Source organism: Mytilus edulis, chromosome 8 (assembly GCF_963676685.1).
Source record: "Mytilus edulis chromosome 8, xbMytEdul2.2, whole genome shotgun sequence".
Lineage (NCBI taxonomy): Eukaryota > Metazoa > Mollusca > Bivalvia > Mytilida > Mytilidae > Mytilus > Mytilus edulis.
Window position 1 is genome coordinate 403,569 of NC_092351.1, and position 219,353 is coordinate 622,921.

Consider the following 219,353-nt stretch of genomic DNA (forward strand, 5'->3'; position numbering starts at 1 on the left):
GGTAACCTGTCGATCAAATACTATTTCTAAACAAGATGGCAACTGAAGCAGACGATGATAGGTGTCTCACAATATCGAATGATGATAGTTATCAAAGGTACCAGGATTATAATTCAATACACCAGAGGCGCGTTTCGTCTACATAAGACTCATCAGGGACGCTCAGATTAAAAAAGTTATAAAGCCAAACAAGTACAAAGTTTAAGAGCTTAATGACTCTAAATTCAAAAAGGTTGTGCCAAATACGGCTCAGGTTATCTATTCCTTTCAAAAAATTCAAAGATTGTGATAACAGTAATTTTATAGAAGAATTGAAAAATGATAACACAAAGAGAAAAACTAAAAGTTAAGTTAAATTATTAACCGAATGGTTAAAGGAGAACAATGAGTTACGGACAGAAGAGGACATATCTGTACTCAATCAGTACTTAGCCAGATTTTACTGGTCTGTCCGATCTTAGAAAAATGAAGAATATAAACCGGATAGCTCGAAATCGATCCTGTCATCAATCAGTAGATATTTAATGGAAAAGAATGGAATATATATTCTTAAAGATTAGCATTATCTGCCAAAAGGAAGCACCTTAAGTCACAGGGACTTGGAAACAAAAAAATAAAAGCAGATCCTTTCACATCTACTCAAATAGACATGTTATTAAAACTATCTCCTAGGAACAGGTAGGTTTATTAAATATTACCCGAGACTACGCATGTACATAAAATTATAATGCTTTTATGGTATCAGCTTCAAAAATATATCTTAAAACCAGCTAAAAAGATAATGAAGAAAGAAAAGTGTATGTATAAGCCATGCCTGGCAACATCAACATCTCAACTCTCAATTCTTATGTTTAGGCAACCCTGATGCACTACTTAATACCATATGGGTAAACAATACTTTACACTTCGGTATGAGGAGAAGGAAGGAGCATATTGACATGTTTTTTGGAGACATAAAAAGGATGCAACAGCGAGTGGTGAACAATGTTTAGAATACAATGAAAGGATGACCAAAACCAGGACAGAACACTGTGACAGTAAAGCATTTGCACCTAAAATGTTTGCAACACCAGGTAACTTTCTTTTAAATTTATTTAATATAAATATAAAATTGACAGTTATTGACAAATACAAGAACCACCACACAAGTATGCCTACTCAAGAAGTATGAAAAGTTAACCATAGTTCGCAAGACAATAGTTTCCTCACTGTATCACTCCAATGTGGAGGCTACCAATGTCATGTAGTTGACAGGCCATACGAATGTTGTTTCAATCAATGAGTAAAGTTCAGCATCATTAAAGCAACAGCAAGACATGTCTAATATTTCGTCTGATATTGGTTTAGAGAGCTTAGGATTCATACCACAAGAACCAACTTCAAACACTAGTTTTGAGTCAAACCTGCCGATTTTCCTGAGGATAATATTTTTGACAGTATTGAACCAAATGAAGTCTGCAAAACAATAGAACATTTTGAGTCTGCAGAAAAAAATGTAAAAATAACAAGTCCACTTTTTCCATTCTTCCACAAGCTTCTATTGGGAATGATACAAGTAACATTTGTAACTCTGAAAAATAAGATTATTGTTATATATTTGTTGAATTTTTCACATCACTTTATTTTCTCACTGTGATACATATTTTTATTCAAATGTTGTGAATTTTTGTTGAAAATATTAAACATAATGTGATATCTTCTTCCTTTTTCCCCAGCTTGAAAATATGTGATTAATAGATAATTACATGTCATTTTCCATATTGGCCCTCTGGCTTGATATGGAATATAGGGCTGATACTAGGGCCAATATAGAAAAAATGCCATATACTAATCTTTAACTATCGCTATTTTGTGCATTTTTCCTTTGATCTTTTTTTGTGATTATTTTTTATATCATGCTACTCGCTTGAGATGGAAAATTATAGCTAGAAACTAAGGAGACACGTGGTGTTGCAAATGAAATTGACATGAAATTGACAAGTTGTCATATGTAAAATAGCGATGAACAGATTAGCATTGGTCATCTCAACTCGATTGCTTTTCTCGCTTTCGCCGTACCGGCTCAGGCGAGAAAAACAATCTCGTTGAGATGATCAACGATAATCTATAAGTGTGTAAAGAACAATTATTCAAGATATAGAAAGTAAATGCTATAAATACATCTGGGATGGTGGACTAGAAAAGTTGAAAAGAAATACTATAATTAAATCAACGAAGAAGGGGGTGTCGGAAAATACGCGAAGTACTAACATTGAGCTATGGTAACATTGTAACCATAACGCTATATTGAATGAAGTTATTGTATAGATGATTTATAGCTATCGCGACGATTAAACGCATATAAAAAACACAACGTATTTATTGAGATTCTTCAACATTTAATGGTGCCATAACCTTTGGATATATATGGATTCAAAGCTGAAGTCAGTTCGTGCTGGACACAAAGGAGCCGTCACGATGCTACTGTTGAAATTCGACGAAATAAAAGTCAAAAACAGACATGTAAGTTGACGAAGTGAATGCCCTTGATGATGCCTTCTCAGAGATAAGTTCGGACAACCTAGCAAACTGGTCCATGCTTACATGAAAGCACTCATGAATAAAACTCATCATAGAACTTACCCACACCGACAAATGATGCATGTAGCTTGAGGTCTTACGGAGACAAACTTGAATCATATGTGCGAGGATTAGAGTCACTTGGTCAAACACCAGAGATGTATTGCAAATATACAGGTACGATGCAGGAGCCGAATATACAGACAGCTATCAACGTGGTTGAAACAACAGACACAACTAGTGTATTGCATGCATCACAAGTAAGTCCCGACATTCTCCTAAAAACAGCAACTGCGCCAGTTATATATAACGACGTAAACATATAATATAACATATTATTTGACGAAGGAGCGCAACGTTTTATTATCACTCAGAAATTAGCCGATAAACTAGAAATTAAAACAACGGGGAAAATCAGCATTCAACTGTCTGCGTTCGGAGATTTATCTCAGAAAGTTCGTAACTTGGAAACTGCAACAATACAATTACAGACCGACACGGGAGAAAGTGTGAGTATAAACACACTCATTGTTTCAGAAAATGCCGTCCCGATTCATAACAGTATTTCACAGACTACAAGGAGTTACCACAGTTGAGAGGACTTAAACTTGCACATTCTGTACATTTTCATTGGAGAGCGTTTTGAGATCGACCTACTTATAGGCGCGGACTACTACTGGGAAATTATGGAAGACAAAATCATAAGAGAGAAAGGACACACCGCTGTACAGTCAAAGATAGGATATTTATTATCAGGACCAATCAACAGAAATATCACCCAGCATTCAACATCTACAGTTCTTTTAAACGTTATATCATCCCATCAATTGGAGAAGACAGAGATTGAAAAGTTTTGGACACTTGAGTCAATAGGAATCAATACATGTGAAAACAAGGAGAACACCAACAATTTACAGACATACCAGAACACAGCTATTGATTACGAGAAAAAGTACACGGCAAAGTTGCCTTGGAAACTTGACCATCCAGATATGCCTTCAAATATGGCCATTGCCAAAGGTAAAACCAAGAATATAGCTAGACGCCTACACCGGGAACCGCACTTGCTACAAAAATACAGTGAAATAATCAATGAACAAGAAAAGGGAAGATTTATAGAGAGGGTTCCAAATACGGAAGATGATAACAACAAACATATGATTCACTACATTCCTCACCAGCCTGTGAAAAAAGATTCCGAGACCACCCCCATTCGTATAGTGTACGACTGCAGTTGTAAACCACAGCAAGATTTAGCCAGCTTAAATGATTGCTTAATGCCAACGCCACCCAATCTTAATGACTTAACCAAAATACTAATGCGATCCAGAATCGGGGAATATGGTATCAGTACAGATATTGAAAAGGCCATCTTACAGATAGGACTTGACAAGAAGGATCGTGACGCTACACGTTTCTTTTCGCTAGCTGACCCCAACGACCCACATAGCAGTCTTACAGCTTACAGGTTTAAATTCGATATTGTTTGGCGCAACATGCTCATCATTTATTTTTGATTTTTTTGGTTACATATTTCACATTTGTCGGGCCCCAGAATGTTTGAAAATACGCGAAGTACTAGCAATAAGCTATGTTAAAGTTGTAACCATAATGCTATATTGAATGACGTTATTGTACAGATCATTTAGCTATCACGACGATAAAACGTATATACAAAACACAACGTATATATTGAGATTCTTTAATAGGGCGATTACAAATGATTGATAAACAAAGTAATTCTATATTAAAAAATGAAGATGTGGTATGATTGCCAATGAACCAACTCTCCATAAGAGACCAAAATGACACAGAAATTAACAACTATAGGTAAGCGTACGGCCTTCAAAAATGATCAAAGGTAATACCGCATAGTCAGCTATAAAAGGCCCCGAAATGACAATGTTATACAATTCAAACGAGAAAACAAACGGCCTTATTTATGTACAAAAAATGTAACGAAAAACAAATACTAGTATGTAACATATAAACAAACGACAACCACTGAATTACTAGCTCCTGCCTTGGGACAGCCACCTACATACATCCATAATGTGGCGGGGTTAAACATGTTAGCGGGATCCCAACCCTTCCCTAACAAGAGACAATGGTATAACAGCACAACATAAGAACGAAGTATAAGAATCAGTTGAAAAGGCTTAGAAAAGACAGACAAAAGATATCATAGGGACAGTCAAACTTATAATTCGAAAATAAACTGACAACGCCATGTCTAAAAATGAAAAAGACATTACAGACAAAACAATATTACACTTGACACAACATATGAAAACTAAAGAATAAGTAACACGAACCCAACCAAAAACTAGGGGTCATCTCAGGTGCTCCAGAAGGGTACGCAGATCCTACTACACACGTGGCACCCGTCGTGTTGCTCATGTTTTAACAAATCCGGTAGTCTAATTCGGTAGGTCACATTCATGAAAGGGAAGGGGATTGTTGTTACGACATGAGGAACATATCCGATATCATCTGTGAAACGGTTATTCCATAACGGTCAACCAACTCGTGATTTCAACTTCACCATTTTCTAACTCTTGTTTTAATCGCTTCCTTGTAAGCAAGCAACCCTCTATCAAGAAAATCATGATAGGAAATACAAGCATGGGAATATCGTATCAATTGGGTGATATATACCCCGTATGCAGGTGCTGCTGGAATGCTGCTAAACTCGTCAGATGAACAAAAATACAAAAGGACGTGGCCGGGTACTTGTACATCCCAACAACAAAAATACACTAGGTACAGATCTGAGAGTACTCGCAATTAGCGGACAGCTAGTTCAAAGCCACTAACAACTAATTAAAATATCATGCATCTAAGACTAAATTATCAATCCGTACACATCCAACACCCAATGGATTAAGTGTAAAGACGGCATAACAGTCAGAGAAAAACATGACCTTGCGCAATGCCAATATACAGGAATCGACTATGTCTCAAAACGCATTTTGGTAAAGTAAAATCATTAGTTACGGAATTTAAAAATATCTCATTGTGGTTTGTATAAAAGAGGGATATAAGATACAACAGGGACAGTCATCTCATAGATAGAAAATAAACTTACAACGCTACTGCTAAACATACATAAACAAACCCACAAATAATAGTACAGAAGACACAGCATAAAAAAACTAAAGACAACTTGGGGAGATCTCAGGTGCCCTGAAAGGGAAAGCAGATCCTGTTCCACATGTGGCACCCGTCGTGTTGCTTATGTTATTACAAATCCGGTAAATAGTCTAATTCGGTAGGTCACATTCCTGAAAAGGGAAATGTTATTGAAGTTACGACATAAGGAACATATCCGATATCATCTGTGAAACGGTTATTCCATCGCGGTCAACCAACTCGTGATGGCGTACGTAAATTTTACTTTCATCTCCACCATTTGGAACTCTTGTTTCAAAAGCTTCTTTGTGAGTAGCAATCCTCTATCAAGGTATAAACTGGTTGATTAAGATGAATTTTGAAAAGAAGAAAATTCTAGAATAAATCAAACACGTCCCTAATTTCTATAGAGAATTTTTAAATGTTGGGAAATGTCAGGCGGTAGACAGACGAAAAACCTTACCAAATAAACTCATCATAGATACAAAAAAAAATCAAAAGTTTAAATGTATAAATATGACCATATCTATGATAATTAATTCATGTCAGTACAGAAGTGAACTTCACAGAATAAGAAAAACAGGTAATTTCGAAAATTAATACATTTTTTGTGGAAAATTGGATAAAGAGTAACTTGGTATTGGTCAATGATATTATAGGCGTCACTTTAAATATTTCTTAACATTTTATTTTGCAAAAATTAGTCTGCAAGAAAAATTGGATAGCTAAAAAAATATTTTTTTAAAAGCTACCCCAAAAGAATAGCTTCACATGTTTAAGTCTGAAAATTCTATTAAGAGTAATGTAAATATTCCTAGACGTCAATTGATCTGGACAGAACAAGATTTTAAACAAACATATTATACAAGTCAATTTGTAAAACTGAACCGTCACTTGGTTTGAACAAATGGATGCGTATTTTGCAAGTTAATGAGAATCGTGGTGTAAATCAATTATATTACTTCATGTTTCATTTAAAGAAAAACACATGAAAAAAAGAGAATACGTTTAAAAAAAGATAGATGGAAACTTTTACAATGTTATCAACAAACATGTTTTGTTTAAATGAAAGACTATGTAATGTGTGTAACGAAGAAGGAGAAAACCACTTTTTTAATTTGAGGTTTTTATATATAAACAAATCTTACTATGAATCTAATCAGAAGTCCACTAATTTAAAAGTTTATTAAACTTTTGTTTAAGAATGCATAAAACAATATAAACAAATCCAGAAATCAAGAAATGTGTAAATACATTATGTATATAAATTAATACCAGCAGCTGACTAGTTATTAGTGGATTATTAAAAGGATACATTAAGAAAAGCTTGGTTTTCTAACAAGTATATTTGGTAAACAAAATAAACAAAAAATTGTTTGAAAATAAAACAAAAGTTTAGTCATTGTATATGATATAGGTAAATACTTTATAAATCCCATTTATTTGAAGCTATATATTTTGAATCCTTTACCTTGAGAATATACTATTTATTCAAGTGAGTTCAAGCGATATCAAACGATATTTATATCTTTTCGTTATTTTATCGCAATATGTTCCATTGATTGAATTTCTTATTGACTTTCTCAGACATTTTTGTTTGGTCTTAAATACAGATTTAATTATTTTTTATATCATTCCCAATATTTCATTTTGATTGCCAATTAGTGATTTTTCATCTGAAACTGAAACATTTTGAATAACAATTTATAATTCTCATACTTAAAGCATTTAAACATGAAAACAGTTTCTCTTTATGTAAGAGACTTTTGTGACGTGTTCTTTCATAAGTCGATCATTACTCTATAAAGTTCTGTGTTCTGCAGCGTCATATCTTATTCCAGTGGTAGTCACCGTCGACAGTGGGTCTCTATTGGAGTGGGATTTTGTTTACTGCAAGTTCTAATCGTGTACAAGAGGTAAATGTTTTTCTTTTAATTTATATTATCTATTTTACTAGGTATTCTGTTATGAATATTCAAACATTCACAATCAATAGAAATCAAAACATGAATATTCAAACAATCACAATGAATAGAAATCAAAAGCTCATAAAACGAATGGATAACAACTGTCATATTCCTTACCTGGTACAAGCATTTTCTTAAATAGAAAATTGTGGATTGAACCTGGTCTTATTGCTAGCTTGATCTCTCACTTGCATGGCAGTCGCATCACATTCAATTACTAAGTATATTGACAACGATGTGTGAACAAAACAAACAGACATAATAGGTAAAAAAAAAAATAGGCCATTTATTTAGTATAGTCAATCCATCAATTGAATCAATATGAATCGTAATAAATCAAACGCTTGCAAAATATAACTCTAATATCAGACACATTTTAGTTGATCACATCTAAACAACTTCTTGACAATGCAGATCATTTCTTTATGTGGATTGTAATGTACATGTCCTTTCAAGTGTGCCTGCTTTGTCTAGGGTAGATTGGTAATACATAATAAGAGTTCAAGTAGAAATGGAAAAGATTCGTTCATAATACACTATTAAAAACTTATGCGTTTGTTTGTTTTTCAGCACCGAAAGAATCCGTTATGATGTTCCAAAAACATCCTAGGATGATGACAATTGTGGTATTAGTTATCACATGCGCATGCTGTTTAAAGGTTCTTTAGCCAGACATAACCCATATACACCAACTAAATACCAGGAAAAGATTGCTCAAGGATTTTCCACGAATTATTTCAAAACCCTCAATTTCAATAAGTACAACAAAAACAACTTGGCTGATGTTTATGAACGAGGTTTCAGAAATTTACGACTAAGATGTAGAGCAGATCTTGACAATTTTAACATGACTGTCTTTTTAACCAATTTAGAGACTGTCGTGAACGATTGTCTTGCTACGAACATTGCCCCAATAGTTTCTTGGATCCATCACGAGGCCGAAGCTTTCGCTACTGATTCACATCGAACAAAATATTTGGAGTGGTGGACTAGTGTTGCTGAAAGGTTGAAAGATAAAGACTACAGACTTTCATTCAACCTATTTACAGAACTAGGAGTCGACTCATGTGAAAATGAATGCGCACAAAGTCTCAGAGAAAACACAGTAAAATACAACGACTGGACATCTGCTGTCGTAAAAAAGATAAGAGAATCCGGCGGAAAGAATGATAAACGGATCGTGATTCTAGGTTCTCCAAAGAAAACTGCAAAGGGGTTAGAAGAAATTAACCAAAATATTTATAAAAACGATCATTATATGATGGCAGAGTGGCATATCTATGCATCCGGACCAAATAAAAAACTAAAAAACGACGGTAATCCAGGTCAAAAATATTGGTCTAGGACTGGCGACGATTTCGGAAAAAATAATGTCATGACTGCCATTGGATATGCCAACTATTTTACATCAGTTTACAATTTGACCACTTATCTTGGTGCTTGGATGCCACAAGCTAATGCAAACGGGGACTTGAACCAAACGGAAATCGTTAATTTTGGGAAATATTTTGCCCAAGTAATCAAACCGATCCCTTGGTCCATGAATGTTCTTGATACCTACTACGACACAAAGAATAGCAATTGGAAATTAGATGAACAGGTTATCAAAGGTCAGACATTAAATATGTCACGAGTTCTGGATGAAATTATATCGGTTATGTAATGATTTCAGAAGAACATTCTTTCTTCCATGGTTTTTACATGCTCATTAATAAATATGAGCATTTAAGACATTCAATATAAATAAATTGTTTATTCAAGAATTCAAAACAATACCGAGGAAATTTGAAATGCATTTAAGAAATTGACAAAAGAAAAACGTCTATCGATCACGTAAGGTACCAAAAACGTTTGATATAAAGAAAGTTTAAAGTCATCAGTGACGTCATAAATTTAAAAATTGTACAAATGAAAGTTGTATCTTTATTATAGAGTGTCTTTGATATATTATCAGGTTTTCTTACCCTGGTTTTTCTTATATGATTCAATGTTATTTCTCTTTTTTCTTATTTACTAATTTATGATTTATCATATGATTTAGATTAGTTATACTTAGTGTTTTCTGATACAGTATTTTTCTTATGTAGATATATTTAAAACTTATCTCATATATCCACTATATTTCCATAATGTGATATGATACATATTTTTGTATCATATAATGCAGGTTTTTTACGGCGAAATACCTTTTTATTCTTGTAACAATTTTCGTGATTTTCGTAGATGGCTTTATCCACGAATCTAGGCTTTATCCACGAATTTAATTTTTAGCCATGGCGTTGTCATTTTATTTTCGATCTAGGAGTATGAATGTCTCTCTTGTATCTTTCGCCCCAATTTTGTTAACAGATAAATCTGCTTTATTTCCAAACGCTGTAAGAACAGGTGAGTGAAAATATAAACCTTAAATTCAGGAACCTACGGACAGGCAACTTGTTTTGTCATAACCAGGAAAATTGATACCCACGAATAAAAGTTCCTTCATAGTATTGTAATTTTCCTCCATATTATTGCTTACTTAAAAAGTGTATTTGGTTACTTATTACTTTCTAAAAAAAAATAATTACCATGTGGTTAATGTGTTTATATGCAAATGTAAATAATTTCATTAGTGCAGTAAAACACTATTTTCAATAAGATTGTTATGCAAGTGTTTGTAACATGTAGTTAAATGGCACATAATATCTGCAATATTGTTCTGGCTCTTGCTTAAATGAATAAAGATGATACCTTCAACATGAAGCTCTGGCATCTGATCGAGTTTATGTTGCCAATATTTTACTGTTATGACAAAATTGTTGTGACAGAAATAAAAAAAAAAGCAAGCTTATCAACAAATACGAATGGCACCTTGAAGAGAATATATTTTCATTAGATAAAAACAAAAGAGAGACCTCGATCCAGTAAAGTTAAAAGCTAAAATGGTACATTATCATAGACGATAGTTAGCAAACAGTAAAAATCACAAAAAATACTGAACCCAGAGGAAATCCAATCGGAAAGTCCATAATCACATGGCAAAATCAAATGACAAAACACATAAAAATCGAATGGACAAGAACTGTCATATTCCTGACTTGGTACAGGCATTTTCACATGTAGAAAATTGGTGGATTAAACCTGGTTTTAAAGCGCTAAACCTCTCACCTTGATGACATTCTCTTCAAATTCCGTTATATTTACAATGATGCGTGACGATAGTTAGCTAAACAATATAAAAGTGTCAGAAGACATACATGTAAAGACGTAACTATAAACACGAATCGATAACTGTTTTAAACCATTTTACTAAGTAATCTCAAAGAGTTTTGATATGTGGTTAAATGTTAAATAAAATAAAGTTTTTATTTGAGGTTAACTGATTATCGAACCGTTTTGTTTTATTGTTGAAAATTAGTTTTTAACAAAGAATATTTGTATGTCCCACCTACGATAGTAGAGGGGCATTATGTGTTCTGGTCTGTTCGTCCGTCTGCTCGTTCGTCTATTAGTCCGTCCGTCTGTCCCGCTTCAGGTTAAAGTTTTTGGTCAAGGTAGTTTCAATCAACTTGAAACTTAGTACACATGTTCCTTATGATATGATCTTTCTTAATTTAATGCCAAATTAGAGTTTTGACCCCAATTGCACGGTCCATTGAACGCAGAAATTGATAGTGCAAGTTTCAGGTTAAAGTTTTTGGTTAAAGTTTTTGGTCAAGGTAGTTTTTGATGAAGTTGAAGTCCAATCAACTTGAAACTTAGTATACATGTTCCCTATGATATGATCTTTCTAATTGTACCCCAATTTCACGGTCCACTAAACATAGAAAATGATAGTGCGAATGGGGCATCTGTGTACTATGGACACATTCTTGTTTTTTATCGAACAGTAATTTATCTGTTTTCTCCATTATTACGAGAATACAATTCGCTTTGTCTTATAAGTTATAAGTACTTCATGGTAGATTTAGGCTTAACAAACAAATGCAGCGGGTTTAAACGTTTTGATAGGTACCGACCTACTCTCTTACCTGAAACAATAGTGAAACATCACAACATAAAAGACACACTATAAAACATCAATTGAAATAGCTAAACTTAATTAAAAGACATATTAACACAGATAAAAATGATCTAAACGAATAAATCTGATCTATGACACAATAAATGAATACAAAAGTAATAAAATAATGGGTGAATAAATATAAACAACAGCAGTATACCGCGGTGACATGTTGAAATTTTCAAAAAGTAAACCATAACCTTGGAGAAGTATAAATGGAAAACGGAAACTGTTGCTCATAGTACTAGAACATAATTGAAAAGATTTTGTCGTACCAAACACGTATCAAAGCTAGTATATGTTACTAACAGAGAGAACAACAACATATTTTTTACATAACAGAGGATAAAGTCTCGATGAAACCAATGTGTTCATGGTAGATTGTAGTTCTGATTGATTGACTGGCGCTTTATGAGTTTTCTGGCTTATATATAAACTGTGACCATCGGCTATCTGAATTTGTTCTTCCAGTTGATGGGCCATGGAATTCGATATGAAATGGCTTTGTCTAACAACTTTCTCAGTTTTTTAATGTTTACGATGCAAAGATCGCTGGTTATATGTAACCAGCAGAACTAATTATTTTGGGGTTTTTCGGGACAATTGGGTAATTAAACGTTGATATCCTTGAGGATATAATTCACCTATATCCTCTTCTGGTCTAGCAAAATAACATGTACAGTTATATCTTTATAGTAAAATGATATTATTTTTCAGTAATAAATTTTGGTAAACGAAAATTTAAATCCTAATTCTACTTTTTTATGATTTTGAAGGTACTTGTTACGAGTTTTAATAGTTAATGATTACAAAAGTCCATTAATATTGCAAACAGTCAGTTCTAGGCAGAATATTTATACTAATGGAATTAATTTTTCCCTCTTGAACTGAGTATAACAGTTTAGAAAATTGCTTAAAATAAAATTGGTGTATACCCGAAATGTTTTACGAAGGGCCATTCAAAATCCTAGGTAATGCATATAGCACTAGTTATGACTTATATTGCTTCGAGCATATGTGTGAAATAATTATAATCTGTTGATACCTAGCATGTAAAACAATCTTCACCATAAATGTTTTCGTTGCATTCTGAGAGAAATAGCGGTTTATAATAATCGAATTTAAATTGTTTTTCTTTGTAAGAAATATATATTTCTCTATATTGGGTATTTTATATACTACTGCTGATCTTTGCCATTATACCGGTTTTCTTCGTTTAATAATTGTAAAGAATTAATATTTAAGTACCTTTTTGTGGTACGGCCACTATCTTTGTGACGTCGCGTAATTGTTATACTTTATGTTGTATTGAATAGAAACGTATTATGGCAGTTGTTCTTTCTTTAACGTCTTAGATCAAAATACATAACGCAACGCAATAATCTAAATTGGTGCCGTGACTTCAAACGGAGGGAATAGAAATCAGCCGATTAAAATCCTTGAGAACGGGGAACAAAGCAGCGGTAACAAAAGTTTTTAAAAAACTGGAGGAAGCCATCGGAGATTCACAAATAGACACGGAGGAAGTATCAACATTGCTCGAAGCAACTGAGAAGAAAAAGAAGACGTTAGCCTCAATAGACGAACAGATATTAAATGCAGTCTAATCAGAAGATATTACAAATGAAATTCTTGAAACAGATGAGTATTATTTAGATTTTGAGGGTAAAATTCGAAAATTTAAAAAGTTCTTAAAACCCGTACCAAACGCAAAATTTTCGATACTAGATTCAAACGCACCAGAGTTTGTTCCGTACACAAATCCATTTACTCATACAAGTCAGCAATTATCTCAGTTAAGTTTGACCTCGAGTAATAACCATCGCCTACCAAAGCTATCTCTTCCCAATTTTAATGGAGACATTTTACAATGGCAATATTTCTGGGATTTATACGAAACCACGATTCATCACAATCACACATTAACTGACATTCAGAAATTTTCGTACTTGAACTCATTGTCTCAATTTGAAGCTGCAAACGTAATTTCAGGATTCATCATGACAAATCCAAACTATCACAAAGCAATTGAATTATTGAGAAACCGCTATGGCCAACCACATAAAATCATTAATGCGTATATGAAAGCAATACTTGATATACCCGCACCACATGATACATTAGAAAGTTTGAGAACATTTCATGACAAATCGGAAGCTTACATACGGGGTTTAGAGTCTCTCGGACAATGTCAGGAAATGTACGGTTCGCTATTGATACCAGTGATTCTCGGGAAGATACCTCATGAAGTACGAAAACATATAACACAAGAAAACAGGAGCGACAGTTGGAATATTCAATTGCTTAGAAACGCGATAGGTAAAGAGATTTCTATTCAAGAGTCCGGATACGGGGATTATACACAGACGTATTCAACCGCAACTCCTAGCGCAAATTTCATAACAGGCGTTAAACAACTAACTACAGATAAAACCCGTCCGATAAACACAACAGACAAATCATTAAACTCGAATCGGAAGAAACAATGCACATATTGTGACGGAAACCACTGGCCAAACGAATGTAAAGATGTCTTAGATCACGACAAAAGAATAGCCATTATAAAAGAAAAGAGATTATCCTTTAATTGTTTAGGTAAACATAAAATAGCCGATTGCAAATCCAAGAATACTTGTAAGTGTTGCCACTGGAAGCATCACTCTTCATTATGTAAACAGAACTCGTACTCAAATAAGCATCATATTGAAACTAAACAATCCCAAAATAGAGTAGACACAGAAACTTCTATGCTGTATACCGCTAGCGAAGAAAGGTCAACTGTTTTATTGAAAACCGCATTCAGTCCAGTCGTTCACAAAAATACATGTATAGATGCAAGAATACTCTTTGACGAGGGAGCTCAGCGCTCGTTTATAACCGAAGAACTAGCAGCTAAATTGGACATTAAAAAAGAGGGGTCTGAAAAATTAAGTATAGCTACATTTGGAAGTACTACAAAAAAGGTGAGAAATCTTGACAAAACAACAATTAATCTTAAGTCTACCGAAGGAGAATTAATCCCTATTAAAGTTTTAATTGTACCAACCATTGCTTCACCACTTCAAACTCACAACATAGGAATAACGCAGAAGTTTTCATATTTACTTGGTCTACAATTAGCACACCCAGTCATGGAAGGAGAGCAATTTGAAATATCCTTATTAATTGGAGGTGATTTTTACTGGGACATAGTTCAAGACAAAATAGTGCGTGGAAACGGTCCAACCGCAGTTAGCTCAAAAATTGGATATTTACTTTCCGGTTCTGCCCTACGCGAACCAGTAATGCATCTTTCTCAATGATGAATATACTAGTATGTCACAAACAAGAAGAGTGCGATCTTGAAAAATTTTGGAAGCTTGAATCGTTTGGAATTGACGCTAAAGAACAAAATGATCCAGACCTAGCTGAATCAATTGAAAATTACTTACATTGTACAAACCTCCATTACGAAGAAAATGATAAGTATATTACGAAATTACCATGGAGAGAAAATGCGCCAGAACTACCGACAAATGAAGACATCGCAAAATGCAGAACGGAAAGCGTTATTCGTCGCCTTAAGAAGGATCCCGAGATGTTCCGAAAGTATGGTGAGATAAGTACAGACCAAGAAAAAAGAGGATTCATTGAAAAAGGTATATATGATAAAAGAACATGCACAAACAAGGTTCATTACATTCCGCATCATCCCGTGAAAAAGGACTCAGTCACCACCCCGATACGCATAGTATATAACTGTAGCTGTAGAGCGAATGACAGTAGTCCTTGTCTTAACGATTGCCTGTGCTTACTTAGTTACAGCAAATTCATCGGTCATCGTCATGGCTTAAAACAGAGTTGTATCCGTAAAACCGATTTCATTACCACGTTTAGAACTTATGGGCGCGCTTATCGGCGCCAGATTAGCAAGGCATCTTCTTAAAGTCATAACAACAGAACATGTGTATATGTGGAGCGATAGTCAAATTAATTTGAGTTGGATTAAATCGTCAAAAAATTAAAACCGTTCGTAGAAAATCGACTTAAAAGAAATAAGAAAATTAACAGAGAATGCTGGATGGAATTATTGTCCAACAGATGACAATCCAGCTGATTACTTAACTCGCAGAATTTACGCTAAACACCTTAATAACAACAAATTATGGATGAACGGTCCACAATGGATTTTAAATCGTGAAAATTGGCCGACATGGACGAGGAAAATAGAAGACTGCAGCTCGATGGTAACTGTTAGTGATGACAATACAGACGATGAAAGAACAAATGCTTCAACATGTTCAACACAGACAATTTCATGTATAGATATACTGTAACGAATTTTAAGTTTCACTGTTCCCTTCTATGTAATCACGTTTGTACTGTACAGAATTTATGATATTATGTATAAATGTTTCATGTGTTATTATTCCAGATGTGATTTAAAAATAGCAAATGACGTCATGCTACTTTCATTTTTAATTATAGATAATATATTGTTCTGGTTTCAGAATATTTAGATTATTAAGAACAAAAGTTAATATATAGTTAGAAAGTGTATTTATTATAGTTTAAAAATGCTGATATTTTAATTATGTAAAGGGGATAACCTGGACAAGTATTTATTACGTACACAACGTTGATTGACGTTAATCGGCTGTTTTTCTGACAACCGTTGTTTTTGTTAAATAACCGTATTTGATTTATATATACATACGTTTTTGGTATAAAACATATTACTAAATCATTTTCTAAAACACATGTGATTAACATTGGTCATTAAAGTTAAATTGTTGTATTTATTAAGGAAAACGTCATTATTACATTGCATTTTAAGGCTTGAGTCGTCGTTTTACTTACATTTTTGAATAATTCTTCCTATTTAATATCTACTGGATGGTTGTAAATAACGATGTTTGAATGAGGCATTTTCATTTGGTCCATTGCTCCGAGGCAAAGATCTTATAGTTTAATCGTAGCATTCAATATTCATGTTGGCCAAAAGCACAAACGTAACGTCGTCCACCACTGTTTACTTGCCGTAAACCGTCTCAATGTCGTAAATGACAATTGTGACGTCATTAGCAGGTGCGTTGCTACTTAGTATAAATAGAGGACACATTATTGTGTTTTTTCAGACTCCAGACTCTTCAGTACACTCGATAAAAATATAAAGCAAACGCTTAAGTCTCAGACTTTCTTTCATTCACTATATACTGAATAAAGACACACGCTTTTTCAAGGTACTATTTATTAGTAGTGACTCAGTCAATATTTTGAAAGCAGTCACGAATTATTCTTTTGAAATAAATATAAACAATATTTGTTTACAGAAATAAGCGACTCAGTAGATTTATAACTTACATTAAATCCATATTTGTGAGACGCACTTCTCAAGGTCAAAACAATGAGTGTGGACATGCATTAATGCTATTTCGTAATGAACGATTCAGTCGGGCGATATGACAACAAAGCCGTATTTTATGATGGTCTCAATAATGAGCATAAACACATCCAATAGATAAATTAATATCAAATTACATTTATCCGTATTGTACTAATATTTTATGAACCGGAATACTTGACCAGAGTTATCCCTACTGTATTATTTGCTTGCTTAAAATTGTTTATAAAGTATTGTCTTTTGAATATTTGTTACATCAACTAAATGTTTACTGTTGAAATAAATAGTTTATTTTCATACCGTTTTAACTTTCATTAATTTAAAGGATTTTAGAAATACACCTGGTACCTTGTTTGTGTCAATAATGATCAGTCAAAAATAGTTGAGAAACTCACTACAGTCGTAACGTAGAAAAACGTTACAATACAACGATACAGAATTTTAGAAAAAGCAATTAGAGTAACAGCATACGTCTTGCGTTTTATACAGAATTTACAGAATTTAAAAGATAAACGGTTATTCGGATTTATCAGTGTTGAGGAGCGATGTAAAGCATTATAGTAACAGTACAACAGGAAACATTTAAGGATGAAATTGAAAGCTTGAATTGATTTTCACAGAAAAAAGTGCCATTTGTTCGACAACTTAAACTATATACAGACAAAAATGGATTACTACGTTGTACCGGGAGAATACAAAACGCACCTGTGAAAGAGAGTACTAAATATCCGTTGTTATTGCCAACACACCACAGTCTTACGTCCTTAATCGTAATTGATGCACACACAAAGACTTTACATGCCGGACTTAACAGTACAATCGCATATATTCAACAGAAATATTGGATACCGAGAATAAGGCAGTGCGTAAAATCACAAATTCGTAAATGCGTTCAATGCATTAAAATATCAGAAATGCCTTACAGCGCACCCGATCCGCCACCGCTAACTAAAGATCGAGTCAACTACGATTATCCTTTTTCAGTAACCGGAGTTGCTTTCACAGGAGCTTTGTATGCAAAAGGAAAACACAACGAATTAAGCAAAACATATATTTGTTTATTCACTTGCGCCGCTACTCGAGCTATACACTTGGAGATAGTCACAGATTCAACCGAGGAGTCTTTCATGCTTGCTTTTAAAAGATTTGTCGCTAGGAGATCTACAACAAGAATTATGTTGTCCGATAATGCAACAACCTTCAAGGCAGCTGCCGAAAAGATTACAAGATCAAGCAAAGACAACCGAATACAAGAAAACTTTGCCGATCAAGTAACTGAGTGGAAATTCATACCCAACCGAGCACCGTGGTTTGGAGGCTTTTGGGAACGCCTAATTGGACTCACGAAAAAGTCAATTAAAGGAATACTAGAAACGTCATGTGTCACTACGGAAATGTTGAATACAATTATAATCGAAATCGAGGGAACTCTAAACAATCGTCCTATAACTCACATTTCTACTGATATTAAAGATCCAGATCCGCTGACGCCAGCGCAACTTTTATATGGTCGTCGACTTGACAACCGGTCGGAACAGAATATTGACAGTGTTACTTCCGAAGATTTGCACGTGAAACTGAATAAAAATTTACAGAGAAATAATGAACTAATCAACCATTTTCGCTCAAGATGAAAACACGAATATCTGACGTCAATCCATGAATTGCACCGTACATCTGGAAGAAACGAACAAACAATACAAATAGGTGACATTGTACAAGTACACAATGACACAAATCGTATAATGTGGAAATTAGCAGTTGTACAAGATTTAGTTCGTGGAAAGGATGGACTCATTCGATCAGCTGTTATCAAGACCGACACAGGAATCACCAACCGTCCGATTGTGAAGTTCTATCCGTTGGAAATACTCAGTACAAATGATGACAGTGAATGAACTTTTCTGCCCTGGAGAAATTAGTTTATGTATAGACTGTTCAATTAACTCCGGTTATTATATAGACTTGTAAAAGTGTTAAATTATTCAGACGTGAACAGTTAAAAAACTATTGAGAGACTTTAACTTTGATTTTTTTCCATTCTATGTCACAATTGATCAGACATTTAATTTCAAATCAACGAATTTTTCATATTGTATTTCAAATTTGAGTTAAATATCATTTTCCTGGGCCGCAGAATGTAAAGAATTGCGCTAATATTTACGTACCTTTTTGCGGTACGGCCACTATCTTTGTGACGTCGCGTAATTGTTATACTTTATATTGTATTGAATAGAAACGTATAATGGCAGTTGTTCTATCTTTAACGTCTTAGATCAAAATACACAACGCAACGCAATAATCTAAAATAATCTAGCATTGGTTATATATCGAGATAGTGAATGAATGGTGTCTATAGGCTACCTAGCCTGTTATATCACGAGTTTGTAATTCAATCAAGGTCTCACTTATGAGCGACAAAAAACATTTAGACGGAATATACAAAACATCAATCCTGGTATCTATGATGAATTTATTTACAACCAATGGGTTGATGCCACTGTTGGTGGATTTTTCATTCCCCGAAGGTTTCACCAGACCATTAGTCATAATTATACATTAACAGTTTACAAAGCTGTGAATTTTTGATATACTAAGCCACTTTCCTACCTTAAGAATAGTTTACCTTAGTTGTATTTGGCAAACTTTTTGGTCTTCGTTCTTTATTTGACCTTTTTAACTGTTTTTATTCTAGCGTCACCGATGAGTCTTTTGTAGACGAATGCGCGTCTGACGCAAATTCAAAATTTCCATCCAGGTATCTATGATAAGTTTTATTTAGCAACAAGAACAATTCCACAAGAAAATAAATTTAGCGTCACAAAATTTAATCATTGCCTATTTCAAATAAAACAAATAAAGAAACATGTTTTGAAGTTTCTTTTTTAATATACATGTATTATAATCATTTTATTATACAGTCAGAACAGTGTATACATTTGTTCAAAGAAAAGGTGTTTTATTTTTATGTTAGAGGAAATGTTTATGAATCAATATTTGAAACTTAACAGCGTAAAAAGTGCATAAATGAATGGGAAATTGTTAAGCCATTATTTGTTAACACTTTGTACATGTATAATCAGTTGATTGAAGGATTCATTCATACCGTATTCTCATAAATTTACAGTAATTTTGATTTGCATATTCTATTTATCAATTGCTTCATTGTTGTGACAATATAATGATTCTTGAATTGTACATGTATCAATTTGAAATTTTCAGATTCATTACACTTTAAATAAATGTCATACATTTTATTTATTTTTTTGATTTATCGATCTGAACATATTTCATAATGTGTAATATATCTTTTATTTTAGTGAAAATTCATTACAAGACTGTTTATCTATTATGTGAGTGTATCACAGTTGCACAATTCCACAGGTTTTTTTTTCGCCTACGATTATTCATGATTCAGACAAAAGGGTTCATTGTGCTTATTTTTTTAATATATACTTACAAATTCAAACTATTGAGATATAATGACGAACATAATGTCTCAGCATAAACATACGAATTGTTTAGTCTGTAAGAAAAGCTATTAGCCGTCTAAGCATAAACATACGAATTGTTTAGTCTGTAAGAAAAGCTATTAGCCGTCTAAGCATAAACATACGAATTGTTTAGTCTGTAAGAAAAGCTATTAGCCGTCTAAGCATAAACATACGAATTGTTTAGTCTGTAAGAAAAGCTATTAGCCGTCTAAGCATAAACATACGAATTGTTTAGTCTGTAAGAAAAGCTATTAGCCGTCTAAGCATAAACATACGAATTGTTTAGTCTGTAAGAAAAGCTATTAGCCGTCAAAGCATAAACATACGAATTGTTTAGTCTGTAAGAAAAGCCGTCTAAGCATAAACATACGAATTATTTAGTCTGTAAGAAAAGCTATTAGCTTTTCACTGCTTTATTATGCTAAATGGCTGCAACTCGGGTACTCGATGCTATTTAAATACAGCAAAATTGAAAAAAGTATAAAATAATAATAAACTGTTATTCATAGAATCTTTTATACGTTCATATGTTTTAATACATTTAGCAATTAAACTTTATTGTCAATAAATTTGTCTTCCTGTCGCTTATATTTTCTTTTTTGTCACTAAAATCATGAAATTTTCATTTACGTTTACCTTGAGATTTGAAATAACTGATTTTTTTTAAAACTTTTTATTAAGTTGTTACCAATTATTAGTAGCCATAAAATACTTACTTTGCACTCAATAAATATGATAGTGATGCATGAAATCAAAATAAAATTACAATGAATTAAACTTTCCTTTGAGGGTAAAAGGTAAATTGGGGGAATTAAATAAACCGGTGATCACAATCTCAAATCAACTAAATGATCCCACCTGTTATTTACAGTCTATGAATAATTTATGATCCGATCAAACATATGTATCATTAAATCAATTTGGAGGAAATGACCTTAAATTCGAAGAATTTATTTCTTAATTGAAAAAAAAATCTTATATGATATATCCACACAGAAAATAGCTTTGTAATTATTGTGCATTATATCATCAAAGTCATATAGCTTACTTAAAGATGTTCATCAACCAACCAAACGATAATAAGCCACTGAAAAATGCACATGACATTATGAAAAATAAAATAGTGACTTCGTCAAAATGTAATTACATCCATCATATTTTCTAAACAAAAATGTATGATATTGAATTATTTTCAAGCAAATGTATTTTCGAAATCCGCATAAGGGTAAACTGGTATGATTGAACAAACGATGCAATTTTTTAACAATTCCAAGATTATATGCTTTATTAAATACTTTCAGAAATTGATTAAAGTATTATTATTCTCTGTTCAAAAGTCCCACATCAAATTAAATCCACATTCATATAAAGTATTTTTAATTTCTAACAACCATTTAGAGTGGTAGATACCCCTTTTACTAAGATGATACAATATAGAATACACATGATACGTTGCCAGAAACCAACCATTCTAGCTTTAATAAGAATATGTACTGGTATTCTACCCAATTCTCCATAAATCATACAATGATCAGTACTTTTTTTAACCTTCAAAATTATTTTACAAAATTGCATATGCAAGTTTAATATAATATTACAATTTTCAAAACCCCATACTTCTGCACCATATAACAAAATAGGTACAACCATTGTATTAAATAGCTCTAATTGCATATCAATTAGTAAATTCAACTTCCTAGCCTTTCTTAAGACTATAAACATGGCTTTTCTTGCTTGCTGTACAAGATGTGCTTTGGCGTCATTAAAATTTCCCTTAAAAGAAAATATAATACCAAGGTATTGAAAATTTGTAACAATATTAAGGCTTTCACCACTATATTTAAAGTTCATATTATCTGTGTTAAGTCTTGATCTTGAAAATATTACAACTTTTGTCTTAGATATGTTAACTTGCATTTTCCAAGTTTGACAATATAAATACATGGCATTTAATGAGGCTTTTAACTCTGCTGCCGATTCGGCTAAAATTACAGTATCATCTCCATATAATAACAAATATAAACGAAAATATACAGCGACTTCATCAGTATCAAGAAAACGTGCTGCAATACTCATATCAACTAAACCATTATATGAATGTGACATAAATTCGACCAAGTCATTTGAGAAAATGGCAAAGAATACAGGAGATAGATAGTCTCCTTGGCGTACACCAACATTGGATTTAAAAAAGTTTGAACAAGAGTTGCCTTGTCTCACACAAGACTTTTTGCATTGTTATACATACTGTTTATAATCTTAAACATTTTGCCATCAATGGTACATTTTAACAGTTTTTGCCATAAATATACTCTTCTGACAGAGTCAAAAGCTTTTCGATAGTCAACAAATACACAATACAATTTTCTACCTCTATGTAAGTATAAATCAATCAAGCATTTCAAATTAAAAATATGATCTGTCGTACTATAACCTTTTCTGAACCCTGCTTGTTCTTCACACAATGAACCAGAATTTTCTAAATATGTATGAAGCCTAATATTCAAAATGCAAGTAAATAATTTACCATAACAACTTAAAATAGTAATACCACGATAATTATCCACATCATTCGGATTACCTTTATTCTTATATATTGGGCATATATAATTTCTGACCAACTATCAGGTATAATACCACTATGAAATACAATATTTAATATTCTTACAAAAACAGGCATCAACTTTACTGTGCCATATTTCAAAAATTCATTCAATATAAGATCACCACCACATACTTTATTATTTTTCAATGATTTGACAGCATATAATACTTCGTCTTCAGTAATATCTCGATTTAATTCAATATTATAATCAGTAATATTATTAGGTAATACAATATCGTTATCATCCTGCTCATCAAGAGCATTAAGATTTTGAAATGATCATATAATACATCCATAGTAATTTTATTTACAGCTTTGTTACCTTTTGTATCACATTTGTTCAAAAGAGACCAGTATGCTTTCGAATCAGATTTACGCAAGTTTTTCAATTTGTCTATAACAGACTACTGATATTCTCTAAACTGCTTGTTAAGCGTACGTTTATACTCCCTACTACTAGCAATGAGATTTTCCTTTGTTTCAGCCCTTTGTAATCTCCAGTGGATATTTTTACATTTACGATATGCTTTACGTTTTAAATAACAATCTTGATTAAAATAAGGTGTACATTTTTTTGACCTGACACCAAGTCGACTGTTCTTGGGTTTGAATTCTACAATCATGTCAGCTTTATCAGCAGCATTTTTAATAATTGAATTACAATTCAATATTACATTGTTGACAGTTTCAACATTAATATTATTGACATCTAGATTTTCAAGTTTTTCAACTAAATCATGAATATTTTCATCATTCAAATTTTCTAAAAATACATTTGCATTATTATTCCTCCATTTTGATTTGTATACAACATTGCTATTATCCTCATGTGACAGAGTATCAACAGATTCAAGTATTACAGAAGTATCAAAATGTTTGACAACTGGACAATGAATATCACTCAAAATTGAATCAAAATTTTCAATATTGAAGTATGAAATACATTTAAATAACATAGGTGACACAATAGCATAATCAATTAGTGTGTTTTTACTTGTTGTAACAGCCCCTACTAATTGATCATTACTAATTTTACCATTAACAATATATAGATCTAAATTTTTACAAAATTCCAATAATTTGTGTCCATAATTATTTATATTCGAAATGTCCTTCGAAGAACGCTTAATTGGGATACCCAATTCATACAGAGCATTAATACTGTTCATATATTTTCTGGAATTCTCGTCGATCAGCAGGCTGTCTAGGATTGTATCATTTACAATAATAAAGTCATCATGAGTCCCTGTATGGACATAAAAGTCCCCAAGTAGGCACACTTGGTAATTTTTATTAACAGTGATATAATAAGTTATAATCCTGGTACTTTTGATAACTAATATCAATTATGTTTTCTAAAATCTCATCAAATATGTCAACTGAACTATAAACACTATTTTCAGGGGGGATATATACTATCCCAAACAACAAAGCACTTGGCAACAAATTCACAATAGAGAACAAATATATACATTGACTAGAGATATCAATAACTTTCATATATTTGTAGATAGAACTTTTTACAAATACTGCTATACCACCAGACTTATGTCTACATTTCTCACGTATTATAGGTGGTGGTAATTCATAACCAGATAAATGAACATCATCATATGCATACAATTTTGATTCAGTAAAACACAATATATCATATAATGAAATAAACTCCACAAAATCGGGGATTTTACTTTTTGAAACCAACCCACACACATTTAATGACAGAACTTTTAGCTGGCCTTTCACATTTTGAATTTCACAATTTTGACGTTCACTTTCACTTATGAATATGGGCAAATTTTCAGATTTTGAATTTATTTCAACACTGCGCTCTTTTTGACTTCCTTCGCACCCCTAAAATTCGGGCAACCCTAAAGCTTTATAATGCACGGTATCCATTCCAATTTTAAACAAGTCATTCGGACTATCAATTGTAACCTTGAACGTACAGTGGATCCTTCCCTCTTTTGTAAATGCTGATTTTACATTGGTCTGCTTTTTAATGTAAAAGAGTAGCTTGAATTTCAGCTTTGTAAGGTCTTCAGCTATAAAAATGTTCTTAAAACGTCCATTTTTTCTCAGCTCGGCACGATTCTTCAACAACAGAAATCGGGGCTCACGGTGGACAAATCTAGCAATGACTTGGCGTGCTTTCCCCTCGCGCGTCGGACCCATTCTATGTATGGCGTTAAAGTTGTCAGGCTTTATGACTACCCCTACCGAACCAGCAATTTCAATTAAAATATTAGTCAAGTCTTCTCCGTCTGCTTCTGGAACATTAGAAATGCGTACATTTTCTCGTCTAGAGTACTGATTTAAAGAGTCATTTTCGTACAAGAGTTTCTCACCTGTGCCTGCAATTTATTGATAGCTTCATCATGCTTGATAAGTCTATCGTCCTGTTTAGTGGTTATAAGTACCTCTAGGGCTGGCAACATCAATGTTATAACTTTAACGGCCACTTTGTCCTCCCCCGTCATGCCGGTCGTTTCGGCGCTTTTTGTTTGCAAGTGTTCATTAACAGCTGTAGTTGATTCATGAAAGGTTGAATCACTTTCTAATAGGTCACTACATTTACTCTTAAACGATGACAGTATGATATCAAAACCATTACAATTTATGTTAAAACTAAAAAAAAACCAGAGTTATCTCTCTGTATATATTCAACTATAATCTTCGAATGATTAAAGTCAGTCATGTGTTGAAATACACAAACAACTATACACACAAATACGATGCAACAAATTCAGTTACCCATTTTCATTCGTTTGCTAAACTATAAAAGATTGGAATAAATTACCTTAACTAACAGTCTGCAGCACCAATATTTAAGAGGAACTTTTCCAGATTTTACTCCTCGTTACATACCAATATCTACATGCATAAACTATATTCTTGTTGTCTTATAAGTGTTACTGTCAGTGGATGCGTCATGTCTTCGTCGATGAATTCAATATCAGTATCAGTTATTTCTATGTCTTTCAATTTAAAACGTTCAATATGCTAATGTCATTTTGTAATAACTTTATCTTGTGTGCACATATACATGTCAAATAATCATTTTTGTTCCATTAGTTTTGAGATATTAAAACAAGGAAACAATGTCTTTTAAAAATATCTTGTCGTTTATTATCCTATCTGAGCGTGAAACATGTTCTTCCTATAATTATACTGAATCCATACTATAAACATATACAACTTTTTGTGGGAATAAGATATCAACCATTTGTTTCTTTTTTATATAATTTGTATTTGGTTAATTTTTTTTAATTATTTTTTTTGTGGCTTATTTCATTTTATTTTCATATGATTCAAATGAACATTTTGAAGTATGACTGGATTTTCAAGAGAAGGGATATCATTTACACAATATCAATAATTCATATACATGTAGGTTGTGAACATGATTCCTATGAGTTAATAAAATAAGATAGAAAAATAATTATATATAACGAAAGATTTGTCAGTAATATGATTTCAAAATATATCTTTTAGAAAGCAAAAGTTTCTTCACTTTGAGGTTTTTAGATTGACCCCCAAAATAATATTCTAAATTTGGCAGATATGGTAATCATTCTTGATAAATCTGAAGTATTCTTAGTGGTAATATGTTGACTATTAGCCAGAAATTTACAAATACGTTTAGTCGAAAAATCTTGACGATTCAGCTAAGATCATGTGGGTGGAGTTTTGAACTTCTGTATGAGAACGGGAGATTTTCAACGTCCTTGTTAATGTAAAGGATGTGTCACCGGGGAAACTGAGGTGACTTGTAAGGTCGTGTAACAAGAGCCTGACTGAATGGCCTCTTGTTACTGAAACTGTGTGATGCACCTGATCACACAATGAATGATTGCTCTGAATAGCAATGAGAACTCTGAATACTGGTGAAACCTAACTTTTGAGACTCTGGAAGTAGCGATGAATAAACCAATAATTCAGCATGGAATACGACTACTTTTATTACAGATGGACTGTGTTCAGTGTAAAGTCCTGAGTCCAAATCTTGCTTATTGAAATTATAAGCAAGTATTTATACACAATTGAAATGACAAGAATAGACATAACAAATAACAATTAATTTGAGTGATATTGTTCACTGACAAAGGTTAAACTATTTTTAGAACTTGAAGAATAGATATTAAATGATAATCTGATTATGACAATTAAGAACATACATTATGAATAAGGTAAAATGTCACTAATTAGGTAACAGATTGAAACATGTCACTCAATGTCCAAACTAAGAATTAAAAAGCATGTTGATTTTAAGTCCTGGATACGAAATGTAAATAGAAACGAAATTATAAAATAAAATGAATTATAAAACACAGAGAATTAAAGTCTAAAATATCACAATTGAGAATTTTGTATTAAAGTCCAAAATAATAAACGAAGCTGCTTTTTCCCTGGTCACAGATGTTTGCTACTCTATTTCAAAATAACAATCTTTTTACTGACTGTAATACGTTAACATATTTTATATAACGGAAATAAGAAGCAACAATGAATTTGTCTGGAAATAATCATTTCTATAGCTTTTTCGTTCATTTTTACACTGGCACCTTTCATCCTTCGAAATCTAGTGAAAATAGTAAGGGTATTTTGAAAAATATCTTTCAAACTTTATGTTTTAATATTATTATAAAAAGAAAAGAAGATGCTAGTGAGCCTAATTTCTAATTAATGGCACTATATTGGTTCAACTAGAAAATACTGAAAACCTAACAAGTTAAAAACAAGAATAGCGAACAGGCTTTATAAATGATAAGATATTTTTTTTATGATTTTGCTATACCCCTCACGTGTTATTGTATGCTTTGTGTTTGATTGATTGCTTCTGTGGTATCCATACATATTGCTTGAACAACAGCACATTTGTGATATAAGGAAGTATGAAATATCCACCAACTAGACATTTCTAAAATGGTAAGTAAGTCGTGTGCTCGTGTTCCTGTTCGTGACATACACGCTAATCTTTTTCTGACATAATCCTTAACTACATCCGAGAAATTCCTGAGGTGTTTTGTCGAATTGGTGGTCTAAAGAATTCGATACTTTCTAAGTTGTCCATTGTTTACGATACAGAGATCACCGGATATTACCCCTTTTACCTGACCAGTATGACTTTTTTGTTTTGCGATGATAAAAAAAAAGAGCTGTCGGGAATTTAACATTTGACATCCTGATGGTCTTTTATAACTTCTTTACAAAGTATATATATCTCCGAATTGATACGATATTCCCGGGCTTGTTCTTCCTATCATGATTTCCTTGATAGAGGGTTGCTGCTTACAAAGAAGCTATTAAAACAAGAGTTCCAAATGGCGAAGTTGAAATCAACCCTTCGTAAATTTTACGGACGCCATCACACAGTGGTTGACCGTTATGGAATAACCGTTTCACAGATGATATCGGATATGTTCCTTGTGTCGTAACTACAATCCACTTCCTTATTCACCACGAATGTGACCTACCGCATTATACTATTTACCGGATTTGTAATAACATGAGCAACATGACGGGTGTCAAATGTGGAGCAGGATCTGCCTACCCTTACGGAGCACGTGAGATTACCCAAAGTTTTTGGTAGGGCTCGTTTTGCTTAATCTTTAGTTTTCTATATTGCGTCATGTGTACTTATATTTGTCTCTTTGTCTTTTTATTTTTTAGTCATGGTGTTGTCAGTTTATTTGCGATCTATGAGTTTGACTGTTCCTCTGGTATTTTTCTCGCCCCTCTATCTTGATGTTGAATATTTACATGTAGCAATGTATTTTAAATTATGGAAATTATAGAAACAACGGACACGGGTTCTCTACCATATTATAAAACTATTCCTCGAATTATTCATAAGCGGTCATCTCAGAATATATGACAAACGCGCCGTTTTTAATTTTTAAATTATCAATTTCCCCAACCTAATTAGTATCCATATCGGATATATATTTTCCAACTTATGCGGTATTCAAGAGCTTGCATCTCCCACTCAGACTTTGTAAAACGTCAACAGTGTCTGATCAGAAACCAGGGTTAGGTCAAGTAACGCCTCGTCCATTTTCACAAAAAAAGTTCATCGGAAGATACCAAGACCTTGTTGATTATCGTTCCGTATCAACTAACAAATTAATATACGATGCTCTTGAATTATAGCTATAGATTCTAGGTACTGTTTAGTCTACTCTTGCATTCTTGTCTTTCATTTTTGCTAATGTGCTTTGTTTATATGCCTTTTTGTGTTTCTTTGTTGACATATTTGTTTGTTGGGGATTAAGATTATAACACAAATGATGACTGATGTACCCCTATTTTTGACATTATTACCTATTATATAGATATAAGAAGATTTGGTATGAGTGCCAATGAGACAACTCTCCGTCCAAATCACAATTTGGAAAGTAAAACCAATATAGGTCAAAGTATGGTCTTCAACACAGATACGTGGCTCACACCGAACATCAAGCTATAAAAGGCCCCAAAAATTACTAGTGTATAACCAATCAAACGGGAAGACCAACGTTCTAACCTATATAAAAAAAACGAGAAAATATCAATTGAAATTGTTTAACTCAATCAAAAGACATATTAACACAAGTGAACATACACTGAACGAATAAATGTGGTCTGTGATACAAAATCAATAAAATAAGAGGTGAATGAATAAAGGCAAATGAAGTATACAAATAAACTCATCATACCGCTGAGGTATGTTCAATAATTTTTTTTAAAACCGCATTATCTAAATTTCGGTTCACAATTCGGTGTCAATAAAATTGAATTTTATGCGACTATAATACAATTGAGATGTTTAGCTAGCTACAAAAACAGGTTTGGTCCACATTTTTTTGCATGGGAAGATGCTAATGCAGGTCGTATATATGACAGTTGTTGTCCATTCGTATGATGTGTGTGAGCTTTTGATTTTGCCATTTGATTCGGGACTTGCAGTTTTGAATTTTCGTCGGAGTTCAGTATTTATTGTGATTTTACTTTTTGTTATATCTCGAATGTGTCAATAAATGATATTATTAGTTACACAGTGTGCAATTGTCCTAATACGAGAATTTATCGGGTCAATAAAATTCATATCGGGTGAGGCGAAGCCAAACCCGATATGAATTTTATTGACCCGATAAATTCCGTATTAGGACAATTCAACACTGTGTAACGAATTTATCCTGATTTTGTTATATTACATATTATTATATTCAAATTCAATTTCGAGACAATATCAATAATACATTTTATATAGATATAACTAATCTAAAACTGAAAAATTAAAAATATTATGACTATAAAGCAACTCATTTTTTTTAATTTTTTTTATTAGGTCAATGGTATAAGGGAGATAATTCCAATTGACGTAATACTGAAATTTATTACGACAATATCAGCCAATCAAAATGCGAGAAATTACTCTAAATCAGGATAATAATCCTTATTTGGCATTTTTTATACCTAAAGTTTGTCAATGAATGATGCTGATCGTTATTTGGCTTTTTGTATACCTCATGTTTGTCAATGAATAATGCTGAATCGTTATTTGGCTTTTTGTATACCTCATGTTTATCAATGAATGATGTTGATCGTTATTTGGCTTTTGTTATATCTAAGTTTGTAAATGAATGATGTTGGTCGTTATTCGGCTTTTGTTATATCTAAGTTTGTCATTGAATTATGTTGATCGTTATTCGGCTTTTGTTATATCTAAGTTTGTCATTGAATGATGTTGATCGTTTTTTGACTTTTGTTATATCTAAGTTTGTCAACGAATAATGTTGATTTATCATTCGGCTTTTATCAATTAACGATTTTGTCAATGAATGTACGTTATCTTACTTTTGTTACTTCTCGAGTTTATCAAAAAATTATGTTTAAGCGTTGTCTAGATCTTGCTATATCTAAGAATTGTCAATTAATGATAGTGATCTCCCTTTTGCTATATCTCGAGTTTTTTAAAGTATGACGTAACTCAGGGGCGTAGCTACCTAGGGCTCATCTAGGCACGTGCCTATACATAAATGTGCCAATTATATACTCCCTTTAGAAAAAATGAAATAAAAATACACATTTTAATTCAAATGCGTATTATTATTTAGGCCAGACAGACTTCTTGTTGTCCTTCATGTCACAAATGCCAATCTGTACACTTCGATGCATATAGTCCAGCAGATAGGTGAATAATTGTGCACTTTGTGTTTAAAGCATAAAATTTGGTAGAAACATAGTTTGAACCGTTCTAAACAAAATTAGATATGGAGGCAAGCTTGATTTTATCCACTTCCGGTTTTATCATCAAAATGGCGGACTTGCATTTGATAACTGATTAATGGTTATTTAATTCTCACAACTGGTAGTCAAAGTTTGCTGTGTAGACTATAATATTATTGTGTATTCATGGTTTGAAATAATGTATCATTTAACATGCATCCGCCATTTTGGATTTTACTGGAAGTTAACTATATTTCCAGCTTGCCTCCATATCTCAAATTAAAGAGTATAGATAAAAGTATGTTTGAGCAAAATTTGGTGCTTTTAACACGAAGTGCACAATTTCTTCATATATTGCACCTATCTGCTGGACTAGACTATTTAGATTTGATCGACACTCCCCGTTTCATCGTCAACTAATGAAAGATCCTTCTGCGTGATGCGACTCGTCAAGTCTTACCAGAGATTGATGAGACACTTTCTTATTGATCTCTTCCATATATCCACAGACACCTCAATGTTGATGTTGATGCGAGTATAACTGATTTTATTGGCAGAAAAAAAAACTGTCGACATTGACTTTGTGTATAAAACTAGAACTGAATCCTCAATGCTCTTCAACTTTGTAATTGTTTGGCTTTATAAATATTTTGATATGAGCGTCATACGAGTCTTATGAAGACGAAACGTGCGTCTGCCGTACTTATTTATAATCCTGGTACCTTTGATAAGCAATTAAAGGTAGAAGACGACAAAAGAGAGCGATTTGCAGTAATAATTTACTCATTAAAATAAACATATGCAAGCGTCCCAGAGGCACGAAATGCATTTGTGAATTTAAAAAATTTTGTTGTCAAAAAGGAGGCGAAATAATCTAGAGGTATATTCGAATCGTAGAAAAACTGAAGACTAAGCAACAGGAACCCCACCAAAACGGGATTGTATTTACAACATAAGGTACATATCGGATATCATCTGTGTAACGAATATTTCATAACGGTCAACAACTCGTGATGGTGTTTGTAAAATGTATGAAGGGAAGATTTCACTTCGCCATTTGGAAATAATGGTTAAATAGCTTACTTGCAGCAACCCGCTATCTGGAATATCGTATCAACTGGGATACACATACTATGTATGCAGGCGCTGCTGAAATGTTGCTTAATAAAACTGAAAAGATAACAATTGGGAAGCTTCGATCATCTCGTTTGTCGTCAAGTTTTGTTTTCAATCGATCCTTATTTTCAAATTCTAGATGAAAGTCAAGATATGAGGCAGACTTAGCTGTATCTGTTGTATCCTTGCTATCAATTTCGATAGGAAAAATGCGTTCAACATAATCGTTCCAAAGTTGAATTATCAAGTAAGAGAACATCATCTATATAGATGAACGTAAAGTTTAAGGATAGTGCTAACTTCCCATTATTTTCCTATAATTCCAGTATGAAGTCAGCTCATTTGAGTTGAGGATCAAGTCGGAAAAAAAGGGATCAGATTGTTCCCATGGGAATGCCGATTGTTTGTTGAAAACATGTCCTCCAAACGTAACAAACAAACGTTTTTGTTATCTGTAACAGAAAAGAAGGAAACATTATATGAGCAGGACAATATATACACAAAAAATATAGTTATGTCAATAGTTATCAAAAGTACCAGGATTATAATTTAGTACGCCAGACGCGCTTTTCGTCTACATAAGACTCATCAGTGACGCTCATATCAAAATAGTTATAAAGCCAAACAAGTACAAAGTTGAAGAGATTATATGACATTATTTTTCAATATTCAACAAGCGGATCTAGATCAAATGTGCCCCATTCGTTGATAGTTAGTGAAAGATTCTAATGAGTTTAATGTTGCATATTTTACTAATCATCGATTCAGGCTTTCAGTTTAATGATAGTGCTAACTTCCCATTTTCCCCCTTGAAAATTCCTGTATGAAGTCAGCTCATTTGAGTTGAGGAACAAGTCAGAAAAAAAGAAGGCACAGATTGTTATCATGGGCATGCCGATTGTTTGTTGAAAATATGTCTTCTTAACGTAACAAACTAACGTTTTTGTTATCCGTAAAAGAAATGAAGAAACATTATCTGAGCAGGACAATATATACACAAAAAATATAGTTAAGTCAATCTTCATTTGACTGCTTATCGAGTTTAATTGTCATTATATGACTTTATTTTTAAATATTCGCCAAGCGGATCTAGATCAAATGTTGCTCCACATCGTTGCATGTTTTTATTAAGTGAGCGATTCAGACTTTTAGTTTAGTTTTATTGAGCTTGCTGTGCACTTGAACTTGTTCATTTTTGAAGCAGTGTGTCCATTTATGTTGACTTATTATATTGCTTTCATTGGTTTAGTCTTGAACTTTTTTGAGTCATACCCTACACATAGCATTCTGTTCGTCACGAGAAATTATCTCTTTTGAGTCATACCCTAAACATAGCATTCTGTTCGTCACGAGAAATTATTCATGTGCTGTCATGCAGATCTGCAATCACATAACAATACATAATGGTTGACAGATTATTGTCACGTGTGCACGTGATTGTTTCAATTACTAAACCCTCTGAGGGTTATCTTAATGTTGGTCGTTTAGGGAACTTTCTGTTGTCGTTCAGTTCATGACAGACCTTGGAAAATATGTTTTATTTGTTCACACAATTTATATTTTTCATTGTGAGGGACTAGGAGAATGTTCACATCTAGACATGGCTTATATTATTTGCAATGTGTTTTTAGATTGAACTTTAACAGAAGAAAGACTTCACTAGCCTAGAAATCATCGCTTTTGTGTAGAAAAACAATGTGAAAACAAAAGTACATAAACTGTCATCACAGAGATATGGACATGAGAGTTGTATACCAAATATCATTGACTTAACATTAGGAGTTAATCTCAAATTAAGCAAAAGTTTCAAAGTCGATAGACAATGACTGAGAGGGCGGGCCTATGGAAATGACATGTGATAATGCTTATACAACTGAATACAAATCAACATTGGTCTATTATTAATGGTTCCCCTTGAACTTACCTTATCACAAACTAATAAGGTAACTTTTTTAAATTCAAAAGACCATGACTTAGGGGGTGGAGCCAAATAATCTTCGTGGAAATGAGATATGCCAATGCCTATACAAGTGCATACCAAATATCATTGACCTACCACTAGTGGTTCCCCATAAACTGACCTTTCTTTTGAGTTTGGGTATAAACATTCAACACAAAGCTCTGCCCCAGTTGCCAGAGAGTAACATATATGGGTCTCCTTCCTAAAGACAAAATTTATATAACAAACAAATAGTATCATTTTAATTTATTTATTTCATCCTTAATATAACAATGGCACATAAATATTTAATTATGGACGGTTTAAATGTATACACATGTGTATAGGGACAATGTTACAGCATGTAGATGAATCTAGAAAAGACATCTATTTCAAGGTTATATATAGTCTCTTGACTGTATATAGAAATTTAAAATTGTACTGATAGTTACTGTCATAAAAATAAAGAGATAACCATAATGTACATAGAAAATCAGTTCAACACACATAAACGATAATACATGGAAAATGCTGCAAAAATATTAGAGTTGTCAAAGAGTAATAAATAGTAAACAGAAGTTTCAAGGTTTAAAGTGATATGTGTAACTGAGTATAAAACATAAAATTGTAGGAAAAAGTAGTTGTAGAAATGTATTACTAAAATCTCATATGAAACAGAATAAGAACCTGAGCTTAATTCAATTAAGAATAATATTTGTTTCAGATTAATCTCCTTTTAAATAAGTTGTAAAATGCTATCTCACTAAGTTCTAAGTCTTAAGATAATATTAAAGCAATGGATCCTTTTAACTGAGGTAGAATCACATACATATAAATTATAATACTGAAAGTTCCCAAAACTGAGTATACTGTGTGTAAATATAATGCTTGTTACCAATGTTAAGTTAGAGTCTTTTAGAAGCATCTGTCCATATATGAATCATGCATCTTTGAAACATATGATTAACCGTCAAAAAAAATATATGTAAATGAAGATGTGGGGTATTGTTTCAATTAGACAAGGAAAAAACTCTGATGACATCTTGAGAGCAACATACTGTCTTCAACAAGACAGGTGGTTTTACAATATGTCACGCTCAAAAGTCCATAACCTAAAAGAAAAAACAATAAATGACCTGCATGAAATATATATATATTTCCAGGAATGACCTTGGAATCAATTAGATCTAGTACACTGTAAACTGTTTCAAAACAAAAAAAATTATGGTTTTTGTTCATCACCAGATGACCTTTAAATAAGTTTAAATAGGTCAGCTATACTGAAAATATTATTTGATTTTGGACTATTAATATGTCAAACATGATTCATATATGGAGTATATCTTCAAAACGATGCTGCTTAAAGTTTGTCCCCAAGTTTGGTTTAAAAATTACAAACATTTAAATTATGATCTAATCTATTAGAATGTGGAAACTTATAAAACAATAAAATTCATGGCCATTTTACAAATAAATAAAAGCAACAACTTGATATGATAAAAACAAAATATAAAATGTATAAATTCTATATCACATATGTCTAATAGGTACTATTATCAAAACACTTCTATATGTTGTATAGATATCACAAGATACAATTTAAAGCAGCAATAATGAAATAAAATGAACACAATTCATATATCTGTACCAATTATCTGCATACATGATGGTCCGTCATAATAACTGGGTAAAGTTAAAACAGTGATGATCTGTCATAATAACTGTCTACGGTCAAAATAGTCATAATGATGGTCAAATCATTACCCAATGTGGGGATAATTTCAAATTTTATCATGTACCTGTTTATCAAAATGGCCACAATTTGGTTCTTAAATAGATCACTTTCAATAGCCACAAATTGATGATATGTTAAAACAATTTCTTTAAAATAAACATCATTGGATTCAAAACACGCATATTTTGGAGATGTTTTCGTTAAACGCTGATTCAATGGACCTAAAAGCTTCAAAATCTTGGCCATATCCTAGGATCAACATATTCCAAATTTTCCATTGTTAGAATAATAAAACTCCACTACTACATTATGAAATCAGTTTTTTATCAAGAGGAGAGGTGATTTTTGGCTTTGAGTGCTTCATAACATTATCACTAATTCTACAGATAGCTCAACATAAATAGCACTTTTATTATTTAAATAACTCTCTTTTAATAATCTTAAATAAAATGTCTCCAGTTCTTCAAATCTTTGTTGAGGAGATTTTGTGACTAAAAATAAGATAAAAAAGTTATTTTGTAAGTATGAGATCACTTGAAGTTTCATCCTTTGGAGATACACGTGCTTTTATCTAAATCATGAAGTGGTTATGCTCTTAAAATAACAAAAAGAATAGAATACAGTGTATAAGTTTATGACACTAAATCACATCTCATGGGCAAGGGAACAACATTGTGATTACTTTTCTTCATCTCACAGTCACAGTCAGGTTTTAATCATAAAGCAAAAACAATCACTTCACTGTAATGTCATGACAGTCTCTACATTGATACATTGGTTCTAGTGGTAGTCTTGACGTCAGGTATGCAGACAATTGTATACATCATATTTCAGACTTCAATCAAATGTTTGATACAAATCAAAATTGAATGTAGTAAAATAAATACTAGTATATAAAAGTATTGATATGTATATAAAAGTGTATACCAGATTTTCTCTCTTTTGTTAAGGTATATATCCATGTTAGGGATCCTAATTTATGTTCCCTACATTCTTTTGTAATCTGTATCAAGCCACTTGATTTGACAATATTATTACAATATACTTTGGTAATATATACTTATAGAAATGATATTCTCCCTCCAAACATCAGTCTATGATCACTTCAATACTATCATACAGTGAAGGCTGTTACAAGTCCAAAAACTGAAGGTCAGATAAAAGAGACAAACATTTCCTATTTATTGTTAAACTTTGATTCTTTCTTTTATAATCTCAACATAAGTGGTTCATAATATAGTATCAAAATACTCAGATTGTTTGAATCATAGAAAAGTTGATAAATTTACATATTTTCACTTTAAATATGGTGATGTTACTGTTATTGTCAATCAAATTACCAATGCTTGACCATCTCCTAATAATGCTGTACTTTCTTTCAAACAGAAAATAACTTGACCATTTTCTAATGGAAAATAACTTGACCATCTCTCAATGAAAGACAGCTTGACCATCACTTAATGGAAGATAGTTCTTGACAATCCCCAACGCGAAGATAGCTTAACCATCTCCCAATGAAAACCAGCTTGACAATTTTCCATTAGAATTTTTAGGGGTTTTGTATTAAAAAAATTAATCAGTTTGTTTTATTTCTGTTAACAAAATTTTGTAAATTGGGTCAGGCATTAACAAGAAAGAACAATTTTATTCGATCTTACTAATATTCCTTTCAGTGAACCAATGAAAAGGTGACTTGAAACAGCCTTCCTTCCATCATTTGTCCTTGCTGAACATTTACTCTCCTTCGAAACATATGATGAACATTTATGTGTTGTCCCTGCCCCTATAATCGATGTGTGGTTTGCCCTTTCCACTTTTTAAAGGTCTTAATTCCCCTGGTTCTCGTGGTGAGTAATAGTCTTGATTATCATCTAACACAGACCCAGGCCTAGATAACCAGCCAGGTCTAAGGTCCACCCCTGTAAGGCGTGTGTCTGATTCAGATTTATTGTGATGCCAAACTTGGTCCATCCCTGTCAATGTTGATTGATGGGTATTTAGATGTAGTAAATGAACTCCAGATGATTTTTGTAATGGTTGTAATCGAGGATTCTGTAAAGTAAAAGAATAAAGGAATTCATTATAAGTATAATCATTGGTGGTTGATTTTTAGTAAATTTATACCAATGTTAATACAGGAATTATAAGGTAAGATACTGCATCAAGAAAAATGGTCAGTCACTCCTCTAAACCTGTTATGGATATTCATACACAAACATGTTAGATTTGAAAAGCCCCCTCATGTTCCAACTCATCACTTTCAAAACTGCTGACTTATATGAAATCAATCTATTCAAAAGTACTGAAGAAATTTGTGACAAAATGTGTTTAGTTCCTTCAACATATTGAACAATTAAAAACAATTCAATATGAATTCATAATGTCCTTTAGTACTGTAAAATCTCAGAAAAGATTGAAGGAAAGTTTGATGGCTTGACAAAAAGTGTATGTAATATGGCCAAGAATCCTATTAAGGAAATATCTTTCAATCTTAAAAAGACTTTTATCATTTTTTGTTAGCATCTTATGTAAAATGTTTGATATAAACATTTTAACAAATCAAGAATGCCACTAAAATTCTGTACAAGACAAGAGTTCAAATTTCAAAATAATATCTTTTCAAAATTAGAGTTCGTTTGTGTCCTCATATATAAGGTTTATCACTATGAGCCTTAATCCTCACCTTATCTATTGGTGTCTTTGTTCGTTTCCGTAGTGATATTTGTTTGCCGTATTTACTTTCATACATATCCTTAGACATGTAATCTCTGTTTTGTAGAGGTTCTCTGGCAGATATCTGAGCCTCACAAGAATCCTCATCCATCTGCTCAAAATCTATCCGACTTGTTGTCCGTGACGGATTAAAGCGACTGGTTGGAGTTACTCTTCCCATGTTATCATTGGCTAGTATCTGTAAAATCAAAACACAAATACAGTCTACAGAAAGCTAGAGAATTGTTTTATGTTCTAGTAACCTATCTCCTTCTCCTTTAACTAGTAGGGCGAAGGGGCGATATCTTCCCAAACATTACGTAACAGTGACTTTCCTTAAAATAACAAACTCAGTTGAACAATATCAGTTCTAAAGCACAAAACCAAATTCAATGCACATGTTCATTTCAAAATATAAAATTCACATTAATATAAACTGCAGAATTATTATCTCCATTTTTTTACTCCAGACACCATATGTGTCTTACCTACTTTTTTCTGAAGCGTTACTGAAGAGAAAGCAATTGTCAAAATACTCATCTGACATGGTAAAGTGCAACCTTAAAGATTATAAACCATCAAATGAAAATGAGGGACACAAAGTTCTCCCAATAATTACTACTGTTATTTTTAGGTCAAGAAAGCTAAAGAGGCCTGTCACAGAAAACAAGATAACGTTCCAATTACAATAATTGCTGATACATCCTAAGAATTAAATTGTGATGAATTTCACAAAAAAATACTTCAATCATAAAGATTCCAGTAAAAGTATGATCAATTTTTATCTAGGATTTTTTGTAAAAACATCGTGTTTATCTTTGTTTTTTATTGTACTTCCTTTTCTCAGTCTTGAGTATTCACTTTCTATTTGTGTTTTTAGTCTTTGCATATTTTTTTCAGAGGTTTTTGTTGTGGAAAGAGAGAAAATAAATACCTGTAAAAATTTCTTTTTCTTTTTTTTCTTTGCGAGTTGATGCATGACAGAACCTGACTGTAGTTCCGTGTTCTCAATAGGTCGCCTAAAAATAAACATTGGTAAATAGTTGACAATGTAAAATTTGCCTTTCTGTCATGAGATATATATTTGCTATGCTATGTACCTGTGTGTTGTTTTTGGTGAGCCTGTGACTTTTGTCACATAAATGAGACATAGTGATCCTACTTTCCCTTATTGTCATCAGCATTAGCCTCGGTGGCGTCCACAAATATTTACTCTGTCGTTTAAGTTTTTTAAATTCTAATAACTTTCTTAAACTATCCTGGATTTCTTCCAAACTTGGACAGAAGCTTGTTTATGATCATAAGATAGTATCTAGAAGTAAATTTAATAAAAAAAAAATCTGTTTATCCATCTTTTACTTTTAAATGGACTTTTTCTGCCAGTTAACATTACATTCACTCTGTGGTTAATGTTTTTAAAATCTTGATTACTTTCTTAAACAATCCTGGATTTGTACTAATCTTGAAAAAAAGCTTGTTGTTTATGATCAAAAACTAGTATCTAGAAGGAAATTTTGTAAAAATATATTTCCTGTTTTTCCATATATTACTTATAAACGGACTTACTTTTTCGTCCAGTTAACATTACACACAGTCTGCAGTTTTTAAACATTTATTAGATTCATAAACCATCCTGGGTTTTTACCAAACTTACACAGAAGCTACTTACAATCCCAAGATACAATCTAGAGGAAAATGTTTGATAATGTTTTCCCCATTTTTGTTGACCCTGCAACTAACAGCAAAAGTAGACACTGGGTTTTGCGGCACCCTCAATTTTTTTATATAGATTATAGACCATTGGTTTTCCTGTTTTTGCACTAGTCATTTGTGGGGCCCTTTATAGATTGCAGTTCAGTGTGAGCCAAGGCTCATTGTTGAAGGCTGTACTTTGACCTTTAATGGTTTACTTTTTACAAATTGTGACTTGAATGGAGAGTTGTCTCATTGACACTCATACCACCGCATCTCCTTATATCTATATGTTAGTTGTGTAAATAGGTACCATGAAGTCTCTTGACCATAAGTTCTATTATTATAGGTTGTCTGTGATGTCACTGGTTCAGGGTTCAGGTTCATGTACTTGGTATGTGATCTAGCTTGAACTGCCTGATTGGTTGGTTCTCGGTGGAAACCAATATCTAGAACAAACAATAAACCATAACATTATGAAGCCTTATAAAAACTAGGACAAGGAGTTTAACATACATAACATATCTGTGTATTACATACTAGCAATAAAGATATATTAAAATTACAAGTTTTATATGACTATCATAATATAAAATTCAACAGCAACAAAATATCATCAATAAATCTGTGAAAAGGGTAGTATGTCAGATGTCAAATCTGCTCACCCCTCCCACAAAAGGATCAATGTGTCCCCCTTTTTACCCCTATATTAAATCCAAAAGAAAAATAGGGATAATATAAACTCCTGCAGAGATTTCAGTAATCTGATTTCTTGCTTAAGAATGACACTTGTCCTATAAAGTACATGCATATATATATCCGGATATTTCTTCTACAGTTTTACAAAAGAGAACTAATAATTAACTAAATGACTTTAATGAAAGTGACTACAACTATGATCCTATTATCATAAAGCATGTGAAATAATGTTTGTCTGTCAATATTTAAATTCTGAACTGATAAGTATGGATGCTATACAAAAACATAACATAAAAAGTGTATATAGTATTAATCTCTCATTGATATACTGTACAGCATTCGTTCCTCGTATTCTGTTTACAGTATCATAAATCAATATGGTTTTACATGTTGGTTCTTGTATTTCAAGAATCATTATAATTATAAAAGGTTATCTAACATGGAAACGCAATATTTATGTAATTCCTTAAATGCAATTTATTAAATGACTGCAGGCATTAATAAATGGTCTCTGCTAATTCTATAAAGCATCTATCAATATGTGGTGCAAGATAACAGAGACTGGCCATGTCATATCTGATCTATTAAAGCAAAGCGTCAACATCAAGAATGGAGAGAGCATCATACAGTCAATATATAACTGACTACTACATTTTATTGTAATCACTAAAAATTTCTCTTCTATTACAGGGCCTATTTACATGACTGTAGGTAAATAGCTTAAAGATCTAACCAGAAATAATTAAAACAAAAATCTACAAATGTAATTGTTGTTGTTTGAATTTAACATTTGAAATCAGAAAATTTAACTCTGATATACAAAGTAACCTTTAACACCAGAAGATTGACCTCTTGCATTACACTTAGCCTTGAACAATAGAAAATTGAACTAACAACAGAGGATTGACCTCTTGCATTAAACTTAGCCTTGAACATCAGAAAATTGAACTCTGACATACAATGTTACAATGTAACCTTTAACAACAGAGAATTGACCTCTTGCATTACACTTAGCCTTGATCATAAGGTAGTTGATATCTGACGAACATATAAACATTAGCACCATAAAACTCTAAATCAAAATTTACAAAGTATCAGAATCAGTAGTGCTATGAATTATGTTTCATGTATCTTTCTTTTGTTATATGTCACATAGTCATTCTCTCTGAAATACATCTAAAATCAGTATCTCAGAACAGCTTATCCTGGAGATAATACATCTAAAATCAGTATCTCAGAACAGCTTATCCTGCCCATATGGAGATGAAACTTTTATATGAGGGCCAAACCAATGGCTCTTAGTCTGTAAAACTGACTTAGAAAAAGACATGTAACTTTATCACAGGGTGAACATTGAGCATTCTCAATATAAAGATAAAATACAAATTTTACAGAAAGAGATGTGCCATATATTATATAGTAAAGAGAACTTCTAAAAATATAAGGGATGTATCCAAGAAACAGAATATTAAATTCTCCCAGACAAAAGTGTTAAATTAATTCTCCCTTGCAGTAGTGTTAAATTTATTATCCCCACTTCCAATAACTGATTGTAAGTCATCATTCAATAGTTTCTCCCTCTTTCCTTAGATACATTTCATATTTACCCACAATGCTAAGTGTTACAGATCCTGAAATTACCAAATAAACTACTGTGATAATTCATGGTTGATATGTATATCATTGATATTACCCAGGTCTTTGTTAACACATGTAACTCAGAATTACTAAAAAAACTAGCTCTAATTAATAACATAAAGTTTAGTAAACAATCAACATATGTTAGCACAAGAACATTAAAAGTAGTATGTTAGTACCTTCAGCACTTAACTCCTATTAACACTAGTTATAATGTGGATAACTGGAACACTTAACTCCTATTAACACTAGTTATAATGTGGTTAACTTGAACTATTATTTACACAATAAGTGTAAGGTTAAACAATGTAAACCACAAACTTATGTGTACACAAGTTTATACAGTATTAACTTGAACCACAAACTTATGTGTACACAAGTTTATACAGTATTAACTTGAACCACAAACTTATGTGTACACAAGTTTATACAGTATTAACTTGAACCACAAACTTATGTGTACACAAGTTTATACAGTATTAACTTGAACAACCAACTCTAGTGTACACAAGTTCATACAGTATTAATTTGAACAACCAACTCTAGTGTACACAAGTTCATACAGTATTAACTTGAACAACCAACTGAGGTGTACATAAGTTCATACAGTATTAACTTGAACAACCAACTGAGGTGTACACAAGTTCATACAGTATTAACTTGAACAACCAACTGAGGTGATCACATGTCAATACAGTGAAACTCGAACAATCAACTCTTGTGAAAACAAGTTCATACAGTCTCAACTGGAACAACCAACTTATGTGTACACAAGTTCATACAGTCTCAACTTGAACAACACATCATGTGTACAAACACAATAAAACATGAACATCCAACTCTTGTGTACACACATTAATACAGTATTAACTTAAGCAGACATGCTTTGACATGTGTATCGTAAACAATAGTTTATGAACCCAGAAATTAAACAACTTATTCCTATTGACTCATTGATAACAAATTGAATTAATTCATAAACTTTAATAATAATGGCACAATGTATATATTCATTTGGAAGCAGTCCTGAAAATCTAAACAAAAATATCTATATCTGATAAAAATATCTAAGTTCCAATAAAGCAAATCTACAAAGCACAATCACATAACATCTATTTTACTAAAAATATTGACGTCATGTGATCTATCCCATAATCCAATGTTCCTAACTGCACAAAAACAGAGAGTAGAACAAAAAAGAAAAGGAGTGAAGAATTTCAGATCAATACTGTGCATAAAACAGACCACAAAATGACTTCTTTTTAACATTCTGAAATAGGGATGTTACTGAAAGGTCAAATCTTTAATTAAAAGACAAAGAAAGAAAAAAAGTTTTGCAAAATGCATTGTCTGATATTGAAAATTATCGACAACTTAATACAATATTATTTATAATGTATAATACTATTCTCTTTGAAGAAGTCATTGTTGTGAACAAACATTTCTTATACCTGGTGTTGGACTTCTTGGTGAAGTATATTCCCTCATTGTTACACTCCCATCTAAATAAACATATCACCTATTAAATATGTGCTAGTCCAACTTCATGTGAAATCTTGTGTAAAAGCTGTGAAACAGTCTATTACAATGATTGGTCCTCAGAATATAGAAGTTTCAGTCCCTTTCAATAAGCTCTGTGACAGAACTTTATAGACCTTGTCAACAAATGACAGTTTAGGTTATGTAACTTAATAGCAGATAGGACATTGCTGATTAATTTTGCTATTAAAAGTTTGTCTATTTTTAAATCAAAAGTGTTCAAGATAATAAGTTAGAGTTATGGATAGTTATTAGGACAAAAGATGGTTTAGTCCTTTAGTATTTTTTTTAGATCTTCTTTAATTACTTTTTGTTTTTACTGTTTACAGTTAATGACTATCTTTTAAATTAATCAAAATAATAAGCATAACACACTGATTTTTGAAAAATCATAATTCAAGTGTATCAACTTCAATAAAAAGTCTGAACTTAAAGTCACATTGGTATTTTTAATATTTGGAATAGCCAATCAGTTTCTGGATTTTAGTCTTTTTATATCTATTATAAAGTTGGCAAAACCACAAAAACTAGTAAGAAAATCTTCATTCTAGGACTATAATTTCTTTAGAGATAATTTATAAAGTGAATAAAAGATAATTCTTTACATTCTTAACAATTAATGCTTGTCACATCCATTAAAGTTTTAAAGTTACCACATAACTACTTAAAATTTACAATTTTGTAGAATTTTGGCCATGCCTGCCATTGCCTTTCACACCAAAATTGTGGGGAAGATGTTTGAATAACTGACAAAGCCCAGACATGAGCTCAAACGGCCCTTAAAGGTTAAATGAAGTGAACCCTATTAGCTTGTGAATTGAACATGCACATTGAATCAAATGTACCTCTGTAGCTAGCCATTCACCAAGCTGACATTGGAGTTAAAACAAATACACTCTTTACGATGTGACTTTCAAGCTAGCCATTCACCAAGCTGACACAAAATGTATTATAAAATTAAACCTAGTGTTTTAGATCTGTTAAGAGCAGGAGGCTGGATTTGTTTTATAGACACTGCAGGCTGTGTACCTCGAGCTGTCTGGATATTCTGAACATTTTTCATTATAAGAATTTCACGAGCTTGCTGAAGGTTGTCGTCTATTAATACAAGAAGAAATAGTGAAATCAGTTTCTCTTGGTAGATTAAAATTCTATGTTTTTGTAATGACAACAAGGGACTCAAATGGTTGCATTCGGCTTCATTTTGAATTCATAACTACAACTGTTTATTAATTTAAATACTGTCTCTTTAAAAACTCTTAGTTAGGTTCACAGAACCTCTGAATATATTACTTACAAATAACTTGTCAATAGAAAACTGACCTGTTGGTTAAAATCAGGTGCTACATGTAAGACATCCTTATTTCATTAGTATTATTCAGGAATTATGTCACTGTAATTTATTTGTTATACAGGAACTAATAATATCTATATATGGCACTAGAAAAGTAGCAATTAAATCATATAAATCATATGAGCAAAATAATCTAGGAAATAAATTAGTTAAGGTTTTTTGATAATTCTAATTGGACAAAAAAAGATAATTTCCCGAGTTTAACTGGTTCCCCCACCTACCATAGTACTGGTTCCTGCTACGTTTGTTGACCTGCATCCCATTCCCTCCATAGTTTATAAAGCTACTCTCTCTATACTTGGACTGTTGTATGTTTGTGTCTTGGTTCTGCAACTGAAATCAAATAAAAAATTAGTATTGAAGGCAAAATAAACTATAAAGTGTTGTTGGGAGTCCTTGCTGTTCTTTATCTTAGTCATAGTGAGGTCTTCAACACCAAGCAAAACTCTCACTGCAAATTATTTATAATTATTGTATGTAGTTTGGACACTGGCTCTATATATGTTGTGGAGACACAGTTGTGTAAAACAATAACTAAGTGCTATTGAGGACTGAGTGCAAAGATTTCTTTATACAGTATAAACTTAAAATTTGTAAACATCTTTCAAATTCCTGCATTTTCCTTTTAATTTTTTTATGTCAGGATGCTGACGTTATTATGCTCAGTAAGAACCATTTGTTTCATGAAGTTCTTTAGACTGATTGTCATCAGATTGACCTGGTCAAACAGTATAACTCATTCATAAAAAAACAACTTCAGATTGGTGTTTTAAGAGAAACTAAATACTTTAAGAATGTTGGAGTTATCTCCCATTGTCCAATGACATCATACGCAATGTAAGAAAAACAAATTTATAAACGATATACACTGTAGGAAGAACTAATAGATATTCATGAAAAAGAACATCTGTAATTTGTGTAATCTAGTAAACTCAGTATCTCAGTTTGTTTTAATTTGTCTCCCTCTGAGAAATAGAATAGAATGCTTCATATCATATGGCAAAGATGTCATGCTTTTGAATGTACCATGAAGAAAGTGAATATGTTTTTTGTTTCTTTAATTTTTGAGGTAAGAGAATCCTCCTTTGCATTGAACATGTAATTACTTTAGCATCAGATAGTCTGTCTGTAATTGTCTGTATAAAGGATCCCTGGTGTGGTTTCTCCTTCTTACGACCTAATGTACTTGACTTTATTCTTTGGAGTTCTTCTTGCATAGCTTTGTCTAAGAACTGAAACAGAAAAAAAATGTCAATATTTTTAAATCTTTTCATTTCCATGAAAATTTGGTTTTGAAATTATGCAATTTCTAAGGACTAAATTTGCAGCTCTTCTCTCATGTGAGTAAAATCTTGGATGATTGTGGCTGTTAGATATTTTGGGGTTTTGATGCTGATCAATGATCATCAATTTTGCTTTACCATGTTTTTTTTATTGTATCCTAATTATAAAAGAGACCTGATGATTTTTTTTATCAGTATCTGTCTTTTATATTCTATGTACCAATGTATCAGTATGTGGACGGTTAAGTCTATAGCTATAACGAAACAATTAGACTATTGTAATATAATATGTAGCTTGAGGATATTGGTTCATATCTAGATCTTGTAAAGTACAAATGTCTGAAATCCAGTAACTAGTAAATCCTATACAGTCAAGAGTCTTGACAATACTATTTGACCTAATCGAAGTTTTAAAAGTAAGCCAAGGTCACAAGCTCCTTCCATCTGTTTTGCCCATCTCAATATTTAACATGTATTGTGAAGCTGGAATTTTAACATGGAAGGCTTATCTTATAGTTCAATACATCTACATAGATAGTACATGTCAGATAAAAAAAATCATTTTATAAGAAAAGGAGACAGACTAAATATACACATCAAATGTTTACAAAATGAGGAAATATAAATAGGAAAATTGTGGAATGAAACAAATAATTGCAAACAACTAAATGTATGTATTAAACAAATAGTTTCAGATGTAGTATTAAGAAAGTTCGCTTGTCATGTTTTGGAATTTTTGTCAGATTTTTCAGAATCCTCTGGTTTTATCGATTTGAATGTCTTAAAAAAATATTCCCATTAACTCCCTTTTTTTTATAAATCTTTTACATGTGTAATTATAAGCCATCTGTAAAAATCTGATAAATCATTCTTATTTTTTATTAGTTTTTGAGAACTTAAACTTGTCAATGATAAAGCTATGAAAAGTCAAGAGAAAACATTTTCCCGCCAAAATTTCAATGGCTTTTATATATATATTGAAAACAAGCACATTGACCTATATTTTATTTTTGCTCTTTTGGTTCCTTTATTAATCCCCTATAAATATATACTAGTGTTATGAAAAGCTTGTTATTTTGAAACTGAGTAGCGAACTTCCTTAAACTCTCCTTTACCACTTTTAGTTAAGTTTTGGGTCAGCATTTTTTTTAACCAGTTTTGTCGAAATTTTTAAATTCATTTTCTTCTTTACGGTCTATGAATTTGTGCCTTTATTAACTCAGGTAATAATTGTTCCACATTTACAATTTTCCACATGATCAAACATTGTAGGTTCAAAAAGCAATAAGATTAACTGACATTCATATTGAGACTTACTTTTTTCCTTTCCTGCTGAGGACTGCCATGTTTGTCTGCCAGAGTATTAGGAGCTTGAACATTAACGGTATAAGTGGAGGGTTTGTTTGTAGATATGTAAGTATTATTAGATCTGCCATCTCTAGGCGTTGGGGGAGGCTGATCGGGGGGAGTACTGTCTTTAGGTTTATATATTCTAAAATCTAAATCTGGAGAAGTCTTTTTCTTGAGGTATTTAGATTCTGTAAATGAAATGTCTAATTCTTCGGTTGTTGGTGTACTACTGCTGTCCTTGGACATTGTCTCGTCTTCACTAACGTCCGTCCGTGATTCTAAAGACACATTGTTAAAGTATTTGAATTCAGAATTAGTCCTATCCACCTGATACATCTTTTCTGTTTCAAACTTATCAACATTTGTTTTGGAATCAACATTTTCTATTGTAAATTTCTTATCCTTTGGTGTCCGTGGTATAATTGATTTAGCCGGAGGAGAAGCTCTTCCATTTTGCACTACAACAGACTTTTCAATGTTAAACATTTTTTCCTGTTCCATTTCTCCATTCATATTTTCTGATTGACTAGCAAATGTAATTCCTTTCTGTTTAGCAGAATTTTTGCGTTTATCGTCTTTTTCCATCATTTCTATATCAATTCTGACTTTGGGTTCACCATTTTGTTTATCAGCGTTACTTTTGGACACATTTTTTGCCTGTTTGATATATTTACTTTGTGCCGGTGTAGGAGTATAACTATCTTCTTCAGTGTCCATTCTCTCCTCCTGTCGATTGTTCAGGTCCTCAGTAATTTTTGGTCCGGTTCCAGGTCGGGTCATACTTAAATTTTTCAAATTTTCACTACAAAAACAAATATTACATATTATATCTTATACAACATTAGGACTATAATGTCAGTCATCAATATTTACATACCTTTATCAGTTAATTATAGTTGTGTGGAAACAACCTGGATTTTTGTCAAATCTCTAGAGATAAAAGGACACTGTCTTTGCTACTTTTGTCAATGATTTTAGTTTTTATTGTTAGTACTGAACTACTGACTTAGTTATCAAAGTCATTCTTACATGGTGTTTCAAACTTTTTTAAGTATGACTCAATGGCTAGGTCAGTTGAGTCACAATTGCAGGACGTACTGAAATGTTTTGCCAGTCACTTTTACATGCTGTTTTTTTTTTTTAAATATTTTAAAGAGCTGATTTTCTAACTCAGTCAATTAAGTAAATTTTGTGTTTCTTTTTCTTTAACATTGTGCATTCTGACCTGATAAGTGTATTTTTTCCTTTGTTTTACTTATATACAAATATCTACCTGTTGACTTGGTCAGTCAAGTCACTTTTGTTTTACTTACATACAAATATTTACCTGTTAACTTGGTCAGTCAAGTCACTTTTGTTGTTACTTATATACAAATATTTACCTGTTGACTTGGTCAGTCAAGTCACTTTTGTTTTACTTATATACAAATATTTACCTGTTAACTTGGTCAGTCAAGTCACTTTTGTTGTTACTTATATACAAATATTTACCTGTTAACTTGGTCAGTCAAGTCACTATTGTTTGACTTATATACAAATATTTACCTGTTGACTTGAGTCAGTCAAGTCACTTTTGTTTGACTTCTATACAAATATTTACCTGTTGACTTGGTCAGTCATGTCACTTTTGTTTAACTTATATACAAATATTTACCTGTTAACTTGGTCAGTCAAGTCACTTTTGTTTGACTTATATACAAATATTTACCTGTTGACTTGGTCAGTCAAGTCACTTTTGTTTTACTTATATACAAATATTTACCTGTTGACTTGGTCAGTCAAGTCACTTTTGTTTTACTTACATACAAATATTTACCTGTTAACTTGGTCAGTCAAGTCACTTTTGTTGTTACTTATATACAAATATTTACCTGTTGACTTGGTCAGTCATGTCACTTTTGTTTTACTTATATACAAATATTTACCTGTTGACTTGGTCAGTCAAGTCACTATTGTTTGACTTATATACAAATATTTACCTGTTGACTTGAGTCAGTCAAGTCACTTTTGTTTGACTTATATACAAATATTTACCTGTTGACTTGGTCAGTCATGTCACTTTTGTTTTACTTATATACAAATATTTACCTGTTGACTTGGTCAGTCATGTCACTTTTGTTTGACTTATATACAAATATTTACCTGTTAACTTGGTCAGTCAAGTCACTTTTGTTTTACTTACATACAAATATTTACCTGTTGACTTGGTCAGTCATGTCACTTTTGTTTTACTTACATACAAATATTTACCTGTTAACTTGGTCAGTCAAGTCACTTTTGTTTTACTTATATACAAATATTTACCTGTTGACTTGGTCAGTCATGTCACTTTTGTTTGACTTATATACAAATATTTACCTGTTGACTTGGTCAGTCATGTCACTTTTCTTTTACTTACATACAAATATTTACCTGTTGACTTGGTCAGTCATGTCACTTTTGTTTTACTAATATACAAATATTTACCTGTTGACTTGGTCAGTCAAGTCACTTTTGTTTGACTTATATACAAATATTAACCTATTGACTTGGTCAGTCAAGTCACTTTTGTTTTACTTATATACAAATATTTACCTGTTGACTTGGTCAGTCAAGTCACTTTTGTTTTACTTATATACAAATATTTACCTGTTGACTTGGTCAGTCAAGTCACTTTTGTTTTACTTATATACAAATATTTACCTGTTGACTTGGTCAGTCATGTCACTTTTGTTTGACTTATATACAAATATTTACCTGTTAACTTGGTCAGTCAAGTCACTTTTGTTTGACTTATATACAAATATTTACCTGTTAACTTGGTCAGTCAAGTCACTTTTGTTTTACTTACTTACAAATATTTACCTGTTAACTTGGTCAGTCAAGTCACTTTTGTTTTACTTATATACAAATATTTACCTGTTGACTTGGTCAGTCATGTCACTTTTGTTTGACTTATATACAAATATTTACCTGTTAACTTGGTCAGTCAAGTCACTTTTGGTTTACTTATATACAAATATTTACCTGTTGACTTGGTCAGTCATGTCACTTTTGTTTGACTTATATACAAATATTTACCTGTTAACTTGGTCAGTCAAGTCACTTTTGTTTGACTTATATACAAATATTTACCTGTTAACTTGGTCAGTCAAGTCACTTTTGTTTTACTTACATACAAATATTTACCTGTTAACTTGGTCAGTCATGTCACTTTTCTTTTACTTACATACAAATATTTACCTGTTGACTTGGTCAGTCAAGTCACTTTTGTTTGACTTATATACAAATATTTACCTGTTGACTTGGTCAGTCAAGTCACTTTTGTTTTACTTACATACAAATATTTACCTGTTGACTTGGTCAGTCAAGTCACTTTTGTTTTACTTATATAATACAAATATTTACCTGTTGACTTGGTCAGTCAAGTCACTTTTGTTTTACTTACATACAAATATTTACCTGTTAACTTGGTCAGTCAAGTCACTTTTGTTTTACTTACATACAAATATTTACCTGTTGACTTGGTCAGTCAAGTCACTTTTGTTTTACTTACATACAAATATTTACCTGTTGACTTGAGTCAGTCAAGTCACTTTTGTTTTACTTACATACAAATATTTACCTGTTGACTTGGTCAGTCAAGTCACTTTTGTTTTACTTATATAATACAAATATTTACCTGTTGACTTGGTCAGTCAAGTCACTTTTGTTTTACTTACATACAAATATTTACCTGTTAACTTGGTCAGTCAAGTCACTTTTGTTTTACTTATATACAAATATTTACCTGTTGACTTGGTCAGTCATGTCACTTTTGTTTAACTTATATACAAATATTTACCTGTTAACTTGGTCAGTCAAGTCACTTTTGTTTGACTTATATACAAATATTTACCTGTTGACTTGGTCAGTCAAGTCACTTTTGTTTTACTTATATACAAATATTTACCTGTTAACTTGGTCAGTCAAGTCACTTTTGTTTTACTAATATACAAATATTTACCTGTTAACTTGGTCAGTCAAGTCACTTTTGTTTTACTAATATACAAATATTTACCTGTTAACTTGGTCAGTCAAGTCACTTTTGCGTTTTTTGCTAGCACTATGATTGTTTAAACGTTTAATGGTTATGTGTTGATTACGATTGAGAAGTTGTTGAGTACGGAAGGCAGGATGTTGAAGGCAGTCGTCAATAGTATATCTATCTCCAGGTTCTAGTTTTAATGTATTCTGTTAACAAACAAATCATTTCATTACAAATCAACTTTCTTAAAAAATGTATATTGAAATAATATTCATATATATTCAGATTTGAACAAAAATAGTAATAGCAGATGGTAAGAAACAAAGAGGATGTTTTATATATTTCACTTGTTCCTTGACCAAATTCCACCTCTCAATACCAACTATATTAAAAACCTTCTCTTCTTCAACCAGATTAACATCCCTATGTGGTATAACTTTCCCTTCTGCAACCACATTAACATCCCTGTCACAGGAACCCTCCCCCCCCTTTCTGCAACTTCATCAAAATTCCTGTCACATGACCTCCCCATAGTAACCAGATCAACATCAGTGTCACATGACCTCCCCATAGTAACCAGATCAACATCAGTGTCACATAACCTTCCCATAGTAACCAGATCAACATCGCTATGTCTTGCTTATACTGCAATTACTGTATTGAAAAATTTCAATGTTTTGTCAATTTAAAAGGTATTTACATGGTTTTGGGTTTTTTTTGGTAAAAGTTTTGTGATATCAGTTTTAACTTATATATCAGATATAAAGCTCACACTTAATTTTATTTAATTAAAAAAAACAGTGAACCTCTTTTTAATCATACCTCCATAAAGTCTATCAGGACACCACTGAGTATTCCTTGGTAACGTTTCTGTATCGTCTGTGGCCTGACAACGGAGGGAAACTGAAAGTACAACATAAATCATGGTTACAGGTATCCATTGTAATGTTTCTGTATCGTCTGTGGCCTGACTACAGAGGGAAAATGAAAGTACAACATAAATCATGATTACAGGTATCCTTGGTAACGTTTCTGTATCGTCTGTGGCCTGACAACGGAGGGAAACTGAAAGTACAACATAAATCATGATTACAGGTATCCTTGGTAACGTTTCTGTATCGTCTGTGGCCTGACAACGGAGGGAAAATGAAAGTACAACATAAATCATTGTTACAGGTATCCATTGTAATGTTTCTGTATCGTCTGTGGCCTGACAACGGAGGGAAAATGAAAGTACAACATAAATCATGGTTACAGGTATCCATTGTAACGTTTCTGTATCGTCTGTGGCCTGACTACAGAGGGAAAATGAAAGTACAACATAAATCATGATTACAGGTATCCATTGTAATGTTTCTGTATCGTCTGTGGCCTGACAACGGAGGGAAAATGAAAGTACAACATAAATCATTGTTACAGGTATCCATTGTAATGTTTCTGTATCGTCTGTGGCCTGACAACGGAGGGAAAATGAAAGTACAACATAAATCATTGTTACAGGTATCCATTGTAATGTTTCTGTATCGTCTGTGGCCTGACTACAGAGGGAAAATGAAAGTAAAACATAAATCATTGTTACAGGTATCCATGGTAACATTTCTGTATCGTCTGTGGCCTTACTACAGAGAGAAAATGAAAGTACAACATAAATCATGATTACAGGTATCCATGGTAACATTTCTGTATAGTCTGAGGCCTGACTACAGAGGAAAAATGAATGTACAACATAAATCATTGTTACAGGTATCCATGGTAACATTTCTGCATTATCTGTGGCCTGATTACAGAGGGAAACTGAAAGTACAACATAAATCATGATTACAGGTATCCATGGTAACATTTCTGCATTATCTGTGGCCTGATTACAGAGGGAAACTGAAAGTACAACATAAATCATGATTACAGGTATCCATGGTAATGTTTCTGTATAGTCTGTGACCTGACTACAGAGGGAAAATGAAAGTACAACATAAATCATTGTTACAGGTATCCTTGGTAACGTTTCTGTATAGTCTGTGACCTGACTACAAGGGAAAATGAAAGTACAACATAAATCATTGTTACAGGTATCCTTGGTAACATTTCTGTATAGTCTGTGACCTGACTACAGAGGGAAAATGAAAGTACAACATAAATCATTGTTACAGGTATCCATGGTAATGTTTCTGTATTGTCTGTGACCTGACTACAGAGGGAAAATGAAAGTACAACATAAATCATGATTACAGGTATCCATGGTAACATTTCTGTATAGTCTGTGGCCTGACTACAGAGGGAAAATGAAAGTACAACATTAATCATTGTTACAGGTATCCATGGTAATGTTTCTGTATAGTCTGTGGCCTGACTACAGAGGGAAAATGAAAGTACAACATTAATCATTGTTACAGGTATCCATGGTAATGTTTCTGTATTGTCTGTGGCCTGACTTCAGAGGGATACTGAAAGTACAACATGAATCATTGTTTCATCTGTGGCAAAGTTTATTTTAAAACAACATGGTTTTTTTGTAAGTTTTTTTCAAATAATTGTTATGAATTGTACACCTTCTTACCTTAAGACCAGAAAATCGAGGATTTGTGTAGAACATTTTCATTTGATCTGAAGGCAGCTGTCCCATGATTTTCTGTATAACATATAACTGGTCAATTTCACTCTCTCCTGGAAAAAGAGGTTGTCCATCACTAAGTTCTCCCAATATACAACCTATGGACCATATATCAACAGGTTTACCATAAGCAGCACTAAAAGATAAATAATCAAATATATAACAGATTTATCTCTTCTTTAAACAAAAGATAAAAGATGCTCATTGTAAAATGGTGAAGAATAGAAAACCTATCATGTGTTGAATCTTTCCAGAAATATTGCAATACTTGAATGTACAAAAATTATTTCTATGGTATTTTACACCTCTTCTATATGATAAAATTGAGAATGGAAATGGGGAATGTGCCAAAGAGACAACAACCCGACCATAGAACAGAAAACAGCAGAAGGTCACCAACAGGTCTTCAATGCAGCGAGAAATTCCCGCACCCGGAGGCGTCCTTCAGCTGGCCCCTAAACAAATTTATATACTAGTTCAGTGATAATGAACGCCATACTTAACTCCAAATTGTACACAAGAAACTAAAATCAAAAAAAAATAAAAGATGACTATAACAGAACTAAGTTTTCTTAACATTGAAATTATTACACATACTGGTTACAAACAAATATTTAAATAAACTGGTGTAATTTCCAGAAGATTGCCATAAGTGAGTAAGCTTGATAAGAAATAATAACATGTTATTAAGTATTGCAACAGAAAAGGCTTGCTATACAACATTGTGTAGAGAAATTAATGTAGATTTACGAAGGGTGGACTGTTTATACCTGAGCCGGAATATTTTCATTTAATAAATGCAATACAATTTTTTTGCAATACAATTTTGTTGGGGAAAATCTTTTTTTTAAGAATTTTTTTATGACAAATCAGAGCCGGAATAATTTGCTCTAAAAATTCACAGGCCCCCAAAAAATCAGATGGTACTATGATGTGCCTTAGAGGAACCTGAGTCGCTCAATTCAGAAAAATAACTTTTTGTCATATCTGATGTGCCATATTTCCAACTGGATCGGTTTTCTCGTGTGTAAGCAGCAGGCTAGAACGACACTCCCACTGTTTTTTTTATTGGATAAAAAATCACCAGGCCACTTTTGAATGCTGTTACAAAACTTATACACCACGCCTTACTCATTAACATATTTAAACGAACTCATCCTACGGATTCATCGTTTAAATATGTTAACTCGTAAATAGCGTGGTATATATTATACAAAATCGCAATAACAAATGCACGCAATAATTTCTGAATTTACAGTATATTGCAAGATGAGTACCTATAAATACCGGTCTATTTTTGTCAGCTTTGTCAAAAGTATGGCTTATAAAATGTAAGAAAAATTTTGTCAGCCTTTTAATTAGCATGGCCTATGAAAACCTAAGTCATGCTTTGTCAATAGTGTGGCTTTAAATATCCATGTAAAGTTGTGTGTCCCTGAGATATATTGCAGTCTATACCTACCCAAGTAATAGTTCTGGAGATCTGTACCATCGTGTGGCAACATAATCTGTATACACACCAACTAGTCCTGCATTTATACTGCGAGCAAAACCTAAAACATTCAAATAGAGTCATCAACCTATCAACCCATATTATTACAATATTATCTAAAATAATCTGTATATACACCAACTAGTCCTGCATTTATACTACGAGCAAAACCTAAAACATTCAAACAGAGTCATCAACCTATCAACCATTATTATTACAATATTATCTAAAATAATCTGTATACACACCAACTAGTCCTGCATTTATACTACGAGCAAAACCTAAAACATTCAAATAGAGTCATCAACCTATCAACCATTATTATTACAATATCATCTAAAATAACAATTGAAACTGAAAGCTACTGCTCACTGATGCAAGTCGATAATCTTAAGTGTGAAATATATAGGTGTTCTGTAAATAGGAAGTTTTTGGGTGATGAATCTGAAAAGGTATCTCACAGTATAGCTGACTTATAGACTTATAAGCCTCCATACTTATGATTGAAGCATATAGTTATAGTAATTTAGTATGGTTTATATCTTCAAATATAGTTTAGTCTGTAAAAGAAGGTGAACTATCTGTCTTCCCCAAATAATAGAAACGAAATTGGCAAAATTCATCTTTTGTTTTGGAAATCCAAAATATTACACTGAACATTACTTTAAAAGCACGTTGTCCTGTATAGAACCTGTGTGAGTAAAGTTGATTCATGTCAAACAGTTTCAAAGAGTCGAGGATTATAAGCTAAGTAAGATTTGTATTTCTCAAATTCTATGTTGTGATGTTACACTATTGTTTCAGATAAGGGTGAAGGTTTGGCACCATTAAAATGTTTAAACCCGCTGCATTTGTTTGCACCTGTCCTAAGTCAGGAATCTGATGTTCAGTATTTGTCGTTTGTTGATGTGGTTCATAAGTGTTTCTAGTTTCTCCTTCTGATTGGCACTCATACAACATCTGCTTATATCTATTGGAACAACAATGACAACAGATGTATTCCTGTTATACCTGTCGCCCAACACCAGGGACACATACAGCAATACACATTTTGTTTGGATTATATTTCACTTGACTGAAATAATCTTGTTTATAAAGTTATTTTTATTTACCAAAATCACGCTGTTTAAGGGTTTAACTTACCAAAATCACACAGTTTAAGTGTATCGTTTTTACTAATCAGTAAGTTCTCTGGTTTTATATCTGAAATAAAGAAAATAGACATATTATTATCATTAACTACTTTATATTTCAGTACCAGATTTTTTTACAATTCATATCAGCAATTAAAACAATACATTATGAAACAACAAAATGTGTCTGAGTACAACATGTTTTTAAAAATGATATCCCACAAAAACATACAAAAACTGAAGTCATAACTTTAATCAATAATAAATCCTGTCAAACTTTAAATATTCATTCAGCTTTCATCTGTGAACATATAACAATGACCTGGTATCTATTTATTTCAAGGTAACACAAATAACTAACAATCTTTTCTGTATTTAAAATATCACTAAAGAAATTACTCAATTCTCTACTGAAGTGCAGAAAGTTTGGTAGAGGTAGTCTGATGAGGGCCCTTATTTCGCCTACAATGATTTCTTGCAAAGTTAAATAATTTGAATCTCAAACATGATAATTATGCTTGAAATACCATGAATATTTACACAGATTTGGAGTCAAAATTCCATTGACAAAATCTGATTTTCTTCAGACCTATTTGCTAGTGAGTAATATTGAGCCCACTCAAGTACCACAAAACTATATACATGAAATATGTTCTTAATATAGACTGGTCTCTGATCGAGAGTTGTCTGATTGGCAATCATACCACATATTATCATTTTTATAAACATTCAGGTATGTAATCATTTTAGTTGGTACTTGTTCATGCTCTATACAGGGTTCTCGCTAAGACGCGTATACGCGTCCTGGACGCATGGAAATCAAGCTGGACGCGTCATTTTTGAAACACGTGAGTCCCTGGGACGCGTCCTCGTTTTATCCCCTGAGTCCCAGACACATCGTTTTTCCATAGAAGATTCTTGATTCCGACTTTGTTTATAGAGCCTCTATATATTATAGATTATGACCTTAAATTGTAATAAGTTCTGAAATTATTTTCTTAAAGGACAAGTTCTTGCAGATGTTTCTTACCAACACACTCAGAACACACTCAGAAATCTTAAATGACAGACTTTACCATTTAGATGATGATGGGTGGCTGTTTATTATTTACAATGTATCTATGTAACACTATAAAGAAGGATGTTTTTCAAGACGTTTGGAATGGGCCCTTATTTTTGAAGGAATTCGGGATTTAAACCTATCATGACTTAGTAATTAAAGTGTAATTTCTTCAGATCTGGGAAGGCAATTTTTTCATGAATTTGAGATAACACCCTCCTACTACCCCTCTATCAATACACTGATGTTGACTAGCTGGTTTAACAATAGAATCAATAGAAATGGCTTCTAATTTCATTATTTTAGTCTGGTTGTAAAGTTAATTATCTAATGATGTAAATAATTAATCAACCAGCACATGATAGATCATCTTATCTGTAAAACCAATTGATTCAAGTCAACCAATAAATACTCAGAAATACATATCAGTTCTTCTTATAAGTCATTCATTGAAATGTTCCTATTGCTACAACATTCTCAAAATAAAGTGAAAACCAAATCTCAAGGTCTATATAAGATGATCGACATTAAAACTGATTGATTAACAAAGAATAATAGGATGGATGGAAAACAACAGCATGGTCTGAATAATGTGCCTTGCATACTGATATAGACTATTAATAAAATTGAGAATGAAAACGGGGAATGTGTCAAAGAGACAACCCGATCATAGAGCAGACAACAGCATTGTAAGGATACCAATAGCATTGAGATAAATCCACATAAATCATTGTAAGCAACACCTATTGTAACAAGGCAATTATAATATGACAATATAGGCAATGTTTAAATACATTAATTGGTGTTTGCTCAATGTCCAGTGGCAAGTTTAAATGTTTAAATACAAATGAAATAAGTTCTTCAAAATAGACAACTTTTTACTGGTTGTATTGTTAGACTTTTGGATTTTGAATATGTTATACTGAATGTTTTTGCAGTTAATCCAATTTTTATTATCCACCAACTAATCATATTCAAGATGTTTTATTTTCCCCGAGGCATAAAGTACATAGAACTTGAAATATAACAACAGAGTCTGCATAATATCTAAATGGCAGCTAACAAAACAGGATATATAAAATCTGCCTTTTATAAAAGTTATCTCAACTTAAACTTGACATATAATCAATTTCACTTTTGTGTTCGTCCCGCGGTATAAATGTATTTCCCATGATCCTCTGACAATTATAACAATGACTATGAAAACACTGTATGAAGTCAATACTTCAAAGAATAACAAAACCTAATAAACTAAAGATTAAATTCAAATTACATTAGGAAGGGAAGAAGTTATTGCATTTAACGTTATATCCTGTGCATTTATTGGTATTTACAAATCAATAATCTTGTTAACTTGCTAGTCATTGTAATTATGCCCCATGTAAAGGAATTTAAATCAACCTGAAAAATGCACAGAGATTCTTAGTGCAAATAGGATATATTGTTCTTTACTTAACAGTACTTAAAGTGTAAGTTTCTCCAATGTCTCAGTCTTCTAAACAACAGCATGACGATTTATATAACTGACTTGTTACAGTGACTTGACTGTTAGTGTTGCTATCCGATTATTGCAACTCTTTCAAAATTCTGACCAAATTGCAATTTGTTTTAAAAAACCAGGTTGATTTAAATTCCTTTATTACATTGGTTGCAAAGAATTACATTGATTTCCCAGTTAAATAAAAACCGATAATTTCACATGTGAAATAAACGTGGTAATTTCACTCTCTGATGTCATACAACAACAGTTCACCTTTAGCATGAAAATGACTATAAAATATCTATACAAACTGATAGACTGAATTTATAAAATATCTATACAAACTGATAGACTGAATTTTAACATCAACAGTAATGTAGAGTTAAAATCTTATAGGATTGTAAGTATGTTTTTATTTTATCACCTTGCACTTTCGCGACTTGGCTGTGGATTTCTACAGCAGTTCGTTCAAATTTCTGACCAGTTGAACAGTTTGGTTTTGTACAACAAATTTGCAATTTGGTCAGAATTTTGTATAAGTTGTAATAGGGGGATAGCAACAATTACAGTCAAGTCACAGTAAGTATAAATACAAAAAGAATTTGATGACCAATATAAACAAAATAACAAAATACACACCCAAAGCATGACAGAAACCTAGCAAAGAATTCCTCTCAAATCATTCAGGAGTTTATTCACCAAGTTCTTTTATTTCAAAAACTAGACTGGATGTAATAAATTCAATCAATCTGATAATCAAGTACTGTGGAATCATTATTATTCGATGGATACCAATTATAATGATTTTGTGGGTACAGGTGAACCACAAATTTAAATGTTCAATGAATTTCATATTACGCTTTGTATGGGGAAATTGTCAAGTTTCCCTCAATCTAACAAAAAATTGATACCCACGAACAATACTGAATCCACAGTAATACAACCACTGTATGACTGTTCTCTGAAGGAAATACCCCACAACTCAAAAGCTTAATTCAAAGTATTATATCATCCATATGGTGTCATTTAATAGCTTACCTCGATGTATGATATCCAGAAATGTCCTATCTAATAGCTTACCTCTAGGTAAAATATCCAGAAATGTCCTATCTAATAGCTTACCTCTAGGTAAAATATCCAGAAATGTCCTATCTAATAGCTTACCTCTAGGTAAAATATCCAGAACTGTCCTATCTAATAGCTTACCTCTAGGTAAAATATCCCGAACTGTCCTATCTAATAGCTTACCTCTAGGTAAAATATCCAGAAATGTCCTATCTAATAGCTTACCTCTAGGTAAAATATCCAGAACTGTCCTATCTAATAGCTTACCTCTAGGTAAAATATCCAGAAATGTCCTATCTAATAGCTTACCTCTAGGTAAAATATCCAGAAATGTCCTATCTAATAGCTTACCTCTAGGTAAAATATCCAGAACTGTCCTATCTAACAGCTTAGGCCAACTAAATTTAATTAGTAGATTTTCATCCAAATTTTTGAAAAAAATGGAGCGGGTGGGAGGATTTTATTTTTTAAATTTTATTTCATATGAAACCCTCGTCATGAGTTTTTCATACCGCGGGGTATATGCTAGTGGGAAACAAGCTTGTATAATTTATATACATGCTGTATAAGGAATCCTACACTCTTAAATAAAAATCCCTGATTGGCAACCACTGTCATACATGCAATTGCCGCTTTAGAAACCTATTTATATCTACATAAAAAAAAAGAGAAATGCTCTCTTCAGTCTTCAGTTAGACTACTAGTATACCTACACCACATTTATTTTGCTTTCTAAGCAATGGTTTGTAGTCGTCATTAAATCAATTAAATGTTTTGGTACAATTGTATGCAACACAAGTATTACGAGTACAGAATAAAATGTAAACTCAGTGTTGAAAGAAACTATGATGTAAAACATGAACTTAACCAAAAAATTAGTTGTGGCTTAATGACTTAATTGATGGTAGGCACAGTAACAGAGGGTGTTTGCTGTTTGTCAACAAAAACAAAAGCCATGGGTGAATATATAGAAGGGCTTGTTATAATTAAAATGCGTGTTTGTCGACATTTTTTTCTCAATATACGGTCATAATTCAAACAAGTTCGTGCTTGTGTCAATTTCTTTAATCCAGTCATGTTTTTTGTACCAATTTGTTCTACGATTCTTGCGCATTGGATATCATTCACAGTCCAAATTTCCTGACACAAAGTCATTGTATAAATAAAGAAAAAAACACGATTTTCGATTCACTTGTGACTACCGCAATTTGCGTTCAAGGACAAGGCGTTTTACTCGTAACTCAAATATTTCATGCCCTTCTCGTTATCAATCTCTATTCTCGGTAGATGATGTTGTCATCAAAGGGCAGCAGAATATTTCGACTTAATCATTTTCGATGGGATTACTCCGGCGAAGAAATACAAAAAAGAAATTATCTATGGTTCCTGGTAACGGACATGACCAAAATCCGGAAATCGTATTTTTGTGAAATAAAAAAAATCGGGGCGGGACGATTTCAGAGGGCGGGCGGGGATGAAAATCTAGCAATTAATTTTAATTGGCCTTACCTCTAGGTAAAATATCCAGAACTGTCCTATCTAATAGCTTACCTCTAGGTAAAATATCCAGAAATGTCCTATCTAATAGCTTACCTCTAGGTAAAATATCCAGAAATGTCCTATCTAATAGCTTACCTCTAGGTAAAATATCCAGAACTGTCCTATCTAATAGCTTACCTCTAGGTAAAATATCCAGAAATGTCCTATCTAATAGCTTACCTCGATGTATGATATCCTGAGTATGGCACCATTGTATGGCTTTACACAACTGGTATGTGTAAGTTTTCACTTTTTCAGCAGGTACACCATTTGGCATGTCTTCTAAAAGTTCTAACATATTCTATAAATAAACAACAAATATGTAAGAGATAGGTGTCTAATCAATTCTAACATATTCTAAAATAAACAAGTTATTTTGTTAGACATAAGCATCCTATATTTTAGGAATAATTCACTATGATTAACCTATAATATCAAGACGTGTATTGGATACATTATAAGGTATGCTATAAAACAAACGCCTGGGAAGCCAATTCCTAATAACATGGTAAGAACACAAAACTGAAGATGCAACTTTGGACATCTTGTCGTACCATTCTCATCTCTAATGATTGAATTCATGTCGAGTTGTAATTGCTTACTTTATATAATGATATATATATATTTATTTTTCAACCTTGACCATACAAAGCACAGGCTACCGAACAGAGGGTGCCCTTTTTCATATCCACTAGGTTTGTAATCTCTGTAAATATTCCTAAACTTAAACATTGACAGAACAATGCACTGGGCACATGGTGCTGTTTAAAGCCTTCATAATTAACTAGGTTTGGAATCTCTACTCCCCTTACCACTGTATATATACCTAGACTATGTTTTGATTTTAGTATCTATTTCCACTCTATTCTCCCATTTTAAAAGGTTCCCTAGCTTACCCTTTCTACATATTCAAATACAAGATATAGTTTGCCTCTCCTTCTGAAAGCCTCTCTCAATTCTACAGTATTCTACCGTTATAAGGTTCCCTAGCTTACCCTTTCTACATATTCAAACACAAGATACAGTTTGCCTCTCCTTCTGAATGCCTCTCTTAATTCTACAATATTCTCTTGTTTTAAGGTTCTCAACATGTTAAGTTCCCTTTCTGTAGTTCTCTTAACATCATCATTATCTGAAATGACAGAGTTGGGGGATATTATTAAGTCATCAGAGATGAAATAAAAGTTAATACTAAGTTATCTTAACATCATCATTATCTGAAATGATAGAGTTGGGGGATCTAATAAAGTCATCAGATATGTCATAAAAGCTAATACTAGAATCAGGGTTGGCAAAAACCAGGGTTTTATGAGTATTGCCCAGCCCAGTGGGAAATACTGGGGAAACCCGGGTATAACTGGGTTTTACTGGGTAATACTGGGCAATACTGGATAATATAAGATACTGGCCTGAATTTTAAAGAGGATTCAGTAATCAAACACAAATGCCTTACATTTAAGATATATATAAACCTATTTTTATTTATAGATAATTAGTTTACTTGTTTGAGAGTCTTATGATACATACATGTACAAAAGTGCAAGTGTATGCATCTGAGAAAGAATTATTCTTACAACTTTGATAAAAAATATTTTTTCAACTATATACAACTAGTATAAAGAATTTAAGGATTACATGTACATGTAAGAAAAATGGGCGATATCTTTTTGCGCCAAAAAGTAACTCATTTGCGCCACAACTTAATTGCGCCAATACTTCTTTTGCGCCACCTAATTTTCAAAACTATAGGTATCATTTGCGCCAATGAAACAATCATCCTAATAAAATTATCCCGCTTTCTGGCTCGTTACACAATACAAAGTCATCATCTTTGTTTAACAACACCAATATCATCCAATATTCTGTGAAATTCTGCTTGACTTTTAGATTGAGCCGGATGCAGTTTTATTCTCTCCATATACATTGACTGACGCACATATTTTAAATCTTTCTTATCTAAATTTTCTTCTTCAATTTTGAAGAGCTCTGAATTTTTTTATTTTTGAAGGTCGTTCTGGCAACATATCGGTTGCTTTTCTTTTGCACACAGTTCTCAAAATTTGACGTTCTTATTTCTGGACTTTTGTTTCATGACATATAATCTAATTCTCCAATCAAAATAATTGTACACGATTCATCTGTGAATAACCTAGCACAACACGACTTAACTGTACATCTCCATCTTATTTCTCCAGTTTTCCTTAACTGTTACATCTCCACCTTATTTCTCCAGTTTTCTGTACAAATGCCTGACGGAATTTTGTGTTCTTCAACAATGATGACCGTTTTTTTCTCTATCAGACTCTATTTTCTTGAATGGTATATCAGACACTCTTGACTCGTGAAAAAATATTCTATTACTAAACAATTTATTTTTTGGCGAGTTTTCTTAATTTGATTAGTGTTCAATTAAATCTTAAGTGGAAATTTTAATAATAGAACATGTATGATATAGGTAAAACATGTACAGGTATGATATAAGTTAAAAATATTTACAGGTAAATGTGGCGCAATTTCATTTCATTTATTGGCGCTGTTAATACCATCAAAATAAAAGAGAGTGGCGCAATTAATACCCTTTCAAAACTGCAATTGGCGCAAATTGATTCTGCCAAGAAAAATTACTTTAAAATAATTTATATATATGTACAAATGTACAAAACTAATTAATAAGTAATTATTCAGATTAGAACACAGATATGTTTATATAACAATAATCAGTCTTTTCATTTCTATAAGAGTTAATGACAAGACCCTGTAGGGTGTTTATTTAGCAATCATGATTGCATATATAGCAATTTAATTTACAATCACATAAACACTGCAATAAGGTGTTAAGATTATTGGAACAATGCTTGGAAATCAACAAAGAATCCTAAAATGTGCAAATCTTGTATTTTGCTTACATAGAATTTATGTGGAGAAGAGAATGAAACAGAATTTTTAATCTTCTAGAAATGACTCTCAATGGTTATCTGTATAAAATGTATATATTTAGCTATAATACTATGAAACTACACCAAGTCTTTACTATTTTGTGTTATAATAAGCTTAAAAAATCATATTGCCCAGTATTCACCGTTTCAGAGAGTATTGCCCAGCCCGGGAAAACCTGGGCCCAGTAAAACCCGGGCGGGTAATACTTTGCCAACCCTGACTAGAATGTTCACTAATGAGACTTTATGAGTCCTGGATTGTAAAAAGTTGTATCAACTGATCATACATTTCTTTATTTTATTTCATAAGTATAAATTTAATCCAATTTGATGTCATTCTCTTGCTCTGTTTTGCCATGGACACTGAAATGATATGTTATATAGCACTAAACATTCATCTTCTGACTGTTGAACTATTAATGGACAAAAAGACTAGTCTCATGACTTGCCAATTAAATGATATAAACTTTAGATACCCTTTTGTCTAGTTGTAATCCAGTAAAACATGCATGTTTTTATTTCCAATCTCAGGGGGCCAGATAACATATTAACATTTATTACCCTAACATCTTAACTTTATCTTATAAATGTGATTTATGGTTCATTAAATATTATTAAAAACAAACAGTCCAAGTTTATTGGGTTTTTTAAAAGTTTGAAAAGCTTCCTATAAGCCTTAGTACAAACAATGTTGTTATTTAATATTAGGAACAACCTTTAACTTACAACAGTGAGAAATACATAACATCAATAGAAAATCACTTCAAACAAAGAGACTATTAATCCATAGAAAGTGATTGTGGTTATACAGTGTATAAATCTGATATAGGCCAACTTTAAATCAAGCGTTGTTTTATACACAAATAATCACTGTTCTTTAGTTACTGCATAAATGACACTTATGTACTCTGTTCAACTTCATGAAAAATCACTCAAGTTATTCTTACTAGATAGTCCATGATCACCCATTCATAGGAAAATATAACTTTCTTCATTGAAGGACAGTTAAAGTAAACTCCTAATTAACCTTATATAACCATTGAAGATATAAAATTGAGAATGGAAATGGGGAATGTGTCAAAGAGACAACAACCTGACCATAGAAAAGACAACAGCAGAAGGTCACCAACAGGTCTTCAAGTGTAGCGAGAAATTCTCGCACACAGAGGCGTCCTTCAGCAGGCCCCTAAACAAATATATAAATACTAGTTCAGTGATAATGAATGCCATACTAAACTCTAAATTGTACACAAGAAACTAAAATTAAAAATAATACAAGACTAACAAAGGTCAGAGACTCCTGACTTGGGACAGGAAAATATAACTTTCTTCATTGAAGGACAGTTTAATTAAACTCCCAATAAACCTTATATAACCATTGAAGAAAGACTTCTACAGGAAAATGTCACTGAAATAATATTTCCTTAATGGAAGACAGGTAAAGTTAACACAGTACAAGTAACCATATACCACCATTGATTGATTGATTGTTGGTTACTTAATGTCCACTGCATATATACCATCCTTGACTGATTACAATACATACACCACCATTGAAGATATCCCTGGTACTACTTTCATAGTATTCTAATATCATCCATTTAATCTTTCAACTTTTTATAAAGCATCTATAGTTATTTCAAAAGTCTCTTTTCCCTTTGGAGGAGATATACATATGGTATTAACTAACCTTCGCTGTCTTTAAATTTCTTCACTGCCACCATTTCACCAGACTCCTGGAAAGAAACATAATATGATCACACAAGTACTTAATATAAAAGACTGCCACATCATAACAAAATGTCACCACCACCATACAATATTATAAGAATTAACTTAGTCAATGATCTTTTATTTGTATTTGATTGAATGGTACTGACCACCACACTGACCACCACACTGACCACGTACTGTATAAAGGAGGAATACAATTCATGAATTGTTGGTACAAAATATAGTAAATGGCCAATAAGTACCATGAAAATGATCAAATTAAAATGACAGTATAAAATAATCAACAACACAGGAGGGTCAACAAAAACCTAGCAATTATGAGAGCTTTCTGTCAAATGGTCGAATTGTGTTCTGAAGGTGTCAATGTTATAATAATCAAACAAAATTCTGAGAGGCTCAGAAGACTATTTCATTCAAATAATCAAAGATTTTCTGTCCAATAGATAAAAGTCTCCCAAATAAATTGCATTCCTGCATCAAAAGATTCAAAACAATTTGGACCAATCATCTGCTGACATTTTGTGAACCAATATATGAGTATATATAGACTCTCAAAGACTCCTCCTCCTAAGAGAGTTATTCAATTGTTCTGTTCTGCTTTTCATTTATCTTGGCAAAAAACAAGTAGTCCACATAAATCAGTCTTAAAAGCCGGAAAAATCCTTTTGCAAATTTACCTTCTGTACAAGCTCACATGAATGTAAGTCTGTCGAAAAGTAAATATCTTATATCCATTACTTCACGTTTACCTAAGTGAAATCTTTACCATAGCATATTTTATTCAGATTAAAAGAACATTTGATTGACCATGAAGATTAGAAATGATCTGGAGTTCACAATCACTTCTAATAAATATTTTTAAATGGTTTTAAACTTTCGTCTCCTGCAAAGAACTATCTGATAACCTGTCATATATCACTTTAAACAGAAAGATTTAAACTATTGCATGAAATACTAACTTCAATTTACTTTTAAAGAGTTGTTATGTTTTCTTTCTCTTTTGTTTTATTTCATCAAAAATTGATCTATCACCTAAATCTAATTATGTATCTTCCTCCCATTCAATAACAACTTATTTACTATTCCCGAAAGATAAATTATCTTATTCCTGAACAATAAATAATCGGTAGTAAAGATGATATGAGTTATAGATATCATCATAAATGACCATGATGACAATAAATAGGGAAACACCTATTGAGACTTTTGATCATTTTCACATCAAGTTGGTACTTGTAAATATATCAATTCTATTCTTTACTGTCATTTCTAATATTTGGCCTAAAAATATTTACATAAGTGTATACCTTAATGTTTCAAATAAACATTTATTATAATGGCTATTTATGAAGTTTTCCTTTGATCTTACTGACTGATAATTTCCATTCTCAGCAAAGTAGAGTAAAGTGAAAGATTACCACTAGAAACTAAGGGCAAAAGTGCCTGTTGTGAATGAAATTAACAATGTCGTCATAGGTAAAATAGTGATAAACAGATTATCATTGGCCATCTCAACTTGATTGCTTTTCACACTTTCGCTGTACCGTCTCAAGCGAGAAAATTAATCTTGTTGCAATGATCAACAATAATCTATAATTCTAGTTTCCAAGATGTATAAAATTATGATTCTATCAACCTTTCACTCACAAGGGTCCACAGGGTCCTAATGAGATAGGGTCCAAAATGTAAAACCCTAATGTTTGTATCAAACATTTACTTTACAAGGGTCCATTGGGTCATATTGAGACAGGGTCCAAGATGTATACCCTAATGTTTCTATCAACCTTTCACTTTACAAGGATCCAAGAGGTCCTAATGAGACAGGGTACAAGATGTATACCCTAATGCTTCTATCAACCTTTCACTTTACAAGGGTCCAAGAGGTCCTAATGAGACAGGGTCCAAGATGTATACCCTAATGTTTCTATCAACCTTTCACTTTACAAGGATCCAAGAGGTCCTAATGAGACAGGGTACAAGATGTATAACCTAATGTTTCTATCAACCTTTCACTTTACAAGGGTCCAAGAGGTCCTAATGAGACAGGGTCCAAGATGTATAGTCCGGTTGTTGTCTCTTTGGCAGATTCCCCATTACCATTCTCAATTTTAATTATGATTCTATCAAACATTTACTTTACAAGGGTCCACAGGGTCCTAATGAGACAGGGTCCAAGATGTATACCCTAATGTTTCTATCAACCTTTCACTTTACAAGGGTCCAAGAGGTCCTAATGAGACAGGGTCCAAGATGTATACAATTATGATTCTATCAAACATGTGATTATGGACTTTCCGAAATTGATTTTCCTCTAAGTTCAGTATTTTTGTGATTTTACTTTTTACTTTACAAGGGTCCAAGAGGTCCTAATGAGACAGAGTCCAAGATGTATACCCTAATGTTTCTATCAACCTTTCACTTTACAAGGGTCCAAGAGGTCCTAATGAGACAGGGTCCAAGATGTATACCCTAATGTTTCTATCAACCTTTCACTTTACAAGGGTCCAAGAGGTCCTAATGAGACAGGGTACAAGATGTATACCCTAATGTTTCTATCAACCTTTCACTTTACAAGGATCCAAGAGGTCCTAATGAGACAGGGTACAAGATGTATACCATGATGTTTCTATCAACCTTTCACTTTACAAGGGTCCAAGAGGTCCTAATGAGACAGGGTACAAGATGTATACCCTAATGTTTCTATCAACCTTTCACTTTACAAGGGTCCAAGAGGTCCTAATGAGACAGGGTCCAAGATGTATACCCTAATGTTTCTATCAACCTTTCACTTTACAAGGATCCAAGAGGTCCTAATGAGACAGGGTACAAGATGTATACCATGATGTTTCTATCAACCTTTCACTTTACAAGGGTCCAAGAGGTCCTAATGAGACAGGGTACAAGATGTATACCCTAATGTTTCTATCAACCTTTCACTTTACAAGGATCCAAGAGGTCCTAATGAGACAGGGTCCAAGATGTATACCCTATTGTTTCTATCAACCTTTCACTTTACAAGGATCCAAGAGGTCCTAATGAGACAGGGTACAAGATGTATACCCTATTGTTTCTATCAACCTTTCACTTTACAAGGATCCAAGAGGTCCTAATGAGACAGGGTCCAAGATGTATACCCTATTGTTTCTATCAACCTTTCACTTTACAAGGATCCAAGAGGTCCTAATGAGACAGGGTCCAAGATGTATACAATTATGATTCTATCAAACATGTGATTATGGACTTTCCGAAATTGATTTTCCTCTAAGTTCAGTATTTTTGTGATTTTACTTTTTACTTTACAAGGGTCCAAGAGGTCCTAATGAGACAGAGTCCAAGATGTATACCCTAATGTTTCTATCAACCTTTCACTTTACAAGGGTCCAAGATGCATACAATTATGATTCTATCAAACATTTACTTTACAAGGGTCCAAGAGGTCCTAATGAGACAGGGTCCAAGATGTATACAATTATGATTCTATCAAACATTTACTTTACAAGGGTCCACAGGGTCCTAATAAGACAGGGTCCAAGATGTATACCCTAATGTTTCTATCAACCTTTCACTTTACAAGGATCCAAGAGGTCCTAATGAGACAGGGTACAAGATGTATACCCTAATGTTTCTATCAACCTTTCACTTTACAAGGGTCCAAGAGGTCCTAATGAGACAGGGTCCAAGATGTATACCCTAATGTTTCTATCAACCTTTCACTTTACAAGGGTCCAAGAGGTCCTAATGAGACAGGGTCCAAGATGTATACAATTATGATTCTATCAAACATTTACTTTACAAGGGTCCAAAAGGTCCTTAGGGGACAGGTGACCAGATGTATTAACCATTGTGAGTATAACAAATATTTACTAAACGGGGGCCCAAAAGTTCCTATAGAAAACGTCCTTGATGTATACCGTATACCATTGTGTTTCTAACATACAACTATGATAATACAGATTAACACAGTCCAACTGTTTCTATTGAAGATAAGTAATATGACACTTGTTTAAATGATCAATATATTTAACATGCTTAGTGGGATCATATGTTCACACAGAATTACGTTTCTAATCAATTTACCTCTACGATTAGTGAATAGAAGCAAGTACAAACAGATGTTATCACAAAATTCATGGATTTTACAAAAAAGGAATTTAAAAACCTGTCATTAGTTTCACAACGTATACATGAAGTGGTATAACATCCATACCAATGCCTTATTTAAATACCAATTACGTTTACATTTCAACCCAAACAACTTCAATTGTTACTTCCTTTTGAACAACAAGTGTTGTGGAGTTATCACCATACACTTAGGTGTTCTTTCTGGAATTTTTATTTACCAGAACAATTTCCATACCATTATTTATGACAAATGACAAGTGGATTTTACTGATACATCATGTTTGTTCTATCATTTTTATATTCTTAGATAAATGAAAGAAATATGTTTTCACTAACAAGCCAACAATGACAAAAACAAAAGAAAAAACATCTTAAAAGTTTGTTTTTTTTAAATGGGAAATGTGTTCATTGGTCACAAATTATGCCCCTCTTGCATATAATGTTAATTTACAGGTCCTAAGGATGTATGGATATCCCTATGGGACTGGGCAATACTCATAAAACCCTACATACCATTTCCATCAGCATTTTATCCTGTATCAAGCCTACATAACATCCTCATCATTAAGTCATCAAATGATGAAGGAAAGGAAAGTTACAATAAGAAAGGACAAGAGTGCACACACTGAAATGTCTCACCTTCTTTACTAATCATTGATATTATGTTGATAGTCCTAAGTATAAAGCTTTATTACAACTGTCACATAAACTTAACATTAACCAAGATAGCTAAACAAAGACCAATGAACCATAAAAATGAGGTCAAGGTCAGATGAACCATGCCAGGCAGATATGTACAGCTAACAAAGCTTCCATAAAACAAATATAGTTGACCTACTACTTATAGTTTAAGAAAAATAGACCAAAACACAAAAACTTAACACTGTGCAATGAACCGTGCAATTGAGGTCATGGTCAAATAAAACCTGCGGGACTGACATATAGATCATAATATATTTCCATACACCAAATATAGTTGACCTTTGGCATATAATATTAGATAAAAAGACCAAAACATAAAAACTTAACTTTGACCACTGAACCATGAAAATGAGGTCAAGGTCAGATGACATCTGCCCGCTAGACATGTACACCTTACAATCATTCCATACAACAAATATAGTAGACCTATTGCATAAAGTATGAGAAAAACAGACCAAAACACAAAAACTTAACTATAACCACTGAACCATGAAAATGAGGTCAAGGTCAGATGACACCTGCGAGTTGGACATGTACACCTTCCAGTCCTTCCATACACCAAATATAGTAGACCTATTGCTTATAGTATCTGAGATGTGGACTTGACCACCAAAACTTAACCTTGTTCACTGATCCATGAAATGAGGTCGAGGTCAAGTGAAAACTGTCTGACGGGCATGAGGACCTTGCAAGGTACGCACATACCAAATATAGTTATCCTATTACTTATAATAAGAGAATTCAACATTACAAAAATTCTGAACTTTTTTTTCAAGTGGTCACTGAACCATGAAAATGAGGACAAGGACATTGGACCTGTGACTGACGGAAACTTCGTAACATGAGGCATCCATATACAAAGTATGAATCATCCAGGTCTTCCACCTTCTAAAATATAAAGCTTTTAAGAAGTGAGCTAACACCGCCGCCATAGCCGCCGCTGGATCACTATCCCTATGTCAAGCTTTCTGCAACAAAAGTTGCAGGCTCGACAAAAACCAAATGTTGGTATGACATGTATGAGGCAAATCATGTGAAATTCTAATGATCTAATATATCTCACCGTTGGGTTTAGAAAAAAATAATTTCTGCTTGATAAATATCTATGGAATTTTATATAAATGTGAATTATTTTGACACAAGTCTATTGTCGGGGGTCTTTATGAAATAAGCAATAAACCATAGTTGTTTTGAAAGCATCATGTATTTGTTTATCATATTATATTTTTATTACATATTCTTACAAAACATGTGACATGCACTTCCTTTAATAACTTGTGAAGGAGTCGTATATAAATCAAGACATATAGATATAAATATAATCTTACCTTGTGACGACATTTCAGTACCACTCCGTAGGCTCCTACAACAATAAGTTAACCAATATATTACCAATTCAGAGGAAACCATAAAAATACAATTTCCATAATAACAAAAAAAGTAAGAGTGCACATGCTGAAATATATAGACTAGGTTACTTTACTGATTATGATTTAATTTTACTATGACTTTTTTTCAAATCAAAGTCTTACAACAGGAATAACTTTATATTAGAAGTTATCCATGAAATAAGGTCAAGGTTGTATTTATCCTGTGAGACAGACAATTACACATTATAATCATTCTTATCAAATATAGCTATTACTTATAGCATCTGAGAAACAGATTTAATTACATTGACCAATCAACGGTGAAAATAAGGTCAACTCTGTCAGATGGACATTTACGCATTACATTCATTTTATTCATCAAAGACATAGTATTACTTATAGCATCTGAAAAACTGACCTAATCACAAAAGCTTAACATGATCAACTTAACTATGAGGTCAAGACTGTCTTCATCTCTAAATCTTTGAATCTTTCAAATTACATACCTTCGCCTACGACTCCTAATATTTCGTACTTGTTCATCACATATCATGTATTATAGTCTAGCCACACTGCGTGTAACATTCCGACATTCTGTAAAAGTATAAAAAAAGCACATTATAAACCCTGGTATAAAAGATACAGGTTCAATCAATAGTTCTTTAGCCAAATACGGTTCCAGTTTGTTCCTAGTGCATTTTAATTGAGTTTTTCATATTGCCAGATAGCAATCTATGTTTATATGTAACTATTTATAACCACTACCATTTTCCACACCAACCATTTAAAGCAAGCTTAAAATTGTTTTCTCTCTTTTGCCTGGCAATACACTTTTCCTAAAAGACTGAAAATCAGAACAGAATATTATTTAACTTTATCTCATATAATTTTCCCTTTAATAGGGAGGGGTCCTGATCCAAAATCAGGAGTAAAAACATGAAATCCAGAGGTCTTGAATTTTAAGAAATTTAAATCCTGCCAACCCTGAAATCGAAAAAAAGAATTCCCGCATCCTGAAAGGATCAATCCCGACATCCCGAGCTTAAAAACATCCGATCCAGGAGTCCTGAAAAGGTCCTTCCCCCCTCTTTATTGAAGTGATAAATTAACAGAACTTCAAGTTATTTGTTTCAAAGGTTAAATTGTGCCATAAAGATGTTTTCTGGTTCTAGTTTGACTTTAGATTTCAACCTGTAAAGATTGGATTGTTTCTGTCTCAAACCTTACAAGAATATTGAAGATGGAAAATAGTGCAGAAAATGCCCTATTGGCAACAACACAAGGCTTCTATACGATGAATCAATTGCTTTATCATTGCATTTGAGTTGGGATAAATAAAGAACTAGGTATCATCCAGGCTGTTTCTTCAAAAGATGACCTATTGTTCTAAAGGGAATTAACTGCTTGTAGGTATATTACAGTCAAATAATAACCTTAAAATCTGAAGGTGAGGACAATTCTTTTTAAAAGTCAGTGAGTTGTTCAGAAAGATACATATGAATTTACAGGTCTTCAGGATGTATGGATATCCCTATGGGGCCAAAAATCTGGTTGAGGGCTCTAATGAACTGATCCACAGAACTGATAGGCTTACTAAGGGTACGAGGGGCTTAAAAAGATAATACGCTGAAGTCCTGAGGAGTTTGTCCAAATGGTAAAAAAATTGCTTGTTGATGACATTCACCTCAATGAGCATATTACCAATTAAAATGAGCGAGGTCAATACAAATGTCTGAAAGAGCAACTGTATATCTGACCCCAATCAAACCTTTACAATAAAAGTTATATGTATGACTGTAAATACATCTTTCTTGAATTCAATTAAAGTTAAAGTATTAATGTAGAATCTCCAGCACGTCTAACATAAAGAACTACAACTGAGCGTTCAATCAAATATTCTATTCAGGGAATGAAACGCTTCAATTGAAAAACTTGTATGTCTTATTAGAGTTGAAAGACCTTTCTACTTCAGAATTAATCACAGTTAGAATCAATTGTTAATCTACAGGCACTGTGTCGATGTATCAAAAGACTGAAATCATTAATAATTTAATAAGTTTTTATGAACAACCAATCTAAATAGTTGTCAGGGTATTATCTGTAAGAAACAGAGTCTCCCGGTTTGCACTGATAAATAGCCAATTCATTGATTACCTCAGTTAATTAATAATTTCCTATTATCAACAATTGAATTGTTCCCGCAAATGCAACCATAAAATATTGTAAATAAATAATAATATTTAATAAGTTTTACTTGGAGTTGGCATGGTACAAATCAAACAAACACAAAATAATAAACTCTAACTATATATAGTCAGCTTTTAACCAACACATTTCAATAGATTCCTGAATTCATACTCAACTAAAACACCAAGTTTTCCCAGAAAACCAAAACATTATCATGATTATAAATAATGTCATGAATGTATAAAACATTAAAAAAAAAAAGGAAAAAAAATAAAGGAAAAATGAATATTGAGTTCCTTTATGACACAATATGATGGTGAGTTCCTTTATGATACAATATGATGGTAAATAAAGATTGTAATGTATAGATTTTATACATGTTCATATCTATGTAGAAGACTCAATGTTATATAGCCAATTTATGCTGAGGTGGCGTAAAGCAATCATCAATCAAGAGAGAGAGAAGAGACGTTTAACTTTCAGAGTATAAATATTAATAAGGACATAAATTTATATATATGGGCAGGAATTCGCTAGTGAAATTTTAGGGTCAATAGTGTTAATCCAATTAAAAAATAAAGAAATCATGCAAATATGGAGAATAAACATTGTTTAAATATCAAAGTGGGTTAGTCTTTATTGCCAAATGCAAAAAAAAATGGATCCAATTAAAAAAATCAACAAAAAATTAGCACTTGTTATGTGCTGGTAGTTGAAAACTGTAGACAAAAAGTGTGACATTTCTGCAGTGGCAAAACCCCTAGTCATATTTAGAATATGCCTGAAGAATTGTTCTACTATAATAGTTGAAAATCAACTGCAAAATGATCCGTCTATCATTTAGAAACCCCATTTTGTACAGAATCCGATTATTGCTGCAAATAAAATACGTTTGAAAATGGACAAGTGCATGTAACTTTTCCCGTCAACAAATGTTACATACACCTTTTCACTAGCTGATTAGCTTTGGAAACAAGTTATTGGTCCAGCATGGCAAATTTTGAAAGGTGTCAACAATGGGTACAATTTGGATTTCATGATTTTTATCAAACAAATGAAGTTTGAAAAATATAGAAAGTAAGAAAATTTATTTCATTTTCGTGTCAATACTGCCCAATAATACTCATCTTTTTATAACAGTTGTATACTTTTTATAGTAAGCATTACCATAATTATTTTTTTCACATTTCAACCCACTGACAATTACATTAAAATGTGGCTTTGTCATCTTTCACACTAGGCATCTACTAGTGATCAAGCAGATGATAAGAGAGTGGGACCAGGTTAATTTGACCTCACAATGAAGTGTTACATGCACTTTCTGTGTAAATTAGGTTCTTTGATAATGATGTGTGACTTGCTTTGCAATTTTGTCAAAAAATATAAGTTTATCTTGTATTTAAACAGGTTTGACCCTTACGATATTCATTTTATTGCTGGAGAGATTTCTGTACATAACATTGACACGAAAATATTTACCAAGGAAAGGTGTCTATGATACATGCAAAAGCTTTTTTTTGTACGGTTTGCCTTATCAATCTAATTTTTTACATGAAATACCACAGATTAATTGCCAATTTGATTAACTAGTACTTGTATTCATTCTCAGCATTATAAAGTCATAACTGGCCACTTAATTTGAAAACATAAAATGTAACACTGACACCAGAATAAAAACAATATTACTTTATTACACTTAAAGCATAATTGGCCAGTGCATAATATTAAATCAAATGTAAATTTATGCTGAATTCTTAACAGAGAAGTTGTTGATCTTTCTTGATTTCTTAAGACTTTACAATATTTACTTGTAATTCTTATCGTTTAAAGGCATGTAACATTGACACATCTTCTGCGTCCAGGTTACATGCTACAACCTAATAAATGTGCATACAATTATTCAATCAATAAAATCTTGTTGAAATTTAAATTTGCTTCATTAAAATGATATTAAAGAAATAAATGAGTTTTAATTATTTGTGTTTATTTTTTTCCTGATTGACTAGCAATTTTTCCTCATCATTTGTTGGTGTTCCTGTCAATGTTACATACATAACCCAGAATTATAATGTTTTAAAAGCATTGATTTCCAAACCTCTGTTATGAGCTTTAAAATGAGTTTATCTGAGTTTATAAATGACTAACATCTGAATTATTGTCATCACACAATTTCTTTGATGCTCCTATGATAACTTTATGAGTAACATGGACTACGATTTTTGTATCAGGTCTTTTTTGTGTTACATGAGAAGATTTTACTGTGTTGAAATCAACAGTTAATCTAATTTTTAATATTCAAAGTTATTATTATGATACCTATTTTAAAAAATAAGGTATAAAGTAAACCCAAATTAAACTTTTTTTTCATTAAGAAATTGTGTATGTAACATTGACAGAGTCTATTATTTAGACTTTTACATGTTCAGGCCAGTGTTACATGCGTAAACAAAACTTACTGCCATATAGAGCTATTATCTTATTTTTATTTTACAAAATTAAAGCGTTTTCATGTTTTCCTGTTTAATTTGTCTTTTAACACTAGTTAGTAACATTGACAACAATATTTTGTGTCAAGGTTTTTTTTATGTTACATGCAAAGGTATTACTTCCTTAAAGTCAGACATTTATATAACATTTTATAACCTAAATGATTAATTAGATATTACTGGGCAGCAATTATATTATTTCTCCAAAGTTGGCTATTAAGCACACCACTTTCATCTTCTGGTCTTCATGTATGTAACATTGACATACAACCTTTTACTTTTCTGTCAATGTTACACGCATGAACAGAACTGATAACATTTACTTACTCCTTTGCTCTATAAAGAGATTATTGATAATTTAACTTGTTTTACCACCATCAAACTTCATCTTTATTTCTAAATATAGATATTCTTTTTAGAAGTGTATTTTCTTCATTGACAACAAAATTGGTGTGAGTCTTGAAAATTTACATGCAATTTTTAATTAAAAAAATCTACAGGCAATATAAACCTAAGAAAGAAAAAGATGATCAGCAATAAATGTGATGAAGAAAACTCTCAGGAAGATGCTGCAAAAAGATACTGTCCCTGTCAACCAGTCAGATGGTGATGTCCCTGGCAGCAAGACAGATGGTGATGTCTCTGTCAGCCTGGAAGATGGTGATGTACATATCAGTCAATCAGTTAGTTGGTGATGTTCCTGTCAGTCAGTCAGTCTGTGATGTTCTTGTAAGCCAGTCAGAGGGTAATGGGCCTGTCAGCCAACAGATGGTGATGTCCTAGTCAGCCTGGCAGATGGTGATGTTCATATTAGTCTGTCAGTTGGTGATGTTCCTGTCATTCAGTCATATGGTGATGTTCCTGTCGGCCAGTCAGATGGTGATGTCCCTGTCAGCCAGTCAGATGGGGATATCCCTTTCAGCCTGTCAGATGGTGATAATCCTATCAGCCTGGCAGATTATGATGTCTGTGTTAGCCAGTCTGATAAGGTCCCTATTAGTGAGTCGGGTGGTGACGGTCCTTTCAGCCAGTCAGATAGTAGTTCTGTGTCAGAAAACCAGATGATGGTGACTGTGTATGCAGACATACTAGTGATCTCCAATTTGACCATTCTACAGCAGTGTAGAAGATAGTTATTTCAAAATCTTGTTTATTTATCCCTTTTCATTCACCAGTCAACACATGTATCATGTGTATTTACTGATGCTCATTATAGAAATCATGAGGAATTCAATTTGTAACATATTTTTTTTAATTCTTATGCCAATAATTGACATTCCAGAATATCTTTTGCATTATAAGAGGTTCAGGCTCCTTCTGATTTCAAAATAATAATAATTAACTCATCAGTGATACCAGAATTGAAATTTTGTAGGCCAGAAACGCTTTTCGTTTACAAAAGACTATTCAGTGACGCTAATGAAACAAAAAAGTAAAAGAAGGCCAAATAAAGTTGAAAACAGGACTATGGTCTAATGGGTGTTGGTTTTCTCTTCTGAATTGTTTTACACTGGTCATTATGGGGCCCTTTAAATTGTGGCTTCCTGTAGTTTAGGTAACAAGTTTTCAAGATGAAATGGCATCGAAAAATTGAAACAAGATATTTGAGAGTTTCTATATTGTTGTAAATTTTATAATCTATGCATGGATTTTGGTTCTGATTGAGGGTAGATTAATTGTTGTTTTGTTTTTTTCTTTTTTTCAGATAAATAGTTGAAGATGATGGAGATTTTGGTTCTGATTGAGGATAGATTAATTGTTGTTTTGTTTTTTTTCTTTTTTTCAGATAGATAGTTGAAGATGATGGAGACAGAAAACAAGAAACAAGAAACTTGTTTTGAATGTTTGAAATAAAATTTATTGGTTAAACCTTAAAAAGTTATCATAAATGTAAGATTAACCAGCAGAAATAAAAAGAGATATAGGGTAATATGTCTATCAGACAACAACCTCAAAGATGAAACCCAAATTGTTCTTTATAGAAGTTATGTAAACGATTGAAAAAAAGATTCTCAATAAATGCAGCTGTATCAACCTCTCGTAGATTTGTCCATATTTTGTCTTGGTTTTTCATACTATTAGTTTTAAGTGTAACTGTGTCACATGAATGAGGGATACATGTAATCATTTTGTACCCTTACTTTGTCAGTATTAGTTATTGAGTGAGAAACTTTGTGGAAGCTGATGGTTGTGTGGTTGTCTTCTTATCAATCTCATCCCTGTGCATAAAAAAACGGGTAGCTTACTAACTGATATAAAAATGTTTCATGTTGTGGAAATTTTGGATGAATCCTTCATCAATTGATCTATCTTTGGTCTGAATTTTATTTTTCTGGTTATTTTGACATTTGAATATCTTTTAATTTAGCCTTCCATAGTGTACCACCATGAACAAGCATAACTACTGGTATAGTTAAAAAAATATGTCTGCTGTCTGAAATTTAGGTGAATGGTTTTGGTATCAACCACTATTTACATAATATCATATATGAGAAATGTGGCAGTATAATTGTATAATTTACATTCAGATGGTTGTTTTGAGGCTTTTTATATCTTTTAAGGTCAATTCTGGCATGGTTCATTATTCATATTTTTTGTGTCCACGTTACATGCAACATTTTTAAGTCACTATTATATGACAGAAATGAGATAATTGCAAAAATATTAATACAATTTTTTAATGTGAGGGTAACACAATGAAAAAGAGCCTTTACATGTTCCGAAAGAAAATGATTCTTACTGTATTTATCTCTTAAACATTGCATGTAACATTGACAGAAAAGTAGAGGAAACTTGTTTTCACAAAATTTCTAAAAGAAATGAAAATATACATTTTAGAGTTTTGATGATAGACAATGTTTTGTGATCAATATATATGATGTTGAATGTTGAATGAGTTAAGGAATCATTAATATCAATTTGGAGACAGTGTCCATGTTACATGCTCCAAATTCATTATTTGCTTTGGTTCCAAACTGACGCAAGTTTAAAAATGATTTTTTTTGGTTACAAATAGAAGGACACCATTTGTAGCAATAATTTGTAAAAAATTTAGAAGCTTATAATGATTTTTATTTTTTTCTTACAATGTCACACTAAAGTAGCATTAGCGAATTCCTGCCCATATACCATGTATATTGTAGTCTGTTGATGCATTTATTTTCATGGGAATAAATTTTTGTGCATTGCTGAAAACTTGCATATTCGTGGATATTTGATTTCATTGCTGAAAACTTAAAATTGAAAATGGAAATGGGGAATGTGTCAAAGAGACAACAACCCGATCATAGAGCAGACAACAGCAGAAGGTCAACAATATGTCTTCAATGCAGTGAGAAACTCACGCACCAGGAGGCGTCCTTCAGCTTGCCCAATAACAAATGTTGCAAATTCATGAATATTTAATTTAAACATATTTTTTTATAGTCGATTGGGAAACAAGTTTTGCAACTTACATTAATCCCTTTCCACTTTGTGGTTGCGAGTGCTGCCTTGTAGCAGCATTAGCCTGCTCTTTTTCGAAATCTACAAGGGTGTCTTTAACGTGCAAGAGATATGGCTCTCTCTTAACACGGGTCAGCCATTTATCGTCCCCTTCCGACGGACTATCATCGTTTCCTCGAGACCATACTCGCAAATGGTGTCAAGGGAGAGCCAAAAATTCAGTAAATATTTGATTTTATGGTTTTGCCAATCTCAGCAGTACATTGCTGTACATGTATTCAAAGATTTTTGAAGATATTTAATTCATTGAGCATTTGAATTTGTGGTTCACCTGTACCCACGAAACCCCTGAAAATTGTTTTCCAATGAATAATAATGAATATCCAGTACATTATTATTGTAGAACAAGACTACATGTATATTGACATAATCTGACATTGCCAATGACAAAAATTACCAAAACCACTGTTATTAAAAAGGTTACAGGTTTTATTTTTAAATACTTACAAATGAAAATAGTCCACCTTAAGCTTACATGTACATATATCTACAAATTTTATAAAGTTCTATCATTTTTGGTAAATTGAACATGTAGACTATCAAAAGTTTCAAAATAAACTTGAGACTGTTAAGTTTAATAATCTATTATATAAATCTGTGATACAAACATCAGGGTAAGTATTGATAATGAATACAATAGGTTCTGTTTACTGGGAGTAAACTTAACCTTTTAACCTCTATTCTTCAAGTTGTAAACATTGTTTAAAATTAGTTCAGAGTGAAATGACACAAGTCGTCCAGTTCTAACTAATAGTAGATCTAGAACTGGTACAAAACAAACAAAGGTTATAAAGAAAGTTTATCTGAGATTGGCACATATATTCAGTAAAACTTGATGAGGTCCAGTCATTTCTAACTGGACTCATGCTTTGATTATGCTACACAAAAGAATAACATAGTTTTCGTTCAGTGACAACAGATTTTTTTTTAATTCTTAAAATACATTTGTTTCTGAAAAAAAATATATTTTATACAACGAAAAGAATGGAACGCAATAAAAAAATTCACAAAAAATTTGTAGTATATATTGTAGAAAATGCTCAGGTTAGTGTAATGCATAATTGTTTATTGTTTCAAGCAAGTTAATATTAATAGTAACTTTTAAAATAAATCTACGTTATTGATTTTAATTCATAAGATGATTATGACATTTGGTTTTTCAAGTAAAATTGACCTTCCTGGCATTTTTATTAGTCCTTTATCATACATCTTTGACACATAATTTACAGAATAATTGTTAGTCATGTGGATCAAATGTAAATCTATCATTTCTTTATTTCAACAACTTCAAGATACTAATTTAAGGTCAATTATATATTATCAGAGGTGTTATATTAAATAATTAAACAGACACCTTATCACACAACTCAATCAACATTTCTTGTCCTCAAAATTGCCTTAGGAAATAAAAAGAAACAATTCATGAAGTATTCCAAATAAGTATCGGAATCCACTTTGATGTCAATACACAGCTTGTATTTGTTTTTATTAGCCCCATGTCATTGTATATTGGAGAGTATATACAACAAAGCACTTCCAGTTGCATAAAAAACTGACAATACTTTCCTACCTGTAATTACATATCATGTAACTGCTTAAATTTGATATATTATCTAACCACATTAATTCATATATGGTAATCTGGTTCATTATAGATCTTGATTTACAAAGGTACTTTATGTTTAAGCAAGTGTGTATATATATATTTCAAATTAAATACATGCAGATGAATATGTAGCTGTTCAACCACTCTTTTTCAATCTTAAAGGAAAATATTAAAATGGTGCATAATCTGCAAATCATAAAAACTCAATATTATAAGTTGCATAATAAGTCTTCAATTCTGAAATCTGAACATGTTAAAATCAAGACTGATGACTTTTAAAAAAACACAAAACTTCCAAGTTATTTGGCCCATTCGCTCCTATATTGATGTAGATAGGACCTTTATTGGGACTCCGGGATCGGGTGTTTTTAAGCTCAGGATTTACCCTTTCGGGATCCAGGTATTCTTTTTTCGAATTACGGGATGTCTGAATTTAAATTAAATTTAATTCGGGACATCAGGATTTCGTGTTTTTAAGACCAGGATTTTGGGATAGGGACCCCTCCTAACACCCCCCCCCCCTATATCAACACCTTTGCACCCCATTTTTGCCAAATTTTGGTATTATTGTTGTGTTTAAAAATTATTGTTATTATAACTATAGCTTTAGTGAAGTTACCCTTAATATTTCTAGTAACGTTTTATCATAAGTCTAAGATGAATGAACTTGCCCTTGTCCATTGATCATCATGAATATATCCATGATTTATTTTGTCAAAATATCTCACAAATACGAGGAAACCTACTACATTTTGCTGCTTACATTTTAAGTAGATAACTTTATTTTGAAACAATGAAGACAAAACTTGTTTTTGTTATTAAACATTAGGCCAAAAAAAAATATTTGTCTGTTTAAGGTTACATGTAAATGTACATCACTAAAATAAATAGGGTTGGTAGTGAAAGATCGGAAGCAAGACTTGATGGTTCTGATAGTAATTTAATAATGGTTGACAAATATACAATTGGTATCGCCGTAGCGACGTTACGTAACAAGTAAATGTCCCGAAGGTTTGTGCGTGACGTTCCCGGAATAAACGCAGATATTACATTCCTCCTTAACTTTGAATTAGAAAATGACTTTATAAATGTAAATTAAAATGTGTAAAATAAAGTTTGATTACATTAAGTAAAGTATCACAGTCTCTGTATTGTTCACTAATGTTTTTGTAATAAAAATAAAATAAAATATAGATGTTCACTTTCTCAATTTGTATAAATTATAATAGTCTCTATTGTTCACTAAATTGCATCTGTCTCCTGGTTCTTCTGCTCTATGTTTCAGTCCTGGTTTCCTGACTTTTCCAAAGTTCTCTTTATCCGCCCCCTCCCGCGCCTGTCTTGCGGGGGGCCCATAATTTTGTATGTCCACTGCCCCCTCCCGCGCATGTCTTGCGGGGGGCCCATTTTCTTCATCTTCCTGTTTCTGTTTTCAGCATACCCTTTGATTTTCTCCTTGCATTGTCTGTCTCTTTCATTTATCTCCTCGTATAAGTTTGAGTGATATCTTCTATTAATCTCCTGCTTAGCTGTTTTAGTGTTTTTCTTTTTTAACTTTGTTATTTGCTGTGTTTTGTTGATGGGTTTTCTAAATAAGTTCACTTCTTTATTTGCTTTTTGGCGTCCTGGTGTGACTTGGTAGTGTTGAAATCCCTTATCAATAGCAAGTTTCTTAGAGTTGAAAATTGGTCCACTGTCTGGTATTCTCAATTGGTTTTTCTTTACAAAAGAACCATCAGTTCTTATCTGTATCATCCCTAGCTCAATCAGAGTGGATTTACTAATTAATGGTGGAGAATTGATTTTTCCTTTTACAACAACGAATTTGTCTCTGTGCCACATGTTTTGTTTCTTATGATAGTTTTAAATTCTCCCTTGATTGGTAATGAATTTTGCAGAGTGCTCAACTTGATTTTACTCTTTTCTAATACTGGATTACCATATGTTTTACTCTGAAATTTTAGAAATTGGTTTTCATCCATTACGTTTACATCAGCTCCACTATCAGGTTCCACCTTCACATCTACGTCGTCTATTCTTACCGTCACTGTTTTGTCCATATCTCTTATGCCTTGTACGGTCTTTACCTTTCGTATTTTCATTATATGTTTGATCGTTTCTCCAAAATCAGTGGTCTCGCTAGCCCAAAATAGAAGGGCGCCGCGCCCTGGGTGCCCTCAGCCGCGCCCTGGGTGCCTTCATCCGCGCCCTTCTGCCCTGACGTCTTTTTCCAAAATTATCTTGTGCCGTTTTGGTAAAATTTTGTTTCATCGATTTCTGATCTCCAAGTTAATTACATATTTGACACCTGTGTGATTGCCCCCATGTTAATCATGTCATTACAATCAATTACAATGATAAAGACTTCAAAGGTGTTAATAACTAGGTAATTTAATTAGGACAATGTATCTTTTTGTCATACTTTTGATGAATGTGTCAGCGAGTGTGTTTAGCTTGGGTCGGCATTTTCGATCTCCAAGTCACAATGGAAGAGCGTATATAAATGAAGACTTTCATGACTTTAGAATTGAATTTAAGTCATCAAAATAAAACTATGCCTTTACAGAAATGCCTTCCATCTCAACTTGTTAGCGACAAGCACAGTTTTTAATTAACCCAAACGTGGTGGAAATTGATTTTGTAGTTACTTCCCCTGTTTTAGCTTATTACAAATTTGTGCTCTAAAAATATTATCTAGTATCAAAAAAAGGAATAAATTACCAATTGAATATATAATAACATAATAATGTTACCTTAAAGATATTAACTGTCTTTGAACATATTAAAAAATATATATTGCAATTTCTACTTGATAATTATACTTTTAGCAATCCATGTTCTAAACATTGTTAAATTAGTAATGCTCTCAGCTTCATGTATAAATATGAAAGTGTTTGACGACCTTGACTGGCTTTTCAACACATATTCTTTGATAATGGTTAGAGTGAAGTTAAACTGTAACAACATAATATGTTGGTGAAGATGTACTATATCATTCATAACTACACACACAATGAAATAAAGACTATAGTTGAAAAGCATCTTTATTTAAAAAAAAACACATATACAGTAAAAAAAAAAAGAGATTCGTTAACTTGTGATACACACAGAAACGTAGACAAAAAAATTAGCAGTGCCTTTTCTTATCATAAAAAGTGCCCTGCCCTCCACTGGCACCCTGCCCCTTTTGATTTCTAGCTAGAGCACTGAAAATAATCTTCATCTTCATCATAATCTGATATATCTGTATTCGAATCCGTCTCAATTTTTTCTTCTGTTGTTTTCTTCACACTTCTTCCTTCTCGTCTAAAATTGCCAGCTCTGTACTGTTGTTTTTTCTTTTCCGCTCTGCATACTGATGCAAAATGATTATATCTGTCACAGTTTCTACATTGTTTACCATATGCCGGACATTTGTTCCCCTCACCATGATCAAATCCACAATAACCACAATTTTCTTCATCATCATGTGCCCTATAGTTTGACCTGTTGCTTTGAATTTTATTTGCTGAAAACGTACCGATGTCTCTGGGATCTCCTTTCATATCCTTCATCTGTAAACATGTGTCTTCCATCTGTCCTGCTTCTTCCACAAATTTATCTAAATTCCATCCTTTGCTTATAGCCCTCTTTATCAAATCCTGATTGGTTATGGTTTGAATACAATGTTCCAATATTCTTTCATCGCATGTAGCTTCAAACTCACACTCATGTGCCTTTTCTCTCAGTCTCATTACATATGTTACTGTGTATTCATCTTTAAATGGCTTCATTTTTAAAAATAAATACCTGGCATGATGTTTGTTCTTCTTTGGCAAGTAGTATTTGTTCAATTTGTTCTTTAAGACTTTATACTCATCTTCTCCTTCTTCATCTCTTAGGCTTCTTTCTAATCTTGATATATCTTTTCCTCCATAAATGATTAATGCATCCTTTTTATCTGCAGGTTCTGTTATCCTGAAATATCTAAATTCCCTCTCTATACTTTCCATCCATTCTTCCCAATGTTTTCCTGTCGATATCTGATCATCCGACTGTATAAACGGTTGTGATCGTAAATTTCTAGTTTCCGTAATTACCGTTATCTGCTGGGGCTCTCCTCGGTCCATAATCTCTATTGTATCAATTTCTTCTTTAAATTCCTTGTTTTAGCACTTTCTTCTTTCAATTGTGTTTCCGGTAAATTTTCGCTTTATTTACGCTGCTAAACACTGCTTTCTTCTTTGTTTTTAATCCTCGTCGCCATTGAAAGATCGGAAGCAAGACTTGATGGTTCTGATAGTAATTTAATAATGGTTGACAAATATACAATTGGTATCGCCGTAGCGACGTTACGTAACAAGTAAATGTCCCGAAGGTTTGTGCGTGACGTTCCCGGAATAAACGCAGATATTACAGGTAGGTTGGTATTTCCATTTTATTTTTTGCGCCATGATTTTGAGTTGTGCGGTCCATCTCGCCGTGGTCCGAGTTGTCCATGGGCCGAGTTTACCTGTATTTTTAATGATTGGATTATTTCCCTTTGTTATTGTTTGGAAAAAATGGCAGCAAAATGTTTATTTCATCACACGAGTCGCGAATTTCCTTAAAACAGCTATCATATTCATGATTATGAACAATTCGATGTATCAGGCAACACTATCTTCACTTTTAAAAAGAGTTCAGTTTATTTTTCACTTTACGACTGAAATAAAATGGCTATAAAGGGTCGGCGCTCAAAATAGGGTCGGTCAGGTAATGGTAAACAGACATATATGTATATTTTTTTTTGGCCTTACACTTACTTAATTACAATTAAAACTTTACAGTGAGCAACCATGAACTGAACAGGAGAGAACATAGTTTTGCAAAAAATCAACTGCCGAACTGGATCTTTATTTATTGTGTAAATAGACACCAAGCCCCCTATTTAAACCCAAAAAAATCTGTAGATTGATTTTCTTTTTTCACACATGGATAACAACAAACACTGTGTGCGTCTACTTACAAATATTTTGGTTTGCTTCCTTCGTTTTTCAAAACATGTTGGAATTGCTTCACAGTCACAGATCAATACATTTTTTTTTAAACTTTCACACTCGCATTATCTAGGTTAGATATAAATTCAAGCTATAAAATGAATTAAACAATCGACAATTAACCTTTAAATGCTACAGTAGCTGATGAAGACCCTTATCCTTTTAAATAATGTACAACTTTTGAATAAAACAATAAATTTACTTTTTACGAACTTTCTTGTCACCTGTCCGCCATTTATATTTTCCTTGCCAACATACCCACAATGCAACGTGGTTTACACTTTGACCTTATTTCAGATAAGGTCATATATTATTAGCTACGGCTATTGCTACGTGTATATATATATTTGATAATTGATGATTGATGGAAATTTCTAATTCGTTTCATAATTGTAGGTTTAGCTAGTTGTTTTCTGTAGTTGTTTCAGATTTAATTCATTTTCATTTTAGAAGTCATCAATCTGTAAGAATCCATGACAAATCGCTCCACTGACAAATCGCCCCACTAACAAATCGCCCCTCACCTAATCGCCCCATTTTTTCACCAACTCGCCCCACTTCCTAAAAAATTCCCCCATTTTTGTTTACCAACTCGCCCCACTTATGAAAAGGGTGAAATACAATTAAAAATAGGTTGGCTAACTTACCCCACTTACGAAAAGTGTTAAAATCCAACTGAAATAAGTAAGGTCTGTCAACTCGCCCCACTTATGGAAAAAGATGCTATCGAAATGCATTTTATATATATTTTTTTTGTTGAAATAAAACAGAAAGAAGTTAGCACCAGCATTTATGTGACGTATTTTTAGAAATGCATTTTATATATATTTTTTTTGTTGAAATAAAACAGAAAGAAGTTAGCACCAGCATTTATGTGACGTTTTTTTAGTGTTTAAGCCATGAAGCTGCGGCAAAAAGTGAATACATGACACACGCTTATTGTAAATGAATGAATGGGCATTCTCTTTGATATTCACTTGAAAGTAACATTTGCCTTTCATTGACTCCTCTTTAGTGTAACTGTTGCATTATTCTTAATTCAAAGCCAAAACTAACCAATCCGGTAAGTGCTAGGATAGCAAATTGCTGTTAATTGAAATCCTTCAATTATTATGATATATCGCATTATGATACAATTAACAGGTTTCTTTTCAATTGTTATGCAAATTACTAAGCTTACAAGAATTAAGTTATTCTCCAACAATACGAAAATTATACTTAGAATTATAATTTCAGAAAGTGAATCATTATTTAATTTCAAGAATAATAGTTTATGAATGAATGATCGAAAGGAATACATAAGGTTATGTTCATTAATATATATGTTTACGCCACGAATGTTTCAAATGCAATTAAAATGGTAAAACTTAATTTTAAAAATAGATTATCATTAAAAACAAAAAGTACAATTACGTTTATGCAATCCTTAAAAAATTGAAATAACCATTCAAGTTATCATAATTATCACTGTGAAATTTATGCAAAAGATCTAAAATTTCATGAAAAACACATAAAACAGTTTGTATTCATATTTAAAAATTAGGTATTTCATCAGAAAAGTTCTCAGATTTATATATTGATTTTGGTGTTAATTATAGCTGAGGGTTTGGATGGGGTTAAAGATTAATGCCCTTAAAAATGGAGATAAGAGAATAACGGGGAAAAAAATGAAGATTAGAGAAATGCGTGGTCTAATTTTTTGAAGATTAGAGAATAAAGGGGTGAAAACTTACAGAATAACAGACCCCCCATCCAGACCCTCATAGCTGGGAACAGTTAATATATATGTTCCTGATAACCCAATCGCTTTTGATATCATAAAAGTATGGCCGAAACGAACAAGATCGAATCAATCAAGACCGAAACGTCTTATTTCCAAAATATTTCCTTTCTGTTTTGAGAAATATAATGGCTATTTAAGAAAAGTCGTTTCGACAATACTTTTATGTACGAAAACGACCAAGATCGAATCAATCAAGGCCGAAACGTCTTATTTTTTCGAAATTTATATTTCCTTTATCACCTACTATATGGATATCTGAATACGCTTACCGAAAAAAAAAATGAAGTAGGATAAGCAGAGAGGGCGAAAATCTCAATCAGATTGAACAAATTACAAGAAGGTACAGAAAGTATTTCTTATAATATTCGTCACAAGTTTAAAATTGTAATAGTAAACACAATTTGAGTCTGCGAAATTTTACTTGGTGACTAGTTTATGATATAAAGTTGACGACTTTAAAAATCGAGAAATTAAAATTGGTAATTTTAGTCGGAAGAGCATCAGTTATTTAAGGAACAAAATGAACATGTGACACATATTTCCAAAACCTCACCAAAGTACATCCTTTCTCTAATCGATGAATACAACCGGTGCCGCTGTTTATTTTAAGGGTATTCCACTTATTCGTTGCGGGGTTATTAATTGTCACCAACATTAATATGTTTCTATATTCGGTGAAAAGCTCATTAGATCTTATGTTGTAATATGTTTGTCAAATATGCCGATTCAAAATAAAGTTTTACTTACTCTGGGACCATTATACTCACAGCTTATTTACTTAAAGTCTTTCTTCTTCTTTTTCTTCCAGGTAAGGAACCGAATTCAATATTTGAATGTATAAGGTCCCGTGAAAACTATACGAAGTGTCGAACAACACAGAACATTGTCTCTTTGCTAATTACAGGTTAAAACATGTTCCGGGTCAACTGCTGTTGCTGATGTTGTCAGTTAGTTCAAGTCTCTGATGGTCCTTGGAAAAAAATATTGGCCGAAGGCGTCTGTTGTAGCCCCTTCTTGAAAGAAGCGGATGTTAGAAGCCATTACTTCGGTGTAGACATGAATATCAATTATATGGTCATTAATACAAGAACAATATAGGAAAAAGTATTAAAAGCTTGTGGTTATGTGACCTGACCAACATCGGCAATGACCTGCATGGCCGACGAAAAGTCCTAATTTCTTTCTTATTTTACTTAAATTCTTAAATTTTGATCCATAATTAATAAGATATTTAAAAAAAAAAACTCATGAAAAACATACTTTTTGGTGGGTAAAAACTTGACCTAGCTGACAAATTAACGTTGGCGGACAGAAAGTGACTTAGTCAAAGGACAAAAAGACACAAAGGATCAGTATACAATTGTTTGAATATTAAAGAGAGAGATCTTAAAATATTTACTTGTTAGTTTAGGAAATAAAAGCTCATTAAACTAGATAAATTAAGATTTTATTGAATTATAATCATTATATTTTCTTAACATCATGCAGTCGTTTAAGTCAGGGACTTTCTATTGTCCATTGTCTATAGTATAGAAAGTCCCTTTTTAAGTACCAATCCATTTTTTTTCTTTTTTTTTTATTTTATCCCTATGTCTGTGACTTTCGATCTGTCCTACATTGTCAGCTTATATTTTATGAAAATATTTTAAAATATTTTAAAAATATTTATTTGTTTTTATGAAAGAGCATTCCTCATATATATAAGTAATTATTTACTGTTCTGAAAATATTAAAAAATTTCGAGTCAACCGAGTTCGAGACAACGAGAGTTAACTGTATGTGATTTTAATTACTGTCATCACAAACTATACTTATTTATGGCTTATTTCACACCTTATGTTTGTAACCTTATAATTGTGATTAAACGTCATTAAAAAGTATGATAATGTTTTGATAATGGGTGATTTAAACTTCAATATGCTTGATGACAATAAAAGCTCAACTTTAAATGATTCTTGTGATATTTTCTGTATTAAAAACATAATTAATAAAGCAACATGTTATAATAGAAATTCGAAACCAACTCTTCTTGATGTAATTTTAACTAATCAAGAAAATAAATGTGGTAAAAGATGTAATTTTGGATGTGGCTTAAGTGATGTTCACAACCTGATTGGGGTTCAAATAAAATGTGAACGACCTAATATCAAACCAAAATACAGAAAATGTAGAAGTTTTAAAAATTTTGATGTAAATGATTTTTTATCTGATTTGAATGAGTTAAATTGGGATGTTGACCCTCATAATAACATAAATACTGAGTATGAAAACTTCAACAAGAAGTTTATTGAAACAGCAAATAAACATGCACCCTTTAAAGAAAGAAAAATACTATCTAAACAGATACCATACATGAACAAACAGTTAAAATCTGCAATTTATAAAAAGAAAATGCTGTACAACAAATTTCAAAAAATGAATAACAGCAAGACATGGGATGCATACAAAACACAAAGAAATTTTGTCACTAAACTTAAAAAACAATCCATAAATAGATACTTCATAGAACGCTGCACAGGTGGTCCTAAGTCGAAAGATTTCTGGCCAACAGTTAAGCCATTCCTTACAAACAAAGGATGCACCAGCCAAAAAGAAACCATACTGCAGGAAAACAACAAAATCATCACGAACCAACAAGAAATATCTGAAATTTTTAATGACTTTTTTGTTAATGTTGCAAAAAACATTGGTGACAACAACATACAGGTGAATGACAAACACCCAAGTATAGAAGCTATAAGTAATAAATACTCAAATGGGTCAACATCAAATAAACTTATTTTTCAGCCTATAAATGAGGAATTTGTTTCTAAAAGAATTGGTAAAATAAACGTTAAAAAGGCTACTGGTATAGATGGTATATCACCAAAAATTTTACACGCTGCTAAACCTGTAGTGATTAAACCTATCACTCAGCTTGTAAATTTATCATTATCCACTTCCATTTTTCCAGACTCATTAAAAATTGCCCAAGTGGCACCTGTTCACAAAAAAAAACAGTGTTCTTGAAAAGGGTAATTATAGACCAGTTAGTGTTTTACCTGCTATATCTAAAATTTTTGAAACAGCCATAGAAAATCAACTTACTAAATACTTTGATGATATTTTCGACCATTTTCTTGCGGCATTTCGAGCTGGTTATGGCTGCCAGTCAACATTACTCAAAATTTTGGAAGATTGGAAAAAGGCACTGGATAACAATAAATATTTAGCGGCAATATTAATGGACCTAAGTAAAGCCTTTGACTGTCTCCCACATGATTTACTTCTTTTGAAATTGGAAAAATATGGCCTTAGTCCATCTGCTCTGGAATTACTCAAAAGCTATCTGACTGCAAGAAAACAGTGTGTAAAAATAGGCCAGAGTATCAGTCAAATGCAAGATATATATAAAGGTGTTCCTCAGGGATCTATACTAGGCCCTGTATTATTTAATGTTTTTATAAATGATATTTTTCTTTTTGTCAAACACTGTGATTTATACAACTATGCTGATGATAACACCCTCTCAAAAACAGGTACTACTTTGGAATCAGTTATTAAACCCTTAGAGGAAGACAGTAATTCCCTAATCTCATGGTTCTCTTTCAACAAAATGCAGGCAAACCCAGAAAAATTCCAGGCAATTTCCATAGGCAAAAAAACACACACCCAAAATATTACTTTCAACCTAAATGGATTCAACATAAAATGTGACGACGAAGTGAAACTTCTCGGTGTAACAATAGACTTTAAACTGGATTTCAACACTCACATCTCAAATATTTGCAAAAAAGCTGCACGACAACTAAACGTTTTAAAAAGAATTGGCACTCATCTCACCAGACTTTCAAAACTTACAATATACCACTCATTTATCATGTCAAACCTCAGCTACTGTCCTCTTACATGGCACTTCTGCAGTGAACAAAACACAAAGAAAATAGAAAAAATACAAGAAAGAGCACTCAGATTTATTTATGACGACTACACAAACTCTTACAATACACTTCTTGAACAATCTAAGCTACCAGCACTAAAAATCAGAAGATTGAGAACCATGGCATTAGAGACATATAAAATAATAAATAAATCAAGTCCAGAATTCCTACATAATTTAGTAAATATTAAAGAAAATTCATATAACTTCAGGTACAAAGGCATAGCAGATATACCACGGCCAAAAACAACAAGGTATGGTAAGAAAAGCTTTAGTTATGAGGCAGCAAAACTCTGGAACTCCTTGCCAAATGAGGCAAGGAGCTTATCAACTTTTGGCCAGTTCAAAAATTTTATCTCCACCTGGTGTTTTTCAGAAAAATGTACATGCAGTTCTTGTAAATAATGTACTTACTTGCTGCCCCATAACTTGATCTCGAAGCCTGCTGTTTGTTTGCTTTTTTTATGTTTTTATCTTTTTGCAGTTATTTTTATTTTTTATTTAGCCATTTATTTCTTTTGCTTATGCATTACCTTTGCTATAGCTGCATGCAGTCTTTAGTTTGTGCTTAAAGTGTTTAAGTTTGCATGTGCTACTCTTATATAAATACTATGTGCTACTATATATGTGCTGATATTAGACATTTGTTTTAATATATCTTGCTTAGCTTTTATTCTGCATGTGCTATCTATGTATTAATATATATGTGTGATGTCTGTATGTTTGTGTTGTATGTGTATCTGATGTTATTACATGTATGTTTTGTTTATTAATATCAGTCGGTTAAAGAGCTCTTAAGAGCTCATGTTCTTTGTTATTATGTATATATGAAACCCCGAATTTAAATAAAGATTACTTTAAACGTGTCATAATGACCGGTAATTGATATACAACATAATCTACATCACAGTTAAATACAATACACGATATACCACATAATACCATAAAAAGTACAAATAATGCGCTTTGAATATGCGTTCTCAGACCTGAGACTACTATAACACATGTTATAGTAGACTCAGATTAGACCTAACGAGTTTTACCAGAGACATATATATGTCTCTGGTTTTACCAATTTTTTGGGGTCTTATTTGATAAAAACCTAACCATTCAATCTAATGTTGTTTTCTTTAATTTATTTCGGCGATTTCCGATAACACCAAGCTTTAGTTTAGGTAGCAATACACAGTTAGAAGTTTAGTTTCGCATTATGGCCCCTGTGAATTTTTTAAATATGAAAGTTTTTGTACAATAAAATTGATTTTTAGGTAATTGAAGAATAATTTATCCTTCTTAGTGGGTTTATATGAACATTTAGATTGATTTTAACATGTTTTATAGGCCATTTCAATGATTGACAGTCCGTATTTTCCTATCCGTACCGTTCATAGGTCCATAAATTATTGTAGTGTTTATCAACAAAGATTTTGCGCTCGATCTTTTCAATTCAATTTTATGGAAAAACGAGCAGGAAGACATATGATTTTTTTTGGACCACTTGATAGATATAAACCTATGGATTCAGGAAAGGTATCACTGTAATTCATTGAAATTTTCCTTTAGCCCTAATTTTGGAGACTTTTGTGACATGTTCACCCCCCTTTTTTGCTATATTTTGTATCTAAGAAATGCAGATTGTTGCCATGGTTACACCCAAAAGGGATTATATTTCACCCTTATGACCATTAGAAATCAAATCTATGGAAGATTCTCTTTCTACAAGTATATACATGCATAACACACATATAAAGCCTTCTTTGTTAGACAGGAGGGGAAAGGGGGTGTTTAAAAATTATGAGTGTCAATTTTAAGTTTTTTTCCTAACTGTGTATTGCTACCTTATGGCATTTGACAAAGCAAATAATTGCCTTTTTTTCAGACAAACATACCACAAAACTATTGATATTTAGGTTATAGATACAATTCTAAGGAAGAAACAACCTTTAGTATGACAATGTATGTTAGTTTTGTTGTTTATTGTCCTTAGCAACCAATATAGACATTTTGACACATAGACTTGGTTCCGTTATTAATTGATACTTTATTGGCTACCCCTTGGAAAAGAAGATTGTGCGTTATGTAGAAACCTTAGAAGGGAACGCTTTATATTTTTTCATGCGACTAAATCAAATTTATTATTTTAGCAAGTATAAAGTCACAAGTTAGCATGAATTAAGCCCAATTTTTTCCCCGCTGTTATAAATAAATTCAGTATTGACTAAATTTTAACCAAGGCCTTGGTATGGTAATACACAACAAAATTGACATTCTAGAGCTTTAAAATAGCTTTAACTTGTAAAAGTTGTCTACTGTTAAGGTTAATTTAGGTTTTTAAACAAGGAAAGACAGGCTTAGAAGGTATAGTTTTAGAAAATTGACTAAAAAAGGAGAAAATGCACTTTGACATGGCATGTTTCATAAAATCACTTTTTTGTTGCATTTCAGTGTCAACTGCTAACCTTCATAAAATATTTATTTCTGAACCGATTTTCAAAACTAGCAGGCGAAAATGCTCGTTTTAACTAGTAGAAAACAGAAATCCATTTAAAGTGGAATTGGGAAAAAAAATGTTAATCCTTAAGGTAGCAATACACAGTTAGAAGTTTAGTTTCGCATTATGGCCCCTGTGAATTTTTTAAATATGAAAGTTTTTGTACAATAAAATTGATTTTTAGGTAATTGAAGAATAATTTATCCTTCTTAGTGGGTTTATATGAACATTTAGATTGATTTTAACATGTTTTATAGGCCATTTCAATGATTGACAGTCCGTATTTTCCTATCCGTACCGTTCATAGGTCCATAAATTATTGTAGTGTTTATCAACAAAGATTTTGCGCTCGATCTTTTCAATTCAATTTTATGGAAAAACGAGCAGGAAGACATATGATTTTTTTTGGACCACTTGATAGATATAAACCTATGGATTCAGGAAAGGTATCACTGTAATTCATTGAAATTTTCCTTTAGCCCTAATTTTGGAGACTTTTGTGACATGTTCACCCCCCTTTTTTGCTATATTTTGTATCTAAGAAATGCAGATTGTTGCCATGGTTACACCCAAAAGGGATTATATTTCACCCTTATGACCATTAGAAATCAAATCTATGGAAGATTCTCTTTCTACAAGTATATACATGCATAACACACATATAAAGCCTTCTTTGTTAGACAGGAGGGGAAAGGGGGTGTTTAAAAATTATGAGTGTCAATTTTAAGTTTTTTTCCTAACTGTGTATTGCTACCTTAACAGGAAATATTTCGAGAAAGTACACTGTAATAACAGCATTTCATCATATCATAAGAAAACAATATAATTAGTAAGATTTTGGAAACATGTTAATTTAGTAATATTAGTTAAAAACTTTGACGAATCACAGTTCATTTCATTAACGATAGTTGGTGTACGCCTGTGTGTGTGTATGTTTGTGTATAAGATGTTATTATAAATAAGTTTGTTTTCATTGCTTTATGTATCATGTATACTTCTGTACCGTTGTACCTAATATGGTTTATGAGAATAAAGATTATAACAATAACGATATTTATTTAAAACAACAATCAGTTTTTCATATGAATGTGAAAGAAAGGAAATTATTTGATGAGCTTAAATACCCGAATGAAGTTATGATAACTGTATTAAAGTAGCATAACACCATAAAAACAAAAACAAATTCTCGGGATATATCAGTTTGTTTTGGGGATATCACGTTTTTTCTTGTATTTCTCGGGAAATCGTGGTACCGGGTCATTTTCATAAATTTTCGGTTACAAAACTTTGATTTTTTTGAAAAACTAAGGATTTATTTTCTTATCTAAGGAATAGATTACCTTAGTCATATTTGGCACAACATTTTGTAATTTGGGTCTTCAGCTTGGTATTAGTTTGGCTTTATACTATTTTGATCTGAGCGTCACTGATGAGTCTTAAGTAGACGAAACGCGCGTCTGGCGTATTAAATTATAATTCTGATACCTTTGATAACTATTCAGTTACCTCTGGTCCGTATTGTTTGGCGTCAGATATTGGTGCCGATCTTTCCCAGATTTATCATTTTACATATTAATGTTAAAAATTAATTTGTAATAATGTTTAATGCACTGTACCAAAAAAGATTAATAATAATAAAATCTCTGTACCAATAAAATGAATCATTGGATATATATAAATATAACCCAAAATTGTTTTCATTGGAACAAATTAATTTGTATTTGGATATTAACTAGGGTATCGTGATACCGTGAAATACTGATAGCTCGGTCCAGTAACATAAATATTAAGTTAAGATATACTGTTCACAGCTCGGTCAAAAACAAACTCGGACTATAACATATTATCTCATAAATTCGTATATAATTTTTATGTATAAAGGAGTAGGTCCGGTAAGGACCGATTTTGGCCTCAAATTTCAGGTTCATCTGACGAAAGATTTTGACCACTTTTTAAACACTTAAGTGTCTATTTTATTTGAATTAATTAGTTTATGTGAAAGATTTTAACAGATTTAGTCATTAAAAACGATCTGATTCAAGGTCTAATATGAAAAATCTACCTAATATGCCGAAAAATGTCACTTTTCAGATGGTTTTTGGTAAAAATGAAAATGGCCGCATCCGTGTTCATCCTCAACCTTTATATATGTTATGTATTATCATAAAATACAACTTACATTTTAATATAAAGGATGAACACGAATGCGGCCACTTTCGTTTTACACGAAAACCGTCTAAAATTTAACTAAAATGCTAGAATTATGAGGATTTCAGTAATTTAGCATGACTTAATGGTGGTAGTACCGGATATATGTGCATTGTATTGTCAAAAACAGCCCATATTTATGTAGCAGAAGCATTCTACTGTCCAATAAATAACTAAAGGTTTACATTTTAACAATTTTGTAAAACTGTTATATTTTGGGGCCAAAAAGGGGTCTTACTGAACCTACTCCTTTGTTTTTTAATGTCAGAAAAAACCGTTTACAACACAATCTACTACAGCAACCGTATTCCGAGTTTGTTCAATTTATTTCTGCATATAAATAATCAAGGCCGAGTTTGTTATAGTCCAAGTTATCAAGCAGCGAATAAAATCATGTCGTACCCACGAATTATAGTTAACCCGTACCAATGTAAACTCGTACCAACGTTAACTCGTACCACTAAAAAATAACTCGTACCAATGTAAACTCGTACCACTGCTAACTCGTACCAACTTATTTAAAAGCATTTGATTGGTGTTTAATTATGAATATATACTGTTATTTTTCTCAATACCTCTTAATAAAATTGAGAATGGAAATGGGGAATGTGTCAAAGAGACAACAACCCGACCAAATAAATAACAACAGCAGAGGGTCACCAACAGGTCTTCAATGTAGCGAGAAATTCCCGCACCCGGAGGCGTCCTTCAGCTGGCCCCTAAACAAATATATACTAGTCCAGTGATAATGAACGCCATACTAATTTCCAAATTGTACACAAGAAACTAAAATTAAAATAATACAAGACTAACAAAGGCCAGAGGCTCCTGACTTGGGACAGGCGCAAATATGCGGCGGGGTTAAACATGTTTGTGAGATCTCAACCCTCCCCCTATACCTCTAACCAATGTAGAAAAGTAAACGCATAACAATACGCACATTAAAATTCAGTTCAAGAGAAGTCCGAGTCTGATGTCAGAAGATCCCAGATAGCAAACATGTGTTGGGCCAATATTGGCATTCTGTTGGCAACATTGTTGGGCCAATGTTGGAAAAATATGTTGGGCCAACGTCATTTTGCTCATCGGCCCTCAGTTGGCCCAACATGTTGGGTCTTTGTTGGCCCAACATCAGTATGCCAACAAGGTTAACTATTTGCCAACAATCTGCCAACAATGTCAACTATTTGCCAACAGTCTACCAACGTCGTCTAGTTTTAAATTTATGTTGGACCAATGTTGGTCGAACAGTAGTATGCCAACGATGGCCTCAGTCTGTCAAACATGTTTTTCAGGCATTTGATATTATGTATTAAGAATTATTTAGTTCTAGTATATAATGTATATTATCGCTATTTTGTGCATTTTTCTTTTGATCTTTTTTTGTGATAATTTTCATATCATGCTTCTCGCTTGAGATGGAAAAATTATGAAACTAAGGAGGCCACGTGGCGTTGCTAACGAAATTGACATGAAATTGACAACGTCGTCATAGGTAAAATAGCGATAAACAGATTATCATTGGTCATCTCAACTCGATTGCTTTTCTCACTTTCGCTGTACCAGCTCAAGCGAGAAAATCAATCTCGTTGAGCATATAATCTATAATTATATTGGCAGGTCAATCCCGGCTGTCATGTGGAGAGTATGATATTACACTCGTGTCAAATGAGCAGCTGAGTTCAGTTGATTAGTTAAACAACTTGCAGAAACTATATTCAAATTTTATTTGTTTTTTTGGGCTGGTTTTAAGTATTTTTTGTTTGTGCATAAAATTATTCAATCATTAAGATAAATACATTTAAATGACTACACAGATTTGAAAATATTAGATAAAAAGAATGAAGAGCACATTTTTTGGTTCGCACTTTGAAATAATATCTATAAAAAAATAAAAAAATCTGTGGTATAATACGGGGAGATAAGAACTTAATACGTTGGCATATTGTTGGCACAATGTTGGCTCATATTTCAATATTGTCATGAAATATCAATGATATGTTGGTTTTTTTTTTTATAAATATACTGTTTTAAAAACTTTTGAATTATTCAAAATATTAAGAATTTTCTAGCTCTTGGCACAGACGGTTTAAAATAGTCCTATTTGGGAAGACTTTATTATTTGATTTTTTACTAAGTCCTCAATGCCCTTCAAACACAATCTATATTCTCTACGATAACATAGAATCATTCAAATAAAGTTCGAATAAAATTGGTTCAGTAGTTTCAGTCAGAAGATCTTACACTGAACCAATGGATAACGTAAGTCAAATATCGTTGGGCAAGCTACTTTAAAAATAACAGTTGGTAAGAAAATGTTGGGCCAACATTGGGCCAATAACACAAAAATGACAGTTGGTGGAAAGTCGTTGGGCCAACAAGGGGCCAATAGTGTCAAAATAACTGTTGGCTGAGTTCTGTTGGGCCAACAAGGGGCCAATAGTGTCAAAATAACTGTTGGCTGAGTTTTGTTGGGCCAACGTCGGTTTCTTGTTGTGCTGCCAACGCCAACTATTTACCAACTGTGCCAACCAACCACCAATGTTGGCCACAAAGTATTGCTATCTGGGATGTAACCAAAGAAAATAAACAAAATGACAATAATACATAGGCTTAATGGTAGTACTTTTTTTTTTTTATTAATTTTAGAAAGAAAAAACACCACAAAATGTTTTTTTAATGGTACGACTTCCCAGTGGTACGACTTTAAGTTGGTACGAGTTAACTTTTTTGGTACGAGTTAACATGGTACGAGTTTCCGTTGGTACGAGTTAATTTGCTTCCGTACCCACACACATGTACAACTTCCAAGTGTAAACGCAGGACTTCGGGAATGTTCGGAGAGCCGACAACCTTGCTTCGGAAGTTGACACATGTATAGTTCTATCGATAGAAATTATTAGTAGTACTTATACGTGTGCGTGGGTCTCACTAATTAGCGACAACAAGCGTCAAGAAGTGACAACAAGCGTCAACAAGCGACAAGAAGCGACAACAAGAATTATTTTAGCGACAACAAGCGACAAGAAGACTATTTAGCGACAAGAAAACATTTTTTTTTATTAGATATAAAGAAATTTGTATTTAATGTTTTTTTTATAAATATACGAGCAGATATGTCTTATTAAAATGGTTTATTATATAGATAGACGAAGAAATGAAACATTTGTGAGGAAGAAAGAGATTTTGAAGTTTATATTAGTATATTGGTAGATGAAGAAATTTAACATTTGTGAAGAAGAAAGAGATTGAGCTTCTTTTTTTTAATTTTTAAATATGAAGAATATGTATAAGATAATGTATGTATCTGTTTTCATCAAAGTCAAAGTATGAATAAACGAATGGAGATATATATGGAGCGGGCATAATGGAATATAATATTTTGATTCATTTGCTTAATACTATGCTCTAAGTGTACTCCCAGGTAGCACAAAACATTTTCAAAACATTTTTATAAGGTTGTATAAATGTCTTATCAAAACGTTGTCAAACAAATATTTTCGTGATGTTATGTGAATATTTTTTCTTTGATTTTTAAAACATTTATTTAAAACATTTTTTGGAAATATTTTTACAATGATGTAAGAATATTCATAAAAATGTTTTCGATAATATTTTTTAAGATATTTTGTATGAATGTTTTATAAATGTTCAGAAGATATGTAGGTTCTACCTCTGAAAAACATTTTAAAAGTATATAAGTAGAACATTCTTAACAATATCACTCCGATGTTTTAAAAATATTTTCTAAAAATGTTTCATGAAACTTCCCTTACTATTTCCTTTGCTCAAGAGGAAAACCCTTATCCCAAGGGATTCAGTTTGACACGGCGATGTGACAAAATAAGTGCGTTTCAATATTTACCCTTGCCCAAGGGGATATCATGAACGGACGTGTCCACTATAGTATAATTATAATACTTCTAATATGCATTTATCGAAGTTCGAGTCGTAACCTTTTTTCCCTTGCACAAAAGGAAATTGAAACCCTGTACCAAAGGGTTCGTTTGATACCGCGCAGTATCAAAGACGTTCTAAGTAACTGATTTATTAATCAAAGGTAAACCGAGTTGCGTTTTAGATTCTAGCAATTGCACAGAGCACGTACTTTTGCGAGAATAATACTGAAATGCTGACAATTTACTTTATACTAAACATAAAAGTTGAATGACTTGAACAGTCAGTTTGGTAGAGCAATGGAAATGCACACGCTATAAAATTGAAACAAAAACAAAAAAAAGGTCAACTTTCCTTTGAAGGATTTATTGAAACAAAAACATGAAATATTATTTCCTTTCTAACAGTATAATTCATTGTTCTTGATAGGAACAACATTAGATGTGGCTTCACCCTAAGGTAATAACAGTACACACAATGTGGAACATTAAATGAGATTAACGAGTCGCGTGGAACATTAAATGAGATTTTCCTCCTGTTTGATTTCAGTTCTTTGTATTTCACAATTTGTGTCAATGTTTTCAGGACAATGATGCACAACTAATTCATTTTGCGAGCTTAATATATATATTGCACGAAAAGAGTTTTAAAAAACAAATTATAAGATAAATAATATGTTCTAAAACACAAGGAAAAGTAATCTCATAATACAATAATTAATACTGGCTGTTATTCATAATAGATGATAAAATATTATGTAAATAATGTCCAAGTTCATTTTTTTATATCTATCAATTTTAACTTTTTTGTCGCTAAAATTATTTTCTTTTGCATATTCTTTTAATATTTATTGCAATAATTAATTTTAATTTAAAAAAAAATGTTTTCTTGTCGCTAAATAGTTTCTTGTCGCTTGTTGTCGCTAAAATAATTCTTGTTGTCGCTTCTTGTCGCTTGTTGACGCTTGTTGTCGCTAAAATTCTTGTTGTCGCTAATTAGTGAGACCGGTGTGCGTTAATAGCCAGAGCCTTTCTTCTATCCAATGGAAAGGCTTTAAAACATTAAGCCCGATGTAAACAAAGCGCTATTTTCGAAAATGGCTGATATATGAAAACAAATGAAACACCTGGTTAATGACAGGTCTCTACGTTGTTATAAGAGAAAAGAAAGGGAAGTTATGAAGATAAAACTTTGCGAGACAAAAACGTTGATTGTTTAACAATTATATAGTAGGCCAATATTAGAAAACTAATAGAATGGCGGAGGATAAACCTGAATACTTGTCGGCAGAAGCACTTCGTAATCGACTGTATCACAGTCTTCGGGATAAAGGGGCTGTAGACACGATTAAGGTATATATTTGAATACACGTAGGCGCAGTTATGAACAAGCAATCCATTAACTTCACGTACGGATTGTAAAACTAAAAAAATCAGGAGAAGAAAAACGTAATTTTTGGTGTGATAAACATGTGTGGACATGTTTCTCGGTGCATACTATAGTGTTTTCTACATGTCTCTGCCCCATATGAGGGTTTGGATGGGGTTAAACGTTTAAAGAATAATGCCCTTAAAAAATAAAGATTAGAGAATAACGGGCAAAAAAAATGAAGTTTAGAGAAAAAAGGGGTTAATTTTTGGAAGATTAGAGAAAAAAGGTGTTATTGTTTTAAAGATTAATTAGAGAAAAAAGGGGTGAAAATTAAATGTTTACAGAATAACAGACCCCCCATCCAGACCCTCCCATATTATTCATAATTTAACCTTAAATAACCCACTACATTTTTGCATAGTTTATATTGATATAAACCCTAGTAATATCAAGTGAAAATACACCTTCATGACTTTAGTCTTTAGTCTTTATTTTTGGCCGAGCGGAACGAGGCAAAATTTTTTTTAATGGGTTATGAAGTCACTGAAGTCCCCAAGAAGCTATAGAACTGTTTAAATCAACCAATATGTAGGATCAAGCAAAAATTTAATTCACATAGTTCAGTATGCATGGTATGTGGTTGCTGTTTTTATGCAGTTAAGCTGCATTATGCGAGCACCCTAGATTTGTGTTCTACCCAATAAATCCTGAAATACTTGCCATTGTTATTATCTAGCTTGTTACTATGTTATATATAATTAATTGAACACTTTTTTAATACTTTTTATTCTGGATTACAAAAAAAATGACCAGAAAAACCTTAAATGATCGTCGATTTATCCAAAAGTTTTAAAGTTACACATAGGAAGTAGTGCTTATTAAAAATCCTTGTGTAGTTCATTATGACTTGTGCTTTTAGCTAAGATGTCAAAGAACAATTGTATGAAATATTTAATCGCCGAAAATCTCTGAAGACAAGCAGTTTAGATTTCCCAAATGACAAAAGTCGTAGGAATATTGTTTGTCATCAATACGTAGTACAACTACGTCAGTAGTCTATTATATAATTCAACTGTTCATGCTGTTGGCGGCAATTTCAAATTAGAAAAAGAAATTTTCGTAGCTTTTCAATTTGGAGGCAGGTGTGCAAATTAGCGGTGGTCCGAGACCTTCCATTTTTGCAAGCGGAATTTCGACTAGGATAGTTGGTTTCTAGCTACGCCCGACGTAGTCGCCTTATATTTGAAAGAAAATAAGAAATTACTTTGCAAACCTTTTCACCATGTTCACCAAAGTCTCCAATTAAACGAGCTAAAAACTTATTTTTATCATTATTTTTCATAACGGCGATGTTCATTTTGTTCAACCGCTAGCTTTATACAGAAAATCGCCAACAAATATTGTATAAATTCGAGTAAAATCATATCTGATTGACAAAAACAACATTGTAAACACATAACAATGGCGGCCGTGAAGACAAAATTTTACAAAATCGGATCCGATTTCTGGAAGCGGATAGAGTAATTCCGGGTTTGACGATCATTTACAAAATAAATCCAAGCAGGTGAAAAAATACATCTATGCATGGTAAATCAATATAAACACTAGTATTGTAAACCAAAAGATATATGTAAAAGAAAGAAAAAGCAGAAAAATATTTTATTCAGAAACTAAAAATTACTTTTTGATAAATTTTAATTTAAAAAGCCAATACAACGTGACAGCTGGGAACAGTATATCTAACAATATACATGTTCATGGTCACAGTCTAAATTTTCTTTAATGATAAATGATGCTAATGCATGTGAGATGCTTTTAAAGTGTAAACATATTACTGCAATTTCGAGGGGTTATTTGTTTTTTCTCAATTTTGAAGGGTCAATTAAAGTAGCTGAAAGTTTCATTCTTTATTTTCACAAATAATGCAACTATACTATATATACCTTAATGTAAGTAAATCATATGATATATAGGTGGCATTCTTTGGGCCACTCTACCCCCTCCTGTTTGATAACTTGGAAACGGTCGAGCTCCCCACCCCTAAACCATATGAGGGGCAGATTATTGGAATTTTTTTTATTAAGCTGAGAATAACCCATGCTTTGCAAATTTAAGGGGGTGCAAGCCCGCAACCCTCCCCAGTCTGAATCCGCCCCTGCATATATTCAAGTATAGAACAATATAATAAATAAAAAATGAAATATAGGGGGAGGCCCTGGAGTTACCCCACCCCTTCCTGTTTGAGAACTTGGAAACGGTCGAGATCCACACCCCTTAACCATATATATTCATGTTTGTGACAATATGAAAAATCAAATGAAATATAGGAAGAGTCGCTAGGGGTCACCCCACCCCTGCTGTTTTAGAATTTAAAAATGGTCGAGATCCCCATCCCTAAACCATATATATTCATGTATGGGACAATATAACAAATCAGATGAAAGATAGGGGGAGTCCCTGAGGTCACTGTTCACCCTCCTGTTTGAGAACTTGGAAATGGTCAAGATCCTAAACCCTAAACCATATATACTCATGTATGGGACAATATAACAAATCAAATGAAATATAAGGGAAGTCCCTGTGGTCATCCCAACCCTCCTGTTTGAGAACTTGGAAACGGTCGAGATCCCCACACCAAAACAATATATATTCATGTATGGATCAATATAACTAATTAAATGAAATATAGGGGGAGTCCCTTGGGTCACCCTACCCTTCATGTTTGAGAACTTGGAAACCGATGAGAACCCTACTCCTAAACCATATATATTCATGTATGGGACTATATAACAAATAAAATGAAATGTAGGGGAAGTCCCTAGGGTCACCCTACCCCCAGTGGCGGATCTTTGATCCCTGTTGTAGTAAACATTTATCTGATTCGTGTCTCATAACTTTTGTACTATAGAACACAAACTGAGTTTTCTTTCCAGGGAAACCAGTCCATTCATACTATTACATGTTCATACTATGTCAAATTGAACTTCTAGCAGTCAAATAAAACCAAGGTTAACTACCAAGTAGAACAACTGCAATCATTGGGAACTTGTACCACTGCAGACTCACCATAAAATATATACATTGATATATGCATTGCTTTTGAAACCTTGATAACATATAAATTATTTGCCTTAATAAATAAATCATTAGATAAACATGAATGTACTATATATGAATGTTTAATGTTGAGGCAACATTGCCACAGTTTTCATAATTACGGTTGCCTTGGTTTTTGGTTAACTGCCTTCAGCGCTTACAGCGCTTTGATTTTTTTAAACTCTTGATCAAGTTAACAACATAATTACTTAATTACAACAATTTACAAATGGAATGCAAAACTAACAGAATTCAGGAGAGCAATCAATGAACAAAAGACAAATAAATAAGAAACATTGATACTGGAAAAAAACGGCTACGCCCAAGACACTCGCTGTGAACACAATTTGATATGAAGACAAGCTTTTGGTTTTGAAATTTCTAACATGAGGTATTTGTCGGAGGGGTCCTGATCCCGAGATCCCGGGCTTAAAAACATGAAATCCTGAGTTGCAGAATTAAAGACATTCATATCCTGAAATCCCTGAATGGAAAAATATATTCCTAGATCCTGTAAGGATCAATCCCCAAATCCTGAGCCGATCTGATCCCAACGTCCCGAAAAAAGGTCCCACCTCCCTCTAATCTCTACCCTACTTCATATTTGCCAAATCATTACTTTCTCTTTCAACAATAAATTTTTATGTCCCATTTATTGGCATTAGGTTTTCTAGTCTGTGCATCCGTGCGTTCATTTGTTGGTTCGTCCATCCGTCTGTCCCGCTTCAGGTTAAAGATTTTGGTCGAGGTAGTTTTTGATGAAGATGAAGTCCAATCAACTCTAAACTTAAATATAGTGCCGATGTGGCATCCGTGTACCATGGACACATTCTTGTTTCCTATGTTTTACTTATTTTAATATATACATTGTATGCAACTGGTATGACCCCTTAAATAGTTAACATTTCAAAGAAAACAGTAGACAGAATACAGAGAGTCTCTATATATTAAAATTGTATAACCGTAGTTTACATGTAGATAAACACGAAAAAATAATTGTCCTCGCTAATGTTATGTTTATCTTTTTAATACTGGTTAATGAAATCATTACAGTGTGTACTGGCTGGTCATTATCATGGCGTATGATACGATTTTGACACGCCTACATAGCTAATGAATATGCATGACTATAGATAAGAACAGCACGTGTAGCCAAAAAGGAGAGTTGTAGATTTGTAGCATAACTGTACATATGTAGTTTAGAAAATAGAAAATAGTTACAAAATTATAGTTATTATTAATAGTATCCGAACAAGTAAAAGACGTAAAACACGGATCTATCACTAAGGAATTAAAATAGTTGTTAACAAACCATTTGTTTTTGTGATTATCAAGGCTGAGTTATTTATTTTCATAATCATCCTGCCCCTAAAATTGCAATAAGAGGGTGATAATGGGGGTACCTTCAATGCCTTCATGACGAATAACAGTAATTAACCATAACCATTGACATTATCATTAATTTTTGATGCATAATGATAAAATGTGCACTTTCTTTAAGATGAAAAAAAAAATAGAATGATTTTGATGAATCAATTAAATTTTATCAAAAAAAACAACAACAGTGATGATATTTATTTGGGACCTCTGACGAATCACGTTAAGGATATTTTGACAAATCAAAGTGAAATTTGATGCTAATGGTAGCCGAAAATGACCATTTGACGCTTGACAGTAATTTTAAAGCTACTACTACCCTCCATTAGTAGCCTCCAAGTCCTTTTTATGTCTTAACTCTGACTGATAACATACATGTAGCACGTCTGCTTTTCGCTCCTTTTAAATGCATGGTATATCTGTCAACAGATTTCAGATGTATAATAAATATTCCACTTTTTTTTCAGAGCCAGTTGAGAAACAAAATAGTTGAAGAATTACAACAGTCTTATAAAGGTCACTTATCGGTCAGAGATCTCAAACTGCCAGATGAAGGATCTTTACTACACAGAGCAGCTAACAGTCTAGTCGCCGATCACCTTAGGAGTTGTCAGTATGATTACTCATTTAGTGTGTTCCTTCCTGAAAGTAGAACAGCTAAGGACAAGGTCAGTATAAATAGGTCAATACTACACAGCTCACAGTCGAGTCAATGATCACCTTAGGAGTTGTCAGTATGATTACTCATTTAGTGTGTTCCTTCCTGAAAGTAGAACAGCTAAGGACAAGGTCAGTATAAATAGGTCAATACTACACAGCTAACAATCTAGTCGCCAATCACCTTAGGAGTTGTCAGTATGATTACTCATTTAGTGTGTTCCTTCCTGAAAGTAGAACAGCTAAGGACAAGGTCAGTATAAATAGGTCAATACTACACAGCTAACAATCTAGTCGCCGATCACCTTAGGAGTTGTCAGTATGATTACTCATTTAGTGTGTTCCTTCCTGAAAGTAGAACAGCTAAGGACAAGGTCAGTATAAATAGGTCAATACTACACAGCTCACAGTCGAGTCAATGATCACCTTAGGAGTTGTCAGTATGATTACTCATTTAGTGTGTTCCTTCCTGAAAGTAGAACAGCTAAGGACAAGGTCAGTATAAATAGGTCAATACTACACAGCTAACAGTCCAGTCAATGATCACCTTAGGAGTTGTCACAGTCAGTATGATTACTTATTTAGTGTGTTTCTTCCTGAAAGTAGAACAGCTAAGGACAAGGTCAGTATAAATAGGTCAATACTACACAGCTAACAGTCGAGTCAATGATCACCTTAGGAGTTGTCAGTATGATTACTCATTTAGTGTGTTTCTTCCTGAAAGTAGAACAGTTAAGGACAAGGTCAGTATAAATAGGTCAATTCTACACATCTAACCAAGTTGGGATCATTTTAGGAGTTTTTAGCATGATAACTCATTTAGTAGTTCCTTCCTGAAAGATGATCAGTTAAGTGCAGGGTCTGCAGAAATAGGTCAATACTACACAGGTAACAATGTAGTTGCTGATCACCTCAAGAAATATATGCACTGACATACAAATGATTATCCCTGAGAAAATAAAACCCAGATTTAACAAAGATGCTCAATCACTCACAAACAGATGATAATCCCTGAGAAAATAAAACCCAGATTTAACAAAGATGCTCAATCACTCACAAACAGATGATAATCCCTGAGAAAATAAAACCCAGATTTAACAAAGATGCTCAATCACTCACAAACAGATGATAATCCCTGAGAAAATAAAACCCAGATTTAACAAAGATGCTCAATCACTCACAAACAGATGATAATCCCTGAGAAAATAAAACCCAGATTTAACAAAGATGCTCAATCACTCACAAACAGTAATTGCTTGGCTAATTGCATGTTTTATTGTACTGTTATGTGATAAATGCAAAGTTCTGTCAGTAAGACTATCATGACTATATATATGATAATGGATGTAATATTTATCTTCAGATATTTCCGACAGAAGATATTCTCCAATTACTTGGTATAAGTCCTTCCTAAGTTCTGTCAGTAAGACTATCATGACTATATATATAATAAATTATTATAATGAATGTAATATTTATCTTCAGATATTTCCCACAGTGGATATTCTCCAATTACTTGGTATAAGTCCTTCCTAAGTTCTGTCAGTAAGACTATCATGACTATATATGTAATAATGGATGTAATATTTATCTTCAGATATTTCCGACAGAAGATATTCTCCAATTACTTGGTATAAGTCCTTCCTAAGTTCTGTCAGTAAGACTATCATGACTATATATGGGTATACATTTACAATTAATTCTCCATAGGCGGTAATGGTAACGTTTTCCTCCGTTGCTCAGTCCATATCGTTTACTTGAACATGTATGATGGCTCATATCGAAGCTGATACATTTATACATGTCTGGTTAAATTTTCGGGGTGGCAAGTGAGATTACTTTTTTCGCAAATTGATGGACCCCGGAAGATGGTGAAAAATGTCACTCTCCTCATGAAATAATCCCAAAATTCTGATCATAAAATTCAATAAAAAAATTGTCCTTTCTAATAATTTATTTCAGGTCAAATCTACATCTTTCTTTTCTCATCACACCAGCTCTATAAAACAGTTCTTATTGTTCATTTATGTCCATTTTTAAAATCACAGCATCCACAATTGTATGGCGGACTAATATTTTTTTTAATTACGTCATCTGAGTTCCTCATCTCAAGGTCTATTAGGGATCCTGACCCATATTGAAATTCATACTTCTGATTTTTCCAAATATTTTTATGTGATCTTCATCGGTATAACATTCTGAATAAATCTTGTGTATTTTTGTCCATTTCTGAAAAAAAATAAAGTTGTTTTAGCACTATACGGCAATGACACTTTCGTCGCTATATTCATTTATTTTGAATACAATGTGTTTGTATAATTAATTTCTTCCAGAATACCTTCACTAGTCAAAACAAGGACAAAACTTCTGATTATAACCTTTAATTACAATACACAGACCCTGTTAAAGCATTCTATAAAATTTTCTTGTGCCTTAAAGTGCATTTTGACAGAGAAATTATGCAAAAATGAAGATTTTATAAAAAAACCAACACCAAAATAATTATTCTTACTAGTGGAAATCTGGTATTTAAAACTGTGGAAAGCACTCTTAACTACTTGGAAAGTCATCCTTATCATATAATTAGAGTGCAATATAGTGCAAATTTTCAAAACTTGTCCTTTCACATAATTCTATTTGAGAAAAAATGTTTTTAACATGTATTTCAGTGAAAACATTTTATTAGTGAGAAATCCACATGAGGTTTTAAAGGAAACATTGTGACATCACATGTATTATGGCGTCATTAAATAACGACAGATCAAAATAGAGCTAAATATAGTTTGCAGTGTTACGTGAGAAACAGTTGCCGCAAGATTTAACTCGAAATATTGAGTCGAAACGATCTGTAACTAAGCCTTTTCATTTAATACCAAGACCATAGCAACAGTTTTCATATTTGCATATTTTTAACATACCGACTGTAATTTCAATTGCATAAATACCATAAATAAACAATTTAGAGCTTGCCTAATAAAGCAAAATGCTTACCAGTTATTCAGGACTTTTTAAAACCTCTAGTTTGCCATCTCAGGTTAAAAAGTAATGATATGTCTGGAACTGAAATAAGACAAAAAAATTACTCAGGCTGTGTTATCATTTGATTTAAATACAGAAGTACTATTGAGAGAGAAAAATCTAATTCTTGAAAGTTTAATCACAAAGAAAGACAAATGCTTCTCCCTTGTGGCTTAGTAACCTTCATTTAAACCTTTTATTTTAGAAGCAATGGGTAGTAGCTAACTAGCTTGATAGTTGAATAGGTGCAGAAATATTGTTTTCAAAAAGGGTTGACCCTCCCCCTTTTTCACTGAGAAATGACAATATCTATTGTTTTGCTCAAGTGCATTAAAAATATTAGTTCATGATTTTCTTAAAACATGTACATGTTTTTTCTGTTTTTTTGCATATGATATCTACTGACCAGGGGTCAAATCATTGGATAAAAGCACATGCGATGATGTATCTCACTTTACTCGTATGAAGTGTGTTATCTCCCTTGATTATCGGGTATTCCTGTAGACCGAAGTGATAATTACATAACAAAGACTATATTGTGTCATGTTTACTTACAATTTAATAATATTTAAAAGTTGTTTTTTGCCTTTTTCAATATAGTAAACAAATTCCTTTCGGATCTCTCGGAAGTAAACAAAGTTATGATTGTGCCTAAAAAAAAGTGTTCAGCCCCGTGCCAGTAATGCATTTTAAAAGCAAAGTTTCATTGAGTTTTTGCTGATCTTTATCAATAATATTTATCTTAAACCATTTATAATAACTAGGTATAAATAAAAAACTACTAACCATCATTTTCGGTGGTGTACAAGGTGAAATCATCCATAAATCAGCCTGAAAACTTCTGGAATTAAGCTTCTAATTTGGGTATACATTTACAATTAATTCTCCATAGGCGGTAATGGTAACGTTTTCCTCCGTTGCTCAGTCCATATCGTTTACTTGAACATGTATGATGGCTCATATCGAAGCTGATACATTTATACATGTCTGGTTAAATTTTCGGGGTGGCAAGTGAGATTACTTTTTTCGCAAATTGATGGACCCCGGAAGATGGTGAAAAATGTCACTCTCCTCATGAAATAATCCCAAAATTCTGATCATAAAATTCAATAAAAAAATTGTCCTTTCTAATAATTTATTTCAGGTCAAATCTACATCTTTCTTTTCTCATCACACCAGCTCTATAAAACAGTTCTTATTGTTCATTTATGTCCATTTTTAAAATCACAGCATCCACAATTGTATGGCGGACTAATATTTTTTTTAATTACGTCATCTGAGTTCCTCATCTCAAGGTCTATTAGGGATCCTGACCCATATATAATAATGGATGTAATATTTATCTTCAGATATTTCCCACAGAAGATATTCTCCAATTACTTGGTATAAGTCCTTCATCAAGGCTGTTCAAAAAAATGGTAAGTTAGTAGAATTTTGTTTAGGTAAATTAGATTTCTGTAGAATTTATCCATTTAAAAAATGAAGATCTACTTATCACAATGATTTCTACCAAATTGTCATTGTGAATTGTTTGTCTGATAAAAAATTTGTCTGTTCAGGTTAAATATTTGGGAGACATTTTGCTCAATTAACATTCTATTTTGGTTGTGACCTGTGATCTATTTCTTTCTGACATCAAAACAATAACTGCATAAAGTACTTTTAATATGTGAGCACTAATAGCATTCATATTAACACAAAAACAATGACTGCAAGCAATTCATTAAGTGCCTATGTCATACAACAAGTTAATGTTATAATAAATAAAATTGAGAATGGAGATGGGGAATGTGCCAAAGAGACAACAACCCGACCATAGAAAAAAACCAACAGCATATAAACGATGCTTAAAATATATTAAGCACATAAGCTATTTGTATTACAGATTATTAATGTTCTTTATCTTATTTCAGGTGTCTGGTAAAAAAGATCATGCTACTAAAGGTAAGACAACAAGTTACAGCAATGTCAATAATGAAACAAAGATTTAACAAGTTACATTACTGTAGATCAAAGAGGAACTGACACACTCACCTTTCAATGATGTAAACACTGAGGGCCCAGAGCTCACACTACTTCAAAATCAAGAAGTGACTTCTCTTCTTGAAACTGATAGGGAGAAGCGGTGAGATTTTAAAGAGAAGTGCTTTTTTGCTCCAAGGCTCTAAAATATTTGGTTACTACAATAATGATATAAAGAGCCATATGTGTCCCATTTATTTAATGATTTTTATATTGTTCAAATCATACCTGAGAATACAATTTAAGTAACAGTTGTTTCAGTTTATGCCTTAAATATTATAAATAAGCATGTATAGTAACACAATTTTATTTTTCATCTTATCTGAAAATGTTTGTTCTTATAGGATTTCTGTGGCAGATATTGTGTGAGTTATCTGCCCTTCATTCCAATGCGTCCAATGAGACAGGTGTGCAGACAGATTTAATCAGAGTTGCAGCAGTATCGTCTTTAGGTAAGTAGAAGTTATCTCCCCCTTATTCTACTGCTATATATGAGATAGTTGTTTATATAAACCAAATAATTCAGTTGTTTCATTATGTATACTTTAACACCTGACAAAGCATACTGTATTTATGTTTACAGACAAACAAAAAACTTTTGTTAATATAACCTTATCCCCTCACACTAGAATCACTTGATTTACTTCAAATATATTTTTTAACTTGCAGTATAAATGAGATGTATGATCTCTGCAATCCAATGTTGATATTCTGAAATGATGTTTTTTTAGACGAGAGACTAAATGGTGTAGATGATTTTTACTCCTCCAAGAAAGATGAACACTTTAGAACAAGTTCTGCTGCTGTAGAGGACAGACTGATGTCATTTCAGAGACAATTAGAGGAAAGATACAGAACAGACCTCAAATTAGAGGTAGGGATATTGTATCATTCATATGCTTCCATTCAAAAATAGTTTGAACTTCACTTATTTCTCTCACTAGAACTATCTAAAAAGATGTCAAATAAAACAATTGAGGAAAAATAAAAATAACATTTCACTGTGTGCAATTAGTCAGAATTAAGAGTAATTAAGTCTTTTTATACGCTAAGCAACAAAATGTGATACATTAGCTTTAAAAACAAATTCCAAAAGTGTCTCATCCTTATAAAGGGTACTCTGAAGAAAAAAATGTATTCTGTAAAGATTTTTTCTGAGACAAAATTAGAAAATGGTATGTTACATACCTGCTTTGAGTCAGAAACACCCCTTAACTTAGCAGGTAAAGAAAAGTCACATTGAGTTTTCTGCACATGCACTGAGTAATGATAAGAAAGATGTGACCTAACTGCCTGGAGTAAAAACCTGTTGCCTATCGGTACTCAAAGCCAAGCTATTCAAGTCACTTTGACTGTGTTTCTGTCAGAGAGATTTTTTTAGTTACCTACTTCAACAAAAATCAACAGTAAATGTTATCTGTTGCTTACAAATAAGTTAAGTCACAATTCACTTTGACTGTGTTTTTATTGAAGAAAAGCTTCAGTTAACTACCACGAGATAACTTGAGAAATGGTATCAATCATCTGCAATACAGGAGAAAAGACTAACTATATTCAAGACTTGCCAATTCTCCACTGAGTAACCATTAAGTTATATTCTACACTTTATTTTATTACTTCAGCTGGCAAGAATGAAAGATAATGAGATAGCTAGGATAAAGATGGAAGAGAAAGAAACCTCAAGGAGAGAACTAGAACAGATGAGGAGAGAAGTACGTAGTTATGTTAATAATGACACAGAAGTTTGTATTAAGGTTAATGAAGTATTCCTCGATTTATCGCTTTCCTGACCTGTTGATTATATCTATTTAATCAACATGTGGTTCGTTTGATCTCAGTTGTTCAATGGTCAAAATTCTATGATGATGTCAAATTTTCTTGCTTTCCTCTGAAATTCCCATTGTGATGACATGAAAAAAGGCGACAATCCCTGATGACGTCACTAAGAAAGAACACATCTTTTTGCAAGTCCTTGGGAAAAAGGGATTAAGATTGTGCTTCATATTGTCTAAAATCATTAGAGAAACAGATTCCACCACCCAGTCGGAAACCAGGTTGAAGTAGAACAAAAGAATCGAAGCTCTTTGTTAGAGAAGGCGATAAATGCTTACTGTAATGTTTACTATAGTGTCAAAATTTTTAAAAGTTAATAGAAACAAACAAAATAACAATTTTCTTCTCAATTATGAAGTGTTTTATTTTGAAAACACCATTTGCATAAGTTTTCAATTTATTCAGTACATAGTTAAGCAGAACAATTAGATATCAAGTCGACGACATGGGTATCTTTCAAGTTGGATGTAGAAAATGCATAACCTCCGATTTTTAATTTTTTTTTACCACGGACGGAAAACACATCAATCTATTAGTTCAGTAATTTTCGTGTCTGCCCTTCCATTATGTGACTCAAGAAAAAATTCCAAAAAATGGGTAACAATTGTATCGAAAAGAGAAAATGGAGTGCACCTTTTTATGTTCGGGCGTGTTTGAGTTGAATATTTTGTCTTGATATCGTACAAAGCAAGAATATTTCATACATCGTCTCGCTTCAGATTCTATCATTTTTATATATCAAAGCTACAGGTTGACTTTATAACATAAAAAAATCACAGTACTAAAAGTTGAAATATATGGGTCAAGTGAAATACCTATCTAATGAATCATAATAACAGAGTAGGTGTGTTCGAATAGCTATTTTTTTACTGAAAGTACTTGACGACAGTCTTTCAAGTTGGATGATGAAAATGCATATCTTCGAAAAATTATAACTTTTTGTGTATGAAAACTAGGGTTTATAGTCTTCAACCACTAAAAAAATCTAGTCTGCCCTTCCAGGAAATATTTAATTAGAATTTTTTTAAATGTTTATGAATTTTCGAAAATTCCACCTGACAACCGATCAGACAATAGTTTTAAGTTAAATCAATGCAGACAAGATCATTAACTAATGCTCATTAGCTAGTTGATACATTTGTCTTATAAAATACAACTGACATATAAGGATCGTAATGGTGCAATGTGGATAAATTTATCGGTTGCCGAGAGCAAAATTGGCAGCGTGTCATCCCTACAATGGCTTCCATTTCTACGATTGTGAAAATGAACTGGCGAAATGGGGAGAAATTTTGACGAAGTAGAGTCCTGACTGCACCAAATCTCGTGCAATACGATAGTTATCCATTCTCTAGAGCAGAATTTAAAATTTATATCGTATCACACTCAATGAAGTGGTAGAATCTATATTTATCCAAAATCAATTGATATCACAAATACATATAGCTTACACTCAATGCAATTGGTCAAGAGTTATTTCCAGGTTTCATTTTGACACGTCAAATTAGATAATCAACCAGTTACATCTCCAACATTGAGACAAAGGGAAATAACTCATCTTTCATCAAATTGAAACCTTCATATTCCTGAAAATATCTTACAAAATATGTGCTGTAAAACTTTATATCATTATTTATACACAGCATTTCCTTAAATAGCATTGATTAAATCTCACACTTTTGTCCATTGATCAACTATCACAATGATACAGACACACAATAATTTCTGGATTTACAAACTTCTTAATTACACACTTAGATGGTCAAACTAAGAACCTAGATCAAAATTTCAACTGGAAGCTACAAGAATTGAAACCAGTACCTTTCAATTTTTTAGAATATTATTTTCATTTTAGTTGGAGAGACAGTTTCAAACGAAGAATGATGCACTACTTCTGAAGGAAAGGAATACAATGGAAAGAATTCAAGCTGAACAAACGGTAGATAATTGATAATTAAATAGTTGATAATGAATTATGATAGTATTTTATCAGTATCATGTTTCATTTAAATTGCAAAACTCTGCCTGAATAAGATCTACAAAAGTAGGAGCCTTTTTTCCCTCTGAAATTCCTATTGTGACGTCAAGAAAAAAGGTGACCGTGCCTGAAGACGTCACGTAAAAAGAACACATATTTTTTGCATGCTGTTTCAGTGTGAGACTGTACTTTGACCTATAATGGTTTACTTTTACAAATTGTGACTTGGATGGAAAGTTGTCTGATTGGCACTCATACCATATCTTGTATCTATTTGTACAGATGCATGATAGAGAGATATACACACAGAGACAGTCTTTACTGGATGAAATAGAAATATTACGGAAAAGAGAGGCTGAAATCAAACGTGAAGATGAGACCAATCATAGGTTTGTTTCATATGATTTAAGATTACAAGTCACTTACTGGACCATTGTTCTGTTATATTCTGATCAGTTATTAAAGGTCATATACAACCATAGTTATGCTCAGAGAAAGATTACATCATACACCTGATTTCTTACTAAATAGTGTCTAAGACTTTCATGTTTTGCTGTTTAAACTGTTTAAATCATTTTCATTTCCATTTATCATTTTTAACAGAGAGGCTAAATTAAATGAAGACAGAGTGAAAACAAAAGAAGAAGGAATACGTCATCGAGAACAGGAAGTAAGAAAGATGGAGGTTGAACATGAACAGAGGCTGAAAAATGAAATGACAAAGTAGGTTTACAATATGAAAGTAGGTTTACTTGTTTTCTATAAGTAGAAAGTGAGTATTCTGTATAAGTCCACAATGCTATGTTATAAAAAAGGAGTTGTAAGTCAACATTTAAGACCATAATACCTTTATCCCTAAAGTAAAACTTTGAAACATTAAGTCTATCAAGACTGCACTGCAAAAAACTTAAGCGTTGTATCCTTCATAAGGAGCTGTTAGAACCCTCACTATAAAGTAAAAGTTTGAAACATTACGTGTATCAAGACTGCACTGCAAAAAACCTAAGAGTTGTATCCTTTATAAGGAGCTGTTAGAACCCTCACTATAAAGAAAACAAGATTATTGGATTTATACAAATGTTGTCCCATTTAGCATAAATTGAGATGTGAAAACTGAAAAAATATAATCTTATACCATGGTCTAAAAATGGACTTAAGTTAAATAAAGACATTGTCTGTATAGTGCACAGACAATGTCTTTCAAGTTTTATTTGAAATGTCCATCAAGTATTATTTGAAATTTCCATCAAATACTTATTCATCTGCTTTTTATAAAGTTTTGCCATAAACTGATTCATTTAAGTAAAGGAATGACTTCCATGTCATTTTGGCTGTGGTGGAGAGTTGTCTCATTGGCAATTATACCACACCTTCTTAGTTGTATATAAATCTACAATAAGAAGGACACAGTGGTACCAGAGTTTCATATAGACAATATACTATTCTGTATAGTTGTAGATCAGCAGAACAAATAATTGTTTATTCTTTGCTGAAATCATAAAATATCTTTATTCATATACGAGCTATCTATTCAGCTTTCTAATAATAGATAAGCTGGCTATTCAGCTTTTGTTTTGTTTATAGATAAGCTTGATATCAATCTTTGTTTCTATTTTAGATTTAAGGTAGAGGAACAAGCTAAATACATGGAAAGAGCCCAGAATATAGAAATACGCGAAGCCAGAGTCAAAGGTAAAAAACACATAGATATCAGTTAGTACTTTGACTGGTTGATACAAACCAATATGTCAAGTATCCCAAACTATTTTTTGGCCCCACCTATGCCCCACCTACGATAGTAGAGAGACATTATGTTTTCTGGTCTGTGTGTCCATCTGTCCGTCTGTGCGTCCCTTCGTCTGTGCGTCTGTTCAACCCGCTTCAGGTTAAAGTTTTTGGTCAAGGTAGTTTTTGATGAAGTTGAAGTACAATCAACTTTAAACTTAGTACACATGTTCCCTATGATATGATCTTACTAATTTTAATGCCAAATTAAAGTTTTTACCCCCCAATTTCATGGTCCACTGAACATGGAAATGATAGTGCGAGTGGGGCATCCGTGTACTATGGACACATTCTTGTTATAACAGATATTATAGAAATGCTGATGTCCCTCCAACATTATTAGTGATCTCACATACAGTTTGGTGATATTTTAATCAAATTAATGACATTAATCAGTTGGTTGTATCAGCATAATCTCTAACAAATAGGAAAAGTGGAGGCGATCCATCCTTGCTTCAGTAGACCTGAGTAGTTTATTGGAAGTTTATATCTGTCGACAGATTTATAGTCAGTTGTGTTTAAAAGATGAGAATGTTTTTATGCCCCACCTATGATAGTAGAGGGGCATTATGTTTTTCTCGTTCGTTCGTCCGTTTGTCTGTGCATCCGTTTAGGTTAAAGTTTTTGGTCAAGGTAGTTTTTGATGAAGCTGAAGTCCAATCAACTTGAAACTTAGTACAATTGTTGCATATGATATGATCTTTCTAATTTTAAAGCCAAATTAGACTTTTGACCCAATTTCACAGTCCACTGAACATAGAAAATGAAAGTGGGAGTTTCAGGTTAAAGTTTTTGGTCAAGGTAGTTTTTGATGAAGCTGAAGTCCAATCAACTTGAAACTTAGAACATATGTTCCCTATAGTATAATCTTTCTAATTTTAATGCCAAATTAGATTATTACCCAATTTCACGGTCCATGGAACATGGAAACGGATAGTGCGAGTGGCGCATCCATGTACTTTGGACACATTCTTGTTTTTATTTATAAAAAAAGTAAAAGAAATGCTTGTTAAACCTTGCAGTTCAATGGAGAAATGTCTCTTGTTGAACATAGTTATAAACCTTCATACATCCACCATACTTATTTTCATTTATCGTTTCTTTCATTTGTAGATGAGGAAAGGCGTGTGAGGGATGAAAAGGACAAAATACAAGAAATCAAAGACCAGCTGAGGGATAAAACACTCCGAGTTAATGAATTAGAGGTAAAAGAAATGAAAAATCTAAAAAGTTAATGATATATTCCCCATTTCCGTTCTCAATTTTATTATTCTGATAGTAAATCTTTTTATTATACCCCACGCAACGGGTTGCGGAGGGTATAATGTTTTTGACCTGTCCGTCCGTCAGTCTGTCCATCAGTCCTGTTTCTTGTCATCGCAACTCCTCTCAAACCACACAACAGAATTTCACGAAAACTTTTTAGATAATAAGGACATTCTATGTAGTTGTGCATATCGACAGAAAATTATGATTCAAATTTTTTTCTAGGAGTTACGCCCCTTTGAACTTATTTGTATCAATGTACTTCTGCAACAGTTTGTCATCGAAACTCCTCTAAAACCACACAACATAATTTCATGAAACTTTGTAGATAATAAGGACAAACTATTTAGATGTGCATATTGACAGGATATTATGATTAAATTTTTGTTTCTTATACAATTTTTGTTTCTTACACATATTTTATTTCTCCAATGACAATGTGGGGTATGTGAGTGTGCTCACTATTAGGCCAATTAAAATTAATTGATAGATTTTCATCCCGCCCCGATTTTTTTTATTTTGGAAAAATTACGATTTCCGGATTTTGCTCATGTCCGTTACCGGTAAACATCGATATGTTCGTTTCATTCAAAACTTCCTGTTTCATATTTCGGTTTTGTATTTCTTCGAGTAATCTAACGAAAATGATTAAGTCGACATATTCTGCAGCTCTATGATGTCAACATCATGTACCGAGAATAGAGATAGTTTACGAGAAGGGCATGAAATATTCGGGTTTATACGAGTTGAACACTGTGTCCAAGAACGCAAATCGCGATATGTCACATTAGAAAACCGTTTTTTTTTTTTATTTATGATCATTTATACAATGACTTTGTGTCAGGACTATGAATTCAATGATATCGAAAGCACACGAATCGTTGAACACATTGGTACAAAAAACATGTCAGGATTATAGAAATTATAAGGAATTGACACCAACACGAACTTGTGAGATTGATGACAAACTATTATAGCAATTCCTTAAATTTTAATACCCATGGCTGTTGTTTTGTGTTGACAAACAGCAAACACCCTCTGTCCCAATACCCTCAATATAGTCATTAAACAACAACTTCTTTTTGGTTCAGTTCATGTTTTACATCATAATTGTATTTGCATGTTGTTTAAGCACCAACCCTATTACTTTCAACATTGTTGGAGTTTTCATTTAATTCTGTACTCATAATACTTGTATTACATATATTTGTACAAGTTTACTTAATTTTATGGGAACTTCAAACCATCGCTTAGAAAGCAAAATAAATTTAGTGTAGGAATAGTCCAACTGAAGAGAGCATTAATTTTCTCCATGTTTTTGATGTTTACTATAGATAGGTTTGTAAAGTGGCAATTACATGTAAAACAGTCAATTGTGGTTGCCTATCAGAGATATTTATTTTTAAAGAGTTTGAAAATTTATGAACGATATCATTCCTTATATATGTATATACAATATACATGATATATTAGCTTATTTTACACTTGTGGTATAAATAACTCGTCACTAGAGGGTTTCTTATGAAATAAAATTTAAAAAATAAAATCCTCCCACCCGCCCCATTTTTTTCAAAAATTTGGATGAAAATCTACTAATTAATTTTAGTTGGCCTTACTAAGGTTCTTTTATTAAAATGTAAATCTGATAAACTTTGTTTATCTCACAAGTGGACTGTTAGTCCCATAGTGTGCCATAATTCACTGGTTTATCTCACAAGTGGACTGTTAGTCCCATAGTGTGCCATAATTCACTGGTTTATCTCACAAGTGGACTGTTAGTCCCATAGTGTGCCATAATTCACTGGTAATACAGCTTGGTTTTTGGTTAATATCACTACTATAGGAGTATACCCAGAAGTTACAATTTGCCATTATAGTCCTCCTACTATAAGGACTATTTGTCCCAGAGAGAATCATATTCCATTGAACTTATATGACTGATAGTTAGTTGTAGGTCCCAGAGCGTGTAATATGCCACTGGGCTTATGCCTTAAATAGTGAACTGTTACTACTGGAGAGTTTAATCTGTCACTAACAAGTGAAACTGCGAGCTACTGCTCACTGATGATACCCCCACCGCAAGTGGATAATATTAATAGTGTAAAATCATACAAGTGTTTGGTAAACAGGAAGTTGTCGAGTGATGAATCTGAAAACGCATCACACGGTATAGCTGACTTGTATAAATCCTGAAACCAAATTTCAGAAATCCTTGTATTGTAGTTCCTGAGAAAAATGTGACGAAAATTTTCAACTTGGCTATCATGTGTAAAATCATACAAGTGTTTGGTAAACAGGAAGTTGTTGAGTGATGAATCTGAAAACGCATCACACGGTATAGCTGACTTATATAAATCCTGAAACCAAATTTCAGAAATCCTTGTATTGTAGTTCCTGAGAAAAAATGTGTCAAAAATTTTTCAACTTGGCTATCATGTGTAAAATCAGACAAGTGTTCGGTAAACAGGAAGTTGTCAAGTGATGAATCTGAAAACGCATCACACGGTATGGCTGACATATATAAATGTTGATACCAAATTACAGAAAGGGTGGATGTGTATTTCCTGAGAAAAATGTGACGAAAGTTTCATGGGACGGACTGACTGACGGACTGATGGACGGACGGACTGATGGATGAACTGACGGACGGACTGACGGACTGACAGACAGAGGTAAAACAGTATACCCCCCCTTTTTTAAAGCGGGGGTATAATTATATTTTTTAATAAGCTCCCTTCAAACAGTGATATGTAAATACAGAAAAAGAAATCATACACATATTAGTAGTATATTAATTAGAAAACTATCCACCAGAGTTTGAATGACATGGACTTTACAAGCTATAGGTCAATGTGTGGCCTTCAAAAATGATCAAATTCTATACTGTAAAGTTAATATTAGAGACAAGGACATGAAAAAATGTGAAATTAAGGTATATATGACTGATTCTCTTGTTATTTCAGACACAGCTGCACGAGGAACGCCATAAAGATATGTCAGCTACAAGACAAAATGAAGTTCTTAATGCTAAACTGAGAGATGTAAGTATAAAGATAGGGCTGTTTTAAGTGTGGCCAATATTTCAGACACAATCTGATTTATATACAGATCCTGTCTCCATAAATACTTACAAGGATCTGAAAACGCTCTGTTCTAATTTCTATTTTCAAAGAATTTCGAGATCCTCTGGTTTTGTTGGATTTCATTGGCTGATGAAATTTTTATCAGAAAAGACAGTAAAACAGAGTGTTGTTAGATTCTTGTAATCTAAGTTTAGACATGGGGTCTGTATATTAAACAGTAAACAGACTGTTTCAGACATTGTCTGTTTGTAAAATATTTACTTGTTTTTAACTTGTCCTGTGGATTGATACTTTTTTCATCATATTCTGCATACAAGCCTGTATGATATGTGGTTTTTTTTTGAAACACTGTAATCATTGTTTAACCTTTTAAAAATGAATAATGAATAACCTACAGTATTGTCAGAAAATACTGATACAAACTATTTGTGTTTTAGATGTCCGACTACAAAGTATTGAAGGAACAGAGTGTTGTTAACAGAAATGAAGTGGAGACTTTAAGGACGTATGTATTTACTTATATATCATATACAGCTGACCGTAAGACATAACCCAAGATGTTGTTTGAGCTATAACAATCATTTGTCATTATGTGTAATCGTTAACCTTTACAGCTGACCATATGACATAACCCAAGATGTTGTGTGAGTTATTACAATCATTTGTCATTATGTGTAATCGTTAACCTATTGGAAGCTGATTTCAAAATAATCCATTAGTGCATTATAAATCAAACAAAGTCACCTTATCGGAAGGGATTTGGGGTTTTTCGATAACAGAAATAGAATGCATAGTTTGGGAAAAGTCAAACATATCTGTCTTATAATAATAAATGGTGATATATATTTACATTTGTTGCATATTAAGTAATATTATTCTATTTATAGGAGATTGGCTGAAGTTTTAAATATGAATGAAAGAGAAAGAGGGCGTAAGTGTTTGTATATTTGTTAAAAAAGTTATCTTATGGAAAAGAAATGATTTATATATATAAGTGTAAAATCAGCATTGAACCATTTAATCGTTACTTGAAATCTATATCTCTTCTTAAACACTTTAGTGGAATTGAATGTAATATTCAAAGCATCTTTACAACATAATTGATCCATCATGAAATTCCTATTTTAATGTTTTAAAATCAGTAAATAACAAGGACACAGTTAAACTTGACATCAAAGAAGGGTTTTTCTCAGGTAATAACTAAATTTGCATGGGTTCTTTATAAATGTTTAAATATGCTGTTTTTCTGTGCATGTCACTATTGACAATGTGTACATTCTTGTTTTATATTATATATAGAATAACCATACATTGTCTCGAAATATCAATGTTATTTGTACGAGGCTTAGAAACAGGTAGAAAGCGAGGCTGTGCCGAGCATTTCTACCTGTTTCGAGCCGAGTACAAATAACCGATTGATATTTCGAGACAATGTATGGTTATTCTTTATATACTGCAACTCTTATAAGTGTTCTAAATGAAATATTTAGGGTAAAAACAATCATTTTTTAATTTGAAGCGGACGACGTAAAATTTCCGCGAACCTGTATGTTTTATTGACGTCATAAATAAAACTCTACGGAAACGCATTGTCAACGTCATAAACAAGGTGATATACGGTCAGTGACTGTATATCACATATGAATATACAGTCAATGCAATTTTACTGCTCAAATAGCACAGCTGCAGTATATAATGATTTAATATGTTGTTTAGGACAAGAAGAATTGTTACGGGAGTTAAGACGACCTTCACCAGAGACATTAATGTTACAAAGAGATTTAGAGAAGGCGAGGGAAAACTTACGACAAGAACTAGTTATAGCCGGAAGTCAGAAAACACATCTAGAAAATCGACTACAAGAAGAGGTAATGATCTATTATCAGCATTATTGGATTCACACCCCTCATTTGTTATGTGTAATCAATGCTGCTGGCAAAGCATCCATTTGTTTGATTGAATGCTATATCAGTTCACATTGGCAATCTTGCTGGCAAAAATACTATTTAACCCTATCACCAATTGCTGCCCAGACAGAAGCTACTCTGAGACGATGGCTTCCCTGGCTACTATTGCTCAAGTGGGAGATCTTCATAATAAATGTCAATAAAAACTTGTTTGTAGTTATTTGTGTATTTATTTCATTCAGTAACACCATGTTCACAGTTTTTGTTCATGTTTTGATAATTTTTTCTTCATAAAATATTCAAATTTTCAAATTTTCAGCATTATCTACGTGAAATTCTCAAAATTCTGCTCTTTGACCCCAAATCATAATTTTTTAACCCAAAACGGCAAAATTTTGAAAAATTTTATGAGGCTGTACAAAATTATTCCTCACATTTTATGTCAAAAAAGTATACTAGTTTGGCTTCAATTCTTCCATATTCTTTCAAAAAAAATGTTCCCTCATTTCAAATTCTCGTAAATTTTGTAAATTTCCTCTGATTTTGACCAATTTCCAACAAACGGATCTCCATGTTTACACTTTCATCCGGGTATTCATCAAAGAAAGATTACTCATGTTTGCACTGTTTTGAGCGGGAAATATAAAAGAGGTATTCCGATCCCGGTAAAACAGGACTCATCATCAGCTGTCTGAAGCGTGAATCCTGGTAAATCGGGACTCATATGGAAAGGGTTTAAGAAATTTTATTGCACAAAAAACTTTTTCAATTAAAAATTGGATATTTTGTTTTGCCCAAACTTATCCTTCAACGTTAATTTTATACCATATAAGTTTATTCCAACTCAAATTGTGTTTTTTTTCTACAATTTTTTTTTTTTTTGTAATTTCCCAACCTTCATAAAGCAATAAGGCAAGACTATCTTAAGCTACTTGTGTACTGTGAATACACAATTTAGAGTAAATAAACCTTACACTTTTTAATACTCAGTCAGTTTTGTCAAGGAAATTGTAATGCTGTGTAATATATTTAGAGAAGGTAAAGTCAGTTTTGTCAAGGAAATCGTAATGCTGTGTAATATATTTAGAGAAGGTAAAGTCAGTTTTGTCAAGGAAATCGTAATGCTGTGTAATATATTTAGAGAAGGTAAAGTCAGTTTTGTCAAGGAAATTGTAATGCTGTGTAATATATTTAGAGAAGGTAAAGTCAGTTTTGTCAAGGAAATTGTAATGCTGTGTAATATATTTAGAGAAGGTAAAGTCAGTTTTGTCAAGGAAATTGTAATGCTGTGTAATATATTTAGAGAAGGTAAAGTCAGTTTTGTCAAGGAAATCGTAATGCTGTGTAATATATTTAGAGAAGGTAAAGTCAGTTTTGTCAAGGAAATTGTAATGCTGTGTAATATATTTAGAGAAGGTAAAGTCAGTTTTGTCAAGGAAATTGTAATGCTGTGTAATATATTTAGAGAAGGTAAAGTCAGTTTTGTCTAGGAAATTGTAATGCTGTGTAATATATTTAGAGAAGGTAAAGTCAGTTTTGTCAAGGAAATTGTAATGCTGTGTAATATATTTAGAGAAGGTAAAGTCAGTTTTGTCTAGGAAATTGTAATGCTGTGTAATATATTTAGAGAAGGTAAAGTCAGTTTTGTCAAGGAAATTGTAATGCTGTGTAATATATTTAGAGAAGGTAAAGTCAGTTTTGTCAAGGAAATTGTAATGCTGTGTAATATATTTAGAGAAGGTAAAGTCAGTTTTGTCTAGGAAATTGTAATGCTGTGTAATATATTTAGAGAAGGTAAAGTCAGTTTTGTCAAGGAAATTGTAATGCTGTGTAATATATTTAGAGAAGGTAAAGTCAGTTTTGTCAAGGAAATTGTAATGCTGTGTAAGATATTTAGAGAAGGTAAAGTCAGTTTTGTCTAGGAAATTGTAATGCTGTGTAATATATTTAGAGAAGGTAAAGTCAGTTTTGTCAAGGAAATTGTAATGCTGTGTAATATATTTAGAGAAGGTAAAGTCAGTTTTGTCAAGGAAATTGTAATGCTGTGTAATATATTTAGAGAAGGTAAAGTCAGTTTTGTCAAGGAAATTGTAATGCTGTGTAATATATTTAGAGAAGGTAAAGTCAGTTTTGTCAAGGAAATTGTAATGCTGTGTAATATATTTAGAGAAGGTAAAGTCAGTTTTGTCAAGGAAATTGTAATGCTGTGTAATATATTTAGAGAAGGTAAAGTCAGTTTTGTCAAGGAAATTGTAATGCTGTGTAATATATTTAGAGAAGGTAAAGTCAGTTTTGTCAAGGAAATTGTAATGCTGTGTAATATATTTAGAGAAGGTAAGTCAGTTTTGTCAAGGAAATTGTAATGCTGTGTAATATATTTAGAGAAGGTAAGTCAGTTTTGTCAAGGAAATTGTAATGCTGTGTAATATATTTAGAGAAGGTAAATGGCATGACTCATTGTATTTTTTATCTAGATGGACAGAAACCGAGACTTAGTGAGAAGATTTGAAGAGCAAACCATTACTATTAAAGAAATGAACAGGGAACTAGTGGATCTTAGATCACAGTTAACAGTTACTCATCAAGGTTAGTAAAAAAAAGTAATACAGTGAAACCTGGGTAAACCGAACCCTGATAAAACCGAATTTCAGTTTAAACCGAACAATTTTCAAAGTCCCACAAAATTTCCCTATCAATTAACGTTAATCTAACCTGAAAAACCCGAACCCTGTCAACACCGAATTCCGAACGATTTTTGAAGGCTCGATAGTAAATATGTATTTAAAAATTGCCTGTAAAAATCGATCGATAGCAATCAAAACAAAAAAGGATTTTTAATTATTTGCATGATGTCATTAAACAAACACAGGATGACAGAGTATCCCCGAGGGTATTTGAGGTTAAATTAACTGGTGAGTTGCTATTACAAACTAATTAGCATGCTTGTGTCTATGTATTTAGTGATCAAATGATTTATGATGTAAAGAAACGTTAAACTGGTCCGCTGCCCCCATCGCCGAAAATGACAAGAAAGGAACTTTCCCTTAGATCAATTAAATGTACGTTACTCAAATAATTATCGTGACTGCCATTCTGTAGCTAAACTATTTAATTAAGTAATAGTTTTAAAGTTGTAAAGCCTTTCACTGGATTAGGAAGTCATGCTACACGACAAGGTCAATGGCTTTCGATTGCTGGTTTCCCTTTAGAGGCTCTATATATTTGATTCGGATGCTCCTGAAGACTTCCGTAAGCTATTTAACAACGATAAAGTCCGAGAATAAACTGGACACAACTGGACCCCTGCTGTTGTTTCACTCTTAGCGTGTTGCGAAGTATCAGTCAGCGGGTGGCAAGTTTAGTCCGAGAACTCGTGTGTACAATGACGATCTCGACTCAACTACGGAATCGTCATTTGACAGTGGCTTGGAATATGAATTGGTCAGTGAATTAATGGATTAGAAAATAATTATTAAAAGCAAAATTGCTCCACGTCGGACATCATTGAACGATTTATACATTGTAGTTTCATAACGACGAGCGTGATTGACGGAGTGGCGTTTGATTAATAAACAAAAATGTAGCAATAGGTCTATCTTTATCTACTTATATTTTTACGTTTACATCTATATCATCACGAAAATAAATAGCCGTCTGTTGTGTCACCTATTATCCCTTGTCAGTAAGTGCCAAAATTATTTTGGTATCGACTTCCGTTTACCTCTACAATCCGAACACCTGTGAAAACCGAACAAAACGCAGAGTCCCGTGGGTGTTCGATTTGGACAGGTTTCACTGTATGAAGAAAATATGGGGTCATTTTTTTTGTAGACATCAATTTTTGTGGATTTAGGAAATTGTACTTTTGTGAATATCTAATATTGTGGTTTTTCCAAATTTGCATAGAAGCTTAAAGAAAATTTATACTTAGTTTGACATTTAAATTCATGGTTTACCTGTATTAATGAGATCAAAAAAATTGTTAAAACAAAGATTCCATAGTATACCTTATGCTTGTTTTTATCGAGCCTTTCGACTTCAGTCGAAAAAGCGAGACTAAGCGATCCTACATTCAGTCGGTGTTGTCGGCGGCGGCGGCGGCGACGTTTACAAATATTCACTCTGTGGTTAAAGTTTTTGAAATTTTAATAACTTTCTTAAACCGTACTGGATTTCTACCAAACTTGGACAGAAGCTTGTTTATGATCATAAGATAGTATCCAGAAGTAAATTTTGTGAAAATAAAATTCCATTTTTTCCGTATTTTACTTATAAATGGACTTAGTTTTTTCTGCGGGAAAACATTACATACACTCTGTGGTTAAAGTTTTTAAAATTTAAATAACTTTCTTAAACTATCCTGGATTTTTTACCAAACTTGGACAGAAGCTTATTTATGATCATAAGATAGTATCCAGTAGTAAATTTTGTGAAAATAAAATTCCTTTTTTTCCGTATTTTACTTATAAATGCACTTAGTTTTTCTGCGGGAAAACATTACATCACTCTGTGGTTGAAGTTTTAAAAATTTTAATAACTTTCTTAAACCATCCTTGGTTTGTACCAAACTTGGACAGAAGCTTGTTTATGATCATAAGATAGTATCCAGTAGTAAATTTTGTAAAATGGCAAATCCATTTTTTTTCATATTTTATTTTAAATGAACTTTTTTTCTGCCAGGAAACAACACATTCACTCTGTGGTTAAATTTTAAAAATTTTTGATAACTTTCTTATACTATTTTTTATTTGTACCAAACTAAGACAGAAGCTTGTTTATGATCAAAAGCTAGTATCTAAAAGGAAATTTTGTTAATATTTTGTACCTGTGTATCTGTATTTTACTTATAAATGGACTTAGTTTTTCTTCCAGTTAACATTACATCCAGTCTGCAGTTAAAGTTTTTAAAACATTTATTAAATTCATAAACTATCCAGGATTTTTTACCAAATTTGGACAGAAGCTTCCTACAATCCAAACATGGTATCAAGCGGAATATTTTTATTTTTATTTTTTTCCCTCATTTTTGTTGATCCTGCAATTTACAGCAAAAGTAGGCGAGACACTGGGTTCCGTGGAACCCTTACAAATTTTTTTAAGGAACACCTTACTAAAGGAGTAGGTTCAGTAAGACCCCTTTTTGGCCCAAAAATAAAGCAGTTTTACAAAATTGAGAAAATGTAATCTTTTAGCTATTTATTGGAAAGAAGAATGCTTTTGCTACACAAATATGGGCTTTTTTTGACAATACAATGCACATATCAGGGGTCACCACACTTCAAAATTATAGGGAGAAGTCACTTCTCCCTGGCAGCAGCCAAACAGGGAGAAGTGAAGACCCAAGAGGGAGACTTCAGGGAGAAGTGAAGGCCCAACAGGGAGACTTCAGGGAAAATCGACAGATCACGTTTATACTTTTTATGAACAAAATTTTCAAAGAAACTATCCTTTTTGTTACTTTTCGAATCATTTTTGCAAGACATTTGCTAAGGAAGTACATTTTGTAAGTCCTTGTCTTGCCATGCTTGTAGTCTGAAATACTTTTTTATTTACATGTGTGCCTATGCAAATTGTCAAAAAATATCATGACATAAGGACCATAAGTTAATGGCATAAGAGCTATATGTTTATTCTGGTAGGTCTGGATGAATTGAAGATTTGACATGGATCAAATTATGCTGCATTTCAAAGATTTTAAAATTAAACCAAGTCTAAGAACCTTTTAAAACAAAAATAATAATCAATTAAGAAAAGTTAAAATACGGTTTCACTGTCTTTCATAGCTAAGATCATGATTCAAAAATGTATTTGTTCTTAAAATAATATTTAATAAGAAATCAGAGAGAAAACTGTTTGACATGTGACGTGTTGAAAATGTAAAGTAAAATTGTTAATTTCAAATAGTGTACATGTAATCGCACACGTTTGCGTTATTTTCATGGAAATGCCGATTTCCAAAATCAAGTTGCCGTTAGAAATGTATGTAATTGATTCTAAAACACTTTATGATATATCAGGTACTAACATCATTAAGTCATGCTTAATTACTGAAATCTTCACAATTCTAGCATTTTAGTTAAATTTTAGACAGTTTTCGTGTAAAATGAAAGTGGCCGCATTCGTGTTCATTCATAATATTGAAATGTAAGTTGTATTGGATGATAAAATATAACATATATAAAGGTTGAGGATGAATACGGATGCGGCCACTTTCATTTTTGACAAAAAACATCTGAAAAGTGACAATTTTTTGCATATTTGATTTTTCATATTTAAGCCTGAACCAGAGCATTTTTAATGACTTAATCAGTTGAAATCTTCCACATAAACTAATTGAATCAATTGAAATAGACACTTAAGTGTTTAAAAAGTGTCCAAAATATTTTGTTAGATGAACCTGAAATTTGAGGCCAAAATCGGCCCTACCGGACCTACTCCTTTCCAACAATAAAGCACATGTACATGTTTTATGTGGGCAAAGCTTTTTATATTTTACAGCTATCTAGTTAACAGCATTTTAATTCTATTTTTTCAGCACTAACAAATGAAGTATACAGAAAACCTGCAGATGATACAGGGTAGGTTATATATACTATACACAGGTGATACAGGGTAGGTTATATATACTATACACAGGTGATACAGGGTAGGTTATATATACTATACACAGGTGATACAGGGTAGGTTATATATACTATACACAGGTGATTCAAATCAGGTTGTTCACTATACACAGGTGATGGTCAAATTATAGATACAAGTAACACAGTCACACAGGTCAAGCTATTCACTTTGCATATATGACACAGGTGATTCAGGTCAGGTTGTTCACTATACACAGGTGATGTTGGTCAAATTATAGATACAAGTGACACAGTCACACAGGTCAAGATATTCACTTTGCACATATGACACAGGTGATTCAGGTCAGGTTGTTCACTATACACATGTTATATCTGGTAGTATAATACACATGATTGATAAACCATAGATTGTACAGCATATACATGTGTTAGATTGTAGCTGTTAGACAATACATTAATTTTACAAGCTATTTTCTGTATGTATGTCTCAAATTTAAAGGAGTACTTTTAATGGCTTGGTTCACCACTTATTTTAAGAATCTTGATTTCCTGAAATAAAGTATACTTTTATGTACATGGATGATGGATCTTCAATATTGTTATTTTTCGTACACGTCAGAAGTATTGCAAAGTCATCACATACCTACAATTTTTTTTATTGATTTCAGTGCACCAGGAGTATTTCGGGGATCACGCTCCATACCTCTTCCAAGGACAGATTCAGATGATGATTTAGATGACGAGTTTCAGAGGTTACCCGGTAGTCAGTATGCCAGTAAACTAGCCAGTCCTAAACGTCGGTCACACAGAGAGTATGACGAGGATGATATGATGAAAGACATAGAGGCAGAATATGACCTGCCGACCTCTAAACAAGGGAGGAAACTCTATCCAGGCTTCTCTGAAGATGATCGATCATCTACTGTGTCAGCAGATGTTGTAGCAGAGGCTAAATATAGATTAAAAAGTCTTGAAAGAGAGGCTCAGGTGAGAACAGTAAAATGAAAAAGAACATTCTTTAGAGATGCTCAAGTGATAAAAAAAGATAGGGAAAAAATTAAAATAAAGAGATTCTCAGGTGAGTTGTTTTGATAAAATAACAGTTGAAGAGAATTGCTTTATAAGTGTTCAAAAGGCATTATTAAGGAGATTAGACAATTAGAACTTTAAACACATCTTTTCTCTAAAACATTCTGTTTCTTTTTTATGTCCCATTTATGGGCATTATGTTTTCTGGTCTGTGTGCATGTTCCCTATGATATGATCTTTCTAATTTTAATGCCAAATTAATGATTTTATCCCATTTTCACGGTCCACTGAACATATAAAATGATAGTTTGGATGAGGCATCCTTGTACTTGGGGCACATTCATGTTTGTTTTTATAATCTAAGGACAAAATATTGTGGAGTTGAAATATTTATATTTACATGCATTCTATATGCCCCTCTTCTATACATTTGGTCTACAATTTGCCTGTTTTTGAATTTGCAATATCTCTGATAAAGTTTAGATATGATTTCTGATATTCCAATATGATTGCAGTTACATGTGTATATTACTATAGCCATAAAATATGTTTTAATGACAATTTATTGTTAAGTTGTAGCTTATGAGACCAGAGAGATTTCAGTAGGAAAAAATAAATTGTTAATTGTTCAATATCATTACAGAAATTTATGTATCAAAGAGATTATCATAATAATGTAATATTTATTTAATTAATAAACAAGGTCACATAATAATCATGTGATATTTAATGAAACCTATTATATTTTAGAATCTTGATAAAGCTTACAGAGATTTCCATTACAATTTAACTAATCCATCATCTGGTCCAGATGAACAGTCAAGGTCACATGGTAGACATGTGATAGAAAAAGAAGGTATCAATATTATTCCCATAACAGATTATAATTAAATCTAATACTTCATGGCCCTGGGGACCATATATCAGTGAATATACTGAGCCACTTTTTCAAAACTTCATGGCTCTAAAGGAATGGAGAAATCATCATAGATAGACACAAATTTGAATTCAATATAGACATTTGAAATATGAACAATTAGCTTCAATCATTATCTAAATTTTACGTAGGACAAAAACCTCAACAATTGTTTTACCTATATGTAGGACTCAAATCTATGGTGGGTTCCAAATCTATGGCAGATTCCTAATCTATGGTAAATGTGACGTCATGCCATCCCAAATCTATGGCAGATTTTTTACAATCCTAATCTATGGCAAGTTTTGTAGTTTCCAAATCTATGCCAGATTTTTATTGTTTCCAAATCTATGGCATTGTTTGCAAATGGAAAACAATGCAGTACATTTTCGACCAATGACTTGTCTTGCGAAATAGAACATATACGACAACGGGAACATTTTATAATGGTCAACCAAAAAAAATTAATAAATTATAAATTCATAAACTTTAAAAAAAAAAAAAAAAAAAAGACTTCAAGATGAAATGATGTGCTCTGTGAAATAAACATTTTTAATCTGTGCATGGTATCTGTTTAACCCATTCATTAAACCAGGTAAGAAGTCCTTTAAAGACCGCTTTTTATAAAAAAAAAAGAAAAAAAAAGTAACAAATAAAAATAAACAGTTTGAATTTTCAAATAATATTTATTTCAGCGATATCGTTTATTGATCTTTTTTATTTGATGAGGATTTAAATCAAATTTGTATCCGGTAATTTGATCTTTCACTTTATAAACTTTGCCAGCCATTGACCGTAGACTACTACCAAAACTCCTTTCAAAAAATATGCGATACTGAAAATAGCGGTACCCTTATTCATCGCGGACATTGACCGGTACAGCAAATCTTGTCCCTCTTCGGAATAGTAGGTCACATCTTCCTTTAAACCACCGGCAATTTTTTTCAGGAAAATAACTTCATCCTAAATGGTGTTAAAATTTATGGGTTCCGCCATCGTTAGTGGCGGCGAAGATGTAATATGGCGTTATTCAATTGTGACGTTATATGAAACTCTCTCCCACAGATCTGGAGAAAACAAAAATCTGCCATAGATTTGAGTTGTTTGGCGTTTGTAACGTTTCATTTACCATAGATTAGGAATCTGCCATAGATTTGAGTCCTACATATATATTATCAAAGAGTATCTTTGCCTTCAAACTTTACCTTTATGACCCTATTACAGAAACCTATGGTTGTTGATTGTCAATGATACATAAACCCAACATTACAATAAAAGTACATGAAAAAGATTAAAGTCAAGATAAGAAATATTTAGAGTTGACTACATCTAATACAATGTAATGTTATTTATGTTAATTGAAAGAAAACTTTATTTAGTTTGATTGCTACTCTTTAATGTTGTTTCAGTTGTATCTGAAAGTCAGAAGAGAGTGGCCTCCCCTAGTGCTAGTCCAATCCACAGACCAATGTCATCAACACCATACCAAGGTCGTCAGTCCAGTCAGTTGAATGGTAAATTAAACCCACATTGTTGATATACAGTTGATATACACCTGTAAAGATTTAGTTGATCATTATTAAAAAGAGAAGTAATTCTCTAAATCTTATTTGACATGCCCAAATGAATACCAGTTGAAGGGAGGGAATTCATATTGTATCAGCTATCCATCCTTGTGAGAGAAAAAAACATGTGTACATTAAATTTTGTGATCTGTTTCCACTATTCTATTTATGCATTCCGTATCAGAATTAAGTTTTGGTAAAAGTTTGGTTACCATGCAGGTGTTCGTCAACTTTAAACTTAGCACACATATTGATATTGATGTGGTCGGTAAAATTATTTGTCAAATTAACAGTTTTTGCCAAACTCGTCAAAGACTATTTTACAAAACTTTATGAGAAAAACAATAATATGTTGACTATATTTTTTCTGAACTTTACGAGAAAGACAATAATAAGTTGACTATATTTTACAAAACTTTATGAGAAAAACAATAAAATATTGACTATATTTTACAAAACTATACTAGAAAAAACAATAATATGTTGACTATATTTTACAAAACTTTACAAGAAAAAAACACTTTATGAGAAAAACAATAATATGTTGACTATATTTTACAAAACTTAATGAGAAAAACAATAATATGTTGACTATATTTTACAAAACGTTATGAGGAAAACAATAAAACATTGACTATATTTTACAAAACTTTACTAGAAAAAAACAATAATATGTTGACTATACTTACAAAACTTTACAAGAAAAAACCATAATATGTTGACTATATTTTACAAAATTTTATGAGAAAAACCATAATATGTTGACTATATTTTACAAAACTTTATGAGAAAAACCAGCTAATATGTTGACTATATTTTACAAAACTTTATGAGAAAAACAATAATATGTTGACTATATTTTACAAAACTTTATGAGAAAAACAATAATATGTTGACTATATTTTACAAAACTTTATGAGAAAAACAATAATATGTTGACTATATTTTACAAATCTTTATGAGAAAAACAATAATATGTTGACTATATTTTACAAAACTTTATGAGAAAAACCAGCTAATATGTTGACTATATTTTACTAAACTTTATGAGAAAAACAATAATATGTTGACTATATTTTACAAAACTTTATGAGAAAAACTATAATATGTTTACTATATTTTTCAAATACTTACAAAAAAGACCAATAATTGTAATTTGTTTACTATATTTACAGATAGTTTGCGAGAACTTACAGAGCAATCGACATCCAGGAAGGAACCACCACCAAGATTTGATATGTCCAATATGTCTGATGAATTAAATGACAGGTACAATAAATATCACATGGTCATTTTTATACGACCGCAAAAAATTTTTTTGGTCGTATATTGGTATGATGTTGAAGTCGTCGTCATTGAAGACATTTGGTTTTCGCACTATAACTTTAGTATAAGTAAATAGGAATCTATTAAATTAAACAAGGTTTATGACCACAAAAGGAAGGTTGGGATTGATTTTGGTAGTTTTGGTCCCAACAGTTTAGGAAATAGGGGCCAAAAAAGGCCCAATAAGCATTTTTCTTGATTTCGCACAATAACTTTAGTATAAGTAAATAGAAATCTATGAAATTTTAACACAAGGTTTATGACCACAAAAGGAAGGTTGAGATTGATTTGGGGAGTTTCGGTTGCAACAGTTTAGGAATTTTCGGCTCTCCCTTGACACCATCTGCGAGTATGGTCTTGAGGAAACGATGATAGTCTGTTGGAAGGGGACGATAAATGGCTGACCCGTGTTGAGAGAGAGCCATATCTCTTGCACGTTAAAGACACCCTTGTAGATTTTGAAAAAGAGTAGGCTAATGCAGCTACAAGGCAGCACTCGCACCTGCAAAGTGGAAAGGGGTTAATATAAGTTTCAAAACTTGTTTCCCAATCCACTATAAATAAATATGTTTAAACTAATTGGGGGCCAAAAAAGGACCCAAATAAGCATTTTTCTTGGTTTTTGCACAATAACTTTAGTATAAGTTAATAGAAATTTATGAAATTTAAACACAAGGTTTATGACCACAAAAGGAAGATTGGAATTGATTTTGGGAATTTTGGTCCCAACAGTTTAGGAATTAAGGTCCAAAAGGGTCCAAAATTAAACTTTGTTTGATTTCATCAAAAATTGAATTATTGGGGTTCTTTTGATATGCTGAATCTATCTGTGTATTTAGGTTCTTAATTTTTGGTCCCGTTTTCAAATCGGTCTCCATTCAGGTCCAAATGGTCCAAAATAAAACTTAGTTTGATTTTAACAAAAACTGGACTCTTGGGGTTCTTTGATATGCTGATTCTAACCATGTATTTAGATTTTGGATATTGGACCATAATAGGTAAATGTCCAATTTAAAATTTTTAAGTTTTTAAGTTTAATATAAAAAAGAAGATGTGGTATGATTGCCAATGAGACAACTATCCACAAAAGACCAAAATGACACAGACATTAACAACTATAGGTCACCGTACGGCCTTCAACAATGAGCAAATGCCATACCGCATAGTCAGCTATAAAAGGCCCCGATAAGACAATGTAAAACAATTCAAACGAGAAAACTAACGGCCTTATTTATGTAAAAAAATGAACGAAAAACAAATATGTAACACATAAACAAACGACAACCACTGAATATACAGGCTCCTGACTTGGGACAGGCACATACATAAATAATGTGGCGGGGTTAAACATGTTAGCGGTATCCCAACCCTCCCCCTAACCTGGGACAGTGGTATAACAGTACAACATAAGAACGAACTATAAAAATCAGTTGAAAAAGGCTTAACTCATCAGATGGACAAAAATATAAGTGGAGTTCTACGACCACATTCATTATGTGTCAGAAACCTATGTTGTGTCAACTATTTAATCACAATCCAATTTCAGAGCTGTATCAAGCTTGAATGTTGTGTCCATACTTGCCCCAAATGTCCAGGGTTCGACCTCTGTGGAGCATCTGGTTGTTGAATATCTTCTCTCATGTAATTTGCTTTTGACAATGCTTTGGTTCTAGCATCTTTTAAAGGAGTAGGTCAGTAAGACCCCTTTTTGGCCCCAAATAAAGCAGTTTTACAAAATTGTTAAAATGTAGACTTTTAGCTATTTATTGGAAAATAGAACACTTTTGCAACATAAATATGGGCTGTTTTTAACAATACAATGCACATATATTAAGTACTAGCATCATTAAGTCATGCTAAACTACTGAAAACTACGGACCATAATAGGTAAATGTTCAATTTAAATTTTTTAAGTACTTAGACCACATTCTTTCTGTGTCAGAAACCTGTTCTGTGTCAATGCTTGATCACAATCCAAATTCATAATTGTATCAAGCTTGAATGTTGTGTCCATACTTGCCCCAACTGTTCACGGTTTGACCTCTGCGGTCGTATTAAACTGCGCCCTATGGAGCATCATATTTAAACTTGAATTTGAGCGTATTTAGTGACTAAATCATTTAAATCTTTCACATAAACTAATTGAATCTACTGAAGTAAACACTCAAGTGTTTAAAAAGTGTCCAAAATCTTCCATCAGATGAATCTGAAATTTGAGGCCAAAATCTACCCTTACTGAACCTACTCCTTGTATAGATTGATTATTTTAGAAATGCTTATTCAAATCAAACCATGGAAATCAATAAAACATTAATGGAAAATTCCTCACAGTTGAAGTATTACAAAATACTAGAATCTAACTGTTCAGAATAAGAATGGAATTAATTGTATTGTAACAATCGGAAGGAAATGAAAATATGATATTTTGTAATTTACTTTTTCTATGGTTTTACACTATTGATGAAAGTGGCATAGTCTTGTGTAATATCAAAGCACAGGATCAACAAAAACATTGATTTGAAATGTAATTAAATATTGTTGAATTTTTTTATAAAAAGAAGATTGCCTTCCACTGATTGTTTTTTCCCTCTTCAAATTTACAACCCACTGTTTATATAAACAGGATCTGTCCAACATTAAATTGTCCAATGGTGACTTATATTGGTTTATTTTCAGGACTGGTGATGAAAGGGTTGAGAGACCAAGACCTATAACAGTAGCTGACTTAGAGGCCAGACCTGGGTCACCTAGTATTGTAGTAGTCCCTGGGTCAGAGTCTAGTGCAGCTACATCAGCCATGGAAATAGGTAACTTTTGTCAATATCTAAAACATACCAATCTGAGTCTTCTATGTCTGCTTCCATGTTTTCCTCTGTAGATTTTTATATTTCCATGTTTAGTTCAGATACATTTTAAATCTGTTTATTGATAATTGCCATACGTGTAAGTCTAGGCTTGACATAAAAAGGAAATCTAATTCAGTTTGCCACATCAGTTTCAATTATGAAATATAAACCTGACAATAATTATTGTTTTCAGACAGAAAAGATATATACAAAACCCCCACTGGTCCTTCAGGAGGGAAGCTTGCTCCAATATCACTGGATACTGCATGGAAAACTCCTACCTTGGAAGACGAATGGAAGTCCAAGGAAACCAGTAATCTTCCACCATTAGGAGGCAAGTTACCTCCCTTATCTGCTGAGAAACCATCTTTAGATGATAACTGGAAATCAAAAGAAGGTAAGTGACGTATTCAAAAAAAAGATGCAAAGAATGTTTAATTTATTTACCACTTTTATAAACTCAGAACAACTATGAGTTTGACCTATGTTGTCATCACTGTCTTTGTTGCAAGTATGAGTTTGACCTATTTTAGTCGTTTACCCAAAAAATGTATATAATTATATTTGTCAATAAAATGAAATGAAAACTAACTTATATTCATGAATCAAAATCAAAAAATGTAAATTGTGAGTCTTCTGATCCTTACAAAAAAAAGTAAAATTACAAAAATACTGAACTTAGAGGAAAATCAATTCGGAAACAGGAAAGTCCATAATCACATGGCAAAATCAAATAACAAAACACATCAAAAATGAATGGACAAGAACTGTCATATTCCTGTCAAAACCAATTTAAACATATTCAATACATAGGCAAACATTGTTGACCATGAATTGGTTTGCAGTGTTTACCAAGATATTGATTCTTACCTTGGTGATTCTCAGATTGTAGTTTCTGAAAATATTTATTTACTATATGAATTTTAACAGATGAAATAAAAGAAGCAGAAGAAAGACAGAGGAGAGAAGAGGAAGATGAAAGAAGATGGCAGGAAGAAAAAAGAACAAGAGAAGAAGAAAGAAAGAAACGTGAACATGAAGCTTGGGAGCGTGAGCAGCAAGAATTAAACAAGCTACAGGTTAGATTTTAGGCATGGTGGAAAACATTGCAAGAATTGTTTTTTAAGATTTTCATAGTGGGGCTCTTATAATGTTACATTTAATAGAGAGGTCTAGGAGAGGGACCTATAATAACTTTACATATTATAGATGCCTAATAGAAGGATCAGTATTAAGTACACATGATACTCATTTATTTAGAGGCCTAGGAAAGGGAACGATGATAACTTAACATTTTATATGGACCTAGCAGAAAGAGTGTGTTAAGGTCATGTGTTGCATGTTTATAGAGTGGTTAGGATACATAAAACTACACAAATATCTTCCATCTTTATTGACCAAGTGACTAATCATACCATCTCCTTTTGAGGAACATCTTTTTGTGTTTTTTATTATATATTTGAATAGAACTGATTTTAACTTTTTCCATCAGGGCAAAGAGTTTGATGTCATGGACGGTGGTGCTCCTGAGGAGGAGGAGGAGAAGAAGCTAGAGTCAGAAGACAACATTGACCCAGTGATGAAACAGTACATGGAAATGATACAGCAGCAGAAAGACAAAGAAAAAGAGGTAAGAATTACTTCGCAGAACACAACATATAATTGGATTAGTCAAATATTTTGCATTGTAACCTCAATACTTATGAAAAGGAGACTTGTAGCATTTTAACAGTGATGTTTTTTGCCAGTAGGATACATTTTAGGATTAAATCATTCCCTGAATCTTTTATTGGAAATTTTTTTATTTTCAACATGTTGAATGGGTCAGATTATCAAAACACTTTTGTAAATTGTTTTCTGTCTTTGGTGAAGTTGTTGTCTGTTTGACACATTTCCCCATTTCCAATCTGATTGAGTCTTTTATGAATATTGGATCAAATTGATCTTAGAACCTGTAGCTATCTGCCATACAATTTAAAAAATCTTTTTATTGAATGCTAAGTATTTCTATTTTATCAATGTATTATTTTTTTTATCCAAACAGAAGACAAAAGTAAGTAAATAAGTTGTGTTGATCACCAGTCATTGTGTATGTATCATTTGATTGGAGCTTGGTATAGTTTGTATGTCAAACCATGTACATTATGATATAGCTCATGTCACCAGTCATTGTGTGTGTCAATATTAAGCATGATTAGTGTCAGTAAAGCAGTGTTCTTGCTGGATAGTAAAGCATCCATAGTTATTTTATAAGAGCTAGACATTCATATTTTTCATTTTGCAACTTTTTCAAGGTTCATTCACTAATGTAATATCTGAATTCATTATATACAGTAATAAGAAGATGTGGTATAAATGCCAATAGGACAATAGTCCATCAGAAACATAATGATCAAGATTATAAGTGTGTGAATGTGAACTAAAAGTATCCTGTGTGTAAATCAGGGATCCTATAGAATCTGCTTTTTATTAAAATTATAAAATGGACTTTGTTTGCCTGGAACAATTATATTTTAAGTAGTACAACTAACAGTAAATAGAATTAATACATTCCTGTTGTTTAGTAAGACTGTCCACTTTATAGATACCAGGTCCAACATTTTATCTCATTTATTAGTTTGAAAATCAATGATTTATTTACTACATTTCAATATCTATATGGTCAAAATTGATAGCTCTATTTCCCATTCTGTTACGGTCAAAGGGTGTATCTATCCTTGTGTAAAATATAAATGAATGAAAGGTTAATTATAGTATGTCAAGGTCAAAGGGTGTATCTATCCTCATGTAAAATAAAAATGTATGAAAGGTTAATTATAATTTGTCATACAGAAACATTTTCATTGAGGTTAAAAATACTAATAACTGAAGGTTGTAAAATATATTGTTATTCCATTTGAATTTGTTTGGAATATCGTCAGTAAATGAAACTTAGAACAATGTCAATGTGTGTAGTATGTAAGACTTGGTGGTATACTTTAATTTATCTTTATAAGGGTATCAGAATAATTAAGATAGCTAGATATTTCACATGCTTTATACATAGGTAGATTATTACATCATTTCTATTTTTAGGTTGTCAAGAAGTCAGTAGACGTATGGTCAAAAGGTCACAGACTAAGTCAGGTCAGTTATATTGATATCATAATTATCTTTAACAATTCACAGTTTGAAGCTTTGAGTTGTCGAAGCAAATAAATATTTATGTAATAATTTAATTAAAAAACATTATAAAACATCCATTTTTTGCCTATCTAGAATACATTTTGTAAAAAAAAATCACATCATAAAAACTCTGCACCATCAAGCTAAAAACAAAATGTAACTGTCTGACCACAGTCATAACTTATATCAATGATTTATATTGGTTTTTATGCCCCACCTACGATAGTAGAGGGGCATTATGTTTTCTGGTCTGTGCCTCTGTTCGTCTGTGCGTCCGTTCGTCCCTCTGTGCATCCGTTCGTCCGTCTGTGCGTCCGTTCGCTTCAGGTTAAAGTTTTTGGTCAAGGTAGTTTTTGAAGAAGTTGAAGTCCAATCAACTTGAAACTTAGTACACATGTTCCCCATGATATGATCTTTCTAATTTTAATGCCAAATTATAGTTTTGACCCCAATTTCATGGTCCACTGAACATAAAATATGAAAGTGCGAGTGGGGCATCTGTGTACTATGGACACATTATTTTTTATTGTTGAAGAAAATAAACACCAACCCAAACAACAATGTCTTTTGCTTACTGGGTAATTATGTATCCTATTTATGTATGTTCTGTATCTTCCTCCCTTAGTTGGAACATCATCATAGGTCATGTTGTAACAGAGGACATTCAACACACTACATTAGGACAGATTTAATGTGAGCATTTACCTGCTTAGTTCCCAAAGCCTGGCCGTGAAGAGTCTTAATACCAGAAAGTTTAATTTCCTTAAAGACAATTAGTACAATGCATACCAAATTAATTGTATTTTTTAACCAATCAACTGAGGAGAATGTATTTCTGTTACAATATACTTTCTGTAACTAAGTAATAAATCATATTTATCTGTAATTATTTATGTAGGACACAGTCACCCAATCAGAACAAGACATTTCGGTTGCTGAGGATATTAATAGGTATTTATATTAAAATTAATTCATGGAAGGTCATTTATAAATAATCAAATATGAAAAATGGTCCATTGGTCAATCTTAAATTTTCGAAACTTTCACTGAAAATACAAGACAAGATCTTTTGTATGTATTGTGAGACCAACTACAGATATCTATCATATTGTGTTTAGAAATCTACTGAAAATAGGATTTTATTGCTGACTACTTTGTCATGTTGAACCAATTTAAGCAGATGAACAGTACTGAAAGTTATTTATGTAATATCCTGCTCAAATGAAAGACATGATCACCTAAAAACAGTTATAATTGTCTGTTTCCTTGTTTTTAAAATTGTTTAAGTTCAAATCTTTTCAAAAATTATAGAAATACATATAAAAGGTTTCTGATGAGAGAGAAAAACATCAACTAATGTGGAACAAATAAGATATAAAGATATAGATAATTAAATCCCCATCTAATTGGTTAAATTTAAACATATATATGTAGGAAATGGGAGATATCTGCTTTTTGGTGACTAATAAGGCTGTTTACACCTTATTCTATTCATTGAATACCAGTAGATTTTATTGAAAACAGGAAAATTGAAATTATTTGAGAGGTATAATTGGAAACAGTAAATGTTAAAAGTGCCTATGATTCAGACATCCCATGTTAAAGTAAATACCGATGAGACTGACTCATGCCACTAAAAATGTGGTACATGTACTTCTTAGTGGATATAAATGTTATAAGACCTGTGTTAAATCAGACTGTTAATCTTGTTGTTTATATATGTATAGCATGATACACAGTATAAAGGAGACAGGGTATGCTATGTGGTACCACAGGTTGGTGACACGTGTGACACAATCACCAATAAAATCACAAATGTCATGTTAAAATTATAAATCACATAAACAATCATTTGTCTGTGTTAGGAATATTCATTACACCATACAGACAACACTTTTAATGAGAGAAATATTCATAACAATATGCATTTAATATCATAAATAAAATGAGTGCTTTGGTTTCCAAGTTGTCTAAGAAGTTCAGGAATTGATTAAAAACAATGCAATCAACATCATTATAAATATTGTAATTGTGCTCTTTCATTTGAAATATTTTTCGTCAAATTAAAAAACAATCCGAAGAAAATTGGAATTATAATTGTTAGTTCTGCTGTCTGCTGAGAGTACATCTGATAAAATAATTTCTGTTCACTTTAGATGGGCAAATATGACCACATTGATAATGATTGTAGTAAAAATTCAATTGTGTTAATAATGTCAGAACAATTTAACTCACAGATTTTGTTAACATCATTATAAGATCTTCATTGTGTATCATTAGTAATAAAACTTGTCAAAGTAAGAACATTGTAATATAAATCATGGCTTCATATACCCATCAAATGAATACTCACTCAATAGTATGTCTTATTAGATGGAATTTAGACAGATCACTATTGAAATACATTTGCCAATTACGGATTTGATTCTGTTATTACACACTTTTTAAACGAATTACTTCCCTTTGTGAATCGTAGACTGGACAAAATTGGCTTTTGTCAATGCAAAACATAGCAAATTGAAAGTGGTGTATCGGTGGTTCAACTAATTTTTCATGAAAAACAACTTCTGATGACAAAATTATTTAGCTTAACAACAAATTAATGCTATTAAAAGATTTGAAAACCTTTAAGATTACTCACATTAGGCACAGTTAAACTTGCTCTTTCTGCTAGCTCCCCATTGCAAATTTAATGTCCCTTATAAGGGAGGCAACTAAAAAGGGATCTCTAATAACGGTCAATTGACGGGAATTGGCAAATAGCCTATTCCTATTATAAGACCAAGTCTGCTATGAAGATTTGTAGGAATTACCATCCAATTGCTGGTTGACCTCTTATTTGACTGTTTTCTTTTATTCTTTATTCATCTTATCTTTTATTACTGACTACAGATTTGAAATGTTAGGAAAACTAATGGACAAGAATGACTCTTATCATATGTTCTCTTCAAATTATATAGTTTTTTTATAGAAAATAATTCTTTAATTAATAATGTAACTGTGCTATTTTGAGCTAGGTAGTTAAATGTGATATATTTATCTTCTTCAGTAACAACTCAGAAGGCGGAGGCTTCTCAGACTGGTGAGGTCATATATAGAATGGATTGGTTACCAGGGTTACTTAGTAAGGTGCCTGCAACATAAAAGACTTCATGACAAAGAGAGGGAGAGAGAAATTGTAGTGGACAAAAAAACTGTGATAAAATTATTGTAGTGTCAAGTCAGTTTATTTTTAACATTTTATTTATATCATGAATAAATTAAATTATATGAAAACATGTTTTTATTTTATTTTTCGGAGAATAACTGTTTATTTATTTGAGTTGGTACCAATTTTTGTGGATAAAGGAAAACATTGGTAGATTATAATTGATTTGGTGGATTTAACATAGTCTGAATAAACCTTATTGCTAATTGGAAATCTGTCCCACTTTAACCTTTGACGACAAACAAAAAACACTATTCCATTGTGGCGTCAGATATTTTCTATTATGAACTCAAAATTTTACGGGAGCTTTTGTGATGTCCAGTTATGGCGGACTTATAGTGATAAAGTGTATACAAACTAGCTACAGAAAATGTATGCTTAGTGTAAACATATTTATTTATAGTGTATTGCTTGGTTGAACTTTTAGATTTGTGGTTTAACTATACCCAAGAAATCCGCGTAAGTTATTTCCCAGTAAGAGATAACAGTATTATATTTTAAGCTTTTCAGGCATCAATTGTGGATATCATGGTCATAAATTGATTTTTCTTGACAAATATAGTAATATGCCCTACATAAGAACACTAAGTGTTTTATGTTTTTTGGTCTATGCATCCATCCATGTCTTTCAGTCTTGTATAAGTAGTTAAAATGAATTTGTTGTCATATCAACTTGAAACTTGCTTCACATGTTCTTTATGGGGTGATTTGTTTTTAAAATTGCAATCCCAAAGTACAGTTTTTACCATAATTTCATGTTTTACTAAACATGGAATGCGATAGTGTAAAATTAGAAAACTGGTTCAGGTTTTACCTCTAGGAAGTTTACAATGAAGTTGAGGTCAGGTTTTAACTTTAGGAAGTTTATAATGAAGTTGAGGTCCCATCGACTTTATAAACTTGTTCACATTTTCATTATGAGAGAAAATTTATATTTATATTTAATTATGACTTTGACATTGATTTCATGATGCACTGAACATGGACATAAAATAACAATGGCACATGTCCTTGATTATACATATTTTCATATCTTATTAAAATTAGACCATTTTATTGGTACATTTGTGGAACATTAACTTACCTTATATTAAATTACAACATATCAATAGTAAACATAAATTCCCTTTGGAAGTTTCAAAATTTTTCTGATTTCAGCCAATATTATTTTGTGCAGCATAAAACCTTTTTCTGAAATGTCATTCATTTTTTAAACATATTTTCATCCAGTGAAACTGTCATAATCACAAGATTATACTTGATGTGCTCCTGATAAAAAGGAGGAAGATATACCTAGAAATACCACTTGCAGGGAAGTGTATAATAAAAGCATTCAAAATTCAACACAACAGTGCACACACAGAAATGTCTTGCCTAATTTTCTTGTGATTGAATTTGTGCTGAAAGACTTAAATATGAAGGTTTTACTAGCTAAAAGTAAATGTACAACATAATCTAACTTTGATAATTTATGAAAATGAGATCAAGGTCAGATGAACCATGCCAGACTGACATGTACACCTTTAAATCAATCCATTTACCAAATAAAGTTGTCCGATTGCATTAAGCTTAAAGAACTTGGGGAAACAGACCAAACCATAAAAATGAGTTCATGGTCAAATGAACCCTACCATACAGACATGTACACTTTACAATAATTACATACACCAAATATAGCTGACCTTTTGCATTAAGTACCCGATAGATTGAGACAACTAAAAAAACTTAACTTTGATCAAAGAACTATGAAAATAGGTAGGGTCAAGGTCAGATGAACCCTGCTAGTCAGACATTATCACCTTACAATCCTTCCATACACAAAAATAGTCGTCCTATAGCTTACAGAAATAAAGGGACAGGCCAAATCACAAAAAAATAAACTGTCCAATGAACCAAGAAATTGAGGTCAAGGTCGAATGAAACCTGTCACACAAATATTTACACCTACTAATCATTCTATACACCACATACAGTCCTATTGTTTATAGTATCAATAATATGGACCTGACAAACATGCAACCACCTTTATACCTAGGTAAATATCTTTTTACTCATAATAAGTGGGTTTCACATGACAAAAAAACTGTTTCTGTACACATATGACAAACAGAAATGTTTGTAAACTAAGGTATTTGATTACAAGGTATGAAAAGTATGTTATCTACCTTATAAAGATTTATAGTTTAGTCACAGCCTGTCTGGTACTTTGGGAATTTTGTTGCAGGCGAGACGAAATCCAGATCTAAGAAAGGAGTAGGTCCAGTAAGACCCTGTTTTGGCCCCAAAATATAGCAGTTTTACAAAATTGTTAAAATGTAAACTTTTAGTTATTTATTGGACAGTAGAATGCTTCTGCTACATAAATATGGGCTGTTTTTGACAATACAATGCACATATATCGAGTACTAGCACCATTAAGTCATGCTAAATTACTGAAATCTTCACAATTCTAGCATTTTAGTTAAATTTTAGACAGTTTTCGTGTGAAATGAAAGTGGCCGCATTCGTGTTCATCCTTGATATTGAAATGTAAGTTGTATTTTATGATAATACATAACATTTATAAAGGTTGAGGATGAACACGGATGCGGCCACTTTCATTTTTGACAAAAATCATCTGAAAAGTGACATTTTTCGGCATATTTGATAGATTTTTCATATTTGAGCTTGAATTGGGTTGTTTTTAATGACTAAATCAGTTAAAATCTTTCACATAGATTAATTGATTCAAATGAAATAGACACTCAAGTGTTTAAAAAGTGGTCAAAATCTTTCGTAAGATGAACCTGAAATTTGAGGCCAAAATCGGTCCTTACCGGACCTACTCCTTTATATTGCAGCCTTCATAAAATAATTTGGCTGCTTCAAGTCATTGTTTTACTAACATTAAGAAGGTGGGGAGCTCTTGGTGTGTTGCTCACTTAGCACTCTGTGCATTTCTGACAATAGAAACTCTCCATCATCGTGAATAGAATAGAATTCCCGACAAAAAAATCTTGTGTTGGTTGGACTTGTAATGCTGATTATTTTTTTATGTTTACTGTAAGTTTTTCTCCATCTTCTAAAGATTTTGCCTTTAACTCCCATAAAGTGTTCACTACTGAATTTGGGGAAAAGAGAAGGTTTCAATAAGGCCCTATAAAAGCACTTGTTTTGTATCTATGAAAATTTAATGAAAACAGGTAAATTTCAGACATTTTGAAATACCTGGCTTGCCATTAAGAATTCTCTACTAACACAATCAAGTCAAAATAACTTGGTGTCAGTATGGATAGGTTGCTGTAACTACAGAGTAATAATGGAATGACAAAGAAACACTGTTTTCACAATATTCACTTTTCAGGGTCATATTACAATCTGAAGATCAAAAAGACATTACTATGGATACCAATTTTCATGGATTGACAGAAACTTTTTCAGAGATATTTAAATTTGTGGTTTTGACAAAGCCTGCATACATTACTTTGGAAAAATTGTAATTCCTTGAACCTTTAAATTCCTGATTCTCCTGTACCCACGAAATCCACGAAAATTGGTATCTAACGAATATTAATGAATCCAAAGCTAACATAAAAACAAGACACAGTGCACTAATATAAGAGTATTTGTAGCTACTGAAAGCCAAAAATACCAAATAGAGGTACCAGTATATAACTAACCTCTATTTTCTTTAATTGTTAGCAACTTTCATTCAAAACATAGTTTATCAAATAAATCAATTTTATTGTTAAAATATCACAGATATGTAAAATACTACCATAGCATTTACATTGTTTACAAACGTATTTACTTACAAATCCACAATATTAATATGCTGAATTATTGTATATAGTGAAGTTTTTGCCATAGAAATGCACCCTTCATTTAAATGCATTATTACATCCCTGAAATGCAAGAAATGAAAAACTGTCCCTTCTTATGTTCAAACCTTGAGCAAGACCCAGTTCATAACTCAATGGATGATATTCTACCAGATAATTATCAAATAAAAATATTGACTAGGAACTAACTGACTTCTGTTGTGTACATCAATTACTCCACATATAAATTACATGTAATATTACTACGATCTGACTGACTTCTGTTGTGTACATCAATTACTCCACATATAAATTACATGTAATATTACTACGATCTGACTGACTTCTGTTGTGTACATCACATCACTTCACATTAAATAAAAATAAATGTTAAAATAAATTGACTAAGATTTGACTTAATAATTCACTGTCCACTGTCATGTAAATAAATTACTTCACATTTAATTAAGATCATCACAATATTGACTAAGATCTGACTTTCACAGTGTACACAATACACAATTGAACACATAAATCTAATTAAATGCTGCCAATAGTGTAATACTGGTGTAAAAAGACCTATGTTTTCCCTGGGTAATCTGATGTAAAAAGACCTATGTTTTCCCTGGGTTAACTGTGATATTTTCTAATCTGCTCATTAAATGAATCTTCAATAGCGTGCCTGAAATATAAAAACATTAAATACATTATTTGCATGTTTTAAAAAAAGATAAATGTTCAAACACTATTGTTTATTTTCTAATTAGGTAACTGTACTAAACTTGACGCAAGTGTACAAGAAATGGAGGTGGTAAAATTGTTCCAGCCTTTTTTTACCTTATAACTTTTTACCTCTTTATCTTTCATTCTCCAAAACATTTCATATACCTATGGTCTAGATTATCTTATCAGAGTTATTTGAGAAGCATGTATACTGATTCAGTATTATACCAGTGGTTCAAATAAACATTTGGCACTGGAAGGTCCAGGGCCTTTGACACTCTAAACTGAAAGGTCCACCACCTAAATTCCAGGTCCTACTTTTACTTGAAATATTTCATAACTCAGTAAGATACAAAATTAATGTGCTTTTGGTGTTAGGTTAGCTTGTTTCATTGTCAGTGTCACTGTTGTATAACATGTTTAATGATAAATGTAATTATCTTATATATAATGAATTCAAACAATCTTTTTTTTTGTATTGGAGAGGGTGTCACTGTGGGTGGGTGTGTTGTCTCAACAATTGGTAATTTAATACTAATTATACACATTACTTGTTGGCAATTTTTGGTATAGACATAGCGGTTGAACAAAATGAACATTACTGTCATCAATAATAAAGATGAAAATCAATTTTGAGATCGTTTGGAAAATTTGGTAAAAAAATTGAGAAAAATGTACGGTACTTGCCATTGGGAATTAGTCGGAATACCAGACCTTGTGGAATGCTAGAAATATCCTTGGAGGGGTATATGTTGTCAATAGTAATTTGACCTTACTGATGGTTAAAAAGGTCAGAAAAATTTTGAATTTTTATTTTCTGTCAAATAGAAGGTCTGTTGGGTGTAGCTAGTAACCAAAACTAAAGTCTGATTTAGAGGAAGATCGCAGACCTCAGACTACCGCTTATTTTAACCGGTTTATACAAACTCATAAATCATTATTTAATAAAACTTACCTAAATTGTACATTGTGGAATAGAAAAGCATTGATATGTCCTGAGTCTATATATCTAACTTGAGAACCAGGCCATAATTGCTCCAAACTTATAACATTGGTCCTTGGTACATAGGCATCATGGTTTGCTGCTACAATGATTATCAGACTTGGGTCCACTGGAACGGAAAAATTGCCTAAATGTGTGCATTCATCCATAACTCCTCTCATAAAATCAAGGGCATTATCTTTAAGACTTTTCCTGTCTATAGGGGATTTCCCCACTGTCTTGTTATCTCCCTTACATCCACTCTTCTTAACTAAGTAGTCTTCCATTGAATGTATATCAGCTTGAACGTCCATTTTATCATCATTATCAATGAATGCATGACTGTGTCTTTCCTTCAGGGTATTCTCAGTGTTTGAATGAGACTGGTTTAACTTTGAATCTTCAAGTTTGTCAGAGTAGGTTTTAACAAACTCATGTCCCATGTTATAAGTGGATCCTAAAACCTACATTTAAAAATAAATCAGGTCAAAATTATGTCTTTTCTTGTTACAGAATTACTTTTAAAATAATTTACAATGATTGTGTTTTTCACATTGTAATTTCATCCTTGCATCATGAAACATAGACATTTTGACAACATTGAACACTCAAGGTAACAAAATCAAACTTTTCAGATGTGAAATGACATTATTCCTGAATTTACTGCTAACAAAGTGCAATCATTTATAATTCTTTATTAATTGTTTCATCAATTAGTGTCTATATTCTCAAGTTTTTCTAGGAGCACCTGTCACAAACTTATTCTGGCTGGACAATCAACTTTTACAAATGTTTTCCTGCCACAGAAACACAGGGGTATTACTAAATCAGTGATGAAAAGAGTTCAACCAAAGAGGTGAGGCATAAAAATGTGTGTTTTTGGGATACAATTGCTTTCAAGCAATCTGTAGACTTATACGATTGGCTCAGGGGCAATGCCCTCACATCAACCCTTTTATTCTAAACATTCAGGAACATCTCAGATTCTTATGATTGTCTTGGTTTAAAAGGTAAAAACAAACAAATAGATTGAACTTAAACAACTTTCCTATAATGTTCTTTTCATAATCTTCATGTTTGATATTTCCCTTGACTTATACACGTGTTTTTAACAACACGGAAAATCAGAATTAAGCAGTATTTATATTAAGTGTTTTTATAAATTTAGAAACACGTCAGAGGGAATTCTCCAGTTGTGATAAAAATGCGATAGTTCTCTGAATTCCGATAAATCTATTTCTGTCATATAAGAACTGAAGTGGAGTTTTTCTTTAAATGTCACTGTTATGAAACTGATATTTGATAAGGTACTTCCATAAAGAAATAGAGAACCATCTAGGTCGTTAAATTAACATTTAATATACGTTCTTGCTCCAGGGTTTGTTTAGGTAATTATGCGCATGCGTATAGTTATCTTGACTTCAAGGGGTATTAGATTGAATGGTTGCTCTGGATTCCACACTCAATTGATTAATTTATAACTCATGGGATCCTTTCTATGTATGTCTGCTATTGAGGGTTATTGTTGTTGCATAATTTTAAATCATATGCATCATTTAAATTAAAATAAATGTAGTCCACATCGTAAAAGTGACTACAAAAACTCTTCATGCGAAATGGAGTCTTCCATATTATCGTTTCGAGTTGTCTCCCTTCTGGAAGTAACTTCTGTGAATTCTGAATCAATAAAACATGTTGAGAAAAATTAACTCGTTCTGTCTATAAATGTCGTATTGTATTAAAAACGATCGCAATTTAAACGGAGGAATGAGTACAGAAAGGAGTTGGGATCACTGACCCAAAGGAAATTAAATATTTCAAGAGTTAGGAATGGGGTTCCTCCTAGAACTAACGTAGGAAAATAGGTGATAAGATAAGAAGTGAAATACCTTCTCTCACTCTGAGTTTCAGTGACTGCTGAGGAAAGTAAACTTAGAATTGATAGTACAAAACTAAAACACAATAGGCCTAAGTATATTGTTCATACACTTTTATCCGGGATTGGCTATTTTGTAACTATTCAGATTACGTATATTACATTTTACATGAGCAGTTGAATTAGTTTTGAAAACAAGAATGTGTCCACAGTACACGGATGCCCCACTCGCACTATCATTTTCTATGTTTAGTGGAATTGGAATAAATTCTCTAATTTGGCATTAAAATTGGAATGATCTTATCAAAGGGAACATGTATACTAAGTTTCAAGTTGATTGGACTTCTACTTTATCAAAAACTACCTTGACCAAAAACTTTAACCTGAAGCGGGACAGACGGACGAACAGACGGATGGACGGATGCACAGACGAACGGAGCCACAGACCAGAAAACATAATGCCCCTCTACTATCGTAGGTGGGGCATAAAAATCAGATGAAGCACCCTTAAGACCATTGTGTTTACAAGCAATAATCTTATGTTCAATCTTTTCATTGAAAATAAGAATGTACATCCGAATTAACATTTTCTATGTTCAGTGGACCATGAAAATGGGATAAAATCTCTAATTTGGTATTAAAACTAGAAAGATCATATCATAGGGAACATGTTTACTATGTTTTAAATTAATTGGACTTTAACTTCATCAAAAACTTCCTCAACCAAAAACTTTAACCTGAAACGGGACAAACCGACGGACAGACAAACGTACAGAAAACAGACAGACAGACGGACGGACAGACCAGAAAACATAATGCCCATAAATGGGGCATAAAAATGTCAACTAACTGTTACACTGAAAATTGATTTGTTGCTTATCAGTTTACATCATGCTCCCATGTCACATTTTATTTACCTGTTCAGGGGAGATAAGTATGCAAATTTACCTGTTTAGGGGAGATAAGTGTGCATATTTACCTGTTCAGGGGAGATAAGTGTGTGCTTGATCTCATCAGCATAAACAGTGTCCACCGAATATTGATTTTCTAGAACCTTCCATGGTATTGCCTGGCTCATTACTCCCTGAATAAAACAATTAAATGCATTCAATTAGATATCTTTGAGTTAAAACATTAAGATACTTCCCTTATTGCTCAAATTACTAACATACTTTCGTCTTAAATTATAAAAGATTCTATGACGTGCTTCTCAATGTACCTCCCACGAAAATCCACATGTATTGGAACTTATTTGCAAAAGCTTTGCCTATTATTCGGATGCATAATAAAAAGAATAATGCACAGGAGTTTGGAGAAATCAACAAAATTAAAATAAATAAAATTCTGTGAAAGTCTATGAAGGTTTAAGGCTCATTTAAGTTATATCAAAACTTGACGTCATACAAATGAAAAACACTAGAGTTGACGGTTTTCTGTTACGTAAACCATTTATTCGTATAATATAGTATTAAAATGGATTTTTGAGGTAGGTTTTGTTTTATTTTCTATTCTGTTGCATTATTCACATATTTACAGATTTCAGCAAGTCAACATGGCGGCTCCTTAGTTACGAAATGTGAACTTTTGATTTGATGGTAGCATATGAGAAAAACATGTATTAAAATCAAAAATGGCAAATGCTGGGTTTGAGAATTAAAAGAATTAAACAGATTTTTTTCTAGCGTTTTTTCACGAAATTATCCATGCAAGCTACAGATTTATAAGAATGTTTGAGCTTTATCGAACAGGGAGTAAAAAAGAACAGTCACACACACAGCACTACCTACCCTCGCTTCAGATTTTTAATGAACATATTTGTCCTTTTAGAATCAAAATAATTCATAAAAGCCATAGATTTGTTGGAAATTTACACATGGCCTGGGCAGTGATATTCGTTAATTTTATCCCAGGCCATGTTTAAATTTCCAACAAATCTATGGCTTCCATGAATTATTTTTAAAGTAATTTATTATATGTAAACATTTTACCTTTGTAAAGACAGTTGAGGCTGTTGTCCATGATAAACATGGGATTAATGATATTGGCTTAGGATAAACTGATGCTGCAAGGGAGGCCATCTAAAATGGAAGAGAAAATATTTTAACATAACATATTATTTAACTTTGATTAATGGATACAAACATCAATTCAACAAGACTTGAAAATGTGAACCTGTATCCATCATGGGTCTATGCATTATACTAACTAAACTAAACTTATATTTTTATCAGAATTCTTAACACAGTATAATACCATAGAAGTTACATGTTAAAACAAATAGGTCTGTACCTTTTAAGAGGACTTTTCATACAAACTAATTCCTAACTAGTTCTATATGTTGATGTGGTTAATTCTGTTGAAATGTTACTGTCTCATTGAAGTTATGCCTAAAATGTTCTTTTATTAAAAACAAGAATGTGTCCATAGTACACAGATGCCCCACTCGCACTATCATTTTCTATGTTTAGTGGACCATGAGATGGGAATAAAATCCCTAATTTGGCATTTAAATTAGAATGATTATATCATAAGGCACCTGTGTACTAAGTTTCAAGTTGATTGGACTTCAACTTCATCAAAAACTACCACGACCAAAAACTTTAACCTGAAGCAGGACAGACGAACGGTTGCACAAACCAGAAAACATAATGCCCCTCTACTATAGTAGGTGTGGCATAAAAAGTATGTATTCATATTGGGTGATTCATACTATGTGCTGTCCAAATAGGTAACAGTACTTACAAATCCGCCCATAGATATGCCTGTTACACCTAGTGGTCCAAAGCCATGGCGTTCACACCAGTTAAATAACACTAGGGACTCTAACATCAGAGCTCCACCCATCACAAACAGGTCACAGGTATAATGTAGACTGGACCTCCTGAAACAATTATCAGTAGATATTAAACCTTGGAAAGCAACAGTAGATATACATAATTAGCTATATCTATAAAGTATGGTCACTTTGAAGCGATATCATTATTACTGGTAGGTTAAAAACAAATATTTTTATATATATTAAGTTGATCATTAAATGCCATACGGATAAATCTATCTTTCTTTCTATTTAATAAGATGCAACAGCTAAATTGTGCTTCTTTTCCAATGTTATTTTAAACCAAAACTAATGAGCATCCAAATGAAATCAAACATAAATGAATAAGTGTGACAAGAAACATCCTTGAAATATGTGTTAAAAACCAGTTCATCTTTTACCACCCTTGAACAATCACTATAAACATAAAATTCTTTCCTTCTCTCAAATAAATAAAAGTGCAAGTTGTGTAATTCTTTCCTATTTGAAGTTCAATTCACAAATTTCTTATATTTTACAATTTATTCAGAATAATAGGTGACCGCATTACCAAACTACATTTACTTCTAAACAAAATTGACTAAAACTTACAACTGTCTTTTAGGTTTCCTTAAACCATCTTATCTTTAGTTAAGGAGTCATTCATTTGTAGTAGATTCACAGACAAACACTCAGCTTTGCTATACTTCAGATTTTTTCATATTTGAAGAAAGATTCCCAAATGAGAAGGTTGTTATTCTAATTTCTGAGAAATAAGGCAATATCAACTAAATATATATGTATATTCAGTTAAGGTCTTTAAGAGAATCTAGAATAAAAGGGGCAATAATGAGAGCAAAAGCAAAATGGCAAATTGAAGGAGAGAGAAGTACAAAATATTTCTGTAATCTAGAGAAAAGAAATTATATTGAAAAAGTAATTCAAAAATTAACTTTAGATAATGGTGAAACTATCACTGATCAAGCAAAAATTCGTGCGGAACAAAAGTTATATTATGAGAATCTATATTCATCCAAGAAAACACTTATAAATAATACACACAGAGCTAATTTCTTTTCTCTGGAAAACCCATTTATCAAAATTCTCTCTGATGAACAAAATATTAATTTAGAGGGGGAACTAAAAAGCTCAGAAATTCATAATGCATTAAAAAATATGAAAAATGGAAAATCTCCCGGTCTGGATGGTTTTACAACTGAGTTTTATAAAAAATTTTGGCACGACATTAATCCTTTCCTACTGCGTTCTTTCAAAGAAGCATTTCAAGGAGGTAAATTATCAATTTCACAAACACAAGGTGTTATTACCTGTCTACCAAAAGATGGTAAACCAAAACATTTTCTAAAAAATTGGCGACCTATTTCACTACTTAATGTAGACTATAAAATAGTATCAACATGTATTGCAAATAGAATTAAAAAAGTCCTAGATCACCTGATTAGTGAAACTCAAACTGGCTTTATGAAAGGCAGATATATTGGTGAGTGTACAAGACTTATATATGACCTCTTGAAAAAAGTAGATGAGGAAGATATTCCTGGCTTGCTTGTTTTGTTGGACTTTGAAAAAGCTTTCGACTCTCTTGAGTGGAACTTTATATGTGAAACCTTGAAATTTCTAGGTTTTGGTGACACAATAGTGAAATGGTTCACAACTCTTTACTACAATTCAAAAAGTTGCATTCAAAATAATGGCTATCTATCTGATTTTTTTGTAATAGAGAGGGGGGTACGACAAGGGGATCCACTGTCTCCCTATCTTTTTATTTTATGTTTGGAACTGCTTAGTGCATCAATAAAATATGACAACAACATTAATGGTATAAAGATTAAAAACTCTGAATTTTTACTCAGTCAGTATGCTGATGATTCGACTTTGATCCTGGATGATAGTGAAGAATCTCTCAACAGTGCTCTAAATAGGATAGACTTGTTTTACTCATGCTCTGGTTTGAAGGCTAATTTTGAAAAAACCCAAGTTATATGGATTGGGGCAAAAAGGGGCTGTGGTGAGGAGCTAAACACAAATAAAACAATAATATGGAACCATTCAGGAAATTTCAAACTCCTAGGCATTCAATATTGTTTGTCAAAAGTTGATATATGTGTTGATAATTATTTAGAAAAAATTCAAAAAGTAAAAAATCTTTTAAGTGATTGGTCATTCAGAAATATTACTATATATGGGAAAATTGTAGTTGTGAAAACTCTCGCCCTACCAATTCTAATTCAATGTTTTACTGTTTTACCAGATCCATCCCCAGATATATTAAAGCAGCTACAAGCAATGCTATACAGATTTGTATGGGATGGTAAAGGGGACAAAATTAAAAGAAATATACTTATCTCAAATTACGAGGATGGTGGTGTAAAAATGCCACATATTGAATCATTTATAAAATCACTTAAGTTATCATGGGTTAAAAAAGTTTTAGACCCCACAAATTATTCCTCATGGAAAGTTCTATTGGCAGATCACCTTGAAATGAATGGTGGAGAAAATATGTGGCATTTATCAAAATCAGCACTCAATGAAATTAAAAAAGAATTTAACCCTTTTTGGCAAAATGTAATTTCATCATTTGCCTCACTGTGTGAACCTCTGACCACAGCCCCAAGTGATATCTTGTCTCAACCATTGTTTTTAAATGAAAATATTATGATTGATGGAAAAACAGCTTTTTATAAAAGGTGGATACAGAATAATGTATTTTTCATAAATGATCTCATTAAGGAAAATGGAGAATTTTACAATTATGATGAATTTATTAGAAATTATAATATAAAAACAACTTTCTTAGAGTTCTATGGACTAATCTTGGCTCTTCCAAAGGAATGGAAGAATATTATTCATTCACAAGTATTTCTCAAACTAAATACTGTCAGTCACAAAATTGTTACCGCCATAAAAACAGTTGATAAAGTATCAAAACATTTGTATAAAATTTTTCTGGATAAAATAAAGGAAACCCCATCACGCATACAAGAGAAATGGAAAATAAAATTGGGAATAGATATTGTGGCCGAAGAATGGAATTATTTTTTTAGTCTTCCTTTACTTATTACTGAAGATCCCACATTAAGGGCATTTCAATACAGATTACTTCATAGAATTATAGGAACAAATATTTTACTTATGAAGTGTAAATATAGTGAAACAGAACTGTGCACTTTTTGTACAGAAACTAAAGAAACATACATACACCTCTTTTTTTAATGTAGATACGTTCGAACATTCTGGCTTAATTTTTTTCAAAAGTTAGAAGATGTATGTAATGTAAGCTTTCTCCCAACCTTATCAAGTATAATCTTGGGTGTTAATTATCACCTATTTAAAGATATTCTTAATACATGTATTCTGATATTGAAGAGATATGTTTATTTATGTAGAGTTAGATTTACAGTCCCATCTGTTGCTGAAGCAATTGAATGGCTTAAATATTATTATAGGGTTGACATGGTCTCTATGAATTTGTGCTCTACCAATAAAGCAAAAAGAATAAAAGAAAAATGGTCAAACATTAATAATATTATCAAGAAATAGAGCTCAATACAGATGTATTCTGTATTCTTTGTACAATGTATTTTATAATTTATAACAAGTATGGTAAACCATATGTTTAGGATTTATAGCAGAATAATTTGTTTGTACATCTTTATTTGTAGATGAGATTTGAAAATGATATGAAAATAATAAAATATATATTACAAAAAAAAAATATATATGTATTGCTGACTTTGCTCATTGTTTAAGGCTGTAGGGTGACCTATAGTAGTTAACTTTTACATTATCTCTGGTGGAGTTTCTCATTGGCAATCATACAACATCTTATTTTTATAAATACTGTGAAAGTACTTTTATTCATGGGGTACCAATTTTCGTGGTTTTCGTGGATGACTTTATCCACGAATTTAAGTGTCCAACGAAATAAAACAACCATTGTCCAAATCAAGACATGGAAAGATCCCCATCGGTAGGTTTGACTACTGATATGATCTAAAGAATATATTGAATAATGCCAAATCTGATAACACTTTAATAGCAGTCACAGAACTACAATCACATGCATGATAATACCCATTTAATCTTTAATAACCTAAACTGTACAACTTTTGATCTTTTAATTCTCATAAAAAAATATTTTTTGATCGATGAAAGTCAGATTTCCGGTATTGTATTGATATGCTAGTATGATAAAGTGTTCATTTTATATCCTCATAGTTCTCGTACATATGGGAAATAATAATTTCATGCTGGGCTTGATTTTGTTAAGAAATATTTGACAATTTAAGATACGTTTATAGCTTTTGTTTGTGTTACTATTTTCTTTAGGTAACATGTTTATGGCCTAATTAACAGCTTTGACGGTCTTTAATCTGTTGATCACTTTATCATGGGTTAATAAGTGTTATCACTAAGATGTACACAGGTCAATGTTTACTTTGCAATTCCCTTCAATCCAGACTATTTTTAACCATCGTTTCTAAAGGCTTTAATTTTTCAAATTTTTTTTTTAGAAAACTAAAATCCACGAATATGTTAATATTGCTCAATCCACAAAAATTGATGCCCACGAATTAAAGAACTTTCACAGTACTCCTTATTTGTCACATTGTTTGGTTTCTTCTTTATAAAGGATACAATATGGACTTTCCAGAATTATAGATGCTATTCCACTTTCTTTTAACAAAGGACGAGCTACAACTGTTCTCCTTCTCCAGTAATACTGAAATAAAGAGTTTTACACATCAACAGAACCTTTCAAGTGAGGGGGAGGGGCTAGGAGAAGCTACAACTGTTCTCCTCTGCCAGTAATACTGAAATAAAGAGTTTTACACATCAATAGAACCTTTTAAGTAGAGGGGGAGGGGCTAGGAGAAGCCACAACTGTTCTCCTTCTCCAGATATACTGAAATAAAGAGTTTTACACATCAATAGAACCTTTCAAGTAGAGGGGGAGGGGCTAGGAGAAGCCACAACTGTTCTCCTCTGCCAGTAATACTGAAATAAAGAGTTTTACACATCAATAGAACCTTTCAAGTAGAGGGGGAGGGGCTAGGAGAAGCTACAACTGTTCTCCTCTGCCAGTAATACTGAAATAAAGAGTTATACACATCAACAGAACCTTTCAAGTAGAGGGGGAGGGGCTAGGAGAAGCTACAACTGTTCTCCTCTGCCAGTAATACTGAAATAAAGAGTTTTACACATCAATAGAACCTTTCAAGTAGAGGGGGAGGGGCAAGGAGAAGCTACAACTGTTCTCCTTCTCCAGTAATACTGAAATAAAGAGTTTTACACATGAATGGAACCTTTTAACATAGAGGGGGAGGGGCTAGGAGAAGCTACAACTGTTTTCCTCTGCCAGTAATACTGAAATAAAGAGTTTTACACATCAATAGAACCTTTCAAGTAGAGGGGGAGGGGCTAGGAGAAGCCACAACTGTTCTCCTTCTCCAGTAATACTGAAATAAAAAGTTTTACACATGAATGGAACCTTTTAACGTAGAGGGGGAGGGGCTAGGAGAAGCTACAACTGTTTTCCTCTGCCAGTAATACTGAAATAAAGAGTTTTACACATCAATAGAACCTTTCAAGTAGAGGGGGAGGGGCTAGGAGAAGCTACAAATGTTCTCCTTCTCCAGTAATACTGAAATAAAGAGTTTTACACATCAATAGAACCTTTCAAGTAGAGGGGGAGGGGCTAGGAGAAGCTACAACTGTTCTCCTCTGCCAGTAATACTGAAATAAAGAGATATACACATCAATAGAACCTTAAAGTCATAAGAAACCTCAAATTAAAAAAAAATATGCATATATTTTTTATAACTAAATGGATAGTTTTCATTACACAACTTATGTACATATACATGTACTTTTTTCTGAGGAAAATTCTTTAATTTGTCCACATTTAGAAGAAGTTTACTTATTTTTAATTGCTTCCTTCCAGGAAGCAATTCGCCGACATATTTTCTGTATGCATAGTGACCTGAGTGTAACCCTCCTCGTAAAAATCGGGTGATCGCAATACGCATGGATCTGTCATGAAAATAAACAAGTATCTGATTGTACATGTTAAACACGTGCTCAATACCCATGCTTTTTGTTATTTGTTTACTATAAGGTGACAATCGGTAAACTTAGACTTCAAAACACGGCATTTCATGAGCAGACATATTTGTTAAATCATTATAGACAGAGAGAAAAAAATTGACGAGTATACGATATATTTGCGTAAAAAATGAGAAATGAGAAAATCGTGTACAGAGGACTAAGTTTATGATATATACATGAATTGGTTCAAGAATTGGATAAACATTATTTTTCACCACTCACTCGTTTCATATGACTTTAAGATAGATAGGGGGTTTAAATCAAAATTGATAAAAATTTTATAAAATTTACCAAAATTGTAGTTTTTATCAATAAAGATACGTGTAACAGGGCATTTTGCAAGAGGGAGGTTCTGCAAAATTGTCAGATTTTGTATAGTTTAGAGATTATGTATGAAAACCCCTATTTTGAGTGATATACAGTAACCTAAACAAATGAATTTTAAATAAAATTGAAGAATAAAACTCTTGTAAAACAATAATATACAATTACTGTCTTTTGTTTCGGTAAATATGGGGTTTTATTGACTTTTGAAAAGTCAGCCTCAGTGAATATCAGTTTTTCAAAAGTCAATAAAACCCCATATTTACCGAAACAAAAGACAGTAATTATTTTATTCCATATTCAGAGAGAAGAAAATGTATTTAATGACAAACATATCATACCAAAACAAATTTTACATGAAACATTTTACCATAACGTCGCGTGACGTTAAGCGTGATGAATAACACTTTCTCAGGTGAATATGCTTTTTTATTCAATATCCAATTCGTATAGAGAAACCTACTAAAATAATACCAATATGGAATAAACAGAAAAATTGGATGACAGGGCTTGTTAGGAGGAATATAATGCCTACATGATCTCCAGTTCCAGCTAGTTGTAAAGCTTTATAAAACTGTGTGCATGTTTTGTACTTTGACATGTTATTTTGTTTGGGAGGGGAGGAATATAATGCCTACATGATCTCCAGTTCCAGCTAGTTGTAAACACACAGGTTTATGATGACTTTTCCACTCTTTTGGTAAGACCATTTGAAATCTAAAATTTAAAATATATAAGTTTGGAATGTCCTGAACATGCATGAAATAATTGCCACTGGTCAATCAATAACAAGCTTAGATACAAGCTTCAACATGCAAATGCCTCTATATTGTGAGGATTCTACATAGAAAACTCTTTTATGAAAAATTTAAAATATAATTATCAGGGTAATTTCCCCTTGTAAAAATAAGCAGAATTTTAATATTATTGAATCAATCAATTGTTTTCTGTATTTTTCGAAAAATTTGCCAGGAGAAAAAAAATATGATTTCTGTTTCCTATCAAAATCATACAAATTAAAAAAGAAACATCAATATCTGGTGATTTCTATTTCATTTTTTAAAATACTTGACAATTTTCACTTCCAAATGGCACTTATTAACAGTAACCATCATTAATACCTGGCAGTTTCTGTTTCTTTTGGCATTAGACCTGGTACACACTTTTTAAATGGTGATTCAAAATGTCCTTCCAGTATTCTAACATCACCTTGCAGCTCATCCTGTGAAAAACATTATCGAAATAAATCACTCATTACGTTCAGAAAGAGCTATATTTCTATTGGTAAATATGCATTATTTCTAAATGTGCAAAATGGTTTTTTTTGCTATGTCAATATCAGCAGATAAATATGTGGCAATTGGAACCAATATTTAAATACTGATATTTTATGGGGCTTACAATTTCTATAATTTCCAGTCATACCATTATGCAGTTATGAAAATAAAATATCAAGGTCTCTGGTACATAGGTGTACCATTGGCAATCATACCACTTATTCTGTCAATACAAGTAGTAGTGTAGATTATTATTTGTTGGATACCAATGGTCTTGGATTTCATGGGTACACAGAAATTTAATGTTCAATGAATAACAAATTTTCTAAATGCTTGTATGTCTTGTATGCATTTTCACCAAAACCATGACAATAAATATCCACAAACATGTAAGTTTTCCTCAATCCACGAAAATTAGTAACCATGAAAATAAAAGAATCCACACAACAAATAATAAAAAGCCTTACACATAAGTAATTATAACCACTAATAAGTTAACTTATGTTACTGACTGAATACTGAGCTGGAAGTCAACATTTCTGATGCAGCTCATTGTTGTATGTAATATTTTTAATTATCAATCATAACTTTAATTTGTTTTTTTACTTTAAATTTCTATAGCGTCAGTTTTATTGATTAATTACTTTTATGTAAATAACTCTATAATCATGTACAACTCTGAAACATGTTCCCTGTTTCCTATATTACCTTGTCTATAGTAACAGGATAATCAGGAGGTACCAGTTTGTAACACTCATCTCTATTCCCTAACACTTTCCTGAAGTCAAATATTCTACAAAACAAAAGGCAGGAATTAAAATGCCATGGTTAATAAAAGAAAATACCTATGTATTGATTATATATAAATACAAAAAAAAATCCCAACTTGGGCTCACAGAATTTTCCAGAAATCTTTTATTTCGAAGATGCATGACTCTAATAAAAATAAATGAGCAAAGTTCCAATGTCCTGGTCTTGTACATATTTTTCTATCCCAAATACAAGGGCAATAACTACAAAAAACTATTTATTTTTGTTCTGTAAAACTTTTTATTAATATATGTTAGACTCAGATCAACATCCGGTCTCTAATCGACGTCCTTTCTCAAATGGACGTCCAATTTAAAGTTACGTTCTCAAATCAGTGTCCAATATTTTTACCCTCTAATCAATGTCCAATGTGACGTCGTGTATAAATTTACAAAACGACGTCCAATCGATTGAAGACTCCTCTCACCGATGTCATATATATCATAAAATTATTTGTTATGAGTTTTATTTTTTCTTATATTTCCTTTCTCGTTTAGTCTTTGTGTAAAGCTCAACTTCTTAAAGAAACTAATTTGTTTTCATATATCTTTAGGCAAAGTCTTGTCCAAAATAATGAACTAAATAAAATACAAAATAAAAGGACAAAACATTAATGTAAATGTCAATAAGCAAACATCGACATCGTATTACATCATAAACATATATACCTGCATATTGATATATTGGTGAAAAAGTTAATCCACTAGATCTACTTTGTGGTATTTCTTTCAAAATTAATTCTTATACTAGTAAAAAATGTACATGTGAATACAAGAAAATGAGACAGTAACCTACATATAAAGATGATTTAAGCTGAAGACATATTGGAGCGATATACAGTCTCAACATCAACCTTGACCTATAATGGTATACTTTTATAAATAGTTACTTGGATGTTTTCTCATTGGCACTCATACCACATCTTCCTATATCTATCAAATAATTGGCAGAATAAAGAAGAATTGTTTAAAACTAAAAGTATTATTATTTGGATCTTTAATAACAACTTTTTGAGCTTAAGGTTAAACTTACCAGTTGTATTTGAAAAATGCCTTTATCAAATATGGAATATGGCACTTGTTTTATTTTTAAAAAAGTTGTGACGTCATTAGAGAAGCTGAATACTGGAAGTCGATTTGAGAGCAACAAAACAGACGTCAATTAGAGGGGCAAACATTTGGCCGTCGATTAGGAATGTTAATTTATTGTGACGTCAGATTTGGACGTTGATTTGAGGAACGGATGTCGATTAGAGACCGGACATCGATTTGAGTCTTACATATATATCTTCCGAGAATTGAAAGCTTTTGAGCAATTTCAATGTGATTTCTGTTATCAGGTGTTGCATTAATACAACCCCACTGCAATTTTGTACCTGTCCCAAGTCAGGAGCCTCTGGCCTTTGTTAGTTTTGTATACATTTTAATTTTAGGTTCTTGTGTATAATTTTGGAATTTAGTATGACGTCCATTATCACTGAACTAGTATACATATTTGTTTAGGGGCCAGCTAAAGGAAGCCTCAGGGTGTGTGAGTTTCTCGCTGCATTGAAGACTCATTAGTGTGCCTTCTGCTGTTGTCTGCTCTATGGTCAGGTTGTTGTCTCTTTGATACATTCACCATTTCCGTTCTTAATTTTATGTAATAATATCAAACTTGTGAAATTACAATCAACAGATTGCAAATAAATAACTACAATGCAGAAGTTGCCAAAAGAAATCTCCAACTCTAAGCTACTTGGATAAGAACTAAGTAATGTTAATCATTTAACTTGACAAAATTTGAATAAGCAATTTGATAAAACATCCTGAACATTTTTGTCTTAAATTTTACAAGCAAATTCAACGTGTAAGAATTATTGCTAATATCTTTTTTTTCTGAAAAGTACCTTGGCAGTTCTTGGTCCTTTTTAAATGAGTAGTCATTCAATAAAATGTAGGTGTCTCTATTGAAATTATAAACCGTTAACACAGAGATATGTCTTGCCTGTGTAACTTAACTTTTTATTAACTTTAGTATAGATTCTGAAACTATCTCAAACTTTAATACATTGTAGTCATTTCTGGGTTCAGCTAGACATGGACTGGATGGAAGAGTCCATTCCAGACTAAATTAGGGATTACTGAATGCACAAGTTTTCAAATTTTGTATTTTATCTGACTCTCCACAGAATATGCACACCTCTTTCAAGTTTATCTGACTCTCCACAGAATATGCACACCTCTTTCAAGTTTATCTGACTCTCCACAGAATATGCACACCTCTTTCAAGTTTATCTGACTCTCCACAGAATATGCACACCTCTTTCAAGTTTATCTTACTCTCCACAGAATATATACACACCTCTTTTAAGTTTATCTTACTCTCCACAGAATATACACACCTCTTTCAAGTTTATCTTACTCTCCACAGAATATGCACACCTCTTTCAAGTTTATCTTACTCTCCACAGAATATGCACACCTCTTTCAAGTTTTCTAGCTTTCCTCTACTCTTACAATTTCTATGAATCATTCTATTTTTAATCTATTTTACCTACTTTTTCAAGTTTTCTGGTTCTCCCCAGCCTCTAGTGAAGAACTTAGTCACTATGAGTTTTCTATACAGCTGATCAAATCTACTCATGTTTGGACACTATCTCCAGGATAAATTGTGTTCAAAAGATGTTTACTTTGGTTTGGTTGACACTTCCATCAATACCTAAAAATATAAATCATAAGTCAAAGTTATTTTAGGGGGGGATGTCACTAATTCTACCACTTTATCTTCCAGGACCCCATCTCTACCTTTAAGAGTTCAAACAAAATGATGTGTATAACTGTAGTCCAAATGAGGGTACTTTCATGATGAATAACTAAAAACTCTTGCCAAATAACAAAACAGTAATTTTTGGTACATGATGATAAAATGTACACTTTCTTTTAGGCGATAAAAAAAATCAACTGATTTTGATGAATCAGGTTAAATTTTCTCAAAAAATAACAGTAACATTGATTAATTGAGATTTTGACAAATCACAATAAGGACATTTAGATGAATAAAAGTAGAATTTGAACCAATTTGACCCTTTGACGCTTAACAAATCCGGGTCTGTTCGCCTTGATTCACTTGCCCAGGTCCATTCGCCCTGATTTTTGTTTTTTTTACAAGTTGTCTTGTGGTCTTGTGGCATAATGTTTATCATTTGAACAGAATTTGTTTAAGTGTGTTGAAAAATTCACCCAATATTTGTATTGCTGCAACCAATTACTTATATTTTCCCTTTGATTTGCATAGTAAAGTAGAATATAATGGAATGTAATGTGTTGAATTTTTATTGATATTTGTTAACAAATGACAGTTCTGTAGTGGTTGATGTTCTAGACCCCACCCCCAAGTACAATTATATTGTACAACCTGTCGAGACAATTTCTGTTGTCCCGAACCAGGTCAGGTCATTATGGGATTATACAAACAGCTGCATGTAGTCCCGGGATAGCCCTTAATATTGATATATTTTTGAAAAGTAGGGAGAACGAACCAAGGGCAAACATGTAATCTAGGCGACCAGACCCGAGTAAAGCCTTCTATAAAGAAAAGTAAAGGGCATTCCTCCCCTCCAAAAGTACAGTAACAATGAGACTGTGTTTTCAAAATTATTCATTTGCACACCAAAAATGACAGAAAAGTCAACATGATGACAGTGGTCACTCAACGGTAGGAGAAGAAGCATTCAGCATACTGGACACAAGGACACGTATACTCGTACTTACACAAGATCTGTTGTTAAAGTTCAGTGTGTAATATATATATATATATCTTTTCACTTAATACAATAAGATCTTATAACATGCAAAAGTCAGGTTCTCGAAATATGTTGCCATCGACAAATCTCCTCTGGCTCTACCCTTTATTTTAAAGTGTTCATCTACAATCAATCATTACTTTTTTAAAAAGTTGACAATTTGCGGTTTGAAGGTTGGTGTAATCTATTTACAACTTCGTCCCTTCATAAAATAAAGGGAAAAATCGCTTTTTTCAAACGTTCAAGCGATCCATGAAAGTTTTTGTCACGTGACTGACATGTGGTTGACTTGTAAACAGGAAACACATGTTACTTGGAACGAGATTCCAATCCTTCTTACTATACAAATCCTTGCTTGGAAGTTGATATTACAGATCACAAAATGCTGCAACCTATTATTCATAATCTGAATTGTAAAAGAATTATTTTAGCTAGTAGTTCACCAAGACGTAAACAAATACTTGAAAACATTGTAAGACTTAGCGTTGTTAATAATATCCTAATAAATACAGATGACACTTAGTTCAAACAGAAACATATATCTCTGGTTCAAATAATTAAAAGTGGGAATATATGAGTTCACACTTCTGTATCTGTATTGCCATAATTGATACTCAAAGTAACCAATTCTTTCTCTTATACAATACTTACTTAATGATACTTAATGATGTTTTCCGGTACAGGATCCTTCACGGTTCCTCTTCACCAGACTCATATAATTGAATATTGTCTCCATTATTTCTGATGAAGATGAAGGCGCCGTCAATCCACTGATGTTTCCTGAGAGCGGATTTAAAGCTCTCCACACTTTTTGTGCGCACATTATAGTTAGTCCAAATAATTATGACATCTTTAAAAGCTATTATATTTTTTTCTTTGACGCCTTACATCGACAGGAAGGCGTCAAATCAAAAATTTAAAATAGCCTTCCAAGACGTCATAATTATTTGGACTAACAATATAGTGTCTTCTAGGTGGTTCTAATTATAATTATGGCACTGGCTACTGTTACATGGAAATGCTACAATAATAAATAAATTTATTCATAGCTTTCAGACATTGGACCTTTACAGCTAATGTCAATTTTTTTTAAGTTAAACACCCATATTTTGTTAAAGATTATATGTTGCCTTCTATTTTAGTCCCAAAACCCTCAACAAATATTCTATGAGGTTGGTAGGTTCTGGTTTGACAAGTTAAAACCTTTGGGGTGTTTTTAATTTTAAGCCACTGATCCACTGTTTAAATCAAACCCTTAACAATTATTTTATGAGATTGATAGGTTTTGGTTTAACAAGTTGAAGAGTGTTTTTGGTTTTTAAAAAGCTTTTAAAAAAAAAACTTTCGTCAACCTGCTGAGTTATCTGAATTTAAACAAGATTTTTTGTTTTATTTGCCAAAATTCAATGCACTATATAGTCAGAGTTTCTGATTTTCATTGCAGGGATTAAAGTTTGAAATTTTGAAATCAAACTTTGAAGAAAATTTGGACAAATCTAGCTTCAAAAGTCCTGTTGATTATGTTAAAGAAACAGCTAAACAGAAGACTATCGAAGTGGCATCAATTCTTGCAGATAAACAGGTAAAGTTAATGTACATGCACCTTATCACTTAAACAGGTAAAGTTATTGTACACATAACTTATCACATAAGCAGGTAAAATTAATGTGCGTTACATGAACCTTATCACATAAACCGGTTGAATAAAAGTACCATAATATACAAACAGCAGAGTCAATTAAATGTACCATACCACTCAAACAGGTAAAAATATGTAACGTATTACTCAAACAGATTCATTTAATATACCATATAATTGAAACAGGTAAATAAATGTACCATATAACTCAAACTGTGAAGCAGGTAAAGTGAATTTACCAAAACGGTAAAAATATGTAACGTATTACTCAAACAGATTCATTTAATATACCATATAATTGAAACAGGTAAATAAATGTACCATATAACTCAAACTGTGAAGCAGGTAAAGTGAATTTACCAAAACGGTAAAAATAAACAGGTAGATTAAATGTACCATACTCACACCAACAGGTAAATGAATGTAACAAATCACAAGTAAATCAAATGTACCAATTCACACAAACAGGTAAACTAAGTTTACCATATCACCCAAACACTTAAGTTAACCATATCACCCAAACACTTAGTTCACCATATCACCCAAACACTTAGTTTACCATATCACATAAACACTAAGTTTACCATATCACCCAAACACTTAGTTCACTAACATATCACCCAAACACTTAGTTTACCATATCACACAAACACTTAGTTCACCATATCACCCAAACACTTAGTTCACCATATCACTCAAACACTTAGTTCACCATATCACCTAAACACTTAGTTCACCACATCACCCAAACACTTAGTTTACCATATCACCCAAACACTTAGTTTACCATATCACCGAAACACTTAGTTCACCATATCACCCAAACACTTAGATAACTACCATATCGTTTACCATATCACCCAAAACTTAGTTCACCATATCACCCAAACACTTAGTTCACCATATCACCCAAACACTTAGTTCACCATATCATCTAAACACTTAGTTCATCATATCACCCAAACACTTAGTTTACCATATCACACAAACACTTAGTTCACCATATCACCCGAACACTTAGTTCACCATATCACCCAAACACTTAGTTCACCATATCATCTAAACACTTAGTTCACCATATCACCCAAACACTTACTTCACCATATCACCCAAACACTTTAGTTTACCATATCACCCAAACACTTAGATCACTACCATATCACCCAAACACTTAGTTTACCATATCACCCAAACACTTAGTTCACCATATCACCCAAACACTTAGTTCACCATATCACCCAAACACTTAGATCACTACCATATCACCCAAACACTTAGTTAAACATATCACCCAAACACTTAGTTTACCATATCACCAAAACACTTAGTTCACCATATCACCCAAACACTTGGTTCACCATATAATCTAAACACTTAGTTCACCATATCACCCAAACACTTAGTTCACCACATCACCCAAACACTTAGTTTACCATATCACCCAAACACTTAGTTTACCATATCACCCAAACACTTAGTTCACCATATCACCCAAACACTTAGATAACTACCATATCGTTTACCATATCACCCAAACACTTAGTTCACCATATCACCCAAACACTTAGTTCACCATATCATCTAAACACTTAGTTCACCATATCACCCAAACACTTAGTTCACCATATCACCAAACACTTAGTTCACCTTATCACCCAAACACTTAGTTCACTACCATATCACCCAAACACTTAGTTTACCATATCACACAAACACTTAGTTCACCATATCACCCAAACACTTAGTTCACCATATCACCCAAACACTTAGTTCACCATATCATCTAAACACTTAGTTCATCATATCACCCAAACACTTACTTCACCATATCACCCAAACACTTTAGTTTACCATATCACCCAAACACTTAGATCACTACCATATCACCCAAACACTTAGTTTACCATATCATCCAAACACTTAGTTCACCATATCACCAAACACTTAGTTCACCATATCACCCAAACACTTAGTTCACCATATCACCCAAACACTTAGATCACTACCATATCACCCAAACACTTAGTTAAACATATCACCCAAACACTTAGTTTACCATATCACCCAAACACTTAGTTCACCATATCACCCAAACACTTGGTTCACCATATAATCTAAACACTTAGTTCACCATATCACCAAACACTTAGTTCACCATATCACCCAAACACTTAGTTTACCATATCACCAAACATTTAGTTTACCATATCACCCAAACCCTTAGTTCACTACCATATCACCCAAACACTTAGTTTACCATATCACACAAACACTTAGTTCACCATATCACCCAAACACTTAGTTCACCATATCACCCAAACACTTAGTTCACCATATCATCTGAACACTTAGTTCACCATATCACCCAAACACTTAGTTCACCATATCACCCAAACACTTAGTTCACCATATCATCTGAACACTTAGTTCACCATATCACCCAAACACTTAGTTCACCATATCACCCAAACACTTTAGTTCACCATATCACCCAAACACTTAGATCACTACCATATCACCCAAACACTTAGTTTACCATATCACCCAAACACTTAGTTCACCATTTCACCAAACACTTAGTTCACCATATCACCCAAACACTTAGTTCACCATATCACCCAAACACTTAGATCACTACCATATCACCCAAACACTTAGTTAAACATATCACCCAAACACTTAGTTTACCATATCACCCAAACACTTAGTTCACCATATCACCCAAACACTTAGTTTACCATATCACCCAAACACTTAGTTCACCATATCACCCAAACACTTGGTTCACCATATAATCTAAACACTTAGTTCACCATATCACCCAAACACTTAGTTCACCATATTACCCAAACACTTAGTTCACCATATCACCCAAACACTAAGTTTACCATATCACCAATACACTTAGTTCACCATATCACCCAAACACTTAGTTCGTAAATTAAATGTACCAGATACACTCAAGAAGGTAAGAAAAGGTTAAAATAAACAGGTAGATTAAATGTACCATATTCACACGAACAGGTAAAATAAACAAAATGCACACTATCACATGACTCCACAGACTAGAAAAATATTAATTCAACTGGTAAGTTTTTGCAAAATTTTGTTTTGACACATATGAAAAATGTGGGAGTATTGGTCTTTGGACTAGAAGTTGGAAATTTTTAGTGCAGACTGTCACAAACTGGTTGAATAAATGTCCCATACTACAGGAACATATCACAAAAAAAGCATGAAAATTCATAACAGCATTCTGTATCCACCATTCCTGTCACATCATGCCTATACACCATATCAAGTTTAACAGACATCTGATTACATGGTCTTGAGAACAGGTGCGATAATGTTTGTCATACAAACACCTACTGACCTCGTTATAGGAGCAGATATTATAGTTACCTTGAATGTTTTTGTTTTGTTTTACAGGCACCTATTGACCTGGTTATAGGAGCTGATACAGTAGTTACCCACAATAATGTCATATTTGAAAAACCAAGGGACAAAACTCATGCTTGTGAAATGTTAAAGCAGTAGGTCTTTATAGATATTAACTTCTAAGTCATTTGGTCTTTGGTGGAAAGTTGTTTCATTGGCAATCATACCGCATCTTCTTATCTTTATAATACTGTAAGATGAAAAACAATATAATTGCTATAACGTTTTATCACTTTTTTATAATAAATAATGAAACATCCTTGGATTCAACTGTTCAGAATTGATGATGCATTCAGACAGATTTCCATAAGTCCAAGGCTAATGGTATTAGCAAGACCCCTCTATAGTTCATAAACCATTGATTACATTTGTCTTGTAAAGTTATCATCCAATTTCATTCAGAAAATTGCACTCATAATTTTCCATTAGTTCATTAGAAAGTCTCATTTGACCACGTAAGCCTGTTACAAAAATATTTATCAACTTTGGCAGATCAAATTTGTAATTTTGAAAAAAAGGCTCATTTGTCATTGCAGTCATAGTCAATTAAAAGTGCTCTGTTTCAATAATATTTACATTCATATGTTGCCATCCATACTTAAAAACTTGAAATCCATGATAAAGAGAAAGTACACAATAGAGATAATGTGTTAAGTACAATCCCCCTCTGATATTATCACTTTTTTGATATTACAGGTTCAGTGGTAGTATTCACACAGTATGGACAGCTGTAGTATTAATAACACCTATTAACTCAACAGGTAATATCATAAGACATTACTAAGTTTAGTTTCCTTTTTTTACAGCTAGCTCATGGAGCAATACCATTAATACTGTAAGTTGACAAGATAACTTTTAATAGGATTCTGTATGATACATGTAGTTAACACTTCATGTCATATAATAAGCCTAGACTGACTCAACCAATTACAAAACTTTTATGCACAGTATTTATACCTGTAAAAAGAAGGTAGGTCCCTTGTGCTATTTGAAATCTTAAAAAAAAATTGTGATAAAGAAATAAGTATAACAAAAATGTTGAACTCCAAGGCAATTCAAAAAGGGACAGTCCAGAAAAACTGACAAAATCAAACGCTATCAATCAACAGAACAAGTGGAAAGCAACTATCATATCCTGACTTGGTACAAAATCAAACGCTATCAATCAACAGAACAAGTGGAAAGCAACTATCATATCCTGACTTGGTACAGAATCAAAAGCTATCAATCAACAGAACAAGTGGAAAGCAACTATCATATCCTGACGTGGTACAAAATCAAACGCTATCAATCAACGGAACACAGTGGAAAGCAACTATCATATCCTGACTTGGTACAAAATCAAACGCTATCAATCAACAGAACAAGTGGAAAGCAACTATCATATCCTGACTTGGTACAAAATCAAACGCTATCAATCAACGGAACAAGTGGAAAGCAACTATCATATCCTGACGTGGTGCAGGCGTTTTTCATAGGGAGGAAGAAACTAAAGAAAATCTGTTTGTGCTATAATTTCAACAAAAGCAGTCCTATTAGTTATGCTATTCAAAAATGATACTCAATGTCAAAGTTGACTTGTTTTATGTGCGTAAAATTTACTATGAATTTTGAAAGACATCTTTTTGACCAAGTATTTCATTGTATATTGATATATCAGATGGATTCCAGGTGTCAACTTTTAAATTTGGGCTAAAAAGAGAAACATCTTTTTTATGCTGGAGTTTATTTTTTTGTGTGTATATATACACATGGAAAAAAGTATTGCAACACCTTGATTTTTTAAAACGTGAAAAATCAGCCTCTTATTTTGGATGGAATATGATAAAATATTTGTAAAATAATATTGAAACTTAGTTAATGATAACATTGGTATTAAATTGAACAAAAAATGTTTTATCTAACCAAAATTTTTATAACAAACAGAAGTGTTTTTTGTACAAAGAATTGCGTTTTACAACTTTTACCTTTAGTCGAACTTTACAATGTCAGACATTTCAAAATTAATCTTTAGATGATTGTTCACATCATGGTTGATCGTTATACGCCAAAGAATTAGTACTTTGTGCACAGCTTACATTCAAACGGATAACCGCATCTTAATGTCTTCTGATTCCTGCCGTAAGTCGACTTATTTGTTGGTAAGGTAGCAGCAACCATTCGTGACGAAGGGTATTGTTTATTCCATGACGTGTTTGAACTGGGGTGTCCTTTCGTGCACTTTCACCCAATAGTGTCCCATATATGCTTGATATGGTTCAAATTTGGGCTACTATCTGACCAAGGAAAATAAACCCAATTCCATTGGAACAATGGACCTTCCTCCAATATGCTAATTTCCAACTTTGGCGAGCTCTGCACTATATTGGATACGGGCAACTGTGTGTCTGTTCGTAGGCAAAGGTCCCCGAAATGGTCTTATCGCACAATAACCAGTAACGATGAGCTGATCTCAAACAGTTGTTGTTTAAAGGCTCCTGTATGGTCATCACTCTCTTTTTAGGATTGTATTGTTTGCTATGGGTTTCCTTCTGACTAACCTTCATTATGCTTGATTTCTTCCCAGCAGATGTTATAGGGGGCCTTCTTGATCTCGGACGGTTTTTAACATTGTTTTTGTCCTAATTTTTATTCTCAGAACGACTTATAGTGGAATGGTGATGACCAACAATACGTGCAATTGTCACAGCGACAGAATTGCTTCTCTCATGCGGATTATCTGCCATCTTGCTGCAGTTATGAGTTGTAGGTGACCAATTAAAAGGTGTCAATCACATAATTTTATAAACATAATTATTTAAAACATCTGTTTTATTGTTTATAAGTACAGAGCTGCATGTGCAGATAAGAACTTATCGAGTCAGATATTTATTGATTAAACTCAGGTGATATTTAAATAATGTTTAATTAGTTCTATTTCAACAAATTATAACACAAAAAAATAAAGAGTGTTTTTTTAATTTGAATTTCAATTTGGTGTTGCAATACTTTTTTCCATGTGTATATAATCCCATTTTAAAAAAAAAAAGACAATGTTTTGATTAATTCCAAATTTTAAACTGTTATATTAGTGGAGATAGCATAGATCTTTTAAAATAAGTAGCAAGAAAACCATAAATTATCAAAAGGAGAAGATAATTTAGAATAACAGAAGTTGTTTATTTTAGTATTCAAAGGAGATAAATTGTGTGCAGAAGATGAAAGATTTTATATCACAGAATTTCAAGAATCTACAGATGTTATGATGACAAAACTTACACCAGAAATCATTAAATCTTATGTGGATACAGGGGAAACATTGTAAGTTTGTTATTAAATATTATATACACAGCTAGGGATTTTTTAGGAAAATAGGAAGTTTGATTTTTCAATCTGATTCATATCATATCCTTATTTTAACTTTGCTCAATATTTTCGATTTGCTTAAGTATTCAACTTTTTTACCACCACTGGACCAATTTTTATTGACCTAATGTTATGAATGACTAAAAGCAGATATCATGGAAATGAAATATTTTGGATATTTATTAATGAAATATTTTGGATGTTTATTAATGAAATATTGTAGAAAGGTTAAGGTATACAAGCTGCTGGATGGGAGACAACTCTAATGTGATGGGATTATACATTTTACAGTATAATTATATTTTACAGGGACAAAGCAGGGGGCTATGGTATAGAAGCTGTTGGAAGGGAGATAACTGGTATGAGATTGGATCAATATTTAACAGTATAATTATATTTTACAGGGACAAGGCAGGAGGCTACGGTATACAAGCTGTTGGAGGGCAGATAACTCTAATGTGATGGGATTATATATTTTACAGCATAATTACATTTTACAGGGACAAAGCAGGAGGCTATGGTATGCAAGCTATTGGAGAGTAGATAACTCTAATGTGATGGGATTATATATTTTACAGCATAATTATATTTTACAGGGACAAAGCAGGGGGCTATGGTATACAAGCTGTTGGAGGGCAGATAACTCTAATGTGATGGGATTTTATATTTTACAGTATAGGGTGCTATAAACAGTTTCATATAAAAAACTAGGGGTTATTCCCCAACTAAAAATAACCATGGAGGGAAACCCCTGTTTATTTACTCAATTGGTGAAAAAGTATCATGTTTTTTGTATTTGATTGTAAAAATTAATTAATTAGCTTTGAATTAAAACAGGTTGAATGATTGAAATAATTTTAAAAATGATATTAACTTTACATGTTTTGAGGGGAGACAACACTGTAAACATCCTGTTTTTTTGGCAGTGAAAATTGAAAACTTATTTGTAGCCACTGTAGCTCTTTTCGGTGCAGGAAACCGTACCCTGAAACAAGATTTTTTTGAAAGGCCAGGTAAAAACCTACAAATTTCATAAAGTTTTGTAAAATGTGCATGGATCATGTCTTCATGGGTGTGCACATGACCTGGTTTCAAGTTTTTTATGTTCAAATTAGACCTTTTTTCCCCCATGTTCATTGGATGGAATATTTTTGATATATTAAAAGTACACATTATTTTTATTTCATTATAAACTAGAGAACATTCTGATTCCAGTGATATCTAGTTTTATACAAGTATCTTTATTAATCAGTCCACCACTAAGGGTCACTTATGCATGGTCCCTCAAAATGTGACGTCATAGAAAAAAACTGTTGACTGCACCCATAATTATATTTTACATGGACAAGACAGGAGGCTATGGTATACACGCTGTTGGAGGGGAGATAACTCTAATGTGATGGGATTATATATTTTACAGCATAATTATATTTTACAGGGACAAAGCAGGGGGCTATGGTATACAAGCTGTTGGAGGGCAGATAACTCGAATGTGATGGGATTATATATTTTACAGTATAATTATATTTTACAGGGACAAGGCAGGAGGCTATGGTATACAAGCTGTTGGAGGGGAGATAACTCTAATTTGATGGGATTACATATTTAACAGTATAATTATATTTTACAGGGACAAAGCAGGGGGCTATGGTATGGAAGCTGTTGGAAGGGAGATAACTGGTATGAGATTGGATTATATATTTTACAGTATAATTATATTTTACAGGGACAAAGCAGGGGGCTATGGTATACAAGCTATTGGAGGGGAGATAACTCTAATGTGATGGGATTATATATTTTACAGTATAATTATATTTTACAGGGACAAAGCAGGAGGCTATGGTATACAAGCTATTGGTGGATCGTTGATTGAAGGAATTAAAGGAGACTATTTTAATGTGATGGGATTCCCTTTACACAAATTCTGTTGTAATGTTTCAAGAATATTTTGTCATCAGGCATCGGAATAAAGCTGCTATTTTAAACAGTAGTCTCATTTTACAAACTGCCAAAAGCAGACATGATATAAAGTAGAGCAGCTTCCTATTTTGGTTCCCCTACCAACAAAGTTGAAGGGGACTTTAGGTTTTCTCTCCGTCTGTCTGTCCGTCAGTCAGTCCGGCCTGACAATTTTGTGCAAAGTTATGGTCCTTGGACTTAATTTATTTAAATAATCAATTTTCCACACCTTTTTCGTCATGCTTGAAGAATTGACTTGTGTTAGTTATATAGTTTACACCATGACAAGTTATAAATCCAGTAGGCATTTTGTTCTTGTATAATTATTTTTAACCGAAAGGAATATATATCCTTTGGCATATAACTAACTGTGTACATTGTGTACCAAATCAATAGACTCATTGTGTGTCAAATCAGCAGACTTACTGTGTACCAAATCGGTGTACAATAAGCAGTTTTTGTACCAAATTAGAAGACTACCCAGGATTTAAAATCCCAACTATTCATTTGAAGGATATTTAAGATAATTGTAAATTCAGATAATGTAGATTTGTTTATTTTTTGTGGGTTCCAATTTTTGTGGATTGAGGATGATTGTATTTTTTTTGTGGATATTTGAATTCATGCTTGAGCCAAAGTGTGCATACAAACTATAGAAATGTTGTTCTTCGTTGGACATTTGAACTCATGGTCAATCTTAACCCACCAAATATAAGGTTGCATTTCTGTCAATATAGACAATTCAATAGGCTTTTTGCCAATTCCCGAAATTGACCCTGTAATTAGAGATCCCTAAAAAAGTTGTCTCCCTTATCAGGGACATTAATTTTTATTTACAATGGAGAGCTAGCAGAAAGAGGAAATCTATCTGTGCGTAATTTGAGTACTTTATAAGGTTTTTAAATCTTTTAATAACATTAATTTGTTGTTGAACTAAATACTATTGACTTCAGAAATTATTTTTCTTGAAAAATTAGTTAAACCGCTGATACATCACTTTCAATTCATCATGCTTTGCATTGGCTAAAGCCAATTTTGTCCGGTATGGAACCAGTCTACGATTGACAAAGAGAAGTAATTTGCATAAAAAGTGTGTAATAACAGAATCAAATCGGTAATTGGCAAATGGACTATTTCCCATAGGAACTCTTTTTGCTGCTAAAACTGTGACATTTTACTGTGAAGTTTTGTGTAAAGTTATATCCTAAAATGGAAAGTTGATATACACTACTATTTTATTCAAAGGTAAAAACATAGGGCTGTACGGCATATTCTCAACATTTACATGTTTTTAACTTTTAAAACATATACAGGTATATATAATTATATATATACTAAAATTATGTACTACCCCTACCTTAACTTTGTGCCTACTTCAGAATTCATTTTTACAGCAAAAGTATGTTTTTATACTGGTAACAGTCCCAAGTTATGTTCTATGACATGAAACATAGAGATCATATCTGAGAACCTGTATGTCAACAAATCAAATTATGTATAAAAAATTGAGAATGGAAATGGGGAATGTGCCAAAGAGACAACAACCCGACCATAGAAAAAAACAACAGCAGAAGGTCACCAACAGGTCTTCAATGTAGCGAGAAATTCCCGCACCCGGAGGCGTCCTTCAGCTGGCCCCTTAACAAATATATACTAGTTCAGTGATAATGAACACTATGAATATAATAGATCTCTTCCAAAAGAATAGTGGTTTGTGGTCTGAAGGAAACATACTAGACATAATGAGACTTGCAAACCCTAAATTATTCTACAAGAAATTTAAAAGGAAAGCGTCCTCTAAACATGCTGTACCATTAAAGTTGTTCCATGAACATTTTAAGTCATTGTGCTCATCAGACACAGATGCTGTACTGGACGACAGCCAATTTCAGAGTACTGATGGTGAATGCGTCTATGTGGAACTTGATAGAGAAATTACAGAAAATGACATTTTGAAAGCTATTCGTAACCTTAAACGTGATAAAAGTCATGGAGTTGATGGAATTCTTAACGAATATTTTATTGAATACAAAGATGTGATTATGCCTGTATTACTGTACATTTTTAATGGAATTTTACAGTCCGGAATTTTCCCTACAGATTGGGCTAAAGCCATACTTATACCTATATTCAAGAAGGGTAGTGTGCTTGATCCGAACAACTACAGAGGGATTAGTTTAGTCAGTAATTTTGGAAAGTTATTTACGTCCGTTCTTTATCAACGTTTGATAGACTGGTCGGAAACGTTTGATATTGTGACTGATGCCCAGTTCGGCTTTCGTCCCGGTCTGGGTACAGTAGATGCTATTTTTGCTCTTACATCATTAATTTTCAAATCCTTATCAGCCAAAAATCGTTTTTATTGTTGTTTTGTAGACTACACGAAAGCTTTTGACACTGTTCAAAGATATATGTTATGGTATAAACTATCAAAAAAAACTTTATAAAGCACAAAGGTGTCAGTATTCACCTCAGAAACTTACAAAACCTTTGAATAGACTTATTAAGGAGGGATATAATTACGATACTGTTGTCAAGTCATTAAAGATTGCATATTTTGGCGTTAATATTGAGTCACTGATAAGGTCTTTGCATCGGAACTAAACACATTTATTCTAAAACAGTTGTTGGCATGACACGGGTTATGTTCTTCTCATATATGTTATGATGGTATGATACTAAACCCCTAACAGGAAGGATTGTGCCTGATGTTCATATGATGAAATCATAATCTTTCAGTCAGTTTAATTAAAGTCTGGAGCTGGCATGTCAGTTAACTGCTAGTAGTCTGTTGTTATTTATGTATTATTGTCATTTTGTTTATTTTCTTTGGTTACATCTTCTGACATCAGACTCGGATTTCTCTTGAACTGAATTTTAATGTGCGTATTGTTATGCGTTTACTTTACTACATTGGTTAGAGGTATAGGGGGAGGGTTGAGATCTCACAAACATGTTTAACCCCGCCGCATTTTTGCGCCTGTCCCAAGTCAGGAGCCTCTGGCCTTTGTTAGTCTTGTATTATTTTAATTTTAGTTTCTTGTGTACAATTTGGAAATTAGTATGGCGTTCATTATCACTGGACTAGTATATATTTTTTTAGGGGCCAGCTGAAGGACGCCTCCGGGTGCGGGAATTTCTCGCTACATTGAAGACCTGTTGGTGACCCTCTGCTGTTGTTTTTTATTTGGTCGGGTTGTTGTCTCTTTGACACATTCCCCATTTCCATTCTCAATTTTATCAAAAATTGGTATACAAGGTAAATTTTTAATGGTTATCAAAGCAATGTATTCTAATGTCACTTCTTGTGTAAGTGTTGATGGGTTCAACTCTGATTATTTTACTAATGAAGTAGGTTTGATGCAAGGTGAAGTATTATCACCGATATTTTTTTCTATGTATGTCAATGATTGTGAAATGGCTTTTATAAATAGTGACTCTATTCCTTTTAGATGAAGGAACTAAACTTATTTTTACTAATGTACGCTGACAATATGGTTCTTTTTTCAGAAACTGTATCTGGATTACAAACATTACTTGATACTTTGTATGATTATACCTCCAAATGGTCACTTAGTGTGAATATAGCAAAAACGAAAATTGTTGTTTTTAGAAAGGGTGGAAGAATACATGACAATGAGAAATGGTATTATAATAACCAGGAAATAGAAGTTGTAGATAAGTTTAGTTATCTTGGTATATTGTTAAATTTTAATGGTAAATATAATGTGTTACAGCAGAAACTCTCAGAACAGGGTACAAAAGCTGTGTTTGCCTTAAGGAGAAATGTAAAAGTTTGTAACTTTACTTTCGCTTTTTGATACTTATATAAACAGTGTACTTTGTTATGGTTGTGAAATTTGGGGTGCTCACAAGGCACCAGCTATAGAAAGGATACATCTGGGCTATTGTAAAAATATTATGAAAGTAAAAAGCTCTACTAGTAATGTTATGGTGTACTACGAGCTAGGTAGATTGCCATTATTGCACACCAGAAAATGTTGAATTTTTAAATACTGGTTTAAGCTGTTATGCACTACAAACTGTATTTTGAAAAACTGTTACTGTTTTTTATATGATGATTTACAAAAATGTCCAAATAATAAGACAAATTGGTTGTATTTTATTAAAAATGAGTTGCTCAGTATATTTTAGGTGATATTTGGTATAATCAAGGTTTATTTTTAGATAGTAAGCTCTCCAGTAGTTTTTACTTGACAATTAAACAACGCCTGTTTGATTGTCTGAAGCAAGATTTTGACAGCCAAATGAATAATTTAGTTAAATGTACAAGTTATAGATATATGGTTCATAATTTTTGTTTACAAAATTATTTATGTAAACCAATACCAGTTATTTATAAGACATGTATTACCAAAATAAGACTTAGTAGTCAGGATTTAGCTATAGAATGTGGTCGCTATTCTGCAATTCCAAGAAGTAATAGACTATGTAGTTTTTGTAAAAATGACATTGAAGATGAGATGCATTTTATTTTTAAATGTCCTACTTATCAAGGTCTTAGATCTTATTTTATAAAACCATATTATTGGAGAAAACCTTCTATGTATAAATATATACAATGAGTTCTAATAATCTTAGAGAATTATGTAATTTGAGTAAATTTATATTTCGTGCACAAAAATTAAGATCTAACATGATGTAATATGTTTAACACATTACCTTCTGCTATCTATGTATACTTTGTGTAGTTTATATGTTGTATGCCTATAGTTGTTATGACTTTGGTAAATAAAGATATACAAAGTGAGAAACAGCTGTATTTACAAAGTGCAACCTTAAATGATATGAATTAAATACTGTAGCAATCTTTGAATATTGTTTGATTTAATATTTACATTGATTTTGTTTTTGATAAATAATAGTACAGCTAAATATGTATTGCTTTTAGGCTAAAGAATGTCAATATTATGTACTTATATTTTGGTACTTCACAAGGTCATGCTTTTTTCATACATCCATTGGATGTGTTCTAAATGATAATTTAGTCCAATATATATTTTTAGATTTTGTTGGACATTATTTTTGTGAATCTTTGTGCTACTAGATGTTTGCTTGTACATCTTTTGTGCTTTGTGACAGTCCGATGAGAAAAACATTTTCCAATAAAAAAAGTAGTGTTGTGCTGTTTCAAATCTCCATCAAGTTGGGTAGGGTTTGAAATAATCATCTCCTTATTTTATACAGTAGACAATTTCTGTACCAAATAGTAGACTTACTCTGTCCAAAATGAGAAAACTATCTCTGTCTGAAACCAGCATACCATTTTCAAAAAGACAAACTATAGGAAAACTTTCATCCTAACCTTGAAAAAATTGCTATGACAAATAAGTAGACAAATTCTTAATTAAACCTACGAACCAAATCGACAATATCATTAGACAAACTATGCATAACCAGTAGACAAACTCTACTAAACCAGTGAACAAACTCTAAAAAACTAGAAGACTTTTACTCTACCAAACCAGCGGATACATTCTATATTAAGTCAGTATACACACTTTTCATCAAACCAGAAGACGAACACTTCAAGAAACCAGTTCAACAGATCTACACCAGTTAACAAATTCTTCACTGCATTAAACCAGTAGACATACTATTCCCCAAACCAGTAGACAAACTCTATATTAAACCAGTTGACAAACTCTTCACCAAACCAGTAGACAAACTCTTCACCAAATCAGTAGACAACTAGACAAACTCTATGTTGAATCAGTAGACAATCTCTACACCAAACTAGTAAACAAACTCTTCATTGAATCAGTAGACAAACTCTTCATTAAATCAGTAGACAAACTCTTCACCAAACCAGTAGACAAACTCTTCATTAAATCAGTAGACAAACTCTTCACCAAACCAGTAGACAAACTCTTCATTAGACCAGAAGACAAACTCTTCACCAAGGCAGTAGACAATCTCTACATTAAACCAGTAGACAAACTCTTCACCAAACCAGTAGACAAACTCTACATTAAACCAGTAGACAAACTCTTCACCAAACCAGTAGACAAACTCTACATTAAACCAGTAGACAAACTCTACATTAAACCAGTAGACAAACTCTTCACCAAACCAGTAGACAAACTCTACATTAAACCAGTAGACAAACGCTTCACCAAATCAGTAGACAAACTCTTCCCAAAACTGATAAACAAACTCTACTTAAACCAGTAGACAAACTCTATTTTAAACCAGAAGAAATACTCTGCATTAAATCAGTAGACAAATTCTTCACCAATCCAGTTGAAAAACTCTTCCTCAAACCAGTAGACAAACTCTTCACCAAACCGAAAAACAAACTACATTAAACCACTGAAGAAACTCCTCACTAAACCAGTAGATAAACTACCTGTATTCACCAAACCACTAAACAAACGTTTTACTAAACCAGTAAACAAACTCTTTAACAACCAATTAGACAAACTCTTCACTTTGCGCAAAAAGTATAGAAACCAATATACAATCTCTTCGAAACCAGTAAATAAACTCAAAATCATACAAGATGTCAAAGTCTACAATAAACTAGGAGAAAACTCTTCACCAGGCACTCAGACAAATCAAACAAGATATCAAAGTCGACGATAAACTAGGAGAAAACTCTTCACCAAGCACTCCGACAAATCAAATATTAAACCAGTAGTTTCACTAAACCAGTGTGCAAACACTATATAAACATAGCAGTATTATGCCAGTATACAAACATTATAAGAACCCAATAGATAATATCAACCGTAATAAATCTTTTGTTGTCGTCTTTTTTCATTTGTATTTGTATGTTTGTTTGAATTTATAGTTAGGGTTTTGTCTGTACTGTATGTTTACACAACGTCGGTTGTTGGACTGCAGTTTATATAGTTAGGGTTTTGTCTGTACTGTATGTTTACACAACGTCGGTTGTTGGACTGCAGTTATAGTTAGGGTTTTGTCTGTGCTTTATGTTTACACAACGTCGGTTGTTGGACTGCAGTTATATTTAGGGTTTTGTCTGTGCTTTATGTTTTCATAACGTCGGTTGTTGGACTGCAGTTATAGTTAGGGTTTTGTCTGTGCTGTATGTTTACACAACGTCGGTTGTTGGACTGCAGTTATAGTTAGGATTTTGTCTGTGCTGTATGTTTACACAACGTCGGTTGTTGGACTGCAGTTATAGTTAGGGTTTTGTCTGTGCTGTATGTTTACACAACGTCGGTTGTTGGTCTGCAGTTATAGTTAGGGTTTTGTCTGTGCTGTATGTTTACACAACGTCGGCTGTTGGACTGCAGTTATAGTTAGGGTTTTGTCTGTGCTGTATGTTTACACAACGTCGGTTGTTGGACTGCAGTTATAGTTAGGGTTTTGTCTGTGCTGTATGTTTACACAACGTCGGCTGTTGGACTGCAGTTATAGTTAGGGTTTTGTCTGTGCTGTATGTTTACACAACGTCGGCTGTTGGACTGCAGTTATAGTTAGGGTTTTGTCTGTGCTTTATGTTTACACAACGTCGGTTGTTGGACTGCAGTTATAGTTAGGGTTTTGTCTGTGCTTTATGTTTACACAACGTCGGTTGTTGGACTGCAGTTATAGTTAGGGTTTTGTCTGTGCTTTATGTTTACACAACGTCGGTTGTTGGACTGCAGTTATAGTTAGGGTTTTGTCTGTGCTTTATGTTTACACAACGTCGGTTGTTGGACTGCAGTTATAGTTAGGGTTTTGTCTGTGCTTTATGTTTACACAACGTCGGCTGTTGGACTGTAGTTATTGCTACATTAGCCTGTTATAATAAATAATTATATAGATATAGGAAGATGTTGTATAAGTGCCAATGAGACAACTCTCCATCCAAGTAACAATTTATAAAAGTGAACAATTATAGATCAAGGTACGGCCTTCAACACGGAGTCTTTGCTCACACCGAACAGCAAGCTATAAAGGGCTCCAATTATTACTAGTGTTAACCATTTAAAGGGAAAACTAACGGTCTAATCTATATAAGAACGAGAAACACGTATAAACTTCATAAACAGACGACAACTACTGTACATCAGATTTCTGACTTACGTTGCTCACTCAATTTGTCACCATGAGGCAACTATAAACAAGTATCGTGCAAGTGGGAGGTTAAGCTAGAAATAAAACCCGGTTTCTGTGAAAAATGGATGTATCAAAATAAAAAAATAGAAAATATGGAACTCCAAGGTGAATTCAAAAATGGGAAGTGGATATACTAACTGGAAAACGGAAAGACTGAAAAACAAAGAGAAAAACAAATATTCATGACTTGGAAGAGACCAGTATTAGGACACCTGTTTTCTGTTGGTTGACTAGTCTAACGGTTCCTTGGTTTCCAAGGTTAGATTGGTTCACCCTTTTTCGCTCAACTGGCCCAAAGTTCCATTCTCAATTTTATGGCATGAATGTTTACAATGAGGTGCTGACCAAGTGTTGTTACTTTGTAGCGGAACCATCATCCAAGGTGGCCGCCAGCAGGGGACTTAGTTTAACCAGAGACATATAATACGTATTATATGTCTCTGGTTTAACATAAGACCCTATGGGAACTACACACAAATGCTTTTTCTAGATAAGCACTAAATGGAATGGAACCAAACATGGCCTAACTGTTCTTTCTGGGGTGCTGACGAAGACCTCAACACAGATATCTTTATAGTTTGAGATATACTGTAAACTGCACAAATATCAAGAAAAGATATCTATGTCAACATTAGCAAAATTGTCAATTGACATCTTGTTGGAGTAATTGTCCTGTTAAAGTCATTTTCTAAAATTGAAATAAATGTATTGGTAATTTCTGTAGACTATTGAGAGCCTCTAGTTTAGTTTACTTTGGATTCCGGTACTTTTATGCCCCTTCTACGATAGTATAGGGGCATTATGTTTTTCGGTCTTTCCGTCCGTCCATTCGTTCGTCCGTCCGTCAATTCGTTCGTCGGTCTGTCTCTCTTGAGGTTAAGGTTTTTTGGTCAAGGGTATTTTTTTAAGAAGTTTAAGTCCAACCAACTTGAAACTTACTATTGACATATTCTTCGTGTGTATACGTTGTTCCATAATGTTTATATAGACGGGATACCGTTTGTCCATCCTATAGTGGAAATGATCAAACATACAAGTATATTCATACAAAAGACACAGCACACTTATATTCCACTAATATTTGACTTTGGGGTAATTGTGATAAGAAAAATGCTTCCAAAGATTAATAATTACATTAGTTGTATGTTTCATTACAACACGTTATTCTGATTGGCTAACTGCACATCATGTGTTATTCCTTCAGCAGTTGTATCACTCAATAAAACTTCTCATTCATGATGACACGAGGTCCCACAATAAAGTGCACAGGTAAATGAAATAAAAACTTGATAAAAGGCGTGTTTTCATGATCCTATAGATAAAAATGTAATTATAAGTATTGAATGCTTTTTTTTGTAACTTTATAGGGTTGTAAAAGCGTTGACCGTGCGCACATTTTAAGTATGAAGCGCTTCCGCGCTTCCGCGCTTCATACAAAATGTACTTCGGTCAACGCTTTTACACCCCAATAAATTTACAAAAAGAGCATTCAATTCTTAAATAAAACTCTTAAAAAAAAAAAAAAAAAAAAAAAAAAAAAAAGAACATCAAGGATAACTGTAGATGCCCTTTTCTTTTCGCTTCCAAGAGAACTTTTTAGCAGATTAAAGTTTTCGAGACAGATTAAAAATAAATGAAAACAAGTCGGTAATTAAGAAATGGTCTGACTGATTTGTATCATAATTGAACTCGAATTTTCGTTTAAATTTATTAACTCTCCAGAATTAATACGCACACATTATCATAAAATTCGGACTGTCGCTTTGTCTTTTTTAAAGCTCAAAATTAAGTTAGAAAAAACTTATCAGATTTGCTGGAACAGTTCGTTATGATATATATCGGTGCATATCTAGCCCGAAGCCCCTTTCCCTTTTTCCGAGGCTACCTCATATCGCAGATCCGCGTCTGAAGCCTCTACGAGATACTTGGAAAGAGTGAAAAATATTTTCAGATATATAAGAGAGTTTTTACAACCACATTACAATGGGTCCAAATATAAATTATATGTGTTTTGTGATTTGCTCCTAACGTATTTAGGTAGGAGTTTTTGGTTTGCTCTTTTTTTTCAATTGGCTTAAGACATAGGCTTAAGATCGGGTTCTCACTCAAGCGAGTCCATGAGTTGCTGAACTCACGAAAATCTGTCTGGACTCACCATTTTCAAAACTGGTGAGTCCAAAGATGCAACAAGATTGAAATATTTTGTTAAACTGGACATATATATCATAAAACATAAAAGTTTAAAAGCATTCATAATTTAATCTCATTACATAACTCTATTAGGTCAATAATAAAATAATATTGCAATAAAATATTTTCTTCTTACTGTTGGACTCTCCATGGCCAAAAATGATGAGTCCCTGGACTCGCCTTCAAAAATCCTTAGTGAGAACCCTATTAAGACACACAGCTTTATTTATAGTCGGTATAAGCAATACAATTACAAACATAAGCTCTGACGAGCCTCTGAAACCCGACAGAACAAAAGCACAACAAACAAAATTATATCAAGTCAGGCACACATGCAAATGAATACAGAAAGTCAGAGTTCAAATTAAGATATATACATGCAAAAGTTCTATAAAGCATCTTAAACACACACAGAAACATGCACTTATGAGAAATAAACACAATAGCAAAAGTACGATGAGCACAAAATAGCAGAAGCACTCTATAGTAAACAAAACAAAATAATTTTATCAGGCAGAAAAGAAAGCTTTCAACCAAAAATAATTATCAGAGTTAACTGGTTTTGCAAGCCAAACATTAACATGAGCTGTCAGACCAAGAATTTATCAAGTTCTTGAATTGATTTAAAGATGATTGGCTTTAGTTAGTTACGTAGCTCATTTGGCAGCTCATTTCACAGTTTAACACCCGCATACATTAACTTAATTATATTGTAGGCCATATATAACTAGTGGTTCTCACATGCGGTAGGTCGGCGGTATCTAATAGAGTCAGGGTTTTCCTGTAAGTGGATAAAACCATGGAGATAAACAGGACAATTAATCTTTAGTAATCGTTTTGAAAACTTCCTTAGCCAAGTCGCATTATTCTAATTATAGATATGTATTTATGGCTTAAATGAATTAGTGGAGTGACCAAGCCAACAATTTTTCAACTTTAATGGACCACACTACATGCAGGCTAAATAATGACTTTTTTCTTAGAAATGAAATATGGTGCAATTTTTTTTTAAATAAGGTCCAAGATTAGTGATTGAGTTTTTCACTATTGTAAATTTATTTTAAAAGAGGTTATAAAAAGTATCAAATAATATCTGAATTGTTACTAAAAAAGAAATGTATAATGAAATAAACCGTGACACTTCATTTTCAACTTAATTTGAAAATAATGAAATCACCAAATGCTACTTTTAAAGGGAATTCAGACTAGCAACAATAAGAAAATAGAAGATGGAACAACCGACTCTCAATTCATTTTTTTTTTTATATCGCATGTACTTTTAAAGATATATTTCTGAATTTTACGGCTTATTAAAAATGAATCGAAGTCAATCTAGTATTATTAAAAATGAATCGAAGTCAATTTAGTATTTACTTTGATGTATATTTAATGCCAGTCACAAATATTTCATAAGGCAGTTAAATCAAATGAGTTTAATGATGGACTTAAGTTTCAGCGTATATTCTAGCTCTTTGGATTTTTTAGGTTTTATGTTCTTTGCCTTACAAAAGCACACATGGATCCTCAGAAAGAGTGGTTGTATGGGGTATTTTAACGAACAAAGGGTATGACAACTTTCGAAAACCTGACCTCAGTCATCGTTTTCATCGTCGTCCTTCTTCCATTATTGCTCGGTGAGTTAAATAATTTCTACCACCATCATACCTTTCACATGAACAAATATTGGTATACGCGGATTGCTGTTGGTTGCATGCATAGTTGTTATTGCAAGCTGTTTTACCTTGCCCGTATACGTAAAAACAAGGTCTTGAAGAAAATCTACTGACATAGGTCCCTAAAAAAAAAACGCATGGGGGAATTTTCATAAGACTGGTATCCTTTGTGGCGGCAAATTCCACCCTTAGCTTGTTTAGATCATCATGAAGATACCTAAACTTTCACTTCGGATCATACAAGGTTAACGGCGATTCCTGATCTCCCGTTTGGAAACTTATCGGAAGAGGGTATCACTAGCCCATTATTCAGCACTTCGATGTTGGCATTAATATCATTTATATGGTCATTTGTATAATTTACCGTTTGAAAAATTATTAATTATTCGAAAAACTAAGGATTTTCTCATCCCAGGCATTGATTACTTTAGCAGTATTTGGTTCCACATTTTGGAATTTTGGTCCTCAATGTTCTTCAACTTTATACTTGTTTTGCTTTCTTACTTTTTTTATCTGAGCGTCACTGATGAGTCAAAGAAATCGCATAACTGTATTTCAAATATCTTTTCATAAAATTTTGGAAAAATAGGTAACACACTGACTGGTCTGTAATTTGATTTAAGTAGTGGGTCGCTCTTTTTATGTAAGGGTGTTTCTTGGGCTTCTTTAAGTTTGTCTGGAAATATGCCCGTGTCCGACTATAGTCAAATTTATAAGACTGGTCAGCTGAGGTGCAACGACAGATTTACTCGCTTTAACTGTTTTTGCTGGTCAGTATCCCATCTGCTCCAGTTGCTTTTTCACATTAACATTATTGATGATTTTTTCCACTTTTTCTGATCAGTGTCACCTTTTGAAATTTAAAATTTGCACATGTTTCATATGATTTTGTTCATGTATGGCATTTATGCTATGATTATTTAATGGATCATATATAACATCATTTCCTATCTTCTCAGCGACAGTAGCAAAAAAAATAATAAAAATGTCTGATACATCTTTTGAATTATTTATAATTTGATTTTCTTAAAAAAAAAATAGTCTTTTGCCCTTAAGAGGTAAAATGGCAAAATAGAAATTCACAACATATAACGGTTGAAAGCACTAGGCCGGTGTAAGCATATTGCAAACGTCCCAGGAAGTCAATAAACAGACAAGCAAACATAAATCAAAACCAATTAGTTTTATTAATTATTCAATGTTAGTTGCAATAAAAAATGTAGGTAAAGCAGGAATACAATTCAGTGAAGCGACTACGATCAGTGGCGGATCCAGAAATTTTCATAAGAGGGGGCCCACTGACTGACCCAAAAGGGGGGGTTCCGCTCTAGTCACGCTTCAGTGATTCCCAATAAAAGCAACCATTTTTTTTTCCAAAAAAGTGGGGCGGGGCCCCCTGCCCCCCTCTAAATCCGCCTCTGACGATGTCTGGTACGTATAGTTTCCAACTGGCCGGCCACTTCATTGCATTCATGATAAATTGGTCACTGGAAGTCAAAGTCAGTCAGGATTTCACTTAGGATTTAGTGTCCATGGATCCGTTCCAGAGAAACCAATAATTAAGTACGAATACAAAATAAACTGACCTAGGGAGTTGTCAAAATTTTGGTCATATTTGTTGCTGATTTGAAAATATTACAGCAAACATATCAATCAATCAATCAATCAGATTTAAATAAGTTACATAAAAGAATAGATTTCACGATTATATAAAACAAATCACTAAAAATTTGCAAGGACTTGTTAATGATTTTCGCTCGAAATTCTATTAAAGGTCCTCCCGAGGAAACAAAGTGATCACTGGTCAAGTTACTTCACGTCAGCAAGGTGCTCGTTGTGTTAGTAGAGGGCGCATTGATCGTAATTAATTCAATCTCATATTCATTTCCATATCGAGGCAAGTAATCTTTATTTGTCATGGCGGGACACTGAAGCGCACATGTCTTCCCATCAAACACAGTTCAGAAACATAGATTACATGTAAGTATGAATTAAATAGAGGCCTTTTTCGATACTTTGTGACTTATTTTGTCAATTTTTAAAAAGTTTTCTGTCAACACTGTTGTCGATTTCCCATGAGAAATGTAAGTTTCACCGGGTCCATTGTGCGTTTTCAAAACATGGCGTTTTTGTTATGTGAAGAAACAATGATATTAGGTGAAAACATGTATTTATTCTTAGATCGGGTACTGTTTCTTGATCTGAAATGATGCAGAGGAATAACAAGAAGCTTAAGTACAATTTTCTATATTTTTGTCTAGGTTTTCTTTGTTGTCTTGCAGAAATTTATTTTTAAAATTAACAAGTTTTAGACATGACCGAGCAGAGTTCATCTGTTTTGAGACATTTGATTGGTCGAGACAAGTGTGTCACTGGATGTTTATACCGACTATTGTCATACATTTTAGGTTGTAATTTAATTTAGAACAAAAGATCATGAAAGTTTATCTATTGTTTCATTCTTGAAACACTATTAAAACCAAGTTATCAGTGTTGACAATCTAAGTATGATTTATTTAGAGGAAACACTAATCATAAAAATGATTAATCAGCTGATTCAACGAGATGAGTCATTGATCCACCCAAATGGTCAGTAACCGTCCAAATAACAACCCCCAGATTCTAGGTTATTGTTCACCAGGGCATTTCATAACTATCTGTTTACTATATTTAAATTGGCTCTTACAGTCAGTGAGTACAATGTTAAAGGGTGGGTTCCTTTGTCACAACAATCTAGGTTAAATATAGAACGTAGTGCTTCCTGTCTCTAATAAACAATAAACAAAGAACAGCATCAGTCATCAAGGAAAAAATAACACTATAACTGGGGAAATAGTAAAAGGATAGTAATACAGATTTGTGATTTGAATTTATTATCATGGCTATTAGTTATGGAAAACAAAATTGTTGACATTAATTACATTGACATTGTATATGTGGGTAAGTAGATTTAGGGGAAAACACATTTTGTTGGTGACATAATCTCAAGTGATTAAATAATGTGACTATAGTGATTAGGTCGCTAGGGCATAACAATTGTCAGGACTGACAGTAACTTAGAAAGAATAAGTTAAAAAAAAACACTATGCCTCATTTATAATAGCTATTAAGTTGCAGAAGTTCTTTATAAATGGTTGTTGTCATAATTAATAATATCGGAGATTGATTCAAAATATTTTTAATTTATTAGGCCAATTATAATTAATAGATTGATTTTCTTTCCCACACGCCCTGATATTTTATTATCCCTCGCAGCATCGTTGCAGATGGGGGCATATAGGTTAACGCTGGTCTGTCTGTATGTCCAAATGTGATGTCATACATAATACTTAATACCACAAAACTCAGATCAACTTTGAATTGTTGTGGTGTCACTTTTACCATCTAGAGTTATGCCCCTTTATAACAAATGGAAGAAATTCTGAATTTTTCATTCTCTTCACAGACTTATGTTTGCCTCAAGTAAACACTATGAATCATATACACAATGCTTATAACCACAATACACATTATCCAGTTTGAATTTTGGTGGCGTCTATTTTACCATTCTAGAGTTATACAGTAGATATATTAAGATGTGGTATCAGTGCCAAAGAGACAACTCTCCATCTAAGTCACAATTTGTAAAAGTAAACCATTATAGGTAAAACGTATGGACTTCAACGCGAAGCGTTGGGTCACACCGAATAGCAAGCTATTGATGGCCCAACAAATTACTAGTGTAAAACTGTTCAAACAGGAAAGCCAACAGTCAATTTAAAGGAACCCTAATACAAACGACAAACACTGAACATCTGGTTCCTGACTTTGGACAATGCCTGTTTTCATTTTTTATTTCCATTCTCTGCATCAACCAAATATTATAAATCTTGCACACTGCTTTATTCCAAAAATCTCAGTTGTATGCAAGCAGGGACATCATGTGTATCCCATCATGGGATGTCTTCGATTACAGATTACTGTCGATTACTTGGAAAAATGTAATCAATTACAATCGATTACGATTACAGATTACGATTACCCCATCCCTGATCCCATGGACACATCCCCCCTTTTTAAGCTCACCTGACCTTAATTTTTATACGATTTTGTAATCTTTTACAAAAATCTTCTGAAACTACAAGGCCAAATTTAACCAAACTTAGCCACAATCATCATTGGGGTATTTAGTTTTAAAAAATGTGTCTGGTGACCTAGCCAACTAAGCAAGATGGCCGCCATGGCAAAAAATAGAACATAGGGGTAAAATGTAGATTTTGGTGTATTTCTCTGAAGGGTAAAATGTAGATTTTGGTGTATTTCTCTGAAGGGTAAAATGTAGATTTTGGTGTATTTCATGTAGATTTTGGTGTATTTCTCTGAAACCAAAGCATTTAGAGCAAATCTGACGGGGTGAAAATGTTCATCAGATTAAGATCTATCTACCCTCAAAATTTCAGACAAATTTAACAACCTGTTGTTGGTTTCTGTCCCTGAATTGGTTATTTTAAGGGAATTTTTGGTTATTATCTTAGATATCATTATAGTATCTGATAATATCTAATATCTCATACTATTAATTATGTTTTAACCTTATTTCACATGATTTACAAAGCATCAGTAAATACAGGTGAGTGACACAAGCTCTTGAGAGCCTCTAGTTTAAAATCTACAATTTCTAGATTTTGTGTTTCCGCTGTTGGTAACTGCACTAATAATTATGTTTTATACTAAATTTCGTATTGCGAAATATTGACATGGTTTTCTATTCCAAATGTAGGATAATGATACGTCTGTTTTCATTTTTCTTTTCGGTTCTCTCTGGTTGATGACTTGATGCGCATGCATCTTGCACAAGAATCTTCAAAGCACCAACCATAAAATTCTCTATACATATTTGGATTTCATCGTTCTCCTCTGCACTCGATTAACTTATTATTTATATCAATACTTGCTTGATTCTTGCTCTTCGTTTATCATTCATGGTTATATCTATCTGATGTCTGTAAAGTAGCTGGCAGGGCCATTCTGAAACCCTGCTTCATTTTATTTATGTTACAAACATATCTCAGAAAGCCAAGGCGAACTGATGCAAGTAATCTAGAAGAGATCAACCTTGCACATATTTGTACTGATTGAATACTTGTTTGTAAACTGATGCTATGAAAAGCTCATACGATTTAATATGACAGATTTAAAATGTATGATGTGTCAGTTCCTTTAGAGTGGAGCTAACAATATTGTATTCAAAGCTCCAACTACATAAATTGGTAGTTTAATGGTCGCAAATACCCCTTTTACTGCCAGGGCTCTGCTAATGCGTGCCCAGTAAACTTAATTTGTCACCTTCAAATCACCAATTGATGTGGTCAGAGGTTAAGATACAATACAGTTATCTTCTAATTGTTACCCTTTTTAAACTAAGATTTTCACTTGTCCTGACTAATTAGGCAACCTTTATTTCATGCCCTACTTACTTTCCTCTTACCATTGTAGAAAATGTAAGGAATTGATGAGAGCAAAGACATATAATTTACTTGTTGAATGCATGTCATTCAGGCTCCTAAATGCAGGTGCATCTTGTCAAATGACCAGACTTGTCCCATACACATACCTAATGTACATTTAGAATTTTAGATCTAAACTTAACACTACATTTTAACGTGAAAGCTAACCCTAAAACCTGAGACGTTAACAAACTCTAACCATACACAGATCTGTAGGCTTTTTCTGAAGTATAGGCCTGGTAAAGTAATGAAGGCTAAAACTCCAGTGAACGTGTTCATCATAGAAAAGCATATTATTTTATTGATGTAGGCCATTACTCAACATGTAGTGTTATATATAGTGTTTCTCCCTGGCATGTATAGAATGGACAGACACCATGCCCTTTTCTTTTCTTGATAAATGTCACCTTGCCCTTTATATACGACAGCAGAAAAAATAAATTGGGATCATATAATGGTATGATGTCATTGTCGTCATCCAAAGACCCATTTGGTGTCCTGACAATAACTTTAGTTTGTGAATGGATCTCTAAGAAATTTAATAAGAAGGTTCAATACCACAAAAGGAAGGTTGGGATTGATTTTGGGGATGATGGTCCCAACCGATTAGGAATAAGGGGGCCAAAAGGGGCCAAAAACAAGCATTTTTCTATTTTCAGTATATTAACTTATGTATAAGTATTTCAATTGCTCTGAAATTGTACCACAATGTTTAATACCACAAGTAGAAGGTTTGAATACATTTTGGGGGTTATGGTGCCAACAGTTTAGGTATTTAAAGGGGCCAAAACTAGAATTTTTGCAGTTTCTGGACTATTACTTGTGTAAGTGTATGGATTTCTCTGACATTGTACTACAAGATTCGATAGATCTCAAAAGGAAGGCTTGGATTGAGTTTGGGGGTAATTATCCAATTCATGCTGGAATTGGGGGCCAAAAACAAGCATTTTTCTAGTTTCCAGACAATAACTTTTGTTTAAGAATATGGATCTCTCTGAAATCGTACTACAAGGTTCCATACTACAAAAGAAAGGCTGGTTTTGAGTGATGGGGTAATTGCTCCAAAGGAGGGGGGAGGTTCAAAAAGTTTGGGGGTGTCCAATTTTTTTAATGGATTTAATTAATTTTTTTACTATTTCAAAAATTTGATCACAATCCAAATTCAGACAGAATGAAGTTTGAATATTGTGTCCACAACTGTTCAGGGTTCAACCTCTGCGATTGTTTCAGGCTGCGTTCAGCGAAGCATTTTATTTCCACTTCTTTGGATGACACCATTGTCTCGAAAATGCCATACATAAATAAAATTTCATGTCTATAGGTGCCCTTTTTGTCATTAAGTCTGGTGCAGAGATTATCTTAGGAGGATCCAAAAGCTGGGTCCCCCTTTTGTGGGAAAAAAATTGGTGATTATATAGGGATTCACTGAAGCATGACTGGACCCCCTCCTCCTTTTTTAGGTCAGTCAGTGGGCCCTCCTTGCAAGAAGTTCTGGATCCGCCACCAATTTTACCTATTACAATGTATATGTTCACTCACATGACTAGGTCTCAGATATTATACCCTTTATAATTCCACTTAAGTCTGATAGAGAGAATACACTTAAGGTTTTGTGGGTTGTTAAGATTTTGTTGTTGAATTAATTCATCTTTTCCCCATTATGTAATGGCTTTACAACTTTTATATCATTAGAAAGGTATACACATGAACAAATTAAAATGACCAGGATATGTGAGTTTAATTTGTTATAAAAGGGTTGAGATGAAGAATAGTAATCAAAACACTTATAGTCAAGTGTGTGTAAGGATTTTGTTTAGTGAATTGATAAACCATCTTTCCCCTGAACACATGTTTTTAATTTGTCCAGCATCTTTCATTCGGTTGTCTTTGTTCAATAAACTGTTAACATCATCAGCCAACTTTCCTGATAATATTAATTATTGATAAATGAAAGCATTGTAATTATTCATAAACATTGTCACTTGATAAAAAAATGTTATGCTAACTATGTCTTGATGCTGTTAGTGAATCAGAGAGTTCTAAACAAAGAATCATGACTCACTCTTTCTCCTGAAAATAGCACAAAGAGAGATTGAGTCATGATGCTAGTTAACCAATGTTAAAAAGGGTAGAAATGTTTAATCATAAAACAGCTACTTTCACACTTAATATGCTTTAACAGGAACAATTGAAATTGAAGTGATTTTACCTTGATTATATAATTAGTTGTACTTGAGACCATTTGTACATAATTACTAGTATAAAAGGAGAAGAAGCCATGTTTTGCATATACACACATATATATATACATGTATATAATATATATCAGTAAATGGAAAGTGCAAAAATGGAATTTAGTAAAAAAAAAAACTAAAAAAAACCATATATAGACCTGATTGGGGTGTATATATATTAGGACAGGTGCTTTGTTCAGTTATTAAAAACAAGGAAAATTTAAGAAGGTGGAATATTTATTCTACATTTCTCTTTGTCTGGATCAGGAATATGATTTATAGTGCTGCATGACAGCTGTCCTCAGTTCAAGCAGATGATCCTTTTACTGGTATAAATAACTTACATGTCATTCGGTAATATTTTGCCGAATTACAAATACTGAAAAACCAAAATAAGCTGCTTTACTTGGGATATTTACCCAATTTATACATTTGTATACCTCAAAGAATTAACTTCTAAACAGTGTCAGTGGCTTAAATCATAATTAGGGGTATGTAATGTTACCTCAATTTAACCAATACACATTGAGTAAAATTTGAATGAATTATGTTCAATTGCATTATGATATAACCTTAAACAAAATAAAAAAAAATATGTCTTGATAATAAACATTTAGCCCTTAATAGAAATTAAAACTATTTAAACTATTTACGTTATACTGACGTATACATGAAACAAGGACACTTACATCATTAAATCAGGGGCTGATCCTTTCTTTTCCAATTGTAACGACCCCAGTCCCAGTATTGCACAGGCTTCCCTAAATATTGGACCATTGGACATATATGTTGCAGGCTGAATAAATATTTTATGATTTTGACGATGTCTGCAGCCTTTTGATAATTTGTCGTTTGTTGAATATTAAATTTCATGGGCCTACTTCGATTTATCCAACTCGGGTTAACTCTAGTTGAAAGGTCAGTGCTAATGCGCATGTTCGCAACCGTTTCGAATCGAAGTCAAAACTCTTCCATCGAGTTGACTATTATAATGTAGGTGAAAAAAAAAAGTTTTTTGCTGAGCATTAAAATAAAAAAAGAATATTACATACTGTAGTGTTTCACAAAGAAAAGTCCTGATCCTGTTTGCTTTTGAAAAATAGTTTGTTAGTGAGTTAAAAAAAAAATTATAACTTTGAAAAATCGTTCAAAGAAAAACAATTAATTTCTATTTAATTCCAACCACCACCGACAGCTGATAATAAACTCATCATAGATACCAGGAATAAAATTTAACATTTACACCAGATGCGAGTATCTTCTACAAAAGACTCATCAGTGACGCTCAAATTAAAAATGTTATACTGAAAGGTCAAATAAAGTACGAAGTTGAAGAGATTTGAGGATCAAATATACACATGAACAATATTGGCTGATTCCGAAATAAATAAATAAATTCCCCTTGTCAGCTTTATTCTTCGGCTGTATTTTGTCAAATACCAGTTTATTTGTATCACTTTTATTTGTTGCAACTACTTGACGCCATCTTGAAACTCGACTAAACCTGCCCTGACCCAGGGTTGATGTCGAGTTAACTCAGGTTGGTTCAAAAGGTCAAACTCGGGGGGTTCGGTTGTCAGTCGAGTAAACTCCATAGACTCTACTAACCCGAGTTGGACGAATCGTAGTAGGCCATGGTTCACCTATAGCCATGACAGTTGGTATCCAACAAATGATAATGAATCCACAGTACATGCATCTATAGAACGATAAGGCATGGAAGGATTCATTCCAGTAATAAAAAAGTAACATATGCTGCCTAGAAGGGGAACGCTTTATTATTGAAGAATTGTTATGATTCTAAAGATATGAATACTTTTGTGAAATCCTGATTGCAAATAAACCTACATTGTAAATAAGGATGCTGAAAAGGTTTAGCAGATCAGACATCCACATAAATTATTTTGTTATTTATGTTGGGTTTTTTTTGTAGTGTTGTACTTTTAATTTGTGTCAGGTAGTCAAGAGTGAAGATATTTCAGGTGTATATGATATATTTTTCTTTTTATTTTCAGTAAACTGAACAAAAGTTAGATAGAAAATAAAAATCGTTATGGCTTCTCCAACTCCCTCACAGAGTGATACTGTCACTACAGCATCAACCACCTCAAACTCCTCAGATAGTGAGATGGAAAATGCAGGACCCAACACAAGATGTTCAATTTGTCATGAAACATATACCATACCTAAAGTTCTTACATGTTTTCATACATTCTGTCAACCATGTCTCGAGAAGACACAAGAAGTAGCGGATAAAATCACATGTCCAGAATGTCAACAAGATACATACCTTGGAGGTCAAGGTTTAACTGGACTCCTACCTGATTATGCTGTCAGCAATCTCCTTGAAACGAATGCATTAGATACGAGTGCCTTACATTGCACAGGCTGTAAAAGTAAAGATACAAATGCAGTGGCTAGATGTTTTGATTGTGCAAACTTTCTCTGTGCTAACTGTGTGATGGCCCATCAGTTCATGCACTGTTTTGAGGGACATCGTGTGGCCAGTTTAAGTGAGTTGCAGGGAAATAAAGAGGATAAGACTGAGAAATCAATATACTGTCCCCGACACAAAACTGATGTCCTCAAATTCTTCTGTAAAACATGTCAGCAACCCATCTGTAAAGAATGTACTGTGTTCGATCACGGTCGAGGACATGACTGTCAGTTTATTATGGATATCGGTGAAAAACAACTAGAGATGATGCAGCATATTAACAATGATGCCAAACTTAAAGCCAACGAGCTACGCATGTCAGCAAAAGGAATCGAACATCTCTCAAGCCGTCTTCAAGTTCAGTATCACAAAGCACAGAATGATATCAACGATACATACAACTTTTACAGAGCCATGTTAGAAGAGAGAAAACAGGAGTCATTGAAAGAGTTAGATCAAGCATACAACACCAAACAAGTGGCCATTAGTGGCCTGGCAACCAAAATACAGGACAACATAGATCGGTTGTACCTTGGTTGTGAATTCTTGGAGAAGATTTTAAAGTATGCCAGTGTTACAGAAGCCCTTCTGTTCAAGAACCTTGTTGAACAACGATTCCACAACATGTTCAACTTTTGTCCAGATCTGAACAACCAGTCATACATAGATATTGAGTTTGTGTCTAATTTCCAGGCCATTACTGCCGGAGTACGTAATACCTTTGGCTACATCCGTGAAGGCAATGGTGATATGAATGGACCAGTACAGAAACCTCAACCTATTGCAAGGCCTAATGGGCTGGTGTCCACTTCACCACCTCTGACCAATGGTCATAACATCTTTGAAGCTCCACCATTGACCAAGGAGTTTGGTTCACAGAATAGTTTGGTTTTCCCAGCAAACGATACCAATATGTATGAGAAATGGTCCAATGGACTGGACATCTTTCAGAACGGAATTGATGTATTCTCAACTAGTGCTGATCCGCTGTTTGACTTGACAACTAAACTTAATTTGAGCGGGCTCTATCCACCAAAATCTCAGATCAAACGACAAAAGATGATCTATCATTGTAAGTTTGGTGAATTTGGAGTGATGGAAGGACAATTCACAGAACCAAGCGGTGTGGCTGTTAACGCGCAGAATGACATCATTGTTGCTGACACAAATAATCATAGGATTCAGATATTCGATAAGGAAGGCAGATTTAAGTTCCAGTTTGGAGAGTGCGGCAAGAGAGATGGACAGTTACTTTACCCAAATCGAGTTTCTGTCGTCAAGTCATCAGGTAATGATAATAATAATAATTCTTTATTTTAAGAGGGTTACACAGTTAGCTATAAGACTAATCTTCCATGAGGCCCTCATTGTATTTTATGAATTACAATGAAATATAACCAGTGATATTGTTTGCCTCAAATTACTGCCGAAATTTGGCCTTTTCCCCCTAGAGAAAATTCCCAATTACTAAAAAAAAATGGCTTTAAATTCCTCCCAAAAAGTTTTACATTTTCCCCAAACAGTGTTGGCATTGGTAGTAATGTTTGTAAATATCGTGTTCATGTTATTATTTTTATTTATATTAGAAAGCACTTTTGAGATCCGGTTTTTTGTTCAGAATCATCATGGTGTTTGTAACACATGTAGTTTTCAATGCATAAAGTACCATCATTGCTTCTGTTTCTTTCCCCTCTCCGAAAAGTACCTTTCAGGTTGAAAATGTCTGACAACCAAAATATACATGAAAAAACAGTGCAAAAAAGACAGCAAAGGTTAGCAAAAAATTGGAGATGTTTTTAGAATAAAATATACAAATTTCCCAATTTCAATAAAAAATATGCTTTTTTCCCAATAAAAAACAGTAGAGATATTTTTGAAAAACGACAACAATATCAACTGTATAACAAACAATTACAAAATATCAAACAAACACTCATAGACATGAAAAAATGAAATACAAAATTGTTATGAAATATTCAATTTTCAAAACAGATAAAAATTACAAATTCATATAGTATTGGCATCATTCAAATTTTCTCAATAATACATACATCTTATAATGTAAGATTGAGTAAATGTTTGAAAATTATGCATTTAGAATTACACAGCTTCTTATATGTTCCAACAAGTAATTTTTATACGACCGCAAAATTTGAAAAATTTTTCGTCGTATATTGCTATCACGTTGGCGTCGGCGTCGTCGGCGTCGTCGTCGTCGGCGTCGTCGGCGTCCGAATACTTTTAGTTTTCGCACTCTAACTTTAGTAAAAGTGAATGGAAATCTATGAAATTTTAACACAAGGTTTATGACCACAAAAGGAAGGTTGGTATTGATTTTGGGAGTTTTGGTCCCAACATTTTAGGAATGAGGGGCCAAAAAGGGCCCAAATAAGCATTTTCTTGGTTTTCGCACTATAACTTTAGTTTAAGTTAATAGAAATCTATGAAATTTTGACACAAGGTTTATGACCACAAAAGAAAGGTTGGGATTGATTTTGGGAGTTTTGGTTCCAACAGTTTAGGAATTAGGGGCCAAAAAAGGGCCCAAATAAGCATTATTCTAGGTTTTCACACAATAACTTTAGTTTAAGTAAATAGAAATCAATGAAATTTAAACACAATGTTTATGACCACAAAAGGAAGGTTGGTATTGATTTTGGGAGTTTTGGTCCTAACAGTTTAGGAATAAGGGGCCCAAAGGGTCCAAAATTGAACTTTGTGTGATTTCATCAAAAATTGAATAATTGGGGTTCTTTGATATGCCGAATCTAACTATGTATGTAGATTCTTAACTTTTGGTCCCGTTTTCAAATTGGTCTACATTAAGGTCCAAAGGGTCCAAAATTAAACTAAGTTTGATTTTAACAAAAATTGAATCCTTGGGGTTCTTTGATATGCTGAATTTAAAAATGTACTTAGATTTTTAATTATTGGCTTAGTTTTCAAGTTGGTCCAAATGGGGGTCCAAAATTAAACTTTGTTTGATTTCATCAAAAATTGAATAAATGGGTTCTTTGATATGCCAAATCTAACTTTGGATGTAGATTCTTAATTTGTGGTCCAGTTTTCAAATTGGTGTACATTAAGGTCCAAAGGGTCCAAAATTAAACTAAGTTTGATTTTAACAAAAATTAAATTCTTGGGCTTATTTGATATGCTTTATCTAAATATGTACTTTGATTTTTGATTATGGGCCCAATTTTCAAGTTGGTCCAAATCAGGATTCCATATCAAGTATTGTGCAATAGCAAGAAATTTTCAATTGCACAGTATTGCACAATAGCAAGAAATATCTAATTGCACAATATTGTGCAATAGCAATTAATTTTCAATTGGAGTTATCTTTCTTTGTATAGAATAGTAGTTGATAATATATGTTGGAAATTTGCCAGACATGACTATGATGTCATTTTCTATTTTTATTTGCCAATAACTTTATGTAAATGACTTCATTGGAAATTTGCCAATATAAAATGTTGCTGATGAAGCTTTTTTTCCTTATCTTATCTAAAATGTTTTTAGATAATGTATGTTGGACATTTGCCAGACATGACTATGATGTCATTTTCTATTTTTATTTGCCAATAACTTTATGTAAATAACTTCATTGGAAATTTGCCAATATAAAATGTTGCTGATGAAGTTTTTTTTTATTGTTTTATACAATAAACAATGTATATTCACTTTTACTACCAACCAATCTTTACCATTCAGTGATAACAAGCACTTTATTTTACATTTTAATATTTTATGATGTATTTAAAAGAGTAGTTATTGTTGCAAACTCCATTAGAAATTTGAATTGATATCAGTTTTGGAAAAAGGGAAACGGGGATGTGAAAAAAAAGGGGGGGGGTTAAATTTTTCTCATTTCAGATTTCATAAATAAAAAGAAAATTTCTTCAAACATTTTTTTGAGAGGATTAATATTCAACAGCATAGTGAATTGCTCAAAGGCAAAAAAAAACTTTTAAGTTCATTAGACCACATTCGTTCTGTGTCAGAAACCTATGCTGTGTCATGATCAACTATTTAATTTTAGATTTAAAAAGTTTGAAGAAGAAATCTTTAATTGATTTGTAAAATCTTGACATTTGTTTTGTGTAAAAAAAAACCATGTAATGTCAAAAATTTGATCACAATCCAAATTCAGAGCTGTATCACGCTTGAATGTTTTGTCCATACTTGCCCCAACTGTTCAGGGTTCGACCTCTGCGGTCGTATAAAGCTGCGCCCTGCGGAGCACCTGGTTTAAATCTTTTTTGAATAAGGTTGATTTTTTTCAGGGATATTGGTAAGTTATTCCATACTACATGTACTATAGATCCTGAATATAAAAAAGATTTCTTATACAACTCTATATTGGCTTTTGGAACTTGTTAAATCATTAAGACTATAATATTGGTTTAATAAAATTAAAATTATTTCTGCCATTTCAGGTGACATCATTGTTACTGAACGAAGTCCAACCCATCAGATACAGATATACAACCAATATGGACAGTTTGTACGTAAATTTGGAGCAAATATACTTCAACATCCAAGAGGGGTTACCGTTGACAACAAAGGCAGAATCATTATCGTAGAATGTAAAGTCATGCGAGTCATAATTTTCGACCAGTTTGGAAATGTCATTCACAAGTTTGGATGTTCTAAACACCTAGAGTTTCCAAATGGAGTTGTCGTGAATGACAAAGAAGAGATCTTCATCAGTGACAACAGAGCTCACTGTGTTAAAGTTTTCAACTATCAAGGTGCCTATCTTCGTCAAGTTGGAGGTGAGGGTATAACCAATTACCCAATAGGAGTAGGAATCAACAGTGCTGGCGAGATTCTGGTAGCAGATAATCATAACAATTTTAATCTCACTATCTTCACCCAGGATGGACAGTTAATAAATGCATTGGAGAGCAAGGTTAAGCATGCCCAGTGTTTCGACGTGTCCCTGATGGATGATGGATCGGTAGTTCTGGCGAGCAAGGATTACCGCTTGTATATTTATAGATACGCTCAGATTCCAGGATTAGGGATTTGATTCATGAAGGAAGCCAATTAGTTTGAAGTGTTCATTGGACTGACGCGGATATCTGACTATTACTGGCAGTGAGTAGCATTGTTTACGAATAGTTTCCAGTTAAAGAGAAAGTGAAGGTCAAGATGTCAAAGCAGATCTGTTTAATTATACTAACAATTCAGGACACTGGATTTCTGTTAACAGAGAATACAGTATGTTGTTGTTTTTTTTACTAGCCAATTATGAACTAGTCATAATCATTGATATATTTTTTGTTTGTCAAATTTTACAAGAAAAAAAGATGACAGCCATATTGGCAAAAAACTGACATTAATGTAATGAGCATATCTAATGCATGTCAATTTTTGTATGATTTGCCTAAGTGGCTATTTTTTCTAATGCATGTGATTTTTTTACTGTTAAAAGATCAGTATTCAGTACAAATGCCTGTCGATCAAACTGGTAATTATATATATGAAATTAGAACTGTATTTTGATGGCATGAGTTTCTTTGTAGCAGAAGTCATTCTTGTGCTATATTTATGTGATAGCCGTGTTTTTTGTTGTGGCATTCATAAATTTAATTTGCCCGCTTTGTAATTTTTGTATGTTATCAAATTATTTGCATGGTGTTGACAATTTAGATATTTTGTGTTATTTTATATATATCTGTTTGGTTACCATGGTTACTATAATTATTATTTTGTTTAATATTTTCCTTTAGTTAATTGTTGGTGTTTTCAAGATATTATAATTTATGTTCATATAGATTATTTACTTGTTCAAAGGAGTTACTCCCCTTTGAAGCTACCTCAAAGTAAACTTTACTGATCAAAAGTCATTAAAAAATAGTATTAATTGTAAACAATTACATTTAAAAGAAAAAGGTACAAAATCTGCTTATTTTTAAATAGACTATTCAAAGATATGAATATAGGTGAAGATCAAATAAAAGCTTTTTCTACCCATATTTACTAGAAATTGTAGAACAGGAATGTAATTTACTAAAATACTTTAAAACCATGTTAATTGTGAAGGTAATGATTAGAATCTAATTTTTAGCATGATCTGATTTTTCTCAATGCAATTTAGAAAATATGTGGTTTAAAACTGTACTTCATTTATATATATTAGGAATCTGTTAAAACATTGCACATGTTGAATGACTGCCACACAATTTATTTGTTTTATTTCATCATGTGCTAGAACAAGCACGATTTTAATAGCTTTAATTTATTTGTGAATTTGTGCAATGGGTATTGTACCATATTTTGTTAGCAAGTTCTTAAAATTGTAATTTTAAAATGAAAAATGAATGAAACTTAAAATTAATGACCGTCTCAATAAAAGACAAGCCTTGAGACAAATACTCTACTTGAGACTATTAAATGTACAAACAAGATGTTTTCATTATATAGGTTGCTGGCATTAATATTATTAAGTGGACAAAGTCGGTGTTTTTGTACAAATTTTGATAATTTTCTAAGATAATTTTTTAACGTTTTTTGTATTGATAGTCCTGTTATTATATAAGTGTATATTTGATATACACTGGGAAACAAACATGCATGCCATATAGTCTATTGTTGTCTTTGAAACAAAAAACAAAAAAAGAAAATACAAAAAAATGCTTTGTGCTATATAATCAGTGTTTAAACATGTTACATGCCAGAAATGGTATAATAACGTTAGATTTTTTAACGTGTTGTATAATTGTAACATGATTAAGGCTGATCATGAGACGTGGGAATTTTTCTTGCACTAAAAAATGAGATAAAAAATTGTTACAGTAAATGTTTAGAAAAAGGATAAGTCTTTAAGGATTACAAATTTATTGATATTTAAAATTAATATATCTCATTTAGCAAGAGAAATTCCTGTTGTCGGTTGTTGCTCATAATGAATTGTGTTCAGGGCGTGAAATATTTTTCTATAAGTTAGCTGTTATTGTTGATAGGGGTTGTGTGTTACCATGGTGTCTTCCTACAAATCTCTATTCATGTTTCCATGGTGATTTGGAAGAACAAATATAATAAAGTTGTTAAAAAGTATCTATCCATAAATAGACTGAAGAATAATATAATTCATTTTTGGAAAATTTTCAAAATTCATTTATATTTTAAACATTTGCCTTATGTTCTGAGAAAAAATATCCAATAAGATACATTTCAGGTTTTGGCCATGGAAAATGAACACTGGTTGTACATTGAACTGTTTTATCTAAGTTACAGTTTATAACTGTGAATTCCTTTGTATTTAATGGGTACCAGATTACAATTCAACAATTAAAGCCAAATTAGATTCTTAAGCTCCAGTCACAGTTGACAACCAGGGGCGGATCTAGCCATTTTAAAAAGGAGGGTTTCCCAACCCAGAGTAAAGGGGGGGTTCCAGCTATATGCTCCCATTCAAATGCATTGATCGGCCAAAAAAAAAGGGGGGGTTCCAACCCCCGGAACCACCCCTCTGGATCCGCGCCTGACAACCATTCTGTGGATTACATCTGTAAAATTAAATTTGATTGGTTGACAACTTGAATTAAAAAATGAATTTATGGAATTATGAATAAGGGAAGAAAAGGTTTGATATGCTTTGTAAATACAGGCATGTTAAGGGTAGCTGTTAGATTTTTTTGTTGAAATTGGTATCCTTTAAAACTTGTGTCTTCGCAGTTACGGTTAATGTTTTTCCAAAAAACACTACAGAATAATACATGTGAGAAAGCCTTAATATTTTACAACGGAAATTTTTCGTCAAAGTGGAACCACTCTGCTGTTGTTATTCGTTATAATTGTGCTATTTTGACAAGATTGTTTTTTGTTATGTAACCAGTGACTTACATGCACTTGTTTGCATCATTCGGCTGGTGCTCAAAGCATCCTATCATATTCATCGTAGACTTCATCAAATTTCTCTCTGGAATTGTCTCAAAATAATTTACCAAAGGGTTTTACCAGTTTGGTTTCTGGATTTTCCTTTTTTGAAAAAATAGTTATGTTCAAACTCATGTTTTGTAAAGCATTTTAGCTTAGAGCTTGTTGATTTCTTCAACACCAATTTGAAACTGAGAAGCTAAATTTACTGAAATTTTAGACAGAACAGAGACTTTAAAAGCTTTATGTTAATATTTTTTTTTTATCAAAATACAGAATTCACAAGCCTTGTTAAGTAGACCACTTTGGAGAAAAATAAATTTCGAGAGATAAGATTAAACTTTCCACCTAAATAAAAAGTTAAAAGGATATATGAGAATCAATGTCCATATTAATGCTAGATAAATTGATGTTTTGTTTCCAGAGAAAAATCGTGTATGAACATTCCCATTAAAGCCACCACACCTTTCATTAGGAGATCGACCAATGAAGTGAGGAGTCACTCATAATCAGAGATTTAAATAATTGCCTCAGTTATTTTTTTGTTGTTATAATTTATTTTGCCAGTTGTTATTACAATTATATTATTCATTGCTTTATTTATCAATGGATGTTTCCATGGAATCAGTCGTTAAGATGTTTCCATGGAGAATGTCAGTAGATGTTTGTTGTTAATATATATATGAATTCCATGTTTCTTGTAAGAGTTGTCTCATCTTATGTTTCTGACAAGAAGGATCTGCTATAAACTTTTCATATAATCTGCACATCCCGATGTAATACCCGTACATCTTGTTGCATCTATGCACAGAAGTGCATGAATAAATTAGAAGGGTTATTCTTTAAAAATAGAACAAAATCTATAATTTGTGTTATAAGTTCAACTTGGGAAGTTAATGACTATTTAGACTTTATGTTTGCAAGTCTCCAAAAATAACAATGATCCTTAACTAGAAACTTCACAAAGGATCAGTTGAGGTGCTCCCTTGGATTTAGCATTGAAACATAAATTCTATAAAAACAAAAAAGTAATGCCTTTATGTTATATGCATACCATGGTTACAAGATTATTTAACCACTAGTCCATACACAATAGTCGGTATTGAATTAGTTGAGGTAGTTATGGAGATGTTTCCATGGAGTTAATTGTACAATAGACAAGTGCCATTTTAAATGTTTGGTTTGTTGTTTTTTGTTTATTTATTTTGGAGTGTTATGGTGAATGGTTATAAAAGTGTCCACTTTCTTGTCAAATCTTCTTCATTGCTGTTGTTATACATTACTGTAGTATAGCCATTTATTCATTGTATATATGTTATCTTAATTGTCCCATTAGTGGTCTCCCCTGTATAAATGTATGATAATTGTTTCCTTTGATAAGAACTCTTCTTATTAAGAGAAAATGATACATTTTATTTAGAGAAGAGGGTCATGAAATTAAAATGTGAAATTTAGTTACTTGATCAACCATTAATTGATGCTTAACATAAGTTTTTAAAGCAGGAAAATACCTGTTGCCAAGGTTACAGGATGACATAATGGGATAAATAGGGTAAAGATTGTCTGTGATTTGTGTGTGAATTGATGACCAGTATATTTTTTACTTCAGGTTATTTTATTTTTGTTATTTCAAAAAAGATAAGAAAAATCATTATACGGAAGAAGCAATTATAAAGCAATATTCACTTTGATTTTGTTAGTCCCATATTTTAACTTGAGGAATAGTATCTTCCGCTACAAATAAGGTACACTATTTCTAAAGTGTTTCTCTTGTGTTACATTTAAATCCATATCATAATCAAGTGACTGTTAATTGTTAAAATTATTTGATGTATACAGGCTTGGGTTACCATAGTTACTGTTACTAACATGGTTGATTGTGTAAACATCTGTCCTAGCATATCGTTTAAGTTTGGTAAAGAAAAAATGGCTGAGTCCTGTCGTGGGTGTTGTTTAAGCTTGTTGATAAAAATAAACATTGGTGCAGTTTCTAGTTACATGTTTTGATATGAAAATGGTTGATAAAACCTACAAAAAATTTCGTTAATAAATTGTTGTTAATATTTTTTACCAGTCCGAAGATTGTTTTGATTGGTCAGGCTATAGAGTTTGAGTTCATGCTTGATAAGGTACAAATTTGATGTATATCCTATATATTTTTCAAGGGAAATGTGTTTTTTTCTGATATTTTTTTTTCAAGTTAGATTGTTGACCATATATATATGTTGCTATTTGATCTGCTAAAATTACCTTTTTTTATTGCTGTTAACATAAGGGGCCTTTCTTTGTTGAATCTGACATTTTTCCATACTTGCCAAAAAAAAAAGACATACAAAAGTATAAAAAAAAACGTTTGTAAAGAAATGGAATGTAATGTGCGATTTTTTTGTATGAGAAAAATGTCGAAAATTTTATATACTTATATATTTAGGTAGAACGTTTTAGTGTCAGTGCTAATTGTTATTACGTTGTGTTGTTTTTTGTTGTTGCATCATTCCATTATCCGTTGCTAGGAAACATTTTATAAAAATTCAGTTCTATACTTTTTCTAGTAAAAAAAATTATTGACAGGAATTATGGTTTGCAGTAATGATAGTTTGAATCAGACAGATTTCTACATTTTGTTAGAGCATTTTCGAATGTTTTGAGAAGAAAGATTTAAAATTTTGTAATTTTTTGGGAAACATATTGTAATACAAATTTTTTTTTTTAAAGTTAATATGAAATCTTTTTAAGGTCAAATTGTAATACAAATTTTTTCTTATCTTTATATTAGAAAAATATTGAACTTTTTTTAATTTGACTTTTTTAGGTAAACAATATTTGTAGAGAATAAAATAAAAACTAATGAAATTTGAATTTTTAAGTATTTATACAAGATAATTGAGAATAAATTGTTTTTTACAAAATCTGTTAAAATTTGATTGCTGTAATTGCTGTCAAACCTTTTCTAAAAATTTTATCTTGTGGAAAGTTATTGTTTGAAAAAAATGGCAGTTAGGTTGCATGGTCCTACCTTGGAACCTAATAAGTTTGTATTATTAGAAGTAAATGTGTTATAAACTGACTGAATGTGAACTTTAAAGATACTAAAAGGAAACAATTAAGATGTTTCATAAAAATTAATATTGAAAGGGGTTTTGCTTTGAAATAAAATATTTGGCATATGTATTTATCTGAATTAAAATCCAGGAATAGAAAAAAAATGAATAGGAAAAAAGTAATTCGATGAAGAAATTTGGAAATATACAAGCATTTTTAATGATCAGTTTATAACATATTTTCTTGGTGTTAATTTAAAAAATGGCACAGAAAGATTAAATTGTTTGAATACTTATAAAATACAGGTATAGGGGTTCACCCCTTCAGTTTTGTCCTATACCTCTCATCATTTTACACAAATGAAATGACCTAGTTATTGAACTTGTTTGGATAATGGTAGTTCAATCAGCCTATATGCATTAAATTTACCAATCAATCAAAGATGCCAAAAGTTGCTCCATTTAAAAGACAAGGGAAGGTTAAACGGAATACCCTTTAAAAAAGTGGTAATTTGTGGTTTTCTACATCTGAACCTAGTCGTTAATAAAATGTTAAGAATGTTTTTTGTAGTGTTTCATCTCTCCTTGTTTCCTTGGTTACTCGATAGTTAGATATATATTACATATATAGATATAACATGTAGATTTATTATAATAATTTTTATCAACATAATCATTTGTTGAGAAAATACTCAATTTGTTGAACCATTTAAACTATTGGTTGTAATCTTGTTGTTGCTTTTTACTGTAAATCAAAACTTTAATATTATTTCAAAATTTTGAACGTTTTGTAACTTAAATGAAAGAAAGTGTGAATTAAAGCTTTTACAGGAGAAGAATTTTGAATTCAAGAGTAATTTGCTTAAATTTTAAATTTAAGATTTTGTGTCGGTGAAAGGCAACAATAACATCTATTTTTCATCATATATAACATTTATATCATAGCTTCATCTAATCATCGTTGTTTAATGCAATGTTAAGTTTGGTATCCAGGTTTTTTGATTATTTTTTTGTTAAGTAGCATTTAGATTTTTGGTGTGTGTTATGTTGTGTTATGAGTATAAATTATATACTGAAGGCTTTATTGAATGATTGTATAAAAAAAATCCCACCATTCTGTCCATCAAAACACTCTTGTATTAAAATATCGTCAATTCATTCATTATGTTTGTGATATGATTGTGTCTTCTCTCCTCTGTCTAAACCTATAATACAATATTTTCTCACATTATTTAGCAGACACAAGGTCAAAAGGTCAGAGCCTTAAATGAATGATACTTTAACATCACTGAAAATCTGTGCATCAATTTTGTTGTTAAGGATTTAGCCTGGTTACCATGGTAATTTATTTATCACCTACAGAGAATTAGATTTGTTTGAACATGCATTGTAAAATAAAAAAAATTGTAATGTGAAAAAAGATATAGTTTAAAATAAACTAATAACAATTGAAATGTGAATATAGAGTAAAAAACATTTTGAAGTTTAGAATTAGGAAATGATTAAAGCAAGTTCAGACAAGTCTCTCTGTATTTTAACTGGTCACATGATTTTAGTCCTATATTTGGATCAAGACCCATAACTCAGGAGCTTAGCTAATGGATCTAATTGATCAGCTCAAACGAGTATATAGACCCTTTATAGTGATGCACACTTCACCTTGTTAAGTTTTATTTAAATTATTATTTACATGTTATTTAATTTATTTATTTATTTAGTTTTATACAAACCTTGCCTAATGCGAAGCAGGTTTACATGGTGTAATCTTTTCCTAATTTGATTTTATTCCTTAACAATGAAATTTTTGGTATTAAATAGTTTTTTTGGTCTTAATAAGATTTAAGATTTTATTCATGCTGTAACGTGTGTTTTGGTAAATAGCAACAATGATTTTGTTCTTTATGTTTGGCAAAATGCCAGAAGAAATATTGTGTAATTACACATATGTTGCCTAGCAACACAGATCAATGCATTATCCAAGCCTAAATGCATGTGGACCTTAAATGGAATTTGAATGCTGTTCACCAGATTTTCAGCTTGTTATCTTTGACTTGTACATAATAGATTCTTTTGGTCAATTCTGCCAGTTCAATTCAAAGAACAAATATGAGCAAATTGAACTCAAATTTAATTTGTTGACAAACTAGTATATTCATAAGTGTCATATGAAAGCAAAAGTCATTTTCAAGTTATTAAATGTCATAATTTGTAATGCAAAGTAAAAGTCTTGTAGACATGTTTACTTTTTGCAATTTGTTTTATCTGGATAAATGTTAACCCTTATAAAAATATTGACATTATAATAGAAATGAGACCAAACAGTATAGAGGCTTCAATGATTGGCCAGTATTTCAACCACAGTAAAGGCAATCATGTTTTATTTTGTCTTTAAACCTTTGTTTAGCCGTCCATTATATAGTTTTTGTATGCCCCCTTTTTTGATGCAAGAGTAAAGTTGTGAAATTTTTTTCAAACTATGCAACAGTTGTTTTCAGTTACCATAGGAACAGTTGTTGATATCATTACCATAGCAACAGTTGTTATTGTTAATTTTTATCGTCAAATTATCGAACCAAAGTCATTATTTCATTACCTACTTATCATAATTCTATCAAAATAAAATGAAGTAACCTAGAAAGTAACTATAAAATAAACAGGACATTGTAACAAAGGTCCTTTTAATGTTTACTGGACCATCCATGGGTGAAAGATTAAAGATAATCTGACAGTTTTTCTAATTTTGGTCATATGTTATTGTTAACAAACTTTTAAAATGAGTACATTACTTTCTTATTCTATAAAAGTTCTTTCACCCATGAGAGTAGTTTTCTTTATCTAATAATAACATAGGCATTCTTTTCTCTTCTGAAAATGTATTTTAAAAGTTTTTTCTTGGGTTATTATGTTGCATTTCAGAACACATTCCAGTTCACATCATATAAATTAAAACGGTGCTCTCATCAGATTGTTGTAGGGGTTTGTTGTTAGAACAAGATGTTTGTGTTCACCATCTCTTGTTAATCCTTGTTCAAACATCATTCTCATTTCTGTTATGAATCAAACGGTAGACAATAGAAATAAGTATTAAAAAATTAAAACATATTTCATCTAAATAGGGAACTGTTTATCTAATTACAAAGAGTTGTCTCCCCTCAAAAAGCCACTTTGTCAGTAAGTGGAGCATTCCTTGTAGTTGGAAGAACAAACCCTCATGTTATTGCAATAGTAGCCTTGAATCTTAATATTAAAGTTTTTGTATGATTTCATTTCTTAATACTGAATTTTTGTAATGAAAGACGTAAGTTCTAGGTTTAAATTAAAGGGAAAAACCAGCTGGAATTTCATCCAATAAGGTCCCAATTATGCATTTTGTGCAGCCCTGTAATTTACCCAGGATGCAATAGCTTTGTGTATTGTTGAAGATTGATCTCTTTTTATATTACTTTGATGTAACAGAATGTACAATTTTTAATCACAAGTTTTGTTATGAGTGTAAAACTGAATGGTATTCAATAAAGTATTTTGTTTGCTTCAGTGCGTCTTGTGTCTTTTTTATACCCATTTATTTACTTCAACTAGTCTTAAAAGATCATCATCGATCACTGTAAATTCAGAAATTATTGCGACAAATGCTTTAGAGTTGTAAACACAATGATTTAAACTGGCATTTTGGAAATATTCTATATGAACTATACAAGATTTTTCTCAAAATCATAAAAATTAAAATCACATTTAAGTCTTAAATGACAAAATCGCAATAATAAATGCAAGCAATAATTTGTGAATTTACAGTATATCATTATAAAGAAGATGAGGTGTGATTGCCAAGGAGACAAATATCCACCATTGTTTAAACAATGTCAATGTAAGCAATTCAACAAGGAGAAACCCAATACAGACTTGTACCATGTTTTTATTTCAAAAGAATCCTGTGTCAGATACAAAATCCTGTTTGTTCATCAATTTCAAAAGAGAATGTTGGTATAAAAAGATGTGGTATGTTTGCCATTGAGAAAACTCTTCATTTAAGCCACAATTTGTAAAAGTAAATCATTATTGGTGACAGTGTGGTCTTCAACACAGACAAAAATGACTATTGAAAACCATTCAAACGGTAAAACCAACGTTATATTCTATACAAAAACCGAGAAACACTTATGAACCACATCTGCAAACAACTACTACTGAACATCAGATAAGGACTGTTTCAGAATTAAATTCACGAATGCATGGATGCACTATTTTCAGACCCTAACTGGCTACTTGTTAAATCTTGTTCAATCATCCAAACAAATGTTGTCACACTTTTGTCATGTAATACTCAACTGAAAGACTATATTTTGCAACAGCTCAACTGATGAGGTGAAATGTGTGAGTGCTTATCAGAGCTGTCAGTCACTGAAACTAGTGAGGATGCTAATCAAGACGGGCATGCAATCTGGCAGGAGGTTTGTGACCGTCATGCAATCTGGCAGGAGGTTTGTGAATGCTAATGCTGCTGTGACTGAAAACTAGTTTAATTTCAGACAATTGAAGAACTGGATTCTCTATATCAGGTTAATAGATGCATTGCGATCTGAAGTCACCCCTATGTCTAGTTATTTACCCTTTTCATGATTCAATTACTGCTTTAAGAGCTAGTATTCTCATATGACCACAAAATTTGCATCCTTATAATCCCTATAATGGTAATTGAATTCTTGGTGTTGTATGCTAAATTTGCCAAGTATTTAGATTTTGGATATAAGGTAAATGTCCAGTTTAAAATTTAAAGTCCTTGGACTGCATTCATTCTATGCTGTGTCAGATATTTAAATCACAATACAAATTCAGAGCTGTATCAAGCTTGTATGTTCATAAAATTGAGAATGGAAATGGGGAATGTGTCAAAGAGACAACAACCCGACCAAATAAAAAACAACAGCAGAGGGTCACCAACAGGTCTTCAATGTAGCGAGAAATTCCCGCACCCAGAGGCGTCCTTCAGCTGGCCCCTAAACAAATATATACTAGTCCAGTGATAATGAACGCCATACTAATTTCCAAATTGTACACAAAAAACTAAAATTAAAATAATACAAGACTAACAAAGGCCAGAGGCTCCTGACTTGGGACAGGCGCAAAAATGCGGCGGGGTTAAACATGTTTGTGAGATCTCAACCCTCCCCCTATACCTCTAACCAATGTAGTAAAGTAAACGCATAACAATACGCACATTAAAATTCAGTTCAAGAGAAATCCGAGTCTGATGTCAGAAGATGTAACCAAAGAAAATAAACAAAATGACAATAATACATAAATAACAACAGACTACTAGCAGTTAACTGACATGCCAGCTCCAGACTTCAATTAAACTGACTGAAAGATTATGATTTCATCATATGAACATCAGGCACAATCCTTCCTGTTAGGGGTTTAGTATCATACCATCATAACATATATGAGAAGAACATAACCCGTGTCATGCCAACAACTGTTTTTAGAATAAATGTGTTTAGTTCCGATGCAAAGACCTTATAAGTGACTCAATATTAACGCCAAAATATGCAATCTTTAATGACTTGACAACAGTATCGTAATTATATCCCTTCTTAATAAGTCTATTCAAAGGTTTTGTAAGTTTCTGAGGTGAATACTGACACCTTTGTGCTTTATAAAGAATATTACCATAAAAAATTGGATGTGAAATACCTGAACGTATTAGAAGTCTGCATGTTGAGCTATATTCATGTCTTTACTTGCCCAGCTGTTCAGGGTTGGACCTTTTTATTTGTATCAAGTTGCACCCTTTATTCCAGTTACAAGTTATAGAAGAGCAAATTTGATGAACAGTCACACCTATATATAAAGTTCACCTGAGAAAAGTTACCCTATAGGAACAGTGACCGTTGAGTTCAATAAAGGTATCACTGCAACAGAAAAAAGAATATTGTGAATCAACTAGACAGGCTTTATCTTTTACTTTCCTGGCCTCATTTTATGGGCCAGCAATCAATGTTTAGTTTAGGCTATAATTTTTATTTATCATGTACTTTTAACAATAGGTCCACTACATTAGGTGTATGATACCTTCAGGACAGTTTATTATATACTTAATAGTAAATACAGATAAATTGTATTGTATCAACCACCTGTGATGATATCGATATCAGCACGGTTGCAAAAGCTTTATCACACCTTTAATCTGTATGATGTCACGTCATTGTTTGCAGTCACTGTTGCAAAGGCTTTATCAAAACCCTAATCTGTATGACGTCATGTCAAACCTATAATCTATTTGACGTAATTTCAAACCTCCTTATCTGTATGACGTCATGTCAAACCTATAATCTATTTGACGTAATTTCAAACCTCCTTATCTGTATGACGTCATGTCAAACCTATAATCTATTTGACGTAATTTCAAACCTCCTTATCTGTATGACGTCATGTCAAACCTATAATCTATTTGACGTAATTTCAAACCTCCTTATCTGTATGACGTCATGTCACATAAAAAACATCTACTTGAGGTATATGTATATAATAAAGTATTTATGATATGGCTTTTTCAATATCACACACCGTATCAACCCTCAACCAATATAATCCCTCGAGCAGAGCTCT

General features: G+C 32.5%; 10 protein-coding genes and 1 long non-coding RNA gene across 35 annotated transcripts; 8 read left to right on the plus strand and 3 right to left on the minus strand.

Annotated features, from left to right (window-relative positions):
• Positions 1-3,245: 3,245 nt before the first annotated feature.
• LOC139486667 (uncharacterized) lies at positions 3,246-4,076 on the plus strand. Its single transcript, XM_071271591.1, has one exon. The coding sequence runs from the start codon at positions 3,246-3,248 to the stop codon at positions 4,074-4,076; it is 831 nt and encodes a 276-aa protein (XP_071127692.1).
• Positions 4,077-7,432: 3,356 nt separating this feature from the next.
• Positions 7,433-10,394, plus strand: LOC139484538 (uncharacterized). Its single transcript, XM_071268267.1, has 2 exons — positions 7,433-7,607; positions 8,229-10,394. The coding sequence occupies exon 2, from the start codon at positions 8,299-8,301 to the stop codon at positions 9,319-9,321; it is 1,023 nt and encodes a 340-aa protein (XP_071124368.1). The 5' UTR covers positions 7,433-7,607; positions 8,229-8,298; the 3' UTR covers positions 9,322-10,394.
• Positions 10,395-13,700: 3,306 nt separating this feature from the next.
• On the plus strand, positions 13,701-15,002 carry LOC139486669 (uncharacterized). Its single transcript, XM_071271592.1, has one exon. It carries the CDS (start codon positions 13,701-13,703, stop codon positions 15,000-15,002), a length of 1,302 nt encoding a protein of 433 aa, XP_071127693.1.
• A 2,995-nt stretch (positions 15,003-17,997) lies between these two features.
• Positions 17,998-18,717, plus strand: LOC139486670 (uncharacterized). The gene has a single exon (XM_071271593.1). It carries the CDS (start codon positions 17,998-18,000, stop codon positions 18,715-18,717), a length of 720 nt encoding a protein of 239 aa, XP_071127694.1.
• Positions 18,718-34,702: 15,985 nt separating this feature from the next.
• On the minus strand, positions 34,703-88,794 carry LOC139484554 (cyclin-dependent kinase-like 5). 22 transcript variants are annotated; one of them, XM_071268290.1, is made up of 20 exons: positions 88,698-88,782; positions 74,201-74,288; positions 73,653-73,687; positions 67,457-67,502; positions 63,826-63,962; positions 63,011-63,131; positions 57,697-57,756; positions 56,524-56,614; positions 55,008-55,197; positions 53,276-53,356; positions 52,487-52,659; positions 48,415-49,249; positions 46,921-47,046; positions 46,036-46,147; positions 44,373-44,423; positions 42,891-42,914; positions 40,898-41,033; positions 39,827-39,911; positions 38,864-39,091; positions 34,703-38,232 (listed from the first exon to the last, which is right to left on the minus strand). In XM_071268290.1, exons 2-20 carry the CDS (start codon positions 74,235-74,237, stop codon positions 37,945-37,947), a joined length of 2,856 nt encoding a protein of 951 aa, XP_071124391.1. In that variant the 5' UTR covers positions 74,238-74,288; positions 88,698-88,782; the 3' UTR covers positions 34,703-37,944. The 22 variants fall into 22 exon arrangements, with proteins under 22 accessions (XP_071124391.1, XP_071124392.1, XP_071124393.1 ...); XM_071268291.1 differs by having other exon boundaries at positions 88,709-88,769; XM_071268292.1 differs by having other exon boundaries at positions 88,465-88,734.
• Positions 88,795-92,174: 3,380 nt separating this feature from the next.
• On the plus strand, positions 92,175-93,287 carry LOC139486671 (uncharacterized). Its single transcript, XM_071271594.1, has one exon. It carries the CDS (start codon positions 92,175-92,177, stop codon positions 93,285-93,287), a length of 1,113 nt encoding a protein of 370 aa, XP_071127695.1.
• A 10,578-nt stretch (positions 93,288-103,865) lies between these two features.
• On the plus strand, positions 103,866-146,893 carry LOC139484539 (centriole and centriolar satellite protein OFD1-like). The gene is made up of 29 exons (XM_071268268.1): positions 103,866-104,145; positions 109,105-109,305; positions 113,662-113,730; positions 114,226-114,256; positions 114,679-114,786; positions 115,066-115,208; positions 115,957-116,046; positions 118,023-118,106; positions 118,428-118,534; positions 118,749-118,868; positions 119,764-119,837; positions 121,044-121,135; positions 124,160-124,237; positions 124,717-124,784; positions 125,167-125,210; positions 125,996-126,147; positions 128,661-128,772; positions 132,722-132,764; positions 133,439-133,757; positions 134,550-134,655; positions 136,125-136,229; positions 137,456-137,549; positions 140,283-140,413; positions 140,646-140,849; positions 141,383-141,531; positions 141,945-142,082; positions 143,528-143,578; positions 144,516-144,568; positions 146,667-146,893. Exons 1-29 carry the CDS (start codon positions 104,050-104,052, stop codon positions 146,701-146,703), a joined length of 3,099 nt encoding a protein of 1,032 aa, XP_071124369.1. The 5' UTR covers positions 103,866-104,049; the 3' UTR covers positions 146,704-146,893.
• On the minus strand, positions 111,237-113,630 carry LOC139484540 (uncharacterized). Its single transcript, XR_011655116.1, has 3 exons — positions 113,099-113,630; positions 112,286-112,354; positions 111,237-111,523 (listed from the first exon to the last, which is right to left on the minus strand). It is a non-coding gene; the product is annotated as an uncharacterized lncRNA (long non-coding RNA).
• Positions 146,894-150,527: 3,634 nt separating the features above from the next.
• LOC139484557 (protein ABHD18-like) lies at positions 150,528-169,555 on the minus strand. 2 transcript variants are annotated; one of them, XM_071268311.1, is made up of 12 exons: positions 169,468-169,555; positions 168,083-168,243; positions 165,442-165,526; positions 164,578-164,678; positions 164,095-164,173; positions 161,663-161,747; positions 157,613-157,640; positions 156,949-157,087; positions 156,195-156,284; positions 155,186-155,290; positions 152,304-152,794; positions 150,528-151,307 (listed from the first exon to the last, which is right to left on the minus strand). In XM_071268311.1, exons 2-12 carry the CDS (start codon positions 168,166-168,168, stop codon positions 151,256-151,258), a joined length of 1,341 nt encoding a protein of 446 aa, XP_071124412.1. In that variant the 5' UTR covers positions 168,169-168,243; positions 169,468-169,555; the 3' UTR covers positions 150,528-151,255. The 2 variants fall into 2 exon arrangements, with proteins under 2 accessions (XP_071124412.1, XP_071124411.1); XM_071268310.1 differs by having other exon boundaries at positions 169,296-169,511.
• A 61-nt stretch (positions 169,556-169,616) lies between these two features.
• Positions 169,617-179,734, plus strand: LOC139484558 (probable bifunctional dTTP/UTP pyrophosphatase/methyltransferase protein). 2 transcript variants are annotated; one of them, XM_071268313.1, is made up of 6 exons: positions 169,617-169,799; positions 170,772-170,909; positions 174,396-174,499; positions 175,101-175,165; positions 177,572-177,704; positions 179,284-179,374. In XM_071268313.1, the coding sequence occupies exons 1-6, from the start codon at positions 169,710-169,712 to the stop codon at positions 179,339-179,341; spliced, it is 588 nt and encodes a 195-aa protein (XP_071124414.1). In that variant the 5' UTR covers positions 169,617-169,709; the 3' UTR covers positions 179,342-179,374. The 2 variants fall into 2 exon arrangements, with proteins under 2 accessions (XP_071124414.1, XP_071124413.1); XM_071268312.1 differs by lacking the exon at positions 179,284-179,374 and adding an exon at positions 179,572-179,734 and having other exon boundaries at positions 169,622-169,799.
• A 13,622-nt stretch (positions 179,735-193,356) lies between these two features.
• On the plus strand, positions 193,357-212,912 carry LOC139484559 (protein brain tumor-like). Of its 2 annotated transcripts, none has more exons than XM_071268314.1 (3): positions 193,357-193,642; positions 201,398-203,107; positions 206,259-212,912. In XM_071268314.1, the coding sequence occupies exons 2-3, from the start codon at positions 201,436-201,438 to the stop codon at positions 206,852-206,854; spliced, it is 2,268 nt and encodes a 755-aa protein (XP_071124415.1). In that variant the 5' UTR covers positions 193,357-193,642; positions 201,398-201,435; the 3' UTR covers positions 206,855-212,912. The 2 variants fall into 2 exon arrangements, with proteins under 2 accessions (XP_071124415.1, XP_071124416.1); XM_071268315.1 differs by lacking the exon at positions 193,357-193,642 and adding an exon at positions 194,360-194,602 and having other exon boundaries at positions 206,259-208,233.
• The last annotated feature ends 6,441 nt before the right edge of the window (positions 212,913-219,353 follow it).

Bases quoted from the DNA above. Each gene is read 5' to 3' on its own strand.
- LOC139484539 (XM_071268268.1), top strand. From the start codon at position 104,050: ATGGCGGAGGATAAACCTGAATACTTGTCGGCAGAAGCACTTCGTAAT. The intron at 118,535-118,748 runs GTTTGTTTCATA...CATTTTTAACAG, and splicing joins GAAGATGAGACCAATCATAG to AGAGGCTAAATTAAATGAAG. The intron at 128,773-132,721 runs GTTAGTAAAAAA...CTATTTTTTCAG, and splicing joins GTTAACAGTTACTCATCAAG to CACTAACAAATGAAGTATAC.
- LOC139486670 (XM_071271593.1), top strand. From the start codon at position 17,998: ATGCCTTACAGCGCACCCGATCCGCCACCGCTAACTAAAGATCGAGTC.
- LOC139484558 (XM_071268312.1), top strand. From the start codon at position 169,710: ATGCTGCAACCTATTATTCATAATCTGAATTGTAAAAGAATTATTTTA. The intron at 169,800-170,771 runs GTAAGACTTAGC...TTTTCATTGCAG, and splicing joins AACAAATACTTGAAAACATT to GGATTAAAGTTTGAAATTTT. The intron at 177,705-179,571 runs GTAAGTTTGTTA...TATATTTTACAG, and splicing joins GTGGATACAGGGGAAACATT to GGACAAAGCAGGAGGCTATG.
- LOC139484557 (XM_071268311.1), bottom strand. From the start codon at position 168,168: ATGAGTAGATTTGATCAGCTGTATAGAAAACTCATAGTGACTAAGTTC. The intron at 165,527-168,082 runs GTAGGTAAAATA...TTTGTTTTGTAG, and splicing joins GAACCAGAAAACTTGAAAAA to AATATTTGACTTCAGGAAAG. The intron at 156,285-156,948 runs GTAAGTACTGTT...CTTCCATTTTAG, and splicing joins GCATATCTATGGGCGGATTT to ATGGCCTCCCTTGCAGCATC.
- LOC139484554 (XM_071268286.1), bottom strand. From the start codon at position 74,237: ATGAACAAGTACGAAATATTAGGAGTCGTAGGCGAAG. The intron at 63,132-63,825 runs GTAAGCTAGGGA...GTTTATTTATAG, and splicing joins TGTTTGAATATGTAGAAAGG to AATATGTTAGAACTTTTAGA. The intron at 41,034-45,423 runs GTTTAATTTTAT...TGTTTGTTCTAG, and splicing joins TAACAGATCTAAAACACTAG to ATATTGGTTTCCACCGAGAA.
- LOC139486669 (XM_071271592.1), top strand. From the start codon at position 13,701: ATGACAAATCCAAACTATCACAAAGCAATTGAATTATTGAGAAACCGC.
- LOC139484559 (XM_071268314.1), top strand. From the start codon at position 201,436: ATGGCTTCTCCAACTCCCTCACAGAGTGATACTGTCACTACAGCATCA. The intron at 203,108-206,258 runs GTAATGATAATA...CTGCCATTTCAG, and splicing joins TTCTGTCGTCAAGTCATCAG to GTGACATCATTGTTACTGAA.
- LOC139484538 (XM_071268267.1), top strand. From the start codon at position 8,299: ATGCGCATGCTGTTTAAAGGTTCTTTAGCCAGACATAACCCATATACA.
- LOC139486671 (XM_071271594.1), top strand. From the start codon at position 92,175: ATGGGTGATTTAAACTTCAATATGCTTGATGACAATAAAAGCTCAACT.
- LOC139486667 (XM_071271591.1), top strand. From the start codon at position 3,246: ATGGAAGACAAAATCATAAGAGAGAAAGGACACACCGCTGTACAGTCA.